This window comes from Opisthocomus hoazin, chromosome 16 (genome assembly GCF_030867145.1).
Source record: "Opisthocomus hoazin isolate bOpiHoa1 chromosome 16, bOpiHoa1.hap1, whole genome shotgun sequence".
NCBI lineage: Eukaryota > Metazoa > Chordata > Aves > Opisthocomiformes > Opisthocomidae > Opisthocomus > Opisthocomus hoazin.
Window position 1 is genome coordinate 8,333,116 of NC_134429.1, and position 278,266 is coordinate 8,611,381.

Sequence of the window (278,266 nt, forward strand, 5' to 3'; positions counted from 1 at the left end):
CAGGGCTGCCGGAGGCTTCCTGCACGGACCACCTAAGATACGTTTGAAGTTTGAGGTGGCAAGACAAGCAAGCAGCCCCAGTCTCTGTGCCTCTGTGCGAGCAGTGCCATGGGCAGATGAGGCTGAGCAACAGCTTTCCTGGCTAGCTTTTTATGGCTGCCAGATATCTGCAGACATTCGCATTTTCGGAGAAGGGCTGCCGGAGGCCCCATGCGCTGACCACCAAAGCTACATTTGAGCTTTCAGGGAGCAAGACAAGCAAGCAGTTTCACTCTCTGTGCCTCTGTGCGAGCAGTGGCATGGGCAGATGAGGCTGAGCAACAGCTTTCCAGGCTAGCTCTTTCTGGCTCGAGCTATCTGCAGACGTTCGCATTTTCAGAGCAGGGCTGCCAGAGCCTCTCTGCACGGACTGCCAAAGTTATGTTTGAAGTTTGAGGTGGCAAGACAAGCAAGCAGCCCCAGTCTCTGTGCCTCTGTGCGAGCAGTGCCATGGGCAGATGAGGCTGAGCAACAGCTTTCCAGGCTAGCTCTTTCTGCCTGCGAGCTATCTGCAGACGTTCGCATTTTGGGAGAATTGCTGCCGGAGAAGCCCTACACGGACCACCTAAGATACGTTTGAAGTTTGAGGTGGCAAGACAAGCAAGCAGCCCCAGTCTCTGTGCCTCTGTGCGAGCAGTGCCATGGGCAGATGAAGCTGAGCAACAGCTTTCCAGGCTAGCTCTTTCTGCCTGCGAGCTATCTGCAGACGTTCGCATTTTTGGAGAAGGGCTGCCGGAGGCCCCATGCACTGACCACCAAAGCTACATTTGAAGTTTGAGGTGGCAAGACAAGCAAGCAGCCCCAGTTTCTGTGCCTCTGTGCGAGCAGTGCCATGGGCAGATGAGGCTGAGCAACAGCTTTCCAGCGTAGCTATTTCTGCCTGCGAGCTATCTGCAGACGTTCGCATTTTTGGAGCATGGCTGCCGAAGGCCCCCGGCACGGACCACTTAAGCTATTTTTGAAGTGTCAGGAGGCAAGACAAGCAAGCAGCCCCAGACTCTGTGCCTCTGTGCGAGCAGTGCCATGGGCAGATGAAGCTGAGCAACAGCTTTCCAGGCTAGCTCTTTCCGCCTGCAAGCTATCTGTAGACGTTCGCATTTTCGGAGAACGGCTGACGGAGGCGCCCTACACGGACCACCTAAGATACGTTTGAAGTTTGAGGTGGCAAGACAAGCAAGCAGCCCCAGTCTCTGTGCCTCTGTGCGAGCAGTGCCATGGGCAGATGAGGCTGAGCAACAGCTTTCCAGGCTAGCTATTTCTGGCTGCGAGCTATCAGCAGATATTCACATTTTGGGAGCAGGGCTGTCTGAGGCGCCCGTCACGGAACAACTAAGCTACGTTTGAAGTTTGAGGAAGCAAGACAAGCAAGCAGCCCCAGTGTCTGTGCCTCTGTGCGAGCAGTGCCATGGGCAGATGAGGCTGAGCAACAGCTTTCCAGGCTAGCCCTTTATGGCTGCCAACTATCTGCAGGCGTTAGCATTTTCAGAGCATGGCTGCCGGAGGCCCCATTCACGGACCACCAAAGATACGTTTGAAGTTTGAGGAAGCAAGACAAGCAAGCAGCCCCAGTGTCTGTGCCTCTGTGCGAGCAGTGCCATGGGCAGATGAGGCTGAGCAACAGCTTTCCAGGCTAGCTCTTTCTGGCTGCCAGCTATCTGCAGATGTTCATATTTTGGGAGCAGGGCTGCCGGAGGCTTCCTGCACGGACCACCTAAGATACGTTTGAAGTTTGAGGTGGCAAGACAAGCAAGCAGCCCCAGTCTCTGTGCCTCTGTGCGAGCAGTGCCATGGGCAGATGAGGCTGAGCAACAGCTTTCCTGGCTAGCTTTTTATGGCTGCCAGATATCTGCAGACATTCGCATTTTCGGAGAAGGGCTGCCGGAGGCCCCATGCACTGACCACCAAAGCTACATTTGAGCTTTCAGGGAGCAAGACAAGCAAGCAGTTTCACTCTCTGTGCCTCTGTGCGAGCAGTGGCATGGGCAGATGAGGCTGAGCAACAGCTTTCCAGGCTAGCTCTTTCTGGCTCGAGCTATCTGCAGACGTTCGCATTTTCAGAGCAGGGCTGCCAGAGCCTCTCTGCACGGACTGCCAAAGTTATGTTTGAAGTTTGAGGTGGCAAGACAAGCAAGCAGCCCCAGTCTCTGTGCCTCTGTGCGAGCAGTGCCATGGGCAGATGAGGCTGAGCAACAGCTTTCCAGGCTAGCTCTTTCTGCCTGCGAGCTATCTGCAGACGTTCGCATTTTGGGAGAATTGCTGCCGGAGAAGCCCTACACGGACCACCTAAGATACGTTTGAAGTTTGAGGTGGCAAGACAAGCAAGCAGCCCCAGTCTCTGTGCCTCTGTGCGAGCAGTGCCATGGGCAGATGAGGCTGAGCAACAGCTTTCCAGGCTAGCTCTTTCTGCCTGCGAGCTATCTGCAGACGTTCGAATTTTCAGAGAAGGGCTGCCGGAGGCCCCATGCACTGACCACCAAAGCTACATTTGAAGTTTCAGGGAGCAAGACAAGCAAGCAGCCCCAGTTTCTGTGCCTCTGTGCGAGCAGTGCCATGGGCAGATGAGGCTGAGCAACAGCTTTCCAGGCTAGCCCTTTATGGCTGCCAACTATCTGCAGGCGTTAGCATTTTCAGAGCATGGCTGCCGTAGGCCCCATTCACGGACCACCAAAGATACGTTTGAAGTTTGAGGTCGCAAGACAAGCAAGCAGTTTCACTCTCTGTGCCTCTGTGCGAGCAGTGCCATGGGCAGATGAGGCTGAGAAACAGCTTTCCAGGCTAGCTCTTTCTGCCTGAGAGCTATCTGCAGATGTTCGCATTTTGGGAGCAGGGCTGCCGGAGGCCCCATGCACGGACCACCTAAGCTACGTTTGAAGTTTGAGGGAGCAAGACAAGCAAGCAGCCCCAGTGTCTGTGCCTCTGTGCGAGCAGTGCCATGGGCAGATGAGGCTGAGCAACAGCTTTCCAGGCTAGCTCTTTCTGGCTGCCAGCTATCTGCAGATGTTCATATTTTGGGAGCAGGGCTGCCGGAGGCTTCCTGCACGGACCACCTAAGATACGTTTGAAGTTTGAGGTGGCAAGACAAGCAAGCAGCCCCAGTCTCTGTGCCTCTGTGCGAGCAGTGCCATGGGCAGATGAGGCTGAGCAACAGCTTTCCTGGCTAGCTTTTTATGGCTGCCAGATATCTGCAGACATTCGCATTTTCGGAGAAGGGCTGCCGGAGGCCCCATGCACTGACCACCAAAGCTACATTTGAGCTTTCAGGGAGCAAGACAAGCAAGCAGTTTCACTCTCTGTGCCTCTGTGCGAGCAGTGGCATGGGCAGATGAGGCTGAGCAACAGCTTTCCAGGCTAGCTCTTTCTGGCTCGAGCTATCTGCAGACGTTCGCATTTTCAGAGCAGGGCTGCCAGAGCCTCTCTGCACGGACTGCCAAAGTTATGTTTGAAGTTTGAGGTGGCAAGACAAGCAAGCAGCCCCAGTCTCTGTGCCTCTGTGCGAGCAGTGCCATGGGCAGATGAGGCTGAGCAACAGCTTTCCAGGCTAGCTCTTTCTGCCTGCGAGCTATCTGCAGACGTTCGCATTTTGGGAGAAGGGCTGCCGGAGAAGCCCTACACGGACCACCTAAGATACATTTGAAGTTTCAGGTGGCAAGACAAGCAAGCAGCCCCAGTCTCTGTGCCTCTGTGCGAGCAGTGCCATGGGCAGATGAGGCTGAGCAACAGCTTTCCAGGCTAGCTCTTTCTGCCTGCGAGCTATCTGCAGACGTTCGCATTTTTGGAGAAGGGCTGCCGGAGGCCCCATGCACTGACCACCAAAGCTACATTTGAAGTTTCAGGGAGCAAGACAAGCAAGCAGCCCCAGTTTCTGTGCCTCTGTGCGAGCAGTGCCATGGGCAGATGAGGCTGAGCAACAGCTTTCCAGCGTAGCTATTTCTGCCTGCGAGCTATCTGCAGACGTTCGCATTTTCGGAGCATGGCTGCCGAAGGCCCCCGGCACGGACCACTTAAGCTATTTTTGAAGTGTCAGGAGGCAAGACAAGCAAGCAGCCCCAGACTCTGTGCCTCTGTGCGAGCAGTGCCATGGGCAGATGAAGCTGAGCAACAGCTTTCCAGGCTAGCTCTTTCCGCCTGCAAGCTATCTGTAGACGTTCGCATTTTCGGAGAACGGCTGACGGAGGCGCCCTACACGGACCACCTAAGATACGTTTGAAGTTTGAGGTGGCAAGACAAGCAAGCAGCCCCAGTCTCTGTGCCTCTGTGCGAGCAGTGCCATGGGCAGATGAGGCTGAGCAACAGCTTTCCAGGCTAGCTATTTCTGGCTGCGAGCTATCAGCAGATATTCACATTTTGGGAGCAGGGCTGTCTGAGGCGCCCGTCACGGAACAACTAAGCTACGTTTGAAGTTTGAGGAAGCAAGACAAGCAAGCAGCCCCAGTCTCTGTGCCTCTGTGCGAGCAGTGCCATGGGCAGATGAGGCTGAGCAACAGCTTTCCAGGCTAGCCCTTTATGGCTGCCAACTATCTGCAGGCGTTAGCATTTTCAGAGCATGGCTACCGGAGGCCCCATTCACGGACAACTAAAACTACATTTGAAGTTTGAGGTGGCAAAACAAGCAAGCAGCCCCAGACTCTGTGCCTCTGTGCGAGCAGTGCCATGGGCAGATGAGGCTGAGCAACAGCTTTCGAGGCTAGCTATTTCTGCCTGCGAGCTATCGGCAGACGTTCGCATTTTAAGAGCAGGGCTGCCGGAGACTCTCTGCACGGACTGCCAAAGTTATGTTTGAAGTTTGAGGTGGCAAGACAAGCAAGCAGCCCCAGTCTCTGTGCCTCTGTGCGAGCAGTGCCATGGGCAGATGAGGCTGAGCAACAGCTTTCCAGGCTAGCTCTTTCTGCCTGCGAGCTATCTGCAGACGTTCGCATTTTGGGAGAAGGGCTGCCGGAGAAGCCCTACACGGACCACCTAAGATACGTTTGAAGTTTGAGGTGGCAAGACAAGCAAGCAGCCCCAGTCTCTGTGCCTCTGTGCGAGCAGTGCCATGGGCAGATGAGGCTGAGCAACAGCTTTCCAGGCTAGCTCTTTCTGCCTGCGAGCTATCTGCAGACGTTCGCATTTTTGGAGAAGGGCTGCCGGAGGCCCCATGCACTGACCACCAAAGCTACGTTTGAAGTTTGAGGAAGCAAGACAAGCAAGCAGCCCCAGTCTCTGTGCCTCTGTGCGAGCAGTGCCATGGGCAGATGAGGCTGAGCAACAGCTTTCCAGGCTAGCCCTTTATGGCTGCCAACTATCTGCAGGCGTTAGCATTTTCAGAGCATGGCTGCCGGAGGCCCCATTCACGGACCACCAAAGATACGTTTGAAGTTTGAGGTGGCAAGACAAGCAAGCAGCCCCAGTCTCTGTGCCTCTGTGCGACCAGTGCCATGGGCAGATGAGGCTGAGCAACAGCTTTCCAGGCTAGCTCTTTCTGCCTGAGAGCTATCTGCAGATGTTCGCATTTTGGGAGCAGGGCTGCCGGAGGCCCCATGCACGGACCACCTAAGCTACGTTTGAAGTTTCAGGGAGCAAGACAACCAAGCAGCCCCAGTGTCTGTGCCTCTGTGCGAGCAGTGCCATGGGCAGATGAGGCTGAGCAACAGCTTTCCAGGCTAGCTCTTTCTGGCTGCCAGCTATCTGCAGATGTTCATATTTTGGGAGCAGGGCTGCCGGAGGCTTCCTGCACGGACCACCTAAGATACGTTTGAAGTTTGAGGTGGCAAGAGAAGCAAGCAGCCCCAGTCTCTGTGCCTCTGTGCGAGCAGTGCCATGGGCAGATGAGGCTGAGCAACAGCTTTCCTGGCTAGCTTTTTATGGCTGCCAGATATCTGCAGACATTCGCATTTTCGGAGAAGGGCTGCCGGAGGCCCCATGCGCTGACCACCAAAGCTACATTTGAGCTTTCAGTGAGCAAGACAAGCAAGCAGTTTCACTCTCTGTGCCTCTGTGCGAGCAGTGGCATGGGCAGATGAGGCTGAGCAACAGCTTTCCAGGCTAGCTCTTTCTGGCTCGAGCTATCTGCAGACGTTCGCATTTTCAGAGCAGGGCTGCCAGAGCCTCTCTGCACGGACTGCCAAAGTTATGTTTGAAGTTTGAGGTGGCAAGACAAGCAAGCAGCCCCAGTCTCTGTGCCTCTGTGCGAGCAGTGCCATGGGCAGATGAGGCTGAGCAACAGCTTTCCAGGCTAGCTCTTTCTGGCTGCCAGCTATCTGCAGATGTTCATATTTTGGGAGCAGGGCTGCCGGAGGCTTCCTGCACGGACCACCTAAGATACGTTTGAAGTTTGAGGTGGCAAGACAAGCAAGCAGCCCCAGTCTCTGTGCCTCTGTGCGAGCAGTGCCATGGGCAGATGAGGCTGAGCAACAGCTTTCCTGGCTAGCTTTTTATGGCTGCCAGATATCTGCAGACATTCGCATTTTCGGAGAAGGGCTGCCGGAGGCCCCATGCACTGACCACCAAAGCTACATTTGAGCTTTCAGGGAGCAAGACAAGCAAGCAGTTTCACTCTCTGTGCCTCTGTGCGAGCAGTGGCATGGGCAGATGAGGCTGAGCAACAGCTTTCCAGGCTAGCTCTTTCTGGCTCGAGCTATCTGCAGACGTTCGCATTTTCAGAGCAGGGCTGCCAGAGCCTCTCTGCACGGACTGCCAAAGTTATGTTTGAAGTTTGAGGTGGCAAGACAAGCAAGCAGCCCCAGTCTCTGTGCCTCTGTGCGAGCAGTGCCATGGGCAGATGAGGCTGAGCAACAGCTTTCCAGGCTAGCTCTTTCTGCCTGCGAGCTATCTGCAGACGTTCGCATTTTGGGAGAATTGCTGCCGGAGACGCCCTACACGGACCACCTAAGATACGTTTGAAGTTTGAGGTGGCAAGACAAGCAAGCAGCCCCAGTCTCTGTGCCTCTGTGCGAGCAGTGCCATGGGCAGATGAGGCTGAGCAACATCTTTCCAGGCTAGCTCTTTCTGCCTGCGAGCTATCTGCAGACGTTCGAATTTTCGGAGAAGGGCTGCCGAAGGCCCCATGCACTGACCACCAAAGCTACATTTGAAGTTTCAGGGAGCAAGACAAGCAAGCAGCCCCAGTTTCTGTGCCTCTGTGCGAGCAGTGCCATGGGCAGATGAGGCTGAGCAACAGCTTTCCAGGCTAGCCCTTTATGGCTGCCAACTATCTGCAGGCGTTAGCATTTTCAGAGCATGGCTGCCGGAGGCCCCATTCACGGACCACCAAAGATACGTTTGAAGTTTGAGGTCGCAAGACAAGCAAGCAGTTTAACTCTCTGTGCCTCTGTGCGAGCAGTGCCATGGGCAGATGAGGCTGAGCAACAGCTTTCCAGGCTAGCTCTTTCTGCCTGAGAGCTATCTGCAGATGTTCGCATTTTGGGAGCAGGGCTGCCGGAGGCCCCATGCACGGACCACCTAAGCTACGTTTGAAGTTTCAGGGAGCAAGACAACCAAGCAGCCCCAGTGTCTGTGCCTCTGTGCAAGCAGTGCCATGGGCAGATGAGGCTGAGCAACAGCTTTCCAGGCTAGCTCTTTCTGGCTGCCAGCTATCTGCAGATGTTCATATTTTGGGAGCAGGGCTGCCGGAGGCTTCCTGCACGGACCACCTAAGATACGTTTGAAGTTTGAGGTGGCAAGACAAGCAAGCAGCCCCAGTCTCTGTGCCTCTGTGCGAGCAGTGCCATGGGCAGATGAGGCTGAGCAACAGCTTTCCTGGCTAGCTTTTTATGGCTGCCAGATATCTGCAGACATTCGCATTTTCGGAGAAGGGCTGCCGGAGGCCCCATGCACTGACAACCAAATCTACATTTGAGCTTTCAGGGAGCAAGACAAGCAAGCAGTTTCACTCTCTGTGCCTCTGTGCGAGCAGTGGCATGGGCAGATGAGGCTGAGCAACAGCTTTCCAGGCTAGCTCTTTCTGGCTCGAGCTATCTGCAGACGTTCGCATTTTCAGAGCAGGGCTGCCAGAGCCTCTCTGCACGGACTGCCAAAGTTATGTTTGAAGTTTGAGGTGGCAAGACAAGCAAGCAGCCCCAGTCTCTGTGCCTCTGTGCGAGCAGTGCCATGGGCAGATGAGGCTGAGCAACAGCTTTCCAGGCTAGCTCTTTCTGCCTGCGAGCTATCTGCAGACGTTCGCATTTTGGGAGAATTGCTGCCGGAGAAGCCCTACACGGACCACCTAAGATACGTTTGAAGTTTGAGGTGGCAAGACAAGCAAGCAGCCCCAGTCCCTGTGCCTCTGTGCGAGCAGTGCCATGGGCAGATGAGGCTGAGCAACAGCTTTCCAGGCTAGCTCTTTCTGCCTGCGAGCTATCTGCAGACGTTCGAATTTTCGGAGAAGGGCTGCCGTAGGCCCCATGCACTGACCACCAAAGCTACATTTGAAGTTTCAGGGAGCAAGACAAGCAAGCAGCCCCAGTTTCTGTGCCTCTGTGCGAGCAGTGCCATGGGCAGATGAGGCTGAGCAACAGCTTTCCAGGCTAGCCCTTTATGGCTGCCAACTATCTGCAGGCGTTAGCATTTTCAGAGCATGGCTGCCGGAGGCCCCATTCACGGACCACCAAAGATACGTTTGAAGTTTGAGGTGGCAAGACAAGCAAGCAGCCCCACTCTCTGTGCCTCTGTGCGAGCAGTGCCATGGGCAGATGAGGCTGAGCAACAGCTTTCCAGGCTAGCTCTTTCTGCCTGAGAGCTATCTGCAGATGTTCGCATTTTGGGAGCAGGGCTGCCGGAGGCCCCATGCACGGACCACCTAAGCTACATTTGAAGTTTGAGGGAGCAAGACAAGCAAGCAGCCCTAGTGTCTGTGCCTCTGTGCGAGCAGTGCCATGGGCAGATGAGGCTGAGCAACAGCTTTCCAGGCTAGCTCTTTCTGGCTGCCAGCTATCTGCAGATGTTCATATTTTGGGAGCAGGGCTGCCGGAGGCTTCCTGCACGGACCACCTAAGATACGTTTGAAGTTTGAGGTGGCAAGACAAGCAAGCAGCCCCAGTCTCTGTGCCTCTGTGCGAGCAGTGCCATGGGCAGATGAGGCTGAGCAACAGCTTTCCTGGCTAGCTTTTTATGGCTGCCAGATATCTGCAGACATTCGCATTTTCGGAGAAGGGCTGCCGAAGGCCCCATGCACTGACCACCAAAGCTACATTTGAGCTTTCAGGGAGCAAGACAAGCAAGCAGTTTCACTCTCTGTGCCTCTGTGCGAGCAGTGGCATGGGCAGATGAGGCTGAGCAACAGCTTTCCAGGCTAGCTCTTTCTGCCTGCGAGCTATCTGCAGACGTTCGCATTTTCAGAGCAGGGCTGCCAGAGCCTCTCTGCACGGACTGCCAAAGTTATGTTTGAAGTTTGAGGTGGCAAGACAAGCAAGCAGCCCCAGTCTCTGTGCCTCTGTGCGAGCAGTGCCATGGGCAGATGAGGCTGAGCAACAGCTTTCAAGGCTAGCTCTTTCTGGCTGCGAGCTATCTGCAGACGTTCGCATTTTCGGAGCATGGCTGCCGAAGGCCCCCGGCACGGACCACTTAAGCTATTTTTGAAGTGTCAGGAGGCAAGACAAGCAAGCAGCCCCAGACTCTGTGCCTCTGTGCGAGCAGTGCCATGGGCAGATGAGGCTGAGCAACAGCTTTCCAGGCCAGCTCTTTCTGCCTGCGAGCTATCGGCAGACGTTCGCATTTTAAGAGCAGGGCTGCCGGAGACTCTCTGCACGGACTGCCAAAGTTATGTTTGAAGTTTGAGGTGGCAAGACAAGCAAGCAGCCCCAGTCTCTGTGCCTCTGTGCGAGCAGTGCCATGGGCAGATGAGGCTGAGCAACAGCTTTCCAGGCTAGCTCTTTCTGCCTGCGAGCTATCTGCAGACGTTCGCATTTTGGGAGAAGGGCTGCCGGAGAAGCCCTACACGGACCACCTAAGATACTTTTGAAGTTTGAGGTGGCAAGACAAGCAAGCAGCCCCAGTCTCTGTGCCTCTGTGCGAGCAGTGCCATGGGCAGATGAGGCTGAGCAACAGCTTTCCAGGCTAGCTCTTTCTGCCTGCGAGCTATCTGCAGACGTTCGCATTTTGGGAGCAGGGCTGTCTGAGGCGCCCCTCACGGAACAACTAAGCTTCGTTTGAAGTTTGAGTAAGCAAAACAAGCAAGCAGCCCCAGTCTCTGTGCCTCTGTGCGAGCAGTGCCATGGGCAGATGAGGCTGAGCAACAGCTTTCCAGGCTAGCCCTTTATGTCTGCCAACTATCTGCAGACGTTCGCATTTTCGGAGAAGGGCTACCGGAGGCCCCATTCACGGACAACTAAAACTACATTTGAAGTTTGAGGTGGCAAAACAAGCAAGCAGCCCCAGTCTCTGTGCCTCTGTGCGAGCAGTGCCATGGGCAGATGAGGCTGAGCAACAGCTTTCGAGGCTAGCTCTTTCTGCCTGCGAGCTATCGGCAGACGTTCGCATTTTAAGAGCAGGGCTGCCGGAGACTCTGTGCACGGACTGCCAATGTTATGTTTGAAGTTTGAGGTGGCAAGACAAGCAAGCAGCCCCAGTCTCTGTGCCTCTGTGCGAGCAGTGCCATGGGCAGATGAGGCTGAGCAACAGCTTTCCAGGCTAGCTCTTTCTGCCTGCGAGGTATCTGCAGACGTTCGCATTTTCAGAGCATGGCTGCCGGAGGTCCCATACACGGACCACCTAAGATAAGTTTGCAGTTTGAGGTGGCAAGACAAGCAAGCAGCCCCAGTTTCTGTGCCTCTGTGCGAGTAGTGCCATGGGCAGATGAGGCTGAGCAACAGCTTTCCAGGCTAGCTCTTTCTGCCTGCGAGCTATGTGCAGATGTTCGCATTTTGGGAGCAGGGCTGCCGGAGCCCCTGCACGGACCACCTAAGCTACGTTTGAAGTTTGAGGGAGGAAGACAAGCAAGCAGCCCCAGTTTATGTGCCTCTGTGCGAGCAGTGCCATGGGCAGATGAAGCTGAGCAACAGTTTTCCAGGCTAGCTATTTCTGCCTGCGAGCTATCTGCAGACGTTCGCATTTTCAGAGCAGGGCTGCCGGAGGCCCCATACACGGACCACCTAAGATACGTTTGAAGTTTGAGGTGGCAAGACAAGCAAGCAGCCCCAGTTTCTGTGCCTCTGTGCGAGTAGTGCCATGGGCAGATGAGGCTGAGCAACAGCTTTCCAGGCTAGCTCTTTCTGCCTGCGAGCTATGTGCAGATGTTCGCATTTTGGGAGCAGGGCTGCCGGAGCCCCTGCACGGACCACCTAAGCTACGTTTGACGTTTGAGGGTGGAAGACAAGCAAGCAGCCCCAGTTTCTGTGCCTCTGTGCGAGCAGTGCCATGGGAAAATGAGGCTGAGCATCAGCTTTACAGGCTAGCTATTTCTGCCTGCGAGCCATCTGCTGACATTCGCATTTTCGGAGAAGGGCTGCTGGAGGCGCCCTACACGGACCACCTAAGATACGTTTGAAGTTTGAGGTGGCAAGACAAGCAAGCAGCCCCAGTCTCTGTGCCTCTGTGCGAGCAGTGCCATGGGCAGATGAGGCTGAGCAACAGCTTTCCAAGCTAGGTCTTTCTGTCTGCGAGCTATCTGCATACTTTCGCATTTTCGGAGAAGGGCTGCCGGAGAAGCCCTACACGGACCACCTAAGATACGTTTGAAGTTTGAGTTTGCAAGACAAGCAAGCAGCCCCAGTCTCTGTGCCTCTGTGCGAGCAGTGCCATGGGCAGATGAGGCTGAGCAATAGCTTTCCAGGCTAGCTCTTTCTGCCTGCGAGCTATCTGCAGACGTTCGCATTTTTGGACAAGGGCTGCCGGAGGCCCCATGCACTGACCACCAAAGCTACATTTGAAGTTTGAGTGGGCAAGACAAGCAAGCAGCCCCAGACTCTGTGCCTCTGTGCGAGCAGTGCCATGGGCAGATGAAGCTGAGCAACAACTTTCCAGGCTAGCTTTTTCTGGCTCGAGCTATCTGCAGACGTTCGCATTTTCGGAGCATGGCTGCCGGAGGCTTCCTGCACGGACCACCAAAGCTACATTTGAAGTTTGAGGGGGCAAGACAAGCAAGCAGCCCTAGTCTCTGTGCCTCTGTGCGAGCAGTGCCATGGGCAGATGAGGCTGAGCAACAGCTTTCCAGGCTAGCTTTTTCTGCCTGCGAACTATCTGCAGACGTTCGCATTTTCGGAGCATGGCTGCCGGAGGCGCCCTACACGGACCACCTAAGATACGGTTGAAGTTTGAGGTGGCAAGACAAACAAGCAGCCCCAGTCTCTGTGCCTCTGTGCGAGCAGTGCCATGGGCAGATGAGGCTGAGCAACAGCTTTCCAGGCTAGACATTTCTGCCTGCGAGCTATCTGCAGACGTTCGCATTTTGGGAGCAGGGCTGTCTGAGGCGCCCATCACGGACCACCTAAGCTACGTTTGAAGTTTGAGGTGGCAAGACAAGCAAGCAGCCCTAGTCTCTGTGCCTCTGTGCGAGCAGTGCCATGGGCAGATGAGGCTGAGCAACAGCTTTCCAGGCTAGCTCTTTCTGCCTGCGAGCTATCTGCAGACGTTCGCATTTTCAGAGCATGGCTGCCAGAGGTGCCCTACACGGACCACCTAAGATACGTTTGAAGTTTGAGGTGGCAAGACAAGCAAGCAGCCCCAGTCTCTGTGCCTCTGTGCGAGCAGTGCCATGGGCAGATGAGGCTGAGAAACAGCTTTCCAGGCTAGCTCTTTCTGGCTGCCAACTATCTGCAGATGTTCGCATTTTTGGAGAAGGGCTGCTGGAGGCCCCATTCACGGACCACCTAAGCTACGTTTGAAGTTTGAGGTAGGAAGACAAGCAAGCAGCCCCAGTTTCTGTGCCTCTGTGCGAGCAGTGCCATGGGCAGATGAGGCTGAGCAACAGCTTTCCAGGCTAGCTCTTTCTGCCTGCGAGCTATCTGCAGATGCTCGCATTTTCGGAGCATTGCTGCCGAAGGCTCCCAGCACGGACCACTTAAGCAATTTTTTAAGTGTCAGGAGGCAAGACAAGCAAGCAGCCCTAGTCTCTGTGCCTCTGTGCGAGCAGTGCCATGGGCAGATGAGGCTGAGCAACAACTTTCCAGGCTAGCTCTTTCTGCCTGCGAGCTATCTGCAGACGTTCACGTTTTGGGAGCAGGGCTGTCTGAGGCGCCCGTCACGGAACAACTAAGCTACGTTTGAAGTTTGAGGTGGCAAGACAAGCAAGCAGCCCTAGTCTCTGTGCCTCTGTGCGAGCAGTGCCATGGGCAGATGAGGCTGAGCAACAGCTTTCCAGGCTAGCTTTTTCTGCCTGCGAGCTATCGGCAGACGTTCGCATTTTCGGAGCATGGCTGCTGAAGGCCCCAAGCACGGACCACTTAAGCAATTTTTGAAGTGTCAGGAGGAAAGACAAGCAAGCAGCCCCAGACTCTGTGCCTCTGTGTGAGCAGTGCCATGGGCAGATGAAGCTGAGCAACAGTTTTCCAGGCTAGCTCTTTCTGCCTGCGAGGTATCCGCAGACGTTCGCATTTTCAGAGCAGGGCTGCCGGAGGCTCTCTGCACGGACTGCCAAAGTTATGTTGGAAGTTTGAGGTGGCAAGACAAGCAAGCAGCCCCAGTCTCTGTGCCTCTGTGCGAGCAGTGCCATGGGCAGATGAGGCTGAGCAACAGCTTTCCAGGCTAGCTCTTTCTGCCTGCGAGCTATCTGCAGACGTTCGCATTTTCGGAGAAGGGCTGCCGGAGGCCCCCGGCACGGACCACTTAAGTTATTTTTGAAGTGTCAGGAGGCAAGACAAGCAAGCAGCCCCAGACTCTGTGCCTCTGTGTGAGCAGTGCCATGGGCAGATGAAGCTGAGCAACAGTTTTCCAGGCTAGCTCTTTCTGCCTGCGAGGTATCCGCAGACGTTCGCATTTTCAGAGCAGGGCTGCCGGAGGCTCTCTGCACGGACTGCCAAAGTTATGTTGGAAGTTTGAGGTGGCAAGACAAGCAAGCAGCCCCAGTCTCTGTGCCTCTGTGCGAGCAGTGCCATGGGCAGATGAGGCTGAGCAACAGCTTTCCAGGCTAGCTCTTTCTGCCTGCGAGCTATCTGCAGACGTTAGCATTTTCGGAGCATGGCTGCCGAAGGCCCCCGGCACGGACCACTTAAGTTATTTTTGAAGTGTCAGGAGGCAAGACAAGCAAGCAGCCCCAGACTCTGTGCCTCTGTGTGAGCAGTGCCATGGGCAGATGAAGCTGAGCAACAACTTTCCAGGCTAGCTCTTTCTGGCTCGAGCTATCTGCAGACGTTCGCATTTTCGGAGCATGGCTGCCGGAGGCGCCCTACACGGACCACCTAAGATACATTTGAAGTTTGAGGTGGCAAGACAAACAAGCAGCCCCAGTCTCTGTGCCTCTGTGCGAGCAGTGCCATGGGCAGATGAGGCTGAGCAACAGCTTTCCAGGCTAGCTCTTTCTGCCTGCGAGCTATCTGCAGACGTTCGCATTTTGGGAGCAGGGCTGTCTGAGGCGCCCGTCACGGAACAACTAAGCTACGTTTGAAGTTTGAGGTGGCAAGACAAGCAAGCAGCCCTAGTCTCTGTGCCTCTGTGCGAGCAGTGCCATGGGCAGATGAGGCTGAGCAACAGCTTTCCAGGCTAGCTTTTTCTGCCTGCGAGCTATCGGCAGACGTTCGCATTTTCGGAGCATGGCTGCTGAAGGCCCCAAGCACGGACCACTTAAGCAATTTTTGAAGTGTCAGGAGGCAAGACAAGCAAGCAGCCCCAGACTCTGTGCCTCTGTGCGAGCAGTGCCATGGGCAGATGAAGCTAAGTAACAGTTTTCCAGGCTAGCTATTTCTGCCTGCGAGGTATCTGCAGACGTTCGCATTTTCAGAGCAGGGCTGCCGGAGGCTCTCTGCACGGACTGCCAAAGTTATGTTTGAAGTTTGAGGTGGCAAGACAAGCAAGCAGCCCCAGTCTCTGTGCCTCTGTGCGAGCAGTGCCATGGGCAGATGAGGCTGAGCAACAGCTTTCCAGGATAGCTCTTTCTGCCTGCGAGCTATCTGCAGACGTTCGCATTTTCGGAGAAGGGTTGCCGGAGAAGCCCTACACGGACCACCTAAGATACGTTTGAAGTTTGAGTTTGCAAGACAAGCAAGCAGCCCCAGTCTCTGTGCCTCTGTGCGAGCAGTGCCATGGGCAGATGAGGCTGAGCAACAGCTTTCCAGGCTAGCTCTTTCTGCCTGTGAGCTATCTGCAGACGTACGCATTTTCGGAGAAGGGCTGCCGGAGGCCACATGCACTGACCACCAAAGCTACATTTGAAGTTTCAGGGAGCAAGACAAGCAAGCAGCCCCAGTTTCTGTGCCTCTGTGCGAGCAGTGCCATGGGCAGATGAGGCTGAGCAACAGCTTTCCAGGGTAGCTATTTCTGCCTGCGAGCTATCTGCAGACGTTCGCATTTTCGGAGCATGGCTGCCGAAGGCCCCCGGCAAGGACCACTTAAGCTATTTTTGAAGTGTCAGGAGGCAAGACAAGCAAGCAGCCCCAGACTCTGTGCCTCTGTGCGAGCAGTGCCATGGGCAGATGAAGCTGAGCAACAGCTTTCCAGGCTAGCTCTTTCTGTCTGCGAGCTATCTGCAGACGTTCGCATTTTCGGAGAAGGGCTGCCGGAGAAGCCCTACACGGACCACCTAAGATACGTTTGAAGTTTGAGTTGGCATAACAAGCAAGCAGCCCCAGTCTCTGTGCCTCTGTGCAAGCAGTGCCATGGGCAGATGAGGCTGAGAAGCAGCATGCCAGGCTAGCTCTTTCTGGCTGCGAGCTATCTGCAGACTTTCACATTTTTGGAGAAGGGCTGCCGGAGGCCCCATGCACTGACCACCAAAGCTACATTTCAAGTTTCAGGGAGCAAGACAAGCAAGAAGTCCCAGTTTCTGTGCCTCTGTGCGAGCAGTGCCATGGGCAGATGAGGCTGAGCAACAGCTTTCAAGGGTAGCTATTTCTGCCTGCGAGCGATCTGCAGACGTTAGCATTTTCGGAGCATGGCTGCCGAAGGCCCCGGGCACGGACCACTTAAGTTATTTTTGAAGTGTCAGGAGGCAAGACAAGCAAGCAGCCCCAGACTCTGTGCCTCTGTGTGAGCAGTGCCATGGGCAGATGAAGCTGAGCAACAACTTTCCAGGCTAGCTCTTTCTGGCTCGAGCTATCTGCAGACGTTCGCATTTTCGGAGCATGGCTGCCGGAGGCGCCCTACACGGACCACCTAAGATACGTTTGAAGTTTGAGGTGGCAAGACAAACAAGCAGCCCCAGTCTCTGTGCCTCTGTGCGAGCAGTGCCATGGGCAGATGAGGCTGAGCAACAGCTTTCCAGGATAGCTCTTTCTGCCTGCGAGCTATCTGCAGACGTTCGCATTTTCGGAGAAGGGTTGCCGGAGAAGCCCTACACGGACCACCTAAGATACGTTTGAAGTTTGAGTTTGCAAGACAAGCAAGCAGCCCCAGTCTCTGTGCCTCTGTGCGAGCAGTGCCATGGGCAGATGAGGCTGAGCAACAGCTTTCCAGGCTAGCTCTTTCTGCCTGTGAGCTATCTGCAGACGTACGCATTTTCGGAGAAGGGCTGCCGGAGGCCACATGCACTGACCACCAAAGCTACATTTGAAGTTTCAGGGAGCAAGACAAGCAAGCAGCCCCAGTTTCTGTGCCTCTGTGCGAGCAGTGCCATGGGCAGATGAGGCTGAGCAACAGCTTTCCAGGGTAGCTATTTCTGCCTGCGAGCTATCTGCAGACGTTCGCATTTTCGGAGCATGGCTGCCGAAGGCCCCCGGCAAGGACCACTTAAGCTATTTTTGAAGTGTCAGGAGGCAAGACAAGCAAGCAGCCCCAGACTCTGTGCCTCTGTGCGAGCAGTGCCATGGGCAGATGAAGCTGAGCAACAGCTTTCCAGGCTAGCTCTTTCTGTCTGCGAGCTATCTGCAGACGTTCGCATTTTCGGAGAAGGGCTGCCGGAGAAGCCCTACACGGACCACCTAAGATACGTTTGAAGTTTGAGTTGGCATAACAAGCAAGCAGCCCCAGTCTCTGTGCCTCTGTGCAAGCAGTGCCATGGGCAGATGAGGCTGAGAAGCAGCATGCCAGGCTAGCTCTTTCTGGCTGCGAGCTATCTGCAGACTTTCACATTTTTGGAGAAGGGCTGCCGGAGGCCCCATGCACTGACCACCAAAGCTACATTTCAAGTTTCAGGGAGCAAGACAAGCAAGAAGTCCCAGTTTCTGTGCCTCTGTGCGAGCAGTGCCATGGGCAGATGAGGCTGAGCAACAGCTTTCAAGGGTAGCTATTTCTGCCTGCGAGCGATCTGCAGACGTTAGCATTTTCGGAGCATGGCTGCCGAAGGCCCCGGGCACGGACCACTTAAGTTATTTTTGAAGTGTCAGGAGGCAAGACAAGCAAGCAGCCCCAGACTCTGTGCCTCTGTGTGAGCAGTGCCATGGGCAGATGAAGCTGAGCAACAACTTTCCAGGCTAGCTCTTTCTGGCTCGAGCTATCTGCAGACGTTCGCATTTTCGGAGCATGGCTGCCGGAGGCGCCCTACACGGACCACCTAAGATACGTTTGAAGTTTGAGGTGGCAAGACAAACAAGCAGCCCCAGTCTCTGTGCCTCTGTGCGAGCAGTGCCATGGGCAGATGAGGCTGAGCAACAGCTTTCCAGGCTAGCTCTTTCTGCCTGCGAGCTATCTGCAGACGTTCGCATTTTGGGAGCAGGGCTGTCTGAGGCGCCCGTCACGGAACAACTAAGCTACGTTTGAAGTTTGAGGTGGCAAGACAAGCAAGCAGCCCTAGTCTCTGTGCCTCTGTGCGAGCAGTGCCATGGGCAGATGAGGCTGAGCAACAGCTTTCCAGGCTAGCTTTTTCTGCCTGCGAGCTATCGGCAGACGTTCGCATTTTCGGAGCATGGCTGCTGAAGGCCCCAAGCACGGACCACTTAAGCAATTTTTGAAGTGTCAGGAGGCAAGACAAGCAAGCAGCCCCAGACTCTGTGCCTCTGTGCGAGCAGTGCCATGGGCAGATGAAGCTAAGCAACAGTTTTCCAGGCTAGCTATTTCTGCCTGCGAGGTATCTGCAGACGTTCGCATTTTCAGAGCAGGGCTGCCGGAGGCTCTCTGCACGGACTGCCAAAGTTATGTTTGAAGTTTGAGGTGGCAAGACAAGCAAGCAGCCCCAGTCTCTGTGCCTCTGTGCGAGCAGTGCCATGGGCAGATGAGGCTGAGCAACAGCTTTCCAGGATAGCTCTTTCTGCCTGCGAGCTATCTGCAGACGTTCGCATTTTCGGAGAAGGGTTGCCGGAGAAGCCCTACACGGACCACCTAAGATACGTTTGAAGTTTGAGTTTGCAAGACAAGCAAGCAGCCCCAGTCTCTGTGCCTCTGTGCGAGCAGTGCCATGGGCAGATGAGGCTGAGCAACAGCTTTCCAGGCTAGCTCTTTCTGGCTGCGAGCTATCTGCAGAGGTTCATATTTTGGGAGCAGGGCTGCCGGAGGCTTCGTGCACGGACCACCTAAGATACGTTTGAATTTTGAGGGGGCAAGACAAGCAAGCAGCCCCAGTTTCTGTGCCTCTGTGCGAGCAGTGCCATGGGCAGATGAGTCTGAGCAACAGCTTTCCAGGCTAGCCCTTTATGGCTGCCAACTATCTGCAGACGTCAGCATTTTCAGAGCATGGCTTCCGGAGTCGCCATTCACGGACCACCTAAGCTACGTTTGAAGTTTCAGGAAGCAAGACAAGCAAGCAGCCCAGGTTTCTGTGCCTCTGTGCGAGCAGTGCCATGGGCAGATGAGGATGAGCAACAGCTTTCAAGGCTAGCTATTTCTTCCTGCGAGCGATCTGCAGACGTTCGCATTTTCAGAGCAGGGCTGCCGGAGGCTCTCTGCACGGACTGCCAAAGTTATGTTTGAAGTTTGAGGTGCCAAGACAAGCAAGCAGCCCCAGTCTCTGTGCCTCTGTGCGAGCAGTGCCATAGGCAGATGAGGCTGAGCAACAGCTTTCCAGGCTAGCTCTTTCTGCCTGCAAGCTATCTGCAGACGTTCACATTTACGGAGAAGGGCTGCCGGAGGCCCCTTTCACGGACCACCAAAGCTACATTTCAAGTTTGAGGTGGCAAGACAAGCAAGCAGCCGCAGTTTCTGTGCCTCTGTGCGAGCAGTGCCATGGGCAGATGAGGCTGAGCAACAGCTTTCCAGGCTAGCTCTTTCTGCCTGCAAGCTATCTGCAGACGTTCGCATTTTCGGAGCATGGCTGCCGGAGGCGCCCTACACGGACCACCTAAGATACGTTTGAAGTTTGAGGGAGCAAGACAAGCAAGCAGCCCCAGTCTCTGTGCCTCTGTGCGAGCAGTGCCATGGGCAGATGAGGCTGAGCAACAGCTTTCCAGGCTAGCTATTTCTGGCTGCGAGCTATCAGCAGATATTCAAATTTTGGGAGCAGGGCTGCCGGAGGCCCCATACACGGACCACCTAAGATACGTTTGAAGTTTGAGGGAGCAAGACAAGCAAGCAGCCCCAGTCTCTGTGCCTCTGTGCGAGCAGTGCCATGGGCAGATGAGGCTGAGCAACATCTTTCCAGGCTAGCCCTTTATGGCTGCCAACTATCTGCAGACGTTAGCATTTTCAGAGCATGGCTGCCGGAGGCCCCATTCACGGACCACCTAAGCTACGTTTTAAGTTTGAGGAAGCAAGACAAGCAAGCAGCCCAAGTTTCTGTGCCTCTGTGCGAGCAGTGCCATGGGCAGATGAGGATGAGCAACAGCTTTCAAGGCTAGCTATTTCTGCCTGCGAGCGATCTGCAGACGTTCGCATTTTCAGAGCATGGCTGCCGGAGGCCCCATACACGGACCACCTAAGATACGTTTGAAGTTTGAGGTGGCAAGACAAGCAAGCAGCCCCAGTTTCTGTGCCTCTGTGCGAGTAGTGCCATGGGCAGACGAGGCTGAGCAACAGCTTTCCAGGCTAGCTCTTTCAACCTGCGAGCTATGTGCAGATGTTCGCATTTTGGGAGCAGGGCTGCCGGAGCCCCCTGCACGGAACACCTAAGCTACGTTTGAAGTTTGAGGTGGCAAGACAAGCAAGCAGCCCTAGTCTCTGTGCCTCTGTGCGAGCAGTGCCATGGGCAGACGAGGCTGAGCAACAGCTTTCCAGGCTAGCTCTTTCTGGCTGCGAGCTATCTGCAGACGTTCGCATTTTCAGAGCATGGCTGCCAGAGGCGCCCTACACGGACCACCTAAGATACTTTTGAAGTTTGAGGTGGCAAGACAAGCAAGCAGCCCCAGTCTCTGTGCCTCTGTGCAAGCAGTGCCATGGGCAGATGAGGCTGAGCAACAGCTTTCCAGGCTAGATCTTTCTGCCTGCAAGCTATCTGCAAACGTTCGCATTTTCAGAGCATGGCTGCCAGAGGCTATCTGCACGGACTGCCAAAGATATGTTTGAAGTTTGAGGTGGCAAGACAAGCAAGTAGCCCCAGCCTCTGTGCCTCTGTGCGAGCAGTGCCATGGGCAGATGAGGCTGAGAAACAGCTTTCCAGGCTAGCTCTTTCTGGCTGCCAACTATCTGCAGATGTTCGCATTTTCGGAGAAGGGCTGCTGGAGGCCCCATTCACGGACCACCTAAGCTACGTTTGAAGTTTGAGGTAGGAAGACAAGCAAGTAGCCCCAGTTTCTGTGCCTCTGTGCGAGCAGTGCCATGGGAAAATGAGGCTGAGCATCTGCTTTACAGGCTAGCTATTTCTGCCTGCGAGCGATCTGCTGACGTTCGCATTTTCAGAGCAGGGCTGCCGAAGGCCCCATGCACGGACCCCCAAAGATACATTTGAATTTTGAGGGGACAAGACAAGCAAGCAGCCCCAGTCTCTGTGCCTCTGTGCGAGCAGTGCCATGGGCAGATGAGGCTGAGCAACAGCTTTCCAGGCTAGCTCTTTCTGCCTGCGAGCTATCTGCAGACGTTCGCATTTTGGGAGCAGGGCTATCTGAGGCGCCCGTCACTGACCACCTAAGCTACGTTTGAAGTTTGAGGTGGCAAGACAAGCAAGCAGCCCTAGTCTCTGTGCCTCTGTGCGAGCAGTGTCATGGGCAGATGAGGCTGAGCAACAGCTTTCCAGGCTAGCTCTTTCTGCCTGCAAGCTATCTGCAGACGTTCACATTTACGGAGAAGGGCTGCCGGAGGCCCTGTTCACGGACCACCAAAGCTACATTTCAAGTTTGAGGTGGCAAGACAAGCAAGCAGCCCCAGTTTCTGTGCCTCTGTGCGAGCAGTGCCATGGGCAGATGAGGCTGAGCAACAGCTTTCCAGGCTAGCTCTTTCTGCCTGAGAGCTATCTGCAGACGTTAGCATTTGCAGAGAAGGGCTGCCGGAGGCGCCCTACACGGACCACCTAAGATACGTATGAAGTGTCAGGAGGCAAGACAAGCAAGCAGCCTAAGTCTCTGTGCCTCTGTGCGAGCAGTGCCATGGGCAGATGAGGCTGAGCAACAGCTTTCCAGGCTAGCTCTTTCTGGCTGCCAGCTATCTGCTGACGTTCGCATTTTCGGAGAAGGGCTGCCGGAGGCCCCATTCACGGACCACCAAATCTACATTTGAAGTTTGAGGGGGCAAGACAAGCAAGCAGCCCCAGTCTCTGTGCCTCTGTGCAAGCAGTGCCATGGGCAGATGAGGCTGAGCAACAGCTTTCCAGGCTAGCTATTTCTGGCTGCGAGCTATCTGCAGATATTCACATTTTGGGATCAGGGCTGCCAAAGGCGCCCTACACGGACCACCTAAGCTACGTTTGAAGTTTGAGGAAGCAAGACAAGCAAGCAGCCCCTGTCTCTGTGCCTCTGTGCGAGCAGTGCCATGGGCAGATGAGGCTGAGCAACAGCTTTCCAGGCTAGCTCTTTCTGGCTGCGAGCTATCTGCAGAGGTTCATATTTTGGGAGCAGGGCTGCCGGAGGCTTCGTGCAAGGACCACCTAAGATACGTTTGAATTTTGAGGGGGCAAGACAAGCAAGCAGCCCCAGTTTCTGTGCCTCTGTGCGAGCAGTGCCATGGGCAGATGAGTCTGAGCAACAGCTTTCCAGGCTAGCCCTTTATGGCTGCCAACTATCTGCAGACGTCAGCATTTTCAGAGCATGGCTTCCGGAGTCCCCATTCACGGACCACCTAAGCTACGTTTGAAGTTTCAGGAAGCAAGACAAGCAAGCAGCCCAAGTTTCTGTGCCTCTGTGCGAGCAGTGCCATGGGCAGATGAGGATGAGCAACAGCTTTCAAGGCTAGCTATTTCTTCCTGCGAGCGATCTGCAGACGTTCGCATTTTCAGAGCAGGGCTGCCGGAGGCTCTCTGCACGGACTGCCAAAGTTATGTTTGAAGTTTGAGGTGCCAAGACAAGCAAGCAGCCCCAGTCTCTGTGCCTCTGTGCGAGCAGTGCCATAGGCAGATGAGGCTGAGCAACAGCTTTCCAGGCTAGCTCTTTCTGCCTGCAAGCTATCTGCAGACGTTCACATTTACGGAGAAGGGCTGCCGGAGGCCCCTTTCACGGACCACCAAAGCTACATTTCAAGTTTGAGGTGGCAAGACAAGCAAGCAGCCGCAGTTTCTGTGCCTCTGTGCGAGCAGTGCCATGGGCAGATGAGGCTGAGCAACAGCTTTCAAGGCTAGCTCTTTCTGCCTGCAAGCTATCTGCAGACGTTCGCATTTTCGGAGCATGGCTGCCGGAGGCGCCCTACACGGACCACCTAAGATACGTTTGAAGTTTGAGGTGGCAAGACAAGCAAGCAGCCCTAGTCTCTGTGCCTCTGTGCGAGCAGTGCCATGGGCAGATGAGGCTGAGCAACAGCTTTCCAGGCTAGCTATTTCTGGCTGCGAGCTATCAGCAGATATTCAAATTTTGGGAGCAGGGCTGCCGGAGGCCCCATACACGGACCACCTAAGATACGTTTGAAGTTTGAGGGAGCAAGACAAGCAAGCAGCCCCAGTCTCTGTGCCTCTGTGCGAGCAGTGCCATGGGCAGATGAGGCTGAGCAACATCTTTCCAGGCTAGCCCTTTATGGCTGCCAACTATCTGCAGACGTTAGCATTTTCAGAGCATGGCTGCCGGAGGCCCCATTCACGGACCACCTAAGCTACGTTTGAAGTTTGAGGTGGCAAGACAAGCAAGCAGCCCCAGTTTCTGTGCCTCTGTGCGAGTAGTGCCATGGGCAGACGAGGCTGAGCAACAGCTTTCCAGGCTAGCTCTTTCAACCTGCGAGCTATGTGCAGATGTTCGCATTTTGGGAGCAGGGCTGCCGGAGCCCCCTGCACGGAACACCTAAGCTACGTTTGAAGTTTGAGGTGGCAAGACAAGCAAGCAGCCCTAGTCTCTGTGCCTCTGTGCGAGCAGTGCCATGGGCAGACGAGGCTGAGCAACAGCTTTCCAGGCTAGCTCTTTCTGGCTGCGAGCTATCTGCAGACGTTCGCATTTTCAGAGTATGGCTGCCAGAGGCGCCCTACACGGACCACCTAAGATACGTTTGAAGTTTGAGGTGGCAAGACAAGCAAGCAGCCCCAGTCTCTGTGCCTCTGTGCAAGCAGTGCCATGGGCAGATGAGGCTGAGCAACAGCTTTCCAGGCTAGATCTTTCTGCCTGCAAGCTATCTGCAAACGTTCGCATTTTCAGAGCATGGCTGCCAGAGGCTATCTGCACGGACTGCCAAAGATATGTTTGAAGTTTGAGGTGGCAAGACAAGCAAGTAGCCCCAGCCTCTGTGCCTCTGTGCGAGCAGTGCCATGGGCAGATGAGGCTGAGAAACAGCTTTCCAGGCTAGCTCTTTCTGGCTGCCAACTATCTGCAGATGTTCGCATTTTCGGAGAAGGGCTGCTGGAGGCCCCATTCACGGACCACCTAAGCTACGTTTGAAGTTTGAGGTAGGAAGACAAGCAAGTAGCCCCAGTTTCTGTGCCTCTGTGCGAGCAGTGCCATGGGAAAATGAGGCTGAGCATCTGCTTTACAGGCTAGCTATTTCTGCCTGCGAGCGATCTGCTGACGTTCGCATTTTCAGAGCAGGGCTGCCGAAGGCCCCATGCACGGACCCCCAAAGATACATTTGAATTTTGAGGGGACAAGACAAGCAAGCAGCCCCAGTCTCTGTGCCTCTGTGCGAGCAGTGCCATGGGCAGATGAGGCTGAGCAACAGCTTTCCAGGCTAGCTCTTTCTGCCTGCGAGCTATCTGCAGACGTTCGCATTTTGGGAGCAGGGCTATCTGAGGCGCCCGTCACTGACCACCTAAGCTACGTTTGAAGTTTGAGGTGGCAAGACAAGCAAGTAGCCCTAGTCTCTGTGCCTCTGTGCGAGCAGTGTCATGGGCAGATGAGGCTGAGCAACAGCTTTCCAGGCTAGCTCTTTCTGCCTGCAAGCTATCTGCAGACGTTCACATTTACGGAGAAGGGCTGCCGGAGGCCCTGTTCACGGACCACCAAAGCTACATTTCAAGTTTGAGGTGGCAAGACAAGCAAGCAGCCCCAGTTTCTGTGCCTCTGTGCGAGCAGTGCCATGGGCAGATGAGGCTGAGCAACAGCTTTCCAGGCTAGCTCTTTCTGCCTGAGAGCTATCTGCAGACGTTAGCATTTGCAGAGAAGGGCTGCCGGAGGCGCCCTACACGGACCACCTAAGATACGTATGAAGTGTCAGGAGGCAAGACAAGCAAGCAGCCTAAGTCTCTGTGCCTCTGTGCGAGCAGTGCCATGGGCAGATGAGGCTGAGCAACAGCTTTCCAGGCTAGCTCTTTCTGGCTGCCAGCTATCTGCTGACGTTCGCATTTTCGGAGAAGGGCTGCCGGAGGCCCCATTCACGGACCACCAAATCTACATTTGAAGTTTGAGGGGGCAAGACAAGCAAGCAGCCCCAGTCTCTGTGCCTCTGTGCAAGCAGTGCCATGGGCAGATGAGGCTGAGCAACAGCTTTCCAGGCTAGCTCTTTCTGGCTGCGAGCTATCTGCAGACGTTCGCATTTTCAGAGCATGGCTGCCAGAGGCGCCCTACAGGGACCACCTAAGATACGTTTGAAGTTTGAGGTGGCAAGACAAGCAAGCAGCCCCAGTCTCTGTGCCTCTGTGCGAGCAGTGCCATGGGCAGATGAGGCTGAGCAACAGCTTTCCAGGCTAGATCTTTCTGCCTGCAAGCTATCTGCAGACGTTCGCATTTTCAGACCATGGCTGCCAGAGGCTATCTGCACGGACTGCCAAATATATGTTTGAAGTTTGAGGTGGCAAGACAAGCAAGTAGCCCCAGCCTCTGTGCCTCTGTGCGAGCAGTGCCATGGGCAGATGAGGCTGAGCAACAGCTTTACAGGTTAGCTCTTTCTGGCTGCCAACTATCTGCAGACGTTCGCATTTTCAGAGCAGGGCTGCCTGAGGCTCTCTGCACGGACTGCCAAAGTTATGTTTGAAGTTTGAGGTGCCAAGACAAGCAAACAGCCCCAGTATCTGTGCCTCTGTGCGAGCAGTGCCATGGGCAGATGAGGCTGAGCAACAGCTTTCCAGGCTAGCTATTTCTGCCTGCAAGCTATCTGCAGACGTTCACATTTACGGAGAAGGGCTGCCGGAGGCCCCATTCACGGACCACCAAAGCTACATTTCAAGTTTGAGGTGGCAAGACAAGCAAGCAGCCGCAGTTTCTGTGCCTGTGTGCGAGCAGTGCCATGGGCAGATGAGGCTGAGCAACAGCTTTCCAGGCTAGCTCTTTCTGCCTGAGAGCTATCTACAGACGTTAGCATTTTCAGAGAAGGGCTGCCGGAGAAGCCCTACACGGACCACCTAAGATACGTTTGAAGTTTGAGGTGGCAAGACAAGCAAGCAGCCCCAGTCTCTGTGCCTCTGTGCGAGCAGTGCCATGGGCAGATGAGGCTGAGCAACAGCTTTCCAGGCTAGCCATTTCTGCCTGCGAGCTATCTGCAGACGTTCGCATTTTCGGAGCATGGCTGCCGAAGACCCCCCGGCACGGACCACTTAAGCTATTTTTGAAGTGTCAGGAGGCAAGACAAGCAAGCAGCCCCAGACTCTGTGCCTCTGTGCGAGCAGTGCCATGGGCAGATGAAGCTGAGCAACAGCTTTCCAGGCTAGCTCTTTCCGCCTGCAAGCTATCTGCAGACGTTCGCATTTTCGGAGCATGGCTGCCGGAGGCGCCCTACACGGCCCACCTAAGATACGTTTGAAGTTTGAGTTGGCATAACAAGCAAGCAGCCCCAGTCTCTGTGCCTCTGTGCGAGCAGTGCCATGGGCAAATGAGGCTGAGCAACAGCTTTCCAGGCTAGCTATTTCTGTTTGCGAGCTATCAGCAGATATTCACATTTTGGGAGCAGGGCTGCCGGAGGCGCCCTACACGGACCACCTAAGCTACGTTTGAAGTTTGAGGGAGCAAGACAAGCAAGCAGCCTCAGTCTCTTTGCCTCTGTGCGAGCAGTGCCATGGGCAGATGAGGCTGAGCAACAGCTTTCCAGGCTAGCCCTTTATGGCTGCCAACTATCTGCAGACGTTAGCATTTTCAGAGCATGGCTGCCGGAGGCCCCATTCACGGACCACCTAAGCTACGTTTGAAGTTTGAGGAAGCAAGACAAGCAAGCAGCCCCAGTTTCTGTGCCTCTGTGTGAGCAGTGCCATGGGCAGATGAGGATGAGCAACAGCTTTCAAGGCTAGCTATTTCTGCCTGCGAGCGATCTGCAGACGTTCGCATTTTCAGAGCATGGCTGCCGGAGGCCCCATACACGGACCACCTAAGATACGTTTGAAGTTTGAGGTGGCAAGACAAGCAAGCAGCCCCAGTTTCTGTGCCTCTGTGCGAGTAGTGCCATGGGCAGATGAGGCTGAGCAACAGCTTTCCAGGCTAGCTCTTTCTGCCTGCTAGCTATGTGCAGATGTTCGCATTTTGGGAGCAGGGCTGCCGGAGCCCCTGCATGGACCACCTAAGCTACGTTTGAAGTTTGAGGGAGGAAGACAAGCAAGCAGCCCCAGTTTCTGTGCCTCTGTGCGAGCAGTGCCATGGGAAAATGAGGATGAGCATCAGCTTTACAGGCTAGCTATTTCTGCCTGCGAGCGATCTGCTGACATTCGCATTTTCGGAGAAGGGCTGCTGGAGGCGCCCTACACGGACCACCTAAGATACGTTTGAAGTTTGAGGTGGCAAGACAAGCAAGCAGCCCCAGTCTCTGTGCCTCTGTGCGAGCAGTGCCATGGGCAGATGAGGCTGAGCAACAGCTTTCCAAGCTAGCTCTTTCTGTCTGCGAGCTATCTGCAGATGTTCGCATTTTCGGAGAAGGGCTGCCGGAGAAGCCCTACACGGACCACCTAAGATACGTTTGAAGTTTGAGGTGGCAAGACAAGCAAGCAGCCCCAGTCTCTGTGCCTCTGTGCGAGCAGTGCCATGGGCAGATGAGGCTGAGCAACAGCTTTCCAGGCTAGCTCTTTATGCCTGCGAGCTATCTGCAGACGTTCGCATTTTTGGAGAAGGGCTGCCGGAGGCCCCATGCACTGACCACCAAAGCTACATTTGAAGTTTGAGTGGGCAAGATAAGCAAGCAGCCCCAGACTCTGTGCCTCTGTGTGAGCAGTGCCATGGGCAGATGAAGCTGAGCAACAACTTTCCAGGCTAGCTCTTTCTGGCTCGAGGTATCTGCAGACGTTCGCATTTTCGGAGCAGGGCTGCCGGAGGCTTCCTGCACGGACCACCAAAGCTACATTTGAAGTTTGAGGGGGCAAGACAAGCAAGCAGCCCTAGTCTCTGTGCCTCTGTGCGAGCAGTGCCATGGGCAGATGAGGCTGAGCAACAGCTTTCCAGGCTAGATTTTTCTGCCTGCAAGCTATCTGCAGACGTTCGCATTTTCAGAGCATGGCTGCCAGAGGCTATCTGCACGGACTGCCAAAGATATGTTTGAAGTTTGAGGTGGCAAGACAAGCAAGTAGCCCCAGCCTCTGTGCCTCTGTGCGAGCAGTGCCATGGGCAGATGAGGCTGAGAAACAGCTTTCCAGGCTAGCTCTTTCTGGCTGTCAACTATCTGCAGATGTTCGCATTTTCGGAGAAGGGCTGCTGGAGGCCCCATTCACGGACCACCTAAGCTACGTTTGAAGTTTGAGGTAGGAAGACAAGCAAGCAGCCCCAGTTTCTGTGCCTCTGTGCGAGCAGTGCCATGGGAAAATGAGGCTGAGCATCTGCTTTACAGGCTAGCTCTTTCTGCCTGCGAGCTATCTGCAGATGTTCGCATTTTGGGAGCATGGCTACGAAGGCTCCCAGCACGAACCACTTAAGCAATTTTTTAAGTGTCAGGAGGCAAGACAAGCAAGCAGCTCTAGTCTCTGTGCCTCTGTGCGAGCAGTGCCATGGGCAGATGAGGCTGAGCAACAGCTTTCCAGGTTAGCTCTTTCTGGCTCGAGCTATCTGCAGACGTTCGCATTTTGGGAGCAGGGCTGCCGGAGGCTCTCTGCACGGGCTGCCAAATTTATGTTTGAAGTTTGAGGTGCCATGACAAGCAAGCAGCCCCAGTCTCTGTGCCTCTGTGCGAGCAGTGCCATGGGCAGATGAGGCTGAGCAACAGCTTTCCAGGCTAGCTCTTTCTGCCTGCAAGCTATCTGCAGACGTTCACATTTACGGAGAAGGGCTGCCGGAGGCCCCTTTCACGGACCACCAAAGCTACATTTCAAGTTTGAGGTGGCAAGACAAGCAAGCAGCCGCAGTTTCTGTGCCTCTGTGCGAGCAGTGCCATGGGCAGATGAGGCTGAGCAACAGCTTTCCAGGCTAGCTCTTTCTGCCTGCAAGCTATCTGCAGACGTTCGCATTTTCAGAGCAGGGCTGCCGAAGGCCCCATGCACGGACCCCCAAAGATACATTTGAATTTTGAGGGGACAAGACAAGCAAGCAGTCCCAGTCTCTGTGCCTCTGTGCGAGCAGTGCCATGGGCAGATGAGGCTGAGCAACAGCTTTCCAGGCTAGCTCTTTCTGCCTGCGAGCTATCTGCAGATGTTCGCATTTTGGGAGCATGGCTACCGAAGGCTCCCAGCACGGACCACTTAAGCAATTTTTTAAGTGTCAGGAGGCAAGACAAGCAAGCAGCTCTAGTCTCTGTGCCTCTGTGCGAGCAGTGCCATGGGCAGATGAGGCTGAGCAACAGCTTTCCAGGTTAGCTCTTTCTGGCTCGAGCTATTTGCAGACGTTCGCATTTTCAGAGCATGGCTGCCAGAGGCGCCCTACACGGACCACCTAAGATACGTTTGAAGTTTGAGGTGGTAAGACAAGCAAGCAGCCCCAGTCTCTGTGCCTCTGTGCGAGCAGTGCCATGGGCAGATGAGGCTGAGCAACAGCTTTCCAGGCTAGATCTTTCTGCCTGCAAGCTATCTGCAAACGTTCGCATTTTCAGAGCATGGCTGCCAGAGGCTATCTGCACGGACTGCCAAAGATATGTTTGAAGTTTGAGGTGGCAAGACAAGCAAGAAGCCCCAGCCTCTGTGCCTCTGTGCGATCAGTGCCATGGGCCGATGAGGCTGAGAAACAGCTTTCCAGGCTAGCTCTTTCTGGCTGCCAACTATCTGCAGATGTTCGCATTTTCGGAGAAGGGCTGCTGGAGGCCCCATTCACGGACCACCTAAGCTACGTTTGAAGTTTGATGTAGGAAGACAAGCAAGTAGCCCCAGTTTCTGTGCCTCTGTGCGAGCAGTGCCATGGGAAAATGAGGCTGAGCATATGCTTTACAGGCTAGCTATTTCTGCCTGAGAGCTATCTGCAGACGTTAGCATTTGCAGAGAAGGGCTGCCGGAGGCGCCCTACACGGACCACCTAAGATACGTATGAAGTGTCAGGAGGCAAGACAAGCAAGCAGCCTAAGTCTCTGTGCCTCTGTGCGAGCAGTGCCATGGGCAGATGAGGCTGAGCAACAGCTTTCCAGGCTAGCTCTTTCTGCCTGCCAGCTATGTGCTGACGTTCGCATTTTCGGAGAAGGGCTGCCGGAGGCCCCATTCACGGACCACCAAATCTACATTTGAAGTTTGAGGGGGCAAGACAAGCAAGCAGCCCCAGTCTCTGTGCCTCTGTGCAAGCAGTGCCATGGGCAGATGAGGCTGAGCAACAGCTTTCCAGGCTAGCTCTTTCTGGCTGCAAGCTATCTGCAGACGTTCGCATTTTCGGAGCATGGCTGCCGGAGGCGCCCTACACGGCCCACCTAAGATACGTTTGAAGTTTGAGGTGGCAAGACAAGCAAGCAGCCCCAGTCTCTGTGCCTCTGTGCGAGCAGTGCCATGGGCAAATGAGGCTGAGCAACAGCTTTCCAGGCTAGCTATTTCTGTTTGCGAGCTATCAGCAGATATTCACATTTTGGGAGCAGGGCTGCCGGAGGCGCCCTACACGGACCACCTAAGCTACTTTTGAAGTTTGAGGGAGCAAGACAAGCAAGCAGCCTCAGTCTCTTTGCCTCTGTGCGAGCAGTGCCATGGGCAGATGAGGATGAGCAACAGCTTTCCAGGCTAGCCCTTTATGGCTGCCAACTATCTGCAGACGTTAGCATTTTCAGAGCATGGCTGCCGGAGGCCCCATTCACGGACCACCTAAGATACGTTTGAAATTTGAGGAAGCAAGACAAGCAAGCAGCCCCAGTTTCTGTGCCTCTGTGCGAGCAGTGCCATGGGCAGATGAGGATGAGCAACAGCTTTCAAGGCTAGCTATTTCTGCCTGCGAGCGATCTGCAGACGTTCGCATTTTCAGAGCATGGCTGCCGGAGGCCCCATACACGGACCACCTAAGATACGTTTGAAGTTTGAGGTGGCAAGACAAGCAAGCAGCCCCAGTTTCTGTGCCTCTGTGCGAGTAGTGCCATGGGCAGATGAGGCTGAGCAACAGCTTTCCAGGCTAGCTCTTTCTGCCTGCTAGCTATGTGCAGATGTTCGCATATTGGGAGCAGGGCTGCCGGAGCCCCCTGCACGGACCACCTAAGCTACGTTTGAAGTTTGAGGGAGGAAGACAAGCAAGCAGCCCCAGTTTCTGTGCCTCTGTGCGAGCAGTGCCATGGGAAAATGAGGATGAGCATCAGCTTTACAGGCTAGCTATTTCTGCCTGCGAGCGATCTGCTGACATTCGCATTTTCGGAGAAGGGCTGCTGGAGGCGCCCTACACGGACCACCTAAGATACGTTTGAAGTTTGAGGTGGCAAGACAAGCAAGCAGCCCCAGTCTCTGTGCCTCTGTGCGAGCAGTGCCATGGGCAGATGAGGCTGAGCAACAGCTTTCCAAGCTAGCTCTTTCTGTCTGCGAGCTATCTGCAGATGTTCGCATTTTCGGAGCATGGCTGCCGGAGAAGCCCTACACGGACCACCTAAGATACGTTTGAAGTTTGAGGTGGCAAGACAAGCAAGCAGCCCCAGTCTCTGTGCCTCTGTGCGAGCAGTGCCATGGGCAGATGAGGCTGAGCAACAGCTTTCCAGGCTAGCTCTTTATGCCTGCGAGCTATCTGCAGACGTTCGCATTTTTGGAGAAGGGCTGCCGGAGGCCCCATGCACTGACCACCAAAGCTACATTTGAAGTTTGAGTGGGCAAGACAAGCAAGCAGCCCTAGTCTCTGTGCCTCTGTGCGAGCAGTGCCATGGGCAGATGAGGCTGAGTAACAGCTTTCCAGGCTAGATTTTTCTGCCTGCGAGCTATCTGCAGACGTTCGCATTTTGGGAGCATGGCTGCCAGAGGCGCCCTACACGGACCACCTAAGATACGTTTGAAGTTTGAGGGGACAAGACAAGCAAGCAGCCCCAGTCTCTGTGCCTCTGTGCGAGCAGTGCCATGGGCAGATGAGGCTGAGCAACAGCTTTCCAGGCTAGATCTTTCTGCCTGCAAGCTATCTGCAGACGTTCGCATTTTCAGAGCATGGCTGCCAGAGGCTATCTGCACGGACTGCCAAAGATATGTTTGAAGTTTGAGGTGGCAAGACAAGCAAGTAGCCCCAGCCTCTGTGCCTCTGTGCGAGCAGTGCCATGGGCAGATGAGGCTGAGAAACAGCTTTCCAGGCTAGCTCTTTCTGGCTGTCAACTATCTGCAGATGTTCGCATTTTCGGAGAAGGGCTGCTGGAGGCCCCATTCACGGACCACCTAAGCTACGTTTGAAGTTTGAGGTAGGAAGACAAGCAAGCAGCCCCAGTTTCTGTGCCTCTGTGCGAGCAGTGCCATGGGAAAATGAGGCTGAGCATCTGCTTTACAGGCTAGCTCTTTCTGCCTGCGAGCTATCTGCAGATGTTCGCATTTTGGGAGCATGGCTACCGAAGGCTCCCAGCACGGACCACTTAAGCAATTTTTTAAGTGTCAGGAGGCAAGACAAGCAAGCAGCTCTAGTCTCTGTGCCTCTGTGCGAGCAGTGCCATGGGCAGATGAGGCTGAGCAACAGCTTTCCAGGTTAGCTCTTTCTGGCTCGAGCTATCTGCAGACGTTCGCATTTTCAGAGCAGGGCTGCCGGAGGCTCTCTGCACGGACTGCCAAAGTTATGTTTGAAGTTTGAGGTGCCAAGACAAGCAAGCAGCCCCAGTGTCTGTGCCTCTGTGCGAGCAGTGCCATGGGCAGATGAGGCTGAGCAACAGCTTTCCAGGCTAGCTCTTTCTGCCTGCAAGCTATCTGCAGACGTTCACATTTACGGAGAAGGGCTGCCGGAGGCCCCTTTCACGGACCACCAAAGCTACATTTCAAGTTTGAGGTGGCAAGACAAGCAAGCAGCCGCAGTTTCTGTGCCTCTGTGCGAGCAGTGCCATGGGCAGATGAGGCTGAGCAACAGCTTTCCAGGCTAGCTCTTTCTGCCTGCAAGCTACCTGCTGACGTTCGCATTTTCAGAGCAGGGCTGCCGAAGGCCCCATGCACGGACCCCCAAAGATACATTTGAATTTTGAGGGGACAAGACAAGCAAGCAGTCCCAGTCTCTGTGCCTCTGTGCGAGCAGTGCCATGGGCAGATGAGGCTGAGCAACAGCTTTCCAGGCTAGCTCTTTCTGCCTGCGAGCTATCTGCAGATGTTCGCATTTTGGGAGCAGGGCTGCCGGAGGCTCTCTGCACGGACTGCCAAAGTTATGTTTGAAGTTTGAGGGGACAAGACAAGCAAGCAGCCCCAGTCTCTGTGCCTCTGTGCGAGCAGTGCCATGGGCAGATGAGGCTGAGCAACAGCTTTCCAGGCTAGCTTTTTCTGCCTGCAAGCTATCTGCAGACGTTCACATTTACGGAGAAGGGCTGCCGGAGGCCCCTTTCACGGACCACCAAAGATACATTTCAAGTTTGAGGTGGCAAGACAAGCAAGCAGCCGCAGTTTCTGTGCCTGTGTGCGAGCAGTGCCATGGGCAGATGAGGCTGAGCAACAGCTTTCCAGGCTAGCTCTTTCTGCCTGCGAGCTATCTGCAGACGTTAGCATTTTCAGAGAAGGGCTGCCGGAGAAGCCCTACACGGACCACCTAAGATACGTTTGAAGTTTGAGGTGGCAAGACAAGCAAGCAGCCCCAGTCTCTGTGCCTCTGTGCGAGCAGTGCCATGGGCAGATGAGGCTGAGCAACAGCTTTCAAGGCTAGCTATTTCTGCCTGCGAGCGATCTGCAGACGTTCGCATTTTCAGAGCATGGCTGCCGGAGGCCCCATACACGGACCACCAAAGATACGTTTGAAGTTTGAGGTGGCAAGACAAGCAAGCAGCCCCAGTCTCTGTGCCTCTGTGCGAGTAGTGCCATGGGCAGATGAGGCTGAGCAACAGCTTTCCAGGCTAGCTCTTTCTGCCTGCGAGCTATGTGCAGATGTTCGCATTTTGGGAGCAGGGCTGCCGGAGCCCCCTGCACGGACCACCTAAGCTACGTTTGAAGTTTGAGGGAGGAAGACAAGCAAGCAGCCCCAGTTTCTGTGCCTCTGTGCGAGCAGTGCCATGGGAAAATGAGGCTGAGCATCAGCTTTACAGGCTAGCTATTTCTGCCTGCGAGCGATCTGCTGACATTCGCATTTTCGGAGAAGGGCTGCTGGAGGCGCCCTACACGGACCACCTAAGATACGTTTGAAGTTTGAGGTGGCAAGACAAGCAAGCAGCCCCAGTCTCTGTGCCTCTGTGCGAGCAGTGCCATGGGCAGATGAGGCTGAGCAACAGCTTTCCAGGCTAGCTTTTTCTGCCTGCGAGCTATCTGCAGACGTTCGCATTTTCGGAGCAGGGCTGCTGGAGGCGCCCTACACGGACCACCTAAGATACTTTTGAAGTTTGAGGTGGCAAGAAAAGCAAGCAGCCCCAGTCTCTGTGCCTCTGTGCGGGCAGTGCCATGGGCAGATGAGGCTAAGCAACAGCATGCCAGGCTAGCTCTTTCTGGCTGCGAGCTATCTGCAGACGTTCACATTTTCGGAGCAGGGCTGCCGGAGGCTTCGTGCACGGAGCACCTAAGATACGTTTGAATTTTGAGGGAGCAAGACAAGCAAGCAGTCCTAGTCTCTGTGCCTCTGTGCGAGCAGTGCCATGGGCAGATGAGTCTGAGCAACAGCTTTCCAGGCTAGCCCTTTATGGCTGCCAACTATCTGCAGACGTTAGCATTTTCAGAGCATGGCTGCCGGAGGCCCCATTCACGGACCACCTAAGCTACGTTTGAAGTTTGAGGAAGCAAGACAAGCAAGCAGCCCAAGTTTCTGTGCCTCTGTGCGAGCAGTGCCATGGGCAGATGAGGATGAGCAACAGCTTTCAAGGCTAGCTATTTCTGCCTGCGAGCGATCTGCAGACGTTCGCATTTTCAGAGCATGGCTGCCGGAGGCCCCATACACGGACCACCTAAGATACGTTTGAAGTTTGAGGTGGCAAGACAAGCAAGCAGCCCCAGTTTCTGTGCCTCTGTGCGAGTAGTGCCATGGGCAGATGAGGCTGAGAAACAGCTTTCCAGGCTAGCTCTTTCTGGCTGCGAGCTATCTGCAGACGTTCGCATTTTCAGAGCATGGCTGCCAGAGGCGCCCTACACGGACCACCTAAGATACGTTTGAAGTTTGAGGTGGCAAGACAAGCAAGCAGCCCCAGTCTCTGTGCCTCTGTGCGAGCAGTGCCATGGGCAGATGAGGCTGAGCAACAGCTTTCCAGGCTAGCTTTTTCTGCCTGCGAGCTATCTGCAAACGTTCGCATTTTCAGAGCATGGATGCCAGAGGCTATCTGCACGGACTGTCAAAGATATGTTTGAAGTTTGAGGTGGCAAGACAAGCAAGTAGCCCAGCCTCTGTGCCTCTGTGCGAGCAGTGCCATGGGCAGATGAGGCTGAGAAACAGCTTTCCAGGCTAGCTCTTTCTGGCTGCCAACTATCTGCAGATGTTCGCATTTTCGGAGAAGGGCTGCTGGAGGCCCCATTCACGGACCACCTAAGCTACGTTTGAAGTTTGAGGTAGGAAGACAAGCAAGCAGCCCCAGTTTCTGTGCCTCTGTGCGAGCAGTGCCATGGGAAAATGAGGCTGAGCATCTGCTTTACAGGCTAGCTATTTCTGCCTGCGAGCGATCTGCTGACGTTCGCATTTTCAGAGCAGGGCTGCCGAAGGCCCCATGCACGGACCCCCAAAGATACATTTGAATTTTGAGGGGACAAGACAAGCAAGCAGCCCCAGTCTCTGTGCCTCTGTGCGAGCAGTGCCATGGGCAGATGAGGCTGAGCAACAGCTTTCCAGGCTAGCTCTTTCTGCCTGCGAGCTATCTGCAGACGTTCGCATTTTGGGAGCAGGGCTGTCTGAGGCGCCCGTCACGGACCACCTAAGATACGTTTGAAGTTTGAGGTGGCAAGACAAGCAAGCAGCCCCAGTCTCTGTGCCTCTGTGCGAGCAGTGCCATGGGCAGATGAGGCTGAGCAACAGCTTTCCAGGCTAGCTCTTTCTACCTGCGAGCTATCTGCAGATGTTCGCATTTTGGGAGCATGGCTACCGAAGGCTCCCAGCACGGACCACTTAAGCAATTTTTTAAGTGTCAGGAGGCAAGACAAGCAAGCAGCTCTAGTCTCTGTGCCTCTGTGCGAGCAGTGCCATGGGCAGATGAGGCTGAGCAACAGCTTTCCAGGTTAGCTCTTTCTGGCTCGAGCTATCTGCAGACGTTCGCATTTTCAGAGCAGGGCTGCCGGAGGCTCTCTGCACGGACTGCCAAAGTTATGTTTGAAGTTTGAGGTGCCAAGACAAGCAAGCAGCCCCAGTCTCTGTGCCTCTGTGCGAGCAGTGCCATGGGCAGATGAGGCTGAGCAACAGCTTTCCAGGCTAGCTCTTTCTGCCTGCAAGCTATCTGCAGACGTTCACATTTACGGAGAAGGGCTGCCGGAGGCCCCTTTCACGGACCACCAAAGCTACATTTCAAGTTTGAGGTGGCAAGACAAGCAAGCAGCCGCAGTTTCTGTGCCTCTGTGCGAGCAGTGCCATGGGCAGATGAGGCTGAGCAACAGCTTTCCAGGCTAGCTCTTTCTGCCTGCAAGCTATCTGCTGACGTTCGCATTTTCAGAGCAGGGCTGCCGAAGGCCCCATGCACGGACCCCCAAAGATACATTTGAATTTTGAGGGGACAAGACAAGCAAGCAGTCCCAGTCTCTGTGCCTCTGTGCGAGCAGTGCCATGGGCAGATGAGGCTGAGCAACAGCTTTCCAGGCTAGCTCTTTCTGCCTGCGAGCTATCTGCAGATGTTCGCATTTTGGGAGCATGGCTACCGAAGGCTCCCAGCACGAACCACTTAAGCAATTTTTTAAGTGTCAGGAGGCAAGACAAGCAAGCAGCTCTAGTCTCTGTGCTTCTGTGCGAGCAGTGCCATGGGCAGATGAGGCTGAGCAACAGCTTTCCAGGTTAGCTCTTTCTGGCTCGAGCTATCTGCAGACGTTCGCATTTTCAGAGCAGGGCTGCCGGAGGCTCTCTGCACGGACTGCCAAAGTTATGTTTGAAGTTTGAGGTGCCAAGACAAGCAAGCAGCCCCAGTCTCTGTGCCTCTGTGCGAGCAGTGCCATGGGCAGATGAGGCTGAGCAACAGCTTTCCAGGCTAGCTCTTTCCGCCTGCAAGCTATCTGCAGACGTTCGCATTTTGGGAGCAGGGCTGCCGGAGGCCCCTTTCACGGACCACCAAAGCTACATTTCAAGTTTGAGGTGGCAAGACAAGCAAGCAGCCGCAGTTTCTGTGCCTCTGTGCGAGCAGTGCCATGGGCAGATGAGGCTGAGCAACAGCTTTCCAGGCTAGCTCTTTCTGGCTGCGAGCTATCTGCAGACGTTCGCATTTTGGGAGCAGGGCTGCAGGAGGCTCTCTGCACGGACTGCCAAAGTTATGTTTGAAGTTTGAGGGGACAAGACAAGCAAGCAGCCCCAGTCTCTGTGCCTCTGTGCGAGCAGTGCCATGGGCAGATGAGGCTGAGCAACAGCTTTCCAGGCTAGCTTTTTCTGCCTGCAAGCTATCTGCAGACGTTCACATTTACGGAGAAGGGCTGCCGGAGGCCCCTTTCACGGACCACCAAAGCTACATTTCAAGTTTGAGGTGGCAAGACAAGCAAGCAGCCGCAGTTTCTGTGCCTGTGTGCGAGCAGTGCCATGGGCAGATGAGGCTGAGCAACAGCTTTCCAGGCTAGCTCTTTCTGCCTGCGAGCTATTTGCAGACGTTAGCATTTTCAGAGAAGGGCTGCCGGAGAAGCCCTACACGGACCACCTAAGATACGTTTGAAGTTTGAGGTGGCAAGACAAGCAAGCAGCCCCAGTCTCTGTGCCTCTGTGCGAGCAGTGCCATGGGCAGATTAGGCTGAGCAACAGCTTTCCAGGCTAGATATTTCTGCCTGCGAGCTATCTGCAGACGTTCGCATTTTCGGAGCATGGCTGCCGAAGACCCCCCGGCACGGACCACTTAAGCTATTTTTGAAGTGTCAGGAGGCAAGACAAGCAAGCAGCCCCAGACGCTGTGCCTCTGTGCGAGCAGTGCCATGGGCAGATGAAGCTGAGCAACAGCTTTCCAGGCTAGCTCTTTCCGCCTGCAAGCTATCTGCAGACGTTCGCATTTTCGGAGCATGGCTGCCGGAGGCGCCCTACACGGACCACCTAACATACGTTTGAAGTTTGAGGTGGCAAGACAAGCAAGCAGGCCCAATCTCTGTGCCTCTGTGCGAGCAGTGCCATGGGCAGATGAGGCTGAGCAACAGCTTTCCAGGCTAGCTATTTCTGGCTGCGAGCTATCAGCAGATATTCAAATTTTGGGAGCAGGGCTGCCGGAGGCGCCCTACACGGACCACCTAAGCTACGTTTGAAGTTTGAGGAAGCAAGACAAGCAAGCAACCCAAGTTTCTGTGCCTCTGTGCGAGCAGTGCCATGGGCAGATGAGGCTGAGCAACAGCTTTCAAGGCTAGCTATTTCTGCCTGCGAGCGATCTGCAGACGTTCGCATTTTCAGAGCATGGCTGCCGGAGGCCCCATACACGGACCACCTAAGATACGTTTGAAGTTTGAGGTGGCAAGACAAGCAAGCAGCCCCAGTCTCTGTGCCTCTGTGCGAGTAGTGCCATGGGCAGATGAGGCTGAGCAACAGCTTTCCAGGCTAGCTCTTTCTGCCTGCGAGCTATGTGCAGATGTTCGCATTTTGGGAGCAGGGCTGCCGGAGCCCCCTGCACGGACCACCTAAGCTACGTTTGAAGTTTGAGGGAGGAAGACAAGCAAGCAGCCCCAGTTTCTGTGCCTCTGTGCGAGCAGTGCCATGGGAAAATGAGGCTGAGCATCAGCTTTACAGGCTAGCTATTTCTGCCTGCGAGCGATCTGCTGACATTCGCATTTTCGGAGAAGGGCTGCTGGAGGCGCCCTACACGGACCACCTAAGATACGTTTGAAGTTTGAGGTGGCAAGACAAGCAAGCAGCCCCAGTCTCTGTGCCTCTGTGCGAGCAGTGCCATGGGCAGATGAGGCTGAGCAACAGCTTTCCAGGGTAGCTTTTTCTGCCTGCGAGCTATCTGCAGACGTTCGCATTTTCGGAGCAGGGCTGCTGGAGGCGCCCTACACGGACCACCTAAGATACTTTTGAAGTTTGAGGTGGCAAGAAAAGCAAGCAGCCCCAGTCTCTGTGCCTCTGTGCGGGCAGTGCCATGGGCAGATGAGGCTAAGCAACAGCATGCCAGGCTAGCTCTTTCTGGCTGCGAGCTATCTGCAGACGTTCACATTTTCGGAGCAGGGCTGCCGGAGGCTTCGTGCACGGACCACCTAAGATACGTTTGAATTTTGAGGGAGCAAGACAAGCAAGCAGTCCCAGTCTCTGTGCCTCTGTGCGAGCAGTGCCATGGGCAGATGAGTCTGAGCAACAGCTTTCCAGGCTAGCCCTTTATGGCTGCCAACTATCTGCAGACGTTAGCATTTTCAGAGCATGGCTGCCGGAGGCCCCATTCACGGACCACCTAAGCTACGTTTGAAGTTTGAGGAAGCAAGACAAGCAAGCAGCCCAAGTTTCTGTGCCTCTGTGCGAGCAGTGCCATGGGCAGATGAGGATGAGCAACAGCTTTCAAGGCTAGCTATTTCTGCCTGCGAGCGATCTGCAGACGTTCGCATTTTCAGAGCATGGCTGCCGGAGGCCCCATACACGGACCACCTAAGATACGTTTGAAGTTTGAGGTGGCAAGACAAGCAAGTAGCCCCAGTTTCTGTGCCTCTGTGCGAGTAGTGCCATGGGCAGATGAGGCTGAGCAACAGCTTTCCAGGCTAGCTCTTTCTGCCTGCGAGCTATGTGCAGATGTTCGCATTTTGGGAGCAGGGCTGCCGGAGCCCCCTGCACGGACCACCTAAGCTACGTTTGAAGTTTGAGGAAGGAAGACAAGCAAGCAGCCCTAGTCTCTGTGCCTCTGTGTGAGCAGTGCCATGGGCAGATGAGGCTGAGCAACAGCTTTCCAGGCTAGCTCTTTCTGGCTGCGAGCTATCTGCAGACGTTAGCATTTTCAGAGCATGGCTGCCAGAGGCGCCCTACACGGACCACCTAAGATACGTTTGAAGTTTGAGGTGGCAAGACAAGCAAGCAGCCCCAGTTTCTGTGCCTCTGTGCGAGCAGTGCCATGGGCAGATGAGGCTGAGCAACAGCTTTCCAGGCTAGCTTTTTCTGCCTGCGAGCTATCTGCAAACGTTCGCATTTTCAGAGCATGGCTGCCAGAGGCTATCTGCACGGACTGCCAAAGATATGTTTGAAGTTTGAGGTGGCAAGACAAGCAAGTAGCCCAGCCTCTGTGCCTCTGTGCGAGCAGTGCCATGGGCAGATGAGGCTGAGAAACAGCTTTCCAGGCTAGCTCTTTCTGGCTGCCAACTATCTGCAGATGTTCGCATTTTCGGAGAAGGGCTGCTGGAGGCCCCATTCACGGACCACCTAAGATACGTTTGAAGTTTGAGGTAGGAAGACAAGCAAGCAGCCCCAGTTTCTGTGCCTCTGTGCGAGCAGTGCCATGGGAAAATGTGGCTGAGCATCTGCTTTACAGGCTAGCTATTTCTGCCTGCGAGCTATCTGCTGACGTTCGCATTTTCAGAGCAGGGCTGCCGAAGGCCCCATGCACGGACCCCCAAAGATACATTTGAATTTTCAGGGGACAAGACAAGCAAGCAGCCCCAGTCTCTGTGCCTCTGTGCGAGCAGTGCCATGGGCAGATGAGGCTGAGCAACAGCTTTCCAGGCTAGCTCTTTCTGCCTGCGAGCTATCTGCAGACGTTCGCATTTTGGGAGCAGGGCTGTCTGAGGCGCCCGTCACGGACCACCTAAGCTACGTTTGAAGTTTGAGGTGGCAAGACAAGCAAGCAGCCCTAGTCTCTGTGCCTCTGTGCGAGCAGTGCCATGGGCAGATGAGGCTGAGCAACAGCTTTCCAGGCTAGCTCTTTCTGCCTGCAAGCTATCTGCAGACGTTCACATTTACGGAGAAGGGCTGCCGAAGACCCCCCGGCACGGACCACTTAAGATATTTTTGAAGTGTCAGGAGGCAAGACAAGCAAGCAGCCCCAGACTCTGTGCCTCTGTGCGAGCAGTGCCATGGGCAGATGAAGCTGAGCAACAGCTTTCCAGGCTAGCTCTTTCCGCCTGCAAGCTATCTGCAGACGTTCGCATTTTCGGAGCATGGCTGCCGGAGGCGCCCTACACGGACCACCTAAGATACTTTTGAAGTTTGAGATGGCAAGACAAGCAAGCAGCCCCAGTCTCTGTGCCTCTGTGCGAGCAGTGCCATGGGCAGATGAGGCTGAGCAACAGCTTTCCAGGCTAGCTATTTCTGGCTGCGAGCTATCATCAGATATTCAAATTTTGGGAGCATGGCTACCGAAGGCTCCCAGCACGGACCACTTAAGAAATTTTTTAAGTGTCAGGAGGCAAGACAAGCAAGCAGCTCTAGTCTCTGTGCCTCTGTGCGAGCAGTGCCATGGGCAGATGAGGCTGAGCAACAGCTTTCCAGGTTAGCTCTTTCTGGCTCGAGCTATCTGCAGACGTTCGCATTTTCAGAGCAGGGCTGCCGGAGGCTCTCTGCACGGACTGCCAAAGCTATGTTTGAAGTTTGAGGTGCCATGACAAGCAAGCAGCCCCAGTCTCTGTGCCTCTGTGCGAGCAGTGCCATGGGCAGATGAGGCTGAGCAACAGCTTTCCAGGCTAGCTCTTTCTGCCTGCAAGCTATCTGCAGACGTTCACATTTACGGAGAAGGGCTGCCGGAGGCCCCTTTCACGGACCACCAAAGCTACATTTCAAGTTTGAGGTGGCAAGACAAGCAAGCAGCCGCAGTTTCTGTGCCTCTGTGCGAGCAGTGCCATGGGCAGATGAGGCTGAGCAACAGCTTTCCAGGCTAGCTCTTTCTGCCTGCAAGCTATCTGCAGACGTTTGCATTTTGGGAGCAGGGCTGCCGGAGGCTCTCTGCACGGACTGCCAAAGTTATGTTTGAAGTTTGAGGGGACAAGACAAGCAAGCAGCCCCAGTCTCTGTGCCTCTGTGCGAGCAGTGCCATGGGCAGATGAGGCTGAGCAACAGCTTTCCAGGCTAGCTCTTTCTGGCTGCCAGCTATCTGCTGACGTTCGCATTTTCAGAGCAGGGCTGCCGGAGGCCCCATTCACGGACCACCAAATCTACATTTGAAGTTTGAGGGGGCAAGACAAGCAAGCAGCCCCAGTCTCTGTGCCTCTGTGCGAGCAGTGCCATGGGCAGATGAGGCTGAGCAACAGCTTTCCAGACTAAATCTTTCTGCCTGCAAGCTATCTGCAGACGTTCGCATTTTCGAAGCAGGGCTGCCAGAGGCTCTCTGCACGGACTGCCAAAGATATGTTTGAAGTTTGAGGTGGCAAGACAAGCAAGTAGCCCCAGCCTCTGTGCCTCTGTGCAAGCAGTGCCATGGGCAGATGAGGCTGAGCAACAGCTTTCCAGGCTAGCTCTTTCTGGCTGCCAACTATCGGCAGATGTTCGCATTTTTGGAGAAGGGCTGCCGGAGGCCCCATTCACGTACCACCAAAGATACGTTTGAAGTTTGAGGGGGCAAGACAAGCAAGCAGCCCCAGTCTCTGTGCCTCTGTGCGAGCAGTGCCATGGGCAGATGAGTCTGAGCAACAGCTTTCCAGGCTAGCTCTTTCTGCCTGCGAGCTATCTGCAGACGTTCGCATTTTTGGAGAAGGGCTGCCGGAGGCCCCATGCACTGACCACCAAATCTACATTTGAAGTTTGAGGGGGCAAGACAAGCAAGCAGCCCCAGTCTCTGTGCCTCTGTGCGAGCAGTGCCATGGGCAGATGAGGCTGAGCAACAGCTTTCCAGGCTAGCTCTTTCTGGCTGCGAGCTATCTGCAGAGGTTCATATTTTGGGAGCACGGTTGCCGGAGGCTTCGTGCACGGACCACCTAAGATACGTTTGAATTTTGAGGGGCAAGACAAGCAAGCAGCCCCAGTCTCTGTGCCTCTGTGCGAGCAGTGCCATGGGCAGATGAGGCTGAGCAAGAGCTTTCCAGGCTAGCCCTTTATGGCTGCCAACTATCTGCAGACGTTAGCATTTTCAGAGCATGGCTGCCGGAGGCCCCATTCACGGACCACCTAAGCTACGTTTTAAGTTTGAGGAAGCAAGACAAGCAAGCAGCCCAAGTTTCTGTGCCTCTGTGCGAGCAGTGCCATGGGCAGATGAGGATGAGCAACAGCTTTCAAGGCTAGCTATTTCTGCCTGCGAGCGATCTGCAGACGTTCGCATTTTCAGAGCAGGGCTGCCGGAGGCCCCATACACGGACCACCTAAGATACGTTTGAAGTTTGAGGTGGCAAGACAAGCAAGCAGCCCCAGTCTCTGTGCCTCTGTGCGAGCAGTGCCATGGGCAGATGAGGCTGAGCAACAGCTTTCCAGGCTAGATCTTTCTGCCTGCAAGCTATCTGCAAACGTTCGCATTTTCAGAGCATGGCTGCCAGAGGCTATCTGCACGGACTGCCAAAGATATGTTTGAAGTTTGAGGTGGCAAGACAAGCAAGTAGCCCCAGCCTCTGTGCCTCTGTGCGATCAGTGCCATGGGCAGATGAGGCTGAGAAACAGCTTTCCAGGCTAGCTCTTTCTGGCTGCCAACTATCTGCAGATGTTCGCATTTTCGGAGAAGGGCTGCTGGAGGCCCCATTCACGGACCACCTAAGCTACGTTTGAAGTTTGAGGTAGGAAGACAAGCAAGTAGCCCCAGTTTCTGTGCCTCTGTGCGAGCAGTGCCATGGGAAAATGAGGCTGAGCATCTGCTTTACAGGCTAGCTATTTCTGCCTGCGAGCGATCTGCTGACGTTCGCATTTTCAGAGCAGGGCTGCCGAAGGCCCCATGCACGGACCCCGAAAGATACATTTGAATTTTGAGGGGACAAGACAAGCAAGCAGCCCCAGTCTCTGTGCCTCTGTGCGAGCAGTGCCATGGGCAGATGAGGCTGAGCAACAGCTTTCCAGGCTAGCTCTTTCTGCCTGCGAGCTATCTGCAGACGTTCGCATTTTGGGAGCAGGGCTGTCTGAGGCGCCCGTCACGGACCACCTAAGCTACGTTTGAAGTTTGAGGTGGCAAGACAAGAAAGCAGCCCTAGTCTCTGTGCCTCTGTGCGAGCAGTGCCATGGGCAGATGAGGCTGAGCAACAGCTTTCCAGGCTAGCTCTTTCTGCCTGCAAGCTATGTGCAGACGTTCACATTTACGGAGAAGGGCTGCCGGAGGCCCTATTCACGGACCACCAAAGCTACATTTCAAGTTTGAGGTGGCAAGACAAGCAAGCAGCCCCAGTTTCTGTGCCTCTGTGCGAGCAGTGCCATGGGCAGATGAGGCTGAGCAACAGCTTTCCAGGCTAGCTCTTTCTGCCTGAGAGCTATCTGCAGACGTTAGCATTTGCAGAGAAGGGCTGCCGGAGGCGCCCTACACGGACCACCTAAGATACGTATGAAGTGTCAGGAGGCAAGACAAGCAAGCAGCCTAAGTCTCTGTGCCTCTGTGCGAGCAGTGCCATGGGAAAATGAGGCTGAGCAACAGCTTTCCAGGCTAGCTCTTTCTGGCTGCCAGCTATCTGCTGACGTTCGCATTTTCGGAGAAGGGCTGCCGGAGGCCCCATTCACGGACCACCAAATCTACATTTGAAGTTTGAGGGGGCAAGACAAGCAAGCAGCCCCAGTCTCTGTGCCTCTGTGCGAGCAGTGCCATGGGCAGATGAGGCTGAGCAACAGCTTTCCAGGCTAGCTCTTTCTGCCTGCAAGCTATCTGCAGACGTTCACATTTACGGAGAAGGGCTGCCGAAGACCCCCCGGCACGGACCACTTAAGATATTTTTGAAGTGTCAGGAGGCAAGACAAGCAAGCAGCCCCAGACTCTGTGCCTCTGTGCAAGCAGTGCCATGGGCAGATGAAGCTGAGCAACAGCTTTCCAGGCTAGCTCTTTCCGCCTGCAAGCTATCTGCAGACGTTCGCATTTTCGGAGCATGGCTGCCGGAGGCGCCCTACACGGACCACCTAAGATACTTTTGAAGTTTGAGGTGGCAAGACAAGCAAGCAGCCCCAGTCTCTGTGCCTCTGTGCGAGCAGTGCCATGGGCAGATGAGGCTGAGAAACAGCTTTCCAGGCTAGCTATTTCTGGCTGCGAGCTATCATCAGATATTCAAATTTTGGGAGCATGGCTACCGAAGGCTCCCAGCACGGACCACTTAAGCAATTTTTTAAGTGTCAGGAGGCAAGACAAGCAAGCAGCTCTAGTCTCTGTGCCTCTGTGCGAGCAGTGCCATGGGCAGATGAGGCTGAGCAACAGCTTTCCAGGTTAGCTCTTTCTGGCTCGAGCTATCTGCAGACGTTCGCATTTTCAGAGCAGGGCTGCCGGAGGCTCTCTGCACGGACTGCCAAAGTTATGTTTGAAGTTTGAGGTGCCATGACAAGCAAGCAGCCCAAGTCTCTGTGCCTCTGTGCGAGCAGTGCCATGGGAAGATGAGGCTGAGCAACAGCTTTCCAGGCTAGCTCTTTCTGCCTGCAAGCTATCTGCAGACGTTCACATTTACGGAGAAGGGCTGCCGGAGGCCCCTTTCACGGACCACCAAAGCTACATTTCAAGTTTGAGGTGGCAAGACAAGCAAGCAGCCGCAGTTTCTGTGCCTCTGTGCGAGCAGTGCCATGGGCAGATGAGGCTGAGCAACAGCTTTCCAGGCTAGCTCTTTCTGCCTGCAAGCTATCTGCAGACGTTTGCATTTTGGGAGCAGGGCTGCCGGAGGCTCTCTGCACGGACTGCCAAAGTTATGTTTGAAGTTTGAGGGGACAAGACAAGCAAGCAGCCCCAGTCTCTGTGCCTCTGTGCGAGCAGTGCCATGGGCAGATGAGGCTGAGCAACAGCTTTCCAGGCTAGCTCTTTCTGGCTGCCAGCTATCTGCTGACGTTCGCATTTTCAGAGCAGGGCTGCCGGAGGCCCCATTCACGGACCACCAAATCTACATTTGAAGTTTGAGGGGGCAAGACAAGCAAGCAGCCCCAGTCTCTGTGCCTCTGTGCGAGCAGTGCCATGGGCAGATGAGGATGAGCAACAGCTTTCAAGGCTAGCTATTTCTGCCTGCGAGCGATCTGCAGACGTTCGCATTTTCAGAGCAGGGCTGCCGGAGGCCCCATACACGGACCACCTAAGATACGTTTGAAGTTTGAGGGTGCAAGACAAGCAAGCAGCCCCAGTCTCTGTGCCTCTGTGCGAGCAGTGCCATGGGCAGATGAGGCTGAGCAACAGCTTTCCAGGCTAGATCTTTCTGCCTGCAAGCTATCTGCAAACGTTCGCATTTTCAGAGCATGGCTGCCAGAGGCTATCTGCACGGACTGCCAAAGATATGTTTGAAGTTTGAGGTGGCAAGACAAGCAAGTAGCCCCAGCCTCTGTGCCTCTGTGCGATCAGTGCCATGGGCAGATGAGGCTGAGAAACAGCTTTCCAGGCTAGCTCTTTCTGGCTGCCAACTATCTGCAGATGTTCGCATTTTCGGAGAAGGGCTGCTGGAGGCCCCATTCACGGACCACCTAAGCTACGTTTGAAGTTTGAGGTAGGAAGACAAGCAAGTAGCCCCAGTTTCTGTGCCTCTGTGCGAGCAGTGCCATGGGAAAATGAGGCTGAGCATCTGCTTTACAGGCTAGCTATTTCTGCCTGCGAGCGATCTGCTGACGTTCGCATTTTCTGAGCAGGGCTGCCGAAGGCCCCATGCACGGACCCCGAAAGATACATTTGAATTTTGAGGGGACAAGACAAGCAAGCAGCCCCAGTCTCTGTGCCTCTGTGCGAGCAGTGCCATGGGCAGATGAGGCTGAGCAACAGCTTTCCAGGCTAGCTCTTTCTGCCTGCGAGCTATCTGCAGACGTTCGCATTTTGGGAGCAGGGCTGTCTGAGGCGCCCGTCACGGACCACCTAAGCTACGTTTGAAGTTTGAGGTGGCAAGACAAGAAAGCAGCCCTAGTCTCTGTGCCTCTGTGCGAGCAGTGCCATGGGCAGATGAGGCTGAGCAACAGCTTTCCAGGCTAGCTCTTTCTGCCTGCAAGCTATCTGCAGACGTTCACATTTACGGAGAAGGGCTGCCGGAGGCCCTATTCACGGACCACCAAAGCTACATTTCAAGTTTGAGGTGGCAAGACAAGCAAGCAGCCCCAGTTTCTGTGCCTCTGTGCGAGCAGTGCCATGGGCAGATGAGGCTGAGCAACAGCTTTCCAGGCTAGCTCTTTCTGCCTGAGAGCTATCTGCAGACGTTAGCATTTGCAGAGAAGGGCTGCCGGAGGCGCCCTACACGGACCACCTAAGATACGTATGAAGTGTCAGGAGGCAAGACAAGCAAGCAGCCTAAGTCTCTGTGCCTCTGTGCGAGCAGTGCCATGGGAAAATGAGGCTGAGCAACAGCTTTCCAGGCTAGCTCTTTCTGGCTGCCAGCTATCTGCTGACGTTCGCATTTTCGGAGAAGGGCTGCCGGAGGCCCCATTCACGGACCACCAAATCTACATTTGAAGTTTGAGGGGGCAAGACAAGCAAGCAGCCCCAGTCTCTGTGCCTCTGTGCGAGCAGTGCCATGGGCAGATGAGGCTGAGCAACAGCTTTCCAGGCTAGCTCTTTCTGCCTGCAAGCTATCTGCAGACGTTCACATTTACGGAGAAGGGCTGCCGAAGACCCCCCGGCACGGACCACTTAAGATATTTTTGAAGTGTCAGGAGGCAAGACAAGCAAGCAGCCCCAGACTCTGTGCCTCTGTGCAAGCAGTGCCATGGGCAGATGAAGCTGAGCAACAGCTTTCCAGGCTAGCTCTTTCCGCCTGCAAGCTATCTGCAGACGTTCGCATTTTCGGAGCATGGCTGCCGGAGGCGCCCTACACGGACCACCTAAGATACTTTTGAAGTTTGAGGTGGCAAGACAAGCAAGCAGCCCCAGTCTCTGTGCCTCTGTGCGAGCAGTGCCATGGGCAGATGAGGCTGAGAAACAGCTTTCCAGGCTAGCTATTTCTGGCTGCGAGCTATCATCAGATATTCAAATTTTGGGAGCATGGCTACCGAAGGCTCCCAGCACGGACCACTTAAGCAATTTTTTAAGTGTCAGGAGGCAAGACAAGCAAGCAGCTCTAGTCTCTGTGCCTCTGTGCGAGCAGTGCCATGGGCAGATGAGGCTGAGCAACAGCTTTCCAGGTTAGCTCTTTCTGGCTCGAGCTATCTGCAGACGTTCGCATTTTCAGAGCAGGGCTGCCGGAGGCTCTCTGCACGGACTGCCAAAGTTATGTTTGAAGTTTGAGGTGCCATGACAAGCAAGCAGCCCAAGTCTCTGTGCCTCTGTGCGAGCAGTGCCATGGGAAGATGAGGCTGAGCAACAGCTTTCCAGGCTAGCTCTTTCTGCCTGCAAGCTATCTGCAGACGTTCACATTTACGGAGAAGGGCTGCCGGAGGCCCCTTTCACGGACCACCAAAGCTACATTTCAAGTTTGAGGTGGCAAGACAAGCAAGCAGCCGCAGTTTCTGTGCCTCTGTGCGAGCAGTGCCATGGGCAGATGAGGCTGAGCAACAGCTTTCCAGGCTAGCTCTTTCTGCCTGCAAGCTATCTGCAGACGTTTGCATTTTGGGAGCAGGGCTGCCGGAGGCTCTCTGCACGGACTGCCAAAGTTATGTTTGAAGTTTGAGGGGACAAGACAAGCAAGCAGCCCCAGTCTCTGTGCCTCTGTGCGAGCAGTGCCATGGGCAGATGAGGCTGAGCAACAGCTTTCCAGGCTAGCTCTTTCTGGCTGCCAGCTATCTGCTGACGTTCGCATTTTCAGAGCAGGGCTGCCGGAGGCCCCATTCACGGACCACCAAATCTACATTTGAAGTTTGAGGGGGCAAGACAAGCAAGCAGCCCCAGTCTCTGTGCCTCTGTGCGAGCAGTGCCATGGGCAGATGAGGCTGAGCAACAGCTTTCCAGACTAAATCTTTCTGCCTGCAAGCTATCTGCAGACGTTCGCATTTTCGAAGCAGGGCTGCCAGAGGCTCTCTGCACGGACTGCCAAAGATATGTTTGAAGTTTGAGGTGGCAAGACAAGCAAGTAGCCCCAGCCTCTGTGCCTCTGTGCAAGCAGTGCCATGGGCAGATGAGGCTGAGCAACAGCTTTCCAGGCTAGCTCTTTCTGGCTGCCAACTATCGGCAGATGTTCGCATTTTTGGAGAAGGGCTGCCGGAGGCCCCATTCACGTACCACCAAAGATACGTTTGAAGTTTGAGGGGGCAAGACAAGCAAGCAGCCCCAGTCTCTGTGCCTCTGTGCGAGCAGTGCCATGGGCAGATGAGTCTGAGCAACAGCTTTCCAGGCTAGCTCTTTCTGCCTGCGAGCTATCTGCAGACGTTCGCATTTTTGGAGAAGGGCTGCCGGAGGCCCCATGCACTGACCACCAAATCTACATTTGAAGTTTGAGGGGGCAAGACAAGCAAGCAGCCCCAGTCTCTGTGCCTCTGTGCAAGCAGTGCCATGGGCAGATGAGGCTGAGCAACAGCTTTCCAGGCTAGCTCTTTCTGGCTGCGAGCTATCTGCAGAGGTTCATATTTTGGGAGCACGGTTGCCGGAGGCTTCGTGCACGGACCACCTAAGATACGTTTGAATTTTGAGGGGCAAGACAAGCAAGCAGCCCCAGTCTCTGTGCCTCTGTGCGAGCAGTGCCATGGGCAGATGAGGCTGAGCAAGAGCTTTCCAGGCTAGCCCTTTATGGCTGCCAACTATCTGCAGACGTTAGCATTTTCAGAGCATGGCTGCCGGAGGCCCCATTCACGGACCACCTAAGCTACGTTTTAAGTTTGAGGAAGCAAGACAAGCAAGCAGCCCAAATTTCTGTGCCTCTGTGCGAGCAGTGCCATGGGCAGATGAGGATGAGCAACAGCTTTCAAGGCTAGCTATTTCTGCCTGCGAGCGATCTGCAGACGTTCGCATTTTCAGAGCAGGGCTGCCGGAGGCCCCATGCACGGACCACCTAAGATACGTTTGAAGTTTGAGGTGGCAAGACAAGCAAGCAGCCCCAGTCTCTGTGCCTCTGTGCGAGCAGTGCCATGGGCAGATGAGGCTGAGCAACAGCTTTCCAGGCTAGCTCTTTCTGCCTGCAAGCTATCTGCAAACGTTCGCATTTTCAGAGCATGGCTGCCAGAGGCTATCTGCACGGACTGCCAAAGATATGTTTGAAGTTTGAGGTGGCAAGACAAGCAAGTAGCCCCAGCCTCTGTGCCTCTGTGCGATCAGTGCCATGGGCAGATGAGGCTGAGAAACAGCTTTCCAGGCTAGCTCTTTCTGGCTGCCAACTATCTGCAGATGTTCGCATTTTCGGAGAAGGGCTGCTGGAGGCCCCATTCACGGACCACCTAAGCTACGTTTGAAGTTTGAGGTAGGAAGACAAGCAAGTAGCCCCAGTTTCTGTGCCTCTGTGCGAGCAGTGCCATGGGAAAATGAGGCTGAGCATCAGCTTTACAGGCTAGCTATTTCTGCCTGCGAGCGATCTGCTGACGTTCGCATTTTCAGAGCAGGGCTGCCGAAGGCCCCATGCACGGACCCCGAAAGATACATTTGAATTTTGAGGGGACAAGACAAGCAAGCAGCCCCAGTCTCTGTGCCTCTGTGCGAGCAGTGCCATGGGCAGATGAGGCTGAGCAACAGCTTTCCAGGCTAGCTCTTTCTGCCTGCGAGCTATCTGCAGACGTTCGCATTTTGGGAGCAGGGCTGTCTGAGGCGCCCGTCACGGACCACCTAAGCTACGTTTGAAGTTTGAGGTGGCAAGACAAGAAAGCAGCCCTAGTCTCTGTGCCTCTGTGCGAGCAGTGCCATGGGCAGATGAGGCTGAGCAACAGCTTTCCAGGCTAGCTCTTTCTGCCTGCAAGCTATCTGCAGACGTTCACATTTACGGAGAAGGGCTGCCGGAGGCCCTATTCACGGACCACCAAAGCTACATTTCAAGTTTGAGGTGGCAAGACAAGCAAGCAGCCCCAGTTTCTGTGCCTCTGTGCGAGCAGTGCCATGGGCAGATGAGGCTGAGCAACAGCTTTCCAGGCTAGCTCTTTCTGCCTGAGAGCTATCTGCAGACGTTAGCATTTGCAGAGAAGGGCTGCCGGAGGCGCCCTACACGGACCACCTAAGATACGTATGAAGTGTCAGGAGGCAAGACAAGCAAGCAGCCTAAGTCTCTGTGCCTCTGTGCGAGCAGTGCCATGGGAAAATGAGGCTGAGCAACAGCTTTCCAGGCTAGCTCTTTCTGGCTGCCAGCTATCTGCTGACGTTCGCATTTTCGGAGAAGGGCTGCCGGAGGCCCCATTCACGGACCACCAAATCTACATTTGAAGTTTGAGGGGGCAAGACAAGCAAGCAGCCCCAGTCTCTGTGCCTCTGTGCAAGCAGTGCCATGGGCAGATGAGGCTGAGCAACAGCTTTCCAGGCTAGCTCTTTCTGGCTGCGAGCTATCTGCAGACGTTCGCATTTTCAGAGCATGGCTGCCAGAGGCGCCCTACAGGGACCACCTAAGATACGTTTGAAGTTTGAGGTGGCAAGACAAGCAAGCAGCCCCAGTCTCTGTGCCTCTGTGCGAGTAGTGCCATGGGCAGATGAGGCTGAGCAACAGCTTTCCAGGCTAGATCTTTCTGCCTGCAAGCTATCTGCAGACGTTCGCATTTTCAGAGCATGGCTGCCAGAGGCTATCTGCACGGACTGCCAAAGATACGTTTGAAGTTTGAGGTGGCAAGACAAGCAAGTAGCCCCAGCCTCTGTGCCTCTGTGCGAGCAGTGCCATGGGCAGATGAGGCTGAGCAACAGCTTTCCAGGCTAGCTCTTTCTGGCTGCCAACTATCTGCAGATGTTCGCATTTTCGGAGAAGTGCTGCTGGAGGCCCCATTCACGGACCACCTAAGCTACGTTTGAAGTTTGAGGTAGGAAGACAAGCAAGCAGCCCCAGTTTCTGTGCCTCTGTGCGAGCAGTGCCATGGGAAAATGAGGCTGAGCATCTGCTTTACAGGCTAGCTATTTCTGCCTGCGAGCGATCTGCAGACGTTCGCATTTTGGGAGAAGGGCTGCCGGAGAAGCCCTACACGGACCACCTAAGATACGTTTGAAGTTTGAGAGGGCAAGACAAGCAAGCAGTCCCAGTCTCTGTGCCTCTGTGCGAGCAGTGCCATGGGCAGATGAGGCTGAGCAACAGCTTTCCAGGCTAGCTCTTTCTGCCTGCGAGCTATCTGCAGACGTTCGCATTTTCGGAGCATGGCTGCCGAATGCTCCCAGCACGGACCACTTAAGCATTTTTTTAAGTGTCATTAGGCAAGACAAGCAAGCAGTCCCAGTCTCTGTGCCTCTGTGCGAGCAGTGCCATGGGCAGATGAGGCTGAGTAACAGCTTTCCAGGCTAGCTCTTTCTGGCTCGAGCTATCTGCAGACGTTCGCATTTTCAGAGCAGGGATGCCGGAGGCTCTCTGCACGGACTGCCAAAGTTATGTTTGAAGTTTGAGGTGCCAAGACAAGCAAGCAGCCCCAGACTCTGTGCCTCTGTGCGAGCAGTGCCATGGGCAGATGAAGCTGAGCAACAGCTTTCCAGGCTAGCTGTTTCCGCCTGCAAGCTATCTGCAGACGTTCGCATTTTCGGAGCATGGCTGCCGGAGGCGCCCTACACGGCCCACCTAAGATACGTTTGAAGTTTGAGGTGGCAAGACAAGCAAGCAGCCCCAGTCTCTGTGCCTCTGTGCGAGCAGTGCCATGGGCAGATGAGGCTGAGCAACAGCTTTCCAGGCTAGCTATTTCTGTTTGCGAGCTATCAGCAGATATTCACATTTTGGGAGCAGGGCTGCCGGAGGCGCCCTACACGGACCACCTAAGCTACGTTTGAAGTTTGAGGGAGCAAGACAAGCAAGCAGCCCCAGTCTCTTTGCCTCTGTGCGAGCAGTGCCATGGGCAGATGAGGCTGAGCAACAGCTTTCCAGGCTAGCCCTTTATGGCTGCCAACTATCTGCAGACGTTAGCATTTTCAGAGCATGGCTGCCGGAGGCCCCATTCACGGACCACCTAAGCTACGTTTGAAGTTTGAGGAAGCAAGACAAGCAAGCAGCCCCAGTTTCTGTGCCTCTGTGCGAGCAGTGCCATGGGCAGATGAGGATGAGCAACAGCTTTCAAGGCTAGCTCTTTCTGCCTGCGAGCGATCTGCAGACGTTCGCATTTTCAGAGCACGGCTGCCGGAGGCCCCATACACGGACCACCTAAGATACGTTTGAAGTTTGAGGTGGCAAGACAAGCAAGCAGCCCCAGTTTCTGTGCCTCTGTGCGAGTAGTGCCATGGGCAGATGAGGCTGAGCAACAGCTTTCCAGGCTAGCTCTTTCTGCCTGCTAGCTATGTGCAGATGTTCGCATTTTGGGAGCAGGGCTGCCGGAGCCCCTGCACGGACCACCTAAGCTACGTTTGAAGTTTGAGGGAGGAAGACAAGCAAGCAGCCCCAGTTTCTGTGCCTCTGTGCGAGCAGTGCCATGGGAAAATGAGGATGAGCATCAGCTTTACAGGCTAGCTATTTCTGCCTGCGAGCGATCTGCTGACATTCGCATTTTCGGAGAAGGGCTGCTGGAGGCGCCCTACACGGACCACCTAAGATACGTTTGAAGTTTGAGGTGGCAAGACAAGCAAGCAGCCCCAGTCTCTGTGCCTCTGTGCGAGCAGTGCCATGGGCAGATGAGGCTGAGCAACAGCTTTCCAAGCTAGCTCTTTCTGTCTGCGAGCTATCTGCAGATGTTCGCATTTTCGGAGAAGGGCTGCCGGAGAAGCCCTACACGGACCACCTAAGATACGTTTGAAGTTTGAGGTGGCAAGACAAGCAAGCAGCCCCAGTCTCTGTGCCTCTGTGCGAGCAGTGCCATGGGCAGATGAGGCTGAGCAACAGCTTTCCAGGCTAGCTCTTTCTGGCTGCGAGCTATCTGCAGACGTTCACATTTTCGGAGCAGGGCTGCCGGAGGCTTCGTGCACGGACCACCTAAGATACGTTTGAATTTTGAGTGGGCAAGACAAGCAAGCAGCCCCAGACTCTGTGCCTCTGTGTGAGCAGTGCCATGGGCAGATGAAGCTGAGCAACAACTTTCCAGGCTAGCTCTTTCTGGCTCGAGGTATCTGCAGACGTTCGCATTTTCGGAGCAGGGCTGCCGGAGGCTTCCTGCACGGACCACCAAAGCTACATTTGAAGTTTGAGGGGGCAAGACAAGCAAGCAGCCCTAGTCTCTGTGCCTCTGTGCGAGCAGTGCCATGGGCAGATGAAGCTGAGCAACAGCTTTCCAGGCTAGATTTTTCTGCCTGCGAGCTATCTGCAGACGTTCGCATTTTGGGAGCAGGGCTGTCTGAGGCGCCCATCACGGACCACCTAAGCTACGTTTGAAGTTTGAGGTGGCAAGACAAGCAAGCAGCCCTAGTCTCTGTGCCTCTGTGCGAGCAGTGCCATGGGCAGATGAGGCTGAGCAACAGCTTTCCAGGCTAGCTCTTTCTGCCTGCGAGCGATCTGCAGACGTTCGCATTTTCAGAGCATGGCTGCCAGAGGCGCCCTACACGGACCACCTAAGATACGTTTGAAGTTTGAGGTGGCAAGACAAGCAAGCAGCCGCAGTTTCTGTGCCTCTGTGCGAGCAGTGCCATGGGCAGATGAGGCTGAGCAACAGCTTTCCAGGCTAGCTCTTTCTGGCTGCGAGCTATCTGCAGACGTTCGCATTTTGGGAGCAGGGCTGCCGGAGGCTCTCTGCACGGACTGCCAAAGTTATGTTTGAAGTTTGAGGGGACAAGACAAGCAAGCAGCCCCAGTCTCTGTGCCTCTGTGCGAGCAGTGCCATGGGCAGATGAGGCTGAGCAACAGCTTTCCAGGGTAGCTTTTTCTGCCTGCGAGCTATCTGCAGACGTTCGCATTTTCGGAGCAGGGCTGCTGGAGGCGCCCTACACGGACCACCTAAGATACTTTTGAAGTTTGAGGTGGCAAGAAAAGCAAGCAGCCCCAGTCTCTGTGCCTCTGTGCGGGCAGTGCCATGGGCAGATGAGGCTAAGCAACAGCATGCCAGGCTAGCTCTTTCTGGCTGCGAGCTATCTGCAGACGTTCACATTTTCGGAGCAGGGCTGCCGGAGGCTTCGTGCACGGACCACCTAAGATACGTTTGAATTTTGAGGGAGCAAGACAAGCAAGCAGTCCCAGTCTCTGTGCCTCTGTGCGAGCAGTGCCATGGGCAGATGAGTCTGAGCAACAGCTTTCCAGGCTAGCCCTTTATGGCTGCCAACTATCTGCAGACGTTAGCATTTTCAGAGCATGGCTGCCGGAGGCCCCATTCACGGACCACCTAAGCTACGTTTGAAGTTTGAGGAAGCAAGACAAGCAAGCAGCCCAAGTTTCTGTGCCTCTGTGCGAGCAGTGCCATGGGCAGATGAGGATGAGCAACAGCTTTCAAGGCTAGCTATTTCTGCCTGCGAGCGATCTGCAGACGTTCGCATTTTCAGAGCATGGCTGCCGGAGGCCCCATACACGGACCACCTAAGATACGTTTGAAGTTTGAGGTGGCAAGACAAGCAAGCAGCCCCAGTTTCTGTGCCTCTGTGCGAGTAGTGCCATGGGCAGATGAGGCTGAGCAACAGCTTTCCAGGCTAGCTCTTTCTGCCTGCGAGCTATGTGCAGATGTTCGCATTTTGGGAGCAGGGCTGCCGGAGCCCCCTGCACGGACCACCTAAGCTACGTTTGAAGTTTGAGGGAGGAAGACAAGCAAGCAGCCCTAGTCTCTGTGCCTCTGTGTGAGCAGTGCCATGGGCAGATGAGGCTGAGCAACAGCTTTCCAGGCTAGCTCTTTGGCTGCGAGCTAGCTGCAGACGTTCGCATTTTCAGAGCATGGCTGCCAGAGGCGCCCTACACGGACCACCTAAGATACGTTTGAAGTTTGAGGTGGCAAGACAAGCAAGCAGCCCCAGTCTCTGTGCCTCTGTGCGAGCAGTGCCATGGGCAGATGAGGCTGAGCAACAGCTTTCCAGGCTAGCTTTTTCTGCCTGCGAGCTATCTGCAAACGTTCGCATTTTCAGAGCATGGCTGCCAGCGGCTATCTGCACGGACTGCCAAAGATATGTTTGAAGTTTGAGGTGGCAAGACAAGCAAGTAGCCCAGCCTCTGTGCCTCTGTGCGAGCAGTGCCATGGGCAGATGAGGCTGAGAAACAGCTTTCCAGGCTAGCTCTTTCTGCCTGCAAGCTATCTGCAGACGTTCACATTTACGGAGAAGGGCTGCCGAAGACCCCCCGGCACGGACCACTTAAGATATTTTTGAAGTGTCAGGAGGCAAGACAAGCAAGCAGCCCCAGACTCTGTGCCTCTGTGCGAGCAGTGCCATGGGCAGATGAAGCTGAGCAACAGCTTTCCAGGCTAGCTCTTTCCGCCTGCAAGCTATCTGCAGACGTTCGCATTTTCGGAGCATGGCTGCCGGAGGCGCCCTACACGGACCACCTAAGATACGTTTGAAGTTTGAGGTGGCAAGACAAGCAAGCAGCCCCAGTCTCTGTGCCTCTGTGCGAGCAGTGCCATGGGCAGATGAGGCTGAGCAACAGCTTTCCAGGCTAGCTATTTCTGGCTGCGAGCTATCAGCAGATATTCAAATTTTGGGAGCATGGCTACCGAAGGCTCCCAGCACGGACCACTTAAGCAATTTTTTAAGTGTCAGGAGGCAAGACAAGCAAGCAGCTCTAGTCTCTGTGCCTCTGTGCGAGCAGTGCCATGGGCAGATGAGGCTGAGCAACAGCTTTACAGGTTAGCTCTTTCTGGCTCGAGCTATCTGCAGACGTTCGCATTTTCAGAGCAGGGCTGCCGGAGGCTCTCTGCACGGACTGCCAAAGTTATGTTTGAAGTTTGAGGTGCCATGACAAGCAAGCAGCCCCAGTCTCTGTGCCTCTGTGCGAGCAGTGCCATGGGCAGATGAGGCTGAGCAACAGCTTTCCAGGCTAGCTCTTTCTGCCTGCAAGCTATCTGCAGACGTTCACATTTACGGAGAAGGGCTGCCGGAGGCCCCTTTCACGGACCACCAAAGCTACATTTCAAGTTTGAGGTGGCAAGACAAGCAAGCAGCCGCAGTTTCTGTGCCTCTGTGCGAGCAGTGCCATGGGCAGATGAGGCTGAGCAACAGCTTTCCAGGCTAGCTATTTCTGGCTGCGAGCTATATGCAGATGTTCGCATTTTGGGAGCATGGCTACCGAAGGCTCCCAGCACGGACCACTTAAGCAATTTTTTAAGTGTCAGGAGACAAGACAAGCAAGCAGCTCTAGTTTCTGTGCCTCTGTGCGAGCAGTGCCATGGGCAGATGAGGCTGAGCAACAGCTTTCCAGGCTAGCTCTTTCTGCCTGCAAGCTATCTGCAGACGTTTGCATTTTGGGAGCAGGGCTGCCGGAGGCTCTCTGCACGGACTGCCAAAGTTATGTTTGAAGTTTGAGGGGACAAGACAAGCAAGCAGCCCCAGTCTCTGTGCCTCTGTGCGAGCAGTGCCATGGGCAGATGAGGCTGAGCAACAGCTTTCCAGGCTAGCTCTTTCTGGCTGCCAGTTATCTGCTGACGTTCGCATTTTCAGAGCAGGGCTGCCGGAGGCCCCATTCACGGACCACCAAATCTACATTTGAAGTTTGAGGTGGCAAGACAAGCAAGCAGCCCCAGTCTCTGTGCCTCTGTGCGAGCAGTGCCATGGGCAGATGAGGCTGAGCAACAGCTTTCCAGACTAAATCTTTCTGCCTGCAAGCTATCTGCAGACGTTCGCATTTTCGAAGCAGGGCTGCCAGAGGCTCTCTGCACGGACTGCCAAAGATATGTTTGAAGTTTGAGGTGGCAAGACAAGCAAGTAGCCCCAGCCTCTGTGCCTCTGTGCAAGCAGTGCCATGGGCAGATGAGGCTGAGCAACAGCTTTCCAGGCTAGCTCTTTCTGGCTGCCAACTATCGGCAGATGTTCGCATTTTTGGAGAAGGGCTGCCGGAGGCCCCATTCACGTACCACCAAAGATACGTTTGAAGTTTGAGGGGGCAAGACAAGCAAGCAGCCCCAGTCTCTGTGCCTCTGTGCGAGCAGTGCCATGGGCAGATGAGTCTGAGCAACAGCTTTCCAGGCTAGCTCTTTCTGCCTGCGAGCTATCTGCAGACGTTCGCATTTTTGGAGAAGGGCTGCCCTAGGCCCCATGCACTGACCACCAAATCTACATTTGAAGTTTGAGGGGGCAAGACAAGCAAGCAGCCCCAGTCTCTGTGCCTCTGTGCGAGCAGTGCCATGGGCAGATGAGGCTGAGCAACAGCTTTCCAGGCTAGCTCTTTCTGGCTGCGAGCTATCTGCAGAGGTTCATATTTTGGGAGCACGGCTGCCGGAGGCTTCGTGCACGGACCACCTAAGATACGTTTGAATTTTGAGGGGCAAGACAAGCAAGCAGCCCCAGTCTCTGTGCCTCTGTGCGAGCAGTGCCATGGGCAGATGAGGCTGAGCAAGAGCTTTCCAGGCTAGCCCTTTATGGCTGCCAACTATCTGCAGACGTTAGCATTTTCAGAGCATGGCTGCCGGAGGCCCCATTCACGGACCACCTAAGCTACGTTTTAAGTTTGAGGAAGCAAGACAAGCAAGCAGCCCAAGTTTCTGTGCCTCTGTGCGAGCAGTGCCATGGGCAGATGAGGATGAGCAACAGCTTTCAAGGCTAGCTATTTCTGCCTGCGAGCGATCTGCAGACGTTCGCATTTTCAGAGCATGGCTGCCGGAGGCCCCATACACGGACCACCTAAGATACGTTTGAAGTTTGAGGTGGCAAGACAAGCAAGCAGCCCCAGTCTCTGTGCCTCTGTGCGAGCAGTGCCATGGGCAGATGAGGCTGAGCAACAGCTTTCCAGGCTAGATCTTTCTGCCTGCAAGCTATCTGCAAACGTTCGCATTTTCAGAGCATGGCTGCCAGAGGCTATCTGCACGGACTGCCAAAGATATGTTTGAAGTTTGAGGTGGCAAGACAAGCAAGTAGCCCCAGCCTCTGTGTCTCTGTGCGATCAGTGCCATGGGCAGATGAGGCTGAGAAACAGCTTTCCAGGCTAGCTCTTTCTGGCTGCCAACTATCTGCAGATGTTCGCATTTTCGGAGAAGGGCTGCTGGAGGCCCCATTCACGGACCACCTAAGCTACGTTTGAAGTTTGAGGTAGGAAGACAAGCAAGTAGCCCCAGTTTCTGTGCCTCTGTGCGAGCAGTGCCATGGGCAGATGAGGCTGAGCATCTGCTTTACAGGCTAGCTATTTCTGCCTGCGAGCGATCTGCTGACGTTCGCATTTTCAGAGCAGGGCTGCCGAAGGCCCCATGCACGGACCCCGAAAGATACATTTGAATTTTGAGGGGACAAGACAAGCAAGCAGCCCCAGTCTCTGTGCCTCTGTGCGAGCAGTGCCATGGGCAGATGAGGCTGAGCAACAGCTTTCCAGGCTAGCTCTTTCTGCCTGCGAGCTATCTGCAGACGTTCGCATTTTGGGAGCAGGGCTGTCTGAGGCGCCCGTCACAGACCACCTAAGCTACGTTTGAAGTTTGAGGTGGCAAGACAAGAAAGCAGCCCTAGTCTCTGTGCCTCTGTGCGAGCAGTGCCATGGGCAGATGAGGCTGAGCAACAGCTTTCCAGGCTAGCTCTTTCTGCCTGCAAGCTATCTGCAGACGTTCACATTTACGGAGAAGGGCTGCCGGAGGCCCTATTCACGGACCACCAAAGCTACATTTCAAGTTTGAGGTGGCAAGACAAGCAAGCAGCCCCAGTTTCTGTGCCTCTGTGCGAGCAGTGCCATGGGCAGATGAGGCTGAGCAACAGCTTTCCAGGCTAGCTCTTTCTGCCTGAGAGCTATCTGCAGACGTTAGCATTCGCAGAGAAGGGCTGCCGGAGGCGCCCTACACGGACCACCTAAGATACGTATGAAGTGTCAGGAGGCAAGACAAGCAAGCAGCCTAAGTCTCTGTGCCTCTGTGCGAGCAGTGCCATGGGCAGATGAGGCTGAGCAACAGCTTTCCAGGCTAGCTCTTTCTGGCTGCCAGCTATCTGCTGACGTTCGCATTTTCGGAGAAGGGCTGCCGGAGGCCCCATTCACGGACCACCAAATCTACATTTGAAGTTTGAGGGGGCAAGACAAGCAAGCAGCCCCAGTCTCTGTGCCTCTGTGCAAGCAGTGCCATGGGCAGATGAGGCTGAGCAACAGCTTTCCAGGCTAGCTCTTTCTGGCTGCGAGCTATCTGCAGACGTTCGCATTTTCAGAGCATGGCTGCCAGAGGCGCCCTACAGGGACCACCTAAGATACGTTTGAAGTTTGAGGTGGCAAGACAAGCAAGCAGCCCCAGTCTCTGTGCCTCTGTGCGAGTAGTGCCATGGGCAGATGAGGCTGAGCAACAGCTTTCCAGGCTAGATCTTTCTGCCTGCAAGCTATCTGCAGACGTTCGCATTTTCAGAGCATGGCTGCCAGAGGCTATCTGCACGGACTGCCAAAGATACGTTTGAAGTTTGAGGTGGCAAGACAAGCAAGTAGCCCCAGCCTCTGTGCCTCTGTGCGAGCAGTGCCATGGGCAGATGAGGCTGAGCAACAGCTTTCCAGGCTAGCTCTTTCTGGCTGCCAACTATCTGCAGATGTTCGCATTTTCGGAGAAGTGCTGCTGGAGGCCCCATTCACGGACCACCTAAGCTACGTTTGAAGTTTGAGGTAGGAAGACAAGCAAGCAGCCCCAGTTTCTGTGCCTCTGTGCGAGCAGTGCCATGGGAAAATGAGGCTGAGCATCTGCTTTACAGGCTAGCTATTTCTGCCTGCGAGCGATCTGCAGACGTTCGCATTTTGGGAGAAGGGCTGCCGGAGAAGCCCTACACGGACCACCTAAGATACGTTTGAAGTTTGAGAGGACAAGACAAGCAAGCAGTCCCAGTCTCTGTGCCTCTGTGCGAGCAGTGCCATGGGCAGATGAGGCTGAGCAACAGCTTTCCAGGCTAGCTCTTTCTGCCTGCGAGCTATCTGCAGACGTTCGCATTTTCGGAGCATGGCAGCCGAATGCTCCCAGCACGGACCACTTAAGCAATTTTTTAAGTGTCAGGAGGCAAGACAAGCAAGCAGCCCCAGTCTCTGTGCCTCTGTGCGAGCAGTGCCATGGGCAGATGAGGCTGAGTAACAGCTTTCCAGGCTAGCTCTTTCTGGCTCGAGCTATCTGCAGACGTTCGCATTTTCACAGCAGGGTTGCCGGAGGCTCGCTGCACGGACTGCCAAAGTTATGTTTGAAGTTTGAGGTGCCAAGACAAGCAAGCAGCCCCAGACTCTGTGCCTCTGTGCGAGCAGTGCCATGGGCAGATGAAGCTGAGCAACAGCTTTCCAGGCTAGCTATTTCTGTTTGCGAGCTATCAGCAGATATTCACATTTTGGGAGCAGGGCTGCCGGAGGCGCCCTACACGGACCACCTAAGCTACGTTTGAAGTTTGAGGGAGCAAGACAAGCAAGCAGCCTCAGTCTCTTTGCCTCTGTGCGAGCAGTGCCATGGGCAGATGAGGCTGAGCAACAGCTTTCCAGGCTAGCCCTTTATGGCTGCCAACTATCTGCAGACGTTAGCATTTTCAGAGCATGGCTGCCGGAGGCCCCATTCACGGACCACCTAAGCTACGTTTGAAGTTTGAGGAAGCAAGACAAGCAAGCAGCCCCAGTTTCTGTGCCTCTGTGCGAGCAGTGCCATGGGCAGATGAGGATGAGCAACAGCTTTCAAGGCTAGCTATTTCTGCCTGCGAGCGATCTGCAGACGTTCGCATTTTCAGAGCACGGCTGCCGGAGGCCCCATACACGGACCACCTAAGATAAGTTTGAAGTTTGAGGTGGCAAGACAAGCAAGCAGCCCCAGTTTCTGTGCCTCTGTGCGAGTAGTGCCATGGGCAGATGAGGCTGAGCAACAGCTTTCCAGGCTAGCTCTTTCTGCCTGCTAGCTATGTGCAGATGTTCGCATCTTGGGAGCAGGGCTGCCGGAGCCCCTGCACGGACCACCTAAGCTACGTTTGAAGTTTGAGGGAGGAAGACAAGCAAGCAGCCCCAGTTTCTGTGCCTCTGTGCGAGCAGTGCCATGGGAAAATGAGGATGAGCATCAGCTTTACAGGCTAGCTATTTCTGCCTGCGAGCGATCTGCTGACATTCGCATTTTCGGAGAAGGGCTGCCGGAGGCCCTATTCACGGACCACCAAAGCTACATTTCAAGTTTGAGGTGGCAAGACAAGCAAGCAGCCCCAGTTTCTGTGCCTCTGTGCGAGCAGTGCCATGGGCAGATGAGGCTGAGCAACAGCTTTCCAGGCTAGCTCTTTCTGCCTGAGAGCTATCTGCAGACGTTAGCATTTGCAGAGAAGGACTGCCGGAGGCGCCCTACACGGACCACCTAAGATACGTATGAAGTGTCAGGAGGCAAGACAAGCAAGCAGCCTAAGTCTCTGTGCCTCTGTGCGAGCACTGCCATGGGCAGATGAGGCTGAGCAACAGCTTTCCAGGCTAGCTCTTTCTGGCTGCCAGCTATCTGCTGACGTTCGCATTTTCGGAGAAGGGCTGCCGGAGGCCCCATTCACGGACCACCAAATCTACATTTGAAGTTTGAGGGGGCAAGACAAGCAAGCAGCCCCAGTCTCTGTGCCTCTGTGCAAGCAGTGCCATGGGCAGATGAGGCTGAGCAACAGCTTTCCAGGCTAGCTCTTTCTGGCTGCGAGCTATCTGCAGACGTTCGCATTTTCAGAGCATGGCTGCAAGAGGCGCCCTACAGGGACCACCTAAGATACGTTTGAAGTTTGAGGTGGCAAGACAAGCAAGCAGCCCCAGTCTCTGTGCCTCTGTGCGAGTAGTGCCATGGGCAGATGAGGCTGAGCAACAGCTTTCCAGGCTAGATCTTTCTGCCTGCAAGCTATCTGCAGACGTTCGCATTTTCAGAGCATGGCTGCCAGAGGCTATCTGCACGGACTGCCAAAGATACGTTTGAAGTTTGAGGTGGCAAGACAAGCAAGCAGCCCCAGCCTCTGTGCCTCTGTGCGAGCAGTGCCATGGGCAGATGAGGCTGAGCAACAGCTTTCCAGGCTAGCTCTTTCTGGCTGCCAACTATCTGCAGATGTTCGCATTTTCGGAGAAGTGCTGCTGGAGGCCCCATTCACGGACCACCTAAGCTACGTTTGAAGTTTGAGGTAGGAAGACAAGCAAGCAGCCCCAGTTTCTGTGCCTCTGTGCGAGCAGTGCCATGGGAAAATGAGGCTGAGCATCTGCTTTACAGGCTAGCTATTTCTGCCTGCGAGCGATCTGCAGACGTTCGCATTTTGGGAGAAGGGCTGCCGGAGAAGCCCTACACGGACCACCTAAGATACGTTTGAAGTTTGAGAGGACAAGACAAGCAAGCAGTCCCAGTCTCTGTGCCTCTGTGCGAGCAGTGCCATGGGCAGATGAGGCTGAGCAACAGCTTTCCAGGCTAGCTCTTTCTGCCTGCGAGCTATCTGCAGACGTTCGCATTTTCGGAGCATGGCAGCCGAATACTCCCAGCACGGACCACTTAAGCAATTTTTTAAGTGTCATTAGGCAAGACAAGCAAGCAGTCCCAGTCTCTGTGCCTCTGTGCGAGCAGTGCCATGGGCAGATGAGGCTGAGTAACAGCTTTCCAGGCTAGATCTTTCTGGCTCGAGCTATCTGCAGACGTTCGCATTTTCAGAGCAGGGTTGCCGGAGGCTCTCTGCACGGACTGCCAAAGTTATGTTTGAAGTTTGAGGTGCCAAGACAAGCAAGCAGCCCCAGACTCTGTGCCTCTGTGCGAGCAGTGCCATGGGCAGATGAAGCTGAGCAACAGCTTTCCAGGCTAGCTGTTTCCGCCTGCAAGCTATCTGCAGACGTTCGCATTTTCGGAGCATGGCTGCCGGAGGCCCCATACACGGCCCACCTAAGATACGTTTGAAGTTTGAGGTGGCAAGACAAGCAAGCAGCCCCAGTCTCTGTGCCTCTGTGCGAGCAGTGCCATGGGCAAATGAGGCTGAGCAACAGCTTTCCAGGCTAGCTATTTCTGTTTGCGAGCTATCAGCAGATATTAACATTTTGGGAGCAGGGCTGCCGGAGGCGCCCTACACGGACCACCTAAGCTACGTTTGAAGTTTGAGGGAGCAAGACAAGCAAGCAGCCTCAGTCTCTTTGCCTCTGTGCGAGCAGTGCCATGGGCAGATGAGGCTGAGCAACAGCTTTCCAGGCTAGCCCTTTATGGCTGCCAACTATCTGCAGACGTTAGCATTTTCAGAGCATGGCTGCCGGAGGCCCCATTCACGGACCACCTAAGCTACGTTTGAAGTTTGAGGTGGCAAGACAAGCAAGCAGCCCCAGTTTCTGTGCCTCTGTGCGAGCAGTGCCATGGGCAGATGAGGATGAGCAACAGCTTTCAAGGCTAGCTATTTCTGCCTGCGAGCGATCTGCAGACGTTCGCATTTTCAGAGCACGGCTGCCGGAGGCCCCATACACGGACCACCTAAGATACGTTTGAAGTTTGAGGTGGCAAGACAAGCAAGCAGCCCCAGTTTCTGTGCCTCTGTGTGAGTAGTGCCATGGGCAGATGAGGCTGAGCAACAGCTTTCCAGGCTAGCTCTTTCTGCCTGCTAGCTATGTGCAGATGTTCGCATTTTGGGAGCAGGGCTGCCGGAGCCCCTGCACGGACCACCTAAGCTACGTTTGAAGTTTGAGGGAGGAAGACAAGCAAGCAGCCCCAGTTTCTGTGCCTCTGTGCGAGCAGTGCCATGGGAAAATGAGGATGAGCATCAGCTTTACAGGCTAGCTATTTCTGCCTGCGAGCGATCTGCTGACATTCGCATTTTCGGAGAAGGGCTGCTGGAGGCGCCCTACACGGACCACCTAAGATACGTTTGAAGTTTGAGGTGGCAAGACAAGCAAGCAGCCCCAGTCTCTGTGCCTCTGTGCGAGCAGTGCCATGGGCAGATGAGGCTGAGCAACAGCTTTCCAAGCTAGCTCTTTCTGTCTGCGAGCTATCTGCAGATGTTCGCATTTTCGGAGAAGGGCTGCCGGAGAAGCCCTACACGGACCACCTAAGATACGTTTGAAGTTTGAGGTGGCAAGACAAGCAAGCAGCCCCAGTCTCTGTGCCTCTGTGCGAGCAGTGCCATGGGCAGATGAGGCTGAGCAACAGCTTTCCAGGCTAGCTCTTTATGCCTGCGAGCTATCTGCAGACGTTCGCATTTTTGGACAAGGGCTGCCGGAGGCCCCATGCACTGACCACCAAAGCTACATTTGAAGTTTGAGTGGGCAAGACAAGCAAGCAGCCCCAGACTCTGTGCCTCTGTGTGAGCAGTGCCATGGGCAGATGAAGCTGAGCAACAACTTTCCAGGCTAGCTCTTTCTGGCTCGAGGTATCTGCAGACGTTCGCATTTTCGGAGCAGGGCTGCCGGAGGCTTCCTGCACGGACCACCAAAGCTACATTTGAAGTTTGAGGGGGCAAGACAAGCAAGCAGCCCTAGTCTCTGTGCCTCTGTGCGAGCAGTGCCATGGGCAGATGAGGCTGAGCAACAGCTTTCCAGGCTAGATTTTTCTGCCTGCGAGCTATCTGCAGACGTTCGCATTTTGGGAGCAGGGCTGTCTGAGGCGCCCATCACGGACCACCTAAGCTACGTTTGAAGTTTGAGGTGGCAAGACAAGCAAGCAGCCCTAGTCTCTGTGCCTCTGTGCGAGCAGTGCCATGGGCAGATGAGGCTGAGCAACAGCTTTCCAGGCTAGCTCTTTCTGCCTGCGAGCGATCTGCAGACGTTCGCATTTTCAGAGCATGGCTGCCAGAGGCGCCCTACACGGACCACCTAAGATACGTTTGAAGTTTGAGGTGGCAAGACAAGCAAGCAGCCGCAGTTTCTGTGCCTCTGTGCGAGCAGTGCCATGGGCAGATGAGGCTGAGCAACAGCTTTCCAGGCTAGCTCTTTCTGGCTGCGAGCTATCTGCAGACGTTCGCATTTTGGGAGCAGGGCTGCCGGAGGCTCTCTGCACGGACTGCCAAAGTTATGTTTGAAGTTTGAGGGGACAAGACAAGCAAGCAGCCCCAGTCTCTGTGCCTCTGTGCGAGCAGTGCCATGGGCAGATGAGGCTGAGCAACAGCTTTCCAGGCTAGCTTTTTCTGCCTGCAAGCTATCTGCAGACGTTCACATTTACGGAGAAGGGCTGCCGGAGGCCCCTTTCACGGACCACCAAAGCTACATTTCAAGTTTGAGGTGGCAAGACAAGCAAGCAGCCGCAGTTTCTGTGCCTGTGTGCGAGCAGTGCCATGGGCAGATGAGGCTGAGCAACAGCTTTCCAGGCTAGCTCTTTCTGCCTGCGAGCTATCTGCAGACGTTAGCATTTTCAGAGAAGGGCTGCCGGAGAAGCCCTACACGGACCACCTAAGATACGTTTGAAGTTTGAGGTGGGCAAGACAAGCAAGCAGCCCCAGTCTCTGTGCCTCTGTGCGAGCAGTGCCATGGGTAGATGAGGCTGAGCAACAGCTTTCCAGGCTAGATATTTCTGCCTGCGAGCTATCTGCAGACGTTCGCATTTTCGGAGCATGGCTGCCAAAGACCCCCCGGCACGGACCACTTAAGCTATTTTTGAAGTGTCAGGAGGCAAGACAAGCAAGCAGCCCCAGACGCTGTGCCTCTGTGCGAGCAGTGCCATGGGCAGATGAAGCTGAGCAACAGCTTTCCAGGCTAGCTCTTTCCGCCTGCAAGCTATCTGCAGACGTTCGCATTTTCGGAGCATGGCTGCCGGAGGCGCCCTACACGGACCACCTAAGATACGTTTGAAGTTTGAGGTGGCAAGACAAGCAAGCAGCCCCAATCTCTGTGCCTCTGTGCGAGCAGTGCCATGGGCAGATGAGGCTGAGCAACAGCTTTCCAGGCTAGCTATTTCTGGCTGTGAGCTATCAGCAGATATTCAAATTTTGGGAGCAGGGCTGCCGGAGGCGCCCTACACGGACCACCTAAGCTACGTTTGAAGTTTGAGGAAGCAAGACAAGCAAGCAACCCAAGTTTCTGTGCCTCTGTGCGAGCAGTGCCATGGGCAGATGAGGCTGAGCAACAGCTTTCAAGGCTAGCTATTTCTGCCTGCGAGCGATCTGCTGACATTCGCATTTTCGGAGAATGGCTGCTGGAGGCGCCCTACACGGACCACCTAAGATACGTTTGAAGTTTGAGGTGGCAAGACAAGCAAGCAGCCCCAGTCTCTGTGCCTCTGTGCGAGCAGTGCCATGGGCAGATGAGGCTGAGCAACAGCTTTCCAGGCTAGCTTTTTCTGCCTGCGAGCTATCTGCAGACGTTCGCATTTTCGGAGCAGGGCTGCTGGAGGTGCCCTACACGGACCACCTAAGATACTTTTGAAGTTTGAGGTGGCAAGAAAAGCAAGCAGCCCCAGTCTCTGTGCCTCTGTGCGGGCAGTGCCATGGGCAGATGAGGCTAAGCAACAGCATGCCAGGCTAGCTCTTTCTGGCTGCGAGCTATCTGCAGACGTTCACATTTTCGGAGCAGGGCTGCCGGAGGCTTCGTGCACGGACCACCTAAGATACGTTTGAATTTTGAGGGAGCAAAACAAGCAAGCAGTCCCAGTCTCTGTGCCTCTGTGCGAGCAGTGCCATGGGCAGATGAGTCTGAGCAACAGCTTTCCAGGCTAGCCCTTTATGGCTGCCAACTATCTGCAGACGTTAGCATTTTCAGAGCATGGCTGCCGGAGGCCCCATTCACGGACCACCTAAGCTACGTTTGAAGTTTGAGGAAGCAAGACAAGCAAGCAGCCCAAGTTTCTGTGCCTCTGTGCGAGCAGTGCCATGGGCAGATGAGGATGAGCAACAGCTTTCAAGGCTAGCTATTTCTGCCTGCGAGCGATCTGCAGACGTTCGCATTTTCAGAGCATGGCTGCCGGAGGCCCCATACACGGACCACCTAAGATACGTTTGAAGTTTGAGGTGGCAAGACAAGCAAGCAGCCCCAGTTTCTCTGCCTCTGTGCGAGTAGTGCCATGGGCAGATGAGGCTGAGCAACAGCTTTCCAGGCTAGCTCTTTCTGCCTGCGAGCTATGTGCAGATGTTCGCATTTTGGGAGCAGGGCTGCCGGAGCCCCCTGCACGGACCACCTAAGCTACGTTTGAAGTTTGAGGGAGGAAGACAAGCAAGCAGCCCTAGTCTCTGTGCCTCTGTGTGAGCAGTGCCATGGGCAGATGAGGCTGAGCAACAACTTTCCAGGCTAGCTCTTTCTGTCTGCGAGCTATCTGCAGACGTTCGCATTTTGGGAGCATGGCTGCCGGAGAAGCCCTACACGGACCACCTAAGATACGTTTGAAGTTTGAGGTGGCAAGACAAGCAAGCAGCCCCAGTCTCTGTGCCTCTGTGCGAGCAGTGCCATGGGCAGATGAGGCTGAGCAACAGCTTTCCAGGCTAGCTTTTTCTGCCTGCGAGCTATCTGCAAACGTTCGCATTTTCAGAGCATGGCTGCCAGAGGCTATCTGCACGGACTGCCAAAGATATGTTTGAAGTTTGAGGTGGCAAGACAAGCAAGTAGCCCAGCCTCTGTGCCTCTGTGCGAGCAGTGCCATGGGCAGATGAGGCTGAGAAACAGCTTTCCAGGCTAGCTCTTTCTGGCTGCCAACTATCTGCAGATGTTCGCATTTTCGGAGAAGGGCTGCTGGAGGCCCCATTCACGGACCACCTAAGCTACGTTTGAAGTTTGAGGTAGGAAGACAAGCAAGCAGCCCCAGTTTCTGTGCCTCTGTGCGAGCAGTGCCATGGGAAAATGAGGCTGAGTATCTGCTTTACAGGCTAGCTATTTCTGCCTGCGAGCGATCTGCTGACGTTCGCATTTTCAGAGCAGGGCTGCCGAAGGCCCCATGCACGGACCCCCAAAGATACATTTGAATTTTGAGGGGACAAAACAAGCAAGCAGCCCCAGTCTCTGTGCCTCTGTGCGAGCAGTGCCATGGGCAGATGAGGCTGAGCAACAGCTTTCCAGGCTAGCTCTTTCTGCCTGCGAGCTATCTGCAGACGTTCGCATTTTGGGAGCAGGGCTGTCTGAGGCGCCCGTCACGGACCACCTAAGCTACGTTTGAAGTTTGAGGTGGCAAGACAAGCAAGCAGCCCTAGTCTCTGTGCCTCTGTGCGAGCAGTGCCATGGGCAGATGAGGCTGAGCAACAGCTTTCCAGGCTAGCTCTTTCTGCCTGCAAGCTATCTGCAGACGTTCACATTTACGGAGAAGGGCTGCCGAAGACCCCCCGGCACGGACCACTTAAGATATTTTTGAAGTGTCAGGAGGCAAGACAAGCAAGCAGCCCCAGACTCTGTGCCTCTGTGCGAGCAGTGCCATGGGCAGATGAAGCTGAGCAACAGCTTTCCAGGCTAGCTCTTTCCGCCTGCAAGCTATCTGCAGACGTTCGCATTTTCGGAGCATGGCTGCCGGAGGCGCCCTACACGGACCACCTAAGATACGTTTGAAGTTTGAGGAAGCAAGACAAGCAAGCAACCCAAGTTTCTGTGCCTCTGTGCGAGCAGTGCCATGGGCAGATGAGGCTGAGCAACAGCTTTCAAGGCTAGCTATTTCTGCCTGCGAGCGATCTGCAGACGTTCGCATTTTCAGAGCATGGCTGCCGGAGGCCCCATACACGGACCACCTAAGATACGTTTGAAGTTTGAGGTGGCAAGACAAGCAAGCAGCCCCAGTTTCTGTGCCTCTGTGCGAGTAGTGCCATGGGCAGATGAGGCTGAGCAACAGCTTTCCAGGCTAGCTCTTTCTGCCTGCGAGCTATGTGCAGATGTTCGCATTTTGGGAGCAGGGCTGCCGGAGCCCCCTGCACGGACCACCTAAGCTACGTTTGAAGTTTGAGGGAGGAAGACAAGCAAGCAGCCCCAGTTTCTGTGCCTCTGTGCGAGCAGTGCCATGGGAAAATGAGGCTGAGCATCAGCTTTACAGGCTTGCTATTTCTGCCTGCGAGCGATCTGCTGACATTCTCATTTTCGGAGAAGGGCTGCTGGAGGCGTCCTACACGGACCACCTAAGATACGTTTGAAGTTTGAGGTGGCAAGACAAGCAAGCAGCCCCAGTCTCTGTGCCTCTGTGCGAGCAGTGCCATGGGCAGATGAGGCTGAGCAACAGCTTTCCAGGCTAGCTTTTTCTGCCTGCGAGCTATCTGCAGACGTTCGCATTTTCAGAGCAGGGCTGCTGGAGTCGCCCTACACGGACCACCTAAGATACTTTTGAAGTTTGAGGTGGCAAGAAAAGCAAGCAGCCCCAGTCTCTGTGCCTCTGTGCGGGCAGTGCCATGGGCAGATGAGGCTGAGCAACAGCTTTCCAGGCTAGCTCTTTCTGGCTGCGAGCTATCTGCAGAGGTTCATATTTTGGGAGCAGGGCTGCCGGAGGCTTCGTGCACGGACCACCTAAGATACGTTTGAATTTTGAGGGGGCAAGACAAGCAAGCAGCCCCAGTCTCTGTGCCTCTGTGCGAGCAGTGCCATGGGCAGATGAGTCTGAGCAACAGCTTTCCAGGCTAGCCCTTTATGGCTGCCAACTATCTGCAGACGTTAGCATTTTCAGAGCATGGCTGCCGGAGGCCCCATTCACGGACCACCTAAGCTACGTTTTAAGTTTGAGGAAGCAAGACAAGCAAGCAGCCCAAGTTTCTGTGCCTCTGTGCGAGCAGTGCCATGGGCAGATGAGGATGAGCAACAGCTTTCAAGGCTAGCTATTTCTGCCTGCGAGCGATCTGCAGACGTTCGCATTTTCGGAGCATGGCTGCCGGAGGCGCCCTACACGGACCACCTAAGATACGTTTGAAGTTTGAGGTGGCAAGACAAGCAAGCAGCCCCAATCTCTGTGCCTCTGTGCGAGCAGTGCCATGGGCAGATGAGGCTGAGCAACAGCTTTCCAGGCTAGCTATTTCTGGCTGTGAGCTATCAGCAGATATTCAAATTTTGGGAGCAGGGCTGCCGGAGGCGCCCTACACGGACCACCTAAGCTACGTTTGAAGTTTGAGGAAGCAAGACAAGCAAGCAACCCAAGTTTCTGTGCCTCTGTGCGAGCAGTGCCATGGGCAGATGAGGCTGAGCAACAGCTTTCAAGGCTAGCTATTTCTGCCTGCGAGCGATCTGCTGACATTCGCATTTTCGGAGAATGGCTGCTGGAGGCGCCCTACACGGACCACCTAAGATACGTTTGAAGTTTGAGGTGGCAAGACAAGCAAGCAGCCCCAGTCTCTGTGCCTCTGTGCGAGCAGTGCCATGGGCAGATGAGGCTGAGCAACAGCTTTCCAGGCTAGCTTTTTCTGCCTGCGAGCTATCTGCAGACGTTCGCATTTTCGGAGCAGGGCTGCTGGAGGTGCCCTACACGGACCACCTAAGATACTTTTGAAGTTTGAGGTGGCAAGAAAAGCAAGCAGCCCCAGTCTCTGTGCCTCTGTGCGGGCAGTGCCATGGGCAGATGAGGCTAAGCAACAGCATGCCAGGCTAGCTCTTTCTGGCTGCGAGCTATCTGCAGACGTTCACATTTTCGGAGCAGGGCTGCCGGAGGCTTCGTGCACGGACCACCTAAGATACGTTTGAATTTTGAGGGAGCAAGACAAGCAAGCAGTCCCAGTCTCTGTGCCTCTGTGCGAGCAGTGCCATGGGCAGATGAGTCTGAGCAACAGCTTTCCAGGCTAGCCCTTTATGGCTGCCAACTATCTGCAGACGTTAGCATTTTCAGAGCATGGCTGCCGGAGGCCCCATTCACGGACCACCTAAGCTACGTTTGAAGTTTGAGGAAGCAAGACAAGCAAGCAGCCCAAGTTTCTGTGCCTCTGTGCGAGCAGTGCCATGGGCAGATGAGGATGAGCAACAGCTTTCAAGGCTAGCTATTTCTGCCTGCGAGCGATCTGCAGACGTTCGCATTTTCAGAGCATGGCTGCCGGAGGCCCCATACACGGACCACCTAAGATACGTTTGAAGTTTGAGGTGGCAAGACAAGCAAGCAGCCCCAGTTTCTCTGCCTCTGTGCGAGTAGTGCCATGGGCAGATGAGGCTGAGCAACAGCTTTCCAGGCTAGCTCTTTCTGCCTGCGAGCTATGTGCAGATGTTCGCATTTTGGGAGCAGGGCTGCCGGAGCCCCCTGCACGGACCACCTAAGCTACGTTTGAAGTTTGAGGGAGGAAGACAAGCAAGCAGCCCTAGTCTCTGTGCCTCTGTGTGAGCAGTGCCATGGGCAGATGAGGCTGAGCAACAACTTTCCAGGCTAGCTCTTTCTGTCTGCGAGCTATCTGCAGACGTTCGCATTTTGGGAGCATGGCTGCCGGAGAAGCCCTACACGGACCACCTAAGATACGTTTGAAGTTTGAGGTGGCAAGACAAGCAAGCAGCCCCAGTCTCTGTGCCTCTGTGCGAGCAGTGCCATGGGCAGATGAGGCTGAGCAACAGCTTTCCAGGCTAGCTTTTTCTGCCTGCGAGCTATCTGCAAACGTTCGCATTTTCAGAGCATGGCTGCCAGAGGCTATCTGCACGGACTGCCAAAGATATGTTTGAAGTTTGAGGTGGCAAGACAAGCAAGTAGCCCAGCCTCTGTGCCTCTGTGCGAGCAGTGCCATGGGCAGATGAGGCTGAGAAACAGCTTTCCAGGCTAGCTCTTTCTGGCTGCCAACTATCTGCAGATGTTCGCATTTTCGGAGAAGGGCTGCTGGAGGCCCCATTCACGGACCACCTAAGCTACGTTTGAAGTTTGAGGTAGGAAGACAAGCAAGCAGCCCCAGTTTCTGTGCCTCTGTGCGAGCAGTGCCATGGGAAAATGAGGCTGAGCATCTGCTTTACAGGCTAGCTATTTCTGCCTGCGAGCGATCTGCTGACGTTCGCATTTTCAGAGCAGGGCTGCCGAAGGCCCCATGCACGGACCCCCAAAGATACATTTGAATTTTGAGGGGACAAAACAAGCAAGCAGCCCCAGTCTCTGTGCCTCTGTGCGAGCAGTGCCATGGGCAGATGAGGCTGAGCAACAGCTTTCCAGGCTAGCTCTTTCTGCCTGCGAGCTATCTGCAGACGTTCGCATTTTGGGAGCAGGGCTGTCTGAGGCGCCCGTCACGGACCACCTAAGCTACGTTTGAAGTTTGAGGTGGCAAGACAAGCAAGCAGCCCTAGTCTCTGTGCCTCTGTGCGAGAAGTGCCATGGGCAGATGAGGCTGAGCAACAGCTTTCCAGGCTAGCTCTTTCTGCCTGCAAGCTATCTGCAGACGTTCACATTTACGGAGAAGGGCTGCCAAAGACCCCCCGGCACGGACCACTTAAGATATTTTTGAAGTGTCAGGAGGCAAGACAAGCAAGCAGCCCCAGACTCTGTGCCTCTGTGCGAGCAGTGCCATGGGCAGATGAGGCTGAGCAACAGTTTTCCAGGCTAGCTCTTTCTGCCTGCGAGCTATCTGCAGATGTTCGCATTTTCGGAGAAGGGCTGTCGGAGGCCCCATTCACGTACCACCAAAGATACGTTTGAAGTTTGAGGGGGCAAGACAAGCAAGCAGCCGCAGTTTCTGTGCCTGTGTGCGAGCAGTGCCATGGGCAGATGAGGCTGAGCAACAGCTTTCCAGGCTAGCTCTTTCTGCCTGAGAGCTATCTGCAGACGTTAGCATTTTCAGAGAAGGGCTGCCGGAGAAGCCCTACACGGACCACCTAAGATACGTTTGAAGTTTGAGGTGGCAAGACAAGCAAGCAGCCCCAGTTTCTGTGCCTCTGTGCGAGCAGTGCCATGGGCAGATGAGGCTGAGCAACAGCTTTCCAGGCTAGATCTTTCTGGCTGCGAGCTATCTGCAGACGTTCGCATTTTCGGAGAAGGTCTGCCGGAGGCCCCATGCACTGACCACCAAAGCTACATTTGAAGTTTCAGGGAGCAAGACAAGCAAGCAGCCCCAGTTTCTGTGCCTCTGTGCGAGCAGTGCCATGGGCAGATGAGGCTGAGCAACAGCTTTCCAGGGTAGCCATTTCTGCCTGCGAGCTATCTGCAGACGTTCGCATTTTCGGAGCATGGCTGCCGAAGACCCCCCGGCACGGACCACTTAAGCTATTTTTGAAGTGTCAGGAGGCAAGACAAGCAAGCAGCCCCAGACTCTGTGCCTCTGTGCGAGCAGTGCCATGGGCAGATGAAGCTGAGCAACAGCTTTCCAGGCTAGCTCTTTCCGCCTGCAAGCTATCTGCAGACGTTCGCATTTTCGGAGCATGGCTGCCGGAGGCGCCCTACACGGACCACCTAAGATACGTTTGAAGTTTGAGGTGGCAAGACAAGCAAGCTGCCCCAGTCTCTGTGCCTCTGTGCGAGCAGTGCCATGGGCAGATGAGGCTGAGCAACAGCTTTCAAGGCTAGCTATTTCTGGCTGCGAGCTATCAGCAGATATTAACATTTTGGGAGCAGGGCTGCCGGAGGCTTCGTGCACGGACCACCTAAGCTACGTTTGAAGTTTGAGGAAGCAAGACAAGCAAGCAGCCCCAGTTTCTGTGCCTCTGTGTGAGCAGTGCCATGGGCAGATGAGGATGAGCAACAGCTTTCAAGGCTAGCTATTTCTACCTGCGAGCGATCTGCAGACGTTCGCATTTTCAGAGCATGGCTGCCGGAGGCCCCATACACGGACCACCTAAGATACTTTTGAAGTTTGAGGTGGCAAGACAAGCAAGCTGCCCCAGTCTCTGTGCCTCTGTGCGAGCAGTGCCATGGGCAGATGAGGCTGAGAAACAGCTTTCCAGGCTAGCTCTTTCTGGCTGCCAAGTATCTGCAGATGTTCGCATTTTCGGAGAAGGGCTGCTGGAGGCCCCATTCACGGACCACCTAAGCTACGTTTGAAGTTTGAGGTAGGAAGACAAGCAAGCAGCCCCAGTTTCTGTGCCTCTGTGCGAGCAGTGCCATGGGAAAATGAGGCTGAGCAACAGCTTTCCAGGCTAGCTCTTTCTGCCTGCGAGCTATCTGCAGACGTTCGCATTTTCGGAGAAGGGCTGCCGAATGCTCCCAGCACGGACCACTTAAGCAATTTTTTAAGTGTCATTAGGCAAGACAAGCAAGCAGTCCCAGTCTCTGTGCCTCTGTGCGAGCAGTGCCATGGGCAGATGAGGCTGAGTAACAGCTTTCCAGGCTAGCTCTTTCTGGCTCGAGCTATCTGCAGACGTTCGCATTTTCAGAGCAGGGCTGCCGGAGGCTCTCTGCACGGACTGCCAAAGTTATGTTTGAAGTTTGAGGTGGCAAGACAAGCAAGCAGCCCCAGACTCTGTGCCTCTGTGCGAGCAGTGCCATGGGCAGATGAAGCTGAGCAACAGCTTTCTAGGCTAGCTGTTTCCGCCTGCAAGCTATCTGCAGACGTTCGCATTTTCGGAGCATGGCTGCCGGAGGCGCCCTACACAGCCCACCTAAGATACGTTTGAAGTTTGAGGTGGCAAGACAAGCAAGCAGCCCCAGTCTCTGTGCCTCTGTGCGAGCAGTGCCATGGGCAAATGAGGCTGAGCAACAGCTTTCCAGGCTAGCTATTTCTGTTTGCGAGCTATCAGCAGATATTCACATTTTGTTAGCAGGGCTGCCGGAGGCGCCCTACACGGACCACCTAAGCTACGTTTGAAGTTTGAGGGAGCAAGACAAGCAAGCAGCCTCAGTCTCTTTGCCTCTGTGCGAGCAGTGCCATGGGCAGATGAGGCTGAGCAACAGCTTTCCAGGCTAGCCCTTTATGGCTGCCAACTATCTGCAGACGTTAGCATTTTCAGAGCATGGCTGCCGGAGGCCCCATTCACGGACCACCTAAGCTACGTTTGAAGTTTGAGGAAGCAAGACAAGCAAGCAGCCCCAGTTTCTGTGCCTCTGTGCGAGCAGTGCCATGGGCAGATGAGGATGAGCAACAGCTTTCAAGGCTAGCTATTTCTGCCTGCGAGCGATCTGCAGACGTTCACATTTTCAGAGCATGGCTGCCGGAGGCCCCATACACGGACCACCTAAGATACGTTTGAAGTTTGAGGTGGCAAGACAAGCAAGCAGCCCCAGTTTCTGTGCCTCTGTGCGAGTAGTGCCATGGGCAGATGAGGCTGAGCAACAGCTTTCCAGGCTAGCTCTTTCTGCCTGCTAGCTATGTGCAGATGTTCGCATTTTGGGAGCAGGGCTGCCGGAGCCCCTGCACGGACCACCTAAGCTACGTTTGAAGTTTGAGGGAGGAAGACAAGCAAGCAGCCCCAGTTTCTGTGCCTCTGTGCGAGCAGTGCCATGGGAAAATGAGGATGAGCATCAGCTTTACAGGCTAGCTATTTCTGCCTGCGAGCGATCTGCTGACATTCGCATTTTCGGAGAAGGGCTGCTGGAGGCGCCCTACACGGACCACCTAAGATACGTTTGAAGTTTGAGGTGGCAAGACAAGCAAGCAGCCCCAGTCTCTGTGCCTCTGTGCGAGCAGTGCCATGGGCAGATGAGGCTGAGCAACAGCTTTCCAAGCTGGCTCTTTCTGGCTGCCAGCTATCTGCATATGTTCGCATTTTCGGAGAAGGGCTGCCGGAGAAGCCCTACACGGACCACCTAAGATACGTTTGAAGTTTGAGGTGGCAAGACAAGCAAGCAGCCCCAGTCTCTGTGCCTCTGTGCGAGCAGTGCCATGGGCAGATGAGGCTGAGCAACAGCTTTCCAGGCTAGCTCTTTCTGGCTGCGAGCTATCTGCAGACGTTCGCATTTTCGGAGCATGGCTGCCGAAGACCCCCCGGCACGGACCACTTAAGCTATTTTTGAAGTGTCAGAAGGCAAGACAAGCAAGCAGCCCCAGACGCTGTGCCTCTGTGCGAGCAGTGCCATGGGCAGATGAAGCTGAGCAACAGCTTTCCAGGCTAGCTCTTTCCGCCTGCAAGCTATCTGCAGACGTTCGCATTTTCGGAGCATGGCTGCCGGAGGCGCCCTACACGGACCACCTAAGATACGTTTGAAGTTTGAGGTGGCAAGACAAGCAAGCAGCCCCAGTCTCTGTGCCTCTGTGCGAGCAGTGCCATGGGCAGATGAGGCTGAGCAACAGCTTTCCAGGCTAGCTATTTCTGGCTGCGAGCTATCAGCAGATATTCAAATTTTGGGAGCAGGGCTGCCGGAGGCGCCCTACACGGACCACCTAAGCTACGTTTGAAGTTTGAGTAAGCAAGACAAGCAAGCAACCCAAGTTTCTGTGCCTCTGTGCGAGCAGTGCCATGGGCAGATGAGGCTGAGCAACAGCTTTCAAGGCTAGGTATTTCTGCCTGCGAGCGATCTGCAGACGTTCGCATTTTCAGAGCATGGCTGCCGGAGGCCCCATACACGGACCACCTAAGACACGTTTGAAGTTTGAGGTGGCAAGACAAGCAAGCAGCCCCAGTCTCTGTGCCTCTGTGTGAGTAGTGCCATGGGCAGATGAGGCTGAGCAACAGCTTTCCAGGCTAGCTCTTTCTGCCTGCGAGCTATGTGCAGATGTTCGCATTTTGGGAGCAGGGCTGCCGGAGCCCCCTGCACGGACCACCTAAGCTACGTTTGAAGTTTGAGGGAGGAAGACAAGCAAGCAGCCCCAGTTTCTGTGCCTCTGTGCGAGCAGTGCCATGGGAAAATGAGGCTGAGCATCAGCTTTACAGGCTAGCTATTTCTGCCTGCGAGCGATCTGCTGACATTCGCATTTTCGGAGAAGTGCTGCTGGAGGCGCCCTACACGGACCACCTAAGATACGTTTGAAGTTTGAGGTGGCAAGACAAGCAAGCAGCCCCAGTCTCTGTGCCTCTGTGCGAGCAGTGCCATGGGCAGATGAGGCTGAGCAACAGCTTTCCAGGCTAGCTTTTTCTGCCTGCGAGCTATCTGCAGACGTTCGCATTTTCGGAGCAGGGCTGCTGGAGGCGCCCTACACGGACCACCTAAGATACTTTTGAAGTTTGAGGTGGCAAGAAAAGCAAGCAGCCCCAGTCTCTGTGCCTCTGTGCGGGCAGTGCCATGGGCAGATGAGGCTAAGCAACAGCATGCCAGGCTAGCTCTTTCTGGCTGCGAGCTATCTGCAGACGTTCACATTTTCGGAGCAGGGCTGCCGGAGGCTTCGTGCACGGACCACCTAAGATACGTTTGAATTTTGAGGCAGCAAGACAAGCAAGCAGTCCCAGTCTCTGTGCCTCTGTGCGAGCAGTGCCATGGGCAGATGAGTCTGAGCAACAGCTTTCCAGGCTAGCCCTTTATGGCTGCCAACTATCTGCAGACGTTAGCATTTTCAGAGCATGGCTGCCGGAGGCCCCATTCACGGACCACCTAAGCTACGTTTTAAGTTTGAGGAAGCAAGACAAGCAAGCAGCCCAAGTTTCTGTGCCTCTGTGCGAGCAGTGCCATGGGCAGATGAGGATGAGCAACAGCTTTCAAGGCTAGCTATTTCTGCCTGCGAGCGATCTGCAGACGTTCGCATTTTCAGAGCATGGCTGCCGGAGGCCCCATACACGGACCACCTAAGATACGTTTGAAGTTTGAGGTGGCAAGACAAGCAAGCAGCCCCAGTTTCTGTGCCTCTGTGCGAGTAGTGCCATGGGCAGATGAGGCTGAGCAACAGCTTTCCAGGCTAGCTCTTTCTGCCTGCGAGCTATGTGCAGATGTTCGCATTTTGGGAGCAGGGCTGCCGGAGCCCCCTGCACGGACCACCTAAGCTACGTCTGAAGTTTGAGGGAGGAAGACAAGCAAGCAGCCCCAGTCTCTGTGCCTCTGTGCGAGCAGTGCCATGGGCAGATGAGGCTGAGAAACAGCTTTCCAGGCTAGCTCTTTCTGGCTGCGAGCTATCTGCAGACGTTCGCATTTTCAGAGCATGGCTGCCAGAGGCGCCCTACACGGACCACCTAAGATACGTTTGAAGTTTGAGGTGGCAAGACAAGCAAGCAGCCCCAGTCTCTGTGCCTCTGTGCGAGCAGTGCCATGGGCAGATGAGGCTGAGCAACAGCTTTCCAGGCTAGATCTTTCTGCCTGCAAGCTATCTGCAGACGTTCGCATTTTCAGAGCATGGCTGCCAGAGGCTATCTGCACGGACTGCCAAAGATATGTTTGAAGTTTGAGGTGGCAAGACAAGCAAGCAGCCCAGACTCTGTGCCTCTGTGCGAGCAGTGCCATGGGCAGATGAGGCTGAGAAACAGCTTTCCAGGCTAGCTCTTTCTGGCTGCCAACTATCTGCAGATGTTCGCATTTTCGGAGAAGGGCTGCTGGAGGCCCCATTCACGGACCACCTAAGCTACGTTTGAAGTTTGAGGGAGGAAGACAAGCAAGCAGCCCCAGTTTCTGTGCCTCTGTGCGAGCAGTGCCATGGGAAAATGAGGCTGAGCATCTGCTTTACAGGCTAGCTATTTCTGCCTGCGAGTGATCTGCTGACGTTCGCATTTTCAGAGCAGGGCTGCCGAAGGCCCCATGCACGGACCCCCAAAGATACATTTGAATTTTGAGGGGAAGAGACAAGCAAGCAGCCCCAGTCTCTGTGCATCTGTGCGAGCAGTGCCATGGGCAGATGAGGCTGAGCAACAGCTTTCCAAGCTAGCTCTTTCTGGCTGCGAGCTATCTGCAGACGTTCGCATTTTGGGAGCAGGGCTGTCTGAGGCGCCCGTCACGGACCACCTAAGCTACGTTTGAAGTTTGAGGTGGCAAGACAAGCAAGCAGCCCTAGTCTCTGTGCCTCTGTGCGAGAAGTGCCATGGGCAGATGAGGCTGAGCAACAGCTTTCCAGGCTAGCTCTTTCTGCCTGCAAGCTATCTGCAGACGTTCACATTTACGGAGAAGGGCTGCCAAAGACCCCCCGGCACGGACCACTTAAGATATTTTTGAAGTGTCAGGAGGCAAGACAAGCAAGCAGCCCCAGACTCTGTGCCTCTGTGCGAGCAGTGCCATGGGCAGATGAGGCTGAGCAACAGTTTTCCAGGCTAGCTCTTTCTGCCTGCGAGCTATCTGCAGATGTTCGCATTTTCGGAGAAGGGCTGCCGGAGGCCCCATTCACGTACCACCAAAGATACGTTTGAAGTTTGAGGGGGCAAGACAAGCAAGCAGCCGCAGTTTCTGTGCCTCTGTGCGAGCAGTGCCATGGGCAGATGAGGCTGAGCAACAGCTTTCCAGGCTAGCTCTTTCTGCCTGAGAGCTATCTGCAGACGTTAGCATTTTCAGAGAAGGGCTGCCGGAGAAGCCCTACACGGACCACCTAAGATACGTTTGAAGTTTGAGGTGGCAAGACAAGCAAGCAGCCCCAGTTTCTGTGCCTCTGTGCGAGCAGTGCCATGGGCAGATGAGGCTGAGCAACAGCTTTCCAGGCTAGATCTTCTGGCTGCGAGCTATCTGCAGACGTTCGCATTTTCGGAGAAGGTCTGCCGGAGGCCCCATGCACTGACCACCAAAGCTACATTTGAAGTTTCAGGGAGCAAGACAAGCAAGCAGCCCCAGTTTCTGTGCCTCTGTGCGAGCAGTGCCATGGGCAGATGAGGCTGAGCAACAGCTTTCCAGGGTAGCCATTTCTGCCTGCGAGCTATCTGCAGACGTTCGCATTTTCGGAGCATGGCTGCCGAAGACCCCCCGGCACGGACCACTTAAGCTATTTTTGAAGTGTCAGGAGGCAAGACAAGCAAGCAGCCCCAGACTCTGTGCCTCTGTGCGAGCAGTGCCATGGGCAGATGAAGCTGAGCAACAGCTTTCCAGGCTAGCTCTTTCCGCCTGCAAGCTATCTGCAGACGTTCGCATTTTCGGAGCATGGCTGCCGGAGGCGCCCTACACGGACCACCTAAGATACGTTTGAAGTTTGAGGTGGCAAGACAAGCAAGCTGCCCCAGTCTCTGTGCCTCTGTGCGAGCAGTGCCATGGGCAGATGAGGCTGAGCAACAGCTTTCCAGGCTAGCTATTTCTGGCTGCGAGCTATCAGCAGATATTAACATTTTGGGAGCAGGGCTGCCGGAGGCTTCGTGCACGGACCACCTAAGCTACGTTTGAAGTTTGAGGAAGCAAGACAAGCAAGCAGCCCCAGTTTCTGTGCCTCTGTGCGAGCAGTGCCATGGGCAGATGAGGATGAGCAACAGCTTTCAAGGCTAGCTATTTCTACCTGCGAGCGATCTGCAGACGTTCGCATTTTCAGAGCATGGCTGCCGGAGGCCCCATACACGGACCACCTAAGATACGTTTGAAGTTTGAGGTGGCAAGACAAGCAAGCTGCCCCAGTCTCTGTGCCTCTGTGCGAGCAGTGCCATGGGCAGATGAGGCTGAGCAACAGCTTTCCAGGCTAGCTATTTCTGGCTGCGAGCTATCAGCAGATATTAACATTTTGGGAGCAGGGCTGCCGGAGGCTTCGTGCACGGACCACCTAAGCTACGTTTGAAGTTTGAGGAAGCAAGACAAGCAAGCAGCCCCAGTTTCTGTGCCTCTGTGCGAGCAGTGCCATGGGCAGATGAGGATGAGCAACAGCTTTCAAGGCTAGCTATTTCTACCTGCGAGCGATCTGCAGACGTTCGCATTTTCAGAGCATGGCTGCCGGAGGCCCCATACACGGACCACCTAAGATACTTTTGAAGTTTGAGGTGGCAAGACAAGCAAGCTGCCCCAGTCTCTGTGCCTCTGTGCGAGCAGTGCCATGGGCAGATGAGGCTGAGAAACAGCTTTCCAGGCTAGCTCTTTCTGTCTGCCAAGTATCTGCAGATGTTCGCATTTTCGGAGAAGGGCTGCTGGAGGCCCCATTCACGGACCACCTAAGCTACGTTTGAAGTTTGAGGTAGGAAGACAAGCAAGCAGCCCCAGTTTCTGTGCCTCTGTGCGAGCAGTGCCATGGGAAAATGAGGCTGAGCAACAGCTTTCCAGGCTAGCTCTTTCTGCCTGCGAGCTATCTGCAGTCGTTCGCATTTTCGGAGAAGGGCTGCCGAATGCTCCCAGCACGGACCACTTAAGCAATTTTTTAAGTGTCATTAGGCAAGACAAGCAAGCAGTCCCAGTCTCTGTGCCTCTGTGCGAGCAGTGCCATGGGCAGATGAGGCTGAGTAACAGCTTTCCAGGCTAGCTCTTTCTGGCTCGAGCTATCTGCAGACGTTCGCATTTTCAGAGCAGGGCTGCCGGAGGCTCTCTGCACGGACTGCCAAAGTTATGTTTGAAGTTTGAGGTGGCAAGACAAGCAAGCAGCCCCAGACTCTGTGCCTCTGTGCGAGCAGTGCATGGGCAGATGAAGCTGAGCAACAGCTTTCCAGGCTAGCTGTTTCCGCCTGCAAGCTATCTGCAGACGTTCGCATTTTCGGAGCATGGCTGCCGGATGCGCCCTACACAGCCCACCTAAGATACGTTTGAAGTTTGAGGTGGCAAGACAAGCAAGCAGCCCCAGTCTCTGTGCCTCTGTGCGAGCAGTGCCATGGGCAGATGAGGCTGAGCAACAGCTTTCCAGGCTAGCTATTTCTGTTTGCGAGCTATCAGCAGATATTCACATTTTGGGAGCAGGGCTGCCGGAGGCGCCCTACACGGACCACCTAAGCTACGTTTGAAGTTTGAGGGAGCAAGACAAGCAAGCAGCCTCAGTCTCTTTGCCTCTGTGCGAGCAGTGCCATGGGCAGATGAGGCTGAGCAACAGCTTTCCAGGCTAGCCCTTTATGGCTGCCAACTATCTGCAGACGTTAGCATTTTCAGAGCATGGCTGCCGGAGGCCCCATTCACGGACCACCTAAGCTACGTTTGAAGTTTGAGGAAGCAAGACAAGCAAGCAGCCCCAGTTTCTGTGCCTCTGTGCGAGCAGTGACATGGGCAGATGAGGATGAGCAACAGCTTTCAAGGCTAGCTATTTCTGCCTGCGAGCGATCTGCAGACGTTCGCATTTTCAGAGCATGGCTGCCGGAGGCCCCATACACGGACCACCTAAGATACGTTTGAAGTTTGAGGTGGCAAGACAAGCAAGCAGCCCCAGTTTCTGTGCCTCTGTGCGAGTAGTGCCATGGGCAGATGAGGCTGAGCAACAGCTTTCCAGGCTAGCTCTTTCTGCCTGCTAGCTATGTGCAGATGTTCGCATTTTGGGAGCAGGGCTGCCGGAGCCCCTGCACGGACCACCTAAGCTACGTTTGAAGTTTGAGGGAGGAAGACAAGCAAGCAGCCCCAGTTTCTGTGCCTCTGTGCGAGCAGTGCATTGGGAAAATGAGGATGAGCATCAGCTTTACAGGCTAGCTATTTCTGCCTGCGAGCGATCTGCTGACATTCGCATTTTCGGAGAAGGGCTGCTGGAGGCGCCCTACACGGACCACCTAAGATACGTTTGAAGTTTGAGGTGGCAAGACAAGCAAGCAGCCCCAGTCTCTGTGCCTCTGTGCGAGCAGTGCCATGGGCAGATGAGGCTGAGCAACAGCTTTCCAAGCTGGCTCTTTCTGGCTGCCAGCTATCTGCATATGTTCGCATTTTCGGAGAAGGGCTGCCGGAGAAGCCCTACACGGACCACCTAAGATACGTTTGAAGTTTGAGGTGGCAAGACAAGCAAGCAGCCCCAGTCTCTGTGCCTCTGTGCGAGCAGTGCCATGGGCAGATGAGGCTGAGCAACAGCTTTCCAGGCTAGCTCTTTCTGGCTGCGAGCTATCTGCAGACGTTCGCATTTTCGGAGAAGGTCTGCCGGAGGCCCCATGCACTGACCACCAAAGCTACATTTGAATTTTGAGTGGGCAAGACAAGCAAGCAGCCCCAGACTCTGTGCCTCTGTGTGAGCAGTGCCATGGGCAGATGAAGCTGAGCAACAACTTTCCAGGCTAGCTCTTTCTGGCTCGAGGTATCTGCAGACGTTCGCATTTTCGGAGCAGGGCTGCCGGAGGCTTCCTGCACGGACCACCAAAGCTACATTTGAAGTTTGAGGGGGCAAGACAAGCAAGCAGCCCTAGTCTCTGTGGCTCTGTGCGAGCAGTGCCATGGGCAGATGAGGCTGAGCAACAGCTTTCCAGGCTAGCTTTTTCTGCCTGCGAGCTATCTGCAGACGTTCGCATTTTGGGAGCAGGGCTGTCTGAGGCGCCCATCACGGACCACCTAAGCTACGTTTGAAGTTTGAGGTGGCAAGACAAGCAAGCAGCCCTAGTCTCTGTGCCTCTGTGCGAGCAGTGCCTTGGGCAGATGAGGCTGAGCAACAGCTTTCCAGGCTAGCTCTTTCTGCCTGCGAGCGATCTGCAGACGTTCGCATTTTCAGAGCATGGCTGCCAGAGGCGCCCTACACGGACCACCTAAGATACGTTTGAAGTTTGAGGTGGCAAGACAAGCAAGCAGCCGCAGTTTCTGTGCCTCTGTGCGAGCAGTGCCATGGGCAGATGAGGCTGAGCAACAGCTTTCCAGGCTAGCTCTTTCTGGCTGCGAGCTATCTGCAGACGTTCGCATTTTGGGAGCAGGGCTGCCGGAGGCTCTCTGCACGGACTGCCAAAGTTATGTTTGAAGTTTGAGGGGACAAGACAAGCAAGCAGCCCCAGTCTCTGTGCCTCTGTGCGAGCAGTGCCATGGGCAGATGAGGCTGAGCAACAGCTTTCCAGGCTAGCTTTTTCTGCCTGCGTGCTATCTGCAGACGTTCACATTTACGGAGAAGGGCTGCCGGAGGCCCCTTTCACGGACCACCAAAGCTACATTTCAAGTTTGATTTGGCAAGACAAGCAAGCAGCCCCAGTCTCTGTGCCTCTGTGCGAGCAGTGCCATAGGCAGATGAGGCTGAGCAACAGCTTTCCAGGCTAGCTCTTTCTGCCTGCGAGCTATCTGCAGACGTTCGCATTTTGGGAGCAGGGCTGTCTGAGGCGCCCGTCACGGACCACCTAAGCTACGTTTGAAGTTTGAGGTGGTAAGACAAGCAAGCAGCCCTAGTCTCTGTGCCTCTGTGCGAGCAGTGCCATGGGCAGATGAGGCTGAGCAACAGCTTTCCAGGCTAGCTCTTTCTGCCTGCAAGCTATCTGCAGACATTCACATTTACGGAGAAGGGCTGCCGAAGACCCCCCGGCACGGACCACTTAAGCTATTTTTGAAGTGTCAGGAGGCAAGACAAGCAAGCAGCCCCAGACTCTGTGCCTCTGTGCGAGCAGTGCCATGGGCAGATGAAGCTGAGCAACAGCTTTCCAGGCTAGCTCTTTCCGCCTGCAAGCTATCTGCAGATGTTCGCATTTTCGGAGCATGGCTGCCGGAGGCGCCCTACACGGACCACCTAAGATACGTTTGAAGTTTGAGGTGGCAAGACAAGCAAGCAGCCCCAGTCTCTGTGCCTCTGTGCGAGCAGTGCCATGGGCAGATGAGGCTGAGCAACAGCTTTCCAGGCTAGCTATTTCTGGCTGCGAGCTATCAGCAGATATTCAAATTTTGGGAGCAGGGCTGCCGAAGGCGCCCTACACGGACCACCTAAGCTACGTTTGAAGTTTGAGGAAGCAAGACAAGCAAGCAACCCAAGTTTCTGTGCCTCTGTGCGAGCAGTGCCATGGGCAGATGAGGCTGAGCAACAGCTTTCAAGGCTAGCTATTTCTGCCTGCGAGCGATCTGCAGACGTTCGCATTTTCAGAGCATGGCTGCCGGAGGCCCCATACACGGACCACCTAAGATACGTTTGAAGTTTGAGAAAGCAAGACAAGCAAGCAGCCCCAGTTTCTGTGCCTCTGTGCGAGTAGTGCCATGGGCAGATGAGGCTGAGCAACAGCTTTCCAGGCTAGCTCTTTCTGCCTGCGAGCTATGTGCAGATGTTCGCATTTTGGGAGCAGGGCTGCCGGAGCCCCCTGCACGGACCACCTAAGCTACGTTTGAAGTTTGAGGGAGGAAGACAAGCAAGCAGCCCCAGTTTCTGTGCCTCTGTGCGAGCAGTGCCATGGGAAAATGAGGCTGAGCATCAGCTTTACAGGCTAGCTATTTCTGCCTGCGAGCGATCTGCTGACATTCTCATTTTCGGAGAAGGGCTGCTGGAGGCGTCCTACACGGACCACCTAAGATACGTTTGAAGTTTGAGGTGGCAAGACAAGCAAGCAGCCCCAGTCTCTGTGCCTCTGTGCGAGCAGTGCCATGGGCAGATGAGGCTGAGCAACAGCTTTCCAGGCTAGCTTTTTCTGCCTGCGAGCTATCTGCAGACGTTCGCATTTTCAGAGCAGGGCTGCTGGAGTCGCCCTACACGGACCACCTAAGATACTTTTGAAGTTTGAGGTGGCAAGAAAAGCAAGCAGCCCCAGTCTCTGTGCCTCTGTGCGGGCAGTGCCATGGGCAGATGAGGCTGAGCAACAGCTTTCCAGGCTAGCTCTTTCTGGCTGCGAGCTATCTGCAGAGGTTCATATTTTGGGAGCAGGGCTGCCGGAGGCTTCGTGCACGGACCACCTAAGATACGTTTGAATTTTGAGGGGGCAAGACAAGCAAGCAGCCCCAGTCTCTGTGCCTCTGTGCGAGCAGTGCCATGGGCAGATGAGTCTGAGCAACAGCTTTCCAGGCTAGCCCTTTATGGCTGCCAACTATCTGCAGACGTTAGCATTTTCAGAGCATGGCTGCCGGAGGCCCCATTCACGGACCACCTAAGCTACGTTTTAAGTTTGAGGAAGCAAGACAAGCAAGCAGCCCAAGTTTCTGTGCCTCTGTGCGAGCAGTGCCATGGGCAGATGAGGCTGAGCAACAGCTTTCCAGGCTAGCTCTTTCTGCCTGCGAGCTATGTGCAGATGTTCGCATTTTGGGAGCAGAGCTGCCGGAGGCCCCTTGCACGGACCACTTAAGCTATTTTTGAAGTGTCAGGAGGCAAGACAAGCAAGCAGCCCCAGTCTCTGTGCCTCTGTGCGAGTAGTGCCATGGGCAGATGAGGCTGAGCAACAGCTTTCCAGGCTAGCTCTTTCTGCCTGCGAGCTATGTGCAGATGTTCGCATTTTGGGAGCAGGGCTGCCGGAGCCCCCTGCACGGACCACCTAAGCTACGTCTGAAGTTTGAGGGAGGAAGACAAGCAAGCAGCCCCAGTCTCTGTAACTCTGTGCGAGCAGTGCCATGGGCAGATGAGGCTGAGAAACAGCTTTCCAGGCTAGCTCTTTCTGGCTGCGAGCTATCTGCAGACGTTCGCATTTTCAGAGCATGGCTGGCAGAGGCGTCCTACACGGACCACCTAAGATACGTTTGAAGTTTGAGGTGGCAAGACAAGCAAGCAGCCCCAGTCTCTGTGCCTCTGTGCGAGCAGTGCCATGGGCAGATGAGGCTGAGCAACAGCTTTCCAGGCTAGCTTTTTCTGCCTGCGAGCTATCTGCAGACGTTCGCATTTTCAGAGCATGGCTTCCAGAGGCTATCTGCACGGACTGCCAAAGATATGTTTGAAGTTTGAGGTGGCAAGACAAGCAAGTAGCCCAGACTCTGTGCCTCTGTGCGAGCAGTGCCATGGGCAGATGAGGCTGAGAAACAGCTTTCCAGGCTAGCTCTTTCTGGCTGCCAAGTATCTGCAGATGTTCGCATTTTCGGAGAAGGGCTGCTGGAGGCCCCATTCACGGACCACCTAAGCTACGTTTGAAGTTTGAGGTAGGAAGACAAGCAAGCAGCCCCAGTTTCTGTGCCTCTGTGCGAGCAGTGCCATGGGAAAATGAGGTTGAGCATCTGCTTTACAGGCTAGCTATTTCTGCCTGCGAGTGATCTGCTGACGTTCGCATTTTCAGAGCAGGGCTGCCGAAGGCCCCATGCACGGACCCCCAAAGATACATTTGAATTTTGAGGGGAAGAGACAAGCAAGCAGCCCCAGTCTCTGTGCATCTGTGCGAGCAGTGCCATGGGCAGATGAGGCTGAGCAAAAGTTTTCCAGGCTAGCTCTTTCTGGCTGCGAGCTATCTGCAGACGTTCGCATTTTGGGAGCAGGGCTGTCTGAGGCGCCCGTCACGGACCACCTAAGCTACGTTTGAAGTTTGAGGTGGCAAGACAAGCAAGCAGCCCTAGTCTCTGTGCCTCTGTGCGAGAAGTGCCATGGGCAGATGAGGCTGAGCAACAGCTTTCCAGGTTAGCTCTTTCTGGCTGCCAGCTATCTGCTGACGTTCGCATTTTCGGAGAAATGCTGCCGGAGGCCCCATTCACGGACCACCAAATCTACATTTGAAGTTTGAGGGGGCAAGACAAGCAAGCAGCCCCAGTCTCTGTGCCTCTGTGCGAGCAGTGCCATGGGCAGATGAGGCTGAGCAACAGCTTTCCAGGCTAGATCTTTCTGCCTGCAAGCTATCTGCAGACGTTCGCATTTTCGGAGCAGGGCTGCCAGAGGCTCTCTGCACGGACTGCCAAAGATATGTTTGAAGTTTGAGGTGGCAGGACAAGCAAGTAGCCCCAGCCTCTGTGCCTCTGTGCAAGCAGTGCCATGGGCAGATGAGGCTGAGCAACAGTTTTCCAGGCTAGCTCTTTCTGCCTGCGAGCTATCTGCAGATGTTCGCATTTTCGGAGAAGGGCTGCCGGAGGCCCCATTCACGTACCACCAAAGATACGTTTGAAGTTTGAGGGGGCAAGACAAGCAAGCAGCCGCAGTTTCTGTGCCTCTGTGCGAGCAGTGCCATGGGCAGATGAGGCTGAGCAACAGCTTTCCAGGCTAGCTCTTTCTGCCTGAGAGCTATCTGCAGACGTTAGCATTTTCAGAGAAGGGCTGCCGGAGAAGCCCTACACGGACCACCTAAGATACGTTTGAAGTTTGAGGTGGCAAGACAAGCAAGCAGCCCCAGTTTCTGTGCCTCTGTGCGAGCAGTGCCATGGGCAGATGAGGCTGAGCAACAGCTTTCCAGGCTAGATCTTTCTGGCTGCGAGCTATCTGCAGACGTTCGCATTTTCGGAGAAGGTCTGCCGGAGGCCCCATGCACTGACCACCAAAGCTACATTTGAAGTTTCAGGGAGCAAGACAAGCAAGCAGCCCCAGTTTCTGTGCCTCTGTGCGAGCAGTGCCATGGGCAGATGAGGCTGAGCAACAGCTTTCCAGGGTAGCCATTTCTGCCTGCGAGCTATCTGCAGACGTTCGCATTTTCGGAGCATGGCTGCCGAAGACCCCCCGGCACGGACCACTTAAGCTATTTTTGAAGTGTCAGGAGGCAAGACAAGCAAGCAGCCCCAGACTCTGTGCCTCTGTGCGAGCAGTGCCATGGGTAGATGAAGCTGAGCAACAGCTTTCCAGGCTAGCTCTTTCCGCCTGCAAGCTATTTGCAGACGTTCGCATTTTCGGAGCATGGCTACCGGAGGTGCCCTACACGGACCACCTAAGATACGTTTGAAGTTTGAGGTGGCAAGACAAGCAAGCTGCCCCAGTCTCTGTGCCTCTGTGCGAGCAGTGCCATGGGCAGATGAGGCTGAGCAACAGCTTTCCAGGCTAGCTATTTCTGGCTGCGAGCTATCAGCAGATATTCACATTTTGGGAGCAGGGCTGCCGGAGGCTTCGTGCACGGACCACCTAAGCTACGTTTGAAGTTTGAGGAAGCAAGACAAGCAAGCAGCCCCAGTTTCTGTGCCTCTGTGCGAGCAGTGCCATGGGCAGATGAGGATGAGCAACAGCTTTCAAGGCTAGCTATTTCTGCCTGCGAGCGATCTGCAGACGTTCGCATTTTCAGAGCATGGCTGCCGGAGGCCCCATACACGGACCACCTAAGATACTTTTGAAGTTTGAGGTGGCAAGACAAGCAAGCTGCCCCAGTCTCTGTGCCTCTGTGCGAGCAGTGCCATGGGCAGATGAGGCTGAGCAACAGCTTTCCAGGCTAGCTCTTTCTGGCTGCGAGCTATCTGCAGAGGTTCATATTTTGGGAGCAGGGCTGCCGGAGGATTCGTGCACGGACCACCTAAGATACGTTTGAATTTTGAGGGGGCAAGACAAGCAAGCAGCCCCAGTCTCTGTGCCTCTGAGCGAGCAGTGCCATGGGCAGATGAGTCTGAGCAACAGCTTTCCAGGCTAGCTATTTCTGCCTGCGAGCGATCTGCAGACGTTCGCATTTTCAGAGCATGGCTGCCGGAGGCCCCATTCACGGACCACCTAAGCTACGTTTGAAGTTTGAGCAAGCAAGACAAGCAAGCAGCCCAAGTTTCTGTGCCTCTGTGCGAGCAGTGCCATGGGCAGATGAGGCTGAGCAACACCTTTCAAGGCTAGCTCTTTCTGCCTGCGAGCCATCTGCAGACGTTCGCATTTTCGGAGCATGGCTGCCGAAGGCCCCCAGCACGGACCACTTAAGCAATTTTTTAAGTGTCAGGAGGGAAGACAAGCAAGCAGTCCCAGTCTCTGTGCCTCTGTGCGAGCAGTGCCATGGGCAGATGAGGCTGAGCAACAGCTTTCCAGGCTAGCTCTTTCTGGCTCGAGCTATCTGCAGACGTTCGCATTTTCAGAGCAGGGCTGCCGGAGGCTCTCTGCACGGACTGCCAAATATATGTTTGAAGTTTGAGGTGCCAAGACAAGCAAGCAGCCCCAGTCTCTGTGCCTCTGTGCGAGCAGTGCCGTGGGCAGATGAGGCTGAGCAACAGCTTTCCAGGCTAGCTTTTTCTGCCTGTGAGCTATCTGCAGACGTTCGCATTTTCGGAGCTGGGCTGCCGATGGCCCCATGCACGGACCCCCAAAGATACATTTGAAGTTTGAGGTTGCAAGACAAGCAAGCAATCCCAGTCTCTGTGCCTCTGTGCGAGCAGTGCCATGGGCAGATGAGGCTGAGCAACAGCTTTCAAGGCTAGCTCTTTCTGCCTGCAAGCTATCTGCAGACATTCGCATTTTCGGAGCATGGCTGCCGAAGGCCCCTTGCACGGACCACTTAAGCTATTTTTGAAGTGTCAGGAGGCAAGACAAGCAAGCAGCCCCAGTCTGTGTGCCTCTGTGCGAGCAGTGCCATGGGCAGATGAGGCTGAGAAACAGCTTTCCAGGCTAGCTCTTTCTGCCTGCAAGCTATCTGCAGACGTTCGCATTTTCGGAGCAGGGCTGCCAGAGGCTCTCTGCACGGACTGCCAAAGGTATGTTTGAAGTTTGAGGTGGCAAGACAAGCAAGTAGCCCCAGCCTCTGTGCCTCTGTGCAAGCAGTGCCATGGGCAGATGAGGCTGAGCAACAGTTTTCCAGGCTACCTCTTTCTGGCTGCGAGCTATCTGCAGATGTTCACATTTTCGGAGAAGGGCTGCCGGAGGCCCCATTCACGTACCACCAAAGATACGTTTGAAGTTTGAGGGGGCAAGACAAGCAAGCAGCCCCAGTCTCTGTGCCTCTGTGCGAGCAGTGCCATGGGCAGATGAGGCTGAGCAACAGCTTTCCAGGCTAGCTCTTTCTGGCTCGAGCTATCTGCAGACGTTCGCATTTTCGGAGAAGGGCTGCCGGAGGCCCCATTCACGGACCACCTAAGATACGTTTGAAGTTTGAGGTGGCAAGACAAGCAAGCAGTCCCAGTCTCTGTGCCTCTGTGCAAACAGTGCCATGGGCAGATGAGGCTGAGCAACAGCTTTCAAGGCTAGCTCTTTCTGCCTGCGAGCTATCTGCAGACGTTCGCATTTTCAGAGCAGGGCTGCCGGAGGCTCTCTGCACGGATTGCCAAATTTATGTTTGAAGTTTGAGGTGGCAAGACAAGCAAGCAGCCCCAGTCTCTGTGCCTCTGTGCGAGCAGTGCCATGGGCAGATGAGGCTGAGCAACAGCTTTCCAGGCTAGCTCTTTCTGGCTGCTAGCTATCTGCAGACGTTCGCATTTTAGGAGAAGGGCTGCCGGAGGCCCCATGCACTGACCAACAAAGCTACATTTGAAGTTTCAGAGAGCAAGACAAGCAAGCAGCCCCAGTCTCTGTGCCTCTGTGCGAGCAGTGCCATGGGCAGATGAGGCTGAGCAACAGCTTTCCAGGCTAGCTATTTCTGCCTGCGAGCGATCTGCAGACGTTCTCATTTTAGGAGCAGGGCTGCCGAAGGCCCCCGGCACGGACCACTTAAGCTATTTTTGAAGTGTCAGCAGGCAAGACAAGCAAGCAGCCCCAGACTCTGTGCCTCTGTGCGAGCAGTGCCATGGGCAGATGAAGCTGAGCAACTCCTTTCCAGGCTAGCTGTTTCTGGCTCGAGCTATCTGCAGACATTCGCATTTTCGGAGCAGGGCTGCCGGAGCCTTCCTGCACGGACCACCAAAGCTACATTTGAAGTTTGAGGGGGCAAGACAAGCAAGCAGCCCTAGTCTCTGTGCCTCTGTGCGAGCAGTGCTATGGGCAAATGAGGCTGAGCAACAGCTTTCCAGGCTAGCTTTTTCTGCCTGCGAACTATCTGCAGACTTTCGCATTTTCGGAGCATGGCTGCCGGAGGCGCCCTACACGGACCACCTAAGATACTTTTGAAGTCTGATGTGGCAAGACAAGCAAGCAGCCCCAGTCTCTGTGCCTCTGTGCGAGCAGTGCCATGGGCAGATGAGGCTGAGCAACAGCTTTCCAGGCTAGCTCTTTCTGGCTCGAGCTATCTGCAGACGTTCGCATATTCGGAGCAGGGCTGCCGAAGGCCCCCGGCACGGACGACCTAAGCTACGTTTGAACTGTCAGCAGGCAAGACAAGCAAGCAGCCCCAGACTCTGTGCCTCTGTGCGAGCAGTGCCATGGGCAGATGAAGCTGAGCAACAGCTTTCCAGGCTAGCTCTTTCCGCCTGCAAGCTATCTGTAGACGTTCGCATTTTCGGAGAAGGGCTGCCGGAGGCGCCCTACACGGACCACCTAAGATACGTTTGAAGTTTGAGGTGGCAAGACAAGCAAGCAGCCCCAGTCTCTGTGCCTCTGTGCGAGCAGTGCCATGGGCAGATGAGGCTGAGCAACAGCTTTCCAGGCTAGCTCTTTCTGCCTGCGAGCGATCTGCAGACGTTCGCATTTTCAGAGCATGGCTGCCGGAGGCCCCTTGCACGGACCACTTAAGCTATTTTTGAAGTGTCAGGAGGCAAGACAAGCAAGCAGCCCCAGTCTCTGTGCCTCTGTGCGAGCAATGCCATGGGCAGATGAGGCTGAGCAACAGCTTTCCAGGCTAGCTCTTTCTGGCTGCGAGCTATCTGCAGATGTTCACATTTTAAGAGCAGGGCTGCCATATGCTTTGTGCACGGACCACCTAAGCTACGTTTGAAGTTTGAGGGAGCAAGACAAGCAAGTAGCCCCAGTTTCTGTGCCTCTGTGCGAGCAGTGCCATGGGCAGATGAGGCTGAGCAACAGCTTTCCAGGCTAGCTCTTTCTGCCTGCAAGCTATCTGCAGACGTTCACATTTACGGAGAAGGGCTGCCGGAGACCCCATTCACGGACCACCAAAGCTACATTTCAAGTTTGAGGTGGTAAGACAAGCAAGCAGCCCCAGTTTCTGTGCCTCTGTGCGAGTAGTGCCATGGGCAGATGAGGCTGAGCAACAGCTTTCCAGGCTAGCTCTTTCTGCCTGCAAGCTATCTGCAGACGTTAGCATTTGCAGAGAAGGGCTGCCGGAGGCGCCCTACACGGACCACCTAAGATACGTATGAAGTGTCAGGAGGCAAGACAAGCAAGCAGCCTAAGTCTCTGTGCCTCTGTGCGAGCAGTGCCATGGGCAGATGAGGCTGAGCAACAGCTTTCCAGACTAGCTCTTTCTGGCTGCCAGCTATCTGCTGACGTTCGCATTTTCAGAGCAGGGCTGCCGGAGGCCCCATTCACGGACCACCAAATCTACATTTGAAGTTTGAGGGGGCAAGACAAGCAAGCAGCCCCAGTCTCTGTGCCTCTGTGCGAGCAGTGCCATGGGCAGATGAGGCTGAGCAACAGCTTTCCAGCCTAGCTCTTTCTGCCTGCGAGCTATGTGCAGATGTTCGCATTTTGGGAGCAGAGCTGCCAGAGCCCCCGGCACGGACCACCTAAGCTACGTTTGAAGTTTGAGGTGGCAAGACAAGCAAGCAGCCCCAGATTCTGTGCCTCTGTGCGAGCAGTGCCATGGGAAAATGAGGCTGAGCATCAGCTTTACAGGCTAGCTATTTCTGCCTGCGAGCGATCTGCTGACGTTCGCATTTTCAGAGCATGGCTGCCGGAGGCCCCATGCACGGACCCCCAAAGATACAATTGAATTTTGAGAGAACAAGACAAGCAAGCAGTCCCAGTCTCTGTGCCTCTGTGCGAGCAGTGCCATGGGCAAATGAGGCTGAGCAACACCTTTCAAGGCTAGCTCTTTCTGCCTGCGAGCCATCTGCAGACGTTCGCATTTTCGGAGCATGGCTGCCGAAGGCCCCCGGCACGGACCACTTAAGCTATTTTTGAAGTGTCAGCAGGCAAGACAAGCAAGCAGCCCCAGACTCTGTGCCTCTGTGCGAGCAGTGCCATGGGCAGATGAAGCTGAGCAACAGCTTTCCAGGCTAGCTCTTTCCGCCTGCAAGCTATCTGTAGACGTTCGCATTTTCGGAGAAGGGCTGCCGTAGGCGCCCTACACGGACCACCTAAGATACGTTTGAAGTTTGAGGTGGCAAGACAAGCAAGCAGCCCCAGTCTCTGTGCCTCTGTGCGAGCAGTGCCATGGGCAGATGAGGCTGAGCAACAGCTTTCCAGGCTAGCTATTTCTGCCTGCGAGCGATTTGCAGACGTTCGCATTTTCAGAGCATGGCTGCCGGAGGCCCCATTCACGGACCACCTAAGCTACGTTTGAAGTTTGAGAAAGCAAGACAAGCAAGCAGCACAAGTTTCTGTGCCTCTGTGCGAGCAGTGCCATGGGCAGATGAGGCTGAGCAACAGCTTTCAAGGCTAGCTCTTTCTGCCTGCAAGCTATCTGCAGACATTCGCATTTTCGGAGCATGGCTGCCGAAGGCCCCTTGCACGGACCACTTAAGCTATTTTTGAAGTGTCAGGAGGCAAGACAAGCAAGCAGCCCCAGTCTGTGTGCCTCTTTGCGAGCAATGCCATGGGCAGATGAGGCTGAGCAACAGCTTTCCAGGCTAGCTCTTTCTGGCTGCGAGCTATCTGCAGATGTTCACATTTTAAGAGCAGGGCTGCCGTATGCTTTGTGCACGGACCACCTAAGCTACGTTTGAAGTTTGAGGGGGCAAGACAAGCAAGTAGCCCCAGTTTCTGTGCCTCTGTGCAAGCAGTGCCATGGGCAGATGAGGCTGAGCAACAGCTTTCCAGGCTAGCTCTTTCTGCCTGCAAGCTATCTGCAGACGTTCACATTTACGGAGAAGGGCTGCCGGAGGCCCCATTCACCGACCACCAAAGCTACATTTCAAGTTTGAGGTGGCAAGACAAGCAAGCAGCCCCAGTTTCTGTGCCTCTGTGCGAGCAGTGCCATGGGCAGATGAGGCTGAGCAACAGCTTTCCAGGCTAGCTCTTTCTGCCTGCGAGCTATCTGCAGAAATTCATATTTTGGGAGCAGGGCTGCTGGAGGCTTCGTGCACGGACCACCTAAGATACGTTTGAATTTTGAGGTGGCAAGACAAGCAAGCAGCCCCAGATTCTGTGCCTCTGTGCGAGCAGTGCCATGGGCAGATGAGGCTGAGCAACAGCTTTCCAGGCTAGCTCTTTCTGGCTCGAGCTATCTGCAGACGTTCGCATTTTCAGAGCAGGGCTGCCGGAGGCTCTCTGCACGGACTGCCAAATATATGTTTGAAGTTTGAGGTGCCAAGACAAGCAAGCAGCCCCAGTCTCTGTGCCTCTGTGCGAGCAGTGCCGTGGGCAGATGAGGCTGAGCAACAGCTTTCCAGGCTAGCTTTTTCTGCCTGTGAGCTATCTGCAGACGTTCGCATTTTCGGAGCTGGGCTGCCGATGGCCCCATGCACGGACCCCCAAAGATACATTTGAAGTTTGAGGTTGCAAGACAAGCAAGCAATCCCAGTCTCTGTGCCTCTGTGCGAGCAGTGCCATGGGCAGATGAGGCTGAGCAACAGCTTTCAAGGCTAGCTCTTTCTGCCTGCAAGCTATCTGCAGACATTCGCATTTTCGGAGCATGGCTGCCGAAGGCCCCTTGCACGGACCACTTAAGCTATTTTTGAAGTGTCAGGAGGCAAGACAAGCAAGCAGCCCCAGTCTGTGTGCCTCTGTGCGAGCAGTGCCATGGGCAGATGAGGCTGAGAAACAGCTTTCCAGGCTAGCTCTTTCTGCCTGCAAGCTATCTGCAGACGTTCGCATTTTCGGAGCAGGGCTGCCAGAGGCTCTCTGCACGGACTGCCAAAGGTATGTTTGAAGTTTGAGGTGGCAAGACAAGCAAGTAGCCCCAGCCTCTGTGCCTCTGTGCAAGCAGTGCCATGGGCAGATGAGGCTGAGCAACAGTTTTCCAGGCTACCTCTTTCTGGCTGCGAGCTATCTGCAGATGTTCACATTTTCGGAGAAGGGCTGCCGGAGGCCCCATTCACGTACCACCAAAGATACGTTTGAAGTTTGAGGGGGCAAGACAAGCAAGCAGCCCCAGTCTCTGTGCCTCTGTGCGAGCAGTGCCATGGGCAGATGAGGCTGAGCAACAGCTTTCCAGGCTAGCTCTTTCTGGCTCGAGCTATCTGCAGACGTTCGCATTTTCGGAGAAGGGCTGCCGGAGGCCCCATTCACGGACCACCTAAGATACGTTTGAAGTTTGAGGTGGCAAGACAAGCAAGCAGTCCCAGTCTCTGTGCCTCTGTGCAAACAGTGCCATGGGCAGATGAGGCTGAGCAACAGCTTTCAAGGCTAGCTCTTTCTGCCTGCGAGCTATCTGCAGACGTTCGCATTTTCAGAGCAGGGCTGCCGGAGGCTCTCTGCACGGATTGCCAAATTTATGTTTGAAGTTTGAGGTGGCAAGACAAGCAAGCAGCCCCAGTCTCTGTGCCTCTGTGCGAGCAGTGCCATGGGCAGATGAGGCTGAGCAACAGCTTTCCAGGCTAGCTCTTTCTGGCTGCTAGCTATCTGCAGACGTTCGCATTTTAGGAGAAGGGCTGCCGGAGGCCCCATGCACTGACCAACAAAGCTACATTTGAAGTTTCAGAGAGCAAGACAAGCAAGCAGCCCCAGTCTCTGTGCCTCTGTGCGAGCAGTGCCATGGGCAGATGAGGCTGAGCAACAGCTTTCCAGGCTAGCTATTTCTGCCTGCGAGCGATCTGCAGACGTTCTCATTTTAGGAGCAGGGCTGCCGAAGGCCCCCGGCACGGACCACTTAAGCTATTTTTGAAGTGTCAGCAGGCAAGACAAGCAAGCAGCCCCAGACTCTGTGCCTCTGTGCGAGCAGTGCCATGGGCAGATGAAGCTGAGCAACTCCTTTCCAGGCTAGCTGTTTCTGGCTCGAGCTATCTGCAGACATTCGCATTTTCGGAGCAGGGCTGCCGGAGCCTTCCTGCACGGACCACCAAAGCTACATTTGAAGTTTGAGGGGGCAAGACAAGCAAGCAGCCCTAGTCTCTGTGCCTCTGTGCGAGCAGTGCTATGGGCAAATGAGGCTGAGCAACAGCTTTCCAGGCTAGCTTTTTCTGCCTGCGAACTATCTGCAGACTTTCGCATTTTCGGAGCATGGCTGCCGGAGGCGCCCTACACGGACCACCTAAGATACTTTTGAAGTCTGATGTGGCAAGACAAGCAAGCAGCCCCAGTCTCTGTGCCTCTGTGCGAGCAGTGCCATGGGCAGATGAGGCTGAGCAACAGCTTTCCAGGCTAGCTCTTTCTGGCTCGAGCTATCTGCAGACGTTCGCATATTCGGAGCAGGGCTGCCGAAGGCCCCCGGCACGGACGACCTAAGCTACGTTTGAACTGTCAGCAGGCAAGACAAGCAAGCAGCCCCAGACTCTGTGCCTCTGTGCGAGCAGTGCCATGGGCAGATGAAGCTGAGCAACAGCTTTCCAGGCTAGCTCTTTCCGCCTGCAAGCTATCTGTAGACGTTCGCATTTTCGGAGAAGGGCTGCCGGAGGCGCCCTACACGGACCACCTAAGATACGTTTGAAGTTTGAGGTGGCAAGACAAGCAAGCAGCCCCAGTCTCTGTGCCTCTGTGCGAGCAGTGCCATGGGCAGATGAGGCTGAGCAACAGCTTTCCAGGCTAGCTCTTTCTGCCTGCGAGCGATCTGCAGACGTTCGCATTTTCAGAGCATGGCTGCCGGAGGCCCCTTGCACGGACCACTTAAGCTATTTTTGAAGTGTCAGGAGGCAAGACAAGCAAGCAGCCCCAGTCTCTGTGCCTCTGTGCGAGCAATGCCATGGGCAGATGAGGCTGAGCAACAGCTTTCCAGGCTAGCTCTTTCTGGCTGCGAGCTATCTGCAGATGTTCACATTTTAAGAGCAGGGCTGCCATATGCTTTGTGCACGGACCACCTAAGCTACGTTTGAAGTTTGAGGGAGCAAGACAAGCAAGTAGCCCCAGTTTCTGTGCCTCTGTGCGAGCAGTGCCATGGGCAGATGAGGCTGAGCAACAGCTTTCCAGGCTAGCTCTTTCTGCCTGCAAGCTATCTGCAGACGTTCACATTTACGGAGAAGGGCTGCCGGAGACCCCATTCACGGACCACCAAAGCTACATTTCAAGTTTGAGGTGGTAAGACAAGCAAGCAGCCCCAGTTTCTGTGCCTCTGTGCGAGTAGTGCCATGGGCAGATGAGGCTGAGCAACAGCTTTCCAGGCTAGCTCTTTCTGCCTGCAAGCTATCTGCAGACGTTAGCATTTGCAGAGAAGGGCTGCCGGAGGCGCCCTACACGGACCACCTAAGATACGTATGAAGTGTCAGGAGGCAAGACAAGCAAGCAGCCTAAGTCTCTGTGCCTCTGTGCGAGCAGTGCCATGGGCAGATGAGGCTGAGCAACAGCTTTCCAGACTAGCTCTTTCTGGCTGCCAGCTATCTGCTGACGTTCGCATTTTCAGAGCAGGGCTGCCGGAGGCCCCATTCACGGACCACCAAATCTACATTTGAAGTTTGAGGGGGCAAGACAAGCAAGCAGCCCCAGTCTCTGTGCCTCTGTGCGAGCAGTGCCATGGGCAGATGAGGCTGAGCAACAGCTTTCCAGCCTAGCTCTTTCTGCCTGCGAGCTATGTGCAGATGTTCGCATTTTGGGAGCAGAGCTGCCAGAGCCCCCGGCACGGACCACCTAAGCTACGTTTGAAGTTTGAGGTGGCAAGACAAGCAAGCAGCCCCAGATTCTGTGCCTCTGTGCGAGCAGTGCCATGGGAAAATGAGGCTGAGCATCAGCTTTACAGGCTAGCTATTTCTGCCTGCGAGCGATCTGCTGACGTTCGCATTTTCAGAGCATGGCTGCCGGAGGCCCCATGCACGGACCCCCAAAGATACAATTGAATTTTGAGAGAACAAGACAAGCAAGCAGTCCCAGTCTCTGTGCCTCTGTGCGAGCAGTGCCATGGGCAGATGAGGCTGAGCAACACCTTTCAAGGCTAGCTCTTTCTGCCTGCGAGCCATCTGCAGACGTTCGCATTTTCGGAGCATGGCTGCCGAAGGCCCCCGGCACGGACCACTTAAGCTATTTTTGAAGTGTCAGCAGGCAAGACAAGCAAGCAGCCCCAGACTCTGTGCCTCTGTGCGAGCAGTGCCATGGGCAGATGAAGCTGAGCAACAGCTTTCCAGGCTAGCTCTTTCCGCCTGCAAGCTATCTGTAGACGTTCGCATTTTCGGAGAAGGGCTGCCGTAGGCGCCCTACACGGACCACCTAAGATACGTTTGAAGTTTGAGGTGGCAAGACAAGCAAGCAGCCCCAGTCTCTGTGCCTCTGTGCGAGCAGTGCCATGGGCAGATGAGGCTGAGCAACAGCTTTCCAGGCTAGCTATTTCTGCCTGCGAGCGATTTGCAGACGTTCGCATTTTCAGAGCATGGCTGCCGGAGGCCCCATTCACGGACCACCTAAGCTACGTTTGAAGTTTGAGAAAGCAAGACAAGCAAGCAGCACAAGTTTCTGTGCCTCTGTGCGAGCAGTGCCATGGGCAGATGAGGCTGAGCAACAGCTTTCAAGGCTAGCTCTTTCTGCCTGCAAGCTATCTGCAGACATTCGCATTTTCGGAGCATGGCTGCCGAAGGCCCCTTGCACGGACCACTTAAGCTATTTTTGAAGTGTCAGGAGGCAAGACAAGCAAGCAGCCCCAGTCTGTGTGCCTCTTTGCGAGCAATGCCATGGGCAGATGAGGCTGAGCAACAGCTTTCCAGGCTAGCTCTTTCTGGCTGCGAGCTATCTGCAGATGTTCACATTTTAAGAGCAGGGCTGCCGTATGCTTTGTGCACGGACCACCTAAGCTACGTTTGAAGTTTGAGGGGGCAAGACAAGCAAGTAGCCCCAGTTTCTGTGCCTCTGTGCAAGCAGTGCCATGGGCAGATGAGGCTGAGCAACAGCTTTCCAGGCTAGCTCTTTCTGCCTGCAAGCTATCTGCAGACGTTCACATTTACGGAGAAGGGCTGCCGGAGGCCCCATTCACCGACCACCAAAGCTACATTTCAAGTTTGAGGTGGCAAGACAAGCAAGCAGCCCCAGTTTCTGTGCCTCTGTGCGAGCAGTGCCATGGGCAGATGAGGCTGAGCAACAGCTTTCCAGGCTAGCTCTTTCTGCCTGCGAGCTATCTGCAGAAATTCATATTTTGGGAGCAGGGCTGCTGGAGGCTTCGTGCACGGACCACCTAAGATACGTTTGAATTTTGAGGTGGCAAGACAAGCAAGCAGCCCCAGATTCTGTGCCTCTGTGCGAGCAGTGCCATGGGTAGATGAAGCTGAGCAACAGCTTTCCAGGCTAGCTCTTTCCGCCTGCAAGCTATTTGCAGACGTTCGCATTTTCGGAGCATGGCTACCGGAGGTGCCCTACACGGACCACCTAAGATACGTTTGAAGTTTGAGGTGGCAAGACAAGCAAGCTGCCCCAGTCTCTGTGCCTCTGTGCGAGCAGTGCCATGGGCAGATGAGGCTGAGCAACAGCTTTCCAGGCTAGCTATTTCTGGCTGCGAGCTATCAGCAGATATTCACATTTTGGGAGCAGGGCTGCCGGAGGCTTCGTGCACGGACCACCTAAGCTACGTTTGAAGTTTGAGGAAGCAAGACAAGCAAGCAGCCCCTGTTTCTGTGCCTCTGTGCGAGCAGTGCCATGGGCAGATGAGGATGAGCAACAGCTTTCAAGGCTAGCTATTTCTGCCTGCGAGCGATCTGCAGACGTTCGCATTTTCAGAGCATGGCTGCCGGAGGCCCCATACACGGACCACCTAAGATACTTTTGAAGTTTGAGGTGGCAAGACAAGCAAGCTGCCCCAGTCTCTGTGCCTCTGTGCGAGCAGTGCCATGGGCAGATGAGGCTGAGCAACAGCTTTCCAGGCTAGCTCTTTCTGGCTGCGAGCTATCTGCAGAGGTTCATATTTTGGGAGCAGGGCTGCCGGAGGATTCGTGCACGGACCACCTAAGATACGTTTGAATTTTGAGGGGGCAAGACAAGCAAGCAGCCCCAGTCTCTGTGCCTCTGAGCGAGCAGTGCCATGGGCAGATGAGTCTGAGCAACAGCTTTCCAGGCTAGCTATTTCTGCCTGCGAGCGATCTGCAGACGTTCGCATTTTCAGAGCATGGCTGCCGGAGGCCCCATTCACGGACCACCTAAGCTACGTTTGAAGTTTGAGCAAGCAAGACAAGCAAGCAGCCCAAGTTTCTGTGCCTCTGTGCGAGCAGTGCCATGGGCAGATGAGGCTGAGCAACAGCTTTCCAGGCTAGCTCTTTCTGCCTGCGAGCTATCTGCAGATGTTCGCATTTTGGGAGAAGAGCTGCCGGAGCCTCCTGCACGGACCACCTAAGGTACGTTTGAAGTTTGAGGTGGCAAGACAAGCAAGCAGCCCCAGATTCTGTGCCTCTGTGCGAGCAGTGCCATGGGAAAATGAGGCTGAGCATCAGCTTTACAGGCTAGCTATTTCTGCCTGCGAGCGATCTGCTGACGTTCGCATTTTCAGAGCATGGCTGCCGGAGGCCCCATGCACGGACCCCCAAAGATACAATTGAATTTTGACAGGACAAGACAAGCAAGCAGTCCCAGTCTCTGTGCCTCTGTGCGAGCAGTGCCATGGGCAGATGAGGCTGAGCAACACCTTTCAAGGCTAGCTCTTTCTGCCTGCGAGCCATCTGCAGACGTTCGCATTTTCGGAGCATGGCTGCCGAAGGCCCCCAGCACGGACCACTTAAGCAATTTTTTAAGTGTCAGGAGGGAAGACAAGCAAGCAGTCCCAGTCTCTGTGCCTCTGTGCGAGCAGTGCCATGGGCAGATGAGGCTGAGCAACAGCTTTCCAGGCTAGCTCTTTCTGGCTCGAGCTATCTGCAGACGTTCGCATTTTCAGAGCAGGGCTGCCGGAGGCTCTCTGCACGGACTGCCAAATATATGTTTGAAGTTTGAGGTGCCAAGACAAGCAAGCAGCCCCAGTCTCTGTGCCTCTGTGCGAGCAGTGCCGTGGGCAGATGAGGCTGAGCAACAGCTTTCCAGGCTAGCTTTTTCTGCCTGTGAGCTATCTGCAGACGTTCGCATTTTCGGAGCTGGGCTGCCGATGGCCCCATGCACGGACCCCCAAAGATACATTTGAAGTTTGAGGTTGCAAGACAAGCAAGCAATCCCAGTCTCTGTGCCTCTGTGCGAGCAGTGCCATGGGCAGATGAGGCTGAGCAACAGCTTTCAAGGCTAGCTCTTTCTGCCTGCAAGCTATCTGCAGACATTCGCATTTTCGGAGCATGGCTGCCGAAGGCCCCTTGCACGGACCACTTAAGCTATTTTTGAAGTGTCAGGAGGCAAGACAAGCAAGCAGCCCCAGTCTGTGTGCCTCTGTGCGAGCAGTGCCATGGGCAGATGAGGCTGAGAAACAGCTTTCCAGGCTAGCTCTTTCTGCCTGCAAGCTATCTGCAGACGTTCGCATTTTCGGAGCAGGGCTGCCAGAGGCTCTCTGCACGGACTGCCAAAGGTATGTTTGAAGTTTGAGGTGGCAAGACAAGCAAGTAGCCCCAGCCTCTGTGCCTCTGTGCAAGCAGTGCCATGGGCAGATGAGGCTGAGCAACAGTTTTCCAGGCTAGCTCTTTCTGGCTGCGAGCTATCTGCAGATGTTCACATTTTCGGAGAAGGGCTGCCGGAGGCCCCATTCACGTACCACCAAAGATACGTTTGAAGTTTGAGGGGGCAAGACAAGCAAGCAGCCCCAGTCTCTGTGCCTCTGTGCGAGCAGTGCCATGGGCAGATGAGGCTGAGCAACAGCTTTCCAGGCTAGCTCTTTCTGGCTCGAGCTATCTGCAGACGTTCGCATTTTTGGAGAAGGGCTGCCGGAGGCCCCATTCACGGACCACCTAAGATACGTTTGAAGTTTGAGGTGGCAAGACAAGCAAGCAGTCCCAGTCTCTGTGCCTCTGTGCAAGCAGTGCCATGGGCAGATGAGGCTGAGCAACAGCTTTCAAGGCTAGCTCTTTCTGCCTGCGAGCTATCTGCAGACGTTCGCATTTTCAGAGCAGGGCTGCCGGAGGCTCTCTGCACGGATTGCCAAATTTATGTTTGAAGTTTGAGGTGGCAAGACAAGCAAGCAGCCCCAGTCTCTGTGCCTCTGTGCGAGCAGTGCCATGGGCAGATGAGGCTGAGCAACAGCTTTCCAGGCTAGCTCTTTCTGGCTGCTAGCTATCTGCAGACGTTCGCATTTTAGGAGAAGGGCTGCCGGAGGCCCCATGCACTGACCAACAAAGCTACATTTGAAGTTTCAGAGAGCAAGACAAGCAAGCAGCCCCAGTCTCTGTGCCTCTGTGCGAGCAGTGCCATGGGCAGATGAGGCTGAGCAACAGCTTTCCAGGCTAGCTATTTCTAGCTGCGAGCGATCTGCAGACGTTCTCATTTTAGGAGCAGGGCTGCCGAAGGCACCCGGCACGGACCACTTAAGCTATTTTTGAAGTGTCAGCAGGCAAGACAAGCAAGCAGCCCCAGACTCTGTGCCTCTGTGCGAGCAGTGCCATGGGCAGATGAAGCTGAGCAACTCCTTTCCAGGCTAGCTGTTTCTGGCTCGAGCTATCTGCAGACATTCGCATTTTCGGAGCAGGGCTGCCGGAGCCTTCCTGCACGGACCACCAAAGCTACATTTGAAGTTTGAGGGGGCAAGACAAGCAAGCAGCCCTAGTCTCTGTGCCTCTGTGCGAGCAGTGCTATGGGCAAATGAGGCTGAGCAACAGCTTTCCAGGCTAGCTTTTTCTGCCTGCGAACTATCTGCAGACTTTCGCATTTTCGGAGCAGGGCAGCCGGAGGCGCCCTACACGGACCACCTAAGATACTTTTGAAGTTTGATGTGGCAAGACAAGCAAGCAGCCCCAGTCTCTGTGCCTCTGTGCGAGCAGTGCCATGGGCAGATGAGGCTGAGCAACAGCTTTCCAGGCTAGCTCTTTCTGGCTCGAGCTATCTGCAGACGTTCGCATATTCGGAGCAGGGCTGCCGAAGGCCCCCGGCACGGACGACCTAAGCTACGTTTGAAGTGTCAGCAGGCAAGACAAGCAAGCAGCCCCAGACTCTGTGCCTCTGTGCGAGCAGTGCCATGGGCAGATGAAGCTGAGCAACAGCTTTCCAGGCTAGCTCTTTCCGCCTGCAAGCTATCTGTAGACGTTCGCATTTTCGGAGAAGGGCTGCCGGAGGCGCCCTACACGGACCACCTAAGATACGTTTGAAGTTTGAGGTGGCAAGACAAGCAAGCAGCCCCAGTCTCTGTGCCTCTGTGCGAGCAGTGCCATGGGCAGATGAGGCTGAGCAACAGCTTTCCAGGCTAGATCTTTCTGCCTGCGAGCGATCTGCAGACGTTCGCATTTTCAGAGCATGGCTGCCGGAGGCCCCATTCACGGACCACCTAAGCTACGTTTGAAGTTTGAGAAAGCAAGACAAGCAAGCAGCCCCAGTTTCTGTGCCTCTGTGCGAGCAGTGCCATGGGCAGATCAGGCTGAGCAACAGCTTTCCAGGCTAGCTCTTTCTGCCTGCGAGCTATGTGCAGATGTTCGCATTTTGGGAGCAGAGCTGCCGGAGGCCCCTTGCACGGACCACTTAAGATATTTTTGAAGTGTCAGGAGGCAAGACAAGCAAGCAGCCCCAGTCTCTGTGCCTCTGTGCGAGCAATGCCATGGGCAGATGAGGCTGAGCAACAGCTTTCCAGGCTAGCTCTTTCTGGCTGCGAGCTATCTGCAGATGTTCACATTTTAAGAGCAGGGCTGCCATATGCTTTGTGCACGGACCACCTAAGCTACGTTTGAAGTTTGAGGGAGCAAGACAAGCAAGTAGCCCCAGTTTCTGTGCCTCTGTGCGAGCAGTGCCATGGGCAGATGAGGCTGAGCAACAGCTTTCCAGGCTAGCTCTTTCTGCCTGCAAGCTATCTGCAGACGTTCACATTTACGGAGAAGGGCTGCCGGAGACCCCATTCACGGACCACCAAAGCTACATTTCAAGTTTGAGGTGGTAAGACAAGCAAGCAGCCCCAGTTTCTGTGCCTCTGTGCGAGTAGTGCCATGGGCAGATGAGGCTGAGCAACAGCTTTCCAGGCTAGCTCTTTCTGCCTGCAAGCTATCTGCAGACGTTAGCATTTGCAGAGAAGGGCTGCCGGAGGCGCCCTACACGGACCACCTAAGATACGTATGAAGTGTCAGGAGGCAAGACAAGCAAGCAGCCTAAGTCTCTGTGCCTCTGTGCGAGCAGTGCCATGGGCAGATGAGGCTGAGCAACAGCTTTCCAGGCTAGCTCTTTCTGGCTGCCAGCTATCTGCTGACGTTCGCATTTTCAGAGCAGGGCTGCCGGAGGCCCCATTCACGGACCACCAAATCTACATTTGAAGTTTGAGGGGGCAAGACAAGCAAGCAGCCCCAGTCTCTGTGCCTCTGTGCGAGCAGTGCCATGGGCAGATGAGGCTGAGCAACAGCTTTCCAGCCTAGCTCTTTCTGCCTGCGAGCTATGTGCAGATGTTCGCATTTTGGGAGCAGAGCTGCCAGAGCCCCCGGCACGGACCACCTAAGCTACGTTTGAAGTTTGAGGTGGCAAGACAAGCAAGCAGCCCCAGATTCTGTGCCTCTGTGCGAGCAGTGCCATGGGAAAATGAGGCTGAGCATCAGCTTTACAGGCTAGCTATTTCTGCCTGCGAGCGATCTGCTGACGTTCGCATTTTCAGAGCATGGCTGCCGGAGGCCCCATGCACGGACCCCCAAAGATACAATTGAATTTTGAGAGAACAAGACAAGCAAGCAGTCCCAGTCTCTGTGCCTCTGTGCGAGCAGTGCCATGGGCAGATGAGGCTGAGCAACACCTTTCAAGGCTAGCTCTTTCTGCCTGCGAGCCATCTGCAGACGTTCGCATTTTCGGAGCATGGCTGCCGAAGGCCCCCGGCACGGACCACTTAAGCTATTTTTGAAGTGTCAGCAGGCAAGACAAGCAAGCAGCCCCAGACTCTGTGCCTCTGTGCGAGCAGTGCCATGGGCAGATGAAGCTGAGCAACAGCTTTCCAGGCTAGCTCTTTCCGCCTGCAAGCTATCTGTAGACGTTCGCATTTTCGGAGAAGGGCTGCCGTAGGCGCCCTACACGGACCACCTAAGATACGTTTGAAGTTTGAGGTGGCAAGACAAGCAAGCAGCCCCAGTCTCTGTGCCTCTGTGCGATCAGTGCCATGGGCAGATGAGGCTGAGCAACAGCTTTCCAGGCTAGCTATTTCTGCCTACGAGCGATTTGCAGACGTTCGCATTTTCAGAGCATGGCTGCCGGAGGCCCCATTCACGGACCACCTAAGCTACGTTTGAAGTTTGAGAAAGCAAGACAAGCAAGCAGCACAAGTTTCTGTGCCTCTGTGCGAGCAGTGCCATGGGCAGATGAGGCTGAGCAACAGCTTTCAAGGCTAGCTCTTTCTGCCTGCAAGCTATCTGCAGACATTCGCATTTTCGGAGCATGGCTGCCGAAGGCCCCTTGCACGGACCACTTAAGCTATTTTTGAAGTGTCAGGAGGCAAGACAAGCAAGCAGCCCCAGTCTGTGTGCCTCTTTGCGAGCAATGCCATGGGCAGATGAGGCTGAGCAACAGCTTTCCAGGCTAGCTCTTTCTGGCTGCGAGCTATCTGCAGATGTTCACATTTTAAGAGCAGGGCTGCCGTATGCTTTGTGCACGGACCACCTAAGCTACGTTTGAAGTTTGAGGGGGCAAGACAAGCAAGTAGCCCCAGTTTCTGTGCCTCTGTGCAAGCAGTGCCATGGGCAGATGAGGCTGAGCAACAGCTTTCCAGGCTAGCTCTTTCTGCCTGCAAGCTATCTGCAGACGTTCACATTTACGGAGAAGGGCTGCCGGAGGCCCCATTCACCGACCACCAAAGCTACATTTCAAGTTTGAGGTGGCAAGACAAGCAAGCAGCCCCAGTTTCTGTGCCTCTGTGCGAGCAGTGCCATGGGCAGATGAGGCTGAGCAACAGCTTTCCAGGCTAGCTCTTTCTGCCTGCAAGCTATCTGCAGACGTTAGCATTTGCAGAGAAGGGCTGCCGGAGGCGCCCTACACGGACCACCTAAGATACTTATGAAGTGTCAGGAGGCAAGACAAGCAAGCAGCCTAAGTCTCTGTGCCTCTGTGCGAGCAGTGCCATGGGCAGATGAGGCTGAGCAACAGCTTTCCAGGCTAGCTCTTTCTGGCTGCCAGCTATCTGTTGACGTTCGCATTTTCAGAGCAGGGCTGCCGGAGGCCCCATTCACGGACCACCAAATCTACATTTGAAGTTTGAGGGGGCAAGACAAGCAAGCAGCCCCAGTCTCTGTGCCTCTGTGCGAGCAGTGCCATGGGCAGATGAGGCTGAGCAACAGCTTTCCAGGCTAGCTCTTTCTGCCTGCGAGCTATCTGCAGAAATTCATATTTTGGGAGCAGGGCTGCTGGAGGCTTCGTGCACGGACCACCTAAGATACGTTTGAATTTTGAGGGGGCAAGACAAGCAAGCAGCCCCAGATTCTGTGGCTCTGTGCGAGCAGTGCCATGGGAAAATGAGGCTGAGCATCAGCTTTACAGGCTAGCTATTTCTGCCTGCGAGCAATCTGCTGACGTTCGCATTTTCAGAGCATGGCTGCCGGAGGCCCCATGCACGGACCCCCAAAGATACAATTGAATTTTGAGAGGACAAGACAAGCAAGCAGTCCCAGTCTCTGTGCCTCTGTGCGAGCAGTGCCATGGGCAGATGAGGCTGAGCAACACCTTTCAAGGCTAGCTCTTTCTGCCTGCGAGCCATCTGCAGACGTTCGCATTTTCGGAGCATGGCTGCCGAAGGCCCCCGGCACGGACCACTTAAGCTATTTTTGAAGTGTCAGGAGGGAAGACAAGCAAGCAGTCCCAGTCTCTGTGCCTCTGTGCGAGCAGTGCCATGGGCAGATGAAGCTGAGCAACAGCTATCCAGGCTAGCTCTTTCCGCCTGCAAGCTATCTGTAGACGTTCGCATTTTCGGAGAAGGGCTGCCGGAGGCGCCCTACACGGACCACCTAAGATACGTTTGAAGTTTGAGGTGGCAAGACAAGCAAGCAGCCCCAGTCTCTGTGCCTCTGTGCGAGCAGTGCCATGGGCAGATGAGGCTGAGCAACAGCTTTCCAGGCTAGCTATTTCTGCCTGCGAGCGATTTGCAGACGTTCGCATTTTCAGAGCATGGCTGCCGGAGGCCCCATTCACGGACCACCTAAGCTACGTTTGAAGTTTGAGAAAGCAAGACAAGCAAGCAGCACAAGTTTCTGTGCCTCTGTGCGAGCAGTGCCATGGGCAGATGAGGCTGAGCAACAGCTTTCAAGGCTAGCTCTTTCTGCCTGCAAGCTATCTGCAGACATTCGCATTTTCGGAGCATGGCTGCCGAAGGCCCCTTGCACGGACCACTTAAGCTATTTTTGAAGTGTCAGGAGGCAAGACAAGCAAGCAGCCCCAGTCTGTGTGCCTCTTTGCGAGCAATGCCATGGGCAGATGAGGCTGAGCAACAGCTTTCCAGGCTAGCTCTTTCTGGCTGCGAGCTATCTGCAGATGTTCACATTTTAAGAGCAGGGCTGCCATATGCTTTGTGCACGGACCACCTAAGCTACGTTTGAAGTTTGAGGGGGCAAGACAAGCAAGTAGCCCCAGTTTCTGTGCCTCTGTGCGAGCAGTGCCATGGGCAGATGAGGCTGAGCAACAGCTTTCCAGGCTAGCTCTTTCTGCCTGCAAGCTATCTGCAGACGTTCACATTTACGGAGAAGGGCTGCCGGAGGCCCCATTCACCGACCACCAAAGCTACATTTCAAGTTTGAGGTGGCAAGACAAGCAAGCAGCCCCAGTTTCTGTGCCTCTGTGCGAGCAGTGCCATGGGCAGATGAGGCTGAGCTACAGCTTTCCAGGCTAGCTCTTTCTGCCTGAGAGCTATCTGCAGACGTTAGCATTTGCAGAGAAGGGCTGCCGGAGGCGCCCTACACGGACCACCTAAGTTACGTATGAAGTGTCAGGAGGCAAGACAAGCAAGCAGCCTAAGTCTCTGTGCCTCTGTGCGAGCAGTGCCATGGGCAGATGAGGCTGAGCAACAGCTTTCCAGGCTAGCTCTTTCTGCCTGCGAGCTATCTGCAGAAATTCATATTTTGGGAGCAGGGCTGCTGGAGGCTTCGTGCACGGACCACCTAAGATACGTTTGAATTTTGAGGGGGCAAGACAAGCAAGCAGCCCCAGATTCTGTGCCTCTGTGCGAGCAGTGCCATGGGAAAATGAGGCTGAGCATCAGCTTTACAGGCTAGCTATTTCTGCCTGCGAGCGATCTGCTGACGTTCGCATTTTCAGAGCATGGCTGCCGGAGGCCCCATGCACGGACCCCCAAAGATACAATTGAAGTTTGAGGGGGCAAGACAAGCAAGCAGTCCCAGTCTCTGTGCCTCTGTGCGAGCAGTGCCATGGGCAGATGAGGCTGAGCAACACCTTTCAAGGCTAGCTCTTTCTGCCTGCGAGCCATCTGCAGACGTTCGCATTTTCGGAGCATGGCTGCCGAAGGCCCCCGGCACGGACCACTTAAGCTATTTTTGAAGTGTCAGGAGGGAAGACAAGCAAGCAGTCCCAGTCTCTGTGCCTCTGTGCGAGCAGTGCCATGGGCAGATGAGGCTGAGCAACAGCATTCCAGGCTAGCTCTTTCTGGCTCGAGCTATCTGCAGACGTTCGCATATTCAGAGCAGGGCTGCCGGAGGCTCTCTGCACGGACTGCCAAATTTATGTTTGAAGTTTGAGGTGCCAAGACAAGCAAGCAGCCCCAGTCTCTGTGCCTCTGTGCGAGCAGTGCCGTGGGCAGATGAGGCTGAGCAACAGTTTTCCGGGCTAGCTTTTTCTGCCTGTGAGCTATCTGCAGACGTTCGCATTTTCGGAGCTGGGCTGCCGATGGCCCCATGCACGGACCCCCAAAGATACATTTGAAATTTGAGGGGGCAAGACAAGCAAGCAATCCCAGTCTTTGTGCCTCTGTGCGAGCAGTGCCATGGGCAGATGAGGCTGAGCAACAGCTTTCAAGGCTAGCTCTTTCTGCCTGCAAGCTATCTGCAGACATTCGCATTTTCGGAGCATGGCTGCCGAAGGCCCCTTGCACGGACCACTTAAGCTATTTTTGAAGTGTCAGGAGGCAAGACAAGCAAGCAGCCCCAGTCTGTGTGCCTCTTTGCGAGCAATGCCATGGGCAGATGAGGCTGAGCAACAGCTTTCCAGGCTAGCTCTTTCTGGCTGCGAGCTATCTGCAGATGTTCACATTTTAAGAGCAGGGCTGCCGTATGCTTTGTGCACGGACCACCTAAGCTACGTTTGAAGTTTGAGGGGGCAAGACAAGCAAGTAGCCCCAGTTTCTCTGCCTCTGTGCGAGCAGTGCCATGGGCAGATGAGGCTGAGCAACAGCTTTCCAGGCTAGCTCTTTCTGCCTGCAAGCTATCTGCAGACGTTCACATTTACGGAGAAGGGCTGCCGGAGGCCCCATTCACGGACCACCAAAGCTACATTTCAAGTTTGAGGTGGCAAGACAAGCAAGCAGCCCCAGTTTCTGTGCCTCTGTGCGAGCAGTGCCATGGGCAGATGAGGCTGAGCAACAGCTTTCCAGGCTAGCTCTTTCTGCCTGAGAGCTATCTGCAGACGTTAGCATTTGCAGAGAAGGGCTGCCGGAGGCGCCCTACACGGACCACCTAAGATACGTATGAAGTGTCAGGAGGCAAGACAAGCAAGCAGCCTAAGTCTCTGTGCCTCTGTGCGAGCAGTGCCATGGGCAGATGAGGCTGAGCAACAGCTTTCCAGGCTAGCTCTTTCTGGCTGCCAGCTATCTGCTGACGTTCGCATTTTCAGAGCAGGGCTGCCGGAGGCCCCATTCACGGACCACCAAATCTACATTTGAAGTTTGAGGGGGAAAGACAAGCAAGCAGCCCCAGTCTCTGTGGCTCTGTGCGAGCAGTGCCATGGGCAGATGAGGCTGAGCAACAGTTTTCCAGGCTAGCTCTTTCTGGCTGCCAACTATCTGCAGATGTTCGCATTTTCGGAGAAGGGCTGCCGGAGGCCCCAGGCACTGGCCCCCAAAGCTATGTCTGAAGTTTGAGGGGACAAGGCAAGCAAGCAGTCCCAGTCTCTGTGCCTCTGTGCAAGCAGTGCCATGGGCAGATGAGGCTGAGCAACAGCTTTCAAGGCTAGCTCTTTCTGCCTGCGAGCTATCTGCAGACGTTCGCATTTTCAGAGCAGGGCTGCCGGAGGCTCTCTGCACGGACTGCCAAATTTATGTTTGAAGTTTGAGGTGGCAAGACAAGCAAGCAGCCCCAGTCTCTGTGCCTCTGTGCGAGCAGTGCCATGGGCAGATGAGGCTGAGCAACAGCTTTCCAGGCTAGCTCTTTCTGGCTGCGAGCTATCTGCAGACGTTCGCATTTTAGGAGAAGGGCTGCCGGAGGCCCCATGCACTGACCACCAAAGCTACATTTGAAGTTTCAGAGAGCAAGACAAGCAAGTAGCCCCAGTTTCTGTGCCTCTGTGAGAGCAGTGCCATGGGCAGATGAGGCTGAGCAACAGCTTTCCAGGCTAGCTATTTCTGCCTGCGAGCCATCTGCAGACGTTCGCATTTTCGGAGCATGGCTGCCGAAGGCCCCCGGCACGGACCACTTAAGTTATTTTTGAAGTGTCAGGAGGCAAGACAAGTAAGCAGCCCCAGACTCTGTGCCTCTGTGCGAGCAGTGCCATGGGCAGATGAAGCTGAGCAACTCCTTTCCAGGCTACCTGTTTCTGGCTCGAGCTATCTGCAGACGTTCGCATTTTCAGAGCAGGGCTGCCGGAGGCTCTCTGCACGGACTGCCAAATTTATGTTTGAAGTTTGAGGTGCCAAGACAAGCAAGCAGCCCCAGTCTCTTTGCCTCTGTGCGAGCAGTGCCATGGGCAGATGAGGCTGAGCAACAGCTTTCAAGGCTAGCTCTTTCTGCCTGCAAGCTATCTGCAGACATTCGCATTTTCGGAGCATGGCTGCTGAAGGCCCCTTGCACGGACCACTTAAGCTATTTTTGAAGTGTCAGAAGGCAAGACAAGCAAGCAGCCCCAGTCTCTGTGCCTCTTTGCGAGCAATGCCATGGGCAGATGAGGCTGAGCAACAGCTTTCCAGGCTAGCTATTTCTGCCTGCGAGCTATCTGCAGATGTTCACATTTTAAGAGCAGGGCTGCCGTATGCTTTGTGCACGGACCACCTAAGCTACGTTTGAAGTTCGAGGGGGCAAGACAAGCAAGTAGCCCCAGTTTCTGTGCCTCTGTGCGAGCAGTGCCATGGGCAGATGAGGCTGAGCAACAGCTTTCCAGGCTAGCTCTTTCTGCCTGCAAGCTATCTGCAGACGTTCACATTTACGGAGAAGGGCTGCCGGAGGCCCCATTCACCGACCACCAAAGCTACATTTCAAGTTTGAGGTGGCAAGACAAGCAAGCAGCCCCAGTTTCTGTGCCTCTGTGCGAGCAGTGCCATGGGCAGATGAGGCTGAGCAACAGCTTTCCAGGCTAGCTCTTTCTGCCTGCAAGCTATCTGCAGACGTTAGCATTTGCAGAGAAGGGCTGCCGGAGGCGCCCTACACGGACCACCTAAGATACTTATGAAGTGTGAGGAGGCAAGACAAGCAAGCAGCCTAAGTCTCTGTGCCTCTGTGCGAGCAGTGCCATGGGCAGATGAGGCTGAGCAACAGCTTTCCAGGCTAGCTCTTTCTGGCTGCCAGCTATCTGTTGACGTTCGCATTTTCAGAGCAGGGCTGCCGGAGGCCCCATTCACGGACCACCAAATCTACATTTGAAGTTTGAGGGGGCAAGACAAGCAAGCAGCCCCAGTCTCTGTGCCTCTGTGCGAGCAGTGCCATGGGCAGATGAGGCTGAGCAACAGCTTTCCAGGCTAGCTCTTTCTGCCTGCGAGCTATCTGCAGAAATTCATATTTTGGGAGCAGGGCTGCTGGAGGCTTCGTGCACGGACCACCTAAGATACGTTTGAATTTTGAGGGGGCAAGACAAGCAAGCAGCCCCAGATTCTGTGCCTCTGTGCGAGCAGTGCCATGGGAAAATGAGGCTGAGCATCAGCTTTACAGGCTAGCTATTTCTGCCTGCGAGCAATCTGCTGACGTTCGCATTTTCAGAGCATGGCTGCCGGAGGCCCCATGCACGGACCCCCAAAGATACAATTGAATTTTGAGAGGACAAGACAAGCAAGCAGTCCCAGTCTCTGTGCCTCTGTGCGAGCAGTGCCATGGGCAGATGAGGCTGAGCAACACCTTTCAAGGCTAGCTCTTTCTGCCTGCGAGCCATCTGCAGACGTTCGCATTTTCGGAGCATGGCTGCCGAAGGCCCCCGGCACGGACCACTTAAGCTATTTTTGAAGTGTCAGGAGGGAAGACAAGCAAGCAGTCCCAGTCTCTGTGCCTCTGTGCGAGCAGTGCCATGGGCAGATGAAGCTGAGCAACAGCTTTCCAGGCTAGCTCTTTCCGCCTGCAAGCTATCTGTAGACGTTCGCATTTTCGGAGAAGGGCTGCCGGAGGCGCCCTACACGGACCACCTAAGATACGTTTGAAGTTTGAGGTGGCAAGACAAGCAAGCAGCCCCAGTCTCTGTGCCTCTGTGCGAGCAGTGCCATGGGCAGATGAGGCTGAGCAACAGCTTTCCAGGCTAGCTATTTCTGCCTGCGAGCGATTTGCAGACGTTCGCATTTTGGGAGCATGGCTGCCGGAGGCCCCATTCACGGACCACCTAAGCTACGTTTGAAGTTTGAGAAAGCAAGACAAGCAAGCAGCACAAGTTTCTGTGCCTCTGTGCGAGCAGTGCCATGGGCAGATGAGGCTGAGCAACAGCTTTCAAGGCTAGCTCTTTCTGCCTGCAAGCTATCTGCAGACATTCGCATTTTCGGAGCATGGCTGCCGAAGGCCCCTTGCACGGACCACTTAAGCTATTTTTGAAGTGTCAGGAGGCAAGACAAGCAAGCAGCCCCAGTCTCTGTGCCTCTTTGCGAGCAATGCCATGGGCAGATGAGGCTGAGCAACAGCTTTCCAGGCTAGCTCTTTCTGGCTGCGAGCTATCTGCAGATGTTCACATTTTAAGAGCAGGGCTGCCGTATGCTTTGTGCACGGACCACCTAAGCTACGTTTGAAGTTTGAGGGGGCAAGACAAGCAAGTAGCCCCAGTTTCTGTGCCTCTGTGCGAGCAGTGCCATGGGCAGATGAGGCTGAGCAACAGCTTTCCAGGCTAGCTCTTTCTGCCTGAGAGCTATCTGCAGACGTTAGCATTTGCAGAGAAGGGCTGTCGGAGGCGCCCTACACGGACCACCTAAGATACGTATGAAGTGTCAGGAGGCAAGACAAGCAAGCAGCCTAAGTCTCTGTGCCTCTGTGCGAGCAGTGCCATGGGCAGATGAGGCTGAGCAACAGCTTTCCAGGCTAGCTCTTTCTGGCTGCCATCTATCTGCTGACGTTCGCATTTTCAGAGCAGGGCTGCCGGAGGCCCCATTCACGGACCACCAAATCTACATTTGAAGTTTGAGGGGGCAAGACAAGCAAGCAGCCCCAGTCTCTGTGCCTCTGTGCGAGCAGTGCCATGGGCAGATGAGGCTGAGCAACACCTTTCAAGGCTAGCTCTTTCTGCCTGCGAGCTATCTGCAGAAATTCATATTTTGGGAGCAGGGCTGCTGGAGGCTTCGTGCACGGACCACCTAAGATACGTTTGAATTTTGAGGGGGCAAGACAAGCAAGCAGCCCCAGATTCTGTGCCTCTGTGCGAGCAGTGCCATGGGAAAATGAGGCTAAGCATCAGCTTTACAGGCTAGCTATTTCTGCCTGCGAGCGATCTGCTGACGTTCGCATTTTCAGAGCATGGCTGCCGGAGGCCCCATGCACGGACCCCCAAAGATACAATTGAATTTTGAGAGGACAAGACAAGCAAGCAGTCCCAGTCTCTGTGCCTCTGTGCGAGCAGTGCCATGGGCAGATGAGGCTGAGCAACACCTTTCCAGGATAGCTCTTTCTGCCTGCGAGCCATCTGCAGACGTTCGCATTTTCGGAGCATGGCTGCCGAAGGCCCCCGGCACGGACCACTTAAGCTATTTTTGAAGTGTCAGGAGGGAAGACAAGCAAGCAGTCCCAGTCTCTGTGCCTCTGTGCGAGCAGTGCCATGGGCAGATGAGGCTGAGCAACAGCTTTCCAGGCTAGCTCTTTCTGGCTCGAGCTATCTGCAGACGTTCGCATATTCAGAGCAGGGCTGCCGGAGGCTCTCTGCACGGACTGCCAAATTTATGTTTGAAGTTTGAGGTGCCAAGACAAGCAAGCAGCCCCAGTCTCTGTGCCTCTGTGCGAGCAGTGCCGTGGGCAGATGAGGCTGAGCAACAGCTTTCCGGGCTAGCTTTTTCTGCCTGTGAGCTATCTGCAGACGTTCGCATTTTCGGAGCTGGGCTGCCGATGGCCCCATGCACGGACCCCCAAAGATACATTTGAAATTTGAGGGGGCAAGACAAGCAAGCAATCCCAGTCTTTGTGCCTCTGTGCGTGCAGTGCCATGGGCAGATGAGGCTGAGCAACAGCTTTCAAGGCTAGCTCTTTCAGCCTGCAAGCTATCTGCAGACATTCGCATTTTCGGAGCATGGCTGCCGAAGGCCCCTTGCACGGACCACTTAAGCTATTTTTGAAGTGTCAGGAGGCAAGACAAGCAAGCAGCCCCAGTCTGTGTGCCTCTTTGCGAGCAATGCCATGGGCAGATGAGGCTGAGCAACAGCTTTCCAGGCTAGCTCTTTCTGGCTGCGAGCTATCTGCAGATGTTCACATTTTAAGAGCAGGGCTGCCGTATGCTTTGTGCACGGACCACCTAAGCTACGTTTGAAGTTTGAGGGGGCAAGACAAGCAAGTAGCCCCAGTTTCTGTGCCTCTGTGCGAGCAGTGCCATGGGCAGATGAGGCTGAGCAACAGCTTTCCAGGCTAGCTCTTTCTGCCTGCAAGCTATCTGCAGACGTTCACATTTACGGAGAAGGGCTGCCGGAGGCCCCATTCACGGACCACCAAAGCTACATTTCAAGTTTGAGGTGGCAAGACAAGCAAGCAGCCCCAGTTTCTGTGCCTCTGTGCGAGCAGTGCCATGGGCAGATGAGGCTGAGCAACAGCTTTCCAGGCTAGCTCTTTCTGCCTGAGAGCTATCTGCAGACGTTAGCATTTGCAGAGAAGGGCTGCCAGAGGCGCCCTACACGGACCCCCTAAGATACGTATGAAGTGTCAGGAGGCAAGACAAGCAAGCAGCCTAAGCCTCTGTGCCTCTGTGCGAGCAGTGCCATGGGCAGATGAGGCTGAGCAACAGCTTTCCAGGCTAGCTCTTTCTGGCTGCCAGCTATCTGCTGACGTTCGCATTTTCGGAGAAGGGCTGCCGGAGGCCCCATTCACGGACCACCAAATCTACATTTGAAGTTTGAGGGGGAAGACAAGCAAGCAGCCCCAGTCTCTGTGTATCTGTGCGAGCAGTGCCATGGGCAGATGAGGCTGAGCAACAGCTTTCCAGGCTAGATCTTTCTGCCTGCAAGCTATCTGCAGACGTTCGCATTTTCGGAGCAGGGCTGCCAGAGGCTCTCTGCACGGACTGCCAAAGATATGTTTGAAGTTTGAGGTGGCAAGACAAGCAAGTAGCCCCAGCCTCTGTACCTCTGTGCAAGCAGTGCCATGGGCAGATGAGGATGAGAAACAGTTTTCCAGGCAAGCTCTTTCTGGCTGCCAACTATCTGCAGATGTTCGCATTTTCGGAGAAGGGCTGCCGGAGGCCCCATTCACGTACCACCAAAGATACGTTTGAAGTTTGAGGGGGCAAGACAAGCAAGCAGCCCCAGTCTCTGTGCCTCTGTGCGAGCAGTGCCATGGGCAGATGAGGCTGAGCAACAGCTTTCCAGGCTAGCTCTTTCTGCCTGAGCGCTATCTGCAGATGTTCGCATTTTGGGAGCAGGGCTGCCGGAGGCCCCAGGCACTGGCCCCCAAAGCTATGTCTGAAGATTGAGGGAACAAGGCAAGCATCAGTCCCAGTCTCTGTGCCTCTGTGCAAGCAGTGCCATGGGCAGATGAGGCTGAGCAACAGCTTAAATGGCTAGCTCTTTCTGCCTGCGAGCTATCTGCAGACGTTCGCATTTTAAGAGCAGGGCTGCCGGAGGCTCTCTGCACGGACTGCCAAATTTATGTTTGAAGTTTGAGGGGGCAAGACAAGCAAGCAGCCCCAGTCTCTGTGCCTCTGTGCGAGCCGTGCCATGGGCAGATGAGGCTGAGCAACAGCTTTCCAGGCTAGCTCTTTCTGGCTGCGAGCTATCTGCAGACGTTCGCATTTTGGGAGCAGGGCTGCCGGAGGCCCCATGCACTGACCACCAAAGCTACATTTGAAGTTTCAGAGAGCAAGACAAGCAAGAAGCCCCAGTTTCTGTGCCTCTGTGCGAGCAGTGCCATGGGCAGATGAGGCTGAGCAACAGCTTTCCAGGCTAGCTATTTCTGCCTGCGAGCGATCTGCAGACGTTCGCATTTTCGGAGCATGGCTGCCGAAGCCCCCCGGCACGGACCACTTAAGCTATTTTTGAAGTGTCAGGAGGCAAGACAAGCAAGCAGCCCCAGACTCTGTGCCTCTGTGCGAGCAGTGCCATGGGCAGATGAGGCTGAGCAACAGCTTTCCAGGCTAGCTCTTTCTGCCTGAGCGCTATCTGCAGATGTTCGCATTTTGGGAGCAGGGCTGCCGGAGGCCCCAGGCACTGGCCCCCAAAGCTATGTCTGAAGATTGAGGGAACAAGGCAAGCAGCAGTCCCAGTCTCTGTGCCTCTGTGCAAGCAGTGCCATGGGCAGATGAGGCTGAGCAACAGCTTTCCAGGCTAGCTCTTTCTGCCTGCGAGCTATCTGCAAATGTTCGTATTATGGGAGAAGGGCTACCGGAGGCCCCAGGCACGGACCCCCAAAGATACATTTGAAGTTTGAGGGGACAAGGAAAGCAAGCAGTCTCAGTCTCTGTGCCTCTGTGCAAGCAGTGCCATGGGCAGATGAGGCTGAGCAACAGCTTTCCAGGGTAGCTTTTTCTGCCTGAGAGCTATCTGCAGACGTTCGCATTTTGGGAGCATGGCTGCCGAAGGCCCACTGCACGGAGCACTTAAGCAATTTTTGAAGTGTCAGGAGGCAAGACATGCAAGCAGCCCCAGTCTCTGTGCCTCTGTGCGAGCAGTGCCATGGGCAGATGAGGCTGAGCAACAGCTTTCCAGGCTAGCTCTTTCTGGCTCGAGCTATCTGCAGACGTTCGCATTTTCAGAGCAGAGCTGTCGGAGGCTCTCTGCACGGACTGCCAAAGATATGTTTGAAGTTTGAGGTGCCAAGACAAGCAAGCAGCCCCAGTCTCTGTGCCTCTGTGCGAGCAGTGCCATGGGCAGATGAGGCTGAGCAACAGCTTTCCAGCCTAGCTCTTTCTGCCTGCAAGCTATCTGCAGACGTTCGCATTTTCGGAGCAGGGCTGTCGGAGGCGGCCAGCACGGACCAGCTAAGCTACGTGTGAAGTTTGAGGTGGCAAGACAAGCAAGCAGCCCTAGTCTCTTTGCCTCTGTGCGAGCAGTGCCATGGGCAGATGAGGCTGAGCAACAGCTTTCCAGGCTAGCTCTTTCTGGCTGCCAGCTATCTGCAGACGTTCGCATTTTCGGAGCAGGGCTGCTGGAGGACCCCTGCACGGACCAGCTACGCTACGTATGAAGTTTGAGGTGGCAAGACAAGCAAGCAGCCCCAGTCTCTGTGCCTCTGTGCGAGCAATGCCATGGGCAGATGAGGCTGAGCTACAGCTTTCCAGGCTAGCTCTTTCTGGCTGTGAGCTATCTGCAGATGTTCACATTTTTGGAAGCAGGGCTGCCGGATGCTTCCTGCACGGACCACCTAAGATACGTTTGAAGTTTGAGGGGGCAAGACAAGCAAGCAGCCCCAGTTTCTGTGCCTTTGTGCGAGCAGTGCCATGGGCAGATGAGGCTGAGCAACAGCTTTCCAGGCTAGCTCTTTCTGCCTGCAAGCTATCTGCAGACGTTCACATTTTCGGAGAAGGGCTGCCGGAGGCCACATTCACGGACCCCCAAAGCTACATTTCAAGTTTGAGGTGGCAAGACAAGCAAGCAGCCCTAGTTTCTGTGCCTCTGTGCGAGCAGTGCCATGGGCAGATGAGGCTGAGCAACAGCTTTCCAGGCTAGCTCTTTCTGCCTGAGAGCTATCTGCAGACGTTCGCATTTTCAGAGAAGGGCTGCCGGAGTCGCCCTACACGGAGCACGTAAGATACCTATGAAGTGTCAGGAGGCAAGACAAGCAAGCAGCCTCAGTCTCTGTGCCTCTGTGCGAGCAGTGCGATGGGCAGATGAGGCTGAGCAACAGCTTTCCAGGCTAGCTCTTTCTGGCTGCCAGCTATCTACTGACGTTCGCATTTTCGGAAAAGCGCTGCTGGAGGCCCGATTCACGGACCACCAAAGCTACATTTGAAGTTTGAGTGGGCAAGACAAGCAAGCAGCCCCAGTCTCTGTGCCTCTGTGCGAGCAGTGCCATGGGCAGATGAGGCTGAGCAACAGCTTTCCAGGCTAGATCTTTCTGCCTGCAAGCTATCTGCAGACGTTCGCATTTTCAGAGCATGGCTGCCAGAGGCTCTCTGCACGGACTGCCAAAGATATGTTTGAAGTTTGAGGTGGCAAGACAAGCAAGTAGCCCCAGCCTCTGTGCCTCTGTGCGAGCAGTGCCATGAGCAGATGAGGCTGAGCAACAGCTTTCCAGGCTAGCTCTTTCTGGCTGCCAACTATCTGCAGATGTTCGCATTTTCGGAGAAGGGCTGTCGGAGGCCTCATTCACGGACCACCAAAGATACGTTTGAAGTTGGAGGGGGCAAGACAAGCAAGCAGCCCTAGTCTCTGTGCCTCTGTGCGAGCAGTGCCATGGGCAGATGAGGCTGAGCAACAGCTTTCCAGGCTAGCTCTTTCTGCCTGCGAGCTATCTGCAAATGTTCGTATTTTGGGAGCAGGGCTACCGGAGGCCCCAGGCACGGACCCCCAAAGATAAATTTGAAGTTTGAGGGGACAAGGAAAGCAAGCAGTCCCAGTCTCTGTGCCTCTGTGCAAGCAGTGCCATGGGCAGATGAGGCTGAGAAACAGCTTTCCAGGCTAGCTCTTTCTGCCTGCGAGCTATCTGCAGACGTTCGCATTTTGGGAGCATGGCTGCCGAAGGCCCCCTGCACGGACCACTTAAGCAATTTTTGAAGTGTCAGGAGGCAAGACATGCAAGCAGCCCCAGTCTCTGTGCCTCTGTGCGAGCAGTGCCATGGGCAGATGAGGCTGAGCAACAGCTTTCCAGGGTAGCTATTTCTGCCTGCAAGCTATCTGCAGACGTTCGCATTTTCGGAGCAGGGCTGCCAGAGGCTCTCTGCACGGACTGCCAAAGATATGTTTGAAGTTTGAGGTGGCAAGACAAGCAAGTAGCCCCAGCCTCTGTGCCTCTGTGCAAGCAGTGCCATGGGCAGATGAGGCTGAGCAACAGTTTTCCAGGCTAGCTCTTTCTGGCTGCCAACTATCTGCAGATGTTCGCAATTTCGGAGAAGGGCTGCCGGAGGCCCCATTCACGTACCACCAAAGATAAGTTTGAAGTTTGAGGGGGCAAGACAAGCAAGCAGCCCCAGTCTCTGTGCCTCTGTGCGAGCAGTGCCATGGGCAGATGAGGCTGAGCAACAGCTTTCCAGGCTAGCTCTTTATGGCTGCGAGCTATCTGCAGACGTTCGCATTTTAGGAGAAGGGCTGCCGGAGGCCCCATGCACTGACCACCAAAGCTACATTTGAAGTTTCAGAGAGCAAGACAAGCAAGAAGCCCCAGTTTCTGTGCCTCTGTGAGAGCAGTGCCATGGGCAGATGAGGCTGAGCAACAGCTTTCCAGGCTAGCTATTTCTGCCTGCGAGCGATCTGCAGACGTTCGCATTTTCGGAGCATGGCTGCCGAAGGCCCCCGGCACGGAACACTTAAGTTATTTTTGAAGTGTCAGGAGGCAAGACAAGCAAGCAGCCCCAGACTCTGTGCCTCTGTGCGAGCAGTGCCATGGGCAGATGAAGCTGAGCAACTCCTTTCCAGGCTAGCTGTTTCTGGCTAGAGCTATCTGCAGACATTCGCATTTTCGGAGCAGGGCTGCCGGAGTCTTCCTGCACGGACCACCAAAGCTACATTTGAAGTTTGAGGGAGCAAGACAAGCAAGCAGCCCTCGTCTCTGTGCCTCTGTGCGAGCAGTGCCATGGGCAGATGAGGCTGAGCAACAGCTTTCCAGGCTAGCTTTTTCTGCCTGCGAGATATCTGCAGACTTTCGCATTTTCGGAGCATGGCTGCCGGAGGCGCCCTACACGGACCACCTAAGATACTTTTGAAGTTTGATGTGGCAAGACAAGCAAGCAGCCCCAGTCTCTGTGCCTCTGTGCGAGCAGTGCCATGGGCAGATGAGGCTGAGCAACAGCTTTCAAGGCTAGCTCTTTCTGGCTGCCAACTATCTGCAGATGTTCGCATTTTCGGAGAATGGCTGCTGGAGGCTCCATTCACGGACCACCTAAGCTACGTTTGAAGTTTGAGGTGGCAAGACAAGCAAGCAGCCCCAGTTTCTGTGCCTCTGTGCGAGCAGTGCCATGGGAAAATGAGGCTGAGCATCAGCTTTACAGGCTAGCTATTTCTGCCTGCGATCGATCTGCACCCGTTCGCATTTTCAGAGCAGGGCTGCCGGAGGCTCTCTGCACGGACTGCCAAAGTTATGTTTGAAGTTTGAGGTGCCAAGACAAGCAAGCAGCCCCAGTCTCTGTGCCTCTGTGCGAGCAGTGCCGTGGGCAGATGAGGCTGAGCAACAGCTTTCCAAGGTAGCTTTTTCTGCCTGTGAGCTATCTGCAGACGTTCGCATTTTCGGAGCAGGGCTGCCGATGGCCCCATGCACGGACCCCCAAAGATACATTTGAAGTTTGAGGGGGCAAGACAAGCAAGCAGCCCCAGTCTCTGTGCCTCTGTGCGAGCAGTGCCATGGGCAGATGAGGCTGAGCAACAGCTTTCAAGGCTAGCTCTTTCTGCCTGCAAGCTATCTGCAGACATTCGCATTTTCGGAGCATGGCTGCCGAAGGCCCCTTGCACGAACCACTTAAGCTATTTTTGAAGTGTCAGGAGGCAAGACAAGCAAGCAGCCCCAGTCTCTGTGCCTCTGTGCGAGCAATGCCATGGGCAGATGAGGCTGAGCAACAGCTTTCCAGGCTAGCTCTTTCTGGCTGCGAGCTATCTGCAGATGTTCACATTTTAAGAGCAGGGCTGCCGGATGCTTTGTGCACGGACCACCTAAGCTACGTTTGAAGTTTGAGGGGACAAGACTAGCAAGTAGCCCCAGTTTCTGTGCCTCTGTGCGAGCAGTGCCATGGGCAGATGAGGCTGAGCAACAGCTTTCCAGGCTAGCTCTTTCTGCCTGCAAGCTATCTGCAGACGTTCACATTTACGGAGAAGGGCTGCCGGAGGCCCCATTCACGAACCACCAAAGCTACATTTGAAGTTTGAGGTGGCAAGACAAGCAAGCAGCCCCAGTTTCTGTGCCTCTGTGCGAGCAGTGCCATGGGCAGATGAGGCTGAGCAACAGCTTTCCAGGCTAGCTCTTTCTGCCTGAGAGCTATCTGCAGACGTTAGCATTTGCAGAGAAGGGCTGCCGGAGGCGCCCTACACGGACCCCCTAAGATACGTATGAAGTGTCAGGAGGCAAGACAAGCAAGCAGCCTAAGCCTCTGTGCCTCTGTGCGAGCAGTGCCATGGGCAGATGAGGCTGAGCAACAGCTTTCCAGGCTAGCTCTTTCTGGCTGCCAGCTATCTGCTGACGTTCGCATTTTCGGAGAAGGGCTGCCGGAGGCCCCATTCACGGACCACCAAACCTACATTTGAAGTTTGAGGGGGAAGACAAGCAAGCAGCCCCAGTCTCTGTGTATCTGTGCGAGCAGTGCCATGGGCAGATGAGGCTGAGCAACAGCTTTCCAGGCTAGATCTTTCTGCCTGCAAGCTATCTGCAGACGTTCGCATTTTCGGAGCAGGGCTGCCAGAGGCTCTCTGCACGGACTGCCAAAGATATGTTTGAAGTTTGAGGTGGCAAGACAAGCAAGTAGCCCCAGCCTCTGTACCTCTGTGCAAGCAGTGCCATGGGCAGATGAGGATGAGAAACAGTTTTCCAGGCAAGCTCTTTCTGGCTGCCAACTATCTGCAGATGTTCGCATTTTCGGAGAAGGGCTGCCGGAGGCCCCATTCACGGACAACCAAAGATACGTTTGAAGTTTGAGGGGGCAAGACAAGCAAGCAGCCCCAGTCTCTGTGCCTCTGTGCGAGCAGTGCCATGGGCAGATGAGGCTGAGCAACAGCTTTCCAGGCTAGCTCTTTCTGCCTGAGCGCTATCTGCAGATGTTCGCATTTTGGGAGCAGGGCTGCCGGAGGCCCCAGGCACTGGCCCCCAAAGCTATGTCTGAAGATTGAGGGAACAAGGCAAGCAGCAGTCCCAGTCTCTGTGCCTCTGTGCAAGCAGTGCCATGGGCAGATGAGGCTGAGCAACAGCTTAAATGGCTAGCTCTTTCTGTCTGCGAGCTATCTGCAGACGTTCGCATTTTAAGAGCAGGGCTGCCGGAGGCTCTCTGCACGGACTGCCAAATTTATGTTTGAAGTTTGAGGGGGCAAGACAAGCAAGCAGCCCCAGTCTCTGTGCCTCTGTGCGAGCCGTGCCATGGGCAGATGAGGCTGAGCAACAGCTTTCCAGGCTAGCTCTTTCTGGCTGCGAGCTATCTGCAGACGTTCGCATTTTGGGAGCAGGGCTGCCGGAGGCCCCATGCACTGACCACCAAAGCTACATTTGAAGTTTCAGAGAGCAAGACAAGCAAGAAGCCCCAGTTTCTGTGCCTCTGTGCGAGCAGTGCCATGGGCAGATGAGGCTGAGCAACAGCTTTCCAGGCTAGCTATTTCTGCCTGCGAGCGATCTGCAGACGTTCGCATTTTCGGAGCATGGCTGCCGAAGCCCCCCGGCACGGACCACTTAAGCTATTTTTGAAGTGTCAGGAGGCAAGACAAGCAAGCAGCCCCAGACTCTGTGCCTCTGTGCGAGCAGTGCCATGGGCAGATGAGGCTGAGCAACAGCTTTCCAGGCTAGCTCTTTCTGCCTGAGCGCTATCTGCAGATGTTCGCATTTTGGGAGCAGGGCTGCCGGAGGCCCCAGGCACTGGCCCCCAAAGCTATGTCTGAAGATTGAGGGAACAAGGCAAGCAGCAGTCCCAGTCTCTGTGCCTCTGTGCAAGCAGTGCCATGGGCAGATGAGGCTGAGCAACAGCTTTCCAGGCTAGCTCTTTCTGCCTGCGAGCTATCTGCAAATGTTCGTATTATGGGAGAAGGGCTACCGGAGGCCCCAGGCACGGACCCCCAAAGATACATTTGAAGTTTGAGGGGACAAGGAAAGCAAGCAGTCTCAGTCTCTGTGCCTCTGTGCAAGCAGTGCCATGGGCAGATGAGGCTGAGCAACAGCTTTCCAGGGTAGCTTTTTCTGCCTGCGAGCTATCTGCAGACGTTCGCATTTTGGGAGCATGGCTGCCGAAGGCCCACTGCACGGAGCACTTAAGCAATTTTTGAAGTGTCAGGAGGCAAGACATGCAAGCAGCCCCAGTCTCTGTGCCTCTGTGCGAGCAGTGCCATGGGCAGATGAGGCTGAGCAACAGCTTTCCAGGCTAGCTCTTTCTGGCTCGAGCTATCTGCAGACGTTCGCATTTTCAGAGCAGAGCTGTCGGAGGCTCTCTGCACGGACTGCCAAAGATATGTTTGAAGTTTGAGGTGCCAAGACAAGCAAGCAGCCCCAGTCTCTGTGCCTCTGTGCGAGCAGTGCCATGGGCAGATGAGGCTGAGCAACAGCTTTCCAGCCTAGCTCTTTCTGCCTGCAAGCTATCTGCAGACGTTCGCATTTTCGGAGCAGGGCTGTCGGAGGCGGCCAGCACGGACCAGCTAAGCTACGTGTGAAGTTTGAGGTGGCAAGACAAGCAAGCAGCCCTAGTCTCTTTGCCTCTGTGCGAGCAGTGCCATGGGCAGATGAGGCTGAGCAACATCTTTCCAGGCTAGCTATTTCTGCCTGCGAGCTATCTGCAGACGTTCGCATTTTCGGAGCAGGGCTGTCGATGGCCCCATGCAGGGACCCCCAAAGATACTTTTGAAGTTTGAGTGGGCAAGACAAGCAAGCAGCCCCAGTCTCTGTGCCTCTGTGCGAGCAGTGCCATGGGCAGATGAGGCTGAGCAACAGCTTTCCAGGCTAGCTCTTTCTGGCTGCCAGCTATCTGCAGACGTTCGCATTTTCGGAGCAGGGCTGCTGGAGGACCCCTGCACGGACCAGCTACGCTACGTATGAAGTTTGAGGTGGCAAGACAAGCAAGCAGCCCCAGTCTCTGTGCCTCTGTGCGAGCAATGCCATGGGCAGATGAGGCTGAGCTACAGCTTTCCAGGCTAGCTCTTTCTGGCTGCGAGCTATCTGCAGATGTTCACATTTTTGGAAGCAGGGCTGCCGGATGCTTCCTGCACGGACCACCTAAGATACGTTTGAAGTTTGAGGGGGCAAGACAAGCAAGCAGCCCCAGTTTCTGTGCCTTTGTGCGAGCAGTGCCATGGGCAGATGAGGCTGAGCAACAGCTTTCCAGGCTAGCTCTTTCTGCCTGCAAGCTATCTGCAGACGTTCACATTTTCGGAGAAGGGCTGCCGGAGGCCACATTCACGGACCCCCAAAGCTACATTTCAAGTTTGAGGTGGCAAGACAAGCAAGCAGCCCTAGTTTCTGTGCCTCTGTGCGAGCAGTGCCATGGGCAGATGAGGCTGAGCAACAGCTTTCCAGGCTAGCTCTTTCTGCCTGCGAGCTATCTGCAGACGTTCGCATTTTCAGAGAAGGGCTGCCGGAGTCGCCCTACACGGAGCACGTAAGATACCTATGAAGTGTCAGGAGGCAAGACAAGCAAGCAGCCTCAGTCTCTGTGCCTCTGTGCGAGCAGTGCGATGGGCAGATGAGGCTGAGCAACAGCTTTCCAGGCTAGCTCTTTCTGGCTGCCAGCTATCTACTGACGTTCGCATTTTCGGAGAAGCGCTGCTGGAGGCCCGATTCACGGACCACCAAAGATACATTTGAAGTTTGAGTGGGCAAGACAAGCAAGCAGCCCCAGTCTCTGTGCCTCTGTGCGAGCAGTGCCATGGGCAGATGAGGCTGAGCAACAGCTTTCCAGGCTAGATCTTTCTGCCTGCAAGCTATCTGCAGACGTTCGCATTTTCAGAGCATGGCTGCCAGAGGCTCTCTGCACGGACTGCCAAAGATATGTTTGAAGTTTGAGGTGGCAAGACAAGCAAGTAGCCCCAGCCTCTGTGCCTCTGTGCGAGCAGTGCCATGAGCAGATGAGGCTGAGCAACAGCTTTCCAGGCTAGCTCTTTCTGGCTGCCAACTATCTGCAGATGTTCGCATTTTCGGAGAAGGGCTGTCGGAGGCCTCATTCACGGACCACCAAAGATACGTTTGAAGTTGGAGGGGGCAAGACAAGCAAGCAGCCCTAGTCTCTGTGCCTCTGTGCGAGCAGTGCCATGGGCAGATGAGGCTGAGCAACAGCTTTCCAGGCTAGCTCTTTCTGCCTGCGAGCTATCTGCAAATGTTCGTATTTTGGGAGCAGGGCTACCGGAGGCCCCAGGCACGGACCCCCAAAGATAAATTTAAAGTTTGAGGGGACAAGGAAAGCAAGCAGTCCCAGTCTCTGTGCCTCTGTGCAAGCAGTGCCATGGGCAGATGAGGCTGAGAAACAGCTTTCCAGGCTAGCTCTTTCTGCCTGCGAGCTATCTGCAGACGTTCGCATTTTGGGAGCATGGCTGCCGATGGCCCCCTGCACGGACCACTTAAGCAATTTTTGAAGTGTCAGGAGGCAAGACATGCAAGCAGCCCCAGTCTCTGTGCCTCTGTGCGAGCAGTGCCATGGGCAGATGAGGCTGAGCAACAGCTTTCCAGGCTAGCTCTTTCTGGCTCGAGCAATCTGCAGACGTTCGCATTTTCAGAGCAGAGCTGCCGGAGGCTCTCTGCACGGACTGCCAAAGTTATGTTTGAAGTTTGAGGTGCCAAGACAAGCAAGTAGCCCCAGTCTCTGTGCCTCTGTGCGAGCAGTGCCATGGGCAGATGAGGCTGAGCAACAGCTTTCCAGGCTAGCTCTTTCTGGCTGCCAGCTATCCGCAGACGTTCGCATTTTCGGAGAAGGGCTGTCGGAGGCGGCCAGCACGGACCAGCTAAGCTACGTATGAAGTTTGAGGTGGCAAGACAAGCAAGCAGCCCCAGTCTCTGTGCCTCTGTGCGAGCAGTGCCATGGGCAGATGAGGCTGAGCAACAGCTTTCCAGGCTAGCTGTTTCTGCCTGCGAGCGATCTGCAGACGTTCGCATTTTGGGAGCAGGGCTGCCGGAGGCCCCCTACACGGACAACCTAAGGTACGTTTGAAGTTTGAGGTGGCAAGACAAGCAAGCAGCCCCAGTCTCTGTGCCTCTGTGCGAGCAGTGCCATGGGCAGATGAGGCTGAGCAACAGCTTTCCAGGCTAGCTGTTTCTGCCTGCGAGCGATCTGCAGACGTTCGCATTTTGGGAGCAGGGCTGCCGGAGGCCCCCTACACGGACAACCTAAGATACTTTTGAAGTTTGAGTGGGCAAGACAAGCAAGCAGCCCCAGTCTCTGTGCCTCTGTGCGAGCAGTGCCATGGGCAGATGAGGCTGAGCAACAGCTTTCCAGGCTAGCTCTTTCTGGCTGCCAGCTATCTGCAGACGTTCGCATTTTCGGAGCAGGGCTGCTGGAGGACCCCTGCACGGACCAGCTACGCTACGTATGAAGTTTGAGGTGGCAAGACAAGCAAGCAGCCCCAGTCTCTGTGCCTCTGTGCGAGCAATGCCATGGGCAGATGAGGCTGAGCTACAGCTTTCCAGGCTAGCTCTTTCTGGCTGCGAGCTATCTGCAGATGTTCACATTTTTGGAAGCAGGGCTGCCGGATGCTTCCTGCACGGACCACCTAAGATACGTTTGAAGTTTGAGGGGGCAAGACAAGCAAGCAGCCCCAGTTTCTGTGCCTTTGTGCGAGCAGTGACATGGGCAGATGAGGCTGAGCAACAGCTTTCCAGGCTAGCTCTTTCTGCCTGAGAGCTATCTGCAGACGTTCGCATTTTCAGAGAAGGGCTGCCGGAGTCGCCCTACACGGAGCACGTAAGATACCTATGAAGTGTCAGGAGGCAAGACAAGCAAGCAGCCTCAGTCTCTGTGCCTCTGTGCGAGCAGTGCGATGGGCAGATGAGGCTGAGCAACAGCTTTCCAGGCTAGCTCTTTCTGGCTGCCAGCTATCTACTGACGTTCGCATTTTCGGAGAAGGGCTGCTGGAGGCCCGATTCACGGACCACCAAAGCTACATTTGAAGTTTGAGTGGGCAAGACAAGCAAGCAGCCCCAGTCTCTGTGCCTCTGTGCGAGCAGTGCCATGGGCAGATGAGGCTGAGCAACAGCTTTCCAGGCTAGATCTTTCTGCCTGCAAGCTATCTGCAGACGTTCGCATTTTCAGAGCATGGCTGCCAGAGGCTCTCTGCAAGGACTGCCAAAGATATGTTTGAAGTTTGAGGTGGCAAGACAAGCAAGTAGCCCCAGCCTCTGTGCCTCTGTGCGAGCAGTGCCATGAGCAGATGAGGCTGAGCAACAGCTTTCCAGGCTAGCTCTTTCTGGCTGCCAACTATCTGCAGATGTTCGCATTTTCGGAGCAGGGCTGTCGGAGGCGGCCAGCACGGACCAGCTAAGCTACGTATGAAGTTTGAGGTGGCAAGACAAGCAAGCAGCCCCAGTCTCTGTGCCTCTGTGCGAGCAGTGCCATGGGCAGATGAGGCTGAGCAACAGCTTTCCAGGCTAGCTGTTTCTGCCTGCGAGCGATCTGCAGACGTTCGCATTTTGGGAGCAGGGCTGCCGGAGGCCCCCTACACGGACAACCTAAGGTACGTTTGAAGTTTGAGGTGGCAAGACAAGCAAGCAGCCCCAGTCTCTGTGCCTCTGTGCGAGCAGTGCCATGGGCAGATGAGGCTGAGCAACAGCTTTCCAGGCTAGCTGTTTCTGCCTGCGAGCGATCTGCAGACGTTCGCATTTTGGGAGCAGGGCTGCCGGAGGCCCCCTACACGGACAACCTAAGATACTTTTGAAGTTTGAGTGGGCAAGACAAGCAAGCAGCCCCAGTCTCTGTGCCTCTGTGCGAGCAGTGCCATGGGCAGATGAGGCTGAGCAACAGCTTTCCAGGCTAGCTCTTTCTGGCTGCCAGCTATCTGCAGACGTTCGCATTTTTGGAAGCAGGGCTGCCGGATGCTTCCTGCACGGACCACCTAAGATACGTTTGAAGTTTGAGGGGGCAAGACAAGCAAGCAGCCCCAGTTTCTGTGCCTTTGTGCGAGCAGTGACATGGGCAGATGAGGCTGAGCAACAGCTTTCCAGGCTAGCTCTTTCTGCCTGCAAGCTATCTGCAGACGTTCACATTTTCGGAGAAGGGCTGCCGGAGGCCACATTCACGGACCACCAAAGCTACATTTCAAGTTTGAGGTGGCAAGACAAGCAAGCAGCCCCAGTTTCTGTGCCTCTGTGCGAGCAGTGCCATGGGCAGATGAGGCTGAGCAACAGCTTTCCAGGCTAGCTCTTTCTGCCTGAGGGCTATCTGCAGACGTTCGCATTTTCAGAGAAGGGCTGCCGGAGTCGCCCTACACGGAGCACGTAAGATACCTATGAAGTGTCAGGAGGCAAGACAAGCAAGCAGCCTCAGTCTCTGTGCCTCTGTGCGAGCAGTGCGATGGGCAGATGAGGCTGAGCAACAGCTTTCCAGGCTAGCTCTTTCTGGCTGCCAGCTATCTACTGACGTTCGCATTTTCGGAGAAGGGCTGCTGGAGGCCCGATTCACGGACCACCAAAGCTACATTTGAAGTTTGAGTGGGCAAGACAAGCAAGCAGCCCCAGTCTCTGTGCCTCTGTGCGAGCAGTGCCATGGGCAGATGAGGCTGAGCAACAGCTTTCCAGGCTAGATCTTTCTGCCTGCAAGCTATCTGCAGACGTTCGCATTTTCAGAGCATGGCTGCCAGAGGCTCTCTGCACGGACTGCCAAAGATATGTTTGAAGTTTGAGGTGGCAAGACAAGCAAGTAGCCCCAGCCTCTGTGCCTCTGTGCGAGCAGTGCCATGAGCAGATGAGGCTGAGCAACAGCTTTCCAGGCTAGCTCTTTCTGGCTGCCAACTATCTGCAGATGTTCGCATTTTCGGAGAAGGGCTGTCGGAGGCCTCATTCACGGACCACCAAAGATACGTTTGAAGTTTGCGGGGGCAAGACAAGCAAGCAGCCCTAGTCTCTGTGCCTCTGTGCGAGCAGTGCCATGGGCAGATGAGGCTGAGCAACAGCTTTCCAGGCTAGCTCTTTCTGCCTGCGAGCTATCTGCAAATGTTCGTATTTTGGGAGCAGGGCTACCGGAGGCCCCAGGCACGGACCCCCAAAGATAAATTTGAAGTTTGAGGGGACAAGGAAAGCAAGCAGTCCCAGTCTCTGTGCCTCTGTGCAAGCAGTGCCATGGGCAGATGAGGCTGAGCAACAGCTTTCCAGGGTAGCTCTTTCTGCCTGCGAGCTATCTGCAGACGTTCGCATTTTGGGAGCATGGCTGCCGAAGGCCCCCTGCACAGACCACTTAAGCAATTTTTGAAGTGTCAGGAGGCAAGACATGCAAGCAGCCCCAGTCTCTGTGCCTCTGTGCGAGCAGTGCCATGGGCAGATGAGGCTGAGCAACAGCTTTCCAGGCTAGCTCTTTCTGGCTGCCAGCGATCTGCAGACGTTCGCATTTTGGGAGAAGGGCTGCCGGAGGCCCCCTACACGGACAACCTAAGGTACGTTTGAAGTTTGAGGTGGCAAGACAAGCAAGCAGCCCCAGTCTCTGTGCCTCTGTGCGAGCAGTGCCATGGGCAGATGAGGCTGAGCAACATCTTTCCAGGCTAGCTCTTTCTGCCTGCGAGCTATCTGCAGACGTTCGCATTTTCGGAGCAGGGCTGTCGGAGGCGCCCAGCACGGACCAACTAAGCTACGTTTGAAGTTTGAGGTGGCAAGACAAGCAAGCAGCCCTAGTCTCTGTGCCTTTGTGCGAGCAGTGCCATGGGCAGATGAGGCTGAGCAACAGCTTTCCAGGCTAGCTCTTTCTGCCTGCGAGCTATCTGCAGATGTTCACATTTTGGAAGCAGGGCTGCCGGAGGCTTCCTGCACGGACCACCTAAGCTACGTTTGAAGTTTGAGGGGGCAAGACAAGCAAGCAGCCCCAGTCTCTGTGCCTCTGTGCGAGCAGTGCCATGGGCAGATGAGGCTGAGCAACAACTTTCCAGGCTAGCTCTTTCTGGCTGCCAGCTATTTGCAGACGTTCGCATTTTCAGAGCAGGGCTGCCGGAGGCTCTCTGCACGGACTGCCATAGTTATGTTTGAAGTTTGAGGTGTCAAGAAAAGCAAGCAGCCCCAGTCTCAGTGCCTCTGTGCGAGTAGTGCCATGGGCAGATGAGGCTGAGCAACAGCTTTCCAGGCTAGCTCTTTCTGCCTGAGAGCTATCTGCAGACGTTCGCATTTTCGGAGAAGGGCTGCCGGAGGCCACATTCACGGACCACCAAAGCTACATTTCAAGTTTGAGGTGGCAAGACAAGCAAGCAGCCCCAGTTTCTGTGCCTCTGTGCGAGCAGTGCCATGGGCAGATGAGGCTGAGCAACAGCTTTCCAGGCTAGCTCTTTCTGCCTGAGAGCTATCTGCAGACGTTTGCATTTTCAGAGCATGGCTGCCGGAGACCACCTGCACGGACCACTTAAGCTATTTTTGAAGTGTCAGGAGACAAGACAAGCAAGCAGCCTCAGTCTCTGTGCCTCTGTGCGAGCAGTGTCATGGGCAGATGAGGCTGAGCAACAGCTTTCCAGGCTAGACCTTTCTGCCTGCGAGCTATCTGCAGACGTTCGCATTTTCGGAGCAGTGCTGCTGGAGGCCCCATGCACTGACCACCAAAGCTACATTTGATGTTTGACGTGGCAAGACAAGCAAGCAGCCCCAGTCTCTGTGCCTCTGTGCGAGCAGTGCCATGGGCAGATGAGGCTGAGCAACAGCTTTCCAGGCTAGCTCTTTCTGCCTGCGAGCTATCTGCAGACGTTCGCATTTTGGGAGCAGGGCTGTCTGAGGCGCCTGTCACGGCACAACTAAGCTACGTTTGAAGTTTTAGGTTGCAAGACAAGCAAGCAGCCCTAGTCTCTGTGCCTCTGTGCGAGCAGTGCCATGGGCAGATGAGGCTGAGCAACAGCTTTCCAGGCTAGCTCTTTCTGCCTGCGAGCTATCTGCAAATGTTCGTATTTTGGGAGCAGGGCTACCGGAGGACCCAGGCACGGACCCCCAAAGATACATTTGAAGTTTGAGGGGAAAAGGAAAGCAAGCAGTCCCAGTCTCTGTGCCTCTGTGCAAGCAGTGCCATGGGCAGATGAGGCTGAGCAACAGCTTTCCAGGGTAGCTCTTTCTGCCTGCGAGCTATCTGCAGACGTTCGCATTTTGGGAGCATGGCTGCCGAAGGCCCCCTGCACGGACCACTTAAGCAATTTTTGAAGTGTCAGGAGGCAAGACATGCAAGCAGCCCCAGTCTCTGTGCCTCTGTGCGAGCAGTGCCATGGGCAGATGAGGCTGAGCAACAGCTTTCCAGGCTAGCTCTTTATGGCTCGAGCAATCTGCAGACGTTCGCATTTTCAGAGCAGAGCTGCCGGAGGCTCTCTGCACGGACTGCCAAAGTTATGTTTGAAGTTTGAGGTGCCAAGACAAGCAAGCAGCCCCAGTCTCTGTGCCTCTGTGCGAGCAGTGCCATGGGCAGATGAGGCTGAGCAACAGCTTTCCAGGCTAGCTGTTTCTGCCTGCGAGCGATCTGCAGACGTTCGCATTTTCGGAGCAAGGCTGCCGGAGGCCCCCTACACGGACAACCTAAGGTACGTTTGAAGTTTGAGGTGGCAAGACAAGCAAGCAGCCCCAGTCTCTGTGCCTCTGTGCGAGCAGTGCCATGGGCAGATGAGGCTGAGCAACAGCTTTCCAGGCTAGCTCTTTCTGCCTGCGAGCTATCTGCAGACGTTCGCATTTTCGGAGCAGGGCTGTCGGAGGCGCCCAGCACGGACCAACTAAGCTACGTTTGAAGTTTGAGGTGGCAAGACAAGCAAGCAGCCCTAGTCTCTGTGCCTTTGTGCGAGCAGTGCCATGGGCAGATGAGGCTGAGCAACAGCTTTCCAGGCTAGCTCTTTCTGCCTGCGAGCTATCTGCAGATGTTCACATTTTGGAAGCAGGGCTGCCGGAGGCTTCCTGCACGGACCACCTAAGCTACGTTTGAAGTTTGAGGGGGCAAGACAAGCAAGCAGCCCCAGTCTCTGTGCCTCTGTGCGAGCAGTGCCATGGGCAGATGAGGCTGAGCAACAACTTTCCAGGCTAGCTATTTCTGCCTGCAAGCTATTTGCAGACGTTCGCATTTTCAGAGCAGGGCTGCCGGAGGCTCTCTGCACGGACTGCCATAGTTATGTTTGAAGTTTGAGGTGTCAAGAAAAGCAAGCAGCCCCAGTCTCTGTGCCTCTGTGCAAGCAGTGCCATGGGCAGATGAGGCTGAGCAACAGCTTTCCAGGCTAGCTATTTCTGCCTGCAAGCTATCTGCAGACGTTCGCATTTTCGGAGAAGGGCTGCCGGAGGCCCCATTCACGGACCACCAAAGCTACATTTCAAGTTTGAGGTGGCAAGACAAGCAAGCAGCCCCAGTTTCTGTGCCTCTGTGCGAGCAGTGCCATGGGCAGATGAGGCTGAGCAACAGCTTTCCAGGCTAGCTCTTTCTGCCTGAGAGCTATCTGCAGACGTTTGCATTTTCAGAGCATGGCTGCCGGAGACCACCTGCACGGACCACTTAAGCTATTTTTGAAGTGTCAGGAGACAAGACAAGCAAGCAACCTCAGTCTCTGTGCCTCTGTGCGAGCAGTGCCATGGGCAGATGAGGCTGAGCAACAGCTTTCCAGGCTAGACCTTTCTGCCTGCGAGCTATCTGCAGACGTTCGCATTTTCGGAGCAGTGCTGCTGGAGGCCCCATGCACTGACCACCAAAGATACATTTGATGTTTGACGTGGCAAGACAAGCAAGCAGCCTCAGTCTCTGTGCCTCTGTGCGAGCAGTGCCATGGGCAGATGAGGCTGAGCAACAGCTTTCCAGGCTAGCTCTTTCTGCCTGCGAGCTATCTGCAGACGTTCGCATTTTGGGAGCAGGGCTGTCTGAGGCGCCTGTCACGGAACAACTAAGCTACTTTTGAAGTTTGAGGTTGCAAGACAAGCAAGCAGCCCTAGTCTCTGTGCCTCTGTGCGAGCAGTGCCATGGGCAGATGAGGCTGAGGAACAGCTTTCCAGGCTAGCTTTTTCTGCCTGCGAGCTATCTGCAGACGTTCGCATTTTCGAAGCATGGCTGCCGGAGGCGCCCTACACGGACCACCTAAGATACGTTTGAAGTCTGAAGTGGCAAGACAAGGAAGCTGCACCAGTCTCTGTGCCTCTGTGCGAGCAGTGCCATGGGCAGATGAGGCTGAGCAACAGCTTTCCAGGCTAGAACTTTCTGCCTGCGAGCTATCTGCAGACGTTCGCATTTTCAGAGCAGGGCTGCCAGAGGGTCTCTGCACGGACTGCCAAACATATGTTTGAAGTTTGAGGGGGCAAGACAAGCAAGTAGCCCCAGCCTCTGTGCCTCTGTGCGAGCAGTGCCATGGGCAGATGAGGCTGAGCAACAGCTTTCCAGGCTAGCTCTTTCTGGTTGCCAACTATCTGCAGATGTTTGCATTTTGGGAGAAGGGCTGCCGGAGTCGCCATTCACGGACCACCTAAGATACGTTTGAAGTTGGAGGGGGCAAGACAAGCAAGCAGCCCCAGTCTCTGTGCCTCTGTGCGAGCAGTGCCATGGGCAAATGAGGCTGAGCATCAGCTTTACAGGCTAGCTATTTCTGCCTGCGAGCGATCTGCAGATGTTCGCATTTTCGGAGCAGGTCTGCCGAAGGCCCCCAGCACGGACCACTTAAGCAATTTTTGAAGTGTCAGGAGGCAAGACAAGCAAGCAGCCCCAGACTCTGTGCCTCTGTGCGAGCAGTGCCATGGGCAGATGAGGCTGAGCAACAGCTTTCCAGGATAGACCTTTCTGCCTGCGAGCTATCTGCAGACATTCGCATTTTCGGAGAAGGGCTGCTGGAGGCCCCATGCACTGACCACCAAAGCTACATTTGAAGTTTGAGGTGGCAAGACAAGCAAGCAGCCCCAGTCTCTGTGCCTCTGTGCGAGCAGTGCCATGGGCAGATGAGGCTGAGCCACAGCTTTCCAGGCTGGCTCTTTCTGGCTGCCAGCTATCTGCAGATATTCACATTTTGGGAGCAGGGCTGCCGGAGGCGCCCCACATGGACCACCTAAGCTACGTTTGAAGTTTGAGGGGGCAAGACAAGCAAGTAGCCCTAGTCTCTGTGCCTCTGTGCGAGCAGTGCCATGGGCAGATGAGGCTGAGCAACAGCTTTCCAGGCTAGCTCTTTCTGGCTGCCAGCTATCTGCAGATATTCACATTTTGGGAGCAGGGCTGCCGGAGGCGCCCCACACGGACCACCTAAGCTACATTTGAAGTTTGAGGGGGCAAGACAAGCAAGCAGCCCCAGTCTCTGTGCCTCTGTGCGAGCAGTGCCATGGGCAGATGAGGCTGAGCAACAGCTTTCCAGGCTAGCTCTTTCTGCCTGCGAGCTATCTGCAGACGTTCGCATTTTGGGAGCAGGGCTGTCTGAGGCGCCTGTCACGGAACAACTAAGCTACTTTTGAAGTTTGAGGTTGCAAGACAAGCAAGCAGCCCTAGTCTCTGTGCCTCTGTGCGAGCAGTGCCATGGGCAGATGAGGCTGAGGAACAGCTTTCCAGGCTAGCTTTTTCTGCCTGCGAGCTATCTGCAGACGTTCGCATTTTCGAAGCATGGCTGCCGGAGGCGCCCTACACGGACCACCTAAGATACGTTTGAAGTCTGAAGTGGCAAGACAAGGAAGCAGCACCAGTCTCTGTGCCTCTGTGCGAGCAGTGCCATGGGCAGATGAGGCTGAGCAACAGCTTTCCAGGCTAGAACTTTCTGCCTGCGAGCTATCTGCAGACGTTCGCCTTTTCAGAGCAGGGCTGCCAGAGGCTCTCTGCACGGACTGCCAAAGATATGTTTGAAGTTTGAGGGGGCAAGACAAGCAAGTAGCCCCAGCCTCTGTGCCTCTGTGCGAGCAGTGCCATGGGCAGATGAGGCTGAGCAACAGCTTTCCAGGCTAGCTCTTTCTGGTTGCCAACTATCTGCAGATGTTTGCATTTTGGGAGAAGGGCTGCCGGAGTCGCCATTCACGGACCACCTAAGCTACGTTTGAAGTTGGAGGGGGCAAGACAAGCAAGCAGCCCCAGTCTCTGTGCCTCTGTGCGAGCAGTGCCATGGGAAAATGAGGCTGAGCATCAGCTTTACAGGCTAGCTATTTCTGCCTGCGAGCGATCTGCAGATGTTCGCATTTTCGGAGCAGGGCTGCCGAAGGCCCCCTGCACGGACCACTTAAGCAATTTTTGAAGTGTCAGGAGGCAAGACAAGCAAGCAGCCCCAGACTCTGTGCCTCTGTGCGAGCAGTGCCATGGGCAGATGAGGCTGAGCAACAGCTTTCCAGGCTAGCTATTTCTGCCTGCAAACTATCTGCAGACGTTAGCATTTTCAGAGCAGGGCTGCCGAAAGCGCCCTACACGGACCACCAAAGTTACGTTTGAAGTTTGAGGTGGCAACACAAGCAAGCAGCCCTAGTCTCTGTGCCTCTGTGCGAGCAGTGCCATGGGCAGATGAGGCTGAGCAACAGCTTTCCAGGCTAGCTCTTTCTGGCTGCCAACTATATGCAGATGTTCGCATTTTGGGAGCAGGTCTGCCGAAGGCCCCCAGCACGGACCACTTAAGCAATTTTTGAAGTGTCAGGAGGCAAGACAAGCAAGCAGCCCCAGTCTCTGTGCCTCTGTGCGAGCAGTGCCATGGGCAGATGAGGCTGAGCAACAGCTTTCCAGGATAGACCTTTCTGCCTGCGAGCTATCTGCAGACATTCGCATTTTCGGAGAAGGGCTGCTGGAGGCCCCATGCACTGACCACCAAAGCTACATTTGAATTTTGAGGTGGCAAGACAAGCAAGCAGCCCCAGTCTCTGTGCCTCTGTGCGAGCAGTGCCATGGGCAGATGAGGCTGAGCAACAGCTTTCCAGGCTGGCTCTTTCTGGCTGCCAGCTATCTGCAGATATTCACATTTTGGGAGCAGGGCTGCCGGAGGCGCCCCACACGGACCACCTAAGATACGTTTGAAGTTTGAGGGGGCAAGACAAGCAAGTAGCCCCAGTCTCTGTGCCTCTGTGCGAGCAGTGCCATGGGCAGATGAGGCTGAGCAACAGCTTTCCAGGCTAGCTCTTTCTGGCTGCCAGCTATCTGCAGATATTCACATTTTGGGAGCAGGGCTGCCGGAGGCGCCCCACACGGACCACCTAAGCTACATTTGAAGTTTGAGGGGGCAAGACAAGCAAGCAGCCCCAGTCTCTGTGCCTCTGTGCGAGCAGTGCCATGGGCAGATGAGGCTGAGCAACAGCTTTCCAGGCTGGCTCTTTCTGGCTGCCAGCTATCTGCAGACATTCGCATTTTCGGAGAAGGGCTGCTGGAGGCCCCATGCACTGACCACCAAAGCTACATTTGAAGTTTGAGGTGGCAAGACAAGCAAGCAGCCCCAGTCTCTGTGCCTCTGTGCGAGCAGTGGCATGGGCAGATGAGGCTGAGCAACAGCTTTCCAGGCTGGCTCTTTCTGGCTGCCAGCTCTCTGCAGATATTCACATTTTGGGAGCAGGGCTGCCGGAGGCGCCCCACACGGACCACCTAAGCTACGTTTGAAGTTTGAGGAGGCAAGACAAGCAAGCAGCCCCAGTCTCTGTGCCTCTGTGCGAGCAGTGCCGTGGGCAGATGAGGCTGAGCAACAGCTTTCCAGGCTAGAACATTCTGCCTGCAAGCTATCTGCAGACGTTCGCATTTTCAGAGCATGGCTGCCAGACGCTCTCTGCACGGACTGCCAAAGATACGTTTGAAGATTGAGGGGGCAAGACAAGCAAGTAGCCCCAGCCTCTGTGCCTCTGTGCGAGCAGTGCCATGGGCAGATGAGCCTGAGCAACAGCTTTCCAGGCTAGCTCTTTCTGGCTGCCAACTATCTGCAGATGTTCGCATTTTGGGAGAAGGGCTGCCGGAGTCCCCATTCACGGACCACCAAAGCTATGTTTGAAGTTGGAGGGGGCAAGACAAGCAAGCAGCCCCAGTCTCTGTGCCTCTGTGCGAGCAGTGCCATGGGCAGATGAGGCTGAGCAACAGCTTTCCAGGCTAGCTCTTTCTGCCTGCGAGCTACCTGCAGATGTTCGCATTTTGGGAGCAGGGCTACCGTAGGCCCCAGGCATGGACCATCTAAGCTACGTTTGAAGTTTGAGTGAGGAAGACAAGCAAGCAGCCCCAGTTTCTGTGCCTCTGTGCGAGCAGTGCCATGGGAAAATGAGGCTGAGCATCAGCTTTACAGGCTAGCTATTTCTGCCTGCGAGCGGTCTGCTGACGTTCGCATTTTCGGAGCAGGGCTGCCGATGGCCCCATGGACGGACCCCCAAAGATACATTTGAAGTTTGAGGGGACAAGACAAGCAAGCAGTCCCAGTCTCTGTGCCTCTGTGCGAGCAGTGCCATGGGCAGATGAGGCTGAGCAACAGCTTTCCAGGCTAGATCTTTCTGGCTGCAGCTATCTGCTGACGTTCGCATTTTCGGAGAAGGGCTGCCGGAGGCCCCATTCACGGACCACCAAAGATACATTTGAAGTTTGAGGGGGCAAGACAAGCAAGCAGCCCCAGTCTCTGTGCCTCTGTGCGAGCAGTGCCATGGGAAGATGAGGCTGAGCAACAGCTTTCCAGGCTAGGTTTTTCTGCCTGCGAGCTATCTGCAGACGTTGGCATTTTCGGAGCAGGGCTGCCGATCTCCCCATGCACGGACACCCAAAAATACATTTGAAGTTTGAGGGGACAAGACAAGTAAGCAGTCACAGTCTCTGTGCCTCTGTGCGAGCAGTGCCATGGGCAGATGAGGCTGAGCAACAGCTTTCCAGGCTAGCTCTTTCTGGCTGCCAACTATATGCAGATGTTCGCATTTTGGGAGAAGGGCTACCGGAGGCCCCAGGCACGGACCACCTAAGCTACGTTTGAAGTTTGAGGTAGGAAGACAAGCAAGCAGCCCCAGTTTCTGTGCCTCTGTGCGAGCAGTGCCATGGGCAGATGAGGCTGAGCAACAGCTTTCCAGGCTAGACCTTACTGCCTGCGAGCTATCTGCAGACGTTCGCATTTTCGGAGCAGGGCTGCTGGAGGCCCCATGCACTGACCACCAAAGCTACATTTGAAGTTTGAGGTGGCAAGACAAGCAAGCAGCCTCAGTCTCTGTGCCTCTGTGCGAGCAGTGCCATGGGCAGATGAGGCTGAGCAACAGCTTTCCAGGCTGGCTCTTTCTGGCTGCCAGCTATCTGCAGATATTCACATTTTGGGAGCAGGGCTGCCGGAGGCGCCCCACACGGACCACCTAAGCTACGTTTGAAGTTGGAGGGGGCAAGACAAGCAAGCAGCCCCAGTCTCTGTGCCTCTGTGCGAGCAGTGCCGTGGGCAGATGAGGCTGAGCAACAGCTTTCCAGGCTAGAACATTCTGCCTGCAAGCTATGTGCAGACGTTCGCATTTTCAGAGCATGGCTGCCAGACGCTCTCTGCACGGACTGCCAAAGATACGTTTGAAGATTGAGGGGGCAAGACAAGCAAGTAGCCCCAGCCTCTGTGCCTCTGTGCGAGCAGTGCCATGGGCAGATGAGCCTGAGCAACAGCTTTCCAGGCTAGCTCTTTCTGGCTGCCAACTATCTGCAGATGTTCGCATTTTGGGAGAAGGGCTGCCGGAGTCCCCATTCACGGACCACCAAAGCTATGTTTGAAGTTGGAGGGGGCAAGACAAGCAAGCAGCCCCAGTCTCTGTGCCTCTGTGCGAGCAGTGCCATGGGCAGATGAGGCTGAGCAACAGCTTTCCAGGCTAGCTCTTTCTGCCTGCGAGCTATCTGCAGACGTTCGCATTTTGGGAGCAGGGCTGTCTGAGGCGCCTGTCACGGAACAAGTAAGCTACTTTTGAAGTTTGAGGTTGCAAGACAAGCAAGCAGCCCTAGTCTCTGTGCCTCTGTGCGAGCAGTGCCATGGGCAGATGAGGCTGAGGAACAGCTTTCCAGGCTAGCTTTTTCTGCCTGCGAGCTATCTGCAGACGTTCGCATTTTCGAAGCATGGCTGCCGGAGGCGCCCTACACGGACCACCTAAGATACGTTTGAAGTCTGAAGTGGCAAGACAAGGAAGCAGCACCAGTCTCTGTGCCTCTGTGCGAGCAGTGCCATGGGCAGATGAGGCTGAGCAACAGCTTTCCAGGCTAGAACTTTCTGCCTGCGAGCTATCTGCAGACGTTCGCATTTTCAGAGCAGGGCTGCCAGAGGCTCTCTGCACGGACTGCCAAACATATGTTTGAAGTTTGAGGGGGCAAGACAAGCAAGTAGCCCCAGCCTCTGTGCCTCTGTGCGAGCAGTGCCATGGGCAGATGAGGCTGAGCAACAGCTTTCCAGGCTAGCTCTTTCTGGTTGACAACTATCTGCAGATGTTTGCATTTTGGGAGAAGGGCTGCCGGAGTCGCCATTCACGGACCACCTAAGCTACGTTTGAAGTTGGAGGGGGCAAGACAAGCAAGCAGCCCCAGTCTCTGTGCCTCTGTGCGAGCAGTGCCATGGGAAAATTAGGCTGAGCATCAGCTTTACAGGCTAGCTATTTCTGCCTGCGAGCGATCTGCAGATGTTCGCATTTTCGGAGCAGGGCTGCCGAAGGCCCCCTGCACGGACCACTTAAGCAATTTTTGAAGTGTCAGGAGGCAAGACAAGCAAGCAGCCCCAGACTCTGTGCCTCTGTGCGAGCAGTGCCATGGGCAGATGAGGCTGAGCAACAGCTTTCCAGGCTAGCTATTTCTGCCTGCAAACTATCTGCAGACGTTAGCATTTTCAGAGCAGGGCTGCCGAAGGCGCCCTACACGGACCACCAAAGCTACGTTTGAAGTTTGAGGTGGCAACACAATCAAGCAGCCCTAGTCTCTGTGCCTCTGTGCGAGCAGTGCCATGGGCAGATGAGGCTGAGCAACAGCTTTCCAGGCTAGCTCTTTCTGGCTGCCAACTATATGCAGATGTTCGCATTTTGGGAGCAGGTCTGCCGAAGGCCCCCAGCACGGACCACTTAAGCAATTTTTGAAGTGTCAGGAGGCAAGACAAGCAAGCAGCCCCAGACTCTGTGCCTCTGTGCGAGCAGTGCCATGGGCAGATGAGGCTGAGCAACAGCTTTCCAGGATAGACCTTTCTGCCTGCGAGCTATCTGCAGACATTCGCATTTTCGGAGAAGGGCTGCTGGAGGCCCCATGCACTGACCACCAAAGCTACATTTGAAGTTTGAGGTGGCAAGACAAGCAAGCAGCCCCAGTCTCTGTGCCTCTGTGCGAGCAGTGCCATGGGCAGATGAGGCTGAGCCACAGCTTTCCAGACTGGCTCTTTCTGGCTGCCAGCTATCTGCAGATATTCACATTTTGGGAGCAGGGCTGCCGGAGGCGCCCCACACGGACCACCTAAGCTACGTTTGAAGTTTGAGGGGGCAAGACAAGCAAGTAGCCCTAGTCTCTGTGCCTCTGTGCGAGCAGTGCCATGGGCAGATGAGGCTGAGCAACAGCTTTCCAGGCTAGCTCTTTCTGGCTGCCAGCTATCTGCAGATATTCACATTTTGGGAGCAGGGCTGCCGGAGGCGCCCCACACGGACCACCTAAGCTACATTTGAAGTTTGAGGGGGCAAGACAAGCAAGCAGCCCCTGTCTCTGTGCCTCTGTGCGAGCAGTGCCATGGGCAGATGAGGCTGAGCAACAGCTTTCCAGGCTGGCTCTTTCTGGCTGCCAGCTATCTGCAGACATTCGCATTTTCGGAGAAGGGCTGCTGGAGGCCCCATGCACTGACCACCAAAGCTACATTTGAAGTTTGAGGTGGCAAGACAAGCAAGCAGCCCCAGTCTCTGTGCCTCTGTGCGAGCAGTGGCATGGGCAGATGAGGCTGAGCAACAGCTTTCCAGGCTGGCTCTTTCTGGCTGCCAGCTATCTGCAGATATTCACATTTTGGGAGCAGGGCTGCCGGAGGCGCCCCACACGGACCACCTAAGCTACGTTTGAAGTTTGAGGAGGCAAGACAAGCAAGCAGCCCCAGTCTCTGTGCCTCTGTGCGAGCAGTGCCGTGGGCAGATGAGGCTGAGCAACAGCTTTCCAGGCTAGAACATTCTGCCTGCAAGCTATCTGCAGACGTTCGCATTTTCAGAGCATGGCTGCCAGACGCTCTCTGCACGGACTGCCAAAGATACGTTTGAAGATTGAGGGGGCAAGACAAGCAAGTAGCCCCAGCCTCTGTGCCTCTGTGCGAGCAGTGCCATGGGCAGATGAGCCTGAGCAACAGCTTTCCAGGCTAGCTCTTTCTGGCTGCCAACTATCTGCAGATGTTCGCATTTTGGGAGAAGGGCTGCCGGAGTCCCCATTCACGGACCACCAAAGCTATGTTTGAAGTTGGAGGGGGCAAGACAAGCAAGCAGCCCCAGTTTCTGTGCCTCTGTGCGAGCAGTGCCATGGGAAAATGAGGCTGAGCATCAGCTTTACAGGCTAACTATTTCTGCCTGCGAGCGATCTGCTGACGTTCGCATTTTCGGAGCAGGGCTGCCGATGGCCCCATGGACGGACCCCCAAAGATACATTTGAAGTTTGAGGGGACAAGACAAGCAAGCAGTCCCAGTCTCTGTGCCTCTGTGCGAGCAGTGCCATGGGCAGATGAGGCTGAGCAACAGCTTTCCAGGCTAGATCTTTCTGGCTGCAGCTATCTGCTGACGTTCGCATTTTCGGAGAAGGGCTGCCGGAGGCCCCATTCACGGACCACCAAAGCTACATTTGAAGTTTGAGGGGGCAAGACAAGCAAGCAGCCCCAGTCTCTGTGCCTCTGTGCGAGCAGTGCCATGGGAAGATGAGGCTGAGCAACAGCTTTCCAGGCTAGGTTTTTCTGCCTGCGAGCTATCTGCAGACGTTGGCATTTTCGGAGCAGGGCTGCCGATCTCCCCATGCACGGACACCCAAAAATACATTTGAAGTTTGAGGGGACAAGACAAGTAAGCAGTCACAGTCTCTGTGCCTCTGTGCGAGCAGTGCCATGGGCAGATGAGGCTGAGCAACAGCTTTCCAGGCTAGCTCTTTCTGGCTGCCAACTATATGCAGATGTTCGCATTTTGGGAGAAGGGCTACCGGAGGCCCCAGGCACGGACCACCTAAGCTACGTTTGAAGTTTGAGGTAGGAAGACAAGCAAGCAGCCCCAGTTTCTGTGCCTCTGTGCGAGCAGTGCCATGGGCAGATGAGGCTGAGCAACAGCTTTCCAGGCTAGACCTTACTGCCTGCGAGCTATCTGCAGACGTTCGCATTTTCGGAGCAGGGCTGCTGGAGGCCCCATGCACTGACCACCAAAGCTACATTTGAAGTTTGAGGTGGCAAGACAAGCAAGCAGCCTCAGTCTCTGTGCCTCTGTGCGAGCAGTGCCATGGGCAGATGAGGCTGAGCAACAGCTTTCCAGGCTGGCTCTTTCTGGCTGCCAGCTATCTGCAGATATTCACATTTTGGGAGCAGGGCTGCCGGAGGCGCCCCACACGGACCACCTAAGCTACGTTTGAAGTTGGAGGGGGCAAGACAAGCAAGCAGCCCCAGTCTCTGTGCCTCTGTGCGAGCAGTGCCGTGGGCAGATGAGGCTGAGCAACAGCTTTCCAGACTAGAACATTCTGCCTGCAAGCTATGTGCAGACGTTCGCATTTTCAGAGCATGGCTGCCAGACGCTCTCTGCACGGACTGCCAAAGATACGTTTGAAGATTGAGGGGGCAAGACAAGCAAGTAGCCCCAGCCTCTGTGCCTCTGTGCGAGCAGTGCCATGGGCAGATGAGCCTGAGCAACAGCTTTCCAGGCTAGCTCTTTCTGGCTGCAAACTATCTGCAGATGTTCGCATTTTGGGAGAAGGGCTGCCGGAGTCCCCATTCACGGACCACCAAAGCTATGTTTGAAGTTGGAGGGGGCAAGACAAGCAAGCAGCCCCAGTCTCTGTGCCTCTGTGCGAGCAGTGCCATGGGCAGATGAGGCTGAGCAACAGCTTTCCAGGCTAGCTCTTTCTGCCTGCGAGCTACCTGCAGATGTTCGCATTTTGGGAGCAGGGCTACCGTAGGCCCCAGGCATGGACCATCTAAGCTACGTTTGAAGTTTGAGTGAGGAAGACAAGCAAGCAGCCCCAGTTTCTGTGCCTCTGTGCGAGCAGTGCCATGGGAAAATGAGGCTGAGCATCAGCTTTACAGGCTAGCTATTTCTGCCTGCGAGCGATCTGCTGACGTTCGCATTTTCGGAGCAGGGCTGCCGATGGCCCCATGGACGGACCCCCAAAGATACATTTGAAGTTTGAGGGGACAAGACAAGCAAGCAGTCCCAGTCTCTGTGCCTCTGTGCGAGCAGTGCCATGGGCAGATGAGGCTGAGCAAAAGCTTTCCAGGCTAGATCTTTCTGGCTGCAGCTATCTGCTGACGTTCGCATTTTCGGAGAAGGGCTGCCGGAGGCCCCATTCACGGACCACCAAAGCTACATTTGAAGTTTGAGGGGGCAAGACAAGCAAGCAGCCCCAGTCTCTGTGCCTCTGTGCGAGCAGTGCCATGGGAAGATGAGGCTGAGCAACAGCTTTCCAGGCTAGGTTTTTCTGCCTGCGAGCTATCTGCAGACGTTGGCATTTTCGGAGCAGGGCTGCCGATCTCCCCATGCACGGACACCCAAAAATACATTTGAAGTTTGAGGGGACAAGACAAGTAAGCAGTCACAGTCTCTGTGCCTCTGTGCGAGCAGTGCCATGGGCAGATGAGGCTGAGCAACAGCTTTCCAGGCTAGCTCTTTCTGGCTGCCAACTATATGCAGATGTTCGCATTTTGGGAGAAGGGCTACCGGAGGCCCCAGGCACGGACCACCTAAGCTACGTTTGAAGTTTGAGGTAGGAAGACAAGCAAGCAGCCCCAGTTTCTGTGCCTCTGTGCGAGCAGTGCCATGGGCAGATGAGGCTGAGCAACAGCTTTCCAGGCTAGACCTTACTGCCTGCGAGCTATCTGCAGACGTTCGCATTTTCGGAGCAGGGCTGCTGGAGGCCCCATGCACTGACCACCAAAGCTACGTTTGAAGTTTGAGGTGGCAAGACAAGCAAGCAGCCTCAGTCTCTGTGCCTCTGTGCGAGCAGTGCCATGGGCAGATGAGGCTGAGCAACAGCTTTCCAGGCTGGCTCTTTCTGGCTGCCAGCTATCTGCAGATATTCACATTTTGGGAGCAGGGCTGCCGGAGGCGCCCCACACGGACCACCTAAGCTACGTTTGAAGTTGGAGGGGGCAAGACAAGCAAGCAGCCCCAGTCTCTGTGCCTCTGTGCGAGCAGTGCCGTGGGCAGATGAGGCTGAGCAACAGCTTTCCAGGCTAGAACATTCTGCCTGCAAGCTATGTGCAGACGTTCGCATTTTCAGAGCATGGCTGCCGAAGGCCCCCTGCACGGACCACTTAAGCAAATTTTGAAGTGTCAGGAGGCAAGACAAGCAAGCAGCCCCAGTCTCTGTGCCTCTGTGCGAGCAGTGCCATGGGCAGATGAGGCTGAGCAACAGCTTTCCAGGATAGCTCTTTCTGGCTGCCAACTATATGCAGATGTTCGCATTTTGGGAGAAGGGCTACCGGAGGCCCCAGGCACGGACCACCTAAGCTACGTTTGAAGTTTGAGGGAGGAAGACAAGCAAGCATCCCCAGTTTCTGTGCCTCTGTGCGAGCAGTGCCATGGGCAGATGAGGCTGAGCAACAGCTTTCCAGGCTAGCTCTTTCTGGCTGCGAGCTATCTGCAGACGTTCGCATTTTCGGAGCAGGTCTGCCGGAGGCCCCATTCACGGACCACCTAAGATACGTTTGAAGTTTGAGGTGGCAAGACAAGCAAGCAGCCCCAGACTCTGTGCCTCTGTGCGAGCAGTGCCATGGGCAGATGAGGCTGAGCAACAGCTTTCCAGGTTAGCTCTTTCTGGCTCGAGCTATCTGCAGACGTTCGCATTTTCAGAGCAGGGCTGCCGGAGGCTCTCTGCACGGACTGCCAAATTTATGTTTGAAGTTTGAGGTGCCAAGACAAGCAAGCAGCCCCAGTCTCTGTGCCTCTGTGCGAGCAGTGCCATGGGCAGATGAGGCTGAGCAACAGTTTTCCAGGCTAGCTCTTTCTGGCTGCGAGCTATCTGCAGACGTTCGCATTTTCGGAGAAGGGCTTCCGGAGGCCCCATTCACGGACCACCTAAAATACGTTTGAAGTTTGAGGGGGCAAGACAAGCAAGCAGCCCCAGTCTCTGTGCATCTGTGCGAGCAATGCCATGGGCAGATGAGGCTGAGAAACAGCTTTCCAGGCTAGCTCTTTCTGCCTGCGAGCTATCTGCAGATGTTCACATTTTGGGAGCAGGGCTACCGGAGGCCCCAGGCACGGACCACCTAAGCTACGTTTGAAGTTTGAGGGAGGAAGACAAGCAATCAGCCCCAGTTTCTGTGCCTCTGTGCGAGCAGTGCCATGGGAAAATGAGGCTGAGCATCAGCTTTACAGGCTAGCTCTTTCTGCCTGCGAGCTATCTGCAGACGTTCGCATTTTCGGAGCATGGCTGCCGAAGGCCCCCTGCACGAACCACTTAAGCAATTTTTGAAGTGTCAGGAGGCAAGACAAGAAAGCAGCCCCAGTCTCTGTGCCTCTGTGCGAGCAGTGCCATGGGCAGATGAGGCTGAGCAACAGCTTTCCAGGCTGGCTCTTTCTGTCTGCCAGCTATCTGCAGACGTTCGCATTTTCGGAGAAGGGCTGCCGGAGGCCCCATTCATGGACCACCTAAAATACGTTTGAAGTTTGAGGTGGCAAGACAAGCAAGCAGCCCCAGTCTCTGTGCCTCTGTGCGAGCAGTGCCATGGGCAGATGAGGCTGAGCAACAGCTTTCCAGGCTAGCTCTTTCTGCCTGAGAGCTATCTGCAGACGTTAGCATTTTCAGAGCATGGCTGCCGGAGACCACCTGCAAGGACCACTTAAGCTAGTTTTGAAGTGTCAGGAGGCAAGACAAGCAAGCAGCCTCAGTGTCTGTGCCTCTGTGCGAGCAGTGCCATGGGCAGATGAGGCTGAGCAACAGCTTTCCAGGCTAGCTCTTTCTGCCTGCGAGCTATCTGCAGATGTTCGCATTTTCAGAGCATGGCTGCCGATGGCCCCATGCACGGACCCCCAAAGATACATTTGAAGTTTGAGGTGGCAAGACAAGGAAGCAGTTCCATTCTCTGTGCCTCTGTGCGAGCAGTGCCATGGGCAGATGAGGCTGAGCAATAGCTTTCCAGGCTAGATCTTTCTGGCTGCCAACTATCTGCATATGTTCGCATTTTCGGAGAATGGCTGCCGGAGGCCCCATTCACGGACAACCAAAGCTACATTTGAAGTTTGAGGTGGCAAGACAAGCAAGCAGCCCCAGTCTCTGTGCCTCTGTGCGAGCAGTGCCATGGGCAGATGAGGCTGAGCAACAGATTTCCAGGCTAGCTTTTTCTGCCTGCGAGCTATCTGCAGATGTTCGCATTTTGGGAGCAGGGCTACCGGAGGCCCTAGGCACGGACCACCTAAGCTACGTTTGAAGTTTGAGGGAGCAAGACAAGCAAGCAGCCCCAGTCTCTGTGCCTCTGTGCGAGCAGTGCCGTGGGCAGATGAGGCTGAGCAACAGCTTTCCAGGCTAGAACATTCTGCCTGCAAGCTATCTGCAGACGTTCGCATTTTCAGAGCATGGCTGCCAGAGGCTCTCTGCACGGACTGCCAAAGATATGTTTGAAGTTTGAGGGGGCAAGACAAGCAAGTAGCCCCAGCCTCTGTGCCTCTGTGCGAGCAGTGCCATGGGCAGATGAGGCTGAGCAACAGCTTTCCAGGCTATGTTTTTCTGGCTGCCAACTATCTGCATATGTGCGCATTTTCGGAGAAGGGCTGCCGGAGTCCCCATTCACGGACCACCAAAGATACATTTGAAGTTTGAGGGGGCAATACAAGCAAGCAGCCCCAGTCTCTGTGCCTCTGTGCGAGCAGTGCCATGGGCAGATGAGGCTGAGCAACAGCTTTCCAGGCTAGCTTTTTCTGCCTGCGAGCTATCTGCAGATGTTCGCATTTTGGAAGCAGGGCTACCGGAGGCCCCAGGCACGGACCACCTAAGCTACGTTTGAAGTTTGAGTGAGGAAGACAAGCAAGCAGCCCCAGTTTCTGTGCCTCTGTGCGAGCAGTGCCATGGGAAAATGAGGCTGAGCATCAGCTTTACAGGCTAGCTATTTCTGCCTGCGAGCGATCTGCAGACGTTCGCATTTTCGGAGCATGGCTGCCGAAGGCCCCCTGCACGGACCACTTAAGCAATTTTTGAAGTGTCAGGAGGCAAGACAAGCAAGCAGCCCCAGACTCTGTGCCTCTGTGCGAGCAGTGCCATGGGCAGATGAGGCTGAGCAACAGCTTTCCAGGCTAGCTCTTTCTGCCTGCAAACTATCTGCAGACGTTAGCATTTTCAGAGCAGGGCTGCCGAATGCGCCCTACACGGACCACCAAAGCTACGTTTGAAGTTTGAGGAAGCAAGACAAGCAAGCAGCCCCAGTCTCTGTGCCTCTCTGCGAGCAGTGCCATGGGCAGATGAGGATGAGCAACAGCTTTCCAGGCTAGCTCTTTCTGGCTGCCAGCTATCTGCAGACGTTCGCATTTTCGGAGAAGGGCTGCCGGACGCCCCATTCACGGACCACCTAAGATACGTTTGAAGTTTGAGGTGGCAAGACAAGCAAGCAGCCCCAGTCTCTGTGCATCTGTGCGAGCAATGCCATGGGCAGATGAGGCTGAGCAACAGCTTTCCAGGCTAGCTCTTTCTGCCTGCAAGCTATCTGCAGATGTTCACATTTTGGGAGCAAGGCTGCCGGAGGCTTTCTGCACGGACAACCTAAGATACGTTTGAAGTTTGAGGGAGCAAGACAAGCAAGTAGCCCCAGTCTCTGTGCCTCTGTGCGAGCAGTGCCATGGGCAGATGAGGCTGAGCAACAGCTTTCCAGGCTAGCTCTTTCTGCCTGAGAGCTATCTGCAGACGTTAGCATTTTCAGAGCATGGCTGCCGGAGACCACCTGCAAGGACCACTTAAGCTATTTTTGAAGTGTCAGGAGGCAAGACAAGCAAGCAGCCTCAGTGTCTGTGCCTCTGTGCGAGCAGTGCCATGGGCAGATGAGGCTGAGCAACAGCTTTCCAGGCTAGACCTTTCTGCCTGCGAGCTATCTGCAGACGTTCGCATTTTTGGAGCAGGGCTGCTGGAGGCCCCATGCACTGACCACCAAAGCTACATTTGAAGTTTGAGGTGGCAAGACAAGCAAGCAGCCCCAGTCTCTGTGCCTCTGTGCGAGCAGTGCCATGGGCAGATGAGGCTGAGCAACAGCTTTCCAGGCTGGCTATTTCTGGCTGCCAGCTATCTGCAGATATTCACATTTTGGGAGCAGGGCTGCCGGAGGCGCCCCACACGGACCACCTAAGCTACGTTTGAAGTTTGAGGGAGCAAGACAAGCAAGCAGCCCCAGTCTCTGTGCCTCTGTGCGAGCAGTGCCATGGGCAGATGAGGCTGAGCAACAGCTTTCCAGGCTAGCTCTTTGTGCCTGCGAGCTATCTGCAGATGTTCGCATTTTGGGAGCAGGGCTACCGGAGGCCCTAGGCACGGACCACCTAAGCTACGTTTGAAGTTTGAGGGAGCAAGACAAGCAAGCAGCCCCAGTCTCTGTGCCTCTGTGCGAGCAGTGCCGTGGGCAGATGAGGCTGAGCAACAGCTTTCCAGGCTAGAACATTCTGCCTGCAAGCTATCTGCAGACGTTCGCATTTTCAGAGCATGGCTGCCAGAGGCTCTCTGCACGGACTGCCAAAGATATGTTTGAAGTTTGAGGGGGCAAGACAAGCAAGCAGCCCCAGTCTCTGTGCCTCTGTGCGAGCACTGCAATGGGAAGATGAGGCTGAGCAACAGCTTTCCAGGCTGGATCCTTCTGCCTGCAAGCTATCTGCAGATGTTCGCATTTTCAGAGCATGGCTGCCGATGGCCCCATGCACGGACTCCCAAAGATACATTTGAAGTTTGAGGTGGCAAGACAAGGAAGCAGTTCCAGTCTCTGTGCCTCTGTGCGAGCAGTGCCATGGGCAGATGAGGCTGAGCAATAGCTTTCCAGGCTAGATCTTTCTGGCTGCAAACTATCTGCATATGTTCGCATTTTGGGAGCAGGTCTGCCGAAGGCCCCCAGCACGGACCACTTAAGCAATTTTTGAAGTGTCAGGAGGCAAGACAAGCAAGCAGCCCCAGACTCTGTGCCTCTGTGCGAGCAGTGCCATGGGCAGATGAGGCTGAGCAACAGCTTTCCAGGATAGACCTTTCTGCCTGCGAGCTATCTGCAGACATTCGCATTTTCGGAGAAGGGCTGCTGGAGGCCCCATGCACTGACCACCAAAGCTACATTTGAAGTTTGAGGTGGCAAGACAAGCAAGCAGCCCCAGTCTCTGTGCCTCTGTGCGAGCAGTGCCATGGGCAGATGAGGCTGAGCCACAGCTTTCCAGACTGGCTCTTTCTGGCTGCCAGCTATCTGCAGATATTCACATTTTGGGAGCAGGGCTGCCGGAGGCGCCCCACACGGACCACCTAAGCTACGTTTGAAGTTTGAGGGGGCAAGACAAGCAAGTAGCCCTAGTCTCTGTGCCTCTGTGCGAGCAGTGCCATGGGCAGATGAGGCTGAGCAACAGCTTTCCAGGCTAGCTCTTTCTGGCTGCCAGCTATCTGCAGATATTCACATTTTGGGAGCAGGGCTGCCGGAGGCGCCCCACACGGACCACCTAAGCTACATTTGAAGTTTGAGGGGGCAAGACAAGCAAGCAGCCCCAGTCTCTGTGCCTCTGTGCGAGCAGTGCCATGGGCAGATGAGGCTGAGCAACAGCTTTCCAGGCTGGCTCTTTCTGGCTGCCAGCTATCTGCAGACATTCGCATTTTCGGAGAAGGGCTGCTGGAGGCCCCATGCACTGACCACCAAAGCTACATTTGAAGTTTGAGGTGGCAAGACAAGCAAGCAGCCCCAGTCTCTGTGCCTCTGTGCGAGCAGTGGCATGGGCAGATGAGGCTGAGCAACAGCTTTCCAGGCTGGCTCTTTCTGGCTGCCAGCTATCTGCAGATATTCACATTTTGGGAGCAGGGCTGCCGGAGGCGCCCCACACGGACCACCTAAGCTACGTTTGAAGTTTGAGGAGGCAAGACAAGCAAGCAGCCCCAGTCTCTGTGCCTCTGTGCGAGCAGTGCCGTGGGCAGATGAGGCTGAGCAACAGCTTTCCAGGCTAGAACATTCTGCCTGCAAGCTATCTGCAGACGTTCGCATTTTCAGAGCATGGCTGCCAGACGCTCTCTGCACGGACTGCCAAAGATACGTTTGAAGATTGAGGGGGCAAGACAAGCAAGTAGCCCCAGCCTCTGTGCCTCTGTGCGAGCAGTGCCATGGGCAGATGAGCCTGAGCAACAGCTTTCCAGGCTAGCTCTTTCTGGCTGCCAACTATCTGCAGATGTTCGCATTTTGGGAGAAGGGCTGCCGGAGTCCCCATTCACGGACCACCAAAGCTATGTTTGAAGTTGGAGGGGGCAAGACAAGCAAGCAGCCCCAGTTTCTGTGCCTCTGTGCGAGCAGTGCCATGGGAAAATGAGGCTGAGCATCAGCTTTACAGGCTAGCTATTTCTGCCTGCGAGCGATCTGCTGACGTTCGCATTTTCGGAGCAGGGCTGCCGATGGCCCCATGGACGGACCCCCAAAGATACATTTGAAGTTTGAGGGGACAAGACAAGCAAGCAGTCCCAGTCTCTGTGCCTCTGTGCGAGCAGTGCCATGGGCAGATGAGGCTGAGCAACAGCTTTCCAGGCTAGATCTTTCTGGCTGCAGCTATCTGCTGACGTTCGCATTTTCGGAGAAGGGCTGCCGGAGGCCCCATTCACGGACCACCAAAGCTACATTTGAAGTTTGAGGGGGCAAGACAAGCAAGCAGCCCCAGTCTCTGTGCCTCTGTGCGAGCAGTGCCATGGGAAGATGAGGCTGAGCAACAGCTTTCCAGGCTAGGTTTTTCTGCCTGCGAGCTATCTGCAGACGTTGGCATTTTCGGAGCAGGGCTGCCGATCTCCCCATGCACGGACACCCAAAAATACATTTGAAGTTTGAGGGGACAAGACAAGTAAGCAGTCACAGTCTCTGTGCCTCTGTGCGAGCAGTGCCATGGGCAGATGAGGCTGAGCAACAGCTTTCCAGGCTAGCTCTTTCTGGCTGCCAACTATATGCAGATGTTCGCATTTTGGGAGAAGGGCTACCGGAGGCCCCAGGCACGGACCACCTAAGCTACGTTTGAAGTTTGAGGTAGGAAGACAAGCAAGCAGCCCCAGTTTCTGTGCCTCTGTGCGAGCAGTGCCATGGGCAGATGAGGCTGAGCAAAAGCTTTCCAGGCTAGACCTTACTGCCTGCGAGCTATCTGCAGACGTTCGCATTTTCGGAGCAGGGCTGCTGGAGGCCCCATGCACTGACCACCAAAGCTACATTTGAAGTTTGAGGTGGCAAGACAAGCAAGCAGCCTCAGTCTCTGTGCCTCTGTGCGAGCAGTGCCATGGGCAGATGAGGCTGAGCAACAGCTTTCCAGGCTGGCTCTTTCTGGCTGCCAGCTATCTGCAGATGTTCACATTTTGGGAGCAGGGCTGCCGGAGGCGCCCCACACGGACCACCTAAGCTACGTTTGAAGTTGGAGGGGGCAAGACAAGCAAGCAGCCCCAGTCTCTGTGCCTCTGTGCGAGCAGTGCCGTGGGCAGATGAGGCTGAGCAACAGCTTTCCAGACTAGAACATTCTGCCTGCAAGCTATGTGCAGACGTTCGCATTTTCAGAGCATGGCTGCCAGACGCTCTCTGCACGGACTGCCAAAGATACGTTTGAAGATTGAGGGGGCAAGACAAGCAAGTAGCCCCAGCCTCTGTGCCTCTGTGCGAGCAGTGCCATGGGCAGATGAGCCTGAGCAACAGCTTTCCAGGCTAGCTCTTTCTGGCTGCCAACTATCTGCAGATGTTCGCATTTTGGGAGAAGGGCTGCCGGAGTCCCCATTCACGGACCACCAAAGCTATGTTTGAAGTTGGAGGGGGCAAGACAAGCAAGCAGCCCCAGTCTCTGTGCCTCTGTGCGAGCAGTGCCATGGGCAGATGAGGCTGAGCAACAGCTTTCCAGGCTAGCTCTTTCTGCCTGCGAGCTACCTGCAGATGTTCGCATTTTGGGAGCAGGGCTACCGTAGGCCCCAGGCATGGACCATCTAAGCTACGTTTGAAGTTTGAGGGAGCAAGACAAGCAAGCAGCCCCAGTTTCTGTGCCTCTGTGCGAGCAGTGCCATGGGAAAATGAGGCTGAGCATCAGCTTTACAGGCTAGCTATTTCTGCCTGCGAGCGATCTGCTGACGTTCGCATTTTCGGAGCAGGGCTGCCGATGGCCCCATGGACGGACCCCCAAAGATACATTTGAAGTTTGAGGGGACAAGACAAGCAAGCAGTCCCAGTCTCTGTGCCTCTGTGCGAGCAGTGCCATGGGCAGATGAGGCTGAGCAAAAGCTTTCCAGGCTAGATCTTTCTGGCTGCAGCTATCTGCTGACGTTCGCATTTTCGGAGAAGGGCTGCCGGAGGCCCCATTCACGGACCACCAAAGCTACATTTGAAGTTTGAGGGGGCAAGACAAGCAAGCAGCCCCAGTCTCTGTGCCTCTGTGCGAGCAGTGCCATGGGAAGATGAGGCTGAGCAACAGCTTTCCAGGCTAGGTTTTTCTGCCTGCGAGCTATCTGCAGACGTTGGCATTTTCGGAGCAGGGCTGCCGATCTCCCCATGCACGGACACCCAAAAATACATTTGAAGTTTGAGGGGACAAGACAAGTAAGCAGTCACAGTCTCTGTGCCTCTGTGCGAGCAGTGCCATGGGCAGATGAGGCTGAGCAACAGCTTTCCAGGCTAGCTCTTTCTGGCTGCCAACTATATGCAGATGTTCGCATTTTGGGAGAAGGGCTACCGGAGGCCCCAGGCACGGACCACCTAAGCTACGTTTGAAGTTTGAGGTAGGAAGACAAGCAAGCAGCCCCAGTTTCTGTGCCTCTGTGCGAGCAGTGCCATGGGCAGATGAGGCTGAGCAACAGCTTTCCAGGCTAGACCTTACTGCCTGCGAGCTATCTGCAGACGTTCGCATTTTCGGAGCAGGGCTGCTGGAGGCCCCATGCACTGACCACCAAAGCTACGTTTGAAGTTTGAGGTGGCAAGACAAGCAAGCAGCCTCAGTCTCTGTGCCTCTGTGCGAGCAGTGCCATGGGCAGATGAGGCTGAGCAACAGCTTTCCAGGCTGGCTCTTTCTGGCTGCCAGCTATCTGCAGATATTCACATTTTGGGAGCAGGGCTGCCGGAGGCGCCCCACACGGACCACCTAAGCTACGTTTGAAGTTGGAGGGGGCAAGACAAGCAAGCAGCCCCAGTCTCTGTGCCTCTGTGCGAGCAGTGCCGTGGGCAGATGAGGCTGAGCAACAGCTTTCCAGGCTAGAACATTCTGCCTGCAAGCTATGTGCAGACGTTCGCATTTTCAGAGCATGGCTGCCGAAGGCCCCCTGCACGGACCACTTAAGCAAATTTTGAAGTGTCAGGAGGCAAGACAAGCAAGCAGCCCCAGTCTCTGTGCCTCTGTGCGAGCAGTGCCATGGGCAGATGAGGCTGAGCAACAGCTTTCCAGGCTAGCTCTTTCTGGCTGCCAACTATATGCAGATGTTCGCATTTTGGGAGAAGGGCTACCGGAGGCCCCAGGCACGGACCACCTAAGCTACGTTTGAAGTTTGAGGGAGGAAGACAAGCAAGCATCCCCAGTTTCTGTGCCTCTGTGCGAGCAGTGCCATGGGCAGATGAGGCTGAGCAACAGCTTTCCAGGCTAGCTCTTTCTGGCTGCGAGCTATCTGCAGACGTTCGCATTTTCGGAGCAGGTCTGCCGGAGGCCCCATTCACGGACCACCTAAGATACGTTTGAAGTTTGAGGTGGCAAGACAAGCAAGCAGCCCCAGACTCTGTGCCTCTGTGCGAGCAGTGCCATGGGCAGATGAGGCTGAGCAACAGCTTTCCAGGTTAGCTCTTTCTGGCTCGAGCTATCTGCAGACGTTCGCATTTTCAGAGCAGGGCTGCCGGAGGCTCTCTGCACGGACTGCCAAATTTATGTTTGAAGTTTGAGGTGCCAAGACAAGCAAGCAGCCCCAGTCTCTGTGCCTCTGTGCGAGCAGTGCCGTGGGCAGATGAGGCTGAGCAACAGCTTTCCAGGCTAGAACATTCTGCCTGCAAGCTATCTGCAGACGTTCGCATTTTCAGAGCATGGCTGCCAGAGGCTCTCTGCACGGACTGCCAAAGATATGTTTGAAGTTTGAGGGGGCAAGACAAGCAAGCAGCCCCAGTCTCTGTGCCTCTGTGCGAGCACTGCAATGGGAAGATGAGGCTGAGCAACAGCTTTCCAGGCTGGATCCTTCTGCCTGCAAGCTATCTGCAGATGTTCGCATTTTCAGAGCATGGCTGCCGATGGCCCCATGCACGGACTCCCAAAGATACATTTGAAGTTTGAGGTGGCAAGACAAGGAAGCAGTTCCAGTCTCTGTGCCTCTGTGCGAGCAGTGCCATGGGCAGATGAGGCTGAGCAATAGCTTTCCAGGCTAGATCTTTCTGGCTGCAAACTATCTGCATATGTTCGCATTTTGGGAGCAGGTCTGCCGAAGGCCCCCAGCACGGACCACTTAAGCAATTTTTGAAGTGTCAGGAGGCAAGACAAGCAAGCAGCCCCAGACTCTGTGCCTCTGTGCGAGCAGTGCCATGGGCAGATGAGGCTGAGCAACAGCTTTCCAGGATAGACCTTTCTGCCTGCGAGCTATCTGCAGACATTCGCATTTTCGGAGAAGGGCTGCTGGAGGCCCCATGCACTGACCACCAAAGCTACATTTGAAGTTTGAGGTGGCAAGACAAGCAAGCAGCCCCAGTCTCTGTGCCTCTGTGCGAGCAGTGCCATGGGCAGATGAGGCTGAGCCACAGCTTTCCAGACTGGCTCTTTCTGGCTGCCAGCTATCTGCAGATATTCACATTTTGGGAGCAGGGCTGCCGGAGGCGCCCCACACGGACCACCTAAGCTACGTTTGAAGTTTGAGGGGGCAAGACAAGCAAGTAGCCCTAGTCTCTGTGCCTCTGTGCGAGCAGTGCCATGGGCAGATGAGGCTGAGCAACAGCTTTCCAGGCTAGCTCTTTCTGGCTGCCAGCTATCTGCAGATATTCACATTTTGGGAGCAGGGCTGCCGGAGGCGCCCCACACGGACCACCTAAGCTACATTTGAAGTTTGAGGGGGCAAGACAAGCAAGCAGCCCCAGTCTCTGTGCCTCTGTGCGAGCAGTGCCATGGGCACATGAGGCTGAGCAACAGCTTTCCAGGCTGGCTCTTTCTGGCTGCCAGCTATCTGCAGACATTCGCATTTTCGGAGAAGGGCTGCTGGAGGCCCCATGCACTGACCACCAAAGCTACATTTGAAGTTTGAGGTGGCAAGACAAGCAAGCAGCCCCAGTCTCTGTGCCTCTGTGCGAGCAGTGGCATGGGCAGATGAGGCTGAGCAACAGCTTTCCAGGCTGGCTCTTTCTGGCTGCCAGCTATCTGCAGATATTCACATTTTGGGAGCAGGGCTGCCGGAGGCGCCCCACACGGACCACCTAAGCTACGTTTGAAGTTTGAGGAGGCAAGACAAGCAAGCAGCCCCAGTCTCTGTGCCTCTGTGCGAGCAGTGCCGTGGGCAGATGAGGCTGAGCAACAGCTTTCCAGGCTAGAACATTCTGCCTGCAAGCTATCTGCAGACGTTCGCATTTTCAGAGCATGGCTGCCAGACGCTCTCTGCACGGACTGCCAAAGATACGTTTGAAGATTGAGGGGGCAAGACAAGCAAGTAGCCCCAGCCTCTGTGCCTCTGTGCGAGCAGTGCCATGGGCAGATGAGCCTGAGCAACAGCTTTCCAGGCTAGCTCTTTCTGGCTGCCAACTATCTGCAGATGTTCGCATTTTGGGAGAAGGGCTGCCGGAGTCCCCATTCACGGACCACCAAAGCTATGTTTGAAGTTGGAGGGGGCAAGACAAGCAAGCAGCCCCAGTTTCTGTGCCTCTGTGCGAGCAGTGCCATGGGAAAATGAGGCTGAGCATCAGCTTTACAGGCTAGCTATTTCTGCCTGCGAGCGATCTGCTGACGTTCGCATTTTCGGAGCAGGGCTGCCGATGGCCCCATGGACGGACCCCCAAAGATACATTTGAAGTTTGAGGGGACAAGACAAGCAAGCAGTCCCAGTCTCTGTGCCTCTGTGCGAGCAGTGCCATGGGCAGATGAGGCTGAGCAACAGCTTTCCAGGCTAGATCTTTCTGGCTGCAGCTATCTGCTGACGTTCGCATTTTCGGAGAAGGGCTGCCGGAGGCCCCATTCACGGACCACCAAAGCTACATTTGAAGTTTGAGGGGGCAAGACAAGCAAGCAGCCCCAGTCTCTGTGCCTCTGTGCGAGCAGTGCCATGGGAAGATGAGGCTGAGCAACAGCTTTCCAGGCTAGGTTTTTCTGCCTGCGAGCTATCTGCAGACGTTGGCATTTTCGGAGCAGGGCTGCCGATCTCCCCATGCACGGACACCCAAAAATACATTTGAAGTTTGAGGGGACAAGACAAGTAAGCAGTCACAGTCTCTGTGCCTCTGTGCGAGCAGTGCCATGGGCAGATGAGGCTGAGCAACAGCTTTCCAGGCTAGCTCTTTCTGGCTGCCAACTATATGCAGATGTTCGCATTTTGGGAGAAGGGCTACCGGAGGCCCCAGGCACGGACCACCTAAGCTACGTTTGAAGTTTGAGGTAGGAAGACAAGCAAGCAGCCCCAGTTTCTGTGCCTCTGTGCGAGCAGTGCCATGGGCAGATGAGGCTGAGCAAAAGCTTTCCAGGCTAGACCTTACTGCCTGCGAGCTATCTGCAGACGTTCGCATTTTCGGAGCAGGGCTGCTGGAGGCCCCATGCACTGACCACCAAAGCTACATTTGAAGTTTGAGGTGGCAAGACAAGCAAGCAGCCTCAGTCTCTGTGCCTCTGTGCGAGCAGTGCCATGGGCAGATGAGGCTGAGCAACAGCTTTCCAGGCTGGCTCTTTCTGGCTGCCAGCTATCTGCAGATGTTCACATTTTGGGAGCAGGGCTGCCGGAGGCGCCCCACACGGACCACCTAAGCTACGTTTGAAGTTGGAGGGGGCAAGACAAGCAAGCAGCCCCAGTCTCTGTGCCTCTGTGCGAGCAGTGCCGTGGGCAGATGAGGCTGAGCAACAGCTTTCCAGACTAGAACATTCTGCCTGCAAGCTATGTGCAGACGTTCGCATTTTCAGAGCATGGCTGCCAGACGCTCTCTGCACGGACTGCCAAAGATACGTTTGAAGATTGAGGGGGCAAGACAAGCAAGTAGCCCCAGCCTCTGTGCCTCTGTGCGAGCAGTGCCATGGGCAGATGAGCCTGAGCAACAGCTTTCCAGGCTAGCTCTTTCTGGCTGCCAACTATCTGCAGATGTTCGCATTTTGGGAGAAGGGCTGCCGGAGTCCCCATTCACGGACCACCAAAGCTATGTTTGAAGTTGGAGGGGGCAAGACAAGCAAGCAGCCCCAGTCTCTGTGCCTCTGTGCGAGCAGTGCCATGGGCAGATGAGGCTGAGCAACAGCTTTCCAGGCTAGCTCTTTCTGCCTGCGAGCTACCTGCAGATGTTCGCATTTTGGGAGCAGGGCTACCGTAGGCCCCAGGCATGGACCATCTAAGCTACGTTTGAAGTTTGAGGGAGCAAGACAAGCAAGCAGCCCCAGTTTCTGTGCCTCTGTGCGAGCAGTGCCATGGGAAAATGAGGCTGAGCATCAGCTTTCCAGGCTAGCTATTTCTGCCTGCGAGCGATCTGCTGACGTTCGCATTTTCGGAGCAGGGCTGCCGATGGCCCCATGGACGGACCCCCAAAGATACATTTGAAGTTTGAGGGGACAAGACAAGCAAGCAGTCCCAGTCTCTGTGCCTCTGTGCGAGCAGTGCCATGGGCAGATGAGGCTGAGCAAAAGCTTTCCAGGCTAGATCTTTCTGGCTGCAGCTATCTGCTGACGTTCGCATTTTCGGAGAAGGGCTGCCGGAGGCCCCATTCACGGACCACCAAAGCTACATTTGAAGTTTGAGGGGGCAAGACAAGCAAGCAGCCCCAGTCTCTGTGCCTCTGTGCGAGCAGTGCCATGGGAAGATGAGGCTGAGCAACAGCTTTCCAGGCTAGGTTTTTCTGCCTGCGAGCTATCTGCAGACGTTGGCATTTTCGGAGCAGGGCTGCCGATCTCCCCATGCACGGACACCCAAAAATACATTTGAAGTTTGAGGGGACAAGACAAGTAAGCAGTCACAGTCTCTGTGCCTCTGTGCGAGCAGTGCCATGGGCAGATGAGGCTGAGCAACAGCTTTCCAGGCTAGCTCTTTCTGGCTGCCAACTATATGCAGATGTTCGCATTTTGGGAGAAGGGCTACCGGAGGCCCCAGGCACGGACCACCTAAGCTACGTTTGAAGTTTGAGGTAGGAAGACAAGCAAGCAGCCCCAGTTTCTGTGCCTCTGTGCGAGCAGTGCCATGGGCAGATGAGGCTGAGCAACAGCTTTCCAGGCTAGACCTTACTGCCTGCGAGCTATCTGCAGACGTTCGCATTTTCGGAGCAGGGCTGCTGGAGGCCCCATGCACTGACCACCAAAGCTACGTTTGAAGTTTGAGGTGGCAAGACAAGCAAGCAGCCTCAGTCTCTGTGCCTCTGTGCGAGCAGTGCCATGGGCAGATGAGGCTGAGCAACAGCTTTCCAGGCTGGCTCTTTCTGGCTGCCAGCTATCTGCAGATATTCACATTTTGGGAGCAGGGCTGCCGGAGGCGCCCCACACGGACCACCTAAGCTACGTTTGAAGTTGGAGGGGGCAAGACAAGCAAGCAGCCCCAGTCTCTGTGCCTCTGTGCGAGCAGTGCCGTGGGCAGATGAGGCTGAGCAACAGCTTTCCAGGCTAGAACATTCTGCCTGCAAGCTATGTGCAGACGTTCGCATTTTCAGAGCATGGCTGCCGAAGGCCCCCTGCACGGACCACTTAAGCAAATTTTGAAGTGTCAGGAGGCAAGACAAGCAAGCAGCCCCAGTCTCTGTGCCTCTGTGCGAGCAGTGCCATGGGCAGATGAGGATGAGCAACAGCTTTCCAGGCTAGCTCTTTCTGGCTGCCAACTATATGCAGATGTTCGCATTTTGGGAGAAGGGCTACCGGAGGCCCCAGGCACGGACCACCTAAGCTACGTTTGAAGTTTGAGGGAGGAAGACAAGCAAGCATCCCCAGTTTCTGTGCCTCTGTGCGAGCAGTGCCATGGGCAGATGAGGCTGAGCAACAGCTTTCCAGGCTAGCTCTTTCTGGCTGCGAGCTATCTGCAGACGTTCGCATTTTCGGAGCAGGTCTGCCGGAGGCCCCATTCACGGACCACCTAAGATACGTTTGAAGTTTGAGGTGGCAAGACAAGCAAGCAGCCCCAGACTCTGTGCCTCTGTGCGAGCAGTGCCATGGGCAGATGAGGCTGAGCAACAGCTTTCCAGGTTAGCTCTTTCTGGCTCGAGCTATCTGCAGACGTTCGCATTTTCAGAGCAGGGCTGCCGGAGGCTCTCTGCACGGACTGCCAAATTTATGTTTGAAGTTTGAGGTGCCAAGACAAGCAAGCAGCCCCAGTCTCTGTGCCTCTGTGCGAGCAGTGCCATGGGCAGATGAGGCTGAGCAACAGTTTTCCAGGCTAGCTCTTTCTGGCTGCGAGCTATCTGCAAACGTTCGCATTTTCGGAGAAGGGCTTCCGGAGGCCCCATTCACGGACCACCTAAAATACGTTTGAAGTTTGAGGGGGCAAGACAAGCAAGCAGCCCCAGTCTCTGTGCATCTGTGCGAGCAATGCCATGGGCAGATGAGGCTGAGAAACAGCTTTCCAGGCTAGCTCTTTCTGCCTGCGAGCTATCTGCAGATGTTCACATTTTGGGAGCAGGGCTGCCGGAGGCTTCCTGCACGGACCACCTAAGATACGTTTGAAGTTTGAGGAGGCAAGACAAGCAAGTAGCCCCAGTCTCTGTGCCTCTGTGCGAGCAGTGCCATGGGCAGATGAGGCTGAGCAACAGCTTTCCAGGCTAGATCTTTCTGCCTGCAAGCTATCTGCAGACGTTCGCATTTTCGGAGCAGGGCTGCTGGAGGCCCCATGCACTGACCACCAAAGCTACATTTGAAGTTTGAAGTGGCATGACAAGCAAGCAGCCCCAGTCTCTGTGCCTCTGTGCAAGCAGTGCCATGGGCAGATGAGGCTGAGCAACAGCTTTCCAGGCTGGCTCTTTCTGGCTGCCATCTATCTGCAGATATTCGCATTTTGGGAGCAGGGCTGCCGGAGGCGCCCCACACGGACCACCTAAGCTACGTTTGAAGTATGAGGGAGCAAGATAAGCAAGCAGCCCCAGTCTCTGTGCCTCTGTGCGAGCAGTGCCATGGGCAGATGAGGCTGAGCAACAGCTTTCCAGGCTAGAACATTCTGCCTGCAAGCTATCTGCAGACGTTCGCATTTTCAGAGCATGGCTGCCAGAGGCTCTCTGCACGGACTGCCAAAGATATGTTTGAAGTTTGAGGGGGCAAGACAAGCAAGTAGCCCCAGCCTCTGTGCCTCTGTGCGAGCAGTGCCATGGGCAGATGAGGCTGAGCAACAGCTTTCCAGGCTAGCTCTTTCTGGCTGCCAACTATCTGCAGATGTTCGCATTTTGGGAGAAGGGCTGCCGGAGTCCCCATTCACGGACCACCAAAGCTATGTTTGAAGTTGGAGGGGGCAAGACAAGCAAGCAGCCCCAGTCTCTGTGCCTCTGTGCGAGCAGTGCCATGGGCAGATGAGGCTGAGCAACAGCTTTCCAGGCTAGCTCTTTCTGCCTGCGAGCTACCTGCAGATGTTCGCATTTTGGGAGCAGGGCTACCGGAGGCCCCAGGCACGGACCACCTAAGATACGTTTGAAGTTTGAGGGAGGAAGACAAGCAAGCAGCCCCAGTTTCTGTGCCTCTGTGCGAGCAGTGCCATGGGAAAATGAGGCTGAGCATCAGCTTTACAGGCTAGCTATTTCTGCCTGCGAGCAATCTGCTGACGTTCACATTTTCGGAGCAGGGCTGCCGATGGCCCCATGCACGGACCCCCAAAGATACATTTGAAGTTTGAGGGGACAAGACAAGCAAGCAGTCCCAGTCTCTGTGCCTCTGTGCGAGCAGTGCCATGGGCAGATGAGGCTGAGCAACAGCTTTCCAGGGTAGATCTTTCTGACTGCAGGTATCTGCTGACGTTCGCATTTTCGGAGAAGGGCTGCCGGAGGCCCCATTCACGGACCACCAAAGCTACATTTGAAGTTTGAGGGGGCAAGACAAGCAAGCAGCCCCAGTCTCTGTGCCTCTGTGCGAGCAGTGCCATGGGAAAATGAGGCTGAGCAACAGCTTTCCAGACTAGCTCTTTCTGCCTGCGAGCGATCTGCAGACGTTCGCATTTTCGGAGCATGGCTGCCGGAGGCGCCCTACACGGACCACCATAGCTACGTTTGAAGTTTGAGGTGGCAAGACAAGAAAGCAGCCCTAGACTCTGTGCCTCTGTGCGAGCAGTGCCATGGGCAGATGAGGCTGAGCAACAGCTTTCCAGGCTGGCTCTTTCTGGCTGCCAGCTATCTGCAGACGTTCGCATTTTCGGAGAAGGGGTGCCGGAGGCCCCATTCACGGACCACCTAAGATACTTTTGAAGTTTGAGGTGGCAAGACAAGCAAGCAGCCCCAGTCTCTGTGCCTCTGTGCGAGCAGTGCCATGGGCAGATGAGGCTGAGCAACAGCTTTCCAGGCTAGCTCTTTCTGCCTGAGAGCTATCTGCAGACGTTAGCATTTTCAGAGCATGGCTGCCGGAGACCACCTGCAAGGACCACTTAAGCTATTTTTGAAGTGTCAGGAGGCAAGACAAGCAAGCAGCCTCAGTGTCTGTGCCTCTGTGCGAGCAGTGCCATGGGCAGATGAGGCTGAGCAACAGCTTTCCAGGCTAGCTCTTTCTGCCTGAGAGCTATCTGCAGACGTTCGCATTTTCAGAGCATTGCTGCCAGAGGCTCTCTGCACGGACTGCCAAAGATATGTTTGAAGTTTGAGGTGGCAAGACAAGCAAGTAGCCCCAGCCTCTGTGCCTCTGTGCGAGCAGTGCCATGGGCAGATGAGGCTGAGCAACAGCTTTCCAGGCTAGCTCTTTCTGGCTGCCAACTATCTGCATATGTTCGCATTTTCGGAGAAGGGCTGCCGGAGGCCCCATTCACGGACCACCAAAGCTACATTTGAAGTTTGAGGGGGCAAGACAAGCAAGCAGCCCCAGTCTCTGTGCCTCTGTGCGAGCAGTGCCATGGGCAGATGAGGCTGAGCAACAGCTTTCCAGGCTGGCTCTTTCTGGCTGCCAGCTATCTGCAGACGTTCGCATTTTCGGAGAAGGGGTGCCGGAGGCCCCATTCACGGACCACCTAAGATACGTTTGAAGTTTGAGGTGGCAAGACAAGCAAGCAGCCCCAGTCTCTGTGCCTCTGTGCGAGCAGTGCCATGGGCAGATGAGGCTGAGCAACAGCTTTCCAGGCTAGCTCTTTCTGCCTGAGAGCTATCTGCAGACGTTAGCATTTTCAGAGCATGGCTGCCGGAGACCACCTGCAAGGACCACTTAAGCTATTTTTGAAGTGTCAGGAGGCAAGACAAGCAAGCAGCCTCAGTGTCTGTGCCTCTGTGCGAGCAGTGCCATGGGCAGATGAGGCTGAGCAACAGCTTTCCAGGCTGGATCCTTCTGCCTGCAAGCTATCTGCAGACGTTCGCATTTTCAGAGCATTGCTGCCAGAGGCTCTCTGCACGGACTGCCAAAGATATGTTTGAAGTTTGAGGGGGCAAGACAAGCAAGTAGCCCCAGCCTCTGTGCCTCTGTGCGAGCAGTGCCATGGGCAGATGAGGCTGAGCAACAGCTTTCCAGGCTATGTTTTTCTGGCTGCCAACTATCTGCATATGTTCGCATTTTCGGAGAAGGGCTGCCGGAGGCCCCATTCACGGACCACCAAAGCTACATTTGAAGTTGGAGGGGGCAAGACAAGCAAGCAGCCCCAGTCTCTGTGCCTCTGTGCGAGCAGTGCCATGGGCAGATGAGGCTGAGCAACAGCTTTCCAGGCTAGCTTTTTCTGCCTGCGAGCTATCTGCAGATGTTCGCATTTTGGGAGCAGGGCTACCGGAGGCCCCAGGCACGGACCACCTAAGCTACGTTTGAAGTTTGAGGGAGGAAGACAAGAAATCAGCCCCAGTTTCTGTGCCTCTGTGCGAGCAGTGCCATGGGAAAATGAGGCTGAGCATCAGCTTTACAGGCTAGCTCTTTCTGCCTGCGAGCTATCTGCAGACGTTCGCATTTTCGGAGCATGGCTGCCGAAGGCCCCCTGCACGAACCACTTAAGCAATTTTTGAAGTGTCAGGAGGCAAGACAAGAAAGCAGCCCCAGTCTCTGTGCCTCTGTGCGAGCAGTGCCATGGGCAGATGAGGCTGAGCAACAGCTTTCCAGGCTGGCTCTTTCTGTCTGCCAGCTATCTGCAGACGTTCGCATTTTCGGAGAAGGGCTGCCGGAGGCCCCATTCATGGACCACCTAAAATACGTTTGAAGTTTGAGGTGGCAAGACAAGCAAGCAGCCCCAGTCTCTGTGCCTCTGTGCGAGCAGTGCCATGGGCAGATGAGGCTGAGCAACAGCTTTCCAGGCTAGCTCTTTCTGCCTGAGAGCTATCTGCAGACGTTAGCATTTTCAGAGCATGGCTGCCGGAGACCACCTGCAAGGACCACTTAAGCTATTTTTGAAGTGTCAGGAGGCAAGACAAGCAAGCAGCCTCAGTGTCTGTGCCTCTGTGCGAGCAGTGCCATGGGCAGATGAGGCTGAGCAACAGCTTTCCAGGCTAGCTCTTTCTGCCTGTGAGCTATCTGCAGATGTTCGCATTTTCAGAGCATGGCTGCCGATGGCCCCATGCACGGACCCCCAAAGATACATTTGAAGTTTGAGGTGGCAAGACAAGGAAGCAGTTCCATTCTCTGTGCCTCTGTGCGAGCAGTGCCATGGGCAGATGAGGCTGAGCAATAGCTTTCCAGGCTAGATCTTTCTGGCTGCCAACTATCTGCATATGTTCGCATTTTCAGAGAAGGGCTGCCGGAGGCCCCATTCAAGGACCACCTAAGCTACGTTTGAAGTTTGAGGGAGCAAGACAAGCAAGCAGCCCCAGTCTCTGTGCCTCTGTGCGAGCAGTGCCGTGGGCAGATGAGGCTGAGCAACAGCTTTCCAGGCTAGAACATTCTGCCTGCAAGCTATCTGCAGACGTTCGCATTTTCAGAGCATGGCTGCCAGACGCTCTCTGCACGGACTGCCAAAGATATGTTTGAAGTTTGAGGGGGCAAGACAAGCAAGTAGCCCCAGCCTCTGTACCTCTGTGCGAGCAGTGCCATGGGCAGATGAGGCTGAGCAACAGCTTTCCAGTCTAGCTCTTTCTGGCTGCCAACTATCTGCAGATGTTCGCATTTTGGGAGAAGGGCTGCCGGAGTCCCCATTCACGGACCACCAAAGCTATGTTTGAAGTTGAAGGGGGCAAGACAAGCAAGCAGCCCCAGTCTCTGTGCCTCTGTGCGAGCAGTGCCATGGGCAGATGAGGCTGAGCAACAGCTTTCCAGGCTAGAACATTCTGCCTGCAAGCTATCTGCAGACGTTCGCATTTTCAGAGCATGGCTGCCAGAGGCTCTCTGCACGGACTGCCAAAGATATGTTTGAAGTTTGAGGGGGCAAGACAAGCAAGCAGCCCCAGTCTCTGTGCCTCTGTGCGAGCAGTGCCATGGGAAGATGAGGCTGAGCAACAGCTTTCCAGGCTGGATCCTTCTGCCTGCAAGCTATCTGCAGATGTTCGCATTTTCAGAGCATGGCTGCCGATGGCCCCATGCACGGACCCCCAAAGATACATTTGAAGTTTGAGGTGGCAAGACAAGGAAGCAGTTCCAGTCTCTGTGCCTCTGTGCGAGCAGTGCCATGGGCAGATGAGGCTGAGCAATAGCTTTCCAGGTTAGATCTTTCTGGCTGCAGGTATCTGCTGACGTTCGCATTTTCGGAGAATGGCTGCCGGAGGCCCCATTCACGGACCACCAAAGCTACATTTGAAGTTTGAGGTGGCAAGACAAGCAAGCAGCCCCAGTCTCTGTGCCTCTGTGTGAGCAGTGCCATGGGAAGATGAGGCTGAGCAACAGCTTTCCAGGCTGGATCCTTCTGCCTGCAAGCTATCTGCAGACGTTCGCATTTTCAGAGCATTGCTGCCAGAGGCTCTCTGCACGGACTGCCAAAGATATGTTTGAAGTTTGAGGGGGCAAGACAAGCAAGTAGCCCCAGCCTCTGTGCCTCTGTGCGAGCAGTGCCATGGGCAGATGAGGCTGAGCAACAGCTTTCCAGGCTATGTTTTTCTGCCTGCCAACTATCTGCATATGTTCGCATTTTCGGAGAAGGGCTGCCGGAGGCCCCATTCACGGACCACCAAAGCTACATTTGAAGTTTGAGGGGGCAAGACAAGCAAGCAGCCCCAGTCTCTGTGCCTCTGTGCGAGCAGTGCCATGGGCAGATGAGGCTGAGCAACAGCTTTCCAGGCTAGCTTTTTCTGCCTGCGAGCTATCTGCAGATGTTCGCATTTTGGGAGCAGGGCTACCGGAGGCCCCAGGCACGGACCACCTAAGCTACGTTTGAAGTTTGAGGGAGGAAAACAAGCAAGCAGCCGCAGTTTCTGTGCCTCTGTGCGAGCAGTGCCATGGGAAAATGAGGCTGAGCATCAGCTTTACAGGCTAGCTATTTCTGCCTGCGAGCGATCTGCAGACGTTCGCATTTTCGGAGCATGGCTGCCGAAGGCCCCCTGCACGGAGCACTTAAGCAATTTTTGAAGTGTCAGGAGGCAAGACAAGCAAGCAGCCCCAGACTCTGTGCCTCTGTGCGAGCAGTGCCATGGGCAGATGAGGCTGAGCAACAGCTTTCCAGGCTAGCTCTTTCTGCCTGCAAACTATCTGCAGACGTTAGCATTTTCAGAGCAGGGCTGCCGAAGGCGCCCTACACGGACCACCAAAGCTACGTTTGAAGTTTGAGGGAGCAAGACAAGCAAGCAGCCCCAGTCTCTGTGCCTCTCTGCGAGCAGTGCCATGGGCAGATGAGGATGAGCAACAGCTTTCCAGGCTAGCTCTTTCTGGCTGCCAGCTATCTGCAGACGTTCGCATTTTCGGAGAAGGGCTGCCGGACGCCCCATTCACGGACCACCTAAGATACGTTTGAAGTTTGAGGTGGCAAGACAAGCAAGTATCTTCAGTCTCTGTGCATCTGTGCGAGCAATGCCATGGGCAGATGAGGCTGAGCAACAGCTTTCCAGGCTAGCTCTTTCTGCCTGCAAGCTATCTGCAGATGTTCACATTTTGGGAGCAGGGCTGCCGGAGGCTTTCTGCATGGACAACCTAAGATACGTTTGAAGTTTGAGGGAGCAAGACAAGCAAGTAGCCCCAGTCTCTGTGCCTCTGTGCGAGCAGTGCCATGGGCAGATGAGGCTGAGCAACAGCTTTCCAGGCTAGCCCTTTCTGCCTGAGAGCTATCTGCAGACGTTAGCATTTTTAGAGCATGGCTGCCGGAGACCACCTGCAAGGACCACTTAAGCTATTTTTGAAGTGTCAGGAGGCAAGACAAGCAAGCAGCCTCAGTGTCTGTGCCTCTGTGCGAGCAGTGCCATGGGCAGATGAGGCTGAGCAACAGCTTTCCAGGCTAGACCTTTCTGCCTGCGAGCTATCTGCAGACGTTCGCATTTTCGGAGCAGGGCTGCTGGAGGCCCCATGCACTGACCACCAAAGCTACATTTGAAGTTTGAGGTGGCAAGACAAGCAAGCAGCCCCAGTCTCTGTGCCTCTGTGCGAGCAGTGCCATGGGCAGATGAGGCTGAGCAACAGCTTTCCAGGCTGGCTATTTCTGGCTGCCAGCTATCTGCAGATATTCACATTTTGGGAGCAGGGCTGCCGGAGGCGCCCCACACGGACCACCTAAGCTACGTTTGAAGTTTGAGGGAGCAAGACAAGCAAGCAGCCCCAGTCTCTGTGCCTCTGTGCGAGCAGTGCCATGGGCAGATGAGGCTGAGCAACAGCTTTCCAGGCTAGCTCTTTGTGCCTGCGAGCTATCTGCAGATGTTCGCATTTTGGGAGCAGGGCTACCGGAGGCCCTAGGCACGGACCACCTAAGCTACGTTTGAAGTTTGAGGGAGCAAGACAAGCAAGCAGCCCCAGTCTCTGTGCCTCTGTGCGAGCAGTGCCGTGGGCAGATGAGGCTGAGCAACAGCTTTCCAGGCTAGCTCTTTGTGCCTGCAAGCTATCTGTAGATGTTCGCATTTTCAGAGCATGGCTGCCGATGGCCCCATGCACGGACCCCCAAAGATACATTTGAAGTTTGAGGTGGCAAGACAAGGAAGCAGTTCCAGTCTCTGTGCCTCTGTGCGAGCAGTGCCATGGGCAGATGAGGCTGAGCAATAGCTTTCCAGGCTAGATCTTTCTGGCTGCCAACTATCTGCATATGTTCGCATTTTCGGAGAATGGCTGCCGGAGGCCCCATTCACGGACAACCAAAGCTACGTTTGAAGTTTGAGGTGGCAAGACAAGCAAGCAGCCCCAGTCTCTGTGCCTCTGTGCGAGCAGTGCCATGGGCAGATGAGGCTGAGCAACAGCTTTCCAGGCTAGCTTTTTCTGCCTGCGAGCTATCTGCAGATGTTCGCATTTTGGGAGCAGGGCTACCGGAGGCCCTAGGCACGGACCACCTAAGCTACGTTTGAAGTTTGAGGGAGCAAGACAAGCAAGCAGCCCCAGTCTCTGTGCCTCTGTGCGAGCAGTGCCGTGGGCAGATGAGGCTGAGCAACAGCTTTCCAGGCTAGAACATTCTGCCTGCAAGCTATCTGCAGACGTTCGCATTTTCAGAGCATGGCTGCCAGAGGCTCTCTGCACGGACTGCCAAAGATATGTTTGAAGTTTGAGGGGGCAAGACAAGCAAGTAGCCCCAGCCTCTGTGCCTCTGTGCGAGCAGTGCCATGGGCAGATGAGGCTGAGCAACAGCTTTCCAGGCTATGTTTTTCTGCCTGCCAACTATCTGCATATGTGCGCATTTTCGGAGAAGGGCTGCCGGAGGCCCCATTCACGGACCACCAAAGCTACATTTGAAGTTTGAGGGGGCAAGACAAGCAAGCAGCCCCAGTCTCTGTGCCTCTGTGCGAGCAGTGCCATGGGCAGATGAGGCTGAGCAACAGCTTTCCAGGCTAGCTTTTTCTGCCTGCGAGCTATCTGCAGATGTTCGCATTTTGGGAGCAGGGCTACCGGAGGCCCCAGGCACGGACCACCTAAGCTACGTTTGAAGTTTGAGTTAGGAAGACAAGCAAGCAGCCCCAGTTTCTGTGCCTCTGTGCGAGCAGTGCCATGGGAAAATGAGGCTGAGCATCAGCTTTACAGGCTAGCTATTTCTGCCTGCGAGCGATCTGCAGACGTTCGCATTTTCGGAGCATGGCTGCCGAAGGCCCCCTGCACGGACCACTTAAGCAATTTTTGAAGTGTCAGGAGGCAAGACAAGCAAGCAGCCCCAGACTCTGTGCCTCTGTGCGAGCAGTGCCATGGGCAGATGAGGCTGAGCAACAGCTTTCCAGGCTAGCTCTTTCTGCCTGCAAACTATCTGCAGACGTTAGCATTTTCAGAGCAGGGCTGCCGAAGGCGCCCTACACGGACCACCAAAGCTACGTTTGAAGTTTGAGGGAGCAAGACAAGCAAGCAGCCCCAGTCTCTGTGCCTCTCTGCGAGCAGTGCCATGGGCAGATGAGGATGAGCAACAGCTTTCCAGGCTAGCTCTTTCTGGCTGCCAGCTATCTGCAGACGTTCGCATTTTCGGAGAAGGGCTGCCGGACGCCCCATTCACGGACCACCTAAGATACGTTTGAAGTTTGAGGTGGCAAGACAAGCAAGCAGCCCCAGTCTCTGTGCATCTGTGCGAGCAATGCCATGGGCAGATGAGGCTGAGCAACAGCTTTCCAGGCTAGCTCTTTCTGCCTGCAAGCTATCTGCAGATGTTCACATTTTGGGAGCAGGGCTGCCGGAGGCTTTCTGCACGGACAACCTAAGATACGTTTGAAGTTTGAGGGAGCAAGACAAGCAAGTAGCCCCAGTCTCTGTGCCTCTGTGCGAGCAGTGCCATGGGCAGATGAGGCTGAGCAACAGCTTTCCAGGCTAGCTCTTTCTGCCTGAGAGCTATCTGCAGACGTTAGCATTTTCAGAGCATGGCTGCCGGAGACCACCTGCAAGGACCACTTAAGCTATTTTTGAAGTGTCAGGAGGCAAGACAAGCAAGCAGCCTCAGTGTCTGTGCCTCTGTGCGAGCAGTGCCATGGGCAGATGAGGCTGAGCAACAGCTTTCCAGGCTAGATCTTTCTGCCTGCGAGCTATCTGCAGACGTTCGCATTTTCGGAGCAGGGCTGCTGGAGGCCCCATGCACTGACCACCAAAGCTACATTTGAAGTTTGAGGTGGCAAGACAAGCAAGCAGCCCCAGTCTCTGTGCCTCTGTGCGAGCAGTGCCATGGGCAGATGAGGCTGAGCAACAGCTTTCCAGGCTGGCTATTTCTGGCTGCCAGCTATCTGCAGATATTCACATTTTGGGAGCAGGGCTGCCGGAGGCGCCCCACACGGACCACCTAAGCTACGTTTGAAGTTTGAGGGGGCAACACAAGCAAGCAGCCCCAGTCTCTGTGCCTCTGTGCGAGCAGTGCCATGGGCAGATGAGGCTGAGCAACAGCTTTCCAGGCTAGCTCTTTCTGGCTGCCAGCTATCTGCTGACGTTCGCATTTTCAGAGAAGGGCTGCCGGAGGCCCCATTCAAGGACCACCTAAGCTACGTTTGAAGTTTGAGGGAGCAAGACAAGCAAGCAGCCCCAGTCTCTGTGCCTCTGTGCGAGCAGTGCCGTGGGCAGATGAGGCTGAGCAACAGCTTTCCAGGCTAGAACATTCTGCCTGCAAGCTATCTGCAGACGTTCGCATTTTCAGAGCATGGCTGCCAGACGCTCTCTGCACGGACTGCCAAAGATATGTTTGAAGTTTGAGGGGGCAAGACAAGCAAGTAGCCCCAGCCTCTGTACCTCTGTGCGAGCAGTGCCATGGGCAGATGAGGCTGAGCAAGAGCTTTCCAGTCTAGCTCTTTCTGGCTGCCAACTATCTGCAGATGTTCGCATTTTGGGAGAAGGGCTGCCGGAGTCCCCATTCACGGACCACCAAAGCTATGTTTGAAGTTGGAGGGGGCAAGACAAGCAAGCAGCCCCAGTCTCTGTGCCTCTGTGCGAGCAGTGCCATGGGCAGATGAGGCTGAGCAACAGCTTTCCAGGCTAGCTCTTTCTGCCTGCGAGCGATCTGCTGACGTTCGCATTTTCGGAGCAGGGCTGCCAATGGCCCCATGCACGGACCCCCAAAAATACATTTGAAGTTTGAGGGGACAAGACAAGCAAGCAGTCCCAGTCTCTGTGCCTCTGTGCGAGCAGTGCCATGGGCAGATGAGGCTGAGCAACAGCTTTGCAGGCTAGCTCTTTCTGGCTGTAGCTATCTGCTGACGTTCGCATTTTGGGAGAAGGGCTGCCGGAGTCCCCATTCACGGACCACCAAAGCTACATTTGAAGTTTGAGGGAGCAAGACAAGCAAGCAGCCCCAGTCTCTGTGCCTCTGTGCGAGCAGTGCCGTGGGCAGATGAGGCTGAGCAACAGCTTTCCAGGCTAGAACATTCTGCCTGCAAGCTATCTGCAGACGTTCGCATTTTCAGAGCATGGCTGCCAGAGGCTCTCTGCACGGACTGCCAAAGATATGTTTGAAGTTTGAGGGGGCAAGACAAGCAAGCAGCCCCAGTCTCTGTGCCTCTGTGCGAGCAGTGCCATGGGAAGATGAGGCTGAGCAACAGCTTTCCAGGCTGGATCCTTCTGCCTGCAAGCTATCTGCAGATGTTCGCATTTTCAGAGCATGGCTGCCGATGGCCCCATGCACGGACCCCCAAAGATACATTTGAAGTTTGAGGTGGCAAGACAAGGAAGCAGTTCCAGTCTCTGTGCCTCTGTGCGAGCAGTGCCATGGGCAGATGAGGCTGAGCAATAGCTTTCCAGGTTAGATCTTTCTGGCTGCAGGTATCTGCTGACGTTCGCATTTTCGGAGAATGGCTGCCGGAGGCCCCATTCACGGACCACCAAAGCTACATTTGAAGTTTGAGGTGGCAAGACAAGCAAGCAGCCCCAGTCTCTGTGCCTCTGTGTGAGCAGTGCCATGGGAAGATGAGGCTGAGCAACAGCTTTCCAGGCTGGATCCTTCTGCCTGCAAGCTATCTGCAGACGATCGCATTTTCAGAGCATTGCTGCCAGAGGCTCTCTGCACGGACTGCCAAAGATATGTTTGAAGTTTGAGGTGGCAAGACAAGCAAGCAGCCCCAGTCTCTGTGCATCTGTGCGAGCAATGCCATGGGCAGATGAGGCTGAGCAACAGCTTTCCAGGCTAGCTCTTTCTGCCTGCAAGCTATCTGCAGATGTTCACATTTTGGGAGCAGGGCTGCCGGAGGCTTTCTGCACGGACAACCTAAGATACGTTTGAAGTTTGAGGGAGCAAGACAAGCAAGTAGCCCCAGTCTCTGTGCCTCTGTGCGAGCAGTGCCATGGGCAGATGAGGCTGAGCAACAGCTTTCCAGGCTAGCTCTTTCTGCCTGAGAGCTATCTGCAGACGTTAGCATTTTCAGAGCATGGCTGCCGGAGACCACCTGCAAGGACCACTTAAGCTATTTTTGAAGTGTCAGGAGGCAAGACAAGCAAGCAGCCTCAGTGTCTGTGCCTCTGTGCGAGCAGTGCCATGGGCAGATGAGGCTGAGCAACAGCTTTCCAGGCTAGATCTTTCTGCCTGCGAGCTATCTGCAGACGTTCGCATTTTCGGAGCAGGGCTGCTGGAGGCCCCATGCACTGACCACCAAAGCTACATTTGAAGTTTGAGGTGGCAAGACAAGCAAGCAGCCCCAGTCTCTGTGCCTCTGTGCGAGCAGTGCCATGGGCAGATGAGGCTGAGCAACAGCTTTCCAGGCTGGCTATTTCTGGCTGCCAGCTATCTGCAGATATTCACATTTTGGGAGCAGGGCTGCCGGAGGCGCCCCACACGGACCACCTAAGCTACGTTTGAAGTTTGAGGGGGCAACACAAGCAAGCAGCCCCAGTCTCTGTGCCTCTGTGCGAGCAGTGCCATGGGCAGATGAGGCTGAGCAACAGCTTTCCAGGCTAGCTCTTTCTGGCTGCCAGCTATCTGCTGACGTTCGCATTTTCAGAGAAGGGCTGCCGGAGGCCCCATTCAAGGACCACCTAAGCTACGTTTGAAGTTTGAGGGAGCAAGACAAGCAAGCAGCCCCAGTCTCTGTGCCTCTGTGCGAGCAGTGCCGTGGGCAGATGAGGCTGAGCAACAGCTTTCCAGGCTAGAACATTCTGCCTGCAAGCTATCTGCAGACGTTCGCATTTTCAGAGCATGGCTGCCAGACGCTCTCTGCACGGACTGCCAAAGATATGTTTGAAGTTTGAGGGGGCAAGACAAGCAAGTAGCCCCAGCCTCTGTACCTCTGTGCGAGCAGTGCCATGGGCAGATGAGGCTGAGCAACAGCTTTCCAGTCTAGCTCTTTCTGGCTGCCAACTATCTGCAGATGTTCGCATTTTGGGAGAAGGGCTGCCGGAGTCCCCATTCACGGACCACCAAAGCTATGTTTGAAGTTGGAGGGGGCAAGACAAGCAAGCAGCCCCAGTCTCTGTGCCTCTGTGCGAGCAGTGCCATGGGCAGATGAGGCTGAGCAACAGCTTTGCAGGCTAGCTCTTTCTGGCTGTAGCTATCTGCTGACGTTCGCATTTTGGGAGAAGGGCTGCCGGAGTCCCCATTCACGGAACACCAAAGCTACATTTGAAGTTTGAGGGAGCAAGACAAGCAAGCAGCCCCAGTCTCTGTGCCTCTGTGCGAGCAGTGCCGTGGGCAGATGAGGCTGAGCAACAGCTTTCCAGGCTAGAACATTCTGCCTGCAAGCTATCTGCAGACGTTCGCATTTTCAGAGCATGGCTGCCAGAGGCTCTCTGCACGGACTGCCAAAGATATGTTTGAAGTTTGAGGGGGCAAGACAAGCAAGCAGCCCCAATCTCTGTGCCTCTGTGCGAGCACTGCCATGGGAAGATGAGGCTGAGCAACAGCTTTCCAGGCTGGATCCTTCTGCCTGCAAGCTATCTGCAGATGTTCGCATTTTCAGAGCATGGCTGCCGATGGCCCCATGCACGGACCCCCAAAGATACATTTGAAGTTTGAGGTGGCAAGACAAGGAAGCAGTTCCAGTCTCTGTGCCTCTGTGCGAGCAGTGCCATGGGCAGATGAGGCTGAGCAATAGCTTTCCAGGTTAGATCTTTCTGGCTGCAGGTATCTGCTGACGTTCGCATTTTCGGAGAATGGCTGCCGGAGGCCCCATTCACGGACCACCAAAGCTACATTTGAAGTTTGAGGTGGCAAGACAAGCAAGCAGCCCCAGTCTCTGTGCCTCTGTGTGAGCAGTGCCATGGGAAGATGAGGCTGAGCAACAGCTTTCCAGGCTGGATCCTTCTGCCTGCAAGCTATCTGCAGACGTTCGCATTTTCAGAGCATTGCTGCCAGAGGCTCTCTGCACGGACTGCCAAAGATATGTTTGAAGTTTGAGGTGGCAAGACAAGCAAGCAGCCCCAGTCTCTGTGCATCTGTGCGAGCAATGCCATGGGCAGATGAGGCTGAGCAACAGCTTTCCAGGCTAGCTCTTTCTGCCTGCAAGCTATCTGCAGATGTTCACATTTTGGGAGCAGGGCTGCCGGAGGCTTTCTGCACGGACAACCTAAGATACGTTTGAAGTTTGAGGGAGCAAGACAAGCAAGTAGCCCCAGTCTCTGTGCCTCTGTGCGAGCAGTGCCATGGGCAGATGAGGCTGAGCAACAGCTTTCCAGGCTAGCTCTTTCTGCCTGAGAGCTATCTGCAGACGTTAGCATTTTCAGAGCATGGCTGCCGGAGACCACCTTCAAGGACCACTTAAGCTATTTTTGAAGTGTCAGGAGGCAAGACAAGCAAGCAGCCTCAGTGTCTGTGCCTCTGTGCGAGCAGTGCCATGGGCAGATGAGGCTGAGCAACAGCTTTCCAGGCTAGATCTTTCTGCCTGCGAGCTATCTGCAGACGTTCGCATTTTCGGAGCAGGGCTGCTGGAGGCCCCATGCACTGACCACCAAAGCTACATTTGAAGTTTGAGGTGGCAAGACAAGCAAGCAGCCCCAGTCTCTGTGCCTCTGTGCGAGCAGTGCCATGGGCAGATGAGGCTGAGCAACAGCTTTCCAGGCTGGCTATTTCTGGCTGCCAGCTATCTGCAGATATTCACATTTTGGGAGCAGGGCTGCCGGAGGCGCCCCACACGGACCACCTAAGCTACGTTTGAAGTTTGAGGGGGCAAGACAAGCAAGCAGCCCCAGTCTCTGTGCCTCTGTGCGAGCAGTGCCATGGGCAGATGAGGCTGAGCAACAGCTTTCCAGGCTAGCTCTTTCTGGCTGCCAGCTATCTGCTGACGTTCGCATTTTCAGAGAAGGGCTGCCGGAGGCCCCATTCAAGGACCACCTAAGCTACGTTTGAAGTTTGAGGGAGCAAGACAAGCAAGCAGCCCCAGTCTCTGTGCCTCTGTGCGAGCAGTGCCGTGGGCAGATGAGGCTGAGCAACAGCTTTCCAGGCTAGAACATTCTGCCTGCAAGCTATCTGCAGACGTTCGCATTTTCAGAGCATGGCTGCCAGACGCTCTCTGCACGGACTGCCAAAGATATGTTTGAAGTTTGAGGGGGCAAGACAAGCAAGTAGCCCCAGCCTCTGTACCTCTGTGCGAGCAGTGCCATGGGCAGATGAGGCTGAGCAACAGCTTTCCAGTCTAGCTCTTTCTGGCTGCCAACTATCTGCAGATGTTCGCATTTTGGGAGAAGGGCTGCCGGAGTCCCCATTCACGGACCACCAAAGCTATGTTTGAAGTTGGAGGGGGCAAGACAAGCAAGCAGCCCCAGTCTCTGTGCCTCTGTGCGAGCAGTGCCATGGGCAGATGAGGCTGAGCAACAGCTTTCCAGGCTAGCTCTTTCTGCCTGCGAGCGATCTGCTGACGTTCGCATTTTCGGAGCAGGGCTGCCAATGGCCCCATGCACGGACCCCCAAAAATACATTTGAAGTTTGAGGGGACAAGACAAGCAAGCAGTCCCAGTCTCTGTGCCTCTGTGCGAGCAGTGCCATGGGCAGATGAGGCTGAGCAACAGCTTTGCAGGCTAGCTCTTTCTGGCTGTAGCTATCTGCTGACGTTCGCATTTTGGGAGAAGGGCTGCCGGAGTCCCCATTCACGGACCACCAAAGCTACATTTGAAGTTTGAGGGAGCAAGACAAGCAAGCAGCCCCAGTCTCTGTGCCTCTGTGCGAGCAGTGCCGTGGGCAGATGAGGCTGAGCAACAGCTTTCCAGGCTAGAACATTCTGCCTGCAAGCTATCTGCAGACGTTCGCATTTTCAGAGCATGGCTGCCAGAGGCTCTCTGCACGGGCTGCCAAAGATATGTTTGAAGTTTGAGGGGGCAAGACAAGCAAGCAGCCCCAGTCTCTGTGCCTCTGTGCGAGCAGTGCCATGGGAAGATGAGGCTGAGCAACAGCTTTCCAGGCTGGATCCTTCTGCCTGCAAGCTATCTGAAGATGTTCGCATTTTCAGAGCATGGCTGCCGATGGCCCCATGCACGGACCCCCAAAGATACATTTGAAGTTTGAGGTGGCAAGACAAGGAAGCAGTTCCAGTCTCTGTGCCTCTGTGCGAGCAGTGCCATGGGCAGATGAGGCTGAGCAATAGCTTTCCAGGTTAGATCTTTCTGGCTGCAGCTATCTGCTGACGTTCGCATTTTCGGAGAATGGCTGCCGGAGGCCCCATTCACGGACCACCAAAGTTACATTTGATGTTTGAGGTGGCAAGACAAGCAAGCAGCCCCAGTCTCTGTGCCTCTGTGTGAGCAGTGCCATGGGAAGATGAGGTTGAGCAACAGCTTTCCAGGCTGGATCCTTCTGCCTGCAAGCTATCTGCAGACGTTCGCATTTTGGGAGCAGGGCTACCGGAGGCCCCAGGCACGGACCACCTAAGCTACGTTTGAAGTTTGAGGGAGGAAGACAAGCAAGCAGCCCCAGTTTCTGTGCCTCTGTGCGAGCAGTGCCATGGGAAAATGAGGCTGAGCATCAGCTTTACAGGCTAGCTATTTCTGCCTGCGAGCGATCTGCAGACGTTCGCATTTTCGGAGCATGGCTGCCGAAGGCCCCCTGCACGGACCACTTAAGCAATTTTTGAAGTGTCAGGAGGCAAGACAAGCAAGCAGCCCCAGACTCTGTGCCTCTGTGCGAGCAGTGCCATGGGCAGATGAGGCTGAGCAACAGCTTTCCAGGCTAGCTCTTTCTGCCTGCAAACTATCTGCAGACGTTAGCATTTTCAGAGCAGGGCTGCCGAAGGCGCCCTACACGGACCACCAAAGCTACGTTTGAAGTTTGAGGGAGCAAGACAAGCAAGCAGCCCCAGTCTCTGTGCCTCTCTGCGAGCAGTGCCATGGGCAGATGAGGATGAGCAACAGCTTTCCAGGCTAGCTCTTTCTGGCTGCCAGCTATCTGCAGACGTTCGCATTTTCGGAGAAGGGCTGCCGGACGCCCCATTCACGGACCACCTAAGATACGTTTGAAGTTTGAGGTGGCAAGACAAGCAAGTAGCCCCAGTCTCTGTGCATCTGTGCGAGCAATGCCATGGGCAGATGAGGCTGAGCAACAGCTTTCCAGGCTAGCTCTTTCTGCCTGCAAGCTATCTGCAGATGTTCACATTTTGGGAGCAGGGCTGCCGGAGGCTTTCTGCACGGACAACCTAAGATACGTTTGAAGTTTGAGGGAGCAAGACAAGCAAGTAGCCCCAGTCTCTGTGCCTCTGTGCGAGCAGTGCCATGGGCAGATGAGGCTGAGCAACAGCTTTCCAGGCTAGCTCTTTCTGCCTGAGAGCTATCTGCAGACGTTAGCATTTTCAGAGCATGGCTGCCGGAGACCACCTGCAAGGACCACTTAAGCTATTTTTGAAGTGTCAGGAGGCAAGACAAGCAAGCAGCCTCAGTGTCTGTGCCTCTGTGCGAGCAGTGCCATGGGCAGATGAGGCTGAGCAACAGCTTTCCAGGCTAGACCTTTCTGCCTGCGAGCTATCTCCAGACGTTCGCATTTTCGGAGCAGGGCTGCTTGAGGCCCCATGCACTGACCACCAAAGCTACATTTGAAGTTTGAGGTGGCAAGACAAGCAAGCAGCCCCAGTCTCTGTGCCTCTGTGCGAGCAGTGCCATGGGCAGATGAGGTTGAGCAACAGCTTTCTAGGCTGGCTATTTCTGGCTGCCAGCTATCTGCAGATATTCACATTTTGGGAGCAGGGCTGCCGGAGGCGCCCCACACGGACCACCTAAGCTACGTTTGAAGTTGGAGGGGGCAAGACAAGCAAGCAGCCCCAGTCTCTGTGCCTCTGTGCGAGCAGTGCCATGGGCAGATGAGGCTGAGCAACAGCTTTCCAGGCTAGCTCTTTGTGCCTGCGAGCTATCTGCAGATGTTCGCATTTTGGGAGCAGGGCTACCGGAGGCCCTAGGCACGGACCACCTAAGCTACGTTTGAAGTTTGAGGGAGCAAGACAAGCAAGCAGCCCCAGTCTCTGTGCCTCTGTGTGAGCAGTGCCGTGGGCAGATGAGGCTGAGCAACAGCTTTCCAGGCTAGAACATTCTGCCTGCAAGCTATCTGCAGACGTTCGCATTTTCAGAGCATGGCTGCCAGAGGCTCTCTGCACGGACTGCCAAAGATATGTTTGAAGTTTGAGGGGGCAAGACAAGCAAGCAGCCCCAGTCTCTGTGCCTCTGTGCGAGCACTGCCATGGGAAGATGAGGCTGAGCAACAGCTTTCCAGGCTGGATCCTTCTGCCTGCAAGCTATCTGCAGATGTTCGCATTTTCAGAGCATGGCTGCCGATGGCCCCATGCACGGACCCCCAAAGATACATTTGAAGTTTGAGGTGGCAAGACAAGGAAGCAGTTCCAGTCTCTGTGCCTCTGTGCGAGCAGTGCCATGGGCAGATGAGGCTGAGCAATAGCTTTCCAGGCTAGATCTTTCTGGCTGCCAACTATCTGCATATGTTCGCATTTTCGGAGAATGGCTGCCGGAGGCCCCATTCACGGACAACCAAAGCTACATTTGAAGTTTGAGGTGGCAAGACAAGCAAGCAGCCCCAGTCTCTGTGCCTCTGTGCGAGCAGTGCCATGGGCAGATGAGGCTGAGCAACAGCTTTCCAGGCTAGCTTTTTCTGCCTGCGAGCTATCTGCAGATGTTCGCATTTTGGGAGCAGGGCTACCGGAGGCCCTAGGCACGGACCACCTAAGCTACGTTTGAAGTTTGAGGGAGCAAGACAAGCAAGCAGCCCCAGTCTCTGTGCCTCTGTGCGAGCAGTGCCGTGGGCAGATGAGGCTGAGCAACAGCTTTCCAGGCTAGAACATTCTGCCTGCAAGCTATCTGCAGACGTTCGCATTTTCAGAGCATGGCTGCCAGAGGCTCTCTGCACGGACTGCCAAAGATATGTTTGAAGTTTGAGGGGGCAAGACAAGCAAGTAGCCCCAGCCTCTGTGCCTCTGTGCGAGCAGTGCCATGGGCAGATGAGGCTGAGCAACAGCTTTCCAGGCTATGTTTTTCTGGCTGCCAACTATCTGCATATGTGCGCATTTTCGGAGAAGGGCTGCCGGAGGCCCCATTCACGGACCACCAAAGCTACATCTGAAGTTTGAGGGGGCAAGACAAGCAAGCAGCCCCAGTCTCTGTGCCTCTGTGCGAGCAGTGCCATGGGCAGATGAGGCTGAGCAACAGCTTTCCAGGCTAGCTTTTTCTGCCTGCGAGCTATCTGCAGATGTTCGCATTTTGGGAGCAGGGCTACCGGAGGCCCCAGGCACGGACCACCTAAGCTACGTTTGAAGTTTGAGGGAGGAAGACAAGCAAGCAGTCCCAGTTTCTGTGTCTCTGTGCGAGCAGTGCCATGGGAAAATGAGGCTGAGCATCAGCTTTACAGGCTAGCTATTTCTGCCTGCGAGCGATCTGCAGACGTTCGCATTTTCGGAGCATGGCTGCCGAAGGCCCCCTGCACGGACCACTTAAGCAATTTTTGAAGTGTCAGGAGGCAAGACAAGCAAGCAGCCCCAGACTCTGTGCCCCTGTGCGAGCAGTGCCATGGGCAGATGAGGCTGAGCAACAGCTTTCCAGGCTAGCTCTTTCTGCCTGCAAACTATCTGCAGACGTTAGCATTTTCAGAGCAGGGCTGCCGAAGGCGCCCTACACGGACCACCAAAGCTACGTTTGAAGTTTGAGGGAGCAAGACAAGCAAGCAGCCCCAGTCTCTGTGCCTCTCTGCGAGCAGTGCCATGGGCAGATGAGGATGAGCAACAGCTTTCCAGGCTAGCTCTTTCTGGCTGCCAGCTATCTGCAGACGTTCGCATTTTCGGAGAAGGGCTGCCGGACGCCCCATTCACGGACCACCTAAGATACGTTTGAAGTTTGAGGTGGCAAGACAAGCAAGCAGCCCCAGTCTCTGTGCATCTGTGCGAGCAATGCCATGGGCAGATGAGGCTGAGCAACAGCTTTCCAGGCTAGCTCTTTCTGCCTGCAAGCTATCTGCAGATGTTCACATTTTGGGAGCAGGGCTGCCGGAGGCTTTCTGCACGGACAACCTAAGATACGTTTGAAGTTTGAGGGAGCAAGACAAGCAAGTAGCCCCAGTCTCTGTGCCTCTGTGCGAGCAGTGCCATGGGCAGATGAGGCTGAGCAACAGCTTTCCAGGCTAGCTCTTTCTGCCTGAGAGCTATCTGCAGACGTTAGCATTTTCAGAGCATGGCTGCCGGAGACCACCTGCAAGGACCACTTAAGCTATTTTTGAAGTGTCAGGAGGCAAGACAAGCAAGCAGCCTCAGTGTCTGTGCCTCTGTGCGAGCAGTGCCATGGGCAGATGAGGCTGAGCAACAGCTTTCCAGGCTAGATCTTTCTGCCTGCGAGCTATCTGCAGACGTTCGCATTTTCGGAGCAGGGCTGCTGGAGGCCCCATGCACTGACCACCAAAGCTACATTTGAAGTTTGAGGTGGCAAGACAAGCAAGCAGCCCCAGTCTCTGTGCCTCTGTGCGAGCAGTGCCATGGGCAGATGAGGCTGAGCAACAGCTTTCCAGGCTGGCTATTTCTGGCTGCCAGCTATCTGCAGATATTCACATTTTGGGAGCAGGGCTGCCGGAGGCGCCCCACACGGACCACCTAAGCTACGTTTGAAGTTTGAGGGGGCAAGACAAGCAAGCAGCCCCAGTCTCTGTGCCTCTGTGCGAGCAGTGCCATGGGCAGATGAGGCTGAGCAACAGCTTTACAGTCTAGCTCTTTCTGCCTGCGAGCTATCTGCAGACGTTCGCATTTTCAGAGCAGGGCTGCTGGAGGCCCCCTGCACGGACACCCTAAGGTACGTATCAAGTTGGGGTTGGCAAGACAAGTAAGCAGCCCCAGTCTCTGTGCCTCTGTGCGAGCAGTGCCATGGGCAGATGAGGCTGAGCAACAGCTTTCCAGGCTAGCTCTTTCTGCCTGCGAGCGATCTGCTGACGTTCGCATTTTCGGAGCAGGGCTGCCAATGGCCCCATGCACGGACCCCCAAAAATACATTTGAAGTTTGAGGGGACAAGACAAGCAAGCAGTCCCAGTCTCTGTGCCTCTGTGCGAGCAGTGCCATGGGCAGATGAGGCTGAGCAACAGCTTTGCAGGCTAGCTCTTTCTGGCTGTAGCTATCTGCTGACGTTCGCATTTTGGGAGAAGGGCTGCCGGAGTCCCCATTCACGGACCACCAAAGCTACATTTGAAGTTTGAGGGAGCAAGACAAGCAAGCAGCCCCAGTCTCTGTGCCTCTGTGCGAGCAGTGCCGTGGGCAGATGAGGCTGAGCAACAGCTTTCCAGGCTAGAACATTCTGCCTGCAAGCTATCTGCAGACGTTCGCATTTTCAGAGCATGGCTGCCAGAGGCTCTCTGCACGGACTGCCAAAGATATGTTTGAAGTTTGAGGGGGCAAGACAAGCAAGCAGCCCCAGTCTCTGTGCCTCTGTGCGAGCAGTGCCATGGGAAGATGAGGCTGAGCAACAGCTTTCCAGGCTGGATCCTTCTGCCTGCAAGCTATCTGCAGATGTTCGCATTTTCAGAGCATGGCTGCCGATGGCCCCATGCACGGACCCCCAAAGATACATTTGAAGTTTGAGGTGGCAAGACAAGGAAGCAGTTCCAGTCTCTGTGCCTCTGTGCGAGCAGTGCCGTGGGCAGATGAGGCTGAGCAATAGCTTTCCAGGTTAGATCTTTCTGGCTGCAGGTATCTGCTGACGTTCGCATTTTCGGAGAATGGCTGCCGGAGGCCCCATTCACGGACCACCAAAGCTACATTTGAAGTTTGAGGTGGCAAGACAAGCAAGCAGCCCCAGTCTCTGTGCCTCTGTGTGAGCAGTGCCATGGGAAGATGAGGCTGAGCAACAGCTTTCCAGGCTGGATCCTTCTGCCTGCAAGCTATCTGCAGACGTTCGCATTTTCAGAGCATTGCTGCCAGAGGCTCTCTGCACGGACTGCCAAAGATATGTTTGAAGTTTGAGGGGGCAAGACAAGCAAGTAGCCCCAGCCTCTGTGCCTCTGTGCGAGCAGTGCCATGGGCAGATGAGGCTGAGCAACAGCTTTCCAGGCTATGTTTTTCTGGCTGTCAACTATCTGCATATGTTCGCATTTTCGGAGAAGGGCTGCCGGAGGCCCCATTCACGGACCACCAAAGCTACATTTGAAGTTTGAGGGGGCAAGACAAGCAAGCAGCCCCAGTCTCTGTGCCTCTGTGCGAGCAGTGCCATGGGCAGATGAGGCTGAGCAACAGCTTTCCAGGCTAGCTTTTTCTGCCTGCGAGCTATCTGCAGATGTTCGCATTTTGGGAGCAGGGCTACCGGAGGCCCCAGGCACGGACCACCTAAGCTACGTTTGAAGTTTGAGGGAGGAAGACAAGCAAGCAGCCCCAGTTTCTGTGCCTCTGTGCGAGCAGTGCCATGGGAAAATGAGGCTGAGCAACAGCTTTCCAGGCTAGCTCTTTCTGCCTGCAAGCTATCTGCAGATGTTCACATTTTGGGAGCAGGGCTGCCGGAGGCTTTCTGCACGGACAACCTAAGATACGTTTGAAGTTTGAGGGAGCAAGACAAGCAAGTAGCCCCAGTCTCTGTGCCTCTGTGCGAGCAGTGCCATGGGCAGATGAGGCTGAGCAACAGCTTTCCAGGCTAGCTCTTTCTGCCTGAGAGCTATCTGCAGACGTTAGCATTTTCAGAGCATGGCTGCCGGAGACCACCTGCAAGGACCACTTAAGCTATTTTTGAAGTGTCAGGAGGCAAGACAAGCAAGCAGCCTCAGTGTCTGTGCCTCTGTGCGAGCAGTGCCATGGGCAGATGAGGCTGAGCAACAGCTTTCCAGGCTAGATCTTTCTGCCTGCGAGCTATCTGCAGACGTTCGCATTTTCGGAGCAGGGCTGCTGGAGGCCCCATGCACTGACCACCAAAGCTACATTTGAAGTTTGAGGTGGCAAGACAAGCAAGCAGCCCCAGTCTCTGTGCCTCTGTGCGAGCAGTGCCATGGGCAGATGAGGCTGAGCAACAGCTTTCCAGGCTAGCTCTTTCTGGCTGCCAGCTATCTGCTGACGTTCGCATTTTTAGAGAATGGCTGCCGGAGTCCCCATTCACGGACCACCAAAGCTATGTTTGAAGTTGGAGGGGGCAAGACAAGCAAGCAGCCCCAGTCTCTGTGCCTCTGTGCGAGCAGTGCCATGGGCAGATGAGGCTGAGCAACAGCTTTCCAGGCTAGCTCTTTCTGCCTGCGAGCGATCTGCTGACGTTCGCATTTTCGGAGCAGGGCTGCCAATGGCCCCATGCACGGACCCCCAAAAATACATTTGAAGTTTGAGGGGACAAGACAAGCAAGCAGTCCCAGTCTCTGTGCCTCTGTGCGAGCAGTGCCATGGGCAGATAAGGCTGAGCAACAGCTTTGCAGGCTAGCTCTTTCTGGCTGTAGCTATCTGCTGACGTTCGCATTTTGGGAGAAGGGCTGCCGGAGTCCCCATTCACGGACCACCAAAGCTACATTTGAAGTTTGAGGGAGCAAGACAAGCAAGCAGCCCCAGTCTCTGTGCCTCTGTGCGAGCAGTGCCGTGGGCAGATGAGGCTGAGCAACAGCTTTCCAGGCTAGAACATTCTGCCTGCAAGCTATCTGCAGACGTTCGCATTTTCAGAGCATGGCTGCCAGAGGCTCTCTGCACGGACTGCCAAAGATATGTTTGAAGTTTGAGGGGGCAAGACAAGCAAGCAGCCCCAGTCTCTGTGCCTCTGTGCGAGCAGTGCCATGGGAAGATGAGGCTGAGCAACAGCTTTCCAGGCTGGATCCTTCTGCCTGCAAGCTATCTGCAGATGTTCGCATTTTCAGAGCATGGCTGCCGATGGCCCCATGCACGGACCCCCAAAGATACATTTGAAGTTTGAGGTGGCAAGACAAGGAAGCAGTTCCAGTCTCTGTGCCTCTGTGCGAGCAGTGCCGTGGGCAGATGAGGCTGAGCAATAGCTTTCCAGGTTAGATCTTTCTGGCTGCAGGTATCTGCTGACGTTCGCATTTTCGGAGAATGGCTGCCGGAGGCCCCATTCACGGACCACCAAAGCTACATTTGAAGTTTGAGGTGGCAAGACAAGCAAGCAGCCCCAGTCTCTGTGCCTCTGTGTGAGCAGTGCCATGGGAAGATGAGGCTGAGCAACAGCTTTCCAGGCTGGATCCTTCTGCCTGCAAGCTATCTGCAGACGTTCGCATTTTCAGAGCATTGCTGCCAGAGGCTCTCTGCACGGACTGCCAAAGATATGTTTGAAGTTTGAGGGGGCAAGACAAGCAAGTAGCCCCAGCCTCTGTGCCTCTGTGCGAGCAGTGCCATGGGCAGATGAGGCTGAGCAACAGCTTTCCAGGCTATGTTTTTCTGGCTGTCAACTATCTGCATATGTTCGCATTTTCGGAGAAGGGCTGCCGGAGGCCCCATTCACGGACCACCAAAGCTACATTTGAAGTTTGAGGGGGCAAGACAAGCAAGCAGCCCCAGTCTCTGTGCCTCTGTGCGAGCAGTGCCATGGGCAGATGAGGCTGAGCAACAGCTTTCCAGGCTAGCTTTTTCTGCCTGCGAGCTATCTGCAGATGTTCGCATTTTGGGAGCAGGGCTACCGGAGGCCCCAGGCACGGACCACCTAAGCTACGTTTGAAGTTTGAGGGAGGAAGACAAGCAAGCAGCCCCAGTTTCTGTGCCTCTGTGCGAGCAGTGCCATGGGAAAATGAGGCTGAGCATCAGCTTTACAGGCTAGCTATTTCTGCCTGCGAGCGATCTGCAGACGTTCGCATTTTCGGAGCATGGCTGCTGAAGGCCCCCTGCACGGACCACTTAAGCAATTTTTGAAGTGTCAGGAGGCAAGACAAGCAAGCAGCCCCAGACTCTGTGCCTCTGTGCGAGCAGTGCCATGGGCAGATGAGGCTGAGCAACAGCTTTCCAGGCTGGCTATTTCTGGCTGCCAGCTATCTGCAGATATTCACATTTTCGGAGCAGGGCTGCAGGAGGCGCCCCACACGGACCACCTAAGCTACGTTTGAAGTTTGAGGGGGCAAGACAAGCAAGCAGCCCCAGTCTCTGTGCCTCTGTGCGAGCAGTGCCATGGGCAGATGAGGCTGAGCAACAGCTTTCCAGGCTAGCTCTTTCTGGCTGCCAGCTATCTGCTGACGTTCGCATTTTCAGAGAAGGGCTGCCGGAGGCCCCATTCAAGGACCACCTAAGATACGTTTGAAGTTTGAGGGAGCAAGACAAGCAAGCAGCCCCAGTCTCTGTGCCTCTGTGCGAGCAGTGCCGTGGGCAGATGAGGCTGAGCAACAGCTTTCCAGGCTAGAACATTCTGCCTGCAAGCTATCTGCAGACGTTCGCATTTTCAGAGCATGGCTGCCAGACGCTCTCTGCACGGACTGCCAAAGATATGTTTGAAGTTTGAGGGGGCAAGACAAGCAAGTAGCCCCAGCCTCTGTACCTCTGTGCGAGCAGTGCCATGGGCAGATGAGGCTGAGCAACAGCTTTCCAGTCTAGCTCTTTCTGGCTGCCAACTATCTGCAGATGTTCGCATTTTGGGAGAAGGGCTGCCGGAGTCCCCATTCACGGACCACCAAAGCTATGTTTGAAGTTGGAGGGGGCAAGACAAGCAAGCAGCCCCAGTCTCTGTGCCTCTGTGCGAGCAGTGCCATGGGCAGATGAGGCTGAGCAACAGCTTTCCAGGCTAGCTCTTTCTGCCTGCGAGCGATCTGCTGACGTTCGCATTTTCGGAGCAGGGCTGCCAATGGCCCCATGCACGGACCCCCAAAAATACATTTGAAGTTTGAGGGGACAAGACAAGCAAGCAGTCCCAGTCTCTGTGCCTCTGTGCGAGCAGTGCCATGGGCAGATGAGGCTGAGCAACAGCTTTGCAGGCTAGCTCTTTCTGGCTGTAGCTATCTGCTGACGTTCGCATTTTGGGAGAAGGGCTGCCGGAGTCCCCATTCACGGACCACCAACGCTACATTTGAAGTTTGAGGGAGCAAGACAAGCAAGCAGCCCCAGTCTCTGTGCCTCTGTGCGAGCAGTGCCGTGGGCAGATGAGGCTGAGCAACAGCTTTCCAGGCTAGAACATTCTGCCTGCAAGCTATCTGCAGACGTTCGCATTTTCAGAGCATGGCTGCCAGAGGCTCTCTGCACGGACTGCCAAAGATATGTTTGAAGTTTGAGGGGGCAAGACAAGCAAGCAGCCCCAGTCTCTGTGCCTCTGTGCGAGCAGTGCCATGGGAAGATGAGGCTGAGCAACAGCTTTCCAGGCTGGATCCTTCTGCCTGCAAGCTATCTGCAGATGTTCGCATTTTCAGAGCATGGCTGCCGATGGCCCCATGCACGGACCCCCAAAGATACATTTGAAGTTTGAGGTGGCAAGACAAGGAAGCAGTTCCAGTCTCTGTGCCTCTGTGCGAGCAGTGCCATGGGCAGATGAGGCTGAGCAATAGCTTTCCAGGTTAGATCTTTCTGGCTGCAGGTATCTGCTGACGTTCGCATTTTCGGAGAATGGCTGCCAGAGGCCCCATTCACGGACCACCAAAGCTACATTTGAAGTTTGAGGTGGCAAGACAAGTAAGCAGCCCCAGTCTCTGTGCCTCTGTGTGAGCAGTGCCATGGGAAGATGAGGCTGAGCAACAGCTTTCCAGGCTAGCTCTTTCTGGCTGCCAACTATCTGCATATGTTCGCATTTTTGGAGAAGGGCTGCCGGAGGCCCCATTCACGGACCACCAAAGCTACATTTGAAGTTTGAGGGGGCAAGACAAGCAAGCAGCCCCAGTCTCTGTGCCTCTGTGCGAGCAGTGCCATGGGCAGATGAGGTTGAGCAACAGCTTTCCAGGCTAGCTTTTTCTGCCTGCGAGCTATCTGCAGATGTTCGCATTTTGGGAGCAGGGCTACCGGAGGCCCCAGGCACGGACCACCTAAGATACGTTTGAAGTTTGAGGGAGGAAGACAAGCAAGCAGCCCCAGTTTCTGTGCCTCTGTGCGAGCACTGCCATGGGAAAATGAGGCTGAGCATCAGCTTTACAGGCTAACTATTTCTGCCTGCGAGCGATCTGCAGACGTTCGCATTTTCGGAGCATGGCTGCTGAAGGCCCCCTGCACGGACCACTTAAGCAATTTTTGAAGTGTCAGGAGGCAAGACAAGCAAGCAGCCCCAGACTCTGTGCCTCTGTGCGAGCAGTGCCATGGGCAGATGAGGATGAGCAACAGCTTTCCAGGCTAGCTCTTTCTGGCTGCCAGCTATCTGCAGACGTTCGCATTTTCGGAGAAGGGCTGCCGGACGCCCCATTCACGGACCACCTAAGATACGTTTGAAGTTTGAGGTGGCAAGACAAGCAAGCAGCCCCAGTCTCTGTGCATCTGTGCGAGCAATGCCATGGGCAGATGAGGCTGAGCAACAGCTTTCCAGGCTAGCTCTTTCTGCCTGCAAGCTATCTGCAGATGTTCACATTTTGGGAGCAGGGCTGCCGGAGGCTTTGTGCACGGACAACCTAAGATACGTTTGAAGTTTGAGGGGGCAAGACAAGCAAGTAGCCCCAGTCTCTGTGCCTCTGTGCGAGCAGTGCCATGGGCAGATGAGGCTGAGCAACAGCTTTCCAGGCTAGCTCTTTCTGCCTGAGAGCTATCTGCAGACGTTAGCATTTTCAGAGCATGGCTGCCGGAGACCACCTGCAAGGACCACTTAAGCTATTTTTGAAGTGTCAGGAGGCAAGACAAGCAAGCAGCCTCAGTGTCTGTGCCTCTGTGCGAGCAGTGCCATGGGCAGATGAGGCTGAGCAACAGCTTTCCAGGCTAGACCTTTCTGCCTGCGAACTATCTGCAGACGTTCGCATTTTTGGAGCAGGGCTGCTGGAGGCCCCATGCACTGACAACCAAAGCTACATTTGAAGTTTGAGGTGGCAAGACAAGCAAGCAGCCCCAGTCTCTGTGCCTCTGTGCGAGCAGTGCCATGGGCAGATGAGGCTGAGCAACAGCTTTCCAGGCTGGCTCTTTCTGGCTGCCAGCTATCTGCAGATATTCACATTTTGGGAGCAGGGCTGCCGGAGGCGCCCCACATGGACGACCTAAGCTACGTTTGAAGTTTGAGGGGGCAAGACAAGCAAGCAGCCCCAGTCTCTGTGCCTCTGTGCGAGCAGTGCCATGGGCAGATGAGGCTGAGCAACAGCTTTCCAGGCTAGCTCTTTCTGGCTGCCAGCTATCTGCTGACGTTCGCATTTTTAGAGAATGGCTGCCGGAGAACCCATTCAAGGACCACCTAAGCTACGTTTGAAGTTTGAGGGAGCAAGACAAGCAAGCAGCCCCAGTCTCTGTGCCTCTGTGCGAGCAGAGCCGTGGGCAGATGAGGCTGAGCAACAGCTTTCCAGGCTAGAACATTCTGCCTGCAAGCTATCTGCAGACGTTCGCATTTTCAGAGCATGGCTGCCAGACGCTCTCTGCACAGACTGCCAAAGATATGTTTGAAGTTTGAGGGGGCAAGACAAGCAAGTAGCCCCAGCCTCTGTACCTCTGTGCGAGCAGTGCCATGGGCAGATGAGGCTGAGCAACAGCTTTCCAGTCTAGCTCTTTCTGGCTGCCAACTATCTGCAGATGTTCGCATTTTGGGAGAAGGGCTGCCGGAGTCCCCATTCACGGACCACCAAAGCTATGTTTGAAGTTGGAGGGGGCAAGACAAGCAAGCAGCCCCAGTCTCTGTGCCTCTGTGCGAGCAGTGCCATGGGCAGATGAGGCTGAGCAACAGCTTTGCAGGCTAGCTCTTTCTGCCTGCGAGCTACCTGCAGATGTTCGCATTTTGGGAGCAGGGCTATCGTAGGCCCCAGGCACGGACCACCTAAGCTACGTTTGAAGTTTGAGGGAGGAAGACAAGCAAGCAGCCCCAGTTTCTGTGCCTCTGAGCGAGCAGTGCCATGGGAAAATGAGGCTGAGCATCAGCTTTACATGCTAGCTATTTCTGCCTGCGAGCGATCTGCTGACGTTCGCATTTTCGGAGCAGGGCTGCCAATGGCCCCATGCACGGACCCCCAAAAATACATTTGAAGTTTGAGGGAGCAAGACAAGCAAGCAGCCCCAGTCTCTGTGCCTCTGTGCGAGCAGTGCCGTGGGCAGATGAGGCTGAGCAACAGCTTTCCAGGCTAGAACATTCTGCCTGCAAGCTATCTGCAGACGTTCGCATTTTCAGAGCATGGCTGCCAGAGGCTCTCTGCACGGACTGCCAAAGATATGTTTGAAGTTTGAGGGGGCAAGACAAGCAAGCAGCCCCAGTCTCTGTGCCTCTGTGCGAGCAGTGCCATGGGCAGATGAGGCTGAGCAACAGCTTTCCAGGCTAGCTCTTTCTGGCTGCCAGCTATCTGCTGACGTTCGCATTTTCAGAGAAGGGCTGCCGGAGAACCCATTCAAGGACCACCTAAGCTACGTTTGAAGTTTGAGGGAGCAAGACAAGCAAGCAGCCCCAGTCTCTGTGCCTCTGTGCGAGCAGTGCCGTGGGCAGATGAGGCTGAGCAACAGCTTTCCAGGCTAGAACATTCTGCCTGCAAGCTATCTGCAGACGTTCGCATTTTGCCAGAGCATGGCTGCCAGACGCTCTCTGCACGGACTGCCAAAGATATGTTTGAAGTTTGAGGGGGCAAGACAAGCAAGTAGCCCCAGCCTCTGTACCTCTGTGCGAGCAGTGCCATGGGCAGATGAGGCTGAGCAACAGCTTTCCAGTCTAGCTCTTTCTGGCTGCCAACTATCTGCAGATGTTCGCATTTTGGGAGAAGGGCTGCCGGAGTCCCCATTCACGGACCACCAAAGCTATGTTTGAAGTTGGAGGGGGCAAGACAAGCAAGCAGCCCCAGTCTCTGTGCCTCTGTGCGAGCAGTGCCATGGGCAGATGAGGCTGAGCAACAGCTTTCCAGGCTAGCTCTTTCTGCCTGCGAGCTACCTGCAGATGTTCGCATTTTGGGAACAGGGCTACCGTAGGCCCCAGGCACGGACCACCTAAGCTACGTTTGAAGTTTGAGGGAGGAAGACAAGCAAGCAGCCCCAGTTTCTGTGCCTCTGTGCGAGCAGTGCCATGGGAAAATGAGGCTGAGCATCAGCTTTACATGCTAGCTATTTCTGCCTGCGAGCGATCTGCTGACGTTCGCATTTTTGGAGCAGGGCTGCCAATGGCCCCATGCACGGACCCCCAAAAATACATTTGAAGTTTGAGGGGACAAGACAAGCAAGCAGTCCCAGTCTCTGTGCCTCTGTGCGAGCAGTGCCATGGGCAGATGAGGCTGAGCAACAGCTTTCCAGGCTAGCTTTTTCTGCCTGCGAGCTATCTTCAGACGTTAGCATTTTCGGAGCAGGGCTGCCGATGGCCGCATGCACGGACCCCCAAAAATACATTTGAAATTTGAGGGGACAAGACAAGCAAGCATTCCCAGTTTCTGTGCCTCTGTGCGAGCAGTGCCATGGGCAGATGAGGCTGAGCAACAGCTTTCCAGGCTAGCTCTTTCTGGCTGCGAGCTATCTGCAGACGTTCGCATTTTCGGAGCATGGCTGCCGAAGGCCCCCTGCACGGACCACTTAAGCAATTTTTGAAGTGTCAGGAGGCAATACAAGCAAGCAGCCCGAGACTCTGTGCCTCTGTGCGAGCAGTGCCATGGGCAGATGAGGATGAGCAACAGCTTTCCAGGCTAGCTCTTTCTGGCTCGAGCTATCTGCAGACGTTCGCATTTTCGGAGAAGGGCTGCCGGAGGCCCCATTCACGGACCACCTAAGATACGTTTGAAGTTTGAGGTGGCAAGACAAGCAAGCAGCCCCAGTCTCTGTGCATCTGTGCGAGCAATGCCATGGGCAGATGAGGCTGAGCAACAGCTTTCCAGGCTAGCTCTTTCTGCCTGCGAGCTATCTGCAGATGTTCACATTTTGGGAGCAGGGCTGCCGGAGGCTTCCTGCACGGACCACCTAAGATACTTTTGAAGTTTGAGGGGGCAAGACAAGCAAGTAGCCCCAGTCTCTGTGCCTCTGTGCGAGCAGTGCCATGGGCAGATGAGGCTGAGCAACAGCTTTCCAGGCTAGCTCTTTCTGCCTGAGAGCTATCTGCAGACGTTAGCATTTTCAAAGCATGGCTGCCGGAGACCACCTGCAAGGACCACTTAAGCTATTTTTGAAGTGTCAGGAGGCAAGACAAGCAAGCAGCCTCAGTGTCTGTGCCTCTGTGCGAGCAGTGCCATGGGCAGATGAGGCTGAGCAACAGCTTTCCAGGCTAGACCTTTCTGCCTGCGAGCTATCTGCAGACGTTCGCATTTTCGGAGCAGGGCTGCTGGAGGCCCCATGCACTGACCACCAAAGCTATGTTTGAAGTTTGAGGTGGCAAGACAAGCAAGCAGCCCCAGTCTCTGTGCCTCTGTGCGAGCAGTGCCATGGGCAGATGAGGCTGAACAACAGCTTTCCAGGCTGGCTCTTTCTGCCTGCCAGCTATCTGCAGATATTCACATTATGGGAGCAGGGCTGCCGGAGGCGCCCCACACGGACCACCTAAGCTACGTTTGAAGTTTGAGGGAGCAAAACAAGCAAGCAGCCCCAGTCTCTGTGCCTCTGTGCGAGCAGTGCCATGTGCAGATGAGGCTGAGCAACAGCTTTCCAGGCTAGCTCTTTCTGCCTGCGAGCTATCTGCTGACGTTCGCATTTTCAGAGAAGGGCTGCCGGAGGCCCCATTCAAGGACCACCTAAGCTACATTTGAAGTTTGAGGGGGCAAGACAAGCAAGCAGCCCCAGTCTCTGTGCCTCTGTGCGAGCAATGCCATGGGCAGATGAGGCTCAGTAACAGCTTTCCAGGCTAGCTCTTTCTGCCTGCGAGCTATCTGCAGATGTTCACATTTTGGGAGCAGGGCTGCCGGAGGCTTCCTGCACGGACCACCTAAGCTACGTTTGAAGTTTGAGGGGGCAAGACAAGCAAGTAGCCCCAGTCTCTGTGCCTCTGTGCGAGCAGTGCCATGGGCAGATGAGGCTGAGCAACAGCTTTCCAGGCTAGCTCTTTCTGGCTGACAACTATCTGCAGATGTTCGCATTTTGGGAGAACGGCTGCCGGAGTCCCCATTCACGGACCACCAAAGCTATGTTTGAAGTTGGAGGGGGCAAGACAAGCAAGCAGCCCCAGTTTCTGTGCCTCTGTGCGAGCAGTGCCATGGGCAGATGAGGCTGAGCAACAGCTTTCCAGGCTAGCTCTTTCTGCCTGCGAGCTACCTGCAGATGTTCGCATTTTGGGAGCAGGGCTACCGGAGGCCCCTGGCACGGACCACCTAAGCTACGTTTGAAGTTTGAGGGAGGAAGACAAGCAAGCAGCCCCAGTTTCTGTGCCTCTGTGCGAGCAGTGCCATGGGCAGATGAGGCTGAGCATCAGCTTTACAGGCTAGCTATTTCTGCCTGCGTGCGATATGCTGACGTTCGCATTTTCGGAGCAGGGCTGCCGATGGCCCCATGCACGGATCCCCAAAGATACATTTGAAGTTTGAGGGGACAAGACAAGCAAGCAGTCCCACTCTCTGTGCCTCTGTGCGAGCAGTGCCATGGGCAGATGAGGCTGAGCAACAGCTTTCCAGGCTAGCTCTTTCTGGCTGCAGCTATCTGCTGACGTTCGCATTTTCGGAGAAGGGCTGCCGGAGGCCCCATTCACGGACCACCAAAGCTACATTTGAAGTTTGAGGGGGCAAGACAAGCAAGCAGCCCCAGTCTCTGTGCCTCTGTGCGAGCAGTGCCATGGGCAGATGAGGCTGAGCAACAGCTTTCCAGGCTGGATCCTTCTGTCTGCAAGCTATCTGCAGACGTTCGCATTTTCAGAGCATGGCTGCCAGAGGCTCTCTGCACGGACGCCCAAAGGTACGTTTGAAGTTTGATTTTTTCAAGACAAGCAAGCGGCCCCAGTCTCTGTGCCTCTGTGCGAGCAGTGCCATGGGCAGATGAGGCTGAGCAACAGCTTTCCAAACTAGCTTTTTATGGCTGCGAGCTTTTTGAGTACATTCATATTTTCGCAGCACGGCTGCCGGAGGCCCCCTGAAGGGACCACCTAAGCTACTTTTGAATTTTGAGGGGGCAATACAAGCAAGCAGCCCCAGTCTCTGTGCCTCTGTGCGAGCAGTGCCATGGGCAGATGAGGCTAGGCAACAGCTTTCCAGGCTAGCTCTTTCTGCCTGCGAGCTATCTGCAGACGTTTGCATTTTCAGAGCAGAGCTGCTGGAAACGGCTGGCACGGACACCCTAAGCTACTTTTGAATTTTGAGGGGTCAAGAGAAGCAAGCAGCCCCAGTCTCTGTGCCTCTGTACGAGCAGTGCCATGGGCAGATGAGGCTGAGCAACAGCTTTCCAGGCTAGCTCTTTCTGCCTGTGAGCTATCTGCAGACGTTCGCAGTTTCAGAGCAGGGCTGCCGGAAGCCCCCTGCAAGGATGCCCAAAGCTACGTTTGAAGTTTGAGGGGGCAAGACAAGCAAGCAGCCCCAATCTCTGTGCCTCTGTGCGAGCAGTGCCATGGGCAGATGAGGCTGAGCAACAGCTTTCCAGGCTAGCCCTTTATGGCTGCGAGCTATCTGCAGACGTTCGTCTTTTCAGAGCAGGGCTGTCGGAGGCCCCCTGCACGGATGCCCAAAGCAACGTTTGAAGTTTGAGAGGGCAAGACAAGAAAGCAGCCCCAGTCTCTGTGCCTCTGTGCGAGCAGTGCCATGGGCAGATGAGGCTGAGCAACAGCTTTCCAGGCTAGCCCTTTATGGCTGCGAGCTATCTGCAGACGTTCGTCTTTTCAGAGCAGGGCTGTCGGAGGCCCCCTGCACGGATGCCCAAAGCTACGTTAGAAGTTTGCTTTGGCAACACAAGCAAGCAGCCGCAGTCTCTGTGCCTCTGTGCGAGCAGTGCCATGGGCAGATGAGGCTGAGCAACAGCTTTCCAGGCTAGCCATTTATGGCTGCGAGCTATCTGCAGACGTTCGTCTTTTCAGAGCAGGGCTGTCGGAGGCCCCCTGCACGGATGCCCAAAGCTACGTTTGAAGTTTGAGAGGGCAAGACAAGCAAGCAGCCCCAGTCTCTGTGCCTCTGTGCGAGCAGTGCCATGCGCAGATGAGGCTGAGCAACAGCTTTCCAGACTAGCTCTTTCTGCCTGCGAGCTACCTGAATACGTTCATGTTTTCGCAGCACGGCTGCCGGAGGCCCCCTGAAGGAACCACCTAAGCTACTTTTGAAATTTGAGGGGGCAATACAAGCAAACAGCCCCAGTCTCTGTGCCTCTATGCGAGCAGTGCCATGGGCAGATGAGGCTGAGCAACAGCTTTCCAGGCTAGCTCTTTATGCCTGCGAGCTATATGCAGACGTTCGCATTTTGGGAGCAGGGTTGCTTGTGCCCCCTGCACGGACCATGTAAATTACGTTTGAATTTTAGAGGTGGCAAGACAAGCAAGCAGCCCCAGTCTATGTGCCTCTGTGCGAGCAGTGCCATGGGCAGATGAGGCTGAGCAACAGCTTTCCAGGCTAGCTCTTTCTGCCTGCAAGCTATCTGCAGACGTTCGCCTTTTCAGAGCAGAGCTGCCAGAAACGTCTGGCACGGACATACTAAGCTACTTTTGAAATTTGAGGGGGCAATACAAGCAAGCAGCCCCAGTCTCTGTGCCTCTGTGCGAGCAGTGCCATGGGCAGATGAGGCTGAGCAACAGCTTTCCAGGCTAGCTCTTTCTGCCTGCGAGCTATCTGCAGACGTTCGCATTTTCAGAGCAGGGCTGCTGGAGGCCCCCTGCACGGACACACTAAGGTACGTTTGAAGTTGGGGTTGGCAAGACAAGCAAACAGCCCCAGTCTCTGTGCCTCTATGCGAGCAGTGCCATGGGCAGATGAGGCTGAGCAACAGCTTTCCAGGCTAGCTCTTTATGCCTGAGAGCTATCTGCAGACGTTAGCATTTTCAGAGCATGGCTGCCGGAGACCACCTGCAAGGACCATGTAAATTACGTTTGAATTTTAGAGGTGGCAAGACAAGCAAGCAGCCCCAGTCTATGTGCCTCTGTGCGAGCAGTGCCATGGGCAGATGAGGCTGAGCAACAGCTTTCCAGGCTAGCTCTTTCTGCCTGCAAGCTATCTGCAGACGTTCGCCTTTTCAGAGCAGAGCTGTCAGAAACGTCTGGCACGGACATACTAAGCTACTTTTGAAATTTGAGGGGGCAATACAAGCAAGCAGCCCCAGTCTCTGTGCCTCTGTGCGAGGAGTGCCATGGGCAGATGAGGATGAGCAACAGCTTTCCAGGCTAGCTCTTTCTGCCTGAGAGCTATCTGCAGACGTTCGCATTTTCAGAGCAGGGCTGCTGGAGGCCCCCTGCACGGACACACTAAGGTACGTTTGAAGTTGGGGTTGGCAAGACAAGCAAGCAGCCCCAGTCTCTGTGCCTCTATGCGAGCAGTGCCATGGGCAGATGAGGCTGAGCAACAGCTTTCCAGGCTAGCTCTTTCTGCCTGCGAGCTATCTGCAGACGTTCGCATTTTCAGAACAGGGCTGCTGGAGGCCCCCTGTACGGACACCCTAAGGTCCGTTTGAAGTTGGGATTGGCAAGACAAGCAAGCAGCCCCAGCCTCTGTGCCTCTGTGCGAGCAGTGCCAAGGGCAGATGAGGCTGAGCAACAGCTTTCCAGGCTAGCTCTTTATGCCTGCGAGCTATCTGCAGACGTTCGCCTTTACAGAGCAGGGCTGCGGGAGGACCCCTGCTCGGACGCCCAAAGCTACGTTTGAAGTTTGAGGGGGCAAGACAAGCAAGCAGCTGCAGTCTCTGTGCCTCTGTGCGAGCAGTGCAATGGGCAGATGAGGCTGAGCAACAGCTTTCCAGGCTAGCTCTTTCTGCCTGCGAACTATCTGCATACGTTCATATTTTCGCAGCACAGCTGCTGGAGACCCCCATGCACGGAACACCTAAATACGTTTGAAGTTTGAGTTGCCTATACAAGCAAGCAGCCCCAGTCTCTGTGCCTCTGTGCGAGCAGTGCCATGGGCAGATGAGGCTGAGCAACAGCTTTCCAGGCTAGCCCTTTATGGCTGCGACCTATCTGCAGACGTTCGCATTTTCAGAGCAGGGCTGCTGGAGGCCCCCTGCTCGGACGCCCAAAGCTACGTTTGAAGTTTCATTTAGCAACACAAGCAAGCAGCCCCAGTCTCTGTGCCTCTGTGCGAGCAGTGCCATGGGCAGATGAGGCTGAGCAACAGCTTTCCAGGCTAGATCTTTTTGCCTGCGAGCTATCTGCAGACGTTCACCTTTACAGAGCAGGGCTGCCGGAGACGCATGGCACGGACAACCTAAGCTACGTTTGAAGTTTGAGGGGGCAAGATAAGCAAGCAGCCCCAGTCTCTGTGCCTCTGTGCGAGCAGTGCCATGGGCAGATGCGGCTGAGCAACAGCTTTCCAGGCTAGCTCTTTCTGGCTGCGAGCTATCTGCAGACGTTCGCCTTTTCAGAGCAGGGCTGCCGGAGACGCATGGCACGGACAACCTAAGCTACGTTTGAAGTTTGAGGGCGCAAGTGAAGCAAGCAGCCCCAGTCTCTGTGCCTCTGTGCGAGCAGTGCCATGGGCAGATGAGGCTGAGCAACAGCTTTCCAGGCTAGAAATTTCTGCCTGCGAGCTATCTGCAGACGTTCGCATTTTCAGAGCAGGGCTGCCGGAGGCTCCGTGCTCGGACGCCCAAAGCTACGTTTCAAATTTGATTTTTTCAAGACAAGCAAGCGGCCCCAGTCTCTGTGCCTCTGTGCGAGCAGTGCCATGGGCAGATGAGGCTGAGCAACAGCTTTCCAAACTAGCTTTTTATGGCTGCGAGCTTTTTGAATACATTCATATTATCGCAGCACGGCTGCCGGAGGCCCCCTGAAGGGACCACCTAAGCTACTTTTGAATTTTGAGGGGGCAATACAAGCAAGCAGCCCCAGTCTCTGTGCCTCTGTGCGAGCAGTGCCATGGGCAGATGAGGCTAGGCAACAGCTTTCCAGGCTAGCTCTTTCTGCCTGCGAGCTATCTGCAGACGTTTGCATTTTCAGAGCAGAGCTGCTGGAAACGGCTGGCACGGACACCCTAAGCTACGTTTGAATTTTGAGGGGGCAAGAGAAGCAAGCAGCCCCAGTCTCTGTGCCTCTGTGCGAGCAGTGCCATGGGCAGATGAGGCTGAGCAATAGCTTTCCAGGCTAGCTCTTTCTGCCTGCGAGCTATCTGCAGACGTTCGCAGTTTCAGAGCAGGGCTGCCGGAAGCCCCCTGCAAGGATGCCCAAAGCTACGTTTTAAGTTTGAGGGGTCAAGAGAAGCAAGCAGCCCCAGTCTCTGTGCCTCTGTGCGAGCAGTGCCACGGGCAGATGAGGCTGAGCAACAGCTTTTCAGGCTAGCTCTTTCTGGCTGCGAGCTATCTGCAGACGTTTGCATTTTCGCAGTAGGGCTGCCGGAGGAGCCCCGCAATGACACCCAAATATACGTTTGAAGTTGAGGGTGGCAAGACAAGCAAGCAGCCCCAGTCTCTGTGCCTCTGTGCGAGCAGTGCCATGGGCAGATGAGGCTGAGCAACAGCTTTCCAGGCTAGCTCTTTCTGCCTGCGAGCTATCTGCAGACGTTCGCATTTTCAGAGCAGGGCTGCCGGAGGCTCCGTGCTCGGACGCCCAAAGATACGTTTGAAGTGTGATTTGGCAAGACAAGCAAGCAGCCCCAGTCTCTGTGCCTCTGTGCGAGCAGTGCCATGGGCAGATGAGGCTGAGCAACAGCTTTCCAGGCTAGCTCTTTCTGCCTGCGAGCTATCTGCAGACGTTCGCATTTTCAGAGCCGGGCTGCCGGAGGCTCCGTGCTCGGACGCCCAAAGCTACGTTTGAAGTTTGATTTGGCAAGACAAGCAAGCAGCCCCAGTCTCTGTGCCTCTGTGCGAGCAGTACCATGGGCAGATGAGGCTGAGCAACAGCTTTCCAGGCTACCTCTTTCTGTCTGCGAGCTATCTGAATACGTTCATATTTTCGCAGCACGGCTGCCGGAGGCCCCCTGAAGGAACAACCTAAGCTACTTTTGAAATTTGAGGGGGCAATACAAGCAAACAGCCCCAGTCTCTGTGCCTCTGTGCGAGCAGTGACATGGGCAGATGAGGCTGAGCAACAGCTTTCCAGGCTAGCTCTTTCTGCCTGCGAGCTATCTGCAGACGTTCGCATTTTCAGAGCAGGGCTGCTGGAGGCCCCCTGCACGGACACCCTAAGGTAAGGATGAAGTTTGATTTGGCAAGACAAGCATGCAGCCGCAGTCTCTGTGCCTCTGTGCGAGCAGTGCCATGGGCAGATGAGGCTGAGCAACAGCTTTCCAGGCTAGCTCTTTCTGGCTGCGAGCTATCTGCAGACGTTCGCATTTTCAGAGCAAGGCTGCCGGAGGCCCCCTACTCGGACGCCCAAAGCTACGTTTGAAGTTTGCTTTGGCAACACAAGCAAGCAGCTGCAGTCTCTGTGCCTCTGTGCGAGCAGTGCCATGGGCAGATGAGGCTGAGCAACAGCTTTCCAGACTAGCTCTTTCTGCCTGCGAGCTATCTGCAGACGTTCGCATTTTGGGAGCACGGCTGCGGGATTCTCCCTGCACGGAACACCTAAGCTACGTTTAAAGTATGTGGGGGCAGGAGAAGCAAGCAGCCCCAGTCTCTGTGCCTCTGTGCGAGCAGTGCCATGGGCAGATGAGGCTGAGCAACATCTTTCCAGGCTAGCCCTTTATGGCTGCGACCTATCTGCAGACGTTCGCATTTTCAGAGCAGGGCTGCCGGAGGCCCCATTCACGGACCACCTAAGATACGTTTGAAGTTTGAGGTGGCAAGACAAGCAAGCAGCCCCAGTCTCTGTGCATCTGTGCGAGCAATGCCATGGGCAGATGAGGCTGAGCAACAGCTTTCCAGGCTAGCTCTTTCTGCCTGCGAGCTATCTGCAGATGTTCACATTTTGGGAGCAGGGCTGCCGGAGGCTTCCTGCACGGACCACCTAAGATACTTTTGAAGTTTGAGGGGGCAAGACAAGCAAGTAGCCCCAGTCTCTGTGCCTCTGTGCGAGCAGTGCCATGGGCAGATGAGGCTGAGCAACAGCTTTCCAGGCTAGCTCTTTCTGCCTGAGAGCTATCTGCAGACGTTAGCATTTTCAAAGCATGGCTGCCGGAGACCACCTGCAAGGACCACTTAAGCTATTTTTGAAGTGTCAGGAGGCAAGACAAGCAAGCAGCCTCAGTGTCTGTGCCTCTGTGCGAGCAGTGCCATGGGCAGATGAGGCTGAGCAACAGCTTTCCAGGCTAGACCTTTCTGCCTGCGAGCTATCTGCAGACGTTCGCATTTTCGGAGCAGGGCTGCTGGAGGCCCCATGCACTGACCACCAAAGCTATGTTTGAAGTTTGAGGTGGCAAGACAAGCAAGCAGCCCCAGTCTCTGTGCCTCTGTGCGAGCAGTGCCATGGGCAGATGAGGCTGAACAACAGCTTTCCAGGCTGGCTCTTTCTGCCTGCCAGCTATCTGCAGATATTCACATTATGGGAGCAGGGCTGCCGGAGGCGCCCCACACGGACCACCTAAGCTACGTTTGAAGTTTGAGGGAGCAAAACAAGCAAGCAGCCCCAGTCTCTGTGCCTCTGTGCGAGCAGTGCCATGGGCAGATGAGGCTGAGCAACAGCTTTCCAGGCTAGCTCTTTCTGCCTGCGAGCTATCTGCTGACGTTCGCATTTTCAGAGAAGGGCTGCCGGAGGCCCCATTCAAGGACCACCTAAGCTACATTTGAAGTTTGAGGGGGCAAGACAAGCAAGCAGCCCCAGTCTCTGTGCCTCTGTGCGAGCAATGCCATGGGCAGATGAGGCTCAGTAACAGCTTTCCAGGCTAGCTCTTTCTGCCTGCGAGCTATCTGCAGATGTTCACATTTTGGGAGCAGGGCTGCCGGAGGCTTCCTGCACGGACCACCTAAGCTACGTTTGAAGTTTGAGGGGGCAAGACAAGCAAGTAGCCCCAGTCTCTGTGCCTCTGTGCGAGCAGTGCCATGGGCAGATGAGGCTGAGCAACAGCTTTCCAGGCTAGCTCTTTCTGGCTGACAACTATCTGCAGATGTTCGCATTTTGGGAGAACGGCTGCCGGAGTCCCCATTCACGGACCACCAAAGCTATGTTTGAAGTTGGAGGGGGCAAGACAAGCAAGCAGCCCCAGTTTCTGTGCCTCTGTGCGAGCAGTGCCATGGGCAGATGAGGCTGAGCAACAGCTTTCCAGGCTAGCTCTTTCTGCCTGCGAGCTACCTGCAGATGTTCGCATTTTGGGAGCAGGGCTACCGGAGGCCCCTGGCACGGACCACCTAAGCTACGTTTGAAGTTTGAGGGAGGAAGACAAGCAAGCAGCCCCAGTTTCTGTGCCTCTGTGCGAGCAGTGCCATGGGCAGATGAGGCTGAGCATCAGCTTTACAGGCTAGCTATTTCTGCCTGCGTGCGATATGCTGACGTTCGCATTTTCGGAGCAGGGCTGCCGATGGCCCCATGCACGGATCCCCAAAGATACATTTGAAGTTTGAGGGGACAAGACAAGCAAGCAGTCCCACTCTCTGTGCCTCTGTGCGAGCAGTGCCATGGGCAGATGAGGCTGAGCAACAGCTTTCCAGGCTAGCTCTTTCTGGCTGCAGCTATCTGCTGACGTTCGCATTTTCGGAGAAGGGCTGCCGGAGGCCCCATTCACGGACCACCAAAGCTACATTTGAAGTTTGAGGGGGCAAGACAAGCAAGCAGCCCCAGTCTCTGTGCCTCTGTGCGAGCAGTGCCATGGGCAGATGAGGCTGAGCAACAGCTTTCCAGGCTGGATCCTTCTGTCTGCAAGCTATCTGCAGACGTTCGCATTTTCAGAGCATGGCTGCCAGAGGCTCTCTGCACGGACGCCCAAAGGTACGTTTGAAGTTTGATTTTTTCAAGACAAGCAAGCGGCCCCAGTCTCTGTGCCTCTGTGCGAGCAGTGCCATGGGCAGATGAGGCTGAGCAACAGCTTTCCAAACTAGCTTTTTATGGCTGCGAGCTTTTTGAGTACATTCATATTTTCGCAGCACGGCTGCCGGAGGCCCCCTGAAGGGACCACCTAAGCTACTTTTGAATTTTGAGGGGGCAATACAAGCAAGCAGCCCCAGTCTCTGTGCCTCTGTGCGAGCAGTGCCATGGGCAGATGAGGCTAGGCAACAGCTTTCCAGGCTAGCTCTTTCTGCCTGCGAGCTATCTGCAGACGTTTGCATTTTCAGAGCAGAGCTGCTGGAAACGGCTGGCACGGACACCCTAAGCTACTTTTGAATTTTGAGGGGTCAAGAGAAGCAAGCAGCCCCAGTCTCTGTGCCTCTGTACGAGCAGTGCCATGGGCAGATGAGGCTGAGCAACAGCTTTCCAGGCTAGCTCTTTCTGCCTGTGAGCTATCTGCAGACGTTCGCAGTTTCAGAGCAGGGCTGCCGGAAGCCCCCTGCAAGGATGCCCAAAGCTACGTTTGAAGTTTGAGGGGGCAAGACAAGCAAGCAGCCCCAATCTCTGTGCCTCTGTGCGAGCAGTGCCATGGGCAGATGAGGCTGAGCAACAGCTTTCCAGGCTAGCCCTTTATGGCTGCGAGCTATCTGCAGACGTTCGTCTTTTCAGAGCAGGGCTGTCGGAGGCCCCCTGCACGGATGCCCAAAGCAACGTTTGAAGTTTGAGAGGGCAAGACAAGAAAGCAGCCCCAGTCTCTGTGCCTCTGTGCGAGCAGTGCCATGGGCAGATGAGGCTGAGCAACAGCTTTCCAGGCTAGCCCTTTATGGCTGCGAGCTATCTGCAGACGTTCGTCTTTTCAGAGCAGGGCTGTCGGAGGCCCCCTGCACGGATGCCCAAAGCTACGTTAGAAGTTTGCTTTGGCAACACAAGCAAGCAGCCGCAGTCTCTGTGCCTCTGTGCGAGCAGTGCCATGGGCAGATGAGGCTGAGCAACAGCTTTCCAGGCTAGCCATTTATGGCTGCGAGCTATCTGCAGACGTTCGTCTTTTCAGAGCAGGGCTGTCGGAGGCCCCCTGCACGGATGCCCAAAGCTACGTTTGAAGTTTGAGAGGGCAAGACAAGCAAGCAGCCCCAGTCTCTGTGCCTCTGTGCGAGCAGTGCCATGCGCAGATGAGGCTGAGCAACAGCTTTCCAGACTAGCTCTTTCTGCCTGCGAGCTACCTGAATACGTTCATGTTTTCGCAGCACGGCTGCCGGAGGCCCCCTGAAGGAACCACCTAAGCTACTTTTGAAATTTGAGGGGGCAATACAAGCAAACAGCCCCAGTCTCTGTGCCTCTATGCGAGCAGTGCCATGGGCAGATGAGGCTGAGCAACAGCTTTCCAGGCTAGCTCTTTATGCCTGCGAGCTATATGCAGACGTTCGCATTTTGGGAGCAGGGTTGCTTGTGCCCCCTGCACGGACCATGTAAATTACGTTTGAATTTTAGAGGTGGCAAGACAAGCAAGCAGCCCCAGTCTATGTGCCTCTGTGCGAGCAGTGCCATGGGCAGATGAGGCTGAGCAACAGCTTTCCAGGCTAGCTCTTTCTGCCTGCAAGCTATCTGCAGACGTTCGCCTTTTCAGAGCAGAGCTGCCAGAAACGTCTGGCACGGACATACTAAGCTACTTTTGAAATTTGAGGGGGCAATACAAGCAAGCAGCCCCAGTCTCTGTGCCTCTGTGCGAGCAGTGCCATGGGCAGATGAGGCTGAGCAACAGCTTTCCAGGCTAGCTCTTTCTGCCTGCGAGCTATCTGCAGACGTTCGCATTTTCAGAGCAGGGCTGCTGGAGGCCCCCTGCACGGACACACTAAGGTACGTTTGAAGTTGGGGTTGGCAAGACAAGCAAACAGCCCCAGTCTCTGTGCCTCTATGCGAGCAGTGCCATGGGCAGATGAGGCTGAGCAACAGCTTTCCAGGCTAGCTCTTTATGCCTGAGAGCTATCTGCAGACGTTAGCATTTTCAGAGCATGGCTGCCGGAGACCACCTGCAAGGACCATGTAAATTACGTTTGAATTTTAGAGGTGGCAAGACAAGCAAGCAGCCCCAGTCTATGTGCCTCTGTGCGAGCAGTGCCATGGGCAGATGAGGCTGAGCAACAGCTTTCCAGGCTAGCTCTTTCTGCCTGCAAGCTATCTGCAGACGTTCGCCTTTTCAGAGCAGAGCTGTCAGAAACGTCTGGCACGGACATACTAAGCTACTTTTGAAATTTGAGGGGGCAATACAAGCAAGCAGCCCCAGTCTCTGTGCCTCTGTGCGAGGAGTGCCATGGGCAGATGAGGATGAGCAACAGCTTTCCAGGCTAGCTCTTTCTGCCTGAGAGCTATCTGCAGACGTTCGCATTTTCAGAGCAGGGCTGCTGGAGGCCCCCTGCACGGACACACTAAGGTACGTTTGAAGTTGGGGTTGGCAAGACAAGCAAGCAGCCCCAGTCTCTGTGCCTCTATGCGAGCAGTGCCATGGGCAGATGAGGCTGAGCAACAGCTTTCCAGGCTAGCTCTTTCTGCCTGCGAGCTATCTGCAGACGTTCGCATTTTCAGAACAGGGCTGCTGGAGGCCCCCTGTACGGACACCCTAAGGTCCGTTTGAAGTTGGGATTGGCAAGACAAGCAAGCAGCCCCAGCCTCTGTGCCTCTGTGCGAGCAGTGCCAAGGGCAGATGAGGCTGAGCAACAGCTTTCCAGGCTAGCTCTTTATGCCTGCGAGCTATCTGCAGACGTTCGCCTTTACAGAGCAGGGCTGCGGGAGGACCCCTGCTCGGACGCCCAAAGCTACGTTTGAAGTTTGAGGGGGCAAGACAAGCAAGCAGCTGCAGTCTCTGTGCCTCTGTGCGAGCAGTGCAATGGGCAGATGAGGCTGAGCAACAGCTTTCCAGGCTAGCTCTTTCTGCCTGCGAACTATCTGCATACGTTCATATTTTCGCAGCACAGCTGCTGGAGACCCCCATGCACGGAACACCTAAATACGTTTGAAGTTTGAGTTGCCTATACAAGCAAGCAGCCCCAGTCTCTGTGCCTCTGTGCGAGCAGTGCCATGGGCAGATGAGGCTGAGCAACAGCTTTCCAGGCTAGCCCTTTATGGCTGCGAGCTATCTGCAGACGTTCGCATTTTCAGAGCAGGGCTGCTGGAGGCCCCCTGCTCGGACGCCCAAAGCTACGTTTGAAGTTTCATTTAGCAACACAAGCAAGCAGCCCCAGTCTCTGTGCCTCTGTGCGAGCAGTGCCATGGGCAGATGAGGCTGAGCAACAGCTTTCCAGGCTAGATCTTTTTGCCTGCGAGCTATCTGCAGACGTTCACCTTTACAGAGCAGGGCTGCCGGAGACGCATGGCACGGACAACCTAAGCTACGTTTGAAGTTTGAGGGGGCAAGATAAGCAAGCAGCCCCAGTCTCTGTGCCTCTGTGCGAGCAGTGCCATGGGCAGATGCGGCTGAGCAACAGCTTTCCAGGCTAGCTCTTTCTGGCTGCGAGCTATCTGCAGACGTTCGCCTTTTCAGAGCAGGGCTGCCGGAGACGCATGGCACGGACAACCTAAGCTACGTTTGAAGTTTGAGGGCGCAAGTGAAGCAAGCAGCCCCAGTCTCTGTGCCTCTGTGCGAGCAGTGCCATGGGCAGATGAGGCTGAGCAACAGCTTTCCAGGCTAGAAATTTCTGCCTGCGAGCTATCTGCAGACGTTCGCATTTTCAGAGCAGGGCTGCCGGAGGCTCCGTGCTCGGACGCCCAAAGCTACGTTTCAAATTTGATTTTTTCAAGACAAGCAAGCGGCCCCAGTCTCTGTGCCTCTGTGCGAGCAGTGCCATGGGCAGATGAGGCTGAGCAACAGCTTTCCAAACTAGCTTTTTATGGCTGCGAGCTTTTTGAATACATTCATATTATCGCAGCACGGCTGCCGGAGGCCCCCTGAAGGGACCACCTAAGCTACTTTTGAATTTTGAGGGGGCAATACAAGCAAGCAGCCCCAGTCTCTGTGCCTCTGTGCGAGCAGTGCCATGGGCAGATGAGGCTAGGCAACAGCTTTCCAGGCTAGCTCTTTCTGCCTGCGAGCTATCTGCAGACGTTTGCATTTTCAGAGCAGAGCTGCTGGAAACGGCTGGCACGGACACCCTAAGCTACGTTTGAATTTTGAGGGGGCAAGAGAAGCAAGCAGCCCCAGTCTCTGTGCCTCTGTGCGAGCAGTGCCATGGGCAGATGAGGCTGAGCAATAGCTTTCCAGGCTAGCTCTTTCTGCCTGCGAGCTATCTGCAGACGTTCGCAGTTTCAGAGCAGGGCTGCCGGAAGCCCCCTGCAAGGATGCCCAAAGCTACGTTTTAAGTTTGAGGGGTCAAGAGAAGCAAGCAGCCCCAGTCTCTGTGCCTCTGTGCGAGCAGTGCCACGGGCAGATGAGGCTGAGCAACAGCTTTTCAGGCTAGCTCTTTCTGGCTGCGAGCTATCTGCAGACGTTTGCATTTTCGCAGTAGGGCTGCCGGAGGAGCCCCGCAATGACACCCAAATATACGTTTGAAGTTGAGGGTGGCAAGACAAGCAAGCAGCCCCAGTCTCTGTGCCTCTGTGCGAGCAGTGCCATGGGCAGATGAGGCTGAGCAACAGCTTTCCAGGCTAGCTCTTTCTGCCTGCGAGCTATCTGCAGACGTTCGCATTTTCAGAGCAGGGCTGCCGGAGGCTCCGTGCTCGGACGCCCAAAGATACGTTTGAAGTGTGATTTGGCAAGACAAGCAAGCAGCCCCAGTCTCTGTGCCTCTGTGCGAGCAGTGCCATGGGCAGATGAGGCTGAGCAACAGCTTTCCAGGCTAGCTCTTTCTGCCTGCGAGCTATCTGCAGACGTTCGCATTTTCAGAGCCGGGCTGCCGGAGGCTCCGTGCTCGGACGCCCAAAGCTACGTTTGAAGTTTGATTTGGCAAGACAAGCAAGCAGCCCCAGTCTCTGTGCCTCTGTGCGAGCAGTACCATGGGCAGATGAGGCTGAGCAACAGCTTTCCAGGCTACCTCTTTCTGTCTGCGAGCTATCTGAATACGTTCATATTTTCGCAGCACGGCTGCCGGAGGCCCCCTGAAGGAACAACCTAAGCTACTTTTGAAATTTGAGGGGGCAATACAAGCAAACAGCCCCAGTCTCTGTGCCTCTGTGCGAGCAGTGACATGGGCAGATGAGGCTGAGCAACAGCTTTCCAGGCTAGCTCTTTCTGCCTGCGAGCTATCTGCAGACGTTCGCATTTTCAGAGCAGGGCTGCTGGAGGCCCCCTGCACGGACACCCTAAGGTAAGGATGAAGTTTGATTTGGCAAGACAAGCATGCAGCCGCAGTCTCTGTGCCTCTGTGCGAGCAGTGCCATGGGCAGATGAGGCTGAGCAACAGCTTTCCAGGCTAGCTCTTTCTGGCTGCGAGCTATCTGCAGACGTTCGCATTTTCAGAGCAAGGCTGCCGGAGGCCCCCTACTCGGACGCCCAAAGCTACGTTTGAAGTTTGCTTTGGCAACACAAGCAAGCAGCTGCAGTCTCTGTGCCTCTGTGCGAGCAGTGCCATGGGCAGATGAGGCTGAGCAACAGCTTTCCAGACTAGCTCTTTCTGCCTGCGAGCTATCTGCAGACGTTCGCATTTTGGGAGCACGGCTGCCGGATTCTCCCTGCACGGAACACCTAAGCTACGTTTAAAGTATGTGGGGGCAGGAGAAGCAAGCAGCCCCAGTCTCTGTGCCTCTGTGCGAGCAGTGCCATGGGCAGATGAGGCTGAGCAACAGCTTTCCAGGCTAGCCCTTTATGGCTGCGACCTATCTGCAGACGTTCGCATTTTCAGAGCAGGGCTGCCGGAGGCCCCCTGCACGGATGACCAAAGCTACGTTTGAAGTTTCATTTGGCAAGACAAGCAAGCAGCCCCAGTCTCTGTGCCTCTGTGCGAGCAGTGCCATGCGCAGATGAGGCTGAGCAACAGCTTTCCAGACTAGCTCTTTCTGCCTGCGAGCTACCTGAATACGTTCATATTTTCGCAGCACGGCTGCCGGAGGCCCCCTGAAGGAACCACCTAAGCTACTTTTGAAATTTGAGGGGGCAATACAAGCAAGCAGCCCCAGTCTCTGTGCCTCTGTGCGAGCAGTGCCATGGGCAGATGCGGCTGAGCAACAGCTTTCCAGGCTAGCTTTTTCTGCCTGCGAGCTATCTGCAGACGTTCGCATTTTCAGAACAGGGCTGCTGGAGGCACCCTGCACGGACACCCTAAGGTACGTTTGAAGTTGGGATTGGCAAGACAAGCAAGCAGCCCCAGTCTCTGTGCCTCTGTGCGAGCAGTGCCATGGGCAGATGAGGCTGAGCAAGAGCTTTCCAGGCTAGCTCTTTCTGCCTGCGAGCTATCTGCAGACGTTCGCAGTTTCAGAGCAGGGCTGCCGGAAGCCCCCTGCAAGGATGCCCAAAGATACGTTTGAAGTTTGAGGGGGCAAGAGAAGCAAGCAGCCCCAATCTCTGTGCCTCTGTGCGAGCAGTGCCACGGGCAGATGAGGCTGAGCAACAGCTTTTCAGGCTAGCTCTTTCTGCCTGCGAGCTATCTGCAGACGTTTGCATTTTCGCAGCAGGGCTGCCGGAGGAGCCCCGCAATGACCCACAAATATACGTTTGAAGTTGAGGGTGGCAAGACAAGCAAGCAGCCCCAGTCTCTGTGCCTCTGTGTGAGCAGTGCCATGGGCAGATGAGGCTGAGCAACAGCTTTCCAGGCTAGCTCTTTCTGCCTGCGAGCTATCTGCAGACGTTCGCATTTTCAGAGCAGGGCTGCTGGAGGCCCCCTGCACGGACACCCTAAGGTACGTTTGAAGTTGGGGTTGGCAAGACAAGCAAGCAGCCCCAGTCTCTGTGCCTCTGTGCGAGCAGTGCCATGGGCAGATGAGGCTGAGCAACAGCTTTCCAGGCTAGCTCTTTCTGCCTGTGAGCTATCTGCAGACGTTCGCATTTTCAGAACAGGGCTGCTGGAGGCCCCCTGCACGGACACCCTAAGGTACGTTTGAAGTTGGGATTGGCAAGACAAGCAAGCAGCCCCAGTCTCTGTGCCTCTGTGCGAGCAGTGCCATGGGCAGATGAGGCTTAGCAAGAGCTTTCCAGGCTAGCTCTTTCTGCCTGCGAGCTATCTGCAGACGTTCGCAGTTTCAGAGCAGGGCTGCCGGAAGCCCCCTGCAAGGATGCCCAAAGATACGTTTGAAGTTTGAGGGGGCAAGAGAAGCAAGCAGCCCCAATCTCTGTGACTCTGTGCGAGCAGTGCCACGGGCAGATGAGGCTGAGCAACAGCTTTTCAGGCTAGCTCTTTCTGGCTGCGAGCTATCTGCAGACGTTTGCATTTTCGCAGCAGGGCTGCCGGAGGAGCCCCGCAATGACCCCCAAATATACGTTTGAAGTTGAGGGTGGCAAGACAAGCAAGCAGCCCCAGTCTCTGTGCCTCTGTGCGAGCAGTGCCATGGGCAGATGAGGCTGAGCAACAGCTTTCCAGGCTAGCTCTTTCTGCCTGCGAGCTATCTGCAGACGTTCGCATTTTCAGAGCAGGGCTGCCGGAGGCTCCGTGCTCGGACGCCCAAAGCTACGTTTGAAGTTTGATTTGGCAAGACAAGCAAGCAGCCCCAGTCTCTGTGCCTCTGTGCGAGCAGTGCCATGGGCAGATGAGGCTGAGCAATAGCTTTCCAGGCTACCTCTTTCTGCCTGCGAGCTATCTGAATACGTTCATATTTTCGCAGCACGGCTGCCGGAGGCCCCCTGAAGGAACAACCTAAGATACTTTTGAAATTTGAGGGGGCAATACAAGCAAACAGCCCCAGTCTCTGTGCCTCTGTGCGAGCAGTGCCATGGGCAGATGTGTCTGAGCAACAGCTTTCCAGGCTAGCTCTTTCTGCCTGCGAGCTATCTGCAGACGTTCGCATTTTCAGAGCAGGGCTGCTGGAGGACCCCTGCACGGACACCCTAAGGTACGTATGAAGTTTGATTTGGCAAGACAAGCATGCAGCCGCAGTCTCTGTGCCTCTGTGCGAGCAGTGCCATGGGCAGATGAGGCTGAGCAACAGCTTTCCAGGCTAGCTCTTTCTGGCTGCGAGCTATCTGCAGACGTTCGCGTTTTCAGAGCAAGGCTGCTGGAGGCCCCCTGCTCGGACGCCCAAAGATACGTTTGAAGTTTGCTTTGGCAACACAAGCAAGCAGCCGCAGTCTCTGTGCCTCTGTGCGAGCAGTGCCATGGGCAGATGAGGCTGAGCAACATCTTTCCACACTAGCTCTTTCTGCCTGCGAGCTATCTGCAGACGTTCGCATTTTGGGAGCACGGCTGCCGGATTCTGCCTGCATGGAACACCTAAGCTACTTTTAAAGTATGTGGGGGCAGGAGAAGCAAGCAGCCCCAGTCTCTGTGCCTCTCTGCGAGCAGTGCCATGGGCATATGAGGCTGAGCAACAGCTTTCCAGGCTAGCCCTTTATGGCTGCGAGCTATCTGCAGACGTTCGCCTTTTCAGAGCAGGGCTGCCGGAGGCCCCCTGCACGGATGCCCAAAGCTACGTTTGAAGATTGAGAGGGCAAGACAAGCAAGCAGCCCCAGTCTCTGTGCCTCTGTGCGAGCAGTGCCATGTGCAGATGAGGCTGAGCAACAGCTTTCCAGACTAGCTCTTTCTGCCTGCGAGCTGCCTGAATACGTTCATATTTTCGCAGCACGGCTGCCGGAGGCCCCCTGAAGGAACCACCTAAGCTACTTTTGAAATTTGAGGGGGCAATACAAGCAAACAGCCCCAGTCTCTGTGCCTCTATGCGAGCAGTGCCATGGGCACATGAGGCTGAGCAACAGCTTTCCAGGCTAGCTCTTTCTGCCTGCAAGCTATCTGCAGACGTTCGCCTTTTCAGAGCAGAGCTGCCAGAAACGGCTGGAACGGACATACTAAGCTACTTTTGAAATTTGAGGGGGCAATACAAGCAAGCAGCCCCAGTCTCTGTGCCTCTGTGCGAGCAGTGCCATGGGCAGATGAGGATGAGCAACAGCTTTCCAGGCTAGCTCTTTCTGCCTGCGAGCTATCTGCAGACGTTTGCATTTTCAGAGCAGGGCTGCTGGAGGCACCCTGCACGGACACCCTAAGGTACGTTTGAAGTTGGGATTGGCAAGACAAGCAAGCAGACCCAGTCTCTGTGCCTCTGTGCGAGCAGTGCCAAGTGCAGATGAGGCTGAGCAACAGCTTTCCAGGCTAGCCCTTTATGGCTGCGAGCTATCTGCAGACGTTCGCATTTTCAGAGCAGGGCTGCTGGAGGCCCCCTGCTCGGACGGCCAAAGCTACGTTTGAAGTTTGATTTAGCAACACAAGCAAGCAGCCCCAGTCTCTGTGCCTCTGTGAGAGCAGTGCCATGGGCAGATGAGGCTGAGCAACAGCTTTCCAGGCTAGCTCTTTCTGCCTGCGAGCTATCTGCAGACGTTCGCCTTTTCAGAGCAGGGCTGCCGGAGACGCATGGCACGGACAACCTGAGCTACTTTTGAAGTTTGAGGGGTCAAGAGAAGCAAGCAGCCCCAGTCTCTGTGCCTCTGTGCGAGCAGTGCCATGGGCAGATGAGGCTGAGAAACAGCTTTCCAGGCTAGCTCTTTCTGGCTGCGAGCTATCTGAATACGTTCATATTTTCAGAGCAGGGTTGCCGGAGGCCCCCTGCACTGATGCCCAAAGCTACGTTTGAAGTTTGAGAGGGCAAGACAAGCAAGCAACCCCAGTCTCTGTGCCTCTGTGCGAGCAGTGCCACGTGCAGATGAGGCTGAGCAACAGCTTTCCAGACTAGCTCTTTCTGCCTGCGAGCTATCTAAATACGTTCATATTTTCGCAGCACGGCTGCCGGAGGCCCTCAGAAGGGACCACCTAAGCTACTTTTGAAGTTTGAGGGGGCAATACAAGCAAACAGCCCCAGTCTCTGTGCCTCTGTGCGAGCAGTGCCATGGGCAGATGAGGCTGAGCAACAGCTTTCCAGGCTAGCTCTTTCTGCCTGCGAGCTATCTGCAGACGTTCGCATTTTCAGAGCAGGGCTGCTGGAGTCCCCCTGCTCGGACGCCCAAAGCTACGTTTGAAGTTTGATTTGGCAACACAAGCAAGCAGCCCCAGTCTCTGTGCCTCTGTGCGAGCAGTGCCATGGGCAGATGAGGCTGAGCAACAGCTTTCCAGGCTAGCTCTTTCTGGCTGCGAGCTATCTGCAGACGTTCGCATTTTCAGAGCAGGGCTGTTGCAGGCTCCCTGCACGGACGCCCAAAGCTACGTTTGAAGTTTGATTTTTTCAAGACAAGCAAGCGGCCCCAGTCTCTGTGCCTCTGTGCGAGCAGTGCCATGGGCAGATGAGGCTGAGCAACAGCTTTCCAGACTAGCACTTTATGGATGCGAGCTATCTGAATACATTCATATTTTCGCAGCACGGCTGCCGGACGCCCCCTGAAGGGACCACCTAAGCTACTTTTGAAATTTGAGGGGGCAATACAAGCAAGCAGCCCCAGTCTCTATGCCTCTGTGCGAGCAGTGCCATGGGCAGATGAGGCTGAGCAACAGCTTTCCAGGCTAGCTCTTTCTGCCTGCGAGCTATCTGCAGACGTTCGCATTTTGGGAGAAGGGTTGCTTGTGCCCCCTGCACGGACCACGTAAATTACGTTTGAATTTTGGAGGTGGCAAGACAAGCAAGCAGCCCCAGTCTCTGTGCCTCTGTGCGAGCAGTGCCATGGGCAGATGAGGCTGAGCAAGAGCTTTCCAGGCTAGCTCTTTCTGCCTGCGAGCTGTCTGCAGACGTTCGCATTTTCAGAGCAGGGCTGCTGGAGGCCCCCTGCACGGACACCCTAAGGTACGTTTGAAGTTGGGGTTGGCAAGACAAGCAAGCAGCCGCAGTCTCTGTGCCTCTGTGCGAGCAGTGCCATGGGCAGATGAGGCTGAGCAACAGCTTTCCAGGCTAGCTCTTTCTGCCTGCGAGCTATCTGCAGACGTTCGCATTTTCAGAGCAGGGCTGCCGGAACCCCCTGCACGAATGCCCAAATCTACGTTTGAAGTTTGAGGGGGCAAGAGAAGCAAGCAGCCCCAATCTCTGTGCCTCTGTGCGAGCAGTGCCACGGGCAGATGAGGCTGAGCAACAGCTTTTCAGGCTAGCTCTTTCTGGCTGCGAGCTATCTGCAGACGTTCGCATTTTCGCAGCAGGGCTGCCGGAGGAGCCCCGCAATGACCCCCAAATATACGTTTGAAGTTGAGGGTGGCAAGACAAGCAAGCAGCCCCAGTCTCTGTGCCTCTCTGCGAGCAGTGCCATGGGCAGATGAGGCTGAGCAACAGCTTTCCAGGCTAGCCCTTTATGGCTGCGAGCTATCTGCAGACGTTTGCATTTTCAGAGCAGGGCTGCTGGAGGCCCCCTGCTCGGACGCCCAAAGCTGCGTTTGAAGTTTCATTTAGCAACACAAGCAAGCAGCCCCAGTCTCTGTGCCTCTGTGCAAGCAGTGCCATGGGCGGATGAGGCTGAGCAACAGCTTTCCAGGCTAGCTCTTTCTGCCTGCGAGCTATCTGCAGACGTTCGCTTTACAGAGCAGGGCTGCCGGAGACGCATGGCACGGACAACCTAAGCTACGTTTGAAGTTTGAGGGGTCAAGATAAGCAAGCAGCCCCAGTCTCTGTGACTCTGTGCAAGCAGTGCCATGGGCAGATGAGGCTGAGCAACAGCTTTCCAGGCTAGCTCTTTCTTGCTGCGAGCTATCTGCAGACGTTCGCCTTTTCAGAGCAGAGCTGCCGGAGACGCATGGAACGGACAACCTAAGCTACGTTTTAAGTTTGAGGGGTCAAGAGAAGCAAGCGGCCCCAGGCTCTGTGCCTCTGTGTGAGCAGTGCCATGGGCAGATGAGGCTGAGCAACAGCTTTCCAGGCTAGCTCTTTCTGCCTGCGAGCTATCTGAATACGTTCATATTTTCAGAGCAGGGTTGCCGGAGACCCCCTGCACGGATGCCCAAATCTACGTTTGAAGTTTGATTTGGCAAGACAAGCAAGCAGCCCCAGTCTCTGTGCCTCTGTGCGAGCAGTGCGATGGGCAGATGAGGCTGAGCAACAGCATTCCAGGCTAGCTCTTTATGCCTGCGAGCTATCTGCAGACGTTCGCATTTTCGGAGCAGGGCTGCCGGAGGCTCCGTGCTCGGACGCCCAAAGCTACGTTTGAAGTTTGATTTGGCAAGACAAGCAAGCAGCCCCAGTCTCTGTGCCTCTGTGCGAGCAGTGCCATGGGCAGATGAGGCTGAGCAACAGCTTTCCAGGCTAGCTCTTTCTGCCTGCGAGCTATCTGCAGACGTTCGCCTTTACAGAGCAGGGCTGCCGGAGACGCATGGCACGGACAACCTAATCTACGTTTGAAGTTTGATTTTTTCAAGAGAAGCAAGCAGCCCCAGTCTCTGTGCCTCTGTGCGAGCAGTGCCATGGGCAGATGAGGCTGAGCAAGAGCTTTCCACGCTAGCTCTTTCTGCCTGCGAGCTATCTGCAGACGTTCGCATTTTCAGAGCAGGGCTGCTGGAGGCCCCCTGCACGGACACCCTAAGGTACGTTTGAAGTTGGGGTTGGCAAGACAAGCAAGCAGCCCCAGTCTCTGTGCCTCTGTGCGAGCAGTGCCATGGGCAGATGAGGCTGAGCAACAGCTTTCCAGGCTAGCTCTTTCTGGCTGCGAGCTATCTGCAGACGTTCGCATTTTCAGAGCAGGGCTGTTGCAGGCTCCCTGCACGGACGCCCAAAGTTACGTTTGAAGTTTGATTTTTTCAAGACAAGCAAGCGGCCCCAGTCTCTGTGCCTCTGTGCGAGCAGTGCCATGGGCAGATGAGGCTGAGCAACAGCTTTCCAGACTAGCACTTTATGGCTGCGAGCTATCTGAATACATTCATATTTTCGCAGCACGGCTGCCGGACGCACCCTGAAGGGACCACCTAAGCTACTTTTGAAATTTGAGGGGGCAATACAAGCAAGCAGCCCCAGTCTCTATGCCTCTGTGCGAGCAGTGCCATGGGCAGATGAGGCTGAGCAACAGCTTTCCAGGCTAGCTCTTTCTGCCTGCGAGCTATCTGCAGACGTTCGCATTTTCGCAGCAGGGCTGCCGGAGGAGCCCCACAATGACCCCCAAATATACGTTTGAAGTTGAGGGTGGCAAGACAAGCAAGCAGCCCCAGTCTCTGTGCCTCTGTGCGAGCAGTGCCATGGGCAGATGAGGCTGAGCAACATCTTTCCAGGCTAGCCCTTTATGGCTGCGAGCTATCTGCAGACGTTCGCATTTTCAAGCAGGGCTGCTGGAGGCCCCCTGCTCGGACGCCCAAAGCTACGTTTGAAGTTTCATTTAGCAACACAAGCAAGCAGCCCCAGTCTCTGTGCCTCTGTGCAAGCAGTGCCATGGGCGGATGAGGCTGAGCAACAGCTTTCCAGGCTAGCTCTTTATGGCTGCGAGCTATCTGCAGACGTTCGCCTTTATAGAGCAGGGCTGCCGGAGACGCATGGCACGGACAACCTAAGCTACGTTTGAAGTTTAAGGGGTCAAGATAAGCAAGCAGCCCCAGTCTCTGTGCCTCTGTGCGAGCAGTGCCATGGGCAGATGAGGCTGAGCAACAGCTTTCCAGGCTAGCTCTTTCTGGCTGCGAGCTATCTGCAGACGTTCGCCTTTTCAGAGCAGAGCTGCCGGAGACGCATGGCACGGACAACCTAAGCTACGTTTTAAGTTTGAGGGGTCAAGAGAAGCAAGCAGCCCCAGTCTCTGTGCCTCTGTGCGATCAGTGCCATGGGCAGATGAGGCTGAGCAACAGCTTTCCAGGCTAGCTTTTTCTGTCTGCGAGCTATCTGAATACGTTCATATTTTCAGAGCAGGGTTGCCGGAGGCCCCCTGCACGGATGCCCAAATCTACGTTTGAAGTTTGATTTGGCAAGACAAGCAAGCAGCCCCAGTCTCTGTGCCTCTGTGCGAGCAGTGCCATGGGCAGATGAGGCTGAGCAACAGCATTCCAGGCTAGCTCTTTATGCCTGCGAGCTATCTGCAGACGTTCGCATTTTCGGAGCAGGGCTGCCGGATGCTCCGTGCTCGGACGCCCAAAGCTACGTTTGAAGTTTGATTTGGCAAGACAAGCAAGCAGCCCCAGTGTCTGTGCCTCTGTGCGAGCAGTGCCATGGGCAGATGAGGCTGAGCAACAGCATTCCAGGCTAGCTCTTTATGCCTGCGAGCTATCTGCAGACGTTCGCATTTTCGGAGCAGGGCTGCCGGAGGCTCCGTGCTCGGACGCCCAAAGCTACGTTTGAAGTTTGATTTGGCAAGACAAGCAAGCAGCCCCAGTCTCTGTGCCTCTGTGCGAGCAGTGCCATGGGCAGATGAGGCTGAGCAACAGCATTCCAGGCTAGCTCTTTATGCCTGCGAGCTATCTGCAGACTTTCGCATTTTCAGAGCAGGGCTGTTGCAGGCTCCCTGCACGGACGCCCAAAGCTACGTTTGAAGTTTGATTTTTTCAAGACAAGCAAGCGGTCCCAGTCTCTGTGCCTCTGTGCGAGCAGTGCCATGGGCAGATGAGGCTGAGCAACAGCTTTCCAGACTAGCTCTTTATGGCTGCGAGCTATCTGAATACATTCATATTTTCGCAGCACGGCTGCCGGACGCCCCCTGAAGGGACCACCTAAGCTACTTTTGAAATTTGAGGGGGCAATACAAGCAAGCAGCCCCAGTCTCTGTGCCTCTGTGCGAGCAGTGCCATGGGCAGATGAGGCTGAGCAACAGCTTACCAGGCTAGCTCTTTCTGCCTGCGAGCTATCTGCAGACGTTCGCATTTTCAGAGCAGGGCTGCTGGAGGCCCCCTGCACGGACACCCTAAGGTACGTATCAAGTTGGGGTTGGCAAGACAAGTAAGCAGCCCCAGTCTCTGTGCCTCTGTGCGAGCAGTGCCATGGGCAGATGAGGCTGAGCAACAGCTTTCCAGGCTAGCTCTTTCTGGCTGCGAGCTATCTGCAGACGTTCGCATTTTCAGAGCAGGGCTGCCGGAGGCTCCGTGCTCGGACTCCCAAAGCTACGTTTGAAGTTTGATTTTTTCAAGACAAGCAAGCGGCCCCAGTCTCTGTGCCTCTGTGCGAGCAGTGCCATGGGCAGATGAGGCTGAGCAACAGCTTTCCAGGCTAGCTCTTTCTGCCTGCGAGCTATCTGCAGACGTTCGCAGTTTCAGAGCAGGGCTGCCGGAAGCCCCCTGCAAGGATGCCCAAAGATACGTTTGAAGTTTGAGTGGGCAAGAGAAGCAAGCAGCCCCAATCTCTGTGCCTCTGTGCGAGCAGTGCCACGGGCAGATGAGGCTGAGCAACAGCTTTCCAGGCTAGCTCTTTCTGGCTGCGAGCTACCTGCAGACGTTTGCATTTTCGCAGCAGGGCTGCCGGAGGAGCCCCGCAATGACCCCCAAATATACGTTTGAAGTTGAGGGTGGCAAGACAAGCAAGCAGCCCCACTCTCTGTGCCTCTGTGTGAGCAGTGCCATGGGCAGATGAGGCTGAGCAACAGCTTTCCAGGCTAGCTCTTTCTGCCTGCGAGCTATCTGCAGACGTTCGCATTTCCAGAGCAGGGCTGCCGGAGGCTCCGTGCTCGGACGCCCAAAGATACGTTTGAAGTTTGATTTGGCAAGACAAGCAAGCAGCCCCAGTCTCTGTGCCTCTGTGCGAGCAGTGCCATGGGCAGATGAGGCTGAGCAACAGCTTTCCAGGCTAGCTCTTTCTGCCTGCGAGCTATCTGCAGACGTTCGCATTTTCAGAGCAGGGCTGCTGGAGGACCCCTGCACGGACACCCTAAGGTACGTATGAAGTTTGATTTGGCAAGACAAGCATGCAGCCGCAGTCTCTGTGCCTCTGTGCGAGCAGTGCCATGGGCAGATGAGGCTGAGCAACAGCTTTCCAGGCTAGCTCTTTCTGGCTGCGAGCTATCTGCAGACGTTCGCATTTTGGGAGCACGGCTGCCGGTTTCTGCCTGCATGGAACACCTAAGCTACGTTTAAAGTATGTGGGGGCAGGAGAAGCAAGCAGCCCCAGTCTCTGTGCCTCTGTGCGAGCAGTGCCATGGGCAGATGAGGCTGAGCAACAGCTTTCCAGGCTAGCCCTTTATGGCTGCGAGCTATCTGCAGACGTTCGCCTTTTCAGAGCAGGGCTGCCGGAGGCCCCCTGCACGGATGCCCAAAGCTACGTTTGAAGATTGAGAGGGCAAGACAAGCAAGCAGCCCCAGTCTCTGTGCCTCTGTGCGAGCAGTGCCATGTGCAGATGAGGCTGAGCAACAGCTTTCCAGACTAGCTCTTTCTGCCTGCGAGCTACCTGAATACGTTCATATTTTCGCAGCACGGCTGCCGGAGGCCCCCTGAAGGAACCACCTAAGCTACTTTTGAAATTTGAGGGGGCAATACAAGCAAACAGCCCCAGTCTCTGTGCCTCTATGCGAGCAGTGCCATGGGCACATGAGGCTGAGCAACAGCTTTCCAGGCTAGCTCTTTCTGCCTGCAAGCTATCTGCAGACGTTCGCCTTTTCAGAGCAGAGCTGCCAGAAACGGCTGGCACGGACATACTAAGCTACTTTTGAAATTTGAGGGGGCAATACAAGCAAGCAGCCCCAGTCTCTGTGCCTCTGTGCGAGCAGTGCCATGGGCAGATGAGGATGAGCAACAGCTTTCCAGGCTAGCTTTTTCTGCCTGCGAGCTATCTGCAGACGTTTGCATTTTCAGAGCAGGGCTGCTGGAGGCCCCCTGCACGGACACCCTAAGGTACGTTTGAAGTTGGGATTGGCAAGACAAGCAAGCAGCCCCAGTCTCTGTGCCTCTGTGCGAGCAGTGCCACGGGCAGATGAGGCTGAGCAACAGCTTTCCAGACTAGCTCTTTCTGCCTGCGAGCTATCTAAATACGTTCATATTTTCGCAGCACGGCTGCCGGAGGCCCTCAGAAGGGACCACCTAAGCTACTTTTGAAATTTGAGGGGGCAATACAAGCAAACAGCCCCAGTCTCTGTGCCTCTGTGCGAGCAGTGCCAAGGGCAGATGAGGCTGAGCAACAGCTTTCCAGGCTAGCTCTTTCTGCCTGCGAGCTATCTGCAGACGTTCGCATTTTCAGAGCAGGGCTGCTGGAGGCCCCCTGCTCGGACGCCCAAAGCTACGTTTGAAGTTTGATTTGGCAACACAAGCAAGCAGCCCCAGTCTCTGTGCCTCTGTGCGAGCAGTGCCATGGGCAGATGAGGCTGAGCAACAGCTTTCCAGGCTAGCTCTTTCTGGCTGCGAGCTATCTGCAGACGTTCGCATTTTCAGAGCAGGGCTGCCAGAGGCTCCGTGCTCGGACGCCCAAAGCTACGTTTGAAGTTTGATTTTTTCAAGACAAGCAAGCGGCCCCAGTCTCTGTGCCTCTGTGCGAGCAGTGCCATGGGCAGATGAGGCTGAGCAACAGCTTTCCAGGCTAGCTTTTTCTGCCTGCGAGCTATCTGCAGACGTTCGCATTTTGGGAGCAGAGTTGCTTGTGCCCCTGCACGGACCACGTAAATTACTTTTGAATTTTGGAGGTGGCAAGACAAGCAAGCAGTCCCAGTGTCTGTGCCTCTGTGCGAGAAGTGCCATGGGCAGATGAGGCTGAGCAACAGCTTTCCAGGCTAGCTCTTTCTGCCTGCGAGCTATCTGCAGACGTTCGCATTTTCAGAGCAGAGCTGCTGTAAACGGCTGGCACGGACACCCAAAGCTACGTTTGAAGTTTGATTTTTTCAAGACAAGCAAGCGGTCCCAGTCTCTGTGCCTCTGTGCGAGCAGTGCCATGGGCAGATGAGGCTGAGCAACAGCTTTCCAGACTAGCTCTTTATGGCTGCGAGCTATCTGAATACATTCATATTTTCGCAGCACGGCTGCCGGACGCCCCCTGAAGGAACCACCTAAGCTACTTTTGAAATTTGAGGGGGCAATACAAGCAAGCAGCCCCAGTCTCTGTGCCTCTGTGCGAGCAGTGCCATGGGCAGATGAGGCTGAGCAACAGCTTTCCAGGCTAGCCCCTTCTGCCTGCCAGCTATCTGCAGACGTTCGCATTTTCAGAGCAGGGCTGCTGGAGGCCCCCTGCACGGACTCCCTAAGGTACGTATGAAGTTGGGGTTGGCAAGACAAGCAAGCAGCCCCAGTCTCTGTGCCTCTGTGCGAGCAGTGCCATGGGCAGATGAGGCTGAGCAACAGCTTTCCAGGCTAGCTCTTTCTGGCTGCGAGCTATCTGCAGACGTTCGCATTTCCAGAGCAGGGCTGCCGGAGGCTCCGTGCTCGGACGCCCAAAGATACGTTTGAAGTTTGATTTGGCAAGACAAGCAAGCAGCCCCAGTCTCTGTGCCTCTGTGCGAGCAGTGCCATGGGCAGATGAGGCTGAGCAACAGCTTTCCAGGCTAGCTCTTTCTGCCTGCGAGCTATCTGCAGACGTTCGCATTTTCAGAGCAGGGCTGCTGGAGGACCCCTGCACGGACACCCTAAGGTACGTATGAAGTTTGATTTGGCAAGACAAGCATGCAGCCGCAGTCTCTGTGCCTCTGTGCGAGCAGTGCCATGGGCAGATGAGGCTGAGCAACAGCTTTCCAGGCTAGCTCTTTCTGGCTGCGAGCTATCTGCAGACGTTCGCATTTTGGGAGCACGGCTGCCGGATTCTGCCTGCATGGAACACCTAAGCTACGTTTAAAGTATGTGGGGGCAGGAGAAGCAAGCAGCCCCAGTCTCTGTGCCTCTGTGCGAGCAGTGCCATGGGCAGATGAGGCTGAGCAACAGCTTTCCAGGCTAGCCCTTTATGGCTGCGAGCTATCTGCAGACGTTCGCCTTTTCAGAGCAGGGCTGCCGGAGGCCCCCTGCACGGATGCCCAAAGCTACGTTTGAAGATTGAGAGGGCAAGACAAGCAAGCAGCCCCAGTCTCTGTGCCTCTGTGCGAGCAGTGCCATGTGCAGATGAGGCTGAGCAACAGCTTTCCAGACTAGCTCTTTCTGCCTGCGAGCTACCTGAATACGTTCATATTTTCGCAGCACGGCTGCCGGAGGCCCCCTGAAGGAACCACCTAAGCTACTTTTGAAATTTGAGGGGGCAATACAAGCAAACAGCCCCAGTCTCTGTGCCTCTATGCGAGCAGTGCCATGGGCACATGAGGCTGAGCAACAGCTTTCCAGGCTAGCTCTTTCTGCCTGCAAGCTATCTGCAGACGTTCGCCTTTTCAGAGCAGAGCTGCCAGAAACGGCTGGCACGGACATACTAAGCTACTTTTGAAATTTGAGGGGGCAATACAAGCAAGCAGCCCCAGTCTCTGTGCCTCTGTGCGAGCAGTGCCATGGGCAGATGAGGATGAGCAACAGCTTTCCAGGCTAGCTTTTTCTGCCTGCGAGCTATCTGCAGACGTTTGCATTTTCAGAGCAGGGCTGCTGGAGGCCCCCTGCACGGACACCCTAAGGTACGTTTGAAGTTGGGATTGGCAAGACAAGCAAGCAGCCCCAGTCTCTGTGCCTCTGTGCGAGCAGTGCCACGGGCAGATGAGGCTGAGCAACAGCTTTCCAGACTAGCTCTTTCTGCCTGCGAGCTATCTAAATACGTTCGTATTTTCGCAGCACGGCTGCCGGAGGCCCTCAGAAGGGACCACCTAAGCTACTTTTGAAATTTGAGGGGGCAATACAAGCAAACAGCCCCAGTCTCTGTGCCTCTGTGCGAGCAGTGCCAAGGGCAGATGAGGCTGAGCAACAGCTTTCCAGGCTAGCTCTTTCTGCCTGCGAGCTATCTGCAGACGTTCGCATTTTCAGAGCAGGGCTGCTGGAGGCCCCCTGCTCGGACGCCCAAAGCTACGTTTGAAGTTTGATTTGGCAACACAAGCAAGCAGCCCCAGTCTCTGTGCCTCTGTGCGAGCAGTGCCATGGGCAGATGAGGCTGAGCAACAGCTTTCCAGGCTAGCTCTTTCTGGCTGCGAGCTATCTGCAGACGTTCGCATTTTCAGAGCAGGGCTGCCAGAGGCTCCGTGCTCGGACGCCCAAAGCTACGTTTGAAGTTTGATTTTTTCAAGACAAGCAAGCGGCCCCAGTCTCTGTGCCTCTGTGCGAGCAGTGCCATGGGCAGATGAGGCTGAGCAACAGCTTTCCAGGCTAGCTTTTTCTGCCTGCGAGCTATCTGCAGACGTTCGCATTTTGGGAGCAGAGTTGCTTGTGCCCCTGCACGGACCACGTAAATTACTTTTGAATTTTGGAGGTGGCAAGACAAGCAAGCAGTCCCAGTGTCTGTGCCTCTGTGCGAGAAGTGCCATGGGCAGATGAGGCTGAGCAACAGCTTTCCAGGCTAGCTCTTTCTGCCTGCGAGCTATCTGCAGACGTTCGCATTTTCGGAGCAGAGCTGCTGTAAACGGCTGGCACGGACACCCAAAGCTACGTTTGAAGTTTGATTTTTTCAAGACAAGCAAGCGGTCCCAGTCTCTGTGCCTCTGTGCGAGCAGTGCCATGGGCAGATGAGGCTGAGCAACAGCTTTCCAGACTAGCTCTTTATGGCTGCGAGCTATCTGAATACATTCATATTTTCGCAGCACGGCTGCCGGACGCCCCCTGAAGGAACCACCTAAGCTACTTTTGAAATTTGAGGGGGCAATACAAGCAAGCAGCCCCAGTCTCTGTGCCTCTGTGCGAGCAGTGCCATGGGCAGATGAGGCTGAGCAACAGCTTTCCAGGCTAGCCCCTTCTGCCTGCCAGCTATCTGCAGACGTTCGTATTTTCAGAGCAGGGCTGCTGGAGGCCCCCTGCACGGACTCCCTAAGGTACGTATGAAGTTGGGGTTGGCAAGACAAGCAAGCAGCCCCAGTCTCTGTGCCTCTGTGCGAGCAGTGCCATGGGCAGATGAGGCTGAGCAACAGCTTTCCAGGCTAGCTCTTTCTGGCTGCGAGCTATCTGCAGACGTTCACATTTTCAGAGCAGGGCTACCGGAGGCTCCGTGCTCGGACGCCCAAAGCTACGTTTGAAGTTTGATTTTTTCAAGACAAGCAAGCGGCCCCAGTCTCTGTGCCTCTGTGCGAGCAGTGCCATGGGCAGATGAGGCTGAGCAACAGCTTTCCAGACTAGCTCTTTATGGCTGCGAGCTATCTGAATACATTCATATTTTCGCAGCACGGCTGCCGGAGGCCCCCTGAAGGGACCACCTAAGCTACTTTTGAAATTTGAGGGGCAATACAAGCAAGCAGCCGCAGTCTGTGTGCCTCTGTGCGAGCAGTGCCATGGGCAGATGAGGCTGAGCAACAGCTTTCCAGGCTAGCTCTTTCTGCCTGCGAGCTATCTGCAGACGTTCGCATTTTGGGAGAAGGGTTGCTTCTGCCCCCTGCACGGACCACGTAAATTACGTTTGAATTTTGGAGGTGGCAAGACAAGCAAGCAGCCCCAGTCTCTGTGCCTCTGTGCGAGCAGTGCCATGGGCAGATGAGGCTGAGCAAGAGGTTTCCAGGCTAGCTCTTTCTGCCTGCGAGCTGTCTGCAGACGTTCGCATTTTCAGAGCAGGGCTGCTGGAGGCCCCCTGCACGGACACCCTAAGGTACGTTTGAAGTTGGGGTTGGCAAGACAAGCAAGCAGCCCCAGTCTCTGTGCCTCTGTGCGAGCAGTGCCATGGGCAGATGAGCCTGAGCAACAGCTTTCCAGGCTAGCTCTTTCTGCCTGCGAGCTATCTGCAGACGTTCGCATTTTCAGAGCACGGCTGCCGGAACCCCCTGCACGAATGCCCAAATCTACGTTTGAAGTTTGAGGGGGCAAGAGAAGCAAGCAGCCCCAATCTCTGTGCCTCTGTGCGAGCAGTGCCACGGGCAGATGAGGCTGAGCAACAGCTTTTCAGGCTAGCTCTTTCTGGCTGCGAGCTATCTGCAGACGTTCGCATTTTCGCAGCAGGGCTGCCGGAGGAGCCCCGCAATGACCCCCAAATATACGTTTGAAGTTGAGGGTGGCAAGACAAGCAAGCAGCCCCAGTCTCTGTGCCTCTCTGCGAGCAGTGCCATGGGCAGATGAGGCTGAGCAACAGCTTTCCAGGCTAGCCCTTTATGGCTGCGAGCTATCTGCAGACGTTTGCATTTTCAGAGCAGGGCTGCTGGAGGCCCCCTGCTCGGACGCCCAAAGCTGCGTTTGAAGTTTCATTTAGCAACACAAGCAAGCAGCCCCAGTCTCTGTGCCTCTGTGCAAGCAGTGCCATGGGCGGATGAGGCTGAGCAACAGCTTTCCAGGCTAGCTCTTTCTGCCTGCGAGCTATCTGCAGACGTTCGCCTTTACAGAGCAGGGCTGCCGGAGACGCATGGCACGGACAACCTAAGCTACGTTTGAAGTTTGAGGGGTCAAGATAAGCAAGCAGCCCCAGTCTCTGTGACTCTGTGCGAGCAGTGCCATGGGCAGATGAGGCTGAGCAACAGCTTTCCAGGCTAGCTTTTTCTGGCTGCGAGCTATCTGCAGACGTTCGCCTTTTCAGAGCAGAGCTGCCGGAGACGCATGGCACGGACAACCTAAGCTACGTTTTAAGTTTGAGGGGTCAAGAGAAGCAAGCAGCCCCAGTCTCTGTGCCTCTGTGCGAGCAGTGCCATGGGCAGATGAAGCTGAGCAACAGCTTTCCAGGCTAGCTCTTTCTGCCTGCGAGCTATCTGCAGACGTTCATATTTTCAGAGCAGGGCTGCTGGAGGCCCCCTGCACGGACACCCTAAGGTACGTTTGAAGTTGGGGTTGGCAACACAAGCAAGCAGCCGCAGTCTCTGTGCCTCTGTGCGAGCAGTGCCATGGGCAGATGAGGCTGAGCAACAGCTTTCCAGGCTAGCTCTTTCTGCCTGCGAGCTATCTGCAGACGTTCGCATTTTCAGAGCAGGGCTGCTGGAGGCCCCCTGCACGGACACCCTAAGGTACGTTTGAAGTTGGGGTTGGCAAGACAAGCAAGCAGCCCCAGTCTCTGTGCCTCTGTGCGAGCAGTGCCATGGGCAGATGAGGCTGAGCAACAGCTTTCCAGACTAGCTCTTTATGGCTGCGAGCTATCTGAATACATTCATATTTTCGCAGCACGGCTGCCGGACGCCCCCTGAAGGGACCACCTAAGCTACTTTTGAAATTTGAGGGGGCAATACAAGCAAGCAGCCCCAGTCTCTGTGCCTCTGTGCGAGCAGTGCCATGGGCAGATGAGGCTGAGCAACAGCTTACCAGGCTAGCTCTTTCTGCCTGCGAGCTATCTGCAGACGTTCGCATTTTCAGAGCAGGGCTGCTGGAGGCCCCCTGCACGGACACCCTAAGGTACGTATCAAGTTGGGGTTGGCAAGACAAGCAAGCAGCCCCAGTCTCTGTGCCTCTGTGCGAGCAGTGCCATGGGCAGATGAGGCTGAGCAACAGCTTTCCAGGCTAGCTCTTTCTGGCTGCGAGCTATCTGCAGACGTTCGCATTTTCAGAGCAGGGCTGCCGGAGGCTCCGTGCTCGGACTCTCAAAGCTACGTTTGAAGTTTGATTTTTTCAAGACAAGCAAGCGGCCCCAGTCTCTGTGCCTCTGTGCGAGCAGTGCCATGGGCAGATGAGGCTGAGCAACAGCTTTCCAGAATAGCTCTTTATGGCTGCGAGCTATCTGCAGACGTTCGCATTTTCGCAGCAGGGCTGCCGGACAAGCCCGTCAATGACCCCCAAATATACGTTTGAAGTTGAGGGTGGCAAGACAAGCAAGCAGCCCCAGTCTCTGTGCCTCTGTGCGAGCAGTGCCATGGGCAGATGAGGCTGAGCAACAGCTTTCCAGGCTAGCCATTTCTGCCTGAATGCTATCTGCAGACGTTCGCATTTTCAGAGCAGGGCTGCTGGAGGCCCCCTGCTCGGACGCCCAAAGCTACGTTTGAAGTTTCATTTAGCAACACAAGCAAGCAGCCCCAGTCTCTGTGCCTCTGTGCAAGCAGTGCCATTGGCGGATGAGGCTGAGCAACAGCTTTCCAGGCTAGATCTTTATGGCTGCGAGCTATCTGCAGACGTTCGCCTTTATAGAGCAGGGCTGCCGGAGACGCATGGCACGGACAACCTAAGCTACGTTTGAAGTTTAAGGGGTCAAGATAAGCAAGCAGCCGCAGTCTCTGTGCCTCTGTGCGAGCAGTGCCATGGGCAGATGAGGCTGAGCAACAGCTTTCCAGGCTAACTCTTTCTGGCTGCGAGCTATCTGCAGACGTTCGCCTTTTCAGAGCAGAGCTGCCGGAGACGCATGGCACGGACAACCTAAGCTACGTTTTAAGTTTGAGGGGTCAAGAGAAGCAAGCAGCCCCAGTCTCTGTGCCTCTGTGCGATCAGTGCCATGGGCAGATGAGGCTGAGCAACAGCTTTCCAGGCTAGCTCTTTCTGGCTGCGAGCTATCTGAATACGTTCGCATTTTCAGAGCAGGGTTGCCGGAGGCCCCCTGCACGGATGCCCAAATCTACGTTTGAAGTTTGATTTGGCAAGACAAGCAAGCAGCCCCAGTCTCTGTGCCTCTGTGCGAGCAGTGCCATGGGCAGATGAAGCTGAGCAACAGCATTCCAGGCTAGCTCTTTATGCCTGCGAGCTATCTGCAGACGTTCGCATTTTCGGAGCAGGGCTGCCGGAGGCTCCGTGCTCGGACGCCCAAAGCTACGTTTGAAGTTTGATTTGGCAAGACAAGCAAGCAGCCCCAGTCTCTGTGCCTCTGTGCGAGCAGTGCCATGGGCAGATGAGGCTGAGCAACAGCATTCCAGGCTAGCTCTTTATGCCTGCGAGCTATCTGCAGACGTTCGCATTTTCGGAGCAGGGCTGCCGGAGGCTCCGTGCTCGGACGCCCAAAGCTACGTTTGAAGTTTGATTTGGCAAGACAAGCAAGCAGCCCCAGTCTCTGTGCCTCTGTGCGAGCAGTGCCATGGGCAGATGAGGCTGACCAACAGCATTCCAGGCTAGCTCTTTATGCCTGCGAGCTATCTGCAGACGTTCGCATTTTCGGAGCAGGGCTGTTGCAGGCTCCCTGCACGGACGCCCAAAGCTACGTTTGAAGTTTGATTTTTTCAAGACAAGCAAGCGGTCCCAGTCTCTGTGCCTCTGTGCGAGCAGTGCCATGGGCAGATGAGGCTGAGCAACAGCTTTCCAGACTAGCTCTTTATGGCTGCGAGCTATCTGAATACATTCATATTTTCGCAGCACGGCTGCCGGACGCCCCCTGAAGGGACCAGCTAAGCTACTTTTGAAATTTGAGGGGGCAATACAAGCAAGCAGCCCCAGTCTCTGTGCCTCTGTGCGAGCAGTGCCATGGGCAGATGAGGCTGAGCAACAGCTTACCAGGCTAGCTCTTTCTGCCTGCGAGCTATCTGCAGACGTTCGCATTTTCAGAGCAGGGCTGCTGGAGGCCCCCTGCACGGACACCTTAAGGTACGTATCAAGTTGGGGTTGGCAAGACAAGCAAGCAGCCCCAGTCTCTGTGCCTCTGTGCGAGCAGTGCCATGGGCAGATGAGGCTGAGCAACAGCTTTCCAGGCTAGCTCTTTCTGGCTGCGAGCTATCTGCAGACGTTCGCATTTTCAGAGCAGGGCTGCCGGAGGCTCCGTGCTCGGACTCCCAAAGCTACGTTTGAAGTTTGATTTTTTCAAGACAAGCAAGCGGCCCCAGTCTCTGTGCCTCTGTGCGAGCAGTGCCATGGGCAGATGAGGCTGAGCAACAGCTTTCCAGACTAGCTCTTTCTGCCTGCGAGCTATCTGAATACATTCATATTTTCACAGCACGGCTGCCGGAGACCCCCTGAAGGGACCACCTAAGCTACTTTTGAAATTTGAGGGGCAATACAAGCAAGCAGCCGCAGTCTCTGTGCCTCTGTGCGAGCAGTGCCATGGGCAGATGAGGCTGAGCAACAGCTTTCCAGGCTAGCTCTTTCTGCCTGCGAGCTATCTGCAGACGTTCGCCTTTATAGAGCAGGGCTGCCGGAGACGCATGGCACGGACAACCTGAGCTACGTTTGAAGTTTGAGGGGTCAAGATAAGCAAGCAGCCCCAGTCTCTGTGCCTCTGTGCGAGCAGTGCCATGGGCAGATGAGGCTGAGCAACAGCTTTCCAGGCTAGCTCTTTCTGGCTGCGAGCTATCTGCAGACGTTCGCCTTTTCAGAGCAGAGCTGCCGGAGACGCATGGCACGGACAACCTAAGCTACGTTTTAAGTTTGAGGGGTGAAGAGAAGCAAGCAGCCCCAGTCTCTGTGCCTCTGTGCGAGCAGTGCCATGGGCAGATGAGGCTGAGCAACAGCTTTCCAGGCTAGCTCTTTCTGCCTGCGAGCTATCTGCAGACGTTCGCATTTTCGGAGCAGGGCTGCCGGAGGCTCCGTGCTCGGACGCCCAAAGATACGTTTGAAGTTTGATTTGGCAAGACAAGCAAGCAGCCCCAGTGTCTGTGCCTCTGTGCGAGCAGTGCCATGGGCAGATGAGACTGAGCAAGAGCTTTCCAGGCTAGCTCTTTCTGCCTGCGAGCTATCTGCAGACGTTCGCATTTTCAGAGCAGGGCTGCTGGAGGCCCCCTGCACGGACACCCTAAGGTACGTTTGAAGTTGGGGTTGGCAAGACAAGAAAGCAGCCCCAGTCTCTGTGCCTCTGTGCGAGCAGTGCCATGGGCAGATGAGGCTGAGCAACAGCTTTCCAGGCTAGCCCTTTATGGCTGCGAGCTATCTGCAGACGTTTGCATTTTCAGAGCAGGGCTGCTGGAGGCCCCGTGCTCGGACGCCCAAAGCTACGTTTGAAGTTTCATTTAGCAACACAAGCAAGCAGCCCCAGTCTCTGTGCCTCTGTGCAAGCAGTGCCATGGGCAGATGAGGCTGAGCAACAGCTTTCCAGGCTAACTCTTTCTGGCTGCGAGCTATCTGCAGACGTTCGCCTTTTCAGAGCAGAGCTGCCGGAGACGCATGGCACGGACAACCTAAGCTACGTTTTAAGTTTGAGGGGTCAAGAGAAGCAAGCAGCCCCAGTCTCTGTGCCTCTGTGCGAGCAGTGCCATGGGCAGATGAGGCTGAGCAACAGCTTTCCAGGCTAGCTCTTTCTGGCTGCGAGCTATCTGAATACGTTCATATTTTCAGAGCAGGGTTGCCGGAGGCCCCCTACACGGATGCCCAAATCTACGTTTGAAGTTTGATTTGGCAAGACAAGCAAGCAGCCCCAGTCTCTGTGCCTCTGTGCGAGCAGTGCCATGGGCAGATGAAGCTGAGCAACAGCATTCCAGGCTAGCTCTTTATGCCTGCGAGCTATCTGCAGACGTTCGCATTTTCGGAGCAGGGCTGCCGGAGGCTCCGTGCTCGGACGCCCAAAGCTACGTTTGAAGTTTGATTTGGCAAGACAAGCAAGCAGCCCCAGTGTCTGTGCCTCTGTGCGAGCAGTGCCATGGGCAGATGAGGCTGAGCAACAGCATTCCAGGCTAGCTCTTTATGCCTGCGAGCTATCTGCAGACGTTCGCATTTTCGGAGCAGGGCTGCCGGAGGCTCCGTGCTCGGACGCCCAAAGCTACGTTTGAAGTTTGATTTGGCAAGACAAGCAAGCAGCCCCAGTCTCTGTGCCTCTGTGCGAGCAGTGCCATGGGCAGATGAGGCTGACCAACAGCATTCCAGGCTAGCTCTTTATGCCTGCGAGCTATCTGCAGACGTTCGCATTTTCGGAGCAGGGCTGTTGCAGGCTCCCTGCACGGACGCCCAAAGCTACGTTTGAAGTTTGATTTTTTCAAGACAAGCAAGCGGTCCCAGTCTCTGTGCCTCTGTGCGAGCAGTGCCATGGGCAGATGAGGCTGAGCAACAGCTTTCCAGACTAGCTCTTTATGGCTGCGAGCTATCTGAATACATTCATATTTTCGCAGCACGGCTGCCGGACGCCCCCTGAAGGGACCACCTAAGCTACTTTTGAAATTTGAGGGGGCAATACAAGCAAGCAGCCCCAGTCTCTGTGCCTCTGTGCGAGCAGTGCCATGGGCAGATGAGGCTGAGCAACAGCTTACCAGGCTAGCTCTTTCTGCCTGCGAGCTATCTGCAGACGTTCGCATTTTCAGAGCAGGGCTGCTGGAGGCCCCCTGCACGGACACCTTAAGGTACGTATCAAGTTGGGGTTGGCAAGACAAGCAAGCAGCCCCAGTCTCTCTGCCACTGTGCGAGCAGTGCCATGGGCAGATGAGGCTGAGCAACAGCTTTCCAGGCTAGCTCTTTCTGGCTGCGAGCTATCTGCAGACGTTCGCATTTTCAGAGCAGGGCTGCCGGAGGCTCCGTGCTCGGACTCCCAAAGCTACGTTTGAAGTTTGATTTTTTCAAGACAAGCAAGCGGCCCCAGTCTCTGTGCCTCTGTGCGAGCAGTGCCATGGGCAGATGAGGCTGAGCAACAGCTTTCCAGACTAGCTCTTTATGGCTGCGAGCTATCTGAATACATTCATATTTTCACAGCACGGCTGCCGGAGACCCCCTGAAGGGACCACCTAAGCTACTTTTGAAATTTGAGGGGCAATACAAGCAAGCAGCCGCAGTCTCTGTGCCTCTGTGCGAGCAGTGCCATGGGCAGATGAGGCTGAGCAACAGCTTTCCAGTCTAGCTCTTTCTGCCTGCGAGCTATCTGCAGACGTTCGCCTTTATAGAGCAGGGCTGCCAGAGACGCATGGCACGGACAACCTGAGCTACGTTTGAAGTTTGAGGGGTCAAGATAAGCAAGCAGCCCCAGTCTCTGTGCCTCTGTGCGAGCAGTGCCATGGGCAGATGAGGCTGAGCAACAGCTTTCCAGGCTAGCTCTTTCTGGCTGCGAGCTATCTGCAGACGTTCGCCTTTTCAGAGCAGAGCTGCCGGAGACGCATGGCACGGACAACCTAAGCTACGTTTTAAGTTTGAGGGGTCAAGAGAAGCAAGCAGCCCCAGTCTCTGTGCCTCTGTGCGAGCAGTGCCATGGGCAGATGAGGCTGAGCAACAGCTTTCCAGGCTAGCTCTTTCTGCCTGCGAGCTATCTGCAGACGTTCGCATTTTCGGAGCAGGGCTGCCGGAGGCTCCGTGCTCGGACGCCCAAAGATACGTTTGAAGTTTGATTTGGCAAGACAAGCAAGCAGCCCCAGTCTCTGTGCCTCTGTGCGAGCAGTGCCATGGGCAGATGAGGCTGAGCAACAGCTTTCCAGGCTAGCTCCTTCTGGCTGCGAGCTATCTGCAGACGTTCGCCTTTACAGAGCAGGGCTGCCGGAGACGCATGGCACGGACAACCTAATCTACGTTTGAAGTTTAATTTTTTCAAGAGAAGCAAGCAGCCCCAGTGTCTGTGCCTCTGTGCGAGCAGTGCCATGGGCAGATGAGACTGAGCAAGAGCTTTCCAGGCTAGCTCTTTCTGCCTGCGAGCTATCTGCAGACGTTCGCATTTTCAGAGCAGGGCTGCTGGAGGCCCCCTGCACGGACACCCTAAGGTACGTTTGAAGTTGGGGTTGGCAAGACAAGAAAGCAGCCCCAGTCTCTGTGCCTCTGTGCGAGCAGTGCCATGGGCAGATGAGGCTGAGCAACAGCTTTCCAGGCTAGCCCTTTATGGCTGCGAGCTATCTGCAGACGTTTGCATTTTCAGAGCAGGGCTGCTGGAGGCCCCCTGCTCGGACGCCCAAAGCTGCGTTTGAAGTTTCATTTAGCAACACAAGCAAGCAGCCCCAGTCTCTGTGACTCTGTGCGAGCAGTGCCATGGGCAGATGAGGCTGAGCAACAGCTTTCCAGGCTAGCTTTTTCTGGCTGCGAGCTATCTGCAGACGTTCGCCTTTTCAGAGCAGAGCTGCCGGAGACGCATGGCACGGACAACCTAAGCTACGTTTTAAGTTTGAGTGGTCAAGAGAAGCAAGCAGCCCCAGGCTCTGTGCCTCTGTGTGAGCAGTGCCATGGGCAGATGAAGCTGAGCAACAGCTTTCCAGGCTAGCTCTTTCTGCCTGCGAGCTATCTGAATACGTTCATATTTTCAGAGCACGGTTGCCGGAGACCCCCTGCACGGATGCCCAAATCTACGTTTGAAGTTTGATTTGGCAAGACAAGCAAGCAGCACCAGTCTCTGTGCCTCTGTGCGAGCAGTGCCATGGGCAGATGAGGCTGAGCAACAGCTTTCCAGGCTAGCTCTTTCTGCCTGCGAGCTATCTGCAGACGTTCGCATTTTCAGAGCAGGGCTGCTGGAGGCCCCCTGCACGGACACCCTAAGGTACGTATCAAGTTGGGGTTGGCAAGACAAGCAAGCAGCCCCAGTCTCTGTGCCTCTGTGCGAGCAGTGCCATGGGCAGATGAGGCTGAGCAACAGCTTTCCAGGCTAGCTCTTTCTGGCTGCGAGCTATCTGCAGACGTTCGCATTTTCAGAGCAGGGCTGCCGGAGGCTCCGTGCTCGGACTCCCAAAGCTACGTTTGAAGTTTGATTTTTTCAAGACAAGCAAGCGGCCCCAGTCTCTGTGCCTCTGTGCGAGCAGTGCCATGGGCAGATGAGGCTGAGCAACAGCTTTCCAGAATAGCTCTTTATGGCTGCGAGCTATCTGCAGACGTTCGCATTTTCGCAGCAGGGCTGCCGGAGGAGCCCGTCAATGACCCCCAAATATACGTTTCAAGTTGAGGGTGGCAAGACAAGCAAGCAGCCCCAGTCTCTGTGCCTCTGTGCGAGCAGTGCCATGGGCAGATGAGTCTGAGCAACAGCTTTCCACGCTAGCCCTTTATGGCTGCGAGCTATCTGCAGACGTTCGCATTTTCAGAGCAGGGCTGCTGGAGGCCCCCTGCTCGGACGCCCAAAGCTACGTTTGAAGTTTCATTTAGCAACACAAGCAAGCAGCCCCAGTCTCTGTGCCTCTGTGCAAGCAGTGCCATGGGCAGATGAGGCTGAGCAACAGCTTTCCAGGCTAACTCTTTCTGGCTGCGAGCTATCTGCAGACGTTCGCCTTTTCAGAGCAGAGCTGCCGGAGACGCATGGCACGGACAACCTAAGCTACGTTTTAAGTTTGAGGGGTCAAGAGAAGCAAGCAGCCCCAGTCTCTGTGCCTCTGTGCGATCAGTGCCATGGGCAGATGAGGCTGAGCAACAGCTTTCCAGGCTAGCTCTTTCTGGCTGCGAGCTATCTGAATACGTTCATATTTTCAGAGCAGGGTTGCCGGAGGCCCCCTGCACGGATGCCCAAATCTACGTTTGAAGTTTGATTTGGCAAGACAAGCAAGCAGCCCCAGTCTCTGTGCCTCTGTGCGAGCAGTGCCATGGGCAGATGAAGCTGAGCAACAGCATTCCAGGCTAGCTCTTTATGCCTGCGAGCTATCTGCAGACGTTCGCATTTTCGGAGCAGGGCTGCCGGAGGCTCCGTGCTCGGACGCCCAAAGCTACGTTTGAAGTTTGATTTGGCAAGACAAGCAAGCAGCCCCAGTCTCTGTGCCTCTGTGCGAGCAGTGCCATGGGCAGATGAGGCTGAGCAACAGCATTCCAGGCTAGCTCTTTATGCCTGCGAGCTATCTGCAGACGTTCGCATTTTCGGAGCAGGGCTGCCAGAGGCTCCGTGCTCGGACGCCCAAAGCTACGTTTGAAGTTTGATTTGGCAAGACAAGCAAGCAGCCCCAGTCTCTGTGCCTCTGTGCGAGCAGTGCCATGGGCAGATGAGGCTGAGCAACAGCATTCCAGGCTAGCTCTTTATGCCTGCGAGCTATCTGCAGACGTTCGCATTTTCGGAGCAGGGCTGTTGCAGGCTCCCTGCACGGACGCCCAAAGCTACGTTTGAAGTTTGATTTTTTCAAGACAAGCAAGCGGTCCCAGTCTCTGTGCCTCTGTGCGAGCAGTGCCATGGGCAGATGAGGCTGAGCAACAGCTTTCCAGACTAGCTCTTTATGGCTGTGAGCTATCTGAATACATTCATATTTTCGCAGCACGGCTGCCGGACGCCCCCTGAAGGGACCACCTAAGCTACTTTTGAAATTTGAGGGGGCAATACAAGCAAGCAGCCCCAGTCTCTGTGCCTCTGTGCGAGCAGTGCCATGGGCAGATGAGGCTGAGCAACAGCTTACCAGGCTAGCTCTTTCTGCCTGCGAGCTATCTGCAGACGTTCGCATTTTCAGAGCAGGGCTGCTGGAGGCCCCCTGCACGGACACCCTAAGGTACGTATCAAGTTGGGGTTGGCAAGACAAGCAAGCAGCCCCAGTCTCTGTGCCTCTGTGCGAGCAGTGCCATGGGCAGATGAGGCTGAGCAACAGCTTTCCAGGCTAGCTCTTTCTGGCTGCGAGCTATCTGCAGACGTTCGCATTTTCAGAGCAGGGCTGCCGGAGGCTCCGTGCTCGGACTCCCAAAGCTACGTTTGAAGTTTGATTTTTTCAAGACAAGCAAGCGGCCCCAGTCTCTGTGCCTCTGTGCGAGCAGTGCCATGGGCAGATGAGGCTGAGCAACAGCTTTCCAGACTAGCTGTTTATGGCTGCGAGCTATCTGAATACATTCATATTTTCGCAGCACGGCTGCCGGAGGCCCCCTGAAGGGACCACCTAAGCTACTTTTGAAATTTGAGGGGCAATACAAGCAAGCAGCCGCAGTCTCTGTGCCTCTGTGCGAGCAGTGCCATGGGCAGATGAGGCTGAGCAACAGCTTTCCAGTCTAGCTCTTTCTGCCTGCGAGCTATCTGCAGACGTTCGCCTTTATAGAGCAGGGCTGCCGGAGACGCATGGCACGGACAACCTGAGCTACGTTTGAAGTTTGAGGGGTCAAGATAAGCAAGCAGCCCCAGTCTCTGTGCCTCTGTGCGAGCAGTGCCATGGGCAGATGAGGCTGAGCAAGAGCTTTCCAGGCTAGCTCTTTATGCCTGCGAGCTATCTGCAGACGTTCGCCTTTTCAGAGCAGAGCTGCGGGAGACGCATGGCACGGACAACCTAAGCTACGTTTTAAGTTTGAGGGGTGAAGAGAAGCAAGCAGCCCCAGTCTCTGTGCCTCTGTGCGAGCAGTGCCATGGGCAGATGAGGCTGAGCAACAGCTTTCCAGGCTAGCTCTTTCTGCCTGCGAGCTATCTGCAGACGTTCGCATTTTCGGAGAAGGGCTGCCGGAGGCTCCGTGCTCGGACGCCCAAAGATACGTTTGAAGTTTGATTTGGCAAGACAAGCAAGCAGCCCCAGTCTCTGTGCCTCTGTGCGAGCAGTGCCATGGGCAGATGAGGCTGAGCAACAGCTTTCCAGGCTAGCTTCTTCTGGCTGCGAGCTATCTGCAGACGTTCGCCTTTACAGAGCAGGGCTGCCGGAGACGCATGGCACGGACAACCTAATCTACGTTTGAAGTTTAATTTTTTCAAGAGAAGCAAGCAGCCCCAGTGTCTGTGCCTCTGTGCGAGCAGTGCCATGGGCAGATGATACTGAGCAACAGCTTTCCAGGCTAGCTCTTTCTGCCTGCGAGCTATCTGCAGACGTTCGCATTTTCAGAGCAGGGCTGCTGGAGGCCCCCTGCACGGACACCCTAAGGTACGTTTGAAGTTGGGGTTGGCAAGACAAGAAAGCAGCCCCAGTCTCTGTGCCTCTGTGCGAGCAGTGCCATGGGCAGATGAGGCTGAGCAACAGCTTTTCAGGCTAGCTCTTTCTGGCTGCGAGCTATCTGCAGACGTTCGCATTTTCGCAGCAGGGCTGCCGGAGGAGCCCCGCAATGACCCCCAAATATACGTTTCAAGTTGAGGGTGGCAAGACAAGCAAGCAGCCCCAGTCTCTGTGCCTCTGTGCGAGCAGTGCCATGGGCAGATGAGGCTGAGCAACAGCTTTCCAGGCTAGCCCTTTATGGCTGCGAGCTATCTGCAGACGTTCGCATTTTCAGAGCAGGGCTGCTGGAGGCCCCCTGCTCGGACGCCCAAAGCTACGTTTGAAGTTTCATTTAGCAACACAAGCAAGCAGCCCCAGTCTCTGTGCCTCTGTGCAAGCAGTGCCATGGGCGGATGAGGCTGAGCAACAGCTTTCCAGTCTAGCTCTTTCTGCCTGCGAGCTATCTGCAGACGTTCGCCTTTATAGAGCAGGGCTGCCGGAGACGCATGGCACGGACAACCTGAGCTACGTTTGAAGTTTGAGGGGTCAAGATAAGCAAGCAGCCCCAGTCTCTGTGCCTCTGTGCGAGCAGTGCCATGGGCAGATGAGGCTGAGCAACAGCTTTCCAGGCTAGCTCTTTCTGGCTGCGAGCTATCTGCAGACGTTCGCCTTTTCAGAGCAGAGCTGCCGGAGACGCATGGCACGGACAACCTAAGCTACGTTTTAAGTTTGAGGGGTGAAGAGAAGCAAGCAGCCCCAGTCTCTGTGCCTCTGTGCGAGCAGTGCCATGGGCAGATGAGGCTGAGCAACAGCTTTCCAGGCTAGCTCTTTCTGCCTGTGAGCTATCTGCAGACGTTCGCATTTTCGGAGCAGGGCTGCCGGAGGCTCCGTGCTCGGACGCCCAAAGATACTTTTGAAGTTTGATTTGGCAAGACAAGCAAGCAGCCCCAGTCTCTGTGCCTCTGTGCGAGCAGTGCCATGGGCAGATGAGGCTGAGCAACAGCATTCCAGGCTAGCTCTTTATGCCTGCGAGCTATCTGCAGACGTTCGCATTTTCGGAGCAGGGCTGCCGGAGGCTCCGTGCTCGGACGCCCAAAGCTACGTTTGAAGTTTGATTTGGAAAGACAAGCAAGCAGCCCCAGTCTCTGTGCCTCTGTGCGAGCAGTGCCATGGGCAGATGAGGCTGAGCAACAGCTTTCCAGGCTAGCTCTTTCTGGCTGCGAGCTATCTGCAGACGTTCGCCTTTACAGAGCAGGGCTGCCGGAGACGCATGGCACGGACAACCTAATCTACGTTTGAAGTTTGATTTTTTCAAGAGAAGCAAGCAGCCCCAGTCTCTGTGCCTCTGTGCGAGCAGTGCCATGGGCAGATGAGGCTGAGCAACAGCTTTCCAGGCTAGCTCTTTCTGCCTGCGAGCTATCTGCAGACGTTCGCATTTTCAGAGCAGGGCTGCTGGAGGCCCCCTGCACGGACACCCTAAGGTACGTTTGAAGTTGGGGTTGGCAAGACAAGAAAGCAGCCCCAGTCTCTGTGCCTCTGTGCGAGCAGTGCCATGGGCAGATGAGGCTGAGCAACAGCTTTCCAGGCTAGCTCTTTCTGGCTGCGAGCTATCTGGATACGTTCATATTTTCAGAGCAGGGTTGCCGGAGGCCCCCTGCACGGATGCCCAAACCTACGTTTGAAGTTTGATTTGGCAAGACAAGCAAGCAGCCCCAGTCTCTGTGCCTCTGTGCGAGCAGTGCCATGGGCAGATGAGGCTGAGCAACAGCTTTCCAGGCTAGCCCTTTATGGCTGCGAGCTATCTGCAGACGTTCGCATTTTCAGAGCAGGACTGCTGGAGGCCCCCTGCACGGACACCCTAAGGTACGTTTGAAGTTGGGGTTGGCAAGACAAGCAAGCGGCCCCAGTCTCTGTGCCTCTGTGCGATCAGTGCCATGGGCAGATGAGGCTGAGCAACACCTTTCCAGGCTAGCTCTTTCTGCCTGCGAGCTATCTGCAGACGCTCGTAGTTTCAGAGCAGGGCTGCCGGAAGCCCCCTGCACGAATGCCCAAAGCTACGTTTGAAGTTTGAGGGGGCAAGAGAAGCAAGCAGCCCCAATCTCTGTGCCTCTGTGCGAGCAGTGCCACGGGCAGATGAGGCTGAGCAACAGCTTTTCAGGCTAGCTCTTTCTGGCTGCGAGCTATCTGCAGACGTTCGCATTTTCGCAGCAGGGCTGCCGGAGGAGCCCCGCAATGACCCCCAAATATACGTTTCAAGTTGAGGGTGGCAAGACAAGCAAGCAGCCCCAGTCTCTGTGCCTCTGTGCGAGCAGTGCCATGGGCAGATGAGGCTGAGCAACAGCTTTCCAGGCTAGCCCTTTATGGCTGCGAGCTATCTGCAGACGTTCGCATTTTCAGAGCAGGGCTGCTGGAGGCCCCCTGCTCGGACACCCAAAGCTACGTTTGAAGTTTCATTTAGCAACACAAGCAAGCAGCCCCAGTCTCTGTGCCTCTGTGCGAGCAGTGCCATGGGCAGATGAGGCTGAGCAACAGCTTTCCAGGCTTGCTCTTTCTGCCTGCGAGCTATCTGCAGACGTTCGCATTTTCAGAGCAGGGCTGCTTGTGTCCCCTGCACGGAACACGTAAATTATGTTTGAATTTTGGAGGTGGCAAGACAAGCAAGCAGCCCCAGTCTCTGTGCCTCTGTGCGAGCAGTGCCATGGGCAGATGAGGCTGAGCAACAGCTTTCCAGGCTAGCCATTTATGGCTGCGAGCTATCTGCAGACGTTCGCCTTTTCAGAGGAGGGCTGCCGGAGGCCCCCTGCACGGATGCCCAAAGCTACGTTTGAAGTTTGAGAGGGCAAGACAAGCAAGCAGCCCCAGTCTCTGTGCCTCTGTGCGAGCAGTGCCATGGGCAGATGAGGCTGAGCAACAGCTTTCCAGGCTAGCTCTTTCTGCCTGCGAGCTATCTGCAGACTTTAGCATTTTCAGAGAAGGGCTGCTGGAGGTCCCCTGCTCGGACGCCCAAAGCTACGTTTGAAGTTTGATTTGGAAAAACAAGCAAGCAGCCCCAGTCTCTGTGCCTCTGTGCGAGCAGTGCCATGGGCAGATGAGGCTGAGCAACAGCTTTCCAGGCTAGCTCTTTATGGCTGCGAGCTATCTGCAGACGTTCGCCTTTTCAGAGCAGAGCTGCCGGAGACGCATGGCACGGACAACCTAAGCTACGTTTTAAGTTTGAGGGGTGAAGAGAAGCAAGCAGCCCCAGTCTCTGTGCCTCTGTGCGAGCAGTGCCATGGGCAGATGAGGCTGAGCAACAGCTTTCCAGGCTAGCTCTTTCTGCCTGTGAGCTATCTGCAGACGTTCGCATTTTCGGAGCAGGGCTGCCGGAGGCTCCGTGCTCGGACGCCCAAAGATACTTTTGAAGTTTGATTTGGCAAGACAAGCAAGCAGCCCCAGTCTCTGTGCCTCTGTGCGAGCAGTGCCATGGGCAGATGAGGCTGAGCAACAGCATTCCAGGCTAGCTCTTTATGCCTGCGAGCTATCTGCAGACGTTCGCATTTTCGGAGCAGGGCTGCCGGAGGCTCCGTGCTCGGACGCCCAAAGCTACGTTTGAAGTTTGATTTGGAAAGACAAGCAAGCAGCCCCAGTCTCTGTGCCTCTGTGCGAGCAGTGCCATGGGCAGATGAGGCTGAGCAACAGCTTTCCAGGCTAGCTCTTTCTGGCTGCGAGCTATCTGCAGACGTTCGCCTTTACAGAGCAGGGCTGCCGGAGACGCATGGCACGGACAACCTAATCTACGTTTGAAGTTTGATTTTTTCAAGAGAAGCAAGCAGCCCCAGTCTCTGTGCCTCTGTGCGAGCAGTGCCATGGGCAGATGAGGCTGAGCAACAGCTTTCCAGGCTAGCTCTTTCTGCCTGCGAGCTATCTGCAGACGTTCGCATTTTCAGAGCAGGGCTGCTGGAGGCCCCCTGCACGGACACCCTAAGGTACGTTTGAAGTTGGGGTTGGCAAGACAAGAAAGCAGCCCCAGTCTCTGTGCCTCTGTGCGAGCAGTGCCATGGGCAGATGAGGCTGAGCAACAGCTTTCCAGGCTAGCTCTTTCTGGCTGCGAGCTATCTGGATACGTTCATATTTTCAGAGCAGGGTTGCCGGAGGCCCCCTGCACGGATGCCCAAACCTACGTTTGAAGTTTGATTTGGCAAGACAAGCAAGCAGCCCCAGTCTCTGTGCCTCTGTGCGAGCAGTGCCATGGGCAGATGAGGCTGAGCAACAGCTTTCCAGGCTAGCCCTTTATGGCTGCGAGCTATCTGCAGACGTTCGCATTTTCAGAGCAGGACTGCTGGAGGCCCCCTGCACGGACACCCTAAGGTACGTTTGAAGTTGGGGTTGGCAAGACAAGCAAGCGGCCCCAGTCTCTGTGCCTCTGTGCGATCAGTGCCATGGGCAGATGAGGCTGAGCAACACCTTTCCAGGCTAGCTCTTTCTGGCTGCGAGCTATCTGCAGACGCTCGTAGTTTCAGAGCAGGGCTGCCGGAAGCCCCCTGCACGAATGCCCAAAGCTACGTTTGAAGTTTGAGGGGGCAAGAGAAGCAAGCAGCCCCAATCTCTGTGCCTCTGTGCGAGCAGTGCCACGGGCAGATGAGGCTGAGCAACAGCTTTTCAGGCTAGCTCTTTCTGGCTGCGAGCTATCTGCAGACGTTCGCATTTTCGCAGCAGGGCTGCCGGAGGAGCCCCGCAATGACCCCCAAATATACGTTTCAAGTTGAGGGTGGCAAGACAAGCAAGCAGCCCCAGTCTCTGTGCCTCTGTGCGAGCAGTGCCATGGGCAGATGAGGCTGAGCAACAGCTTTCCAGGCTAGCCCTTTATGGCTGCGAGCTATCTGCAGACGTTCGCATTTTCAGAGCAGGGCTGCTGGAGGCCCCCTGCTCGGACACCCAAAGCTACGTTTGAAGTTTCATTTAGCAACACAAGCAAGCAGCCCCAGTCTCTGTGCCTCTGTGCGAGCAGTGCCATGGGCAGATGAGGCTGAGCAACAGCTTTCCAGGCTTGCTCTTTCTGCCTGCGAGCTATCTGCAGACGTTCGCATTTTCAGAGCAGGGCTGCTTGTGTCCCCTGCACGGAACACGTAAATTATGTTTGAATTTTGGAGGTGGCAAGACAAGCAAGCAGCCCCAGTCTCTGTGCCTCTGTGCGAGCAGTGCCATGGGCAGATGAGGCTGAGCAACAGCTTTCCAGGCTAGCCATTTATGGCTGCGAGCTATCTGCAGACGTTCGCCTTTTCAGAGGAGGGCTGCCGGAGGCCCCCTGCACGGATGCCCAAAGCTACGTTTGAAGTTTGAGAGGGCAAGACAAGCAAGCAGCCCCAGTCTCTGTGCCTCTGTGCGAGCAGTGCCATGGGCAGATGAGGCTGAGCAACAGCTTTCCAGGCTAGCTCTTTCTGCCTGCGAGCTATCTGCAGACTTTAGCATTTTCAGAGAAGGGCTGCTGGAGGTCCCCTGCTCGGACGCCCAAAGCTACGTTTGAAGTTTGATTTGGAAAAACAAGCAAGCAGCCCCAGTCTCTGTGCCTCTGTGCGAGCAGTGCCATGGGCAGATGAGGCTGAGCAACAGCTTTCCAGGCTAGCTCTTTCTGCCTGCAAGCTATCTGCAGACGTTCGCCTTTACAGAGCAGGGCTGCCGGAGACGCATGGCACGGACAACCTAATCTACGTTTGAAGTTTGATTTTTTCAAGAGAAGCAAGCAGCCCCAGTCTCTGTGCCTCTGTGCGAGCAGTGCCATGGGCAGATGAGGCTGAGCAAGAGCTTTCCAGGCTAGCTCTTTCTGCCTGCGAGCTATCTGCAGACGCTCGTAGTTTCAGAGCAGGGCTGCCAGAAGCCCCCTGCACGAATGCCCAAAGCTACGTTTGAAGTTTGAGGGGGCAAGAGAAGCAAGCAGCCCCAATCTCTGTGCCTCTGTGCGAGCAGTGCCACGGGCAGATGAGGCTGAGCAACAGCTTTTCAGGCTAGCTCTTTCTGGCTGCGAGCTATCTGCAGACGTTCGCATTTTCGCAGCAGGGCTGCCGGAGGAGCACCGCAATGACCCCCAAATATACGTTTGAAGTTGAGGGTGGCAAGACAAGCAAGCAGCCCCAGTCTCTGTGCCTCTGTGCGAGCAGTGCCATGGGCAGATGAGGCTGAGCAACAGCTTTCCAGGCTAGCCTTTTATGGCTGCGAGCTATCTGCAGACGTTGGCATTTTCAGAGCAGGGCTGCTGGAGGCCCCCTGCTCGGACGCCCAAAGCTACGTTTGAAGTTTCATTTAGCAACACAAGCAATCAGCCCCAGTCTCTGTGCCTCTGTGCAAGCAGTGCCATGGGCGGATGAGGCTGAGCAACAGCTTTCCAGGCTAGCTCTTTCTGCCTGCGAGCTATCTGCAGACGTTCGCCTTTACAGAGCAGGGCTGCCGGAGACGCATGGCACGGACAACCTAAGCTACGTTTGAAGTTTGAGGGGGCAAGATAAGCAAGCAGCCCCAGTCTCTGTGCCTCTGTGCGAGCAGTGCCATGGGCAGATGAGGCTGAGCAACAGCTTTCCAGGCTAGCTCTTTATGCCTGCGAGCTATCTGCAGACGTTCGCCTTTTCAGAGCAGGGCTGCCGGAGACGCATGGCACGGACAACCTAAGCTACGTTTTAAGTTTGAGGGGTCAAGACAAGCAAGCAGCACCAGTCTCTGTGCCTCTGTGCGAGCAGTGCCATGGGCAGATGAGGCTGAGCAACAGCTTTCCAGGCTAGCTCTTTCTGCCTGCGAGCTATCTGAATACGTTCATATTTTCAGTGCAGGGTTGCCGGAGGCCCCCTGCACGGATGCCCAAAGCTACGTTTGAAGTTTGAGAGGGCAAGACAAGCAAGCAGTTCCAGTCTCTGTGCCTCTGTGCGAGCAGTGCCATGGGCAGATGAGGCTGAGCAACAGCTTTCCAGGCTAGCTCTTTCTGCCTGCGAGCTATCTGCAGACTTTAGCATTTTCAGAGAAGGGCTGCCGGAGGCTCCGTGCTCGGACGCCCAAAGCTACGTTTGAAGTTTGATTTGGAAAAACAAGCAAGCAGCCCCAGTCTCTGTGCCTCTGTGCGAGCAGTGCCATGGGCAGATGAGGCTGAGCAACAGCTTTCCAGACTAGCTCTTTCTGCCTGCGAGCTATCTGAATACGTTCATATTTTCGCAGCACGGCTGCCGGAGGCCCCCTGAAGGGACCACCTAAGCTACTTTTGAAATTTGAGGGGGCAATACAAGCAAGCAGCCGCAGTCTCTGTGCCTCTGTGCGAGCAGTGCCATGGGCAGATGAGGCTGAGCAACGGCTTTCCAGGCTAGCTCTTTCTGCCTGCGAGCTATCTGCAGACGTTCGCCTTTTCAGAGCAGGGCTGCTGGAGGCCCCCTGCACGGACACCCTAAGGTACGTTTGAAGTTGGGGTTGGCAAGACAAGCAAACAGCCCCAGTCTCTGTGCCTCTGTGCGAGCAGTGCCATGGGCAGATGAGGCTGAGCAACAGCTTTCCAGGCTAGCTCTTTCTGCCTGCGAGCTATCTGCAGACGCTCGTAGTTTCAGAGCAGGGCTGCTGGAAGCCCCCTGCACGAATGCCCAAAGCTACGTTTGAAGTTTGAGGGGGCAAGAGAAGCAAGCAGCCCCAATCTCTGTGCCTCTGTGCGAGCAGTGCCACGGGCAGATGAGGCTGAGCAACAGCTTTTCAGTCTAGCTCTTTCTGGCTGCGAGCTATCTGCAGACGTTAGCATTTTCGCAGAAGGGCTGCCGGAGGAGCCCCGCAATGACCCCCGAGTATACGTTTGAAGTTGAGGGGGGCAAAACAAGCAAGCAGCCCCAGTCTCTGTGCCTCTGTGCGAGCAGTGCCATGGGCAGATGAGGCTGAGCAACAGCTTTCCAGGCTAGCCTTTAATGGCTGAGAGCTATCTGCACACGTTCGCATTTTCAGAGCAGGGCTGCTGGAGGCCCCCTGCTCGGACGCCCAAAGCTACGTTTGAAGTTTCATTTAGCAACACAAGCAAGCAGCCCCAGTCTCTGTGCCTCTGTCCAAGCAGTGCCATTGGCGGTGAGGCTGAGCAACAGCTTTCCACGCTAGCTCTTTCTGCCTGCGAGCTATCTGCAGACGTTCGCCTTTACAGAGCAGGGCTGCCGGAGACGCATGGCACGGACAACCTAAGCTACGTTTGAAGTTTGAGGGGGCAAGATAAGCAAGCAGCCCCAGTCTCTGTGCCTCTGTGCGAGCAGTGCCATGGGCAGATGAGGCTGAGCAACAGCTTTCCAGGCTAGCTCTTTATGCCTGCGAGCTATCTGCAGACGTTCGCCTCTTCAAAACAGGGCTGCCGGAGACGCATGGCACGGACAACCTAAGCTACGTTTGAAGTTTGAGGGGTCAAGAGAAGCAAGCAGCCCCAGTCTCTGTGCCTCTGTGCGAGCAGTGCCATGGGCAGATGAGGCTGAGCAACAGCTTTCCAGGCTAGCTCTTTCTGGCTGCGAGCTATCTGAATACGTTAATATTTTCAGAGCAGGGTTGCCGGAGGCCCCCTGCACGGATGCCCAAAGCTACGTTTGAAGTTTGAGAGGGCAAGACAAGCAAGCAGTCCCAGTCTCTGTGCCTCTGTGCGAGCAGTGCCATGGGCAGATGAGGCTGAGCAACAGCTTTCCAGGCTAGCTCTTTCTGCCTGCGAGCTATCTGCAGACTTTAGCATTTTCAGAGAAGGGCTGCCGGAGGCTCCGTGCTCGGACGCCCAAAGCTACGTTTGAAGTTTGATTTGGAAAAACAAGCAAGCAGCCCCAGTCTCTGTGCCTCTTTGCGAGCAGTGCCATGGGCAGATGAGGCTGAGCAACAGCTTTCCAGGCTAGCTCTTTCTGCCTGCGAGCTATCTGCAGACGATCGCCTTTACAGAGCAGGGCTGCCGGAGACGCATGGCACGGAAAACCTAAGCTACTTTTGAAATTTGAGGGGGCAATACAAGCAAACACCCCACTCTCTGTGCCTCTGTGCGAGCAGTGCCATGGGCAGATGAGGCTGAGCAACGGCTTTCCAGGCTAGCTCTTTCTGCCTGCGAGCTATCTGCAGACGTTCGCCTTTTCAGAGCAGGACAGCTGGAGGACCCCTGCACGGACACCCTAAGGTACGTATGAAGTTGGAGTTGGCAAGACAAGCAAGCAGCCCCAGTCTCTGTGCCTCTGTGCGAGCAGTGCCATGGGCAGATGAGGCTGAGCAACAGCTTTCCAGGCTAGCTCTTTATGGCTGCGAGCTATCTGCAGACGTTCGCTTTTTCAGAGCAGGGCTGCTGGAGGCCCCCTGCTCGGACACCCTAAGCTACGTTTGAAGTTTGAGGGGGCAAGAGAAGCAAGCAGCCCCAGTCTCTGTGCCTCTGTGCAAGCAGTGCCATGGGCAGATGAGGCTGAGCAAGAGCTTTCCAGGCTAGCTCTTTCTGCCTGCGAGCTATCTGCTGACGTTCGCATTTTCAGAGCAGGGCTGCTGGAGGCCCACTGCTCGGAAGCTCAAAGCTACGTTTGAAGTTTGATTTGGCAACACAAGGAAGCAGTCCCAGTCTCTGTGCCTCTGTGCGAGCAGTGCCATGGGCAGATGAGGCTGAGTAACAGCTTTCCAGGCTAGCTCTTTCTGCCTGCGAGCTATCTGAATACGTTCATATTTTCGCAGCACGGCTGCCGGAGGCCCCCTGAAGAGACCACCTAAGCTACTTTTGAAATTTGAGGGGGCAATACAAGCAAACACCCCAGTCTCTGTGCCTCTGTGCGAGCAGTGCCATGGGCAGATGAGGCTGAGCAACAGCTTTACAGGCTAGCTCTTTCTGCCTGCGAGCTATCTGCAGACGTTCGCCTTTTCAGAGCAGGGCTGCTGGAGGACCCCTGCACGGACACCCTAAGGTACGTATGAAGTTGGAGTTGGCAAGACAAGCAAGCAGCCCCAGTCTCTGTGCCTCTGTGCAAGCAGTGCCATGGGCAGATGAGGCTGAGCAAGAGCTTTCCAGGCTAGCTCTTTCTGCCTGCGAGCTATCTGCAGACGTTCGCATTTTCAGAGCAGGGCTGCTGGAGGCCCACTGCTCGGAAGCTCAAAGCTACGTTTGAAGTTTGATTTGGCAACACAAGGAAGCAGTCCCAGTCTCTGTGCCTCTGTGCGAGCAGTGCCATGGGCAGATGAGGCTGAGTAACAGCTTTCCAGGCTAGCTCTTTCTGCCTGCGAGCTATCTGAATATGTTCATATTTTCGCAGCACGGCTGCCGGAGGCCCCCTGAAGAGACCACCTAAGCTACTTTTGAAATTTGAGGGGGCAATACAAGCAAACACCCCAGTCTCTGTGCCTCTGTGCGAGCAGTGCCATGGGCAGATGAGGCTGAGCAACAGCTTTACAGGCTAGCTCTTTCTGCCTGCGAGCTATCTGCAGACGTCCGCCTTTTCAGAGCAGGGCTGCTGGAGGACCCCTGCACGGACACCCTAAGGTACATATGAAGTTGGAGTTGGCAAGACAAGCAAGCAGCCCCAGTCTCTGTGCCTCTGTGCGAGCAGTGCCATGGGCAGATGAGGCTGAGCAACAGCTTTCCAGGCTAGCTCTTTCTGCCTGCGAGCTATCTGCAGACGTTCGCATTTTCAGAGCAGAGCTGCTGGAAACGGCTGGCACGGACACCCTAAGCTACGTTTGAAGTTTGAGGGGTAAGAGAAGCAAGCAGCCCCAGTCTCTGTGCCTCTGTGCAAGCAGTGCCATGGGCAGATGAGGCTGAGCAAGAGCTTTCCAGGCTAGCTCTTTCTGGCTGCGAGCTATCTGCAGACGTTCGCGTTTTCAGAGCAGGGCTGCTGGAGGCCCACTGCTCGGAAGCTCAAAGCTACGTTTGAAGTTTGATTTGGCAACACAAGCAAGCAGTCCCAGTCTCTGTGCCTCTGTGCGAGCAGTGCCATGGGCAGATGAGGCTGAGTAACAGCTTTCCAGGCTAGCTCTTTCTGCCTGCGAGCTATCTGCAGACGTTCGCATTTTGGGAGCAGGGTTGCTTGTGCCCCCTGCACGGACCACGTAAATTACGTTTGAATTTTGGAGGTGGCAAGACAAGCAAGCAGCCCCATTCTCTGTGCCTCTGTGCGAGCAGTGCCATGGGCAGATGAGGCTGAGCAACAGCTTTCCAGGCTAGCTCTTTCTGGCTGCGAGCTATCTGCAGACGTTCGCATTTTCGGAGAAGGGCTGCTGGAGGCCCCCTGCACGGACGCCCAAAGCTACGTTTGAAGTTTGATTTGGAAAGACAAGCAAGCAGCCCCAGTATCTGTGCCTCTGTGCGAGCAGTGCCATGGGCAGATGAGGCTGAGCAACAGCTTTCCAGGCTAGCTCTTTCTGCCTGCGAGCTATCTGCAGACGTTCGCCTTTACAGAGCAGGGCTGCCGGAGACGCATGGCACGGACAACCTAATCTACGTTTGAAGTTTGATTTTTTCAAGAGAAGCAAGCAGCCCCAGTCTCTGTGCCTCTGTGCGAGCAGTGCCATGGGCAGATGAGGCTGAGCAACAGCTTTCCAGGCTAGCTCTTTCTGGCTGCCAGCTATCTGCAGACGTTCGTAGTTTCAGAGCAGGGCTGCCGGAAGCCCCCTGCACGAATGCCCAAAGCTACGTTTGAAGTTTGAGGGGGCAAGAGAAGCAAGCAGCCCCAATCTCTGTGCCTCTGTGCGAGCAGTGCCACGGGCAGATGAGGCTGAGCAACAGCTTTTCAGGCTAGCTCTTTCTGGCTGCGAGCTATCTGCAGACGTTCGCATTTTCGCAGCAGGGCTGCCGGAGGAGCACCGCAATGACCCCCAAATATACGTTTGAAGTTGAGGGTGGCAAGACAAGCAAGCAGCCCCAGTCTCTGTGCCTCTGTGCGAGCAGTGCCATGGGCAGATGAGGCTGAGCAACAGCTTTCCAGGCTAGCCCTTTATGGCTGCGAGCTATCTGCAGACGTTCGCATTTTCAGAGCAGGGCTGCTGGAGGCCCCCTGCTCGGACGCCCAAAGCTACGTTTGAAGTTTCATTTAGCAACACAAGCAAGCAGCCCCAGACTCTGTGCCTCTGTGCAAGCAGTGCCATGGGCGGATGAGGCTGAGCAACAGCTTTCCAGGCTAGCTCTTTCTGCCTGCGAGCTATCTGCAGACTTCAGCATTTTCAGAGAAGGGCTGCCGGAGGCTCCGTGCTCGGACGCCCAAAGCAACGTTTGAAGTTTGATTTGGAAAAACAAGCAAGCAGCCCCAGTCTCTGTGCCTCTGTGCGAGCAGTGCCATGGGCAGATGAGGCTGAGCAACAGCTTTCCAGGCTAGCTCTTTATGGCTGCGAGCTATCTGCAGACGTTCGCTTTTTCATAGCAGGGCTGCTGGAGGCCCCCTGCTCGGACGCCCAAAGCTACGTTTGAAGTTTGAGGGGGCAACACAAGCAAGCAGCCGCAGTCTCTGTGCCTCTGTGCGAGCAGTGCCATGGGCAGATGAGGCTGAGCAACAGCTTTCCAGGCTAGCTCTTTATGGCTGCGAGCTATCTGCAGACGTTCGCTTTTTCAGAGCAGGGCTGCCGGAGGCTCCGTGCTCAGACGCCCAAAGCTACGTTTGAAGTTTGATTTTTTCAAGACAAGCAAGTGGCCCCAGTCTCTGTGCCTCTGTGCGAGCAGTGCCATGGGCAGATGAGGCTGAGCAACAGCTTTCCAGGCTAGCACTTTATGGCTGCGAGCTATCTGAATACATTCATATTTTCGCAGCACGGCTGCCGGAGGCCCCCTGAAGGGACCACCTAAGCTACTTTTGCTATTTGAGGGGTAATACAAGCAAGCAGCCCCAGTCTCTGTGCCTCTGTGCGAGCAGTGCCATGGGCAGATGAGTCTGAGCAACAGCTTTCCAGGGTAGATCTTTCTGCCTGCGAGCTATCTGCAGACGTTCGCATTTTCAGAGCAGAGGTGCTGGAAACGGCTGGCACGGACGCCCAAAGCTACGTTTGAAGTTTGAGGGGGCAAGAGAAGCAAGCAGCCCCAGTCTCTGTGCCTCTGTGCAAGCAGTGCCATGGGCAGATGAGGCTGAGCAAGAGCTTTCCAGGCTAGCTCTTTCTGCCTGCGAGCTATCTGCAGACGTTCGCATTTTCAGAGCAGGGCTGCTGGAGGCCCACTGCTCGGAAGCTCAAAGCTACGTTTGAAGTTTGATTTGGCAACACAAGCAAGCAGTCCCAGTCTCTGTGCCTCTGTGCGAGCAGTGCCATGGGCAGATGAGGCTGAGCAACAGCTTTCCAGGCTAGCTCTTTCTGCCTGCGAGCTATCTGCAGACGTTCGCCTTTTCAGAGCAGGGCTGCTGGAGGCCCCCTGCACAGACACCCTAAGGTACGTTTGAAGTTGGGGTTGGCAAGACAAGCAAGCAGCCCCAGTCTCTGTGCCTCTGTGCGAGCAGTGCCATGGGCAGATGAGGCTGAGCAACAGCTTTCCAGGCTAGCTCTTTCTGCCTGCGAGCTATCTGCAGACGCTCGTAGTTTCAGAGCAGGGCTGCCGGAAGCCCCCTGCACGAATGCCCAAAGCTACGTTTGAAGTTTGAGGGGGCAAGAGAAGCAAGCAGCCCCAATCTCTGTGCCTCTGTGCGAGCAGTGCCACGGGCAGATGAGGCTGAGCAACAGCTTTTCAGGCTAGCTCTTTCTGGCTGCGAGCTATCTGCAGACGTTCGCATTTTCGCAGCAGGGCTGCCAGAGGAGCCCCGCAATGACCCCCAAATATACGTTTGAAGTTGAGGGTGGCAAGACAAGCAAGCAGCCCCAGTCTCTCTGCCTCTGTGCGAGCAGTGCCATGGGCAGATGAGGCTGAGCAACAGCTTTCCAGGCTAGCCTTTAATGGCTGAGAGCTATCTGCACACGTTCACATTTTCAGAGCAGGGCTGCTGGAGGCCCCCTGCTCGGACGCCCAAAGCTACGTTTGAAGTTTCATTTAGCAACACAAGCAAGCAGCCCCAGTCTCTGTGCCTCTGTGCAAGCAGTGCCATGGGCGGATGAGGCTGAGCAACAGCTTTCCAGGCTAGCTCTTTCTGCCTGCGAGCTATCTGCAGACGTTCGCCTTTATAGAGCAGGGCTGCCGGAGACGCATGGCACGGACAACCTAAGCTACGTTTGAAGTTTGAGGGGGCAAGATAAGCAAGAAGCCCCAGTCTCTGTGCCTCTGTGCGAGCAGTGCCATGGGCAGATGAGGCTGAGCAACAGCTTTCCAGGCTAGCTCTTTATGCCTGCGAGCTATCTGCAGACGTTCGCCTTTTCAGAGCAGGGCTGCCGGAGACGCATTGCACGGACAACCTAAGCTACGTTTTAAGTTTGAGGGGTCAAGAGAAGCAAGCAGCCCCAGTCTCTGTGCCTCTGTGCGAGCAGTGCCATGGGCAGATGAGGCTGAGCAACAGCTTTCCAGGCTAGCTATTTCTGGCTGCGAGCTATCTGAATACGTTAATATTTTCAGAGCAGGGTTGCCGGAGGCCCCCTGCACGGATGCCCAAAGCTACGTTTGAAGTTTGAGAGGGCAAGACAAGCAAGCAGTCCCAGTCTCTGTGCCTCTGTGCGAGCAGTGCCATGGGCAGATGAGGCTGAGCAACAGCTTTCCAGGCTAGCTCTTTCTGCCTGCGATCTATCTGCAGACTTTAGCATTTTCAGAGAAGGGCTGCCGGAGGCTCCGTGCTCGGACGCCCAAAGCTACGTTTGAAGTTTGATTTGGAAAAACAAGCAAGCAGCCCCAGTCTCTGTGCCTCTGTGCGAGCACTGCCATGGGCAGATGAGGCTGAGCAACAGCTTTCCAGGCTAGCTCTTTCTGCCTGCGAGCTATCTGAATACGTTCATATTTTCGCAGCACGGCTGCCGGAGGCCCCCTGAAGGGACCACCTAAGCTACTTTTGAAATTTGAGGGGGCAATACAAGCAAGCAGCCGCAGTCTCTGTGCCTCTGTGCGAGCAGTGCCATGGGCAGATGAGGCTGAGCAACGGCTTTCCAGGCTAGCTCTTTCTGCCTGCGAGCTATCTGCAGACGTTCGCATTTTCAGAGCAGGGCTGCTGGAGGACCCCTGCACGGACACCCTAAGGTACGTATGAAGTTGGAGTTGGCAAGACAAGCAAGCAGCCCCAGTCTCTGTGCCTCTGTGCGAGCAGTGCCATGGGCAGATGAGGCTGAGCAACAGCTTTCCAGGCTAGCTCTTTATGGCTGCGAGCTATCTGCAGACGTTCGCTTTTTCAGAGCAGGGCTGCTGGAGGCCCCCTGCTCGGACGCCCAAAGCTACGTTTGAAGTTTGAGGGGGCAACACAAGCAAGCAGCCCCATTCTCTGTGCCTCTGTGCGAGCAGTGCCATGGGCAGATGAGGCTGAGCAACAGCTTTCCAGGCTAGCTCTTTCTGCCTGCGAGCTATCTGCAGACGTTCGCATTTTCGGAGCAGGGCTGCTGGAGGCCCCCTGCACGGACGCCCAAAGCTACGTTTGAAGTTTGATTTGGAAAGACAAGCAAGCAGCCCCAGTATCTGTGCCTCTGTGCGAGCAGTGCCATGGGCAGATGAGGCTGAGCAACAGCTTTCCAGGCTAGCTCTTTCTGCCTGCGAGCTATCTGCAGACGTTCGCCTTTACAGAGCAGGGCTGCCGGAGACGCATGGCACGGACAACCTAATCTACGTTTGAAGTTTGATTTTTTCAAGAGAAGCAAGCAGCCCCAGTCTCTGTGCCTCTGTGCGAGCAGTGCCATGGGCAGATGAGGCTGAGCAACAGCTTTCCAGGCTAGCTCTTTCTGGCTGCCAGCTATCTGCAGACGTTCGTAGTTTCAGAGCAGGGCTGCCGGAAGCCCCCTGCACGAATGCCCAAAGCTACGTTTGAAGTTTGAGGGGGCAAGAGAAGCAAGCAGCCCCAATCTCTGTGCCTCTGTGCGAGCAGTGCCACGGGCAGATGAGGCTGAGCAACAGCTTTTCAGGCTAGCTCTTTCTGGCTGCGAGCTATCTGCAGACGTTCGCATTTTCGCAGCAGGGCTGCCGGAGGAGCACCGCAATGACCCCCAAATATACGTTTGAAGTTGAGGGTGGCAAGACAAGCAAGCAGCCCCAGTCTCTGTGCCTCTGTGCGAGCAGTGCCATGGGCAGATGAGGCTGAGCAACAGCTTTCCAGGCTAGCCCTTTATGGCTGCGAGCTATCTGCAGACGTTCGCATTTTCAGAGCAGGGCTGCTGGAGGCCCCCTGCTCGGACGCCCAAAGCTACGTTTGAAGTTTCATTTAGCAACACAAGCAAGCAGCCCCAGACTCTGTGCCTCTGTGCAAGCAGTGCCATGGGCGGATGAGGCTGAGCAACAGCTTTCCAGGCTAGCTCTTTCTGCCTGCGAGCTATCTGCAGACTTCAGCATTTTCAGAGAAGGGCTGCCGGAGGCTCCGTGCTCGGACGCCCAAAGCAACGTTTGAAGTTTGATTTGGAAAAACAAGCAAGCAGCCCCAGTCTCTGTGCCTCTGTGCGAGCAGTGCCATGGGCAGATGAGGCTGAGCAACAGCTTTCCAGGCTAGCTCTTTATGGCTGCGAGCTATCTGCAGACGTTCGCTTTTTCATAGCAGGGCTGCTGGAGGCCCCCTGCTCGGACGCCCAAAGCTACGTTTGAAGTTTGAGGGGGCAACACAAGCAAGCAGCCGCAGTCTCTGTGCCTCTGTGCGAGCAGTGCCATGGGCAGATGAGGCTGAGCAACAGCTTTCCAGGCTAGCTCTTTATGGCTGCGAGCTATCTGCAGACGTTCGCTTTTTCAGAGCAGGGCTGCCGGAGGCTCCGTGCTCAGACGCCCAAAGCTACGTTTGAAGTTTGATTTTTTCAAGACAAGCAAGTGGCCCCAGTCTCTGTGCCTCTGTGCGAGCAGTGCCATGGGCAGATGAGGCTGAGCAACAGCTTTCCAGGCTAGCACTTTATGGCTGCGAGCTATCTGAATACATTCATATTTTCGCAGCACGGCTGCCGGAGGCCCCCTGAAGGGACCACCTAAGCTACTTTTGCTATTTGAGGGGTAATACAAGCAAGCAGCCCCAGTCTCTGTGCCTCTGTGCGAGCAGTGCCATGGGCAGATGAGTCTGAGCAACAGCTTTCCAGGGTAGATCTTTCTGCCTGCGAGCTATCTGCAGACGTTCGCATTTTCAGAGCAGAGCTGCTGGAAACGGCTGGCACGGACGCCCAAAGCTACGTTTGAAGTTTGAGGGGGCAAGAGAAGCAAGCAGCCCCAGTCTCTGTGCCTCTGTGCAAGCAGTGCCATGGGCAGATGAGGCTGAGCAAGAGCTTTCCAGGCTAGCTCTTTCTGCCTGCGAGCTATCTGCAGACGTTCGCATTTTCAGAGCAGGGCTGCTGGAGGCCCACTGCTCGGAAGCTCAAAGCTACGTTTGAAGTTTGATTTGGCAACACAAGCAAGCAGTCCCAGTCTCTGTGCCTCTGTGCGAGCAGTGCCATGGGCAGATGAGGCTGAGCAACAGCTTTCCAGGCTAGCTCTTTCTGCCTGCGAGCTATCTGCAGACGTTCGCCTTTTCAGAGCAGGGCTGCTGGAGGCCCCCTGCACAGACACCCTAAGGTACGTTTGAAGTTGGGGTTGGCAAGACAAGCAAGCAGCCCCAGTCTCTGTGCCTCTGTGCGAGCAGTGCCATGGGCAGATGAGGCTGAGCAACAGCTTTCCAGGCTAGCTCTTTCTGCCTGCGAGCTATCTGCAGACGCTCGTAGTTTCAGAGCAGGGCTGCCGGAAGCCCCCTGCACGAATGCCCAAAGCTACGTTTGAAGTTTGAGGGGGCAAGAGAAGCAAGCAGCCCCAATCTCTGTGCCTCTGTGCGAGCAGTGCCACGGGCAGATGAGGCTGAGCAACAGCTTTTCAGGCTAGCTCTTTCTGGCTGCGAGCTATCTGCAGACGTTCGCATTTTCGCAGCAGGGCTGCCAGAGGAGCCCCGCAATGACCCCCAAATATACGTTTGAAGTTGAGGGTGGCAAGACAAGCAAGCAGCCCCAGTCTCTCTGCCTCTGTGCGAGCAGTGCCATGGGCAGATGAGGCTGAGCAACAGCTTTCCAGGCTAGCCTTTAATGGCTGAGAGCTATCTGCACACGTTCACATTTTCAGAGCAGGGCTGCTGGAGGCCCCCTGCTCGGACGCCCAAAGCTACGTTTGAAGTTTCATTTAGCAACACAAGCAAGCAGCCCCAGTCTCTGTGCCTCTGTGCAAGCAGTGCCATGGGCGGATGAGGCTGAGCAACAGCTTTCCAGGCTAGCTCTTTCTGCCTGCGAGCTATCTGCAGACGTTCGCCTTTATAGAGCAGGGCTGCCGGAGACGCATGGCACGGACAACCTAAGCTACGTTTGAAGTTTGAGGGGGCAAGATAAGCAAGAAGCCCCAGTCTCTGTGCCTCTGTGCGAGCAGTGCCATGGGCAGATGAGGCTGAGCAACAGCTTTCCAGGCTAGCTCTTTATGCCTGCGAGCTATCTGCAGACGTTCGCCTTTTCAGAGCAGGGCTGCCGGAGACGCATGGCACGGACAACCTAAGCTACGTTTTAAGTTTGAGGGGTCAAGAGAAGCAAGCAGCCCCAGTCTCTGTGCCTCTGTGCGAGCAGTGCCATGGGCAGATGAGGCTGAGCAACAGCTTTCCAGGCTAGCTATTTCTGGCTGCGAGCTATCTGAATACGTTAATATTTTCAGAGCAGGGTTGCCGGAGGCCCCCTGCACGGATGCCCAAAGCTACGTTTGAAGTTTGAGAGGGCAAGACAAGCAAGCAGTCCCAGTCTCTGTGCCTCTGTGCGAGCAGTGCCATGGGCAGATGAGGCTGAGCAACAGCTTTCCAGGCTAGCTCTTTCTGCCTGCGATCTATCTGCAGACTTTAGCATTTTCAGAGAAGGGCTGCCGGAGGCTCCGTGCTCGGACGCCCAAAGCTACGTTTGAAGTTTGATTTGGAAAAACAAGCAAGCAGCCCCAGTCTCTGTGCCTCTGTGCGAGCACTGCCATGGGCAGATGAGGCTGAGCAACAGCTTTCCAGGCTAGCTCTTTCTGCCTGCGAGCTATCTGAATACGTTCATATTTTCGCAGCACGGCTGCCGGAGGCCCCCTGAAGGGACCACCTAAGCTACTTTTGAAATTTGAGGGGGCAATACAAGCAAGCAGCCGCAGTCTCTGTGCCTCTGTGCGAGCAGTGCCATGGGCAGATGAGGCTGAGCAACGGCTTTCCAGGCTAGCTCTTTCTGCCTGCGAGCTATCTGCAGACGTTCGCCTTTTCAGAGCAGGGCTGCTGGAGGACCCCTGCACGGACACCCTAAGGTACGTATGAAGTTGGAGTTGGCAAGACAAGCAAGCAGCCCCAGTCTCTGTGCCTCTGTGCGAGCAGTGCCATGGGCAGATGAGGCTGAGCAACAGCTTTCCAGGCTAGCTCTTTATGGCTGCGAGCTATCTGCAGACGTTCGCTTTTTCAGAGCAGGGCTGCTGGAGGCCCCCTGCTCGGACGCCCAAAGCTACGTTTGAAGTTTGAGGGGGCAACACAAGCAAGCAGCCGCAGTCTCTGTGCCTCTGTGCGAGCAGTGCCATGGGCAGATGAGGCTGAGCAACAGCTTTCCAGGCTAACTCTTTCTGGCTGCGAGCTATCTGCAGACGTTCGCATTTTCAGAGCAGGGCTGCCGGAGGCTCCGTGCTCGGACGCCCAAAGCTACGTTTGAAGTTTGATTTTTTCAAGACAAGCAAGCGGCCCCAGTCTCTGTGCCTCTGTGCGAGCAGTGCCATGGGCAGATGAGGCTGAGCAACAGCTTTCCAGGCTAGCACTTTATGGCTGCGAGCTATATGAATACATTCATATTTTAACAGCACGGCTGCCGGAGGCCCCCTGAAGGGACCACCTAAGCTACTTTTGCTATTTGAGGTAGCAATACAAGCAAGCAGCCCCAGTCTCTGTGCCTCTGTGCGAGCAGTGCCATGGGCAGATGAGGCTGAGCAACAGGTTTCCAGGGTAGATCTTTCTGCCTGCGAGCTATCTGCAGACGTTCGCATTTTCAGAGCAGAGCTGCTGGAAACGGCTGGCACGGAAACCCTAAGCTACGTTTGAAGTTTGAGGGGGCAAGAGAAGCAAGCAGCCCCAGTCTCTGTGCCTCTGTGCAAGCAGTGCCATGGGCAGATGAGGCTGAGCAAGAGCTTTCCAGGCTAGCTCTTTCTGCCTGCGAGCTATCTGCAGACGTTCGCATTTTCAGAGCAGGGCTGCTGGAGGCCCACTGCTCGGAAGCTCAAAGCTACGTTTGAAGTTTGATTTGGGAACACAAGCAAGCAGTCCCAGTCTCTGTGCCTCTGTGTGAGCAGTGCCATGGGCAGATGAGGCTGAGTAACAGCTTTCCAGGCTAGCTCTTTCTGCCTGCGAGCTATCTGCAGACGTTCGCATTTTGGGAGCAGGGTTGCTTGTGCCCCCTGCACGGACCACGTAAATTACGTTTGAATTTTGGAGGTGGCAAGACAAGCAAGCAGCCCCAGTCTCTGTGCCTCTGTGCGAGCAGTGCCATGGGCAGATGAGGCTGAGCAACAGCTTTCCAGGCTAGCTCTTTCTGGCTGCCAGCTATCTGCAGACGTTCGCATTTTCAGAGCAGAGCTGCCGGAAACGGATGGCACGGACAACCTAAGATACGTTTGAAGTTTGAGGGGTCAAGAGAAGCAAGCAGCCCCAGTCTCTGTGCCTCTGTGCGAGCAGTGCCACGTGCAGATGAGGCTGAGCAACAGCTTTCCAGGCTAGCTCTTTCTGCCTGCGAGCTATCTGCAGACGTTCGCATTTTCAGAGCAGGGCTGCCGGAAGCCCCCTGCACGAATGCCCAAAGCTACGTTTGAAGTTTGAGGGGGCAAGAGAAGCAAGCAGCCCCAGTCTCTGTGCCTCTGTGCGAGCAGTGCCATGGGCAGATGAGGCTGAGTAACAGCTTTCCAGGCTAGCTCTTTCTGCCTGCGAGCTATCTGCAGACTTTCGCATTTTCAGAGCTGGGCTGCTGGAGGCCCCCTGCACGGACACCCTAAGGTACGTTTGAAGTTGGGGTTGGCAAGACAAGCAAGCAGCCCCAGTCTCTGTGCCTCTGTGCGAGCAGTGCCATGGGCAGATGAGGCTGAGCAACAGCTTTCCAGGCTAGCTCTTTCTGCCTGCGAGCTATCTGCAGACGTTCGCATTTTCAGAGCAGGGCTGCCGGAAGCCCCCTGCACGAATGCCCAAAGCTACGTTTGAAGTTTGAGGGGGCAAGAGAAGCAAGCAGCCCCAGTCTCTGTGCCTCTGTGCGAGCAGTGCCATGGGCAGATGAGGCTGAGCAACAGCTTTCCAGACTAGCTCTTTCTGGCTTCAAGCTATATGCAGACGTTCGCATTTTCGGAGCACGGCTGCTGGAGGCCCCCTGCTCGGACGCCCAAAGCTACGTTTGAAGTTTGAGGGGGCAACACAAGCAAGCAGCCCCAGTCTCTGTGCCTCTGTGCGAGCAGTGCCATGGGCAGATGAGGCTGAGCAACAGCTTTCCAGACTAGCTCTTTCTGGCTGCGAGCTATCTGCAGACGTTCGCATTTTCGGAGCACGGCTGCCGGATTCCCCCTGCACGGAACACCTAAGCTATGTTTAAATATGTTGGGGCAGGAGAAGCAAGCAGCCCCAGTCTCTGTGCCTCTGTGCGAGCAGTGCCATGGGCAGATGAGGCTGAGCAACAGCTTTCCAGGCTAGCTCTTTATGCCTGCGAGCTATCTGCAGACGTTCGCCTTTACAGAGCAGGGCTGCCGGAGACGCATGGCACGGAAAACCTAAGCTACGTTTGAAGTTTGATTTTTTCAAGAGAAGCAAGCAGCCCCAGTCTCTGTGCCTCTGTGCGAGCAGTGCCATGGGCAGATGAGGCTGAGCAACAGCTTTTCAGGCTAGCTCTTTCTGCCTGCGAGCTATCTGCAGACGTTCTTATTTTCGCAGCAGGGCTGCCGGAGGAGCCCAGCAATGACCCCCAAATATACGTTTGAAGCTGAGGGTGGCAAGACAAGCAAGCAGCACCAGTCTCTGTGCCTCTGTGCGAGCAGTGCCATGGGCAGATGAGGCTGAGCAACAGCTTTCCACGCTAGCTCTTTCTGCCTGCGAGCTATCTGCAGACGTTCGCATTTTCAGAGCAGGGCTGCTGGAGGCCCCCTGCTCGGACGCCCAAAGCTACGTTTGAAGTTTCATTTAGAAACACAAGCAAGCAGCCCCAGTTTCTGTGCCTCTGTGCGAGCAGTGCCATGGGCAGATGAGGCTGAGCAACGGCTTTCCAGGCTAGGTCTTTCTGGCTGCGAGCTATCTGAATACGTTCATATTTTCAGACCAGGGTTGCCGGAGCCCCCCTGCACGGATGCCCAAAGCTACGTTTGAAGTTTGAGAGGGCAAGACAAGCAAGCAGTCCCAGTCTCTGTGCCTCTCTGCGAGCAGTGCCATGGGCAGATGAGGCTGAGCAACAGCTTTCCAGGCTAGCTCTTTCTGCCTGCGATCTATCTGCAGACTTTAGCATTTTCAGAGAAGGGCTGCCGGAGGCTCCGTGCTCGGACGCCCAAAGCTATGTTTGAAGTTTGATTTGGAAAAACAAGCAAGCAGCCCCAGTCTCTGTGCCTCTGTGCGAGCAGTGCCATGGGCAGATGAGGCTGAGCAACAGCTTTCCAGGCTAGCTCTTTCTGCCTGCGAGCTATCTGAATACGTTAATATTTTCGCAGCACGGCTGCCGGAGGCCCCCTGAAGGGACCACCTAAGCTACTTTTGAAATTTGAGGGGGCAATACAAGCAAACACCCCAGTCTCTGTGCCTCTGTGCGAGCAGTGCCATGGGCAGATGAGGCTGAGCAACAGCTTTCCAGGCTAGCTCTTTCTGCCTGCGAGCTATCTGCAGACGTTCGCGTTTTCAGACCAGGGCTGCTGGAGGACCCCTGCACGGACACCCTAAGGTACGTATGAAGTTGGAGTTGGCAAGACAAGCAAGCAGCCCCAGTCTCTGTGCCTCTGTGCGAGCAGTGCCATGGGCAGATGAGGCTGAGCAACAGCTTTCCAGGCTAGCTCTTTCTGCCTGCGAGCTATCTGCAGACGTTCGCATTTTCAGAGCAGAGCTGCCGGAATCGGATGGCACGGACAACCTAAGATACGTTTGAAGTTTGAGGGGTCAAGAGAAGCAAGCAGCCCCAGTCTCTGTGCCTCTGTGCGAGCAGTGCCATGGGCAGATGAGGCTGAGCAAGAGCTTTCCAGGCTAGCTCTTTCTGCCTGCGAGCTATCTGCAGACGTTCGCATTTTCAGAGCAGGGCTGCCGGAAGCCCCCTGCACGAATGCCCAAAGCTACGTTTGAAGTTTGAGGGGGCAAGAGAAGCAAGCAGCCCCAATCTCTGTGCCTCTGTGCGAGCAGTACCATGGGCAGATGAGGCTGAGCAACAGCTTTCCAGGCTAGCCCTTTATGGCTGCGAGCTATCTGCAGACGTTCGCATTTTCAGAGCAGGGCTGCTGGAGGCCCGCTGCTCGGACGCCCAAAGCTACGTTTCAAGTTTCATTTAGCAACAAAAGCAAGCAGCCCCAGTCTCTGTGCCTCTGTGCGAGCAGTGCCATGGGCGGATGAGGCTGAGCAACAGCTTTCCAGGCTAGCTCTTTCTGCCTGCGAGCTATCTGCAGACGTTCGCCTTTACAGAGCAGGGCTGCTGGAGGACCCCTGCACGGACACCCTAAGGTACGTATGAAGTTGGAGTTGGCAAGACAAGCAAGCAGCCCCAGTCTCTGTGCCTCTGTGCGAGCAGTGCCATGGGCAGATGAGGCTGAGCAACAGCTTTCCAGGCTAGCTTTTTCTGGCTGCGAGCTATCTGCAGACGTTCGCATTTTCAGAGCAGGGCTGCTGGAGGCCCCCTGCTCGGACGCCCAAAGCTACGTTTGAAATTTGAGAGGGCAACACAAGCAAGCAGCCGCAGTCTCTGTGCCTCTGTGCGAGCAGTGCCATGGGCAGATGAGGCTGAGCAACAGCTTTCCAGGCTAGCTCTTTCTGGCTGCGAGCTATCTGCAGACGTTCGCATTTTCAGAGCAGGGCTGCCGGAGGCTCCGTGCTCGGACGCCCAAAGCTACGTTTGAAGTTTGATTTTTTCAAGACAAGCAAGCGGCCCCAGTCTCTGTGCCTCTGTGCGAGCAGTGCCATGGGCAGATGAGGCTGAGCAACAGCTTTCCAGGCTAGCTCTTTATGGCTGCGAGCTATCTGAATACATTCATATTTTCGCAGCACGGCTGCCGGAGGCCCCCTGAAGGGACCACCTAAGCTACTTTTGAAATTTGAGGGGGCAATACAAGCAAGCAGCCCCAGTCTCTGTGCCTCTGTGCGAGCAGTGCCATGGGCAGATGAGGCTGAGTAACAGCTTTCCAGGCTAGCTCTTTCTGCCTGCGAGCTATCTGCAGACGTTCGCATTTTGGGAGCAGGGTTGCTTGTGCCCCCCGCACGGACCACGTAAATTACGTTTGAATTTTGGAGGTGGCAAGACAAGCAAGCAGCCCCAGTCTCTGTGCCTCTGTGCGAGCAGTGCCATGGGCAGATGAGGCTGAGCAACAGCTTTCCAGGCTAGCTCTTTCTGGCTGCCAGCTATCTGCAGACGTTCGCATTTTCAGAGCAGAGCTGCCGGAATCGGATGGCACGGACAACCTAAGATACGTTTGAAGTTTGAGGGGTCAAGAGAAGCAAGCAGCCCCAGTCTCTGTGCCTCTGTGCGAGCAGTGCCATGGGCAGATGAGGCTGAGCAACAGCTTTCCAGGCTAGCTCTTTCTGGCTGCGAGCTATCTGCAGACGTTCGCATTTTCAGAGCAGAGCTGCCGGAAACGGATGGCACGGACAACCTAAGCTACGTTTTAAGTTTGAGGGGGCAAGAGAAGCAAGCAGCCCCAGTCTCTGTGCCTCTGTGCGAGCAGTGCCATGGGCAGATGAGGCTGAGCAAGAGCTTTCCAGGCTAGCTCTTTCTGCCTGCGAGCTATCTGCAGACGTTCGCCTTTTCAGAGCAGGGCTGCTGGAGGCCCCCTGCACGGACACCCTAAGGTACGTTTGAAGTTGGGGTTGGCAAGACAAGCAAGCAGCCCCAGTCTCTGTGCCTCGGTGCGAGCAGTGCCATGGGCAGATGAGGCTGAGCAACAGCTTTCCAGGCTAGCTCTTTCTGGCTGCCAGCTATCTGCAGACGTTCGCATTTTCAGAGCAGGGCTGCCGGAAGCCCCCTGCACGAATGCCCAAAGCTACGTTTGAAGTTTGAGGGGGCAAGAGAAGCAAGCAGCCCCAATCTCTGTGCCTCTGTGCGAGCAGTGCCATGGGCAGATGAGGCTGAGCAACAGCTTTCCAGGCTAGCCCTTTCTGGCTGCGAGCTATCTGCAGACGTTCGCATTTTCAGAGCAGGGCTGCTGGAAGAGCCCCGCAATGACCCCCAAATATACGTTTGAAGTTGAGGGTGGCAAGACAAGCAAGCAGCCCCAGTCTCTGTGCCTCTGTGCGAGCAGTACCATAGACAGATGAGGCTGAGCAACAGCTTTCAAGGCTAGCCCTTTATGGCTGCGAGCTATCTGCAGACGTTAGCATTTTCAGAGCAGGGCTGCTGGAGGCCCGCTGCTCGGACGCCCAAAGCTACGTTTGAAGTTTCATTTAGCAACACAAGCAAGCAGCCCCAGTCTCTGTGCCTCTGTGCAAGCAGTGCCATGGGCGGATGAGGCTGAGCAACAGCTTTCCAGACTAGCTCTTTCTGCCTGCGAGCTATCTGCAGGCGTTCGCCTTTACAGAGCAGGGCTGCTGGAGGCCCCCTGCTCGGACGCCCAAAGCTACGTTTGAAGTTTGAGGGGGCAACACAAGCAAGCAGCCGCAGTCTCTGTGCCTCTGTGCGAGCAGTGCCATGGGCAGATGAGGCTGAGCAACAGCTTTCCAGGCTAGCTCTTTCTGGCTGCGAGCTATCTGCAGACGTTCGCATTTTCAGAACAGGGCTGCCGGAGGCCCCGTGCTCGGACGCCCAAAGCTACGTTTGAAGTTTGATTTTTTCAAGACAAGCAAGCAGCCACAGTCTCTGTGCCTCTGTGCAAGCAGTGCCATGGGCGGATGAGGCTGAGCAACAGCTTTCCAGACTAGCTCTTTCTGCCTGCGAGCTATCTGCAGACGTTCGCATTTTCAGAGCAGAGCTGCTGGAAACGGCTGGCACGGACACCCTAAGCTACGTTTGAAGTATGAGGGGGCAAGAGAAGCAAGCAGCCCCAGTCTCTGTGCCTCTGTGCAAGCAGTGCCATGGGCAGATGAGGCTGAGCAAGAGCTTTCCAGGCTAGCTCTTTCTGCCTGCGAGCTATCTGCAGACGTTCGCATTTTCAGAGCAGGGCTGCCGGAAGCCCCCTGCACGAATGCCCAAAGCTACGTTTGAAGTTTGAGGGGGCAAGAGAAGCAAGCAGCCCCAATCTCTGTGCCTCTGTGCGAGCAGTACCATGGGCAGATGAGGCTGAGCAACAGCTTTCCAGGCTAGCCCTTTATGGCTGCGAGCTATCTGCAGACGTTCGCATTTTCAGAGCAGGGCTGCTGGAGGCCCGCTGCTCGGACGCCCAAAGCTACGTTTCAAGTTTCATTTAGCAACAAAAGCAAGCAGCCCCAGTCTCTGTGCCTCTGTGCGAGCAGTGCCATGGGCGGATGAGGCTGAGCAACAGCTTTCCAGGCTAGCTCTTTCTGCCTGCGAGCTATCTGCAGACGTTCGCCTTTACAGAGCAGGGCTGCTGGAGGACCCCTGCACGGACACCCTAAGGTACGTATGAAGTTGGAGTTGGCAAGACAAGCAAGCAGCCCCAGTCTCTGTGCCTCTGTGCGAGCAGTGCCATGGGCAGATGAGGCTGAGCAACAGCTTTCCAGGCTAGCTTTTTCTGGCTGCGAGCTATCTGCAGACGTTCGCATTTTCAGAGCAGGGCTGCTGGAGGCCCCCTGCTCGGACGCCCAAAGCTACGTTTGAAATTTGAGAGGGCAACACAAGCAAGCAGCCGCAGTCTCTGTGCCTCTGTGCGAGCAGTGCCATGGGCAGATGAGGCTGAGCAACAGCTTTCCAGGCTAGCTCTTTCTGGCTGCGAGCTATCTGCAGACGTTCGCATTTTCAGAGCAGGGCTGCCGGAGGCTCCGTGCTCGGACGCCCAAAGCTACGTTTGAAGTTTGATTTTTTCAAGACAAGCAAGCGGCCCCAGTCTCTGTGCCTCTGTGCGAGCAGTGCCATGGGCAGATGAGGCTGAGCAACAGCTTTCCAGGCTAGCTCTTTATGGCTGCGAGCTATCTGAATACATTCATATTTTCGCAGCACGGCTGCCGGAGGCCCCCTGAAGGGACCACCTAAGCTACTTTTGAAATTTGAGGGGGCAATACAAGCAAGCAGCCCCAGTCTCTGTGCCTCTGTGCGAGCAGTGCCATGGGCAGATGAGGCTGAGTAACAGCTTTCCAGGCTAGCTCTTTCTGCCTGCGAGCTATCTGCAGACGTTCGCATTTTGGGAGCAGGGTTGCTTGTGCCCCCCGCACGGACCACGTAAATTACGTTTGAATTTTGGAGGTGGCAAGACAAGCAAGCAGCCCCAGTCTCTGTGCCTCTGTGCGAGCAGTGCCATGGGCAGATGAGGCTGAGCAACAGCTTTCCAGGCTAGCTCTTTCTGGCTGCCAGCTATCTGCAGACGTTCGCATTTTCAGAGCAGAGCTGCCGGAATCGGATGGCACGGACAACCTAAGATACGTTTGAAGTTTGAGGGGTCAAGAGAAGCAAGCAGCCCCAGTCTCTGTGCCTCTGTGCGAGCAGTGCCATGGGCAGATGAGGCTGAGCAACAGCTTTCCAGGCTAGCTCTTTCTGCCTGCGAGCTATCTGCAGACGTTCGCATTTTCAGAGCAGAGCTGCCGGAAACGGATGGCACGGACAACCTAAGCTACGTTTTAAGTTTGAGGGGGCAAGAGAAGCAAGCAGCCCCAGTCTCTGTGCCTCTGTGCGAGCAGTGCCATGGGCAGATGAGGCTGAGCAAGAGCTTTCCAGGCTAGCTCTTTCTGCCTGCGAGCTATCTGCAGACGTTCGCCTTTTCAGAGCAGGGCTGCTGGAGGCCCCCTGCACGGACACCCTAAGGTACGTTTGAAGTTGGGGTTGGCAAGACAAGCAAGCAGCCCCAGTCTCTGTGCCTCGGTGCGAGCAGTGCCATGGGCAGATGAGGCTGAGCAACAGCTTTCCAGGCTAGCTCTTTCTGGCTGCCAGCTATCTGCAGACGTTCGCATTTTCAGAGCAGGGCTGCCGGAAGCCCCCTGCACGAATGCCCAAAGCTACGTTTGAAGTTTGAGGGGGCAAGAGAAGCAAGCAGCCCCAATCTCTGTGCCTCTGTGCGAGCAGTGCCATGGGCAGATGAGGCTGAGCAACAGCTTTCCAGGCTAGCCCTTTCTGGCTGCGAGCTATCTGCAGACGTTCGCATTTTCAGAGCAGGGCTGCTGGAAGAGCCCCGCAATGACCCCCAAATATACGTTTGAAGTTGAGGGTGGCAAGACAAGCAAGCAGCCCCAGTCTCTGTGCCTCTGTGCGAGCAGTACCATAGACAGATGAGGCTGAGCAACAGCTTTCAAGGCTAGCCCTTTATGGCTGCGAGCTATCTGCAGACGTTAGCATTTTCAGAGCAGGGCTGCTGGAGGCCCGCTGCTCGGACGCCCAAAGCTACGTTTGAAGTTTCATTTAGCAACACAAGCAAGCAGCCCCAGTCTCTGTGCCTCTGTGCAAGCAGTGCCATGGGCGGATGAGGCTGAGCAACAGCTTTCCAGACTAGCTCTTTCTGCCTGCGAGCTATCTGCAGGCGTTCGCCTTTACAGAGCAGGGCTGCTGGAGGCCCCCTGCTCGGACGCCCAAAGCTACGTTTGAAGTTTGAGGGGGCAACACAAGCAAGCAGCCGCAGTCTCTGTGCCTCTGTGCGAGCAGTGCCATGGGCAGATGAGGCTGAGCAACAGCTTTCCAGGCTAGCTCTTTCTGGCTGCGAGCTATCTGCAGACGTTCGCATTTTCAGAACAGGGCTGCCGGAGGCCCCGTGCTCGGACGCCCAAAGCTACGTTTGAAGTTTGATTTTTTCAAGACAAGCAAGCAGCCACAGTCTCTGTGCCTCTGTGCAAGCAGTGCCATGGGCGGATGAGGCTGAGCAACAGCTTTCCAGACTAGCTCTTTCTGCCTGCGAGCTATCTGCAGACGTTCGCATTTTCAGAGCAGAGCTGCTGGAAACGGCTGGCACGGACACCCTAAGCTACGTTTGAAGTTTGAGGGGGCAAGAGAAGCAAGCAGCCCCAGTCTCTGTGCCTCTGTGCAAGCAGTGCCTTGGGCAGATGAGGCTGAGCAAGAGCTTTCCAGGCTAGCTCTTTCTGCCTGCGAGCTATCTGCAGACGTTCGCATTTTCAGAGCAGGGCTGCTGGAGGCCCACTGCTCGGAAGCTCAAAGCTACGTTTGAAGTTTGATTTGGCAACACAAGCAAGCAGTCCCAGTCTCTGTGCCTCTGGGCGAGCAGTGCCATGGGCAGATGAGGCTGAGTAACAGCTTTCCAGGCTAGCTCTTTCTGCCTGCGAGCTATCTGCAGACGTTCGCATTTTGGGAGCAGGGTTGCTTGTGCCCCCTGCACGGACCACGTAAATTACGTTTGAATTTTGGAGGTGGCAAGACAAGCAAGCAGCCCCAGTCTCTGTGCCTCTGTGCGAGCAGTGCCATGGGCAGATGAGGCTGAGCAACAGCTTTCCAGGCTAGCTCTTTCTGGCTGCCAGCTATCTGCAGACGTTCGCATTTTCAGAGCAGAGCTGCCGGAAACGGATGGCACGGACAACCTAAGATACGTTTGAAGTTTGAGGGGTCAAGAGAAGCAAGCAGCCCCAGTCTCTGTGCCTCTGTGCGAGCAGTGCCATGGGCAGATGAGGCTGAGCAACAGCTTTCCAGGCTAGCTCTTTCTGCCTGCGAGCTATCTGCAGACGTTCGCATTTTCAGAGCAGGGCTGCCGAAAGCCCCCTGCACGAATGCCCAAAGCTACGTTTGAAGTTTGAGGGGGCAAGAGAAGCAAGCAGCCCCAATCTCTGTGCCTCTGTGCGAGCAGTACCATGGGCAGATGAGGCTGAGCAACAGCTTTCCAGGCTAGCCCTTTATGGCTGCGAGCTATCTGCAGACGTTCGCGTTTTCAGAGCAGGGCTGCTGGAGGCCCGCTGCTCGGACGCCGAAAGCTACGTTTCAAGTTTCATTTAGCAACAAAAGCAAGCAGCCCCAGTCTCTGTGCCTCTGTGCGAGCAGTGCCATGGGCGGATGAGGCTGAGCAACAGCTTTCCAGGCTAGCTCTTTCTGCCTGCGAGCTATCTGCAGACGTTCGCCTTTACAGAGCAGGGCTGCTGGAGGACCCCTGCACGGACACCCTAAGGTACGTATGAAGTTGGGGTTGGCAAGACAAGCAAGCAGCCCCAGTCTCTGTGCCTCTGTGCGAGCAGTGCCATGGGCAGATGAGGCTGAGCAACAGCTTTCCAGGCTAGCTCTTTATGGCTGCGAGCTATCTGCAGACGTTCGCATTTTCAGAGCAGGGCTGCTGGAGGCCCCCTGCTCGGACGCCCAAAGCTACGTTTGAAATTTGAGAGGGCAACACAAGCAAGCAGCCGCAGTCTCTGTGCCTCTGTGCGAGCAGTGCCATGGGCAGATGAGGCTGAGCAACAGCTTTCCAGGCTAGCTCTTTCTGGCTGCGAGCTATCTGCAGACGTTCGCATTTTCAGAGCAGGGCTGCCGGAGGCTCCGTGCTCGGACGCCCAAAGCTACGTTTGAAGTTTGATTTTTTCAAGACAAGCAAGCGGCCCCAGTCTCTGTGCCTCTGTGCGAGCAGTGCCATGGGCAGATGAGGCTGAGCAACAGCTTTCCAGGCTAGCTCTTTATGGCTGCGAGCTATCTGAATACATTCATATTTTCGCAGCACGGCTGCCGGAGGCCCCCTGAAGGGACCACCTAAGCTACTTTTGATATTTGAGGGGGCAATACAAGCAAGCAGCCCCAGTCTCTGTGCCTCTGTGCGAGCAGTGCCATGGGCAGATGAGGCTGAGTAACAGCTTTCCAGGCTAGCTCTTTCTGCCTGCGAGCTATCTGCAGACGTTCGCATTTTGGGAGCAGGGTTGCTTGTGCCCCCCGCACGGACCACGTAAATTACGTTTGAATTTTGGAGGTGGCAAGACAAGCAAGCAGCCCCAGTCTCTGTGCCTCTGTGCGAGCAGTGCCATGGGCAGATGAGGCTGAGCAACAGCTTTCCAGGCTAGCTCTTTATGCCTGCGAGCTATCTGCAGACGTTCGCATTTTCAGAGCAGAGCTGCTGGAAACGGATGGCACGGACAACCTAAGCTACGTTTGAAGTTTGAGGGGGCAAGAGAAGCAAGCAGCCCCAGTCTCTGTGCCTCTGTGCGAGCAGTGCCATGGGCAGATGAGGCTGAGCAAGAGCTTTCCAGGCTAGCTCTTTCTGCCTGCGAGCTATCTGCAGACGTTCGCCTTTTCAGAGCAGGGCTGCTGGAGGCCCCCTGCACGGACACCCTAAGGTACGTTTGAAGTTGGGGTTGGCAAGACAAGCAAGCAGCCCCAGTCTCTGTGCCTCGGTGCGAGCAGTGCCATGGGCAGATGAGGCTGAGCAACAGCTTTCCAGGCTAGCTCTTTCTGGCTGCCAGCTATCTGCAGACGTTCGCATTTTCAGAGCAGGGCTGCCGGAAGCCCCCTGCACGAATGCCCAAAGCTACGTTTGAAGTTTGAGGGGGCAAGAGAAGCAAGCAGCCCCAATCTCTGTGCCTCTGTGCGAGCAGTGCCATGGGCAGATGAGGCTGAGCAACAGCTTTCCAGGCTAGCCCTTTCTGGCTGCGAGCTATCTGCAGACGTTCGCATTTTCAGAGCAGGGCTGCTGGAAGAGCCCCGCAATGACCCCCAAATATACGTTTGAAGTTGAGGGTGGCAAGACAAGCAAGCAGCCCCAGTCTCTGTGCCTCTGTGCGAGCAGTACCATGGACAGATGAGGCTGAGCAACAGCTTTCAAGGCTAGCCCTTTATGGCTGCGAGCTATCTGCAGACGTTCGCATTTTCAGAGCAGGGCTGCTGGAGGCCCGCTGCTCGGACGCCCAAAGCTACGTTTGAAGTTTCATTTAGCAACACAAGCAAGCAGCCCCAGTCTCTGTGCCTCTGTGCAAGCAGTGCCATGGGCGGATGAGGCTGAGCAACAGCTTTCCAGACTAGCTCTTTCTGCCTGCGAGCTATCTGCAGACGTTCGCCTTTACAGAGCAGGGCTGCTGGAGGCCCCCTGCTCGGACGCCCAAAGCTACGTTTGAAGTTTGAGGGGGCAACACAAGCAAGCAGCCCCAGTCTCTGTGCCTCTGTGCGAGCAGTGCCATGGGCAGATGAGGCTGAGCAACAGCTTTCCAGGCTAGCTCTTTCTCCCTGCGAGCTATCTGCAGACGTCCGCATTTTCAGAACAGGGCTGCCGGAGGCTCCGTGCTCGGACGCCCAAAGCTACGTTTGAAGTTTGATTTTTTCAAGACAAGCAAGCGGCCCCAGTCTCTGTGCCTCTGTGCGAGCAGTGCACTGGGCAGATGAGGCTGAGCAACAGCTTTCCAGGCTAGCTCTTTATGGCTGCGAGCTATCTGAATACATTCATATTTTCGCAGCACGGCTGCCGGAGGCCCCCTGAAGGGACCACCTAAGCTACTTTTGGTATTTGAGGGGGCAATACAAGCAAGCAGCCCCAGTCTCTGTGCCTCTGTGCGAGCAGTGCCATGGGCAGATGAGTCTGAGCAACAGCTTTCCAGGGTAGATCTTTCTGCCTGCGAGCTATCTGCAGACGTTCGCATTTTCAGAGCAGAGCTGCTGGAAACGGCTGGCACGGACACCCTAAGCTACGTTTGAAGTTTGAGGGGGCAAGAGAAGCAAGCAGCCCCAGTCTCTGTGCCTCTGTGCAAGCAGTGCCATGGGCAGATGAGGCTGAGCAAGAGCTTTCCAGGCTAGCTCTTTCTGCCTGCGAGCTATCTGCAGACGTTCGCATTTTCAGAGCAGGGCTGCTGGAGGCCCACTGCTCGGAAGCTCAAAGCTACGTTTGAAGTTTGATTTGGCAAGACAAGCAAGCAGTCCCAGTCTCTGTGCCTCTGTGCGAGCAGTGCCATGGGCAGATGAGGCTGAGTAACAGCTTTCCAGGCTAGCTCTTTCTGCCTGCGAGCTATCTGCAGACGTTCGCATTTTGGGAGCAGGGTTGCTTGTGCCCCCTGCACGGACCACGTAAATTACGTTTGAATTTTGGAGGTGGCAAGACAAGCAAGCAGCCCCAGTCTCTGTGCCTCTGTGCGAGCAGTGCCATGGGCAGATGAGGCTGAGCAACAGCTTTCCAGGCTAGCTCTTTCTGGCTGCCAGCTATCTGCAGACGTTCGCATTTTCAGAGCAGAGCTGCCGGAAACGGATGGCACGGACAACCTAAGATACGTTTGAAGTTTGAGGGGTCAAGAGAAGCAAGCAGCCCCAGTCTCTGTGCCTCTGTGCGAGCAGTGCCATGGGCAGATGAGGCTGAGCAACAGCTTTCCAGGCTAGCTCTTTCTGCCTGCGAGCTATCTGCAGACGTTCGCATTTTCAGAGCAGGGCTGCCGGAAGCCCCCTGCACGAATGCCCAAAGCTACGTTTGAAGTTTGAGGGGGCAAGAGAAGCAAGCAGCCCCAATCTCTGTGCCTCTGTGCGAGCAGTGCCATGGGCAGATGAGGCTGAGCAACAGCTTTCCAGGCTAGCTCTTTATGCCTGCGAGCTATCTGCAGACGTTCGCATTTTCAGAGCAGGGCTGCTGGAGGCCCGCTGCTCGGACGCCGAAAGCTACGTTTCAAGTTTCATTTAGCAACAAAAGCAAGCAGCCCCAGTCTCTGTGCCTCTGTGCGAGCAGTGCCATGGGCGGATGAGGCGGAGCAACAGCTTTCCAGGCTAGCTCTTTCTGCCTGCGAGCTATCTGCAGACGTTCGCCTTTACAGAGCATGGCTGCCGGAGACGCATGGCACGGACAACCTAAGCTACGTTTGAAGTTTGAGGGGGCAAGATAAGCAAGCAGCCCCAGTCTCTGTGCCTCTGTGCGAGCAGTGCCATGGGCAGATGAGGCTGAGCAACAGCTTTCCAGGCTAGCTCTTTCTGGCTGCGAGCTATCTGCAGACGTTCGCCTTTTCAGAGCAGGGCTGCCGGAGACGCATGGCACGGACAACCTAAGCTACGTTTGAAGTTTGAGGGGGCAAGATAAGCAAGCAGCCCCAGTCTCTGTGCCTCTGTGCGAGCAGTGCCATGGGCAGATGAGGCTGAGCAACAGCTTTCCAGACTAGCTCTTTCTGGCTGCAAGCTATATGAAGACGTTCGCATTTTCGGAGCACGGCTGCTGGAGGCCCCCTGCTCGGACGCCCAAAGCTACGTTTGAAGTTTAAGGGGGCAACACAAGCAAGCAGCCGCAGTCTCTGTGCCTCTGTGCGAGCAGTGCCATGGGCAGATGAGGCTGAGCAACATCTTTCCAGACTAGCTCTTTCTGGCTGCGAGCTATCTGCAGACGTTCGCATTTTCGGAGCACGGCTGCCGGCTTCCCCCTGCACGGAACACCTAAGCTACGTTTAAATATGTTGGGGCAGGAGAAGCAAGCAGCCCCAGTCTCTGTGCCTCTGTGCGAGCAGTGCCATGGGCAGATGAGGCTGAGCAACAGCTTTCCAGGCTAGCTCTTTATGCCTGCGAGCTATCTGCAGACGTTCGCCTTTACAGAGCAGGGCTGCCGGAGACGCATGGCACGGACAACCTAAGCTACGTTTGAAGTTTGATTTTTTCAAGAGAAGCAAGCAGCCCCAGTCTCTGTGCCTCTGTGCGAGCAGTGCCATGGGCAGCTGAGGCTGAGCAACAGCTTTTCAGGCTAGCTCTTTCTGGCTGCGAGCTATCTGCAGACGTTCGCATTTTCGCAGCAGGGCTGCCGGAGGAGCCCAGCAATGACCCCCAAATATACGTTTGAAGTTGAGGGTGGCAAGACAAGCAAGCAGCACCAGTCTCTGTGCCTCTGTGCGAGCAGTGCCATGGGCAGATGAGGCTGAGCAACAGCTTTCCAGGCTAGCTCTTTATGGCTGCGAGCTATCTGAATACATTCATATTTTCGCAGCACGGCTGCCGGAGGCCCCCTGAAGGGACCACCTAAGCTACTTTTGATATTTGAGGGGGCAATACAAGCAAGCAGCCCCAGTCTCTGTGCCTCTGTGCGAGCAGTGCCATGTGCAGATGAGTCTGAGCAACAGCTTTCCAGGCTAGCTCTTTCTGCCTGCGAGCTATCTGCAGACGTTCGCATTTTCAGAGCAGGGCTACTGGAGGCCCCCTGCTAGGACGCCCAAAGCTACGTTTGAAGTTTGAGGGGGCAACACAAGCAAGCAGTCCCAGTCTCTGTGCCTCTGTGCGAGCAGTGCCATGGGCAGATGAGGCTGAGTAACAGCTTTCCAGGCTAGCTCTTTCTGCCTGCGACCTATCTGCAGACGTTCGCATTTTGGGAACAAGGTTGCTTGTGCCCCCTGCACGGACCACGTAAATTACGTTTGAATTTTGGAGGTGGCAAGACAAGCAAGCAGCCCCAGTCTCTGTGCCTCTGTGCGAGCAGTGCCATGGGCAGATGAGGCTGAGCAACAGGTTTCCAGGCTAGCTCTTTCTGGCTGCCAGCTATCTGCAGACGTTCGCATTTTCAGAGCAGAGCTGCCGGAAACGGATGGCACGGAAAACCTAAGATACGTTTGAAGTTTGAGGGGTCAAGAGAAGCAAGCAGCCCCAGTCTCTGTGCCTCTGTGCGAGCAGTGCCATGGGCAGATGAGGCTGAGCAACAGCTTTCCAGGCTAGCTCTTTCTGCCTGCGAGCTATCTGCAGACGTTCGCATTTTCAGAGCAGAGCTGCTGGAAACGGATGGCACGGACAACCTAAGCTACGTTTGAAGTTTGAGGGGGCAAGAGAAGCAAGCAGCCCCAGTCTCTGTGCCTCAGTGCGAGCAGTGCCATGGGCAGATGAGGCTGAGCAAGAGCTTTCCAGGCTAGCTCTTTCTGGCTGCGAGCTATCTGCAGACGTTCGCATTTTCAGAGCAGGGCTGCTGGAAGCCACCTGCACGGACACCCTAAGGTACGTTTGAAGTTGGGGTTGGCAAGACAAGCAAGCAGCCCCAGTCTCTGTGCCTCTGTGCGAGCAGTGCCATGGGCAGATGAGGCTGAGCAACAGCTTTCCAGGCTAGCTCTTTCTGGCTGCCAGCTATCTGCAGACGTTCGCATTTTCAGAGCAGGGCTGCCGGAAGCCCCCTGCACGAATGCCCAAAGCTACGTTTGAAGTTTGAGGGGGCAAGAGAAGCAAGCAGCCCCAGTCTCTGTGCCTCTGTGCGAGCAGTGCCATGGGCAGATGAGGCTGAGCAACAGCTTTCCAGGCTAGCCCTTTCTGGCTGCGAGCTATCTGCAGACGTTCGCATTTTCAGAGCAGGGCTGCTGGAAGAGCCCCGCAATGACCCCCAAATATACGTTTGAAGTTGAGGGTGGCAAGACAAGCAAGCAGCCCCAGTCTCTGTGCCTCTGTGCGAGCAGTGCCATGGGCAGATGAGGCTGAGCAACAGCTTTCCAGGCTAGCCCTTTATGGCTGCGAGCTATCTGCAGACGTTCGCATTTTCAGAGCAGGGCTGCTGGAGGCCCGCTGCTCGGACGCCCAAAGCTACGTTTGAAGTTTCATTTAGCAACACAAGCAAGCAGCCCCAGTCTCTGTGCCTCTGTGCAAGCAGTGCCATGGGCGGATGAGGCTGAGCAACAGCTTTCCAGGCTAGCTCTTTCTGCCTGCGAGCTATCTGCAGACGTTCGCCTTTACAGAGCAGGGCTGCTGGAGGCCCCCTGCTCGGACGCCCAAAGATACGTTTGAAGTTTGAGGGGGCAACACAAGCAAGCAGCCGCAGTCTCTGTGCCTCTGTGCGAGCAGTGCCATGGGCAGATGAGGCTGAGCAACAGCTTTCCAGGCTAGCTCTTTCTGGCTGCGAGCTATCTGCAGACGTTCGCATTTTCAGAGCAGGGCTGCCGGAGGCTCCGTGCTCGGACGCCCAAAGCTACGTTTGAAGTTTGATTTTTTCAAGACAAGCAAGCGGCCCCAGTCTCTGTGCCTCTGTGTGAGCAGTGCCATGGGAAGATGAGGCTGAGCAAGAGCTTCCCAGGCTAGCTCTTTATGCCTGCGAGCTATCTGAATACATTCATATTTTCGCAGCACGGCTGCCGGAGGCCCCCTGAAGGGACCACCTAAGCTACTTTTGGTATTTGAGGGGGCAATACAAGCAAGCAGCCCCAGTCTCTGTGCCTCTGTGCGAGCAGTGCCATGGGCAGATGAGGCTGAGCAACAGCTTTCCAGGCTAGCTCTTTCTGGCTGCCAGCTATCTGCAGACGTTCGCATTTTCAGAGCAGAGCTGCCGGAAACGGATGGCACGGACAACCTAAGATACGTTTGAAGTTTGAGGGGTCAAGAGAAGCAAGCAGCCCCAGTCTCTGTGCCTCTGTGCGAGCAGTGCCATGGGCAGATGAGGCTGAGCAACAGCTTTCCAGGCTAGCTCTTTCTGCCTGCGAGCTATCTGCAGACGTTCGCATTTTCAGAGCAGGGCTGCTGGAGGCCCCCTGCACGGACACCCTAAGGTACGTTTGAAGTTGGGGTTGGCAAGACAAGCAAGCAGCCCCAGTCTCTGTGCCTCTGTGCGAGCAGTGCCATGGGCAGATGAGGCTGAGCAACAGCTTTCCAGACTAGCTCTTTCTGGCTGCAAGCTATATGCAGACGTTCGCATTTTCGGAGCACGGCTGCTGGAGGCCCCCTGCTCGGACGCCCAAAGCTACGTTTGAAGTTTGAGGGGGCAACACAAGCAAGCAGCCGCAGTCTCTGTGCCTCTGTGCGAGCAGTGCCATGGGCAGATGAGGCTGAGCAACAGCTTTCCAGACTAGCTCTTTCTGGCTGCGAGCTATCTGCAGACGTTCGCATTTTCGGAGCACGGCTGCCGGCTTCCCCCTGCACGGAACACCTAAGCTACGTTTAAATATGTTGGGGCAGGAGAAGCAAGCAGCCCCAGTCTCTGTGCCTCTGTGCGAGCAGTGCCATGGGCAGATGAGGCTGAGCAACAGCTTTCCAGGCTAGCTCTTTATGCCTGCGAGCTATCTGCAGACGTTCGCCTTTACAGAGCAGGGCTGCCGGAGACGCATGGCACGGACAACCTAAGCTACGTTTGAAGTTTGATTTTTTCAAGACAAGCAAGCGGCCCCAGTCTCTGTGCCTCTGTGCGAGCAGTGCCATGGGCAGATGAGGCTGAGCAACAGCTTTTCAGGCTAGCTCTTTCTGGCTGCGAGCTATCTGCAGACGTTCGCATTTTCGCAGCAGGGCTGCCGGAGGAGCCCAGCAATGACCCCCAAATATACGTTTGAAGTTGAGTGTGGCAAGACAAGCAAGCAGTCCCAGTCTCTGTGCCTCTGTGCGAGCAGTGCCATGGGCAGATGAGGCTGAGCAACAGCTTTCCAGGCTAGCTCTTTATGGCTGCGAGCTATCTGAATACATTCATATTTTCGCAGCACGGCTGCCGGAGGCCCCCTGAAGGGACCACCTAAGCTACTTTTGATATTTGAGGGGGCAAGAGAAGCAAGCAGCCCCAGTCTCTGTGCCTCTGTGCGAGCAGTGCCATGTGCAGATGAGTCTGAGCAACAGCTTTCCAGGCTAGCTCTTTCTGCCTGCGAGCTATCTGCAGACGTTCGCATTTTCAGAGCAGGGCTACTGGAGGCCCCCTGCTAGGACGCCCAAAGCTACGTTTGAAGTTTGAGGGGGCAACACAAGCAAGCAGTCCCAGTCTCTGTGCCTCTGTGCGAGCAGTGCCATGGGCAGATGAGGCTGAGTAACAGCTTTCCAGGCTAGCTCTTTCTGCCTGCGAGCTATCTGCAGACGTTCGCATTTTGGGAACAAGGTTGCTTGTGCCCCCTGCACGGACCACGTAAATTACGTTTGAATTTTGGAGGTGGCAAGACAAGCAAGCAGCCCCAGTCTCTGTGCCTCTGTGCGAGCAGTGCCATGGGCAGATGAGGCTGAGCAACAGCTTTCCAGGCTAGCTCTTTCTGGCTGCCAGCTATCTGCAGACGTTCGCATTTTCAGAGCAGAGCTGCCGGAAACGGATTGCACGGAAAACCTAAGATACGTTTGAAGTTTGAGGGGGCAAGAGAAGCAAGCAGCCCCAGTCTCTGTGCCTCTGTGCGAGCAGTGCCATGGGCAGATGAGGCTGAGCAACAGCTTTCCAGGCTAGCTCTTTCTGGCTGCGAGCTATCTGCAGACGTTCGCATTTTCAGAGCAGGGCTGCTGGAAGAGCCCCGCAATGACCCCCAAATATACGTTTGAAGTTGAGGGTGGCAAGACAAGCAAGCAGCCCCAGTCTCTGTGCCTCTGTGCGAGCAGTGCCATGGGCAGATGAGGCTGAGCAACAGCTTTCCAGGCTAGCCCTTTATGGCTGCGAGCTATCTGCAGACGTTCGCATTTTCAGAGCAGGGCTGCTGGAGGCCCGCTGCTCGGACGCCCAAAGCTACGTTTGAAGTTTCATTTAGCAATACAAGCAAGCAGCCCCAGTCTCTGTGCCTCTGTGCAAGCAGTGCCATGGGCGGATGAGGCTGAGCAACAGCTTTCCAGGCTAGCTCTTTCTGCCTGCGAGCTATCTGCAGACGTTCGCCTTTACAGAGCAGGGCTGCTGGAGGCCCCCTGCTCGGACGCCCAAAGCTACGTTTGAAGTTTGAGGGGGCAACACAAGCAAGCAGCCGCAGTCTCTGTGCCTCTGTGCGAGCAGTGCCATGGGCAGATGAGGCTGAGCAACAGCTTTCCAGGCTAGCTCTTTCTCCCTGCGAGCTATCTGCAGACGTTCGCATTTTCAGAGCAGGGCTGCCGGAGGCTCCGTGCTCGGACGCCCAAAGCTACGTTTGAAGTTTGATTTTTTCAAGACAAGCAAGCGGCCCCAGTCTCTGTGCCTCTGTGCGAGCAGTGCCATGGGCAGATGAGGCTGAGCAACAGCTTTCCAGGCTAGCTCTTTATGCCTGCGAGCTATCTGAATACATTCATATTTTCGCAGCACGGCTGCCGGAGGCCCCCTGAAGGGACCACCTAAGATACTTTTGGTATTTGAGGGGGCAATACAAGCAAGCAGCCCCAGTCTCTGTGCCTCTGTGTGAGCAGTGCCATGGGCAGATGAGTCTGAGCAACAGCTTTCCAGGCTAGATCTTTCTGCCTGCGAGCTATCTGCAGACGTTCGCATTTTCAGAGCAGAGCTGATGGAAACGGCTGGCACGGACACCGTAAGCTACGTTTGAAGTTTGAGGGGGCAAGAGAAGCAAGCAGCCCCAGTCTCTGTGCCTCTGTGCGAGCAGTGCCATGGGCAGATGAGGCTGAGCAAGAGCTTTCCAGGCTAGCTCTTTCTGCCTGCGAGCTATCTGCAGACGTTCGCATTTTCAGAGCAGGGCTGCTGGAGGCCCACTGCTCGGAAGCTCAAAGCTACGTTTGAAGTTTGATTTGGCAACACAAGCAAGCAGTCCCAGTCTCTGTGCCTCTGTGCGAGCAGTGCCATGGGCAGATGAGGCTGAGTAACAGCTTTCCAGGCTAGCTCTTTCTGCCTGCGAGCTATCTGCAGACGTTCGCATTTTGGGAGCAGGGTTGCTTGTGCCCCCTGCACGGACCACGTAAATTACGTTTGAATTTTGGAGGTGACAAGACAAGCAAGCAGCCCCAGTCTCTGTGCCTCTGTGCGAGCAGTGCCATGGGCAGATGAGGCTGAGCAACAGCTTTCCAGGCTAGCTCTTTCTGGCTGCGAGCTATCTGCAGACGTTCACATTTTCAGACCAGAGCTGCCGGAAACGGATGGCACGGACAACCTAAGCTACGTTTGAAGTTTGAGGGGTCAAGAGAAGCAAGCAGCCCCAGTCTCTGTGCCTCTGTGCGAGCAGTGCCATGGGCAGATGAGGCTGAGCAACAGCTTTCCAGGCTAGCTCTTTCTGCCTGCGAGCTATCTGCAGACGTTCGCATTTTCAGAGCAGAGCTGCTGGAAACGGATGGCACGGACAACCTAAGCTACGTTTGAAGTTTGAGGGGGCAAGAGAAGCAAGCAGCCCCAGTCTCTGTGCCTCTGTGCGAGCAGTGCCATGGGCAGATGAGGCTGAGCAAGAGCTTTCTAGGCTAGCTCTTTCTGGCTGCGAGCTATCTGCAGACGTTCGCATTTTCAGAGCAGGGCTGCTGGAGGCCCCCTGCACGGACACCCTAAGGTACGTTTGAAGTTGGGGTTGGCAAGACAAGCAAGCAGCCCCAGTCTCTGTGCCTCTGTGCGAGCAGTGCCATGGGCAGATGAGGCTGAGCAACAGCTTTCCAGGCTAGCTCTTTCTGGCTGCCAGCTATCTGCAGACGTTCGCATTTTCAGAGCAGGGCTGCCGGAAGCCCCCTGCACGAATGCCCAAAGCTACGTTTGAAGTTTGAGGGGGCAAGAGAAGCAAGCAGCCCCAGTCTCTGTGCCTCTGTGCGAGCAGTGCCATGGGCAGATGAGGCTGAGCAACAGCTTTCCAGGCTAGCCCTTTCTGGCTGCGAGCTATCTGCAGACGTTCGCATTTTCAGAGCAGGGCTGCTGGAAGAGCCCCGCAATGACCCCCAAATATACGTTTGAAGTTGAGGGTGGCAAGACAAGCAAGCAGCCCCAGTCTCTGTGCCTCTGTGCGAGCAGTGCCATGGGCAGATGAGGCTGAGCAACAGCTTTCCAGGCTAGCCCTTTATGGCTGCGAGCTATCTGCAGACGTTCGCATTTTCAGAGCAGGGCTGCTGGAGGCCCGCTGCTCGGACGCCCAAAGCTACGTTTGAAGTTTCATTTAGCAACACAAGCAAGCAGCCCCAGTCTCTGTGCCTCTGTGCAAGCAGTGCCATGGGCGGATGAGGCTGAGCAACAGCTTTCCAGGCTAGCTCTTTCTGCCTGCGAGCTATCTGCAGACGTTCGCCTTTACAGAGCAAGGCTGCTGGAGGCCCCCTGCTCGGACGCCCAAAGCTACGTTTGAAGTTTGAGGGGGCAACACAAGCAAGCAGCCGCAGTCTCTGTGCCTCTGTGCGAGCAGTGCCATGGGCAGATGAGGCTGAGCAACAGCTTTCCAGGCTAGCTCTTTCTGGCTGCGAGCTATCTGCAGACGTTCGCATTTTCAGAGCAGGGCTGCCGGAGGCTCCGTGCTCGGACGCCCAAAGCTACGTTTGAAGTTTGATTTTTTCAAGACAAGCAAGCGGCCCCAGTCTCTGTGCCTCTGTGCGAGCAGTGCCATGGGCAGATGAGGCTGAGCAACAGCTTTCCAGGCTAGCTCTTTATGCCTGCGAGCTATCTGAATACATTCATATTTTCGCAGCACGGCTGCCGGAGGCCCCCTGAAGGGACCACCTAAGCTACTTTTGGTATTTGAGGGGGCAATACAAGCAAGCAGCCCCAGTCTCTGTGCCTCTGTGCGAGCAGTGCCATGGGCAGATGAGTCTGAGCAACAGCTTTCCAGGCTAGCTCTTTCTGCCTGCGAGCTATCTGCAGACGTTCGCATTTTGCGAGCAGGGTTGCTTGTGCCCCCTGCACGGACCACGTAAATTACGTTTGAATTTTGGAGGTGACAA